The 210,737-nt window shown below is 41.5% G+C and overlaps 5 protein-coding genes across 11 annotated transcripts; 4 read left to right on the top strand and 1 right to left on the bottom strand.

The window, feature by feature from the left end:
• Positions 1–26,228: 26,228 nt before the first annotated feature.
• On the top strand, positions 26,229–103,126 carry LOC124116915 (neprilysin-like). 2 transcript variants are annotated; one of them, XM_046478548.2, is made up of 22 exons: positions 26,229–26,626; positions 75,571–75,698; positions 81,226–81,258; positions 83,333–83,494; positions 85,435–85,515; positions 86,080–86,282; positions 87,390–87,569; positions 89,858–89,944; positions 90,944–91,083; positions 91,653–91,746; positions 92,487–92,615; positions 92,852–92,950; positions 94,399–94,476; positions 94,919–95,022; positions 95,387–95,445; positions 96,435–96,486; positions 97,437–97,504; positions 98,259–98,389; positions 100,123–100,188; positions 100,972–101,070; positions 101,731–101,807; positions 101,961–103,125. In XM_046478548.2, the coding sequence occupies exons 1-22, from the start codon at positions 26,544–26,546 to the stop codon at positions 102,058–102,060; spliced, it is 2,253 nt and encodes a 750-aa protein (XP_046334504.2). In that variant the 5' UTR covers positions 26,229–26,543; the 3' UTR covers positions 102,061–103,125. The 2 variants fall into 2 exon arrangements, with proteins under 2 accessions (XP_046334504.2, XP_046334505.2); XM_046478549.2 differs by lacking the exon at positions 26,229–26,626 and adding an exon at positions 54,210–54,457 and having other exon boundaries at positions 101,961–103,126.
• A 7,517-nt stretch (positions 103,127–110,643) lies between these two features.
• Positions 110,644–124,750, bottom strand: LOC124116916 (cleavage stimulation factor subunit 1-like). Its single transcript, XM_046478550.2, has 13 exons — positions 124,597–124,750; positions 123,847–123,974; positions 122,793–122,870; positions 120,194–120,286; positions 118,916–118,956; positions 117,068–117,190; positions 116,583–116,705; positions 116,120–116,195; positions 115,795–115,874; positions 114,821–114,976; positions 113,736–113,880; positions 113,000–113,080; positions 110,644–111,742 (listed from the first exon to the last, which is right to left on the bottom strand). Exons 1-13 carry the CDS (start codon positions 124,653–124,655, stop codon positions 111,630–111,632), a joined length of 1,296 nt encoding a protein of 431 aa, XP_046334506.1. The 5' UTR covers positions 124,656–124,750; the 3' UTR covers positions 110,644–111,629.
• Positions 124,751–124,957: 207 nt separating this feature from the next.
• Positions 124,958–165,473, top strand: LOC124116918 (E3 ubiquitin-protein ligase RGLG4-like). 5 transcript variants are annotated; one of them, XM_046478552.2, is made up of 6 exons: positions 124,958–125,028; positions 149,890–150,310; positions 152,891–152,991; positions 153,477–153,608; positions 156,661–156,792; positions 158,115–165,473. In XM_046478552.2, the coding sequence occupies exons 2-6, from the start codon at positions 149,950–149,952 to the stop codon at positions 158,421–158,423; spliced, it is 1,035 nt and encodes a 344-aa protein (XP_046334508.2). In that variant the 5' UTR covers positions 124,958–125,028; positions 149,890–149,949; the 3' UTR covers positions 158,424–165,473. The 5 variants fall into 5 exon arrangements, with proteins under 5 accessions (XP_046334508.2, XP_046334509.2, XP_048250045.1 ...); XM_046478553.2 differs by lacking the exon at positions 124,958–125,028 and adding an exon at positions 125,081–125,209; XM_048394088.1 differs by lacking the exon at positions 124,958–125,028 and adding an exon at positions 143,442–143,555.
• Positions 165,474–176,959: 11,486 nt separating this feature from the next.
• Positions 176,960–199,707, top strand: LOC124116919 (spermine synthase-like). 2 transcript variants are annotated; one of them, XM_046478556.2, is made up of 11 exons: positions 176,960–177,118; positions 183,536–183,656; positions 189,608–189,701; positions 192,132–192,196; positions 193,812–193,993; positions 194,795–194,952; positions 195,090–195,179; positions 195,848–195,959; positions 196,991–197,076; positions 197,354–197,463; positions 197,971–199,707. In XM_046478556.2, the coding sequence occupies exons 1-11, from the start codon at positions 177,052–177,054 to the stop codon at positions 198,011–198,013; spliced, it is 1,128 nt and encodes a 375-aa protein (XP_046334512.1). In that variant the 5' UTR covers positions 176,960–177,051; the 3' UTR covers positions 198,014–199,707. The 2 variants fall into 2 exon arrangements, with proteins under 2 accessions (XP_046334512.1, XP_046334513.1); XM_046478557.2 differs by lacking the exon at positions 176,960–177,118 and adding an exon at positions 181,392–181,538.
• A 2,843-nt stretch (positions 199,708–202,550) lies between these two features.
• Positions 202,551–208,548, top strand: LOC124116920. The gene is made up of 3 exons (XM_046478558.2): positions 202,551–202,806; positions 206,309–206,681; positions 207,265–208,548. The coding sequence occupies exons 1-3, from the start codon at positions 202,636–202,638 to the stop codon at positions 207,354–207,356; spliced, it is 636 nt and encodes a 211-aa protein (XP_046334514.1). The 5' UTR covers positions 202,551–202,635; the 3' UTR covers positions 207,357–208,548.
• The last annotated feature ends 2,189 nt before the right edge of the window (positions 208,549–210,737 follow it).

The raw sequence follows: 210,737 nt of genomic DNA on the forward strand, positions 1-210,737 counted from the left end.
ATGATAGATAAACATGTATGGACGCAAGTATGAGGTGACAAATGTTTATCCATAATTATTTATAGATAGGCATATGATAAAATTAATGATAAAATTTAATTCAAAATAAATTTGGAACAGCTGATATTTGAAACTGGGCGCACGGACTCCAAGGATGGTGTCCAAGATCTGTTTACGAGTGTGTTCAATCTTTTCATACCAAGAACGGGCCCGAGAAGACACGGATTAGGTTTGGTCTTCAGCAACCCATGCTTGTGGTAAGAGGCGACTAAGGGGATCGAGTGGTCAGGCTCGCTGATTTGGTTGATGCATGTCATCGATCTCAATTGCGTGGATCGATGGTTATGATGTCAGTCACTGGATTGTCAGGTCCAGACACGATTATTCACAGGCCGCCGTAGTATAGCTGGAGTGCGTGTGGGGTGAAACAACGAACAAATATACCAAAAAACGACTTTATACCGCTGTTAATAAGAGATCATTGTCGTTCCAAGAAACAGACATAGATCTTAGTTGGTCACTGTGTAGCAGTGAATTCCACTTTTGAGTTCGTTCAAAGGTACTTTCTAACAATCATAACATTTGGCATTTTCGAATTAAAATTGAACCATTTGGAGTAATATTTATTTATTTACACGACCCACAACTCCCGAAAGATATCGCTTCAAAATAGGTCTTTGAAAGGCATTTAGAAGTGATTCACATAAGGAAGAGAATATATGGATGTCAACTTCTTAATTATGAGGAACACAACGTTTCAGAGTATATGCTTATTCCTTCATCGGGTGAAAGAGCCATTCACCTGAACTCAGTTTGTTTCATCATGAAGGTTATGTTTGTGTGACACCCTTGAAGATCCCGGGGTAGAATAGGTCTTCAGCAACCCATGCTTACCGTAAAAGGCGACTATGCTTGTCGTGAGAGGCGACTAACGGGATCGGGTGGTCAGGCTCGATGAGTTGGTTGATGCATGTCATCAATCCCAATTGCGTGGACCGATGCTCATGACATCAATCACTTAATTTTCTGGTCCAGGATCGATCATTTACAGACCGCCGTCATATAGCTGGAATATTACTGAGTGCTGCGTAAAACAACAAACCAACCAACCAACTTTGGTTGTGCGTGCGTGCATATGTGTGATTTTACGCCGCTTTAAGCAATATATCAGGCTAGGCTGGGGGCACCAGAAATGGGCTTACCACATTGTACCCATGCGAGGAATCGAACCCAGGCCTTCGGCGAGAAAAGGGACAACCTGTAACATACACACACGCAAGCACGCACGAACGCACGCACGCACGCACGCACGCACACACGCGCACACACACCTTGATCCGTCAATGAACCGTCAACACATTAAAGAAAGGAATGGCAACAGCTAGGAATACGTTTCCTAATTTCATGAACAACACTAAGCGTCTTTCAAATACCAACTTACCCAGTACACTTGACTACAAGTGTAAGCACGATAATGAGATACCGTTTATAGCTAAATTAGGTAGTTAATTGGCATGCCGTATGCGTGGTTGGTTAGCACAACTATTTGCTAAACAGTCTCGATAGAAACCCGTGGCGCCTTGACATACTTCTATCCTAAATAGGTCAACACACATGGAAACGGAAATTGGGCTGCCAAATGATCACTTTAATGCAGTGTCTTTATAAATTAATCAATTTCAGAAAAACAACTGTAACTTTATATACATAATTGTGCATTTTTAGTCATTGATCCAAGAAAATGCTATACGTATTTCCGAAAAAGGAACCCGATTTATAACCATTTGTTACCTCATTTGGTATATTGAAGATACTGGTTTCGGAATGTCGACAGTTTCACACAGTTCTATTTCACAAACATTTTACCTAATAAACCCAATACTCCTTTCACAATAGTAAGTGAAGTAAGAACAATTTCATAATATATACTCTTCGAAAAAAGAAACGGAAAGCCAGATTTGTGTGAGGTTGGAAAATACATGTATACGAGGAACCGTACAAGGTATTGAGCCAAAATGTTGTGGAGAGAACACTTGGTGATTGTAGTCATCTCAGTAATCGGTACATAGGAAAAGTCCAAGGTGAAGGTCAGCTACCATCAATAACGCGCATGTCCCCCGTTGGAATCGATAGCGGCCTGACATATCCTGCCCATGGAAGAGACGAGTATGCGAATCACATCCTGGGGAATGGTAGCCCACGCGGCCTGCAACGCAAAAGCCAACTGCTGCAACGTCTTGGGTTGTGATTGACGTCGGCGAAGCCGTCTATCCAGTTCATCCCACAGGTCCTCTATCAGGTTCAAATCCGGGGATCTGGAGGGCCAGGGCAGAACATCAACGCTGTTGTTGTTGTGTAGATCGACTCTTGTGATCCGTGATGTATGCGGTCGAGCGTTGTCCTGCTGGTGTACACCGTTGCCGTTGACTGTAATTGGGAGGACGTGTGGAAGGAGAATTTCGTTGATCTATCGTTGAGCCGTAAGATTGCCCTGGATATGGACCAAACCTGTCCTGTCGTGATGAGAGATAGCCGCCCACATCATGACGCTACCCCCACCAAACCTGTCCACTTCCTGTTCGCAGTTTTCGGCGTAACGTTCTCCCCAACGTCTGCAGACCCGCGCTCTTCCATCCCCTCGACGGAGGAGAAATCTTGATTCGTCGCTTAGCCAGACATCTCTCCATCGCAGTTGAGGCCATACCCTGTGTTGACGACACCAATGCAGTCGTTGTTAACGAACAGGACGTCTTGCTCGTAGACCTGCTTCTCTTAAACGGTTTAGTACGGTCTGGTCGGAGATTCTGCGGTATTTGGGATGCGGTTGAGGTGGCTGTAGTCGTCCTTTCACAGTAGGTGGCGCAGTCGGGTGTAGCGATCTTCGGCGGGGGTGGTTACTCTTCGTCGTCGAGACCTTGGCCGATCACGTGTTGACCTATGCCGTTAAAACCGATTCCATAGCCTTCTGATGGTGCTGGGCGCTACATTGAACACCCTGGCTACACCTGATCGGGATTCCTCTGCCTGCAAGCGGCATGTGACGTTGTTTCTTTGCACTTCTGTTAATCCTGGCACGTTGTTGAACTGTCACTGTTCGATTGACGCAGATGCCTGGTAATCAAAAACCCTTCACTTTAACACCGTTGATAGTGCTGCTGCACATGCAGGACGTGCATCTCCGTGGTCCTTTTGTTAATGCACTGGCTGCGTTTTCCCGAATCGTGCGTGTTTCCAGACTAATGGTTTGCATGTCCTTGTTGTCATCATTTTGATCCGGTAAGTTTGTCACTGACACTATAATACATTAAACCTCTTCATTTTGCCCCTCTTGGTCCGCTAATTTTGCTTTTTTGGCCAAAAATATCCGTGTTGCGTTTCTTTTTTTGAAGAGTATATTATCACGACATGCTCTTGTCCAGAAGTATGTTAGTCAAAAGAAAAGTAGGTTTTAGTGTGTATTTTTTTATTTTTCCCAAGACCTTTGATTCTTTAAAACACAATGTTTATTGGCAGCCTATGAGAAGCTGGTGTAACTGGTAGATTTTTTTAACATTATTTTATCAATGAATTCTAAGCTGAGTGCTTGTATTTGGTTTTCGAAGGGCCTTTCAAATTATTTTCAGCTATTTAACATTTTCATTAATCGACTTGTCATGGAGGACTGTGGTTGTAGAGGCCTATTTGTCTCTCCAAGTTGCGATTATTTTTTTTGCTTTATAGTTGTAGATGATATATCGCCAATGGCGGATTCAAGTTTACAATTACGAAAGAAAAAGAACATTTTGTGATACCACGGGTATGAAAGTAAAATTGAATAATACCAAAATCATGTTTTTTTCGTAATGCTGACCCTTTGCGTAATTAGGATTTCCTAAAATAGTCCTCACATAGGGTCAGTGTTTGTTTTTTTATAGATATCGAGGACGTGTTAGTTGGGTAACCCATATAAAAATATTCTTTTAAATGTTGAATTGTACCTTTGATCAAATATCCCAATTTACTTAAAGTCAGCTTTGCTACAAAATTTAGATGTAGTAACATATTGCAGTAGCTGTAGACACTGGTAGATACACAAACATTGAATATTCACAGAAACTTTGCCTTTTTTGTAAATATAATAATCAGTAATATATTGAAGATGAACTTTACGATATATTTATTTGTAGAAGGTAAAAAGTATTCAGAGAAATATATCTAAGCAACCATCTCCCACCTGTAGATGATAATTATCAATCTACCTACTATATTGTTTTGTTTGTTTATTGTTTAACGCAGCACTAAGCAATATTCCAGGTATATGACGGCAGTCTGTAAATAATCGAGTCTGGATCAGACAATCCGTTGATTGACATCATGAGCATCGATCCACACGGGCAAACCGGAAATTTAACCCATAATCATAGGTTTCTAGCATGTCCAAGGAATGCCAGGACATACCATTAGGGGTCACGTCAGAACGACCATTCATCCGACCAATCAGAGCGTCGCTTACCAGATCATGAAAGTGACATCCGGAATGTGAATTCTAATAATGCAACCTCGAAAACTTTGACACGGGTTATTCCGAACGATAGTTACGGGTTTAACGATGTAGACATACAATGTAGACCATCTATTAGCCATTCCAGAATGTTCTTTTATTCAGGTTTCAAATTTGTAATCGAGAATTTGTCAAAATATGTTTCAAAGCGTAGTCGCCAATTTGAAATTAGTGTCGTAAAGCTCGAGAAAGCTGCCTTCTGATTGGCTAATGTCGACTTCTTGTCAGTCCTTCTATCGGTCGGTCAAAGTTCGCGCAAGGTCGGTCTGACGTGACTCGTAATGGGGTGTCCTCAGATCTTTGTTTAGCGGTAGCGAGAACTAAGATCTGATTTTAATGAGATTGCGTCATACTTGCTAATGAATTTGTAGGAAGGCAAGTTCTAAACAGCATTTACTTATCTGTTTCTTTCAAAATTATATATTTTCAGCGAATAAGTGTAAGTATCGCGGTGTCTCAGCTTAATGTGGGAGGAAAGCCCGAAGTCATGCAGGTCTCTGAGGTTTACCACTTCGGTGAAACCCGCGAGCACGGGCATGGTGCTAACAAACCTAGAAACATAATCGGGGCAAACCGGGATTCGAACCCACAATCATAGGTTTCTGGCGTGCCCAAAAGACGCAACTCTACACAGCGAATCGCGGCGCCTTAGACGACTGAGCCCATATGTGCCCCCCTGTATCATAATAAAGTACATCAATTAAGGAAAGTTGAACCTGCCACTTATCTTTACAACTCTGTTCTTAATATCAGCAAAATGTAAACTAAAACAAGCATGCGTCTCTAAATTATATTAAATGACTGTATCATTGGCTTCTGGCCTTAATATCGAATAAAATCTGTCTATCTAAATTGTACACCCCCAGATAAAGGTCAACCGAACCGGGCACGTTCGACTTGAGTACACGAAGCACCCATAAAATACCTTGCGCAAGTACGACGCGTATTTGAGTTCTCGTCATTACAATTAACTGACTTTCGTCGGAATTGACACACTTGATTCAGAGTACACCCTGTTTCCAATATGATTTTTTTAATAATCTTGAAAATCCTAGATGTTGTCCTCTTGTCTCTGCAGTCTTATGCACAGACCACTCAGTGAAACATTAAACTTTTTTTTTTTAAACAACCCAATGTTTCAATTTTGTTCATGCATTTTAATAATTTGATACATTATTTATATTTGATTATACTATAATGGCAACTGATCCAGTCTATCGACTCCATTGTTGAACAACAAGGGGGGAATAACGGAATCAAGCTGAACGTCACTGAAAGTCCGCCTACTAATATTCACAAGAAGATCAAAAGTGAGAACGTTTGTGCACCTTTACAAACTCAACCGATTGCGAAGCGTGGAGCCAAGGACCACCTCTGTTCCCTGTCACATAACATCAAGTTTCTTCATCCAAGACCATCTCTGTTCCCCGTCACATAACATCAAGTTACTTAATCCAAGGACCACCTCTGTTCCCCGTCACATAACATCAAGTTATTTAATCCAAGGACCACCTCTGTTCCCCGTCACATAACATCAAGTTACTTAATCCAAGACCATCTCTGTTCCCCGTCACATAACATCAAGTTACTTAATCCAAGGACCACCTCTGTTCCCCGTCACATAACATCAAGTTACTTAATCCAAGACCATCTCTGTTCCCTGTCACCCAACATCAAGTTACTTTACCCAAGGACCACCTCTGTTCCCTGTCACATAACATCAAGTTACTTAATCCAAGGACCACCTCTGTTCCCTGTCACATAACATCAAGTTACTTAATCCAAGGACCACCTCTGTTCCTTGTCACATAACATCAAGTTACTTAATCCAAGGACAACCTCTGTTCCTTGTCACATAGCAACAAGTTACTTAATCCAAGGACAACCTCTGTTCCCTGTCACATAGCAACAAGTTACTTAATCCAAGGACCACCTCTGTTTCCTGTCACATAACATCAAGTTACTTAATCCAAGGACCACCTCTGTTCCCTGTCACATAACATCAAGTTACTTAATCCAAGGACCACCTCTGTTCCCTGTCACATAACATCAAGTTACTTAATCCAAGGACCACCTCTGTTCCCTGTCACATAACATCAAGTTACTTAATCCAAGGACCACCTCTGTTCCCTGTCACATAGCAACAAGTTACTTAATCCAAGGACCACCTCTGTTCCCTGTCACATAACATCAAGTTACTTAATCCAAGGACCACCTCTGTTCCCTGTCACATAACATCAAGTTACTTAACCCAAGGACCACCTCTGTTCCCTGTCACATAACATCAAGTTACTTAATCCAAGGACCACACCTGTTCCCTGTCACATAACATCAAGTTACTTAATTCAAGGACCACCTCTGTTCCCTGTCACATAGCAACAAGTTACTTAATCCAAGGACCACCTCTGTTCCCTGTCACATAGCAACAAGTTACTTAATCCAAGGACCACCTCTGTTTCCTGTCACATAACATCAAGTTACTTAATCCAAGGACCACCTCTGTTCCCTGTCACATAACATCAAGTTACTTAATCCAAGGACCACCTCTGTTCCCTGTCACATAACATCAAGTTACTTAATTCAAGGACCACACCTGTTCCCTGTCACATAACATCAAGTTACTTTATTCAAGGACCACCTCTGTTCCCTGTCACATAGCAACAAGTTACTTAATCCAAGGACCACCTCTGTTCCCTGTCACATAACATCAAGTTACTTAACCCAAGAACCTACTCTGTTCTCCGTCACCCAACATCAAGTTACTTAATCCAAGGACCATCTCTGTTCCCTGTCACATAACATCAATATTACGTCCCTTGGGCACGCCAGAAACCTATGATTGTGGGTTCGAATCCCGGTTCGCCCCGATTATGTTTCTAGGTTTGTCAGCACCATACCCGTGCTCGTGGTTTTCACCGAATTGGTAAACGTCTGAGACCTGCATCACTTCGGGCTTTCCTCCCACATTAAGCTGACACGCCGCGATATACGCGATATATATTCCACGTTACTGGAATACTGTTAAAAGCGGCGTTAACCCCAACTCACTCACTCACTCTTGTCGGGAAACCTTCCCATTGTATTACTATGATACATGTATAATACCATTATGATGTTAATAATAGTAAAATGATAATGATAGTGGTTATAACGCTGCTGCTGATAATGATGATGATTATGATGACGTAAACCACAATTAGAACGTGATGACAACAACAATAACAATAACAATAAGACGATAATGATATGATAGTTTATTGGGGGAACAATATTGGTGATGATCTTCATCATAGAGCCGACTGAGATCTTCAACGGTTGACAATCAACGAGCAATCGGTTGAGGAAACGGGGCGCCCGGAAGGAAACGATTATAGAGAACTATTCGAAAGAATGCTTAGAATAGAAACAGTTTATGACTTGATTTGTCCAATATAAATGAAATTGTGACCCGGACGGTGCAATAACAAGAATAACTGTGTACTTAATTACAATAAGCCAACGCCAAAACAGTCAATTGGATTCTCCCGGCAATCTCACGCGTACACAAATAGCTCATATCGGCCTGGCACTGTGCTAATGCGTCCATTACTTTACATCCTTCAGTCGTCATTGTCTTGGTGGAGGTTTCTGGTCGCAATATACTGTACGAACCTAACTCCCACACATGGGAAAAAAACCGACTGGTTGGGGACTTTATATTATTCCTCTGGATGATTATTGATGGAGTCAAACTCCAAGGATCTTTTTGGTGAGAGATACAGTTTGCAGGCACAGATGTGAATAGTGAGTGAGAGAGAATGGTTTTACGCTGCTTTTAGCAGTATTACAGAAATATCACGGCGGGGGACACTAGAAATGGACTTTACACTTTGTAGAGAGAGAGAGAGAGAGAGAGAGAGAGAGAGAGAGAGAGAGAGAGAGAGAGAGACCTTGATCCTGGATGGTAACCAGGGCCGTGGAATATAAATCGATTATCTTATATCGTTCATTAACGTTGTATCCACAAGAGTGTTTGACAAGAGGGGTGACTTCAACTATCCAATAGGCAACTTTCCCTAAATGTGGAACAATATTCAGGCATCTCCAGCTTTTGGTGTCTACATTACACAACTTTTGAACAATCGAACATGCTTATTCTACGGAGATTTCAAAGAGCGCCAAACGACTCTCGCTCAAACTTTCTGTGTGATGAAGCTCACTCAAGGCCTCAGCAAAGCTTTCAATAGTTTTTTTTACGGAATATACGTGACGCATCAGGGACAAAATGATGTTCGATGCAATTCCCTATTGTGACTTTATCATATGGTCCCTTGTTTGTTTTATGTAAACATTTGACGTTCCTTTGCATGTGTTTGTGATATACGCCAGGACCGCGAACACGTGGTATTTCATAAATTGATTGTGATTCATAAACACATGCTCATGATAGGGTCAGAATAGTAAAATTGACTCTGGTTTAGGCAGAGATTGCTTATGAAGATGGATAGGGTTTTGTCGCTTTTAGTAACTCGAGCCTGAGTAGTTAACTCACAGAAACGGGTCACCCCGACAGACTCATCACCATCTCAAACAAAGAGTACCCCGTGGAGTGTTTGCACTCTGAATGTGTGGCTGTGTGTATACTGCCTGGTCAACAGGGTAAAGGAGAGCCAATGTTTGAAGATATTAAAATCTGTTTGTAAGACACGCACTTAAAGATAAGCCAATACCTGCTGCAGCTCCAAGAACCCGTTCACCGTGACGAAGTGCGGGTGACTGTGAGTTGGATTTAACGCTGCTTGAACAGTATTGCAGTTATATCACGGCGTGTCGGCTTCACGTGGGAGGAAAGCCTAAGTGATGCAGGTCTTAGAGTTGTATCACTTCGGTGAAACCACGAGCACATTATGGTGTCAACAAACCACCGATTATCTTCAATACTTCATGGTTATGCATGCGCTATGTCTTCTTTTCAGTGTTTTCGCTATTTATAACTAACGAATCAAGCCACGGCCTGGTTCCAGCGTGGGGGAAACCGGAAACTTCTCTGACCAATGAGCGCTCAGATAACCTCGTATCAACAACAATAGTTCATGCAACATGTGTCAGAGCCTTGTAGCAATTTTGCTCTACACATTGGCTCAGTTTCAGGTATTAAATTGTAGGGTTCGCAGTTCGCACAAATTTCCTGAAAGGAGTACGGGGCTCATTTGACTTCCGTGAGTTATGCACAGCCTCATGTCATTAGTTGACTATCAATACAAATTCGCCACTATAAAACCGCACCGCGGTCGTATGGATTCGACCCGTGAAGATTCGGGGTAGAATAGGTCGTAAGCAACCCGTGTTTGCCGTAAAAGGCGACTATGCTTGTCGTGAGAGGCGACTAACGGCACCGGGACCGATGCTCATGATGTCAATCACTGGATTGCCTGGTCCAGACTCGAATATTTACAGACGCCGGGGGCGGTCGGGTAGCCTAGTGGTTAAAGCGTTCGCTCGTCACGCCGAAGACCCGGGTTCGATTCCCGACATGGGTACAGTGTGTGAAGCCCATTTCTGGTGTCCACCGCCGTGATATTGCTGGAATATTGCTAAAAGCGGCGTTAAACCATACTCACTCACTCACTCAATTCAGACGCCGTCATATAGCTGGAATAATGCTGAGTGCGGCGTTAACCGAACAAACAAACAAAACATAAACTTCAGTTGTGGCTTCGGTTTGTCAGCACCATACCCATGCTGCCCCGTACATGGCATCACGGGCAACACCTTACCATCCCTTAAAACCGCGGAGACCCTGTCTTTCCCTTAAACTACTAACCCATCGGCATGTTCACTTGACAGTTCCGTATCGTGTTATAAGTGAAACTGTGTAGGAGCCTAACTGATCTGACTCCCACCCTCACGGCAGTCAGTGTCTCAGCCTCGTTCTGGTCGTCTTCGGGGTATGGCTGTCTCGTAAATTCAACTGTCTCACTTAAACTTGTAGAATGTCATGGCAACGTGTTGAATCCATTATTTGAAGAAAACAATTAACATGTGACACGTTGACTGTAGAATCGTGCGTGTTCAGGTCATCGGAGAACTTCCTGTAAAGAATAAATTGAAACACATGTATTGTATCATGACTCGTTTCATGCAAATTTCAAAACAAAGGAATTGCGATGTTATAATTGGGATTATACTCTCTTGCTAAAGTACAAATTCTTGTACTTTTAGGGGTTGAATACCATAAGGAATTTGAGCCCACACTCTCAGAGTGAGGCACCTAATCACCAGCACACAAGATCAGCGATCTAACCCACTCAGCCACCGAGGCTTCGACAAAAATGAAAGTCCGACATCTGGTATTCTAGATCACCTACTTTGTGTACCCCTCTGACAAGTGTAAACTGAGAGTGCGGGTTGGAATCCCAGATGGTATTGAACCCCAAAAAGTACCAGAATCTGTTCTTCACGAAGAAAGTGTTATCCCAAACATTGCCTGAGGTTAGTTACCATATATACCTAACGTAATAACCTTTACCTGCTGCAGGCGTGCAAGCACAGGGTAGGACGTGCTTATCCTTTTTGCGAACACCTGGTGTCATCACAGATTTTCAGTGAACCATTCATATTATTTCCGCCGCTATATGCGCCTAATCGAATCTGTGACGGCGAATGATCGAAGGGGTTGATTCTCTGGCGTCGGTCGACGTTTTATATTTATAACATTCAAATCCCCATTGTTGATCTCCCTTGTTGTACATTTACTTTCAGCCAACCTGAACGATCCGTGTAAGTATGTCACTTCTCATTAATTACTGTTGTTTAGATTCACGGCCGAATCCGAGTCAAGTGACCTTGGTTAAATTAGCCCTGGTCAGGAGACGAAGGGAAGCAGGTCCCACCGAGACGAACATCTAGTATCTGAGATGAACTTTTCAATAGAAAAAAACAGTTGTTAAATCAGCCTCAGCCTAGCGATAGCTAGGGTTTGGCTCGGTGCTCCGGGGCCCCAACACAACAACTACTACCACTATGTGCTGACCTGGCACATAGTGCTTCTTGTTAACATGGCCATGTATAAAGTGACCCGTGAAGATCCGGGGTAGAATAGTTCTGAAGCAACCCATGCTTGCCGTAAAAGGCGACTATGCTTGCCGTAAGAGGCGACTCATGGGATCGGGTGGTCAGGCTCGCTCTCTCAGTTGATGCGTGGATCGATGCTCATGATGTCAATCACTGGATTGCCTGGTCCAGACTCGATTATTTACAGACCGCCGTCATATAGCTGGAGAATTGCTGAGTGCGGCGTTAAACAACAAACAAACAAACATGTATAAAGTAATATACCCTACATCTCTTCTGACAGAGAACCGTCCACCGATCCCTCAGGCTAGGCTACCCTCACATGCAGCTGACGTCTGTCTCACAGTCCCTGAACCATATTGTTTCCCCTTCCGCTCATGCACTCACTGTAATGTTACAGCCCTAAAAGCAAGTCTAGATTTTCCACAGGTTCTGAAACTTCCATCTCACTGGGTCTCCAATTCAATTTAAATTGTTTCTCTCAAAATTATATATTTTCAGTAACTGAGCGTTAGTTAGTCTGACAGCCGACCTGTTGTAAGTTTTTTCTCCCATTCACAGTCCATGAGCCATATTATGTTCACTTCCTCCCGGCTGTGACTGTGACGTTTTATTACTAAATGAAGCAAGTCTAGATTTTTCACAGGTTCTGAATCTCCCATCTCAGTGGGGCTCCTTTTCTTTTTTTGTAAATGGAGTTGCATGTTTTCTTCAAAATTACATACTTTCAGAACCGTAAGTGTTAGTCTTATATATAGTTCACCTGCATCACGGAGTAATGACCATTTGGAATTGGTTCTAATTTATTTCAAGCAAAATGAAGACGATGTTGTAACAACTTGGAAGTAAGAAAATAGCACCTGTGTTGGATAGGCGATCAGAATGTCCCAAGAAGAAAAGACTCCATTTAAAATGATACAGGCGACGGTCAAACCTGTCGCTGGGTCGAGGATCAATATACCATGTGACAACTTGTGGAATGTAGAGACCGAGCCAGGTTAAAACGGTTCCCTGTTGTATCTTGATTAGGAAAAGGTTCACTACCGCCGAAACTTGCACATTTTGTCGTGATTGTTAGCTTAGAATAGCAACATTTGTTCAGTCTGCACACAAAACACGGACTGACACGACGAAAGGTGAGGTGAAAGATGACATGAAAGATTGCATGGTCACGGACGAGTTGACGCCAGAAACTGCATTCTTGGGGTAACATCAATGAAATAATACACTTCATTTATCAGCTTTTGTATTATTTTCCACGTCTAGTTCTAAACTACTGCAACGTTCCAAATCAAACACAAATTAGTCCCCCCGACTCTAACCTATATATAGATCACTGATGTGTTAGGATGCTATCTGCTCAAGCCACTGACGTGCAGTCGATCAGCTGAAGAAAACAAAACATGGCGGTATAAGCCCCCGAGTGGGCCCGGATGAGCCCGAGTGAGCCCGGATGAGCCCGAGTGAGCCCGATGGGCCTGTGTGTCCGGAGGGATTTCGCAGATGATGGTACGCCGTCCTCGACTAAGACTTTCCTGCCGATCTATTTACACAGTGCAAGTGCTGATATTGAATCCGGCTGTCGCAATCATATTTTCGTAAGACCGGTTTAATCAAGCATTTAGCAGAGACTTACGTAACTATTCTTAATCAATGTATGTCATGCCTCTGCATTCCCAGGTCGACGTGACGTTACTCACTACGTCAGTCGAGGGCGGAAGGAGGAAGTCGCCGTAAACGTTGCTGTCACTGCGACGCCGATAATGCTTCACAAACTGCATTAAGCACCACGTGTCCAGTTTGATGCTGTTCGTTTTGAGGAGGAGGCTGCCTTTGAGTATAATATTTCGGCGTGTCAGATGAAGAATGTAAGATCGAAGTGACCGGCAGTAAACGTCCAGCACTATGAGGAGTGAGTGAGTGAGTGAGTAAGTGAGTGAGTGAGTTGGGTTTACGCCGCAGAATTCCAGTAAAATCACGGCGTGTCAGCTGAATGTAGGATGAAAGCCCGTAGTGATGCAGGTCTAAGACGTTTACCACTTTGGTGGCACCCAAGAGCACGGGTACGGCGATCGGGATTCGAACCCACGATCATAGGTTTCTGTCCAAGGGCCGCAACTCTAAACAGTCAATTGCGGCACATTAGACAATTGACACCAACCCTCCCCCCCCCCCCCCCCCCCCCACAAACACACTCCCTACTACTGTGTCATTGTATTCGAATATACACATATCTTAATTTAATTGCTGTACTGTCCTGAGGTCTCGAGATAAGAGATCAAGGCAGTTCTAACATATTAAAACGGATAAAAAAAACACGGATTACCAACAAAAGTGTTTCGACTTCATGTTTTCAATCTGTCAACATTAATATGCAGTATCCAACGAGTCGGTTAATGTAAGGACGTCAGCCTTATAACACCCCACTCAGAACGCATTATAATGAACTTTTACAGTGAGTTCAACGAGTAGGTTATGTTCTGACATCAGCATAATGACGCGGCAGAGGTGAAGGCATGATAATCAGATTTATACAGAATGTACTAACATCATTCATACAACGCCACAAATTGGAAGTCACTACAACGAGAATTTGTCGGTGTCAACAATAAGTTAATGTACGGACACATCTGTATTTCGCCACACAAGAAAGCCATGATAACCACATTTTAGGGTGAGCTCAACAATTAGTTTATTCACAGACATCTTCGTTATAACGCCACACAAATAAGGCATAATGACGAGATTTTACATGGAGTTCAACACGTAGTTAATGTACGTACATCATCGTTATAGCGCCACAGATAGGAAGGCATTATACCGCGATTTACAGTTCGTTCAGGAAGTATAGTTAACGAGATTTTACAATAAGCTCAACGACACTGACATTGCGAGACATAGAAGATGACATATGGTAATAATATAGCCTCCAGTATGTGTTGACATGGCAACTAGGGCATTGGGTCTTCATGTTGCTTTGACGTTAAACGACTTTAAGAGTAGAGGGTATTGTTATAAGCTGAAACTCGTCAATTTGGTGTAGTGAACTGTCGCAACAAAATCCTGAGAAAAAAGTTGGAAATGGCAATAAACGGAACTGGTGGTCATATAACAGAACTTAGATTGGTCATACATCAGATACAGGATAGCCGAAACAGGCTTAAACGTGATGTGCATTTCAAAATGAAATGGAAAACTAACTTTCCGCGTTGTTTAACTGCAATGTTCACATACTTCTCAGGAAATTAGATTACCCTTTCCCTGAGACATCGATGAAGGAATGTATTTATGATACCGACACATTCTCTCTCCGAATGAAACATGCCCATGGCGTCAGCAAGATTCTGTTATGTATGGAGTTCCCATCCTTCCCCTCATCTAGTTCTCCTCCACCCCAGCCATATCTCTCTCTCTCTCTCTCTCTCTCTCCACCTGTGTCTGTCTCTCTGTGCCTCCGTGTGACTCTCTCTCTCTCCACCTGTGTCTGTCTCTCTGTGCCTCCGTGTGTGACTCTCTGTCTCTCCACCTGTGTCTGTCTCTCTGTGCCTCCGTGTGACTCTCTGTCTCTCCACCTGTGTCTGTCTCTCTGTGCCTCCGTGTGTGACTCTCTCTCTCTCCTCCTGTGTCTGTCTCTCTGTGCCTCCGTGTGACTCTCTCTCTCTCTCCACCTGTGTCTGTCTCTCTGTGCCTCCGTGTGACTCTCTCTCCACCTGTGTCTGTCTCTCTGTGCCTCCGTGTGACTCTCTCTCTCTCCTCCTGTGTCTGTCTCTCTGTGCCTCCGTGTGTGACTCTCTCTCTCTCCACCTGTGTCTGTCTCTCTGTGCCTCCGTGTGACTCTCTCTCTCTCCTCCTGTGTCTGTCTCTCTGTGCCTCCGTGTGTGACTCTCTCTCTCTCCACCTGTGTCTGTCTCTCTGTGCCTCCGTGTGACTCTCTCTCCTCCTGTGTCTGTCTCTCTGTGCCTCCGTGTGTGACTCTCTCTCTCTCCACCTGTATCTGTCTCTCTGTGCCTCCGTGTGACTCTCTCTCTCTCCTCCTGTGTCTGTCTCTCTGTGCCTCCGTGTGTGACTCTCTCTCTCTCCACCTGTGTCTGTCTCTCTGTGCCTCCGTGTGTGACTCTCTGTCTATTTATTTCTCTCTCTCTCTCTCTCTCTCTCTCTCTCCACCTGTGTCTGTCTCTCTGTGCCTCCGTGTGTGACTCTCTCTCTCTCCACCTGTGTCTGTCTCTCTGTGCCTCCGTGTGACTCTCTGTCTCTCCACCTGTGTCTGTCTCTCTGTGCCTCCGTGTGACTCTCTGTCTATTTATTTCTCTCTCTCTCTCTCTCTCTCTCTCTCTCTCTCTCTCTCTCTCTCTCCATGTGCGTCTGTTTCTCTGTTTCCACCTGTGTCTGTCTCTGTGCCTCCGTGTGTGACTCTCTCTCTCTCCACCTGTGTCTGTCTCTCTGTGCCTCCGTGTGACTCTCTGTCTATTTATTTTTCTCTCTCTCTCTCTCTCTCTCTCTCTCTCTCTCTCCATGTGCGTCTGTGTCTCCCTCTTTCCGTGTCTGTCTCCGTGTGTGACTCTCTCTCTCTCCTCCTGTGTCTGTCTCTGTGCCTCCGTGTGACTCTCTGTCAATTTATTTCTCTCTCTCTCTCTCTCTCTCTCTCTCTCTCTCTCTCTCTCTCCATGTGCGTCTGTGTCTCCCTCTTTCCGTGTCTGTCTGTGTGTGACTCTCTCTCTCTCTCGCTCCTCCTGTGTCTGTCTCTCTGTGCCTCCGTGTGTGACTCTCTGTCTATTTATCTCTCTCTCTCTCTCTCTCTCCATGTGCGTCTGTTTCTCTGTTTCCACCTGTGTCTGTCTCTGTGCCTCCGTGTGTGACTCTCTCTCTCTCCACCTGTATCTGTCTCTCTGTGCCTCCGTGTGTGACTCTCTCTCTCTCCACCTGTATCTGTCTCTCTGTGCCTCCGTGTGACTCTCTCTCCACCTGTGTCTGTCTCTCTGTGCCTCCGTGTGTGACTCTCTGTCTATTTATCTCTCTCTCCATGTGCGTCTGTGTCTCCCTCTTTCCACCTGTGTCTGTCTCTCTGTGCCTCCGTGTGTGACTCTCTCTCTCTCTCTCTCTCTCTCTCTCTCTCTCCCTCTCTCTCTCTCTCTCTCTCTCTCTTTGTATCTATCTGTCTGTAAGTCTTCCCCCACCCCACCCTCTTACAAACCGAGAATCATTATCAAGGGAATATGGGATTCGAACGCGCAGTCATCGGATTCTGACACGACGAAGGGACACAACTCGGGGAGCTCTGTCTAATCAAAGCCAAAGAATCAATCAATGCCTTGGAATCACGTTTTGCTTTCGTGGCGGAATTATTCGAACATTTGCCACGTGCGAACACACGTGATTTATCCTGTGTATTATGACTGACTTTTAGTTCGTGAGATAAGGGTATCTTATTAAACGATATACAAAATTAAAACAAATATATCCATATGGAGCCCAGAATAATCCTTAATCTTAAACTGAGGCACTTTAGACTTACCAAATTATTCTAGACTTGTGTTGGAGTCCTTTTGCTACATATTCTGTCGGGTGACAGACTAAATGTTTATATGCCCTAGAATAACGGTATTTTGTCACTGGAACGTGTCCGAAAATAGTTCTAGAATATTTGCCATCATAAAAGTATTTTGTTGGTCGTGTTTTAGCCTCGCTCTAATTCTGTCGCCGTATGACAGGGAATTAAATCACCGTCTATATCTGCGTTCACCCGTCACATCAACATGTCGTTTGTCGTTGTGTAACACAAAGATGCTTTCGAATTGGTATCAATTTGTGTCACAGAATCAAAATCAGGCTATTTGACCCCGTTCTTGACAGTTTGATTTCGTATAAATGAAAGACGTGCCTGTCCAATTAAAGCCTTCGTGTCAACCATGTGTGCAAATTTACAGGGAATTGTGGGATTCAACGAATTGGTCTCCGCAACTATCATTTAACATGCAGAGCTCTGTGAGGGATTAGTTGGGTGCACTTTCTGCCCTTCTGAGAAATAACTCCGACGTCGGTAATAGATCTGAAGGGGGGATTCCTCATTGACGTGTGCTTGACCTTTGGGGCACCTGTCCATGGCGGGAAGGCCTTGCAAATATCACAGACCTCAGCAGCGTCGCCGAGGGGCAGTAGACATTTGGTTGTCGCTGACAACGTCTTTGTGGGTCAAGGCTTATCATGTTGATGGGGTCCGCCATTGACAAAATATACAGATGAAACTGACTTGCTGGAGGTGCGACTCCGAGCTGTTGTTTTATACTGGAGACGTGAGATATGTCTCGGCGTCTGTGACGTCACACAATACATGGTCTGTACTGATGTGTGATTTTGTAGTGACTGAAACTCGTATGTGTGTGAGTGAGTGAGTTGAGTACCCAATCCATCTTTTGTTCTGGTTGTCGTTAGCAGCAATATTCCAGATGTATGAAGGCGGCTTGTAACTAATAGGGTCTGGACAAGACAACCCAGTGGTCGATATAATGAACATCGGGGTGCGATGACGTGCTATCAACCAAGTCACCAAGCCTGGCCACTTGATCCATTAAATCGCCTTACAACCAGCATAGGTTGCTGGGGACCTATTCTTACCCAGAGATCCGACGGACCTTATGATCTTCGGGGCTTCGGAGTATGAGATAACGGGTTTTTAGCGCTTGGCAAACTCGTCGCTCGAATGAATCAATGAAGTACCTTGAAGGTTCTAGCTGGACTATATTTCCACAATACATTTAACGAATCTTGAGGTAAAAAAACGACAGAAAACGTATGTACATTTGTATGAACAAAGATCAAAGCAAAGGACACTGGAGCGTGATTTACGCCGCTTCGATCAGTACTACACCACGACGTGTCATCGTGATGAGGGAGGAAGTCACTGGACTAACATCTTGTCCTTAAATGAACATATTTACAGAAAAAAAACTGTTGTTAAATTATAGTTATAAAATATAATAAAAAGGATCCCAGAAACGTTCTTCATATCCTGATACTGCAGTAATCTAGACTTGTCAAACATTATAGACTTGCATGGGCTGTATTGGATATATTGGTCTCAGGGTCTGTATGGGTCTCTAACTGTTGTAGGTGTTACAGGTTTACCGATTTGGTGATGCCCACGAGCATGCGTATACCCATTAGGGAATCGAACCCGGGTCTTCGGCGTGAACACCTGTAGGTTACCCCAACAAATGTAGAACATGTTAATACTAAATGATGTGACCGTGCATATCACGATATCAAAATTGTCAAAACTGTGGCAATGTGTTCAAACATAGAGGTTGTTAATCTCAGAAAACGCAAAATGGAAAGACACGACTGAAATCAGTTTTCTCAATGACCGAGTACAAAGTCTGTGAACAGGCTGGTCTGACGTCAATGATTAGGACCGGGCCTGCCAGAAATAATTTTTTAATCCTGATAGCAAAATTGACAAATCACGTTTAACCATAAAAAAAACCCAGTAGACAGGCACTTCAAGGCCATTAGACCAAAATAAAATTATCGTACGAAAATACACGTAAGCTACGAATGAGTGAGTGCTAAAGTACATATTTCATTTTTATAACACACTTTAATTTAATGTATTTACAAGCTTTGAGATATTCCTTCTCACCGGGCTTCATTTAAAGGCGACCTTGGGTCATGGATGAAGCAAGCATGTTTGACACACATCATGTCATTTTTGTTAGACGTTAAATCATCTGTTCTTTACACACACACGCACGCACGCACGCACGCACGCACGCACGCACGCACGCACAAGAGGGCCATTGCAGCGGTCACAAAATGACATGACAACAAATAACCTGTCTTCAAAAACGCCCGTCATGTTATACGAACCATATGCGTCAGGATATGGTGTTACATAGATTGCAGTGAAAACGCGCGATATCCCTACACCATTGCTGCTCGAGTTATGAGGTGTCGGAAAAAGTCGATGCCCGATGTCATCTCGGACTTTTTACCTCGAAGCCTTGTTAACTCGAAGTACTTGGGAGCAGCATTGTTGAGTCAGTTAATATTACTAGCGGACAATAACGTTATTATAAAGTTCAATAAAATATAGTTATTCTGAAATTAAATACTGCATCTTTCACTAAATATTCCTGCAGACATCTCCCAGACTTCGAGGTTGCAATTATCAATTTGCGTGTTCATGCACGCCGCACAATTTGGATGTTTTCGTGCTTGTTGGGAGCATGATACTCAAACGCCTGTTTTTTTAATTTAAAAACACACAATGATTGGTCAGCTAATCAGTTGATTATAAAAAAACCACACTTTTATTTAACCGTAAACAAAGCAAACGTATGTTATGGATTGCTGAAAAGCAACGTCTACGCGCTGTGGGTATGCTGCAAACAGAGATGGCGCAAAACGAAGTTGTCTCATATTTAATGTTCATCTTAACAGAACATCATCTCTTTGAAGACGTCATCTTCAGCAGGGTAACTCTCGCGACTTGTCACCGACCGGAAGTCCACGTGTGACGTCACGCCAACAAGACAACCATTTTCGGTTTGTGCATTTCAACGGAATCAATCTCAAACTGCCACCTAAACAACTCGTAGGCAACGGTTGAGGGGCACAACATCCGGCCCCGACGTCCAGCGATACACCCAATTCTGCCTTAACGTCACCATCAAGCACGCCCAGCTTGGTGTAGGCAGCATCTGAGGTCCAAGAGAAAAGACTCTTTTTACATCGGAGTCCCTATGAATACACAATGTCATTTAGAAAGTGTTCAAATGCAACAAATGTTATATTTGGGATAACAGTTCTTAGTAAAGTACAAATTCTTGTACTTCCGGGGGCTGAGTCCCATTCGGGATTCGAGTCTACACTCTCAGTGTGAGGCACCTAATCGCCAGCACACAAAGTCAGTGATCTAACCTACTCAGCCACCGAGGCTTCCACAATAGATTGGAACAGTATACTGTTCACTTGAATGGGATGGGACGACATCGGTCGAGATCATGTCCTATATATACCCTTTGTGCATACGCATGGACGTAACGTCAAGATGCGGCAGCATAATGCCTACATGTTGCACGTGTTGTATGAGACTTTTTAAGGCAACATTACATTGCTGTACTGCCATGGCCAGCTGTTTCTCCTGACCTCTTCACCACATCCTGTCTGGGACGAGATGGATCGACGTCTACGACAGGACCAGAACCATTGCTGTACTGCCATGGCCGGCTGTTTCTCCTGACCTCCTCCCCACAGAACATGTTTGGGATGAGATGAGTCGACGTCTACGGCAGGACCAGAATCAGCCGGTAACGCTTGCTCGTGCAGTTGAGACAATCTTTGGTTGACATTTGGAACTGTTACAGCATTCTCCAGGCTGTTTTCAATCGTCTGGTGTTTTCCATGCGCCGCCGCTGCCGTATTAACGCAAATGGTGGTCACACCCGGTTAACCGGATTGCAACACCAACCCGCTTTTAGGGCGTGTCGCTCTGTCTCCTGTTGCCAGGTATTGGTTTTGTGAATGGATTTGCTATGATAAAACATTGATCAGACGAATGACCAAACATTTACACCACTTTATATGAAATATATTTTCCTGGCTCACTTTAATACCATTCAACTTTGACAGGGATATTCCAATCTTTTCAGGACAAACCATCTCATATATTGTTTGAACTAGCCAATCAAACATCGAACTGTATAGCAATCTAAACCCATGATTAAACGTTATTCCAAACATACACACCTTTTGAATTAAATAACACAAAAAATAAATTGATATTAAATTTCCTTTTCCTATGTATTTAGTAACGATAAATCAAATGTGTTTGATTAGGTGTAGGCGATGTGAACAAGATGTTGAAGGACGGCAATTTCAATTTTCAATCCTAGGAAGGAAGTTGTAAAAAATGCCACGCTTACAATTGAGACATTATGTGAGATGGGTCATAAAATGTGTGCTTGCAGAGTGAAATTATTTTCAAGAAACTTCAATCAAACTTGCTAGGAGTGACATTTTGCCAGGACCTATTTCTTTTCAATGTGATCGTTCAGCGCGCACACGTTTAAACGCTTAATCCAGTCAGTTTGTGTCCTGGCATTGTGGTAAAGGTAAGGCAACACAAGAAAAATAAGTGTGTGTCGGGCACATTATAAGTGAGGAGGGCGGAAGATTGAAAACAAAAATAACGCGGGAGCCAGACTTATTAATATTATTTTCTTCACCAAGACAACAAACGAACAATGGGCACACTCGGCCCTTTAATATAATGTCAGTTGTCAAAATTTATTTCACGGATAACAGAGTATGCTTCAAACGACACGGGCATTATATCAATATATACTTTTCAAAATATATTTTTGTTGGCAATAAAAATGACTGAATTTTAGAGTGACGCACCTTCTTGAACCTAAACGAAATAAGGTTGAGTGACAATTCTTTTATAAACCTTCTCTTTTCTGTTTCTCAGTGAGTCATGATAAAGGTGAGATAAAATTCAGTTTAAATCATATCACGGACAACGTTGACATTTACGATATATACAACGTTGGTGACCACCACGACCACGAGTATAGTGCAATCAAAACAAGGATCATAATCAGGGCGAGTCTGGAATTTGAACCCGCTGTCATCGGATCCTGCCACGACTGAGGGAAACAAGTCTGTTCAGCGAATAACTGTCCAGCGGATGTGAAGCCCATTCTTACCACCCATAACTGTTATTTAAATGTAGTTTGCAGATAGGAGACCTGTTCGTAGTTTAGTCATAAAAGTTACCGCCACACTACTGTGCGTTATGCGTAGTCATAAAAGAAAATGTTTCCTTTGAACTTCCACAGTAGAACGTCACAGCATAGAACAAACCAACAGTTCAGACACGTCAAGCAGTTTACTGCTAATAAAATAATATAAACGTCAAGAAAGAGGAGAGAATAAAGAGTCTGGCGATGAGGGGGGCCTCAATGTAATATTGCAAAGCAGGTAGAAACGTTTCACCTTGAGACAAGAACAGAAATGAGTGGGCGTGGGGGCATGCTACTGCGTGATGTTGAACAGGTGGTATGATCTTACTACCAGTCAGGATGTTGGCTGCGTTGCATTCATAACACAATAAGTTTGCATATTTCCTCCTTGCAATTCTTCTCCCTCATATGTATTGTCTTCTTCTTGTCCATACATTTAAGATTTTTTTTTAAACCCATACCTTCACCCAATTGTCCTTCCTTTATGCTGCACAAACACGCACACATACGCGCACGCACACACACACGCACGCAAATACGCACGCAGACACGCCGGTACACGCATCTATCAGATAGCTCACATAAGTCATATTATTCAGTGACTGGCTTTATGGAGGGATTGGACGTCCACCATGTGTCCACACACGCACGCACGCACGCACGCACACACACACACACACACGCGCGCGCGCGCGCACGCAATCACGCACGCAAACAAACAAACAAACAAACACACACACACAAACATGTAAACAAACATACACACAAACAAACACACATACGCAAACACACACACACATAAACAATCTCACACACATACATTCACACAAATAGACACACACAAATACGCACACAATCACACACAGAGACGAAAACACCCATACAAGCGCGCGCACACACAAAGAGACAAACACTCACACAAACACACTCACACTCAAACGCAAACAAACAAACAAACACACACACACATCGTTAACACTATACATCTATAGTTCTAATCTGAACTCTCATTAGTACTACGTTAATGGACATCCGTCTCATTGCATCAGTTGCATTGGAATGTTGCATTTGTCGTCCCGACCACTTGTCATTAATCGCTATGCTAATGTACCTCCGAGAGTTATGAATTTAGAGCTGAAACCTTCTCCTATGTAGATGAACAACCGTGCCTTTCACACCACCCTCCCTTCTTTAAGGGAGGGCACGCTCAACTCTTTGTTGCCCAGTACTTTTGAAGTGAGTGAGGTTTAACACCGCTTTCAACAGTATTTCAGTTGTATCAGGGCGTGTCAGTTTGATGTGGGAGGAAAGCCCGAAGCAATGCTTGATGCTGGTGTCTATGTGAAGACGTAACTATTTCCCATTGTGAAACTGAGGCAATATCTCTATGTACTAATGGCAATAATCAATTAATACTTGTTTAAGTTAACAGGCCAAAAAGAGGTTTTTGAATTTCTTGAAGAAAACATTCCAGAAGCCTCATCCCATAAGGACTGATATTGTACTGATTGAACCCGACAATTACAAAATCTTACTCTGTAGGTAAGCTGACTGATTTGGTCACAAAAGAATCTAGCCTAGTTTACTCATTGTTTTTTTACCATTATGCATTCTAGACTTCTTGATGTAAACGCTAGTTATACTTATTGTATGTGACCTTTAAACATTCTAGCCGTCTTGATGTAAACGCTAGTTATACTTATTGTATGTGACCTTTAAAAATTCTAGCCGTCTTGATGTAAACGCAAGTTATACTTTTTGTATGTGAACAATAAACACTCTAGCCTTCTTCATGTAGACGCAAGTTATACTTATTGTATGTGACCATTAAACACTCTAGTCTTCTTGATGTAAACGCTTGTTATACTTATTGTATGTGACCTTTAAACACTCTAGTCTTCTTGATGTAAACGCTAGGTATACTTATTGTATGTGACCATTATACAATCTAGTCTTCTTGATGTATACGCTAGGTATACTTATTGTATGTGACCATTATACACTCTAGTCTTCTTGATGTAAACGCTAGTCATACTTATTGTATGTGACCTTTAAACACTCTAGTCTTCTTGATGTAAACGCTTGTTATACTTATTGTATGTGACCTTTAAACAATCTAGTCTTCTTGATGAAAACGCTAGTTATACTTATTGTATGTGACCATTAAACACTCTTGTCTTCTTGATATAAACGCAAGTTATACTTATTGTATGTGACCATTATACACTCTAGTCTTCTTGATGTAAACGCTAGTTATACTTATTGTATGTGACCATTATACACTCTAGTCTTCTTGATGTATTAGCTAGTAATACCTATTGTATGTGACCATTATACACTTTAGCCTTCTTGATGTAAACGCTAGTTATACTTATTGTATGTGACCATTATACACTTTAGCCTTCTTGATGTAAAAGCTAGTTATACTTATTGTGTGTGAACATTATACACTCTAGTCTTCTTGATGTAAACGCTAGTTAAACTTATTGTATGTGAACATTATACATTCTAGCCTTCTTGATGTATTAGCTAGTTATACTTATTGTATGTGAACAATAAACACTCTAGTCTTCTTGATGTAAACGCTAGTTATACTTATTGCATGTGAACATTATACACTCTAGTCTTCTTGACGTAAACGCTAGTTATACTTATTGTATGTGACCATTATGCATTCTAGTCTTCTTGATGTAAACGCTAGTTAAACTTATTGTATGTGAACATTATACATTCTAGCCTTCTTGATGTATTAGCTAGTTATACTTATGGTATGTGACCATTATGCATTCTAGTCTTCTTGATGTAAACGCTAGTTAAACTTATTGTATGTGACCATTATGCACTCTAGTCTTCTTGATGTAAACGCTAGTTAAACTTATTGTATGTGAACATTATACATTCTAGCCTTCTTGATGTATTAGCTAGGTATACTAATGGTATGTGACCATTATACATTCTAGCCTTCTTGATGTATTAGCTAGTTATACTAATTGTATTGAACCATTGAAGACCCTTGTCTTTTTTATGTAAACGCCAGTTATACTTAATGTATTTGACCATTTAATACTTTTGTCTTCTTGATACCAATATGGACCGCCTCCCTGGTCTGGTCGTTGCGCGTCCGAGGGCCGCGTCATTCCAAAAGACGTAAAAAGATGGTACTTGTTGTTACCCTGTCTGTTACCCCTGTGGGGTATTCATGTTAAACTGCGGCATGGTATCTCAGTGGGCGACAACTATAAATCGGCATCAGTCCGGACTAGTACAAGCAGCCACACGCAGGCACGCGCGCACGCACGCACGTGCATGCACCTCGCTCTATAAGTGTTATCATCTTGGACGCGACGTTAAACCCCATTTCACCTCACCTCACTTGATACAAATACAATTTGGTTGAATTTGACAATTAAACATTGGTAGTTATTTAATATAAATACGTCAGCCGATTGAATTGGATCATTTGACACCACATCCTTCGACAAAACGCTTATTGTATTGGAAGCTATATTAATTAAATGTCACCATAAAACAGCAGGAGCATGTTTCATGTTTACGATACATTTGGAAAGATCAACACTAAAACATTCTCACCTGAAGTATGGTTTAACGTATGTACACTCAACTACTCTTTGAGTGGTAAATACTAGTGAAGCTGTTTGCAACATCTGAATCCTCCAATCACACTTTCTATCCTACACATTCCATCCCTCCTAAACACTTCATCTTAGGTTATGTAAAAGCACTTAACGATCGCAACCGAACCCGCCCGCCCTTCAGTTAACCATGTCCTGAAGTTAGCTGCCCTAAGACCCGACTCCGTACAAATGACCGTTTAATGAACATATTCCGTTCATCTTGAAACTCAGCTGTGCGCGACAGTTCTGTCAATCAAGCTCTGCGAGTAATGTACACCACGTTACGATGGATGATTAACGCGCGGTACCTCCCCTTTATAAGCGTGTATCGGTTCTGTCTCTCTATATATATCCCAATTATGCAGTGCAAACTCAACGCTACAACCACCTGTAGGTAACACGGACGCCGACCGCTGGACAACGAACTCACCATGCCATACGACACAGCTGAGGCGAGCGGACTGCGAGACCAGTGACTGTCGCAGCCGTGTTTCAGGGGGGTTCTCAGCGTCCGTCAGCGACAAAGCTGGTTGATTTAACTGAGCGGAGTACTTTAGGAACGATCGGGACACTATGGCTTCCAACGGAGGGAGAGCTGAGAACGGCATCGCCTTGACGAGTAGTAACATTGCCCTTACAGAAAAGCCAGCCATCACGTAAGTACCTTATAGTATAAGTCCTATCAATATTCCTATTCGTTGGAAGTATGTATATTGAGTGTGGCACCGCGATGGTAAACCGCTTTTGTGTTATTCGTATTTAAGCTTGCTATAGGTGTTTAATATCCGTAGAAATATTCCAGTGACCACGAAAATGTTTTGTAATTGTTCACCTTCGAGGTTCGGCAATTGTACACTTATTGAATGCAGAGAGGAACAAACCATGTAGAGGTATCTGTTGTGTTAAGTGTTTGTTGTACATCTACTATAGTCAACACTGTTTATAACGGACTCATTTTACCTTTATATTATGTTGTTCTATTCAGTGTTCGTTATGCAAATAACAGTCGCTATATGGCTGATATTTTCGTTCCTGGCAATTATTACCAATGACACGTTAAATTGAAACTAAATCATTATTACCAATACACAAACACATTCCCTTCACCAATGCTCTTAATAATGAGTCTTGGCTACAATCGATGTTTCCCTGTGCTCGATTTCGTAATTACAGAACATACACCTTATGTAACAGCCTAATTATTCCGAGTTGATTGTTATAATACAAAGACCACAATGACGCATATCCTGGGATTCTTGTATAATCGTTCATCCTGCAATTCAGCAGATATGTATATATATATATATATAAAATGAGTGTGAATTCACGATGCCAACGAGATCAAATGTCAGCGCACCGCAATGACGTCAGAAATCAGTTTGGCACCAATTGTGTAACTTAAGGTCGTTATTCTATTACAGAACACGTTCCAGAATATGCATATTCCAAACATCACGCGTCTGAAACAGTCAATCAGTCGAGGCGTTAAACATATTCCAGGTGCACACTGAATACGGCATCGCTTTCTCGCGAGAATAACTAGTTTTTATTCACGGCGTTCAATCAGTTTAAACAGATAAACAAATAAAGTGAGAAAAAATCCTATTATTTGTCGTTTTGATGCCCCTGAGTGCGAAATAATACACCAGCGATATAATCACGTTGTTACAGGGGGGAACTCAAGGCGAGATGTTCGTGGTGTGTTGTCTCTTGGCACAAGAGAAACAAAGGCGGTTTCTTTGATGTTTTCAGAGCCATTGTCGGTTTATCATTTGAACATTGGTCGTTATTTCACATGCAGAGCAACATGATTTACTACTTTGAATTATTCAAGCATATTTGAATACATAAACTCGGTTCGGTAATGAGGACACGCGTCATAGACTCGGATGACAGAATACAGATATTAAGAAAATATTTTTTCTCCTCGGTGCGACATATACTTGTCAGTATAAGTCATGATGCTAATCTGCCTTTGGGCGATGATTGGATCACGCGTGTCAGAACACTCCCCGTGACTCGGTCCTTGATGAACAGCGGTACTAATTTATTTCACGGACGTAAACTGCAGTCGTGGTGGATTGTTACGTTTAATTTCCGGATTTTGAAATGAATGAATAAGAGATAGTTTTAGATCGCCTTATAAATGAAGATACGCAGCTGACACTGATTATGGAAACACATGGCAGTGAATTGTGTTGAAGTCAAACCCGGATCTCACCAAGTAGACTACACATATAGTGCACTCTTTGTCTTGCTAAGGTATGGATGGGGGTAGCTCGGTTGCATCGACGTTTGTCATGGGTATCAAATACCCGAGTTCTATACATGGGTGGTATGGGGTAGCTCAGTGGCCCAAGCATTCGCCATTTCAGTCATCTACCCGGGTTCTATAAAGGAGTTTGGGTACCACAGAAGCCAAAGGATTCACTCGAGTTCCGAGTTCCGAGTTCCGAGTTCCGTAAAGGGGTGGTGTGACGTAGTTCGGTGACCAAAGCGGCCCAATACTCGGATTCTACAAAGAGGCGGTGTGCGGTAGCCCAACGACGAAAGCGCTCTTTCTTGACGTCAGATAACCGGGTTTACAAAGGGGTGGTATGGGCTGCCAAAAACTTGCTTTTTTAAATTCGTTCAATAGACACAATAAGGTTATTTATACTGAGGTGATATATCAACAAAGTTGACTTAACGTGGCATTGAACAGAATTCCACTAAAATAGCACCGCAGTTTACAACGGCAGTTTACAAAGGGATCGTGCTGACAGACCACACACACACACACACACACACGCACGCGCGTGAAATCACAAGTTTCAAGTAAAATCTGTCATTTTCTCTTCACTAATGATTACATTTTGCACAAAACCTGAATCCGATGTTAAAAATTTGAACATTTTGTTGTTGTCTTCGATCTTTCTTGTTCGGTGGATGACAGCAAGGGACGTAACTCCTCCTTCAATCTAAATGATCCGGACCTAAACTCAACTTTAGATTGCACTGTATGTACATTTGCTACGTAGTTACTAACTATATATACTGCTGTTGCCTCGCGGGAAACTTTATGATGTGAAGTAAAGTGATGTGTAGTCTAGACAAGAGATTGGATACGGCTGGGTTTGAAATCAAGGGGTTTTATGTCCGGAAGTCATTCATGCTTGCGTCATAAGACTGACGAACAATTTCCTAAGTCATTCTTCAACTGGAGAGTTAATGCAAAGCTGATTTTTTCCCCAGCGGTCTTATCACAACATTTCTTCAAGAACAAATTAAATAACAGTTCATCGTTTTCTGGCTGTGCAGGGGGAGTGCATGTGGTCACACGTCTGAGCTATCATTGCAGGAAAACAGGTTGTTAGTAAGGTTGTGGCCTTATGATTGAAAGTGTACCGATTTCATTGAATGTTTATCGTTATGATTGAAAGTGTAGCGATCTCATTGAAGGTACAACGTTATGATTGAAAGTGTAGCGATCTCATTGAAGGTACAACGTTATGATTGAAAGTGTAGAGATCTCATTGAAAGTTTAGCGTTATGATTGAAAGTGTAGCGTCCTCATTGAAGGTGTAGCATTATGATTGAAAGTGTAGCGTTCTCATTGTAGGTACAACGTTATGATTGAAAATATAGCGTTCTCACTGAAGGTGTAGCGTTATGATTGAAAGTGTAACGTCCTCATTGAAGGTGTAGCGTTATGATTGAAAGTGTAGCGTTCTCATTGAAGGTGTAGCGTTATGATTGAAAGTGTAACGTCCTCATTGAAGGTGTAGCGTTATGATTGAAAGTTTAGCGTTCTCAGTGATGGCGTAGCGTTATGATTGAAAGTGTAGCGTTCTCATTGAAGGTGTAGCGTTATGATTGAAAGTGTAGCGTTCTCATTGAAGTTGTAGCGTTATGATTGAAAATGGAGCGTTCTCATTGAAGGTACAACGTTATGATTGAAAGTGTAGCGTCCTCATTGAAGGTGTAGCGTTATAATTGAAAGTGTAGCGTTCTCATTGAAGGTGTAGCGTTATGATTGAAAGTGTAGCGTTCTCATTGAAAGTGTAGCGTTCTCATTGAAGGTGTAGGGTTATGATTGAAAGTGTAGCGTTCTCATTGATGGAACAACGTTATGATTGAAAGTGTAGCGTCCTCATTGAAGGTGTAGCAATATGATTGGAAGTGTAGCGTTCTCATTGAAGGTGTAGCGTTATGATTGAAAGTGTAACGTCCTCATTGAAGTTGTAGCGTTATGATTGAAAGTGTAGCGTTTTCATTGAAGGTGTAGCGTTATGATTGAAAGTGTAGCGTTCTCATTGAAGGTGCAGCGTTATGATTGAAAGTGTAGCGTTCTCATTGAAGGTGTAGTGTTATGATTTGAAGTGAAGCCTTATCATTAAATGTGTAATTTCATTGGAGGTGAAGCGTTATGATTGAAACTATAGTGTTCTCATTGATGATGTAGCATTGATTGAAAGTTTAGCGTTCTCAGTGATGGCGTAACGTTATGGTTCAAAGTATTGCTTTCTCTTTGATGGCGTAGTGGTATGATTGAAAGTGAAGCGTTCTCGTTGACGGCGCAGGATTATTTTTGAAAGTGTGACGTTTTCACTGAAAGTGTCAGGTTATGATTGAAATGGTACAGTGTTATGAATCAAAGTATAGCGATTCCATTGACGGTATAGCGCTGTGATTAAAGGTGTAGCGTTCTGATCATCTCCCCGAGCAAGGGAGTTAACTGACTATAACTATAACACATGGGGTTACATTTTGACTGGACTTACGAGTCTATGCATAGTCCAATCAAAATCGCGCAACGAAATCGAAATCCGATTCGTAAACTGTCGCGTAGAGTTCGGTCGATTGCAGGATTTGCAAAGCATGTGCACCGTCAACTCCTTGTCAACAGATATTTTACACATCTTTTCATGTTTTTAATCAAGGTGCTCGCGTGATTTGATGCACTTCGCGATGTAAGACCCGTTTTATCACACTATAGATCTTGATTATCGGTCAGATCGTCTTGATTGGGCGCCGCCGTTTTGTTTGAAGCAAATGCAAGTGATATGAGAGGTGGAATCTGATTGGTCCATGGGAGAGGCTTAGAAGGGACATAACTCGTAAAAGCCAGGTGGCGCTACTACCGAGCCCAGAAATTTCAGCCTAGTTCGGCAAGTCAGTTAACTCTCTGGCCTCGGGAAGATGCGTTCTGATTGATGGCATTTAGCCTTATGGATGAAGGTGAAGCCTTATCATTAAAGGTGTGACCTTACCATTGGTGACATTGAATTAACATTGGAGGTACAGCGCTATATATAATTCATTGCCTGGGATATCATTGACGAAAGAGCGTTCCGCTGCAGGAGTAGCGTTATAGTTAGCAGTGTAGAGTATATAATGTGACAATTGTATCAAAAAGAACCTTTTGGGGTGGATCATTTGACATCCTCTGTGTGCATGGTGGTGATGTTAGTGGTGGTGGATTTCGTATGGAGAGTATGATTTCATCAGGCCCAGTTGGGTGGATTACCTGTAACCCCAACGGAGAATACTCCTCACACCGGGAGCTCTGAACCTACCCGACTGTTGTATCCATGGCGTTTAACGGGGTCCAGGCACCGGTCATTGCCATGTACAGACAGCATGACGCATCCCGCCGAACAAGGAATTAACCGCAGTAGCCGGTACATACACTCAAAAATAATGAATGAAGATAAATTCACTGTTACTTGAGTTTAGAATCCCTGTCTCCAGCCATCAGTATTGTCTCGCTTGCTTGGTTTTATATCAATCTTGTTATATAAATTTCCCTTGCTGCCGGCAAGAATGGAGATTTATTATCGGGCGACGTTACTGTGGCGATCAACACGAAAAGCTTTTTTCCTAGATTTCCCGTGGGCGCGAAAACTTCATGGAAAGCTGACAAAATAGGCCCATTAAGATATTCCATGTGTCAGTTTCCAGTGTCTAGGTTTACAGTTGACGCTCACGCTCATTGACGTTTTAGTTGTATAATACTTATTGAGACTTGAGTGAAAACATGTTAAGACCTTATCAACCATGGATTTATCTCAAATCTCTGTGATAGAAGGGTCCATGCCTCACTACTCCCGGTACTTTGGTTCCAATAGCCAATACCATGTTGAGTTTCCGGGGCAGAAGGGTCCGAGTACCCAGTCTTCACCTGGCGATTCCGGTCCCGTACGTATACGGAATCACCCCGTGGGTATTCCGGGCAAAAACGTCCCAATACTCAACACTGGTCTCCCCTAGGGTATCCTGGGCAGAGAGGTTTCAATACTCAACACTGGTCTCCCCGTGGGTATCCTGGGCAGAGAGGTCCCAATACTCAACACTGGTCTCCCCGTGGGTATTCTGAACAAAGAGGTTCCAATACTCAACACTGGTCTCCCCGTGGGTATTCTGGGCAGAGAGGTTCCAATACTCAACACTGGTCTCCCCGTGGGTATTCTGGGCAGAGAGGTTCCAATACTCAACACTGGTCTCCCCGTGGGTATCCTGGGCAGAGAGGTTCCAATACTCAACACTGGTCTCCCCGTGGGTATTCTGAACAAAGAGGTTCCAATACTCAACACTGGTCTATCCGTGGGTATTCTGGGCAGAGAGGTTCCAATACTCAACACTGGTCTCCCCGTGGGTATTCTGGGCAGAGAGGTTCCAATACTCAACACTGGTCTATCCGTGGGTATTCTGGGCAGAGAGGTTCCAATACTCAACACTGGTCTCCCCGTGGGTATTCTGGGCAGAGAGGTTCCAATACTCAACACTGGTCTATCCGTGGGAGCAAAGGTGTCCGCGTGCCGAGCAATAGTCTCCCATAGCGAGTGAGCGAGTGAGTGAGTATGGGTCTACGCCGCTTATAACAATATTCCACCAAAATCACGACGGGAGACACCAGAAATGGGCTTCACAAATTGTACCTAAGTCGGGAGTCGAACCCGGGTCTTCGGCGTGACAAGCGAACGTTTTTACCACTAGGCTACCCGACCGCCCCTCTCCCATAGTCCCCCATACTTGTCTCTGTAAGTATTTTGGGGCTATATATGTCAACAATACCCCTTGCTTGTATCTGTGGGTATTCCGGGGCGATATATGTCAACAATACCCCTTGCTTGTCTCTGTGGGTATTCCGGTACTATATATGTCAACCATACCCCTTGCTTGTCTCTGTAGGTATTTCGGGGCTATATATGTCAACCATTCCCCTTGCTTGTCTCTGTGGGTATTCCGGTACTATATATGTCAACAATACACCTTGCTTGTCCCTGTGGGTTTTCCGGGACTATATATGTCAACCATACCCCTTGGTTTTCTCTGTGGGTATTCCGGGGCTATATATGTCAACAATATCCCTTGCTTGTCTCTGTGTGTATTCCGGGGCTATATATGTCAATAATACCCCTTGCTTTTCTCTGTGTGTATTCCGGGGCTATATATGTCAACAATGCCCCTTGCTTGTTTCAGTGGGTATTCCGGGGCTATATATGTCAACAATGCCCCTTGCTTGTCTCTGTGGGTATTCCGGGGCTATATATGTCAACCATACCCCTTGCTTGTCTCTGTGGGTATTCCGGGACTATATATGTCAACCATACCCCTTGCTTGTCTCTGTGGGTATTCCGGGGCTTATATGTCAGCAATACCCCTTGCTTGTTTCAGTGGGTATTCCGGGGCTATATATGTCAACCATACCCCTTGCTTGTCTCTGTGGGTATTCTAGTGCAGATCTGGCCTATGTATGTAACTCATTCGTTACTGCCTTCGCTAGAACCTTTTCGGTGATACGAGCAGTGTCGAAGCGTTGTCTGGAGAAGATTCGTCACAACTCGCATGTTTCCGTTACGTCATTTGGCTTGTCCTGGAATGACACGAGTTGGTCACGAATTCCGGAAGCATGTTGGCGCAGTGGTGATGATTTCACACTGACGTACGAATGAACGAAGTATTTGAATCAGCATCAAACGAACTAAAACGACAAGTTCCGAAAGAGGAAACACATGAAGGTTATATTGTTTGGATAATTTATATAGCCTCTCGTTTCTGAGCGCAGTAAAACAGGAGTCATTATCAGTGATGTTGTAGCGTTATGCTTGAAAGTGTAGCGATCTCATTGTGTTCTGTATTTGTATTTTCAAAATCGTGGTGGTTACAAAATGAAACCGAATCGTTGAGATAACTGACGTCTGATTGGTTGTAGAACCCACGCATCCTATATTTGATTGGGCGGCAAGTTCACTCCGATTTCACCTAACTCGGCTTTCTGTGAATGTGTGTAAAAGGTGACTATGCTTGTCGTAAAAGGCGACTAACGGGATCGGGTGGTCAGGTTCGCTGACTTGGTTGATGCATGTCATCGATCCCAATTGCGTGGACCGATGCTCATGATATCAATCACTGGACTGTCTGGTCCAGACTCCCCCCAGCCCCACTCCCCTGAATCCCGAATGCCATCTATGTTTTTCAGTCTCACTTGCTCACCCCTGAATCCCAAATACAACTCAACACAAATCAAAAAAGCACAAACCTCAAGTCTGCTTCTAACTTTGTTGTGACTAAGGATCCTGACCGGTGTTAACGCACACATAGAGAAAACAACGCGAGTTTGTTTTGTAATGGTAAATATCCGGTATTAGGAATAAACATTGTATCCAGCGAACCTTGGAGGGCTAAATACATTGAGTTTAGTCCTTCCTAACGTAGTGTTCATTCCTTTGCGTCAATCCATCGGCCCGTCAGCTAGAGTTATTGCCCTTTGTCAAAGGGAAGCTATTCCAATACATAAGACGTCACTGCTAGATAGAATCTACCTGGCCTGTCGAATGTAACTATAAATCCCAGAGGCCAACAGTTATGGAAACTGTGTCCTCTCAAAGTAGTTTCTCTCAATGTATATCTCCCTGTTATCAAACCTTGTAAAATTCCCCAATTACGTCCCTGTATGTGTTCGGCACTCATTTTCGGTATCGTAGTCTATTATTTGATTGTGATACGATTTGTCTAAGGAATTTGTCCAGATTCCTGTTGCTTAATTCTGACTCGTTCGCTGATAGACAAGGGCGACGCCATATTTGTTTGTAAACACTGGAAGTAGTACCTACCTGACCTGTGACCGTGAAGATCCGGGGTAGAATAGGTTTTCAGCAACCCTACGTGCCGTAAAAGGCGACTATGCTTGTTGTAAGAGGCGACTAACAGGATCGGGTGCTCAGGCTCGCTGACTTTGTTGATGCATGTCATCAATCCTAATTGCGTGGATCGATGCTCATGATATTAATCACTGGATTGTCTGGTCCAGACTCGATTATTTACAGCCCGCTGCCAGTTAGTTGGAATTACGCTGAGTGCGGCTTTAAACAACCAACCAACCAACCAACCTGTCCTTTTACATTTGCATATTTATACGTATATGACCCCGATGGATACCGTTTTTATCCGCTGGTTTATCTTGCCGAGAACCTATACCCATAAATGGATGAAACAGTGATCGGTGATTCCCCGTGAAATACCGGTTAAACCGAGTCTCTTGTAACCCATACTCGTCCCAAGTTGTGTCTCTGCGTGCATAGACGACGTGGCTCGTTGATCACGTTGTCAGCCAGTGGTTTGCCTGGACCAGAATCGCTTATTTACAGACCGCTTTGATATAGCTACAATTCTGCTCATACATTAGGATTGATTATGTCACAATCCAACATTCCTATCAGCCATAAGTAAAATCAGCAAAAGAAGTTTGCGTCTTAAACCTATATTGCTGTGTTTTCTCACATATTTTGCCTATTTGGCTTCTAAAAGTGGTCAAAAGTGGTCTGTTGGGAGATCGGAAATAAACAGAACGAAGCCAATCAGTTAATTCTAGATGGAGAACAGGACTTTATTTTGCTTCATCAAGGTTGATTTCATTTCATTCGTGGAAAGGTCATTTAATTTCGACAGATTAAAATAAAATTTAAATCTTTAGCTCAGATGTCTTTGCAATTTAATCGCCGTTTTGTATTGTGAAGCGTAATCATTTCTTGGTGCTGTGCAGTTTCAAAAATGACTAGTGAAAAAAACGATTCTTTCAAAACGTGGTTTCAATTCGGTGGTTCTCGAACGCTCATTGAGGTTTCAACCATAATGCTTTGTCGTCGAATATTTGATTTTTAAAGTTTTTATTTTGGTGTTCACAAATAATCAAAATGCAAAATACACAGTAAAAATTACCATTTTTCTATTCTGCCTACGATAATGTTCGTCAAAGACGATTTCAAATGTGAAACGAATGTTTGACAAATGCTGCTTCGTGTACCTGGTATGGTGGTACTTAGGCCCTGGATATCATTACATGGTTCACGGCCAAACATGGGGATTAACTCACAACGAATGTCGGCGATTCGGTGTGCTTTCCGGGTTAAAAGGTCCGTGGATTTATACGACAGGAATACCGAATTCGAACCAGGTGGGTCAGCGTCATGACCCGGAAAGTCCCGCTAAATGGAGGGCCCTTGCCTTGTTTGTCATGAAGCGTGTAATTAAAGAGGGCGAACGTTTTCCATCAACCCCAAGGTGGGTCTCTGACGTTGAGGACTGACGACCCCGTGTAGCGTTGGGATTTAAATAATATCAACAACTCATTCATTGTAAACACCAGGTTTAAATGGTTACAGAAAGTGAATTATTGTGTCAAGATAGTTTGGTATTTTATTGTTTGATAGAAAAGGGAGAAATTTCGAACGAAACTGCTGGGCAAAGAAAGCATCCACTTGGAAATTGGATTTGACCAAAACATTACAAACGTTATCAAAACGTTACCCGGCTGCGCCGAAACACTGCAATGGTCATGTCCAATACACAACTGTGACAGTCCTAGCCAAATACACCATCATCAAATAACCATTTCATGTTTGTTTCATTTTGAACCACCATCATACATGTGTGTATACTTTCTTTTGCCAAGCATGCAGTTTATTTACTTTAATGTTAAAGGGAGTCATGGAGTTTTGTAAGATTTGTTTGTTTGTTTGTTCTTTAACACCGCACTCAGCAATATTCCAGCTATATGACGGCGGTCGGTAAACAATCGAGTCTGGACCAGACAATCCAGTGATAGACATCATGAGCATCGATCCACGCAATTGGGATCGATGCAAGCATCAACCAAGTCAGCGAGCCTGACCACCCGATCCCGTTAGTCGCCTCTTACGACAAGCATAGTCGCCTCTTACGACAAGCATAGTCGCCTTTTATGGCAAGCATGGGTTGCTGAAGATCTATTCTACCCCGGATCTTCACGGGTCAGTTTTGTAAGAATATCGATTACTTTAATTGAGAATATATGGTACTTTCAAAAAGTGAGTTGGTGTATACCTCTTTCTGAGCAGTGTGCCCTAGGCGGGAGACACGAAGAATGGCCTCACACGTAGACCCCATTGGGAGAATCGAACCCGGGCCTTCCGTGTAAGAAGCTGAAGCTTTGACTCCGTTCATGTATAGTTACCACACCCTCCCAGTTTCATATGTTAACTACATGCAGAATATGGTTAAATTATGTACCTTTTCATCGTTATATAATGACACCAGCGTTGTATTTTTATGTATAAATGATATAAGCAAATGGTTATTTGTATATTTTTTTACGTATATCATGTTTCTTCTTAAATTTGATTCTTCAATTGTCAAATATAACCGTTTATGAGCGAACCTTTTAAGTATGTGTGGGTATTATTTAAGTCAACGGGTTGTCCAATTCACCGTGTAGAGTTCCGTCCCTTAGACTCACAAGACACCTAGGGTCGTGGGTTCGAATCCTATCCCATGATTAGGTTTCTGAGGTATTCCAGCACCGTTCCCGTTCTCGTGAATTTCGCCAAAGAGGTAAACGTCTAAAACCTGCATCATTTCAAGCTTTCCTCCGCATCTAACTGACACGCCATGATATAACTGAAATATAGTTCAAAGCGGCTTAAACCAAATTCACTCACTCACTGTATACATTATTTCGTAGCTTCGATGGCAATTGTTGGAATCCGTATAAGTTTATTTTGTGTAATTCCAAAAATGATTTATAATAAGTACCGCCCTTTTCTGGTAACACTGACTTTGCAGGGATCAAATTCCTTGTTATCTCCCTCTTGTCTCAGTTAACAAGGCCACCGTCACAGTACCCGGCGTTTGACCCTTGCTCCGACTTCATTGCTTATTCTATCCTTGTATAATTATTATGACCATACATTCACCATGTTGACAGGTTAGCTACTTGACCGAGGTAATGTGTGCCACTTGCTCCTTATAAAGACATTGACAGCGTTAACCCCGATCCCATGAGCAAGGAGTGAACTGTTGGGATTACAGGATCCTGTGATCGTGGGTTAGAATCGCATGATTATCATTCCTGGTGTGTCAGCACCATACATACCGGTGCTGTACTTTGCTAATGATATCAACCACTAGACTGTCTGCACTATTTACAGGCCGCCGTGGTAAAATTGCTGACTGCGGCGTTAAACAACATTCACTCACGTAAGAGTGGAGTAATCTCATCGGTTGGTTGCAATGTGTGACTTGGTTGTTGAGTGTGTGTCATGGTACTCCGACTGCCCTGCGTGACCGTTGCCTATGCTATCAACCACTGGTTAGCCTGGCCTATATTATTATTATTATTATTATCATTATTTATTGCGTCGTTTCCCTTCCCATAGGGTAAGGCACCAGGCGCTGAATGGGAGCCATTTTAAGGAAGGTTGGTTCATGACATTATATGCGTTGCTTTGCATTTATTACACGTGGAGGAGGACGGGTCTCTTGTCGCCATCTATTCAGATTAATCTAATTTAGCCGGCTAACAGGTTGGACGTTCTCTTTTATTGTTCCCTTCACATATTACCATTCTTTTCAGTTGTTTTCATGACAAACACCGACACGCGAGCACGTACCTTTAAATTACGTCTTTTGCTGCGAGTCACACGGCACCTTTCAATTTTCCCCTTCGTTTAAAGCAATCAATTTTGTTGTAAACACTGGTTGTTCGAAGCCAGGCGTAAGTATTTAATGGAGTTTGTTATCTATGTAATTAACGGATTAATTAATGTCTCACCGTTAAAGTTCAAGGAGAGTGTACACAGAGTAACATAATCTCTTGGCTATCGTGAGCGACGGAAGCGCCCGTAGTGGCAATGGTGGGTAAAATTGGAAAAAGAAGCATTTTAACTGACATTACACAATTTAAATAGTTTTAAAAATACTGCTTTACTTTCTAAATTACTATCCCTGTTACATGTACCAACTTAATTACACACATAAGTAATTGCTCTGCGAGATACATAGAAATGATCGACACTAGTTCCCATTAAAGAATACATTGTTACTTTATGTTTACGCAATAACTATGCGCTTTGCACAATTAATCATATTTGTATTAATTATATGCACACATTATCAAAAAGACCGAATATTGATGCCAGGCGCGTCTTTAATCACAAACGATTTACGAATTACCCCGCGTGTTGTTTAATTTTTAAAATAATTTCTTTATTTTCTCTATGGCATTTACACGGTTCTACAATACATGACAACTTGACCAAAGCTTATTGAAATAATCTCCAGTACAATTAAGGATGGAAGTATTCTTTGTTCACTTATAAAATACAATGAGCTCCTTTCCTATAAATTGGATGCTCTACCTACCATTGATATGTTTGCGCATGTATTGATTCCAGTATTTTGGGACATGTAATACCTCACCTTTTTTGAAAACTTTTAAGCTCAACATCTGATGGATCTGGTAGAGTTGAGAATATATACGGTAAACTACGGTTATAACGAACTCAAAGGGACCACTAATTTTAGTTTGTTGTAACCGTAGTTCGTTATAAACATATATACACCATATATACAGCAAATGGCTTGGACCAAAAAACAGTTCGTTATATCCGCCAGTTCGTTAGAAGCGTGTTCGTTATAAACGTAGTTTACTGTAGTTACATTTTGGGAGATTTAGAGACTTTAACACAGTATTTCACACCTAGGGAGTTAAGTCACTTGATGACCAAGTACACCTAAGTGTTTCACATTTTCTAAATACATTGTCATAATTCAAGCCAATCATTTCGTGGAGATCAGTACCGAATTTAATTCCAAGTAGATCTGTCGGACTTTGCCCCAAATCAAGGTTCCGTTCTTGGCAAAAAGTTTAATTTATTCAAAAGCGCTTGTTGCATCCTGCCCAGGTTATCCTTGTTTTGTCTATTTGAACTTTTTAGCTAGATAACCCAGCATAAAACGGAGAACCTGAAGTACAGTATAGAGGCATCGTTCTGAAGGGTCCAGAAAACAAGTTGTGCCATCTGCAAATTGTGAGAGTAAATATTCAACATCAATCTTAATACCTTTTATGTTTTATAGGAATTTGTTTAAAAGAAAAACACCTTGCAACAATGCCATTTTTGTGGAAGGCATTTTCTTTTTTTCAAAGATCTGAAGCATAATATTGTTTTCAAGAATTTTCAGCTTCAATTTATTTTTCGATAAAATCGTGGCGTTGAAAGATTTGACAAAAGAAATTACACTCACTTTAAATGTCTAAAGAAACATCCACATGACACAAAAACACATCATAACACAGCGCACATGCTGCCAACGTAACGTAAAGCAGATATGACGCTGTTGAGAGCAGAATATCCTCTTGCACAAGTTTCTAAGGCAATACTTATTTGTTAAAATCATAACTTCTAGATTATATAAATAATAAGAACAAGTTGTCCCTGTAGAAGACTGGCGCCGTATTCTCGTAATGCAATGAGTCAAATTACACTTACTGCACAATGAGGCGAATGCGTGACTCACGGTACTAATTAATGTAATGCCATCCATTTCGCGATTACTATGTTTTTGTATGTTGTATCATATCACCACAATTACTTATGATTTGTGATGACGTATTTCAACGTATTCTGTTTCAATATTTGAACAAAACAATACGAAAATATATTGTCGTTATCCGCAGCAAATTCTCACCAAGTGGGCGGAGTTGGAATGGATTAGAATGGACTCTCAAACTTGGCAGATGCATGTCATCACCTCCCAATTGCGTAGATTGATGCTCATGATGTCAATCACGGGATTGTATAGTAATTAGAGACCGCCGTCAGATAGCTGGAATATTGCTGCGTGCGGCGTTAAACAACGAACAAACAAACAGTGCGAATCTGAGATTCGAACTCAAGACCAAATGATTTCTATAGGAAATCTCTAAGTGGAAAAAAAACAACAGGTGTGGTGCCTTGTAGAGGAAATACGGCAAAATGTTTACCTCATCAAATATTGCAACCTGTGACACAGTAACGAGAGAAAATCTGTCGGGCCACGAGGTCGGAAAAAAACCAGGTTGACAGGATTCGGCCAACATATTATATTTTTTAAACTTCAATGAAAATGATATATGCCCATGACATCCGGCAACTACTCCTAATTACTGCATGGTATTTCGTGGTGACCCCTGTGGGATACTGGGCTAGAAATGTCCCCAGTAACCTATGCTTGTCGAAATGGTCGACTAAAATGGATTGGGTGGTCAGGCTTTGTGAATTGATTGTTTGGGTGCCCCGATGGCGTGGAGCGTTGTTCATGCTTGCAGTTACTAGGTTCCTTGCACCAGACTCGATCATTACAGTAAGGTGATGCAGCCGGATCATTCCTACCGCGGCACTAAGCATCGTTCAGTCTCTTTTTAACTTATAACGGCATTGTTATGGTATATAATTAATACATTTGTCATTTAACCGGTGGAAACTGAAGATTTATTTCAAATCCACTCTAATTTTCTGTTTCCGTGCCAAAGTAAAATATGCAATGCTTATCATTGTGGACTGATATATATGTTGTGGGATTGTAATGCTGCTCGTCCGTCTGATGTGTTTGAGTTATTTAGAACCTGTGGAATAGCAAAGTGTGGGTACTACAGGACGCTGACGGGCGGTGTGACAGGTGCGACAGGCGGTATGTGACATGTTACCTTGTGTCATACCGTAGAGCGTTGTCACCATCGCCATCATCATCACCCCCTTGTACCCCTGTACTTCTCTGTTCGGGGGGAGAGGTTGGGCTCATCATACGTCACACTGATGACCCGGGACCAGGGGTTTGTCTGGGAATAATGATTGAGTAAGTTGAGTATACGCCTCTTCGGACAATATTTCAGCTATATGAGGTGAAATGGGGTTTAACGACGTGCATGCGCAGTTTAACATGAATGCCCCACAGTGTACCGACTCCTAGCCGACCAGTCCTTGTTTTAGCCCCTTAATGCCGTGCACCAGGCAGGGTAACAACAAGTACCATCTTTTTACGTCTTTTGGTATGACGGGTAGGAGGCAAGTACTGCATGTCTTAGACGTTTGACATGAAAACATCGAGAATGGGTATGTATGATCGGACAATAAGGTTTATTAACTAATGTATCAAAAACAAAAAAGAGAGGGAAGACATATGTTTTTAAGTAAAAACACATTCTAGTTATACAGTGAATCGTCATCAGTTCGGATTAACAGGGCTTTACCGTATTTCCTGCATGGGTGCTGCACCGGTCATGGCGGACACATTTGTAAGCTAATATATCTAAATGAGCCCCAGTTTTGTATATTTCGCTAAAACACATATGTTCACATACATATTTGTCTATGTGCAATTAAAATAAACAGTACAAATGATGTAATGGATTCCTCATGCTCGACAATTGGTGTAACACATCATGAAGTGATTTTCAACACCCACGCCGGGTTACCTTGGTCAGTGTTGTTGCTCCGTTCATGGAACCACCGCATTATTTGGTGAGTGGCTCAAGGGACAAACACAATTTCCATAATCATAACAGAGTTGAGTCAATTGTATGATTCCGAGTATATCATAAGCATGTGTTTATGAACAACTATCAAATAGTGATGATACGAAAAGGGGACAATACCCTGCCCCACCAGTGGCATCGTCACAAACACATGCAAAGGCATGTCAATTGTTTCCCTGTAAAAGAACCGGAACATGTGGTACAGACCCAGTGATATACCTGAAAAAATGCTGACTGTGGCACAAAACGTCATTCACCCCAGGTCTTGCCCCCAGATTATCGCAACCTTCAACTGAAGACAGGGCTTCGCCATGGTCTACAAATTTGTCAGGTCAGCATTAACATAGTCCAGATTACAACACGTTTTGTTTGTGTCACGTTATAAACCTTCTACAGAGGCCTGGTTTTATGTACTAAGGGACAGGCCATTTGATATTTTGGGGGCGAGATGGGGCGCTGGGATTTTGTATGGAGACAAGATATTTTTTCCAGATACATCTGAAAAAACCCAGATATTCTTTTTTAATTAAGACTATTAGTCTGAATGCTTTTCCTTAAAACAAACCTCCCCTTGCAACAATGTTTTTTTTGTGGTAGTCTGGGTTAGGCCTCCACCAGAATATCATATGGTCGGCGGTCACAAAGAACATTAATATAATCGCCAGACAAAGCTTCGGTCATGACTTTATTAAACATTGCGGGAAGACACGTTCACATAAAGACAATGATCCTGAAGCGTTTATCTATGCAATACCTGTACTGAAACAGTCGTGTTGTTTATCGTTTGTATTTACACGTCAGGTGGATGTGATATGTGACTGTTCCAATGGGCACACCTTACGTTTTTATGGGAATTTCACGACAGTTCAAAATAACCACCTCTAACCATTGTCTTTATTTGTAGGTGTGTTAGTAATTGAGAAGAGCTACCACACAACTATTATATCATTGCAGACATACTTATGTCTCCGCGGTGTTCGCATTTCCTGTTTAAACCACGCATTCAATAGTGAACGTGTTTCAAACAAGGATCTTGCTGCACGCACGAACGTCTTTAAGCTTGTGGTCAGTGTCAAGAGATTTCAGCAGATCTTGAGAAAAACATTGCTTGTGGTGTACGGCAAGGTGTGTGCTAAGTCCAACTTTGTTCTTGTATTGAATTAATATATTCTTTCTCGTTGTTCTGTTTTATGCCTCAATGACAAGCATCTCCTTGCACGCATCCACGTCGACGTCAGCTGGAACTCCCTGTTTCCGCTTTAAAAAAAATAATATACTAAACCCGAGATACATACTTTTCATCTTCCCTCGCGTGTTCCGAATGCATATGAAACAGTGGAAACAGAGTCTCTATTTAAAATAACTTGTTTGAACAATGCCTTAATTATAATTGTTTTGGTTTAATTTTGTTAGTTTGCTTGCAGGTTATGTGGAACATTTTTTACATTTCGTTATATAAAATAACTTACCAGGTCTGCCAACAAGAAACATTACCATAACGTTCATTTCGGACAATAACGCGTCCTTAAGGACAGTACAGCTCTTGAATCCCCATGTTAAACAATGACGGCCTGGATTAGAGAACAGTCGCATTTGTTAAGCCCAGGCCTCAGTGTAAGAGGTTAGCATGGGGGTGACAGCGTCCACGGGCACGTGGGGGTACTTAACGCTCCTATGCTGGTTTCCGTGCCCTGGGGGAGGCTGGGGGGAGGAGGTGTCAGGTAAACAGGGCGAGCACATGTCCGAATGTACTCGGAATGTGGTTCCTATACATCTAGCATACGGTGTGTGACGCGATGATATGTCAAGTGTTCGGATATACACAGCGGTTTTAAATTGTTCCAGGACGTCACGACTATCGTCACCGTCGTTATAGTTCATAAACATGTTTTCTGCTTCATAACCGAATTCTTAAAGTGCACGATCAGATTTCCATGGTTTTACTAATAATTTAGTTTGCGATCCACTTGGAAAAGAAATCTTTCGAAATTACACGTGCCCTGTGCAAATATAAACCGAGAATCCCTCTCTATAAATCACAAACTCACCGCACCGCACCGCACTGCACCGCACCGCAAGTGAGTGAGTGAGTGAGTGAGTGAATGAGGGTTGGGTGGGTAAGTAAGTAAGTACCGGTCGTTTATAATTGGGGATGGGGGTGAGGGTGGAGGGTCGGATGGAATTAGTGGAGGGTCACCAAAAATAAGAGGGAGGGAGGGTCATAAAACACAATACACTTATTTGGGGAGGATCATAAAACAATACACATTTGGGGAGGATCATAAAACACAATACACATTTGGGGAGGATCATAAAACACAATACACATATTTGAGGAGGATCATAAAACAAAATACTCATATTTTGGGAGGATCATAAAACACAATACACATATTAAGGGAGGATCATAAAACACAATACACATTTGGGGAGGATCATAAAAAAAAATACACATATTTGGGGAGGATCATAAAACACAATACACATATTAAGGGAAAATCATAAAACACAATACACATATTTGGGGAGGATCATAAAACACAATACACATATTAAGGGAGGATCATAAAACACAATACACATATTAAGGGAGGATCATAAAACACAATACATATTTGGGGAGGATCATAAAACACAATACACATATTTGGGGAGGATCATAAAACGAAATACACATATTTGGGGAGGATCATAAAACACAATACACATATTTGGGGAGGATCATAAAACACAATACACATATTTGGGGAGGATCATGAAACAAAATACACATATTAAGGGAGGATCATAAAACACAATACACATATTAAGGGAGGATCATGAAACAAAATACACATATTAAGGGAGGATCATAAAAAAACAACACATATTTGGGGAGGATCATAAAACACAATACACATATTAAGGGAGGATCATAAAACAAAATACACATTAGGGGAGGATCATAAAACACAATACACATATTTGGGGAGGATCATAAAACACAATACACATATTAAGGGAGGATCATTAAAAAAAATACACATATTTGGGGAGGATCATAAAAAACAACAACACATATTTGGGGAGGATCATAAAACACAATACACATATTTGGGGAGGATCATAAAACACAATATACGTATTTGGGGAGGATCATAAAACACAATACACATATTAAGGGAGGATCATAAAACTAATGTAGAAGGACAGGGAAGGGTTATACAAAAACATGGCAAGCATGAGGAGAAGGTCATTATTTTCAGTACATTGGTTCATCATTAACCTCTGATCCACCCACCACCGTAATCAATAACTGGTCGCTGAAGCAAAGGAAAGCATAGAAAAGTACGAATAAACAAAACATACCAAAACTCGGTTGGTGTTATGAAGCGTCTTTGCATTCTAAAACAGTGACGTCATGGTCAATGGTGTGCGTCTATGAATGAGGTTGGTTTTTTTCAGCGTTTAAGTTAACATAAATTGCGGATGTATACAGATTTTGTGTGCGGAGGAAATGGAATTATGCAAAATAAACCTCGTATGCCACAAGACAAGGGCGAATCTACAGCAGATTGGTTCGCAATAGTTTTACACAACCTTTTCCGGATTTTAGAACGCGCAACGGCAGTATGTGAATTGGAATATGAGTGGTCAGAAAAAAGTCCTCTGTCCTCTCAGATATCGTTTAATCTGACACGTGAAGAGTCAGGGAGTATTAAAACTGGCTAATAAAACAGCGTTATTGCGTCTCAGAATTCCTTGCGGTCAAACTGGCACACATAGCTCACCCATCACAGGTTATCCAGGTGTGAGAAATCGCATCTTACATGATATATATAAGCAGTTACATGTGTTCATAATCTATCTACGGAGTTTATGATATAGATGTCAAGAAATGAATAATTATGCTTTAGAGCACGTACTTACATTATTGTTGGAGTTCTGGAGCACGTGGTTTCGTTATTATTTGGGCTGTGGGGCCCGTAATTACGTTGTTGTCGGGGCTCTTGGGGACGCAGCTACTATATTGTCGGGCTCTGAAGCACCTGGTTACGTCATTGTTGGGGCTGTTGAATGACGTAGGTAGTTTATTGTTGGGGCTCTGGAACACGTGGTTTCGTCATTGTCGGGGCTCTAAAGCACGTAGTTACGTTGTTGGGACTCTGGAGCACGTAGCTACTTTATTGTCGGGACTCCTGAGCACATGGTTACGGGGCTCTGCGTTGTTCTTAGGGCTCTGGAGGACGACGTTACGTTATTGATAGGGTTCTGGAGCCTGTAATTACGTTATTATTGGGGTTCTGGGGCCCGTAATTACTATATTGTTGGAGCTCTGGAGGACGTAGTGACGTTGTTGTTGGAGCTCTGGAGGACGTAGTGACGTTGTTGTTGGAGCTCTGGAGGACGTAGTAACGTTGTTGTTGGGGCTCTGGAGGACGTAGTGACGTTATTGTTGGGGCTCTGGAGGACGTAGTAACGTTGTTGTTGGGGCTCTGGAGGACGTAGTGACGTTGTTGTTGGGGCTCTGGAGGACGTAGTGACGTTGTTGTTGGGGCTCTGGAGGACGTAGTGACGTTGTTGTTGGGGCTCTGGAGGACGTAGTGACGTTATTGTTGGGGCTCTGGAGGACGTAGTGACGTTATTGTTGGGGCTCTGGAGGACGTAGTGACGTTGTTGTTGGGGATTTGGAGGACGTAGTGACGTTGTTGTTGGAGCTTTGGAGGACGTAGTGACGTTATTGTTGGGGCTCTGGAGGACGTAGTGACGTTGTTGTTGGGGCTCTGGAGGACGTAGTGACGTTGTTGTTGGGGCTCTGGAGGACGTAGTTACGTTGTTGTTGGGGATCTGGAGGACGTAGTGACGTTGTTGTTGGAGCTCTGGAGGACGTAGTGACGTTGTTGTTCGAGCTCTGGAGGACGTAGTGACGTTGTTGTTGGGGCTCTGGAGGACGTAGTGACGTTGTTGTTGGAGCTCTGGAGGACGTAGTGACGTTGTTGTTGGGGCTCTGGAGCACGTAGTTACGTTGTTGTTGGGACACTGAGCCACGTGGTGACGTTGTTGTTGGGACTCTGAAGCACGTAGTTACGTTGTTGTTGGGACTATAGAGCACGTAGGTACGTTGTTGTTGGGACTCTGGAGCACGTGGTTACGTTATTGTTGGGGCTCTGGAGCACGTAGTTACGTTATTGTTGGGGCTCTGAGCCACGTGGTTACGTTGTTGTTGGGGCTCTGGAGCACGTAGTGACGTTGTTGTTGGGGCTCTGGAGCACGTAGTTACGTTGTTGTTGGGACTCTGAAGCACGTGGTTACGTTGTTGTTGGGACTATAGAGCACGTAGTTACGTTGTTGTTGGGACTCTGGAGCACGTAGTTACGTTGTTGTTGTTGGGACTCTGGAGCACTTAGTTACGTTGTTGTTGGGGCTCTGAACCACGTGGTTACGGCGATGTTAGGACTCCGGAGCACGTAGTTACGTTGTTGTTGTGTCTCATTTCTAAATACCTAAACCACATGCATGCTCAACAGGCTACATTATTGCCCCGGTCAATGGATCAGTGTGAACTCGATATACATTCTCAGCTCCCTGGGGAGTAGCCAGGTGACCATGTTTGTCATCAGGCAGCTGATGTATCAAGAACCATATTAGCATGCTACACGTCGTCCAGTCTCCTTTTCTTCCTGCATAGACAAAATAACACAAACTAAAGACGAAGAGCGTTGATTAGAGCTAACTCAGCTTCTGTTTTTGAGTACGTTAACAATTGGTCGCTCATACAAATATGGCAAGTCCAGCGAATACATACACGTGTCAGCGACCAGTGGATGTTGTACAGGGCAAGCAGGACAGTACAATATACAGGTCTACATGTGTACGTGGGTTGCATTGTCAATTGGAGGGATGTTGTCTCTGTGGTATCTATGACAACGGCTCTTGTAGTTATTATCATATAAGAGTTGCCAACTTAACGTTCTCTTGCGAAAATATCTAAGTAATATATTTTCTGAAACTAAGCCTTATTCTTTGCGATTAGGATATGATGACATGCATCAACCAAGTCACAGAGCCTGATCTCCCGACATGCGTGGGATGCTGAAGACCAACTGTAACCCGGATCTTCACGGGCATCCTGTATTCAGAATCATAAAAAGGGAAAAAGATATACAGTTTTCAAATGTCGACGTATTTCTTCCATATTGAAAACCGTAAAAGCATTTTGATGTTATTTTTTTCGTATTTTAGAAAACTGAATTCCAAGTATAGACCATTCAATGCGGTTAAAAAGGCAACACACGCGATATGGAGTACAGGCATATAGATCCCCCTCACCCGTCTTCTTCTTGCAGAGGCGCGTATTATTATTTGCATTGTAGCATTTACAGTCACATATCCGGAATTCAAAAAGATCAAATACTCCAGGAACTGCAGCAAATTTATTCGATTTGTCTGATTGATAAGTTCGCGCCATTTCAATGAAAACAGCGGAAATTGTTGAAGAAATTTCTTCAGGACGATCGACCACGACAGGCCTGTATGGGGACATGCCGACATTCGCGCTATTTTCGGCTTTGATTTAATTGTTGGATACAAGATTTGATGGAACCACTTCGAGTCAGTCTGTGTGTAATTCTTGCTATGACATTTCGCTTGTAACATCAAATCCCTTCTTATTGGCCAAATCATCTTCTTCGATTTAATACTCTTGTCACATATTACCACTTCGATATAACGCGCTTCGGGAGACACAGCATTATTTTTTTAAATTGACATTTTCTTGTACCTTTTTTCAGCCATGACATTGCGTTATCTGTTGCTTTAAATGATTGCAAAACTGCAACTTTACGTTTTGGACATTCAAGGAAACGCGCTAAAACGAGGAAGTCACATGACGTGCGTGGGAGCGATATTAGCCCCAATATTTCATATTTAACACCTCAAAAGCTGGTATTAATAAGGTTCCATCTGCGGACTCCTTGACTGGCGTGTAACAGCACTCGTACACAGGGAGGGCAGAATTTGTAGTTTTCCGGCGTCTACACCAGCTTCAAATGAATTAATTCTGCCGGGAATTGACATTTAGTCGTTGCTGTTTTCTTTTGCTTGCAGACTTCATGGACGATAATGTGATAATTTCTCGGCCTCGTCGTGTCCGTGTGTCAAATCCACGTTAAATCTCCTTGATGCGTTTAAGGTACACGAAGAAAACGGAGTAACGTGTTATCTCAGTAGATATTAGCGTCATTATTCTCCCTATAACAACGGCCCGTCGCGAGGCAGAGGCGCGGGCAGTGGAAGACATCTTGACCACATCCGGGTACCGTGGGTATGACCGACGATCCAAGGTACCCGGATGGACAGGGAGTGTTTTATTGTACGATAAACAACTTCCACTAGTCGTATATTTCTTATATGAGATATCAACATTATGTACTGTCTCTTTAAGGATGATAAAATGTACAAGCTTTAAAAATATTTACCCGTATTATATAACGATAACTCCCTGAATAAAATCCGACCTCGACAATGTCGGACAAGTCCATTTTATGCACAGGATTTTTGGGACCACGAGTCGTTTATTTCGTAAATTAAATATATGCACACAACGAGACACAAAGACACACACACGCACACGCACGCACACACACGCACACACACGCACACACACATTATAAACTCACTGTCATTATCAATAGAAACAGTCAGGCATAAGCAACTATACGCTTGAAATTGTTTGAGACAAAAAATTACCAACGTTATCAAAAGGGCTGAAAACAATAACACACACATGCAAATTGAGGTCAAAAACACAACTTTCATACCTGTATTAAATACATCACTATCGAATAACCATTTCTTGTTTGTATAAGTTTTAGCCACCATCAAACATGGGTGTATACTTTCTTTTGCCCGGCAATTTATAAATAATGATTGAACAATGTGAAGAAAATGCATTAATTTTCCATGTTATCTTTCACGAGCTTTTTTTAAAGTGACGTTACATGCCTTATGATAGTCTGTCTTACACTCCCTGAACCTTATTATTTTCCCTTTCGTCCAGCCCTTACTGTAATGTTATAGCCCGAAATGAAGCAAGTCTAGATGTTCCACAGGTTCAGGCCGAATCTCCCAGCTCCTGGGGCTCCGTTTCAGTGTTAATAGAGTTGTTTGATTCTATCGAAATTATATATTTTCGGGACTGAGTGTCAGTCCAAGAGTTTCTTACAAGACTTGAACCACGAGAACATTTAGAGGAACGGGTATGGCAAGGGGTTTAGTTCAAATAAACCCGTTTCAGGGTATTTATTGTAAATTTTAAAAGTGCAAGAAAAAACTCGAAATAAGCTATAAAAACGTAGAAATCGTGTATACAAATGGACACACCATATCTAGGTAGCACAGTAATTGGACATCCCTTGGGCTCTCAATAGACTTTCTTTTGATGGCAAGAAACGCCTATAGGAGGGTCTTTGTTTCTTCTAAAGTTGAAATCCAGAAATATCCCCACACGTTTATTTGTGTCCAATTTTTTAATGTTCATAATTTCCCCCTCCTAAAACCATCTTAAATAAGGAAATAAATTGCTTTTATGACATGCATCTGTATCACGTTAACTTAGGGAGAAACATGTGTTGATCTCCAAGTGCTGTAGGCGGCGTGAGGCGCCATCATTCACTATCTTTTCAATCGTCCAAGACGCTGTAGTTTGCCGTGCGGCGTTGTGTCCCTTAGCTGCGTGGATCGGCTGGTTGTCTGTTCGAACCCCATATTACTAAAAACGCTCGCTTGACAGTTGATTTCTACACAATACAATTTTTCATTTGCGAAAATAGTTATAGCCATGTACGGATACCATGACGTCACTTGCTTGTCACATCACAATTGTTTGCTTGTTTGTAAGGCCGAACAGAAAAAAACAGTTGTAAAAATATAGTTTTAAAATATGATAAAATGGAGCCCAGAGATTTCCTTCATTTTCATATTGCATGCCTAAACAATCTCTCCACAAGACTGTATGACAAGAGGGTCGACGTCAACTTTCTCTTTTTGTCGAGCAATAGCCTTTGGTCTCTACACTTCACGGTTTTTGAGGTACAATCGAGCATACTTTTCTATGAAGATTTCAAAGAGCGTCGTGCGACTCGTGCACAAACGTTGTTTGATCAAGGCTACAACATTCCATGTCTCGGCAAAGCTTTCAAAACGTTTTATGGCAGACATGTGGAGGACATTTCCAGATCTGACTCATCAGTGACAAAAATGATGTCCAATACAATTCCCTTTTTTGACATGTAGCATATGTTACCGATTGTTTCAGGTGACCAATTTACCTGCTTTTGCGTGTGTTTGTGACGTGTCCCTCCGGTGGAGCAGGATACGCTTACTTTTTCGCGAACACCTGTTTGATAGTGATTCATACACACTTGCTCATGATGTAGTCTAAATCGAACAATGGACGCCTTTTTTAGCAGAGATTTCTTATGAATATGGAAGGGAGTTTGTTGATATGATTTTATTTATATAATCCACCTGGCAGTCAGAACGCGCATCGAGACAACAAATAATGTGAAAAGTGTTTGTGTTTTGTTGGTGTAGTCGCTATGTTTTTGCCCAGGTGGAAATGTTTGGCTGTGGCCTTTCCTCGTGCCAATAGCCGTTTATGATTAGCTTGAATCCTGGACATGTCCGATTTTGATCTTTGTTTAGCAATTAGTCCTGCACCATGACTGTGGAATATATTTATTTTATGACAAAAAAAACCCAATCTAGACATGTATACGAAAGGCAAGTCCAGCCAGCTCAAGCTAGTATTATTCCACATGAAATCAGCATCACGGAAAATTATTTGTTTAAGTTTAGAGTCGAGAAGGGTATTGTGTAATATAAAATTTCATAGACTAAATGTGAATCTATTCAGCAACGTACTGTGCGATTTGTTGCTTGAAATGAAAAACGTCTTCGATCATGTCATTATGCGCCACTTCTTGGTTTCTGACAAAATGAAGCTGACGCGCCTTGTCAAATATGAAGTACTGTTGAAAGCGGGGTTTAAACCCAACTCGCACGCCGTTGAAAGCCGGCTTCTATTCGTCATTGGTTGTCACTGGAGTATTTACGGTTTACAGAGAACAAGCTTAATCATTTGTTGTTGTCTGACGTTAATTAGATACCTTTTCCGTCCTCTCCACGCTCCCCCCCTCCCCCCCTCTCTCTCTCTCTCGTTCCCTTCCATCCTCCCCCCTCCCTTCTCCGCCCCCCTGTACACCGTACAAGCGCCACTCATCTGTCATTACAAGGATGCAAGGTGTTGTCAAACATGGCGCCCGATATGGTTTTAATCTGCTCGCAGAAAAGCGGTAAGCAAGCCTTGGACAGCTCATTGTTGTATTGGAAAGAAAAAATTACATTTAATTAGTTTCGGTGTAGTAGTAGTAGATGTGGTTGTTGTAGTTGTAAATTGTAGTAGCTTTAATGATAATAATAGCAGTTGTAGCAGTAGTAGTAGTAGTAGTAGTAGTAGTAGTAGTAGTATTGGAAAGAAAAAAATACATTTAATTAGTTTCGGTGTAGAAGTAGTAGATGTGGTTGTTGTAGTTGTAAATTGTAGTAGCTTTAATGATAATAATAGCAGTTGTAGCAGTAGTAGTAGTAGTAGTAGTAGTAGTAGTAGTAGTGGTGGTGGTGGTGGGTGTAAACATGTTTCTTTCATTGCTTGACACACGGCGGGAAAAAACATAACATATCCGTTGCAATTGTCTACAGACCTATCGGCGTTTACAAGGATTCCGAGACAATTCCACGAGAACTGCACTTTGCCACCGGACTAATATTACACGGCGACTTTACACGGATTGAAGGATCGAACAACCACTGAGTACTTCACACACCATCAGCATCTGGTTTTGTTATTTCATCAAAGAAACACTATAACAGCTGTGGATGATACTTAACGATATTAATACCCGAGTCGCCTGACTGCTTCCAGCCTCTCATCGTCTTTAGAGTATAACACTATTGCGTTACTAGAAGGTGAAATTTCAAGTAATTGTTTAGACAGATTCAGGTCGTAAATCAGCTCGCGGTTTACTCAAACGGTGTAACATGGGGCGACGATAATTCTGTTATTGATGACGAACGAACGTTGGTAATGATCACGAGGAGGCCGCTAGTCAAAACAAACTCAAAACCAACCTATCCCGGTAATTGTGCGCAAGCCCAGATCAGCCACCAAGGTTGGCTGTTAACCGTTTTCTTTTTTGAAAGTCTATTAACGGCTTTTCTCTTCACACTCTGCGAATATCGGAACTACGAAGCCACAGGTTTGTTTTCTATATATTAAACACAAACAATTCCAAGTTCAAACACAAGGGCAACACAACACGACAATACTCATTTCGTTCAGTCGATCCATGGGGCAGGTGCGCTCGAGAGCAGCGTCTCGTCCCTTAATGATATCACAACACACAGCTCCATTGTGTTTGGTATAACAACGTGCAGTCAACAACCTTACAGTTTAGTTAACATTGTAACAAGTCCAAGTGCCCTTCTGGACATACTAATGCAAGGCTCCGGCAGCACAGGGCAGGTTCCGAGGTGGTCAGTCTGGACATATACCCGACAGGTGCTCTAGCATGACTTCGTTCAGAGAGTACACGTTTGGACTGCAAGCAATGGGGAACAGTCACGAAGAAAGGTAGGGTGCCCCTTTTATAATTGGGAACAGGTCGCTGTTCTGTCTGATTTGCAGCACTCCCTGTGACTTTAACTAAATAAAAGGGGGACTTACACACATATGTAATAATCACTCAAGTGATGGTCACTTTTCATGTTATTGACAGTCATTAATCTTATTGTTGGTAGTCATTGTTCATCTTATTGATAGTTACTCTTCATCTTATTGATAATCATAGTTCCTCTTATTGATAGTCATTGCTCATCTTACTGGTAGTCATTGTTCATCTTACTGGTAGTCACTGTTCATCTTATTGATAGTCACTGTTCGCCTTATTGATAGTCACTGTTCATCTTATTGATAGTCATTGTTCATTTTATCGATAGTCATTGTTCATCTTATTGAAAAGCATTGTTCATCTTACTGGTAGTCACTGTTCATCTTATTGGTAGTCACTGTTCATCTTATTGGTAGTCACTGTTCATCTTATTGGTAGTCACTGTTCATCTTACTAGTAGTCATTGTTCATCTTATTGGTAGTCACTGTTCATCTTATTGGTAGTCATTGTTCATCTTATTGGTAGTCACTGTTCATCTTATTGATAGTCATTGTTCATCTTATTGGTAGTCATTGTTCATCTTATTGATAGTCACTGTTCATCTTATTGGTAGTCACTGTTCATCTTATTGGTAGTCATTGTTCATCTTATTGGTAGTCACTGTTCATCTTATTGGTAGTCACTGTTCATCTTATTGGTAGTCACTGTTCATCTTATTGATAGTCACTGTTCATCTTATTGGTAGTCACTGTTCGCCTTATTGGTAGTCACTGTTCATCTTATTGGTAGTCATTGTTCATCTTATTGACCATGAGGGGCGCAGACCTAACGTTCATTTGAAACTCCTTATGTAGAGAAAAAGTGCTTCATTAAATTTACACCTGGTGAGCATTTGAATACTTTAACTTGTTTAAATCTTATTGAAATTTATCATGCAACAGTTCAGCGTGGTCATTGAACCAGGAGGAAGACTTGAACCGAACTAATGCTTAACGCACCAGCTGACTGTGTTCGTTGAATTTGTTTGATAACTTTCTGCCGCATTTGACGTGCTGCTTCGCGTTACTTGTAAAATAACCAGCATCAACGAAGGAGGTGATAGAAGTGTTTTAGTCCTGTACAATGACTATGGAATATATGTCCGTTATAAAACCAAAACCAATCTCGATTATTAAAATGCAAATCTCGGCAGCTCAACAGGGGAGAGAACTGTATTGTGTGATGAAACAGCCCATTGACTGAATGTTAGTCGAGAAATGTTTCTTACCATGTAAATGCAAGACGTTATGTGTCATTGGCATTATTACACGGTGAAAGAATAATCCGCATTTTCATATGTGTGTTGTTAACTTATATTTTGGTTGTGTTTTACATCAAATGTAGGCACAAAAGTAAGTTATGAAAAGTCTTACAGTTTTCGAATTTGGAAAATAAAAGATCTTAAGCTCACTTAATGCGCAATGCCATGATTTAATGATTTGATGGGTTGGTTTTTGTTTACCAGTCACGATGATGATGATGATGATGATGATGATGATGATGATGAAAATCATCAGTCAAATTAGTCGGATAATATAAATTTGAAATAACAGTGATTAATCTCGAAATAATAACGTGTATGTTTGAACGTGTCTGATATTTAACGCGTTGTTGTTTAAGCACAGAACCTTAAGTCCCACCTTAATATAGAATGATTATGTGCATCCTAGCGAAGACCATGATGCAGCACGGGTGGCCCTGTCGTCTAAGTTGCATCCCTTAGGGGGACCAGAAACATATGGTGATAGGTTCGAATCCCATATTTGTCCTCATTATGTTTCTACCTTTGTGATCACCCTATCCGTGGGTTTCATCAAGGGGTAACTGTCTGAGCTCTCAACCTGCCTCACTTCGGGCTTCCTGTACATCAATCTGACACAGCGTGGTGTAACTGGTCTGTACAAAGCTGTGTTAAATCAAACTCACTCACTAACTTTGTTGATCAGGGACCTGATCGGCTTTTCTGGTCAGTTTGAAGGTATGTCGTCACCTTTTCTAGACTGTTATACTCGCAACATACACCAAATAACCTTTTCTCGTTATCGGAGAAATAGAGTAGGGGTATACGTTCCACTTGGCCATTATCACTTGGAGAGACATGATAACGGCAATCTTTTTTTCATTGAGTCCGGAATTACGCTAATCTGTAAGTCCTGGGATAGAGCAGGTGTCCGAGTTGTACTATAGTATATTACCTACCCAGGGTATACGAGTGTTATACAATGGGGGGTAAGGGGGACGAGATGGGGGACTCTGAACTGAAGGTCCCGTGGCTGTATAACGGACGCGTTGGCCGGTCAAGCTTGCATGGCATTCATTACAGGAAGGGGTCTCACGCGGAAGCCAGGTGAGATGAACAATATGTTATTGTCAGTTTTACAGTCAATCATCTCAACATGGCCGGTATTTTATTCCACGAGGTTTGCATTGTCGTTATTGGATATTCCGATTCACTTCCGAAGATATTCGGAAGATTCCGGAAACCGATCTTTGGGCTTCCACCTCGTGGAACTCTGTTTGGAAATTAAGGTGACAAGTACTTTATATACTAATAGAAATATGGGGGGTTGTAGAATTATGAAACGTTTGAATGTGGCTGAGTAGGACCAGGGGCCTTCAGTCACTATCAGAGTCCAACACAAGAAGAGCTGGCGGAGATTGAGATCCGGTAGTCACAAAGTCACATGGCGACTTGGCGTCAGTGAAACCAGTTCATCACTGCCCCTTAGCTGGTTCTCGACTCCCTATGCCTATGTTGTGTTATTAGAGACGGGCCCAGCTTACTGGTGGCCCTGTCGTCTAAGGGTGTTCTACGCAATGCATAGTTGCGTACCTTTGTCGTGCCAGGAACCTGATCGTTGGTTCGGATATCAAATTCGCTTTGATTATATTTCTAGGTTTGTCAGCATTATGCCCTTTGCTCGTGGGTTTCAGCTGAGTTGTCGACGCTTAAGATCTGCATCACTTGAGGCTTTCTTTCCACATCAAGCTGACGCGCCGTGATGTGACTGAACTACCGTTCAAAGCGGCGTTAAACCAAACACCCTCATTCACGCCTCTGTAAGTTACATAAATGTTGAGGGTGTTTATTTATATTGTCAAGAGGCGATGCTATTGTGATGAAATGTAAATACGGTCCCACGGTACGTAGAACAAGCAAACAATACAAATTCACCATAATTTCAAACATTGTTCCTCAAAAGATGTTGTTTGCATTCGGAACTCGGACACCACGGACGAGAAAAATATATCTCGGATTGCTTTCCTGTTATATTTCAATTCACCCCTTCCCGAACACATCGGCCTTATCACAGGTTCAACCTATTTCCTCTGGAGTATCACACTGTGTCCGTCTCCTCAGCGCAATTTGTTGCAGATTGGGATAAACTGTTATGCTGTAAATGTGAGGTGAGGTGTGGTGAAATGCGGTTTAACGTCGCTTCCAAGATTATTGCACTTATATAGCGACGTGCATGCACGTGTGTGTGTGTGTGTGTGCGTGCGTGCGTGCGTGCGTGTGTGTGTCTGCTTGTACTAGTCCGGACTGATGCCGATTTATAGTGCCAGCACACTGAGATACCATGCCGCAGTTTAACATGAATACCCCACTCAGACACAGTATACTGACGCCGATCCGACCAGTCCTTGTTTTAGCCCCCTAATGCCGAGACAGGGTAACAACAAGTCCCTTCTTTTAACTTCTTTTGGTATGACGCGGCCGGGGATCGAAACCCGGACGAACCGCTCACCGGGCGAACGCTCTACCACTAGACCACGGAAGCGGTCTTTGCTATTAATGTGTACAACTAAGAATGAAATGGCTAGTAACGAGGCTTTCAACCTATTGACATTTCGCGGCGTCTTGCTCACAGACTTACCGATCTTAGATGGAAGTCTCCGATCAATGTTAAACCACAATGGATATCACTTATGTAATCTGTTTAAGAAAGCCAAACTGATAATTTCTTACATATTAAAAAGAAACACCAGTGTGTTTCTTTCCGAAAATTATTAAATAATCCTATTTGCTAATATTTGCTAAGTATAATGGCCAAGTGGATAGAGGGTTAGCTCCTCACACTGAAGAACCAGGTTCAAATCCCGACATGGGTCTATTCTTTGTGTACTGCGACGTAGTATTTCTGGAATACACACTAACTGACTGACTCACTGACTCACTCACTTACTCACTGACTGACTGACTGACTCACTTATTCATATCACGCCATAGAGTGAGTAGGGTTTGACTCCTTTTTGCAACATCACGGCCTTCGACCCGGACCAAGGGCACGGGTGGCCCAGTCGTCTAAGGCGCCGCGATTCGCTGTGCAGAGTTGCGTCCTTGAGCATGCAAGAAACCTATGATTGTGGGTTCGAATCCCGGTTCGCCCCGATTATGTTTCTAGGTTTGTCAGCACCATACCCGTGTTCGTGGGTTTCACCGAAGTGGTAAACGTCTGAGACCTGCATCACTTCTGGCTTTCCTCCCACATTAAGCTGACACGCCGCGATATAACTGGAATATTGTTAAAAGCGGCGTTAAACCCAACTCACTCACTCGCTCGACCCGGACCTTCGGCGAGACGAGAGAGCTGCGTAACCACTTGGCTATCACACCGCTCCATCACCATCGAGGAACGTTTCCGATTTTCTGAAACTCTTACAGTGTTAAGTAACGGAAACGCTTGTCTTCCTTTGTTAGAAGTATACTTAGGGTTTTATAATCAACTAGAAAGGAGTTTTGTTATTTAAACAGTGGTTAGAAACAGCAGGGGTAACATTCTGACGTAATTGCTCTTTTATCATATAACACTGGCTTCCACAGGTGTAAGATTGAAATTGCATCACAATGCTTTAGACTTGTGACGCCATCGTCACCATGACGTCACAATCAAATGACATAACTTATTTTGATTTTGGATTATAACTAGAATCTCAACTTCATGTCTTTTTTTTATCAAACATATCAACACTCGTCGATAAAAGTTAAAAACCGCATGACAAGCCTCAGAGGTTTTTTTTAACTTTTGTCGGCTAGGGTTGACAAAATTGAGCGTTGAGTAAATGGATGGATGGATGGATGGATGGATGGATAGACGGATGGATGGATGAACTCCAATAGTGCCGGATATTACAAATATGATAATAATGTTACATGTATGTACTTAGAGCAATGAAATATTACATTATGCAAATACTTTGGATTGAATTATTTACATTGTTGATATTTCGCAAGTATAGTATAGATTGTAGATTCATTGAACTTATTCCTTTTAACATAATGCTTATGACTTTTGACCATTGTTCAAGCTCCATATCATGTGATACCATCTTTGGGGGTGTGATAACGTTTAAACATTTATCGAATCATGTTGATATATTTGATTTAAAAGTACATTCGGGTGAGATTCTCTATTTACGTTTCCCGTAGTCATAGTGATTGGTGCCATTTGAAATACTGACAAAAGGATGGAGTCATCAAACCATTAAATCGCCTCAGCAGATGGTTTGACAATTCCCGCAGAGAACAAAGATTGGCTGGATACGATCTGGTTATTGCTGCACATGCCAATTGTAGTTATAAACACAGGCCTCAGAGCGATGTTGGTATGATATTAACCATTGGAACTATTCTAAACATGTGCACGCACGGGACAGGAATGTTGGACATTCCAAGTGGCTGTATACAGACGCAGTGTTACAGTATCGTTCGGAGAGCAGAACTGTGACACATGAAGGGATATTCCTACGTTGGATGTACGTTATGGAGACCCTGCGCCTTGTTTCTCACAGTTCAGATGGGTAATTATTAATTCAGAAGCCACCCGTGAAGATCCGGGGTAGAATAGGTCTTCAGCAACCCATGCTTGCCGTAAAAAGCGACTATGCTTGTCATAAAAGGCGATTTACGGGATCGGGTGGTCTGGCTCGCTGATTGCGTGGATCGATGTTCATGATTCCAATCACTGGATTGTCTGGTCCAGACTCGACTATTTACAGACCGACGTCATTTAGCTGGAATATTGCTGAGTGCGGCGTTAAACAGCGAACCAAAAAAATAAATAAATTCAGATGCAAAGAAGTTATTGTATGTGAGGTCAAAAGAGTCAGTTTACAGAGTTACATAAATTGGTTAGCCTAGTGGTCCGTCCGGGATTTGAGCCCACACTGTGAGTGAGGCACCCAATCGCCCCTTGTTACGTTTCCTCCTTTGCTATCTTTTTACTTTTGTTGTTCTTACAGGTACATGTATATGTTCTCTGCCTCATAGCATTTATTCACCCGATGAAGGAGTGAGTATATACACCGAAACGTTGTGTTCCTCATAATAAAGACGTTGACATTCATATTTTTTTCCTTATGTGTATCACTTCTTAATGCCCTTCAAAGACTCAATCTAGCTTTGTTTTTAAATGTGGAGATATTTGCTTAGAATATAATATGGTCATGCCTATAAACATTTGGGTCTTTGTCTACTTGAGCATTTAAACATAAATTTTATAGCTGATGACATTGCTAAATCTGCAGGAATGCAGTACACGTCATAGCAAGCTGTGATCTTTATTCACACTTTAGATATTCGAAATGGAGATCTGTAAGTTTATCGTAATCTTCCGCAACTCTCACCTCCTGACCAGTTGAACTTCTAAGTGCATTCTGATGCCATTGGAAAATTCCAGGCTGCCCTTCTTCTGTGATGTTTTGACGAATGAAATCTATTGCGTTATGATAATCTCTGTTTGCTGATATTTAATATGTACATATTGTAAAATATTTACGATATTTTAAACGTGTAATTCGATGCATGCAATGCAATGTAAACATAAGTGCGGATGCACGAAGGCGGTTATAGTCATAGTTATAGTGCGATGGATATAGGGGAATGGTAGGAGGGTGAATGTATGTAAGCACGAATACCGATACATGAGGGCGGATATAGTTATTGTTCGATGGATGTTGGGGAATGGTGGGAGGATGGATTATGTATGTAAGCATGCGCATGGATCCTGACGTAGACATAATGGTGGGGAAAGAAGAATGCGATGTGTGTATGTGTGTGTGTGTGTGTACGTGCGTGCGTGCGTGCGTGCGTGCGTGCGTGCGTGCGTGCGTGCATGCATGCGTTGTGAGGTATGTGGCAGGTATGAGCTTTGATACATGCAGACTTGGGGTTGGGGGACATGGTGTGCCTGTTCTGATGTCTTTTGTTTCACTCACTTGTAGTGTTTTCTTTTACTAAAAAAAATGTGTTACGGATTTTAATGACTGAAAATGTAGTGTCTCAAAGGTCATACTGACCGGGCATTCCACATACCTATTCGAACTACGTAGTCATTTTTATGCTGTACAATTCTTCTACTTCTTCTTCTTCACATACACACGCACGCACGCACGCACGCACGCACGCACGCACACGCACACACACACACACACACACACACACACAGAGAGACACACACACACACACATTCACATTAATTGTTTCATTAAAGGTATCATCGAGTATCAGTAAGAAACTAGAAATAACTGCCTTTGTTCTGTTAATCTGACCAAAGACGTATATAGATTGTATTTACGTCCGTGATCTGACCAAGTTTCAGCTTTCGCCTCTTCCTTTGTGGAATGAGGTTTCACATTTGTAAAATGATCTCTCTTATCTGTCTGTACCATCAACTGTTCCCTCACCCCCTGCAGTTTTCCCGTCCCATATTGCCAAGCAGGTCACCCACAAGGAGGAATACGGCCCTCCATCATTCCAGTTGTACCGTGCCTAGCACAATATGTTGTGGTGCCTTGCTGTGGCCAAACATTTTGTAACAATTTGGCAAACTTTGGTATGTAAACAGCAAATATAATTCAGTTTTATTTCAACAAAACGGAAAAAAATCCTACTTATTTTGTGGATACCATAACAATAAATCAAACCAATAGATCATTTGAGCTAGCATGAATATCAAAAATATTTAGCAAGTCGATAGTCACAATTCCCACTGTTGGTCCAAAGTGAAATGTTCTTCATGAATACTGTAAATCATGAAATTAACGCAATAATAAGTCAGCACATTAATGCGAGTATAGAACCCTGGCTTAAAATGCGTCATGACATTTGTGAGAGTAGCCTTTCAAAAATCACCGAAGACTCACAATTCAATAATGTAGTATTGGCTGATACACGTTCGACCGAATAATATCATTTGCTAACTTCAACTGTTCCTCTAATTTCCATTAATGTATGTTACATAGTTAATATGTTCATGGACTTCATCACTGAATGTATAGTGTGGAGGACTACTTCAGTTGAGGATAAGTAACATAAATAATGATATTATTATGCTATTATCATTATTATTCCTTCAGATTATGTTTTCATATTAAACATAGAGAAAGAGGTATGGAGATTGTGGAAGATATTTTTAGCACAGGAATTGTTAACATAATTCTTAAAGATATTATGTTTTGTTTGTTTGTTGTTTAATGCCAAACGCAGCAACTTAAGGATATTACAACATGCGTACATTTAGGTTCAGTTGTATTTTTAAATTTATATTATTTTGCAAATGTTACAGAGACCTGATAAGTGATATAATAATGTATAGTCGCTATTCTTAAAAGTATGAATATGTTTGATTTATCAACCAGAAATATTGCACACCAAAGGATAATCATATTTCATGACACTATTCTACGTCGAAGTCAACGATATTTGTGTATGCCATTGCTACATGATTGGCTATGACACGGATACGTCATGATAAAGCAATGAGAAATTGATACTTGATGATATAAGATAGCTACGCGATAAATCGCAAAGAACAAAGAATGAAGCGATATTTAATTCACGATAAAACATTGTTCTATCATGACGTCATTTATGGAGATTAGAACATGCACTCGCAACTTGAAAACGTCGTAAATTTGACCTTATTTTTGAGAGGTATGTGTCTAGTGTGTTGTTTCCAATAGATGTAGCTGGGGAAGGTAGATAAAGACAGTGCCCGAACAATCGCATCCGAAAGTGAGAGCGAAATGACAATCGGTATCGGGAGAAAAGGTACAGATAATCGACGAGAAAATTGTGAGAATATGACCAAAGACCAAAAGAAAGATCAAATTCAAACCCTCCTGTTCATAAAATGGATTTATCTGGCATGGCCGCGGTCCGATTCTATTCAAGGAGTCATCATTATTTAAGTACGGGTAAATATTTTAAAACGTGTACTTTTACCTAATTTAACACCCTTAAAAGAGGCTGTAAATAATGTGGATATCTCATATAGAAATAAACGAGTCGTGGTCGTTGTTTATCGTACAATAAACAACTCCCACTCGTCGTTTGTTTCTTAATTACATGACCATATACACTAACATTATATCTTTTCATGTTTATCAGTCAACAAAAGCGACATAAGCATTTCCATTACCATAAGAAGGGGCGGCCGGGTAGCCTAGTGGTTAAAGCATTGCTCGCCATGCCGAAGACCCGGGTTCGATTCCCGACATGGGTACAATGTGTGAAGCCCATTTCTGGTGTTCCCCGCCGTGATATTGCTGGAATATTGCTAAAAGCGGCGTAAAACCATACTCACTCACTCACTCATTACCATAAGAAACCCTTGCCAAAAGTAGCGCCAACTGCACGATTACGACAAGATCAGGAGCATGTTTCATGATTCACCATAAAAATGATGACACTGGGTGCTCGCAAAAACGCGAGCTCATTCCGATCCACTAGTGGCACCCGCAAAGGCAAGCAAATTGTTCACCCGAAAAGGCAGAGAATTGCATCAGACATCATTTTGGTCATTGATACGTCAAACCTGGAAATGTCGTCTACACGTCCAACACAAAGCCCAAGCAAGGACCCGAATCCTTTAAACCCGGCAAAGTTCTGTTAATTACATAATTTTTACATTTTCCCCTAACCTTAAGTAATATATACTAGTTCTGAAGTAAATCGTATTTACCCGTATGAATCGTCTTATGTCATTTATTGCCGATTAAACAGAATATGCACACTTTCTGAAAGTAATGTGTGATAAGTCACGCACCAAACCTTTACTCTCGATATACATGCTGCGCTTACTTAAAAAAACCTATTGGGTTGACAAGATACGTATATTAAAGTGCCATGCTTTCCTGATGTGTTATCATTCTAATTTGAAATAATGACATAAATAGTTACCACTCATCTTTCAATATTTTTCAAGGTTGGGTTATCACGAACATATTTGAATATATACAACAACTGTACTTGCTTATCTTTATACTTAAAAGCATCAGGTTTGTCTGTCGTACAGACCCCGAAACAAATATGTCCAATACAGCCCAATATTGGGCAAAATGAAGAAGGTCTCTCGGCTCCTTTTTATTATATTTTATAACTATTGTTTAATAACTGTTTGTTTTCTGTCAAATATGTTCCTTTCAGAGATTAGATGTTATTCTAGCATCAGGTCTGTGGTACGTTCACTACATCAGCGTTGACATTAAAACGATATTTATATATATAAATACATACAGAGGAAATGCTTAGCATTTACCTTTTAAGGAAGAGTGCAGGACGACTTGTTTTATACATATATATCTGGACATATATGTATGGACATTTGGATGAATATAGATATACCTCCTTATAGATAGCGTTCGTAGATGATTGTAGAACGTGCATGAAGAAAATGGAATAATTATGTAAGTAATCGGGTTAATACCACGTTTAACAATATTCTGCCATATTGCGATATTGGTTTCCAACACACAAGACGGACCATGAAATTATGACTTGAATTTGGAACTGGCTTTCTGGTGTGATGTAACACCCCATAATCTCCTGTAGAAAAAGAGCTTAAAGCACGAATAAAGATCACGAGATGATACTGATGTACATACATCTGGACATATATTTGCGTAGTATTACTACGTTAATTCATCAGTATATATGTATTTTGCGCAAAAGAATATTGTAGGATCGACGCTGACATGCGCATATAACCTATTCACCAGTGCTGTAATATTTAATTCATTTGTATTTTGACACATATCGATAGCAACATGGAGAGTCTGTCTGAAGATATATAAACATGCATGGGATCTTTTGGATAGTTGTACCCCACGGCTAGACTAACGCTTAGTCTCTGAAAATATATTATTTTGATTAAAACGAGAAACTATAATATTATTTAAATTTAAAAGGAGCCCCAGTGGGATGGAAATTTCAGCCTGAACCTGTTGAACATCTAGGCTTGTTTCATTTGGGGCTATAGCATTGCAGTGAGGCCTGGGCGGAAAGAAAACCTGTTTACACCCATCAGATTCCAGTCACTACTTCTCTCTCCAAACGAAAATAAAATATGAAAAATGTCGGAAGTGTTTCTTCTTAATCCTTCTAATTTTATATTTAGATACATGTTTTAACTTTAAAGTAATTATATGTATCTCATGTTCAGAAAATGTATTATTGGTATCTGTGGTGCTGGTACCGTTTTGTCGCCATTGTGTAGCTTTTGTGGAGTTGCTATGAATATCAAATACGTGTCTTGAAATATGGACTTGTAACAGAACCCATCATTGAACCATTTGCAGTCTAACCCATCTAATTGCCGTGTATGGACATATTATCCATCTACTTATACACACTTATTATGGTCATATACATAATTTCATTGTACCTTATTATTAAAAAAATACCCATGAAGATCGGGGTTTGAATAGGCCTTCAACAATCCATGCTTGTGCAAAGGCGACTCACATTATCGGGTGGTCAGGCTCGCTGACTTGGTTGATGCATGTCATCGTATCCGAATTGCGTAGATCGGTGCTCTTGATGATGATAACTGGATTGTCTGGTCCAGACTGGATTATTTACGAACCACCGTCATACAGCTGGTATATTGCTGAGTGCGGCGTTTAACAACAAACACTCAAACACAGAATTTTATTAAACACCTTCCAACAATGAGAAATTAAACTTATATTTTCTTTATATTCTGTTATATTTATAACATAATTTGATTCATAATTTAATAATTGCGTTGCTTTCTTGTCTGTCATTCAATGTACATGTTCAAACCCCTAAACTTTGAATATTTGATTGTTTTCACAAATGGTTAAGTTAGTGAGTTGATTAGATCTCTCGTTACCTTTTCACACGAACAGATTAAAATAATTTGTTTTTACTATCATATTTCAGTTTATTTAATTCATAATACGAAATTAATAATTTATTTATCACAGTATAGATCATATTCGTTTATATCACTATCTGATGTTAAGGTTTTATTTCAGAAATTATAATGAATTCAAAATGTAGAAAGATACACAATTTGCCATTATTTGACTTTTAAACTATACAAATAATGATAAGAATTCCTGTAACGGACAGTATTTAAGAAAGAAATATTAGTCGATTAGTCAGATATGCCCTTCAGTAGTAGTATTGTATATCTCCAGAGAGAGGTTTACGTTGTAGTTCTCATTATTTGTGGATAATTCAACAAGCAACATAGAAAATATATATTCTACCATAACGAAAGAATACAGAGTATACAATAACTCGCAATTGTTCATAAGAGATTTCAAATCACAATAACATATCTTATATAAACAGAGGTGGTAATGCTTTAATCTCTACATTGTGCCCATGTTCGTGAGCCCTTGTTCTATTCAGCAAACAGCCCAAACCCGAAACTCCACAACATATCCGATTACACTGACCCAGTTCTCCAGTTCTCCAGTTCTCCATGCGATACTGTCACTCTTGTACGTCTCCCAGTCCATAGAGAATACATTTAAAAGGAATCCAACTCAAGTCTAGAACTATTTGTCAAGCCTAGATTGCCTCAATTCTATCCATGAAAGTAAGCGTTAAAAAAAATATTGTTCTTGGCTGCTCCAGATTATATTTTGTAGATACATATTTTTAACTACGAAAATTGTACTGACACCGGCACTGTCCCTTTTGAAGCTATTTATAGCTCAAATAAGAATTTCGAATTGTCGTGCATTGTTCGATGTCAATACATCAATGACAAGTGAGGATGATACAGTAACCGTTGATGCCGCGCTACACCATAATAAAAATTATAATCAAGTTGACTAGTATGTACATTACTACAGTGAACATGTACATGATCATGCCTTCATAATCAAATGTCGTAATATCAAATACTTATATATTATTATGTGATGAATTTGACTGGATCAGTGGTAACATGTGATATTAATATTCCATCAATTTCTTTCCTGGTTGGTCTATCCATGTCTACAAAATGAAAATAATGCAATTAAAAAGGAGCACAGAACAATTCTTAATTTCAGACTAGAGCTGTTGAAATCTAGACTTTCCCAATCATTAAAGGCTTGATCGAGTTGGTCTCATTTTTTACATTATTCTCTTGGGTCTACGTCACAGGTCATACCACACAATAACAAGACCAGTTAATCCCTCGCCGGAGCGCCTGGATTTTGGTTATATCATCTAACATGGCCAACTCTGCTCTTAAGTAAACAAGAACCTAATTAGCGAGTGGTCCTTTATGATCATACTGGGTTTTTGTCCTTTGCTTAAACATTAATGTAACCTAACTTCTTTTATTGAGTCGTTTATTTGTAGATAATTTCGTACACAGATATTTCATCTAACATGGTAATTATAATCATAACTATTTTTCAATAATAATGGTATGCACAGTTCTTTATGTTGTTCTGTACACGGATTCCCCAGTGGCTATATTGCATCATATAGAATACTCATGGATGTGTATGCCACTGTACCAAATTAATTATGATCATATTCTTTATTATTATCCCATTCAGACCCGACATTTTAACAAGAACACACATAGATCTAGTTCAGAAACACTAGACTGAAATTAATCCAATATGATTCCAAAATTATTAGACATATTTATGATTAATTTCAGTGTGTAATAACAAAACAAATGTCAAATAAATGGATTTTTATGTGAACACTTTCGAGTCTCGAAACAGCTTAAATAATGTTTTCCTTCACTAAAAGTAACAACGGACGTTATACTCGTGACATATACATTGCAAGAGCATTCATGAAAATGCTAAGAAAAATATTTAACCACCCGTTCTAGCGTTTTTCTATAGTAAATACATGGCGTGTCCGCCATGTTTGTTCGTCTAGTGGAGGCGGCCATTGTGCAGTCATTGCCTGGGTCAGTGTAGCGCCAGCGCAGCATACCCAGGGAACCAGGCTGCTTCAATTATCCAATTGATTTGATTAGAATATACTTGCGTCAGTGTATTTTATTAACGCACAAAACCGTAATTTAAACACATATAATAACAGATCATATACACGCACGGTGCCTTCACTTACTACTAGCTTTAATAGGCCATCCCGGAATAAAATAGTTCCCCCAAAAGCGAGGAACATCCCTTTTAGTCTGTTTATAAGAAATGTATTCCAAACAATATCCTCAGCAGATGTGAAGATCTGTTAAAGAATTGCCTCAGTAAGTCAATCACAATGACAGAGCGTCGTAATACATTTACATCAAGTACAATACGACAATGTCCGACACGATAAACGTGGCGGGAGATATTTCCGAAGTTGTTAATAAACCTGTGGTTATTTCAAGCCTTTGTCATTACTGATCAATTGGCCGATCATTGAAAGGTGATTGTAAAGATGTGTCAAATAGATACTAAGGTAAACTCATAGATTTCTGTAGATTGTCACTACGATAGTTTGGATGGTTTTTTTTGTTTTTTTTTAGTTTTTATTTCTCTAGGATGGATTGTAGCGAGGGTATCCTTAAACGGGCTATGCAACCAAAGTCTCTGACTTATCCCAGAGTAAGCTAAGACGCTAAGTTCAAAATTAAAGGGTCTAAGTGACGAGAAACAACGCTTCTGTATGAATTAGTACATGTACCAGGGAATTCCCAGGGTTTTCCCCAGGAATGTGGAAGTGGTCAGTGTTTATGTCATTTCAAGAATACAGTCACGTGAAAAGCGTCATTAGACCGACCTCTCGTCCAATGGAAAAGCCGTATATCTTGTGAACTTCACATAAAAACATAGTTACTGTTATAACCAAATGAAACACAACCCATTATCCGATAGAGATTACTGTGCATAGCGGAGGGATATGTTATCACAATAAACTTGGTAACATGGTTTGGTTTGACTTCTTGGCGCGTGTCTGAATTCCTTTAACATGTTACATATCCTAAAACTGGCTTATCAGCAAATCTCGCTGTACTACGCGCGACAGATACTAGAGCAAGCCATGCCAGAAATACGAAACCTAATGCTTCCGAAAGGAAGCCTAAGGCATCACGTGCGTCGGGGGACCAGCGCCATCTCATTGGCCGTTAACAGTTGTACAAGGCGGAGCAAAAAGCATCGTTTTTTCGTCCATTTTACGCTTGAAAAACTCGACCCTTTCCGGACACTTTCTAGACGCTCGCCAATTAATCAATTTTAATGAATTTTTAGTCGTTTTTCCGTCCAATGACCATATACGAAAAAAACCGACGTTTTCGTGTTTGCAGTGTTTCCCCGTTTGATGACATATACATCCCATGAAGATCGGGTTAGAAATGGTCTTCAGTAATGCTTGTCGAGCGAGGCAAGTAAGCTTGTTGTTGGAGGCGACTAACGGGATCAGTTGGTCAGACTCGCTGACTTGGTTGATGTATGTCATTGTATCCTACATGCGTAAATCTATTAACTTGTCGGGCGGTAGAAGTACCTTTCAATTTATGACGATATTGTGGCAATACTTGTACCTTTATGACAATGCTGTTGTGATACCATTTGCAAAAGTGACCTGTGAAGATCTGGCTTAGAATAGGTTTTCAGCAACCCATGCTTGTCGTAAGAGGCGACTAACAGGATCGGGTGGTCAGGCTCACAGAGTTGGTCGATGTATGTCATCGTATTTCAGTTGCGAAGATCGATGCTCATGGTATACCAGTCGCTGGATTAACTGGTCCAGCCTCGATAATTTACGGACCGGAATTATTCACCCATGATGTATCACCACGCGAGTCAGTGCAAGGGAACATTCATGTTTATATACAGTGTCAAAATGAGTGGCTCAGATATGAATATTCATGACTGAAGATAGACAGCTGTCACGTGCAGAGAGTAATTCATTACACAGTTGAGATGTCGCACACTCAGCGATTCCATACGTAGGCGAACACAGCAGTAACCCTTCACGGCTAACCTGTGACATAGTTTTCCGGAAATTCCTTTATCCGACAATTTTTGAGTAAAAGCAAGTGTCCGGATAAGCGAGGTTCGACTGTATATGGAAAAAGACATAGGGCTTGGTGGGTGAAGTGTACACCGTTTGTTTAGCACAGTTTAACACCATATGCGTTCATGCCCAATTGGTACATCTCATGTCTCATTAGAACATCCGACCCGTGGAGATCCGGGTAAGGATGCCATACTTGTCGTTAGAGGTTTAACGGGATCGGGTTGTCAGGCTCGCTTACTTGGTTGATGCATGTCATGGTATCCCAAATGCGTAAACTGATGCTCGTGATGTCAATCACTGGATTGTCTGATCCAGACTCGATTATTTTCAGACCGCCGTCATAAAGCAGACATATTGCTGTGCGCGGGATTACACAAAAATCACGCAAACAATACAACCATTGTCGTTGGTTGCTGGCTTGTCACTTGAACATGTTTTTCTATCAGAATACTCTCATTTGAGCGTGCAAGTGCACAGCAGCTTCTGTAGAAATACATGTATGCATAAACTACAACACACTGTAAAGTTCAGGGGCCAAGCTGTTCGCATGACATTGAATATATAATAAGTTGTTATTTTTAAATATTATATGAGACAAACCTAAAGCATGGTATATGTCAATCTTACTGTATGTTATTTACTTGTCCTGTATTGTACTTTAAAACCACCCGTGATGATGAAACTTTGGCCTTTTGAATATTTCACATGTTCTTACAATATGTATGCAGGGATACTTAAGTACAGAGTGTTATACGAGCATGTTTGTCATACTGATTTTACGAAACGAGTGCCAGAATTCCTGAATTTCCCCAGCGAGAACGAGGGTAATGCACGAATTCTTACACGAGTTTCGTAAAATCAGTATGACACATGCGAGTGTAATAATGTCTTTATTTCCTATATTTCTTAATTGTTTTGAGGTCTTCTTTAGAAAAATGCATCGATAACGACCGTCAGCTGTGACGTCGTTGCTAGTGTGACGTCATTCCGACCTTACCTCACAATAGGTTCGAATGACGTCAACACTGCCGTGCGGATGACGTAAACAATACGCTAGTGCGCGTGAAGTGATATTCGCACCATACAGGTACATACGATTTTTAAGAACTCGGTTATTACTAAACCTAAAAGTAATACATCGAGGATATTCCATGTGTCGAGTGAAATATCATGTTTCTCTCATCAAGTGACAGGGGATAGGAGATATTTTCACGAGTGGAATATTCTAGTTATTATTATATACCTTTTATGTAGTTGTTAACCGGAAAATTAAATGATTTCATTACAAATGTAAAACCCAGAAACGTAAATTATCCCTACCTATTCGCAGGAACGATTCACCCTCTCTTGCAATGGCGACTTAAAAAAAAACAGTGTTTGCAAAATTTAAAAAAATATAAACAAAATTCAAATTAGGTTCAAATTTTTAAATGAAAACACAGCTGTCCTATATGTCGTACAACTCACGTCGGACAAGTTGCATTCGTTAAAAAATGGCCCAACTTGCAGGGTCACACGATGCAATGTATGAAAGTGTTTACAAGGAGTTGTACCGTGTGAATGCCTCCTAAAACTTGCTGGATGTGCTTGGTGGAACTGCGACATCGGTGGCGGAGTGATCTGTCATCCGTCTTGTGTCGAATGCAAACCTATCTATCTCATTCGCGTACCTTTTATTTGAGATATACTACTCACTCTTCTGGGACCGTTCTCAGGCCTTATACAGCTATTCATATACTTGAACGAACAGTCAGGAGTTAACATCTTAAACAGTAAACTGCGGTGACGCTGATGGACCGTCTGTCATCTCATCCAGATGGAAAACTGTCAGTAAAATGAGCATAGCTGTACCATCAGAATGTGTGACTTTTCATCCATATAAAGTCCATTTGTAGTGCGCCAAATTCCATTCATGAATACTCATGGCCCTACATTATCCTTACCCGGGTCAATGGATCAGTATCCAAATTGCGTAGATAGATGCTCATGCTGTCAATCACTGGATTGTCAGGTCCAGGTTCGATTGTTTCCAGACCGACGTCATGCAGCTGGAATATTGCCGAGTGCGGCGTTAAACAACAAACAAACAAACATTCTCAAGTCCCCGTGTTGTAAATGCGGGCCTATGTTACTTGTAGAGTTAACGTCACAAGATGGAATTTGATATCGTTCTTGCTCTAAATTTAACATTTTCCGCGATCGGTTTTACCGTCAAGCCTACAATTAACTCTTTTTTGAAAATAAAGTAATTCAATTTTCTTCCATTCTACCATGACAAAGTTGAAGACAAATCTCTAGGGTAGCGGTATTTGTTGAGTGTGATGTTTTGAGTTCGTTTTCGACTTGAAGATATTAAGGAACCAACGATACTCGTCTTTAAACAGATATGTCGCTATAAATACAAGCGAACATACTCTAGGGCCCGAAGATACTCAAGGCAACTTGCCAGTACCAAAAAAGTGAATTTCGACGAAGTAAAGCTTGAATACAAACATGCTGGGCTTGGAACTTAAGAACTCAACTTTGCTCAATCACGTAAACCTTTTGAGAAATTTAGGAACTAGTTCTCGTGTAACATTGGCTGAGACCATTTGATTCTGCTGATATATAAAAAACCCAAATAATTTGTCACATTTGGACATTGCCCCAGGTTTTCCTCACAAACAAAACTTGTTTACGAAAACATTCAATGTTCAGCATTTGGTGTTGAGGTCCCCCCCCCCCCCCCCCCCCCCCCCCAGTTTTATTTTTATTTGTTTCCTTCTTTCTTAGTAAAACAGAAGAAACCATTGTATCACTGATTTTCAGCATGCATATGTAAAAAAGTATACACCCATGTTTGGTGGTGGCTTAACATGAAACAAACAAGCAATAGTTATTCGATGGGGATGTATTTGATACGGGTATCATAATTGTGTTCATAGTTGCAGTGTTCCGGTGCATGTTATCAGCCTAGAAGCGATGTAATTTTCAAGTCCAATTTTTAGGAGTATAAATTCATTTGAACGGCAGTTTAGATCAACTCTGTTTTTTCCCTGATATTTGTACAAAGGCATTCAGAAAACCTATCGACCAAAAAGGGGATTAAAAAACCCTGATAATTTTAGTGGTATATAAAACTTGAGAATTCGTGGCAATGTTTATACACCTGTTCTTAATAACAAACTATGGCTTTGGGCAAATATAGGGACGGAGTACAACAAAAGGTTTCCAGCCGGCCAATTCCACAACTGACAATGTCACACATGATTATGCCCAGTCGTCTAAAATGTTTTTATCATCCAAAACTGGCTTCCACAAGAGATATCGCTGGGGTTTTATCAAGCGATGAGATATCGCTACAGTGAAATTGCATCACAATGCTTTGCAGACCATTGTGACGTCATCGGTTAACCATGACGTCATAATCAAAAGACAACATTAGTCATTTGAATATTGGGAAAATACTAACTTTATTATAGACTCTTTATGCAGCCAGTACCTGCTTTTATGGATCTGAAAAGCAATATTAAGATGTGTCCATAAAATAACAGGTATTGGCCTTATATAAAAAATATAATTGTTATATTATATAATAAAGAGACAAATGCACATTCAACAACGGACTTATGCTGGTTTTATAGTGCTAGTTCACGGAGCTACAATGCAGCAGTTGTCCTGAAAAACCCACTCAGACACATTATACTGACTCCGAGCCGGACAGTCTCTGTTTTATCCCGTTAATGATGAGCACCGCGCAGAGTAACAAGTTCCATCTTTTAACGTCCGCTCTCCAGGCAGACGCTCCATCCACTTCACGGATGTGGAATAATGAAGCTAGATGCATGATCGACAACGGAAAAAGACCACTGAGATTACGTTCCGTACAGAAACTTGAAGGGTGAATTCCACTTTCTAACGACCTGTGAAGCTGATATATTTACCATGTATACATAAGATAAATATGCCAGCAGAAACATCCCCCAAAGACGTACGGCTGTTAAAGTGTCTGTCTGCATTTATGTGGTATTCTTTCTGGTTGTTAAAGCATGTTTTAAACATGATTGTTATTGCACATTTAGGCCATACAAAGAAACTATCTTCACCCTCTTCCAAATATACGAGTGTTGACGAATGTGCTTTGTCTTGCCGCAGAGCAGTATCCGACCTCGGCAAATACATTGGAACCTCAGAAACAGACCTCACCATACAGGAGTATCACATGACATATGCCAGATTAGAAATGGGCAGCAATATTATTTACCCCGAAGAATATCTCTTTAGTCCCTTTGGTAGAAACTCAGTCCTTAAGGTTTCAACTCGGTTGAGTCATCATAATTTGAAAACATTGTATCCATATATGCTGTTTTCAGACTGGGTTGTAAGTGAAAAAAGCATGATTTGGTCAAACCAATCAGAGCAACATCTGAATTGTTTGTATGTTGTTTATTACCGCACATATATGTTTGTAAATAATCGAGGCTGGGTCAGACAAAACAGAGGTTTATGACATGGCACATCTCACAGTCAGTCAAGTCACAACCAAATGGCCTTTGGTAGAAAGGGTGTTTTGTCCTTGTATCTAGAGCTAAAACACAAACAAGGGCGATGGGTCCCATGAAATCACATCGTGTTGGCGAACTTGATGGGAATAAATATTTGAGCATCCGGCGTTTAGACATAGATTCACGCCTTAATTTGAAGATGTTCGCCGGCGTCATGTTGTTTTACTGCCTGTATCAAAATGTCGTACACTTCGGTAAAACTTGCCACCATTTCTTCAGTCTGTCATTCTTAATTCTCGTTTACTGTTTCAGTTTCACAAAGAACAAGCGCTCGACTCTAGAGAAATGTCTGATTGCCGTATCCGCCATCTTGCTACTGGCTGCCATTGCCTTCCTCGTCGCCTTTGTCGTATATTACGAGAAGACGGAGGAACTACAGAGTACGTTCTCTTATATTGATTCTTCATAGTACTATTATATATATTCCCCTTGTCGGACATAATTCAAACAGTAAACATTTCTTTACTCGAATTCTAGGACCACGGCACCGTTCCCAAATCGAACCTAACGCTACAACTTTCGCATGTGGATGTCAAAGTATAGGACTTACGACCGTCGTGACACTAAGATCGCTTTGTGAACCGGGGTCCAGTTTCCTATAGCGAACTTATCTTAGCAATGCATCTTCGCGAAACGACTGTCGCAATTCTATGTTTAAGTATAGGACTTATAATAAAAATAACACGCTGCGACTGTTGTAAGTCAATTTTAAAGTCTGGAAGTGACAATAGTTTCAGTGCCACGACCGCCTTGTGTAACGAGGCCCCGGGGCGATCGAAGATGCACCGAGTTGACCAAAGTTCGAGACAGCGGTGTCGAGTCTACCGTGATCATGAAGTTTCATCGTCTCAGATGTTGCATCAAGTTAATAGTTCGAATGAACGATTTTTTTCTAAGAATGCCATTTATTTTATTTATTTATTTATTTGTTTATTTGTTTGTTGTTTAACGCCGCACTCAGCAACATTCCAGCTATATGACGGCGGTCTGTAAATAATCGAGTCTGGACCAGACAATCCAGTGATTGATATCATGAGCATCGATCAACGCAATTGGGACCGATGACATGCATCAACCAAGTCAGCGAGCCAGACCACCCGATCCCGTTAGTCGCCTTTTACGACAAGCATAGTCGCTTTTTACGGCAAGAATGGGTTGCTGAAGACCTATTCTACCCCGGATCTTCACGGGTCGAGAATGCCATTTAGGGAAAATCAGAAGATTTAAAGCGTTCATATTGACTCTACCCAAATCGACACACATATATTAATACATAGGAGGCCATTATATCACATTTTGGAAATCTCCACAACCTAGTGATTACCTCGTCAGTAATCATAACAACCGTTTTCCGACAGAAACCGAGCAAGGGGTATAAGACAGGTCGGTGAGAGTGGCCTCCCCTTGTTCCAATAAGCCAAAGCTGCTTCCCAGAGCCATTCGCCACCACTCGCCCCTTTCCGTGACCTGCAAGAAGACTCGTCCCCTATCGATGAATGTTATGTGCGGAAATACGACAAACCAAACAGAAGGCGCGTTTGATTTCGAGTTCTTTGTCAAATAATCCCTCAGAAATAGTTTTTGATTTTACATATGTCTTGCATCTAAAAATATACGCAAGACACAGTTAAATATGTTCGATCATACTGTATAATTCCGCACATCCCGATGTGCTTTAAATTGCATCTGAAATATACATAATATATAGGGAACTATATGTGAACCATTACGCAACGAGTTGACAATTGTTTTAGATATGCCCGTTTGCGCTAAGACGGATCCCAGTCGCAAAAATGGCCATGAGAGGGGCACGAGTCGCTATTTGGCTTGTCCCGGAATAACACGAGTTGGTCACGAATGTCCCAGAGCGTGACCACTTCGTTACACTCTCGGTAAGCTCCTCACAGCGATAGCCCGTTCGCCGAGCTCTCAAAACTTTCGCAACCACAAGTCAAAGCTCCCCACTGTGATAGGTGGCCACAAACATGCATGGAGTTGAACTCGCAAACGACTGACCCTTATGTTCACAAACAAGCGATGATTGTCGTGACGCCGAATACTCTTCCCTCAGTTGAATTAATTTCTTTGTTTCTTAATTTGAATATCTGTTTCATTTCTATTAACACGTAATTGGTATAGTAAGAATGTAAGGGGGGATTTGGCGCTTATTTCATTAGTCTGCTCTCTCGAACCAATGTGATTGAAGAAACAAAACGTGAATGGCCCCTCCCCTTTTGAAAACAAAATGTAGTTAGTACAAGTATGTTGAAGCTTTAAATGTGGCTACTTTTCATGCAATACATCGTACAAAACCTGGCGGCACGGGGGGCCCAGTCGTCTAAGGCGCCGCGATTTGCTGTGCAGAGTTGCGTCCCTTGGACACGCCAGAAACCTATGATTGTGGGTTCGAATCACGGGTCGTCCCAATTATGTTTCTAGGTTTGTCAGCACCATACCCGTGCTCGTGGGTTTCACCGCAGTTGTAAACGTCTAAAACCTGCATCACTTGGGGCTTTCCTCCCACATTAAGCTGACACGCCGCGATAAAACTGGAATACTGTTAAAAGCGGCGTTAAACCCAACTCACTCGTACAAAGTCCTCAGCCCATTTAAATCCCCAAATTAAAAACAACCGTCTTCTGCCCAACAGATGAAGCAGCAAGAGTGTGATTTGAACATGTATACACGCTATAACATGTCTGTCAATCGACCAATTGGTGTGTGTGTTTGTTGTTTAACGCCGCACTCAATATTTCAGTTATATGACTTGGGTCTGTGAACAATAAAGAATGAGCCAGACAATTCATATATTATGAAGACAAATTCTACCCCAGATGTTTACGGTGGCGACCACTTGGCGATTAAAAGAGCGATATGTCCTCCGGTCCCACGTGTTGGTCTCCTGTGGGAGCCATTGTTGGATAATCAGTCAATTTATCAGCCAAGTATATGATAAATAGAGTTGAATACTATGATTATCCTTTTGAGTGAATGATAAAATATTCATCTTCCGTCATTACCTCCTCGAAGCATAGAAAGTTCCTCCCAAGTTAACACCAAGGGTGGTGTGACGACTTCAACATGGCGCTATGATACTCGGGAATGAAAAATGTTTGTGCCAGTCCTCGCCCCACGCTCGGTGCTTTAGTCATCCATTCCCTCAAGACAGACAATCAGTTACTCATCGGATTCTGTTCTAAATACGCGTCCAAGGAAATATTTTTCTAATTAGAGAGTTCATTGATTGAAGTGTTATCAATCTCCGAAAACGTTATTTCAATGGGTGATTGTAATGCCTGAAGAAGTTGCCTATCTGATGACTGCATTCTGGATGAGCGTATCGCCGATGAACTCACTTTAACCCGGACACTGTACTGAACTCAAGTTACCATTAGCGTGACCAGTTTCAGATAATAAACGTTTTAATAATTACGATCATAATTTGATTGATATATGTAAACATAATAATGTATTCATTTGTAACGGCAGCTTAGGAAATGACCTACATATTTGTACATACACATGCAAAGATGCAAATGTGGTGGACTATGTTTTGTTTACTTTTACCTGCCTACCCATGTTTAAATCCTTTTAAGTTTTAGATTTCTCTAGTTTGTTGGCAGATGTCCATTGCCCTCTCACCTTATCCTTGTCTAAAACAAAACAACCTAGAGTAGAAGAGCCCACAGACAACACCAAATATGGTGATACTCCTCTCTACTGTTATGAACAACAAACCTAAAAAGTTCGATAGCTCAAAATCTTTTTGTTAAAAATATTACACATATTCAGTGACAATAATAAGCGAAGCCAATAGTTCAGTAGTTGCAGGTGACAGTGCCCCAGTTAGGGGTATAAACACCATAGCTTATGCCATTGCCAACGTGCTTGCGGAATCAGCACGTGCATCATACGGCGTAAGGCGCGATCGACCTGGAAATACCCAAGAAAGAAACAAGCGATGGTTTGGGCCAGAATGTGAAAGACGTAAATCTTACAAAAAGCCAAAACATCAATATAAGAGAGTGCAGTAAACTACGTTTATAACGAACACGTTTATAACGAACTGACGGATATAATGAACGCAACAATGAAACAACAACCATTAATCAGATGCTAAGTTTATAATAATGTTTATCATGATCCCAGAAGTCATGGACATAATAATAAGTGGTTAGAATGTATGACTAATATACTAAACTATTGTGGTTTATGTAACGTGATTGATAATCCTTATTCAGATACGACTTAGTGGGTCACAACCCGTGTCGAAGACACTTTAAAGGATCAGTTTCTTCAAGAATGGCGATGAAATAAATGGAGGGATAGATATGTTTTGGTTAAGTAAGAGGTATTTGAAAAAAGAGCTGCACTTATATAGATTGCCTTCAGAACTAGATACGATATTGCATCGCCATTCTTGAAGAAACTGATCCTTTAAAGTGTCTTCGACACGGGTTGTGACAGCTCTTTTTTCAAATACCTCTTACTTAACCAAAACATATCTATCCCTCCATTAAAATTGTGAACTTTTAACCATAGATTGACAAAGCAAACATGCCAACTATTAACCTCCCCTGTAGCTGCTGGTGAATATCATATTTTTTTTAAAATGTGAATTCTTTGCTCTCTAAAGATCTCTACACATCCCCGAATATCATTATAAGTTCTCCAATACCCATAAATTGGCAGCACTATGTCCACGAAACAGAAATGTGTGTAAATATACCTCCATACTCATGAATGAGTTCTAAAACCTTTTATCCTGATGTTAATTCAAACATGCAATGACCCGTGAAGATTCCGGGTTAGAATAGGTCTTCAGCAACCCACGCTTGCCGTAAAAGGCGACTAACGGGATCGGGTGGTCAGGCTCGCTGACTTGGTTGATGCATGTCATTAATCCCAATTGCGTGGATCGATGCTCATGATATCAATCACTGGATTGTCTGGTCCAGACTCGATTATTTACAGACCGCCGTCATATAGCTGGAATATTGCTGAGTGCGGCGTTAAACAACAAACCAACCAACCAACCAACCAAACATGCAATGTATACAATGGCTTAAATTGTTAAATGTATATTTATCTAATGTTAAGTATGTATTGTATTGAGTAAATAAATGAATCTAAATCTGAATATTCTCCAAGTCATTCCCTCTTTTCCAATCTTCCAGTCAGTGTGTAGAACGTGTTACCATGTTTCTATCGTTTAAGCATTGGCAGACGGTATATTATTAGTATACATCTAGAAACTGTGTGGTATTGCCTCTTGTCACGATCTGGCGCAAAGTAGGACAGCGTGATGTATAAAGTGTCGCGTTTGCTATCCGGTGTGAAAACCACCACAGGCTTTGTCTGTTTCAAATGAGTTTATGGTGTAACGGTAAATTACTTAAGACGGTTTATTGCGCAAACATTATTATCTCCATAGTAACAATACAGTATCGTGCGAATAAGCATACCAATTTTAGTTGTGTTTATCGGGAAGTTTTAAAAAATTATTTTTTGATCACGATTCGAATTACACGACCCTAAAAATAGCCGTCCAAGCATATTTCTCTCACGCGCGAGAGCAATTCTGCGGATAGTTAGGGAAAGGAGCGATGGGGGTGGTGACGTCACATCCGAAACGAAGCTATGTTGACGAATGCACCATATCATATCATATCATAATAGAATGGAGAATAAATACACCGGATAATCGGGTATGACTGGCCCGTTTACCTATCGTTGCAGATGTGTGCACATTATGACTGTGTTGTGTCATTGAACATATTAACCTATCATTGCAGATGAGTGCACATTATGACTGTGTTGTGTTATTGAACATATTAACCTATCATTGCAGATGTGTGCACATTATGACTGTGTTGTGTTATTGAACATATTGACCTTTCATTGCAGATGTGTGCACAACAGAGGAATGTGTAATGGCAGGTAAGAGAATTTTATGTATCATTCTAGCCTTTAGCCAGTTGAAACAACGAGTGAGTGAGTATGGTTTTACGCCGCTTTTAGCAATATTCCAGTAATATCACGGCGGCGGACACGAGAAATGGGCTTCACACATTGTACCCATGAAGGGAATCGAACCCGGGTCTTCGGCGTGAGGAGCGAACGCTTTAACCACTAGGCTTCCCCACCGCCCCGTTTAGACAACGAATCGTGTGATATTTTAAGCCTTTCTCTTAAAGCCCTTCTTTCATTGTACAGTTTATTGTTTTATCCAAAAGTGGACAACCCTTATTTCATTCAATTTATTTCCGGACCGAATTAAGTCTAACCTCGGGTCCTGGGTTGGAATCCAAGAATCTTTGTTGGTCAACATTATACCCGTGCTCGTGGAATTCATCAGTGCGCTACATGCCATTTACCTGCATCATCGGCCACATGAAGCTGGGGCAGGGGTGGCCATGTCGTGTGAGGCGCGGCCTTTGGGTTGGCAGAGTTGCGTCCCTTCGTCGTGCCAAAAATCCGGTTCGCCCCGATTCCATACCGGTGCTCATTGGTTTAATCAAAGTGGTAAACATATATGGCCTGCCAACACTTCGTGTTTCCCTCCCACATCAAGCTGACACGCCGTGATGTAACTGAAATACCGACCAAAGTGACGTAAACTCAACTCACTCACTTATTATTCCCAGACATTCCCATGGTCGCTCGTCATCAGAGTGACGTATGATGAGCCCTGCTCCCAGTACAGGGATGATGATGATGATGATGATGATGGAGATTATGATGATGACAACGCTCACATTGAAACATGTCACGTACCACCTGTCGCACCTGTCATACCGCCTGTAACACGCATGTCAGGCGGATTAGCAGCCCTCCAACATTACTATCCCCGAACAAACATATCTTGTCGACAATAAGGGAAACAGAGAGAAACTACAATTGAAATAAAACTGCTAGTTCCACTGACGACCCGTGATGTAACTGAAATTCTGTTCAGAACGGCGTTGAGGGTACTCATCGTGAAGCCATGTTAAAAGCGGCTCGAGTTTAGGCTATGGTTGGTTGGTTTGTTGTTTTACGCCGCACTCAGCAATATTCCATCTATATGAAGGCGGTCTGTAAATAATCGAGTCTGGACCAGACAACCCAGTGATTCATATCATGAGCATCGATCCACGCGATTGGGATCGATGACATGCCTCAACTAAGTCAGCGAGCCTGACCACCCGATCCCGTTAGTTGCCTCTTACCACAAGCATAGTCGCCTTTTACGGCAAGCATGGGTTGCTGAAGACCTATTCTACCCCGGATCTTCACGGGTCGTAGGCTATGTGTAAGGACGTTCAGGGCACTATACAGTGCATATGCTCACTCAATTAATTATTAGTTTTGCGAGATACATTGAATAAAGATGACGATTCCAGAAAGAGAATTATATTGTGACTTAAATTGACCATACGTTACTTCAGGTCTTCCAGCCTTTAGTATCACTCGATGACTATCTCTAAATTGTTCAGAATCATTGTGCCGGTAGGTTAGTCATTGGAGTTTGAATGCATTATCTCCAGATAAAAGATAAAAGTAATTCACTTGATTATTGGTCATTCCTATAGTCAATATTTACCCTTACTAACATGATGGTGTGTCTAGAGACTCTGGTCGCCTTTTCATTCCGTGTTTTCCAATGCTTTGTTTTATGTATAAGGCCGTTAGCGTATCTTACAGGATACGAGGGTTTGATGGTGATAACCGCGTTCCTCAAATTTGTCCATTTCCCAAAGGTCACAGATCCCTGCTTATTTTACTGACTTGTCACGGCGAAACAATTTGCTCAACTGACAAAAGTTTTTTAACGATTAGCCTCTTTCACATCTGATTCATGTAAAGTCCACAACAAAAGATTTCACTTTTACGCAATTCCTTCTATGCGAGGCTCAGAACTTATCAATCAACCCCCAAACTCAGGACCCGGTTGTACTAAATTTTAATTAAAAATTAAAAATTAATTTCCGTCAGCTAAAAAAACTTATTGATGGCCTACCACCTGTTTCAGCCTCCCGCCTGAGCTCGGTGATGGACTCCTCAGTCAACCCATGTGACAATTTCTACGACTTCGCCTGCGGGTCTTGGATGAAGAAGAACGTCATCCCTGAAGACAAGTCAAGCCTCGACATGTTTGGTGTGCTCCGGGACGAAGTCCTCGTCATACTAAAAAGTATAAAAAATACACTGAAACCTTGTCAACTCAAAGTCCTGGGCCCCGTTTCACAAAGCGGCCGTAGATCTACGACTTTCGTAACTCATATACTTTAACAGTGACTTTGTGTAGCTACGATCGCTTTGTGAAAGGGACCTTGCGGACCATCAAGAATTATTCGAGTTTTCTGTAGTTCGAGATAAGGAATGTTTGACCTTAGTGGTCACATGGATTAGGAGAAGATCATGAAGTGACATCGACTTAAACGTTACATGGATCTTGATCTAGATTTTCGGAGCATCCAAAATATTTGGAACAATCCGCATTTTAAAGTGTGTTGCCAGATGTATTTAAGCAATATTGTTATATGACATCAATGTGACATATCTATTGATTTCGTGTTAACAAGGTTTTGCTGTCCCAAGTGTCCCACTTTGCTGTCCCAAGTGACTCCTGTGTCTCGTCAGAGCCATTTAAAATGAGGATCAGGTGGTCAAAATTTATAACTTGGCTGATTTGTGTCGTCGTAACCGACGGGTTGGGTGTTGCCACTGGTTTGTCATATCCAGATTCATTTATTTATACGTATCTTGAAACTGATTAAAACTTCTTTTATATGTCTTCCCAGCTTCACCCGGAACATGCGATAGCCGAAGGTCGTAGTTTAGAGAGTTGGTGAAGTAAAAACACATCGTGTCACAGGCATCTGACAATCGACCAACCTCGCCTCTTTCCGTAACCGATAGAGGTTTGCCAGGTCGACGGCATTCGTGACCAACTCGTTATTCCAGGACGAGCCAAATAGCCACTCATGCCCCTCTCGTGGCCATTTTTGCGACTGGGTTCCGCCTAAGCGTTAACGGGCACAGCCAAAAGAATTGTCTATTCGTTGCGTAATGATACACGTATATCCCGCTTAATGCCGAGTATTTTTCTTCTAACGTACATTCACCTAAGATCGGAAAAGTAAAGGCATCTACCTCCGGCGATATAATTACCCAGAGATGTAGCATATTAATTTTTCTATCTGATGGTGTAAATCATACATACCTGCAAATATTAAACCCCAGTATCGTACACAGATAAAAGTACTGTGCAACGATTTTTTTCATCAAGCAGCTTTACGGAAAGGGGCGAGTGGTGACGAATGAGGTCGACGGATCAATATGGTGCCGGCTGAGGCAACGAGTCACCTCAGAGATCTATTTTCAGCAGAAATGACTTATTGTGTTCAGAGTGAGGCGTCGTACTTACCGTGACAAAGTGAAAATAGTCTTAAGAAGTAAAACGGAATAAAAAAATATATATATCACAAATAAAACTGAGGGATATCAAATATACCTCCATTGTCTTAATTCGTTTCTCCAGTGGGCTCATGAAATGTTTTGACGTAGTGGAAATCCAATTATGAGAGGCAGATGCTTCCCATGCGTTCCACCTGCATTGTGGTTAAACTGGGGCCGGATTCGATTCCCCTCATGGGTACAGCGTGCGGTGCCCTTTCTTGAGCTCCTCCGCTATGATGTGGATGGAATGTTGCTGAAAGTTGCGTTAAACCAAAGACGTATATAGAATACGTCCGTGGTTAAACTCACTGGCAACCGCCGTCGGATCAGATTTTACTACCGCCTCATGATTGCTTGAGTGAATGATGTCCAAAGCTGCAGTCGGCAATATTCCATCTACATCGTGGTGTCCTGTGAATAATCGAGCCTGGGTCAGAAATACAAGTGACAAGGTATGAGCAACGATCCACGCCAGGGGGTCTTGGGTTGGGTTGGGTGGGGTTGGGGTGGGGTGGGGTGGGGTTGGGTGGGGTGGTGGACGACAGGGATCATGCATTAAACCAAGAACAGCTCCGTCAGGAGCGTGGTGCCCACAACCGGTCCAACCAATCAGTGGTAAAGGATTAAAGATGACGAAATAGTTGGTTTTATGTTCATGCTCGTTGGTTGCAGATCTCCTGGAGACAGAGCGGGAGAATGAGATTGAGTCGGTGAAGAAGGTGAAGGCACTGTACTCTTCCTGCATCAACGAAAGTAAGTATCATGTTACAGAGATCTTCTTCACAAGCCGATAGTTACAAGTATGTTCCTTCTCCTCCTCCTCCTCCTTCTCCTCCTCCTCATGATCATGATCATCATCAGGGGACACGGGTGGCCCAGTCCTCCGAGGCGCCACAAATCGATGTGCAGAGTTGCTTCCCCGAGAACGCCAGAAACCTATGATCGTGGGTTCGATTCCCGGTTCTCCCGATTATGTTTCTTGGTTTGTCAGCACCATTCCCCCTGCTTGTGGATGTCACCAAAGTAAGAAAACGTCTGAGACCTGCATCACATCGAGCTTTCCTCTTACAGTAAGCTGACACGCCGTGATATAACTGGAAAACTGGTCAAAGGGCGTTAAACCCAAAACCCATCATCATCATTGACATCCTTGTGACATGTACATCTTATCGACACTGTCATTATTATTAGTGTAACGTCGTCCTCATAATCATAACCACCATCATTATTACTATCATCATCATTATTATTATTATTAATTATTATTATTGCTGCCGCCATCACCACCAAGCACTTCATGTGCCGCTCTACCCACAGCGCAGCTGGAAGAGCGAGGTGCCGAGCCAGCCCTGCAGTTCCTCGTGTCCCTGGGGGGCTGGCCGATGATCAACACGTCGTGGAGGGAGGAGAACTTCGACCTGGTGGGGTCGCTCATCCAGCTACGGAAGTACAACAACCACCCCATCCTCAGCATGAACGTCGGCACCGACCTCAAGAACTCTTCCCGACGAATTCTCTACGTAAGTCAGGGTTTCACGATTCGTGATAGTTCCCGAAACATTTCCCTATTTGCAGTGATTTAGTCTTGCAAGGTGGTGAACATAGATGACCCTAGTCTATTCAGCATTCGCGGACACAGACACATATACACACTCGAATACACACGCACACGCACACGCACACGCAAAGGCTGACACCCATGTACAACTGCGCGCGCACACACACGCACGTACACACACATACACCTCCACTCACATTAAACTGACACCCATGGTACAAATGCACACACACGCACACGCACGTACACACTCACATTAAGCTGACACTAATGGTACAAATTAGTGTACGGATTAGTATTGATATTACTACATGCACTTGTGGCGCAACATGTTTGAATGCTTGAATATATATATTGTAAAATGGGCCTGTGGCCTGATTTACTGAAATAAACCACTACTACTACTACTAATGGTACAAATGAACACACAAACGCACGCACACGTACACACATTAAACTGACACCCATGGTACAAATGCACACACACGCACAAGCACGTACACACTCACATCAAACTGACACCCATGGTAGCACAGTACGCACACGCAAGTATGCACGCAAGCACACGTACGTACACACATCAAACTGACACCCATGGTAGCACAGTACGCACACGCAAGTATGCACGCACGCACACAGTCACATCAAACTGACACCCATGGAAGAACAGTACACACACGCAAGTATGCACGCAAGCACACGCACGCACACACTCACATCAAACTGACACCTATGGTAGCACAGTACACATACGCAAGTATGCACGCAAGCACACGCACGCACACACTCACATCAAACTGACACCCATGGTAGCACAGTACACATACGCAAGTATGCACGCAAGCACACGCACGCACACACTCACATCAAACTGACACCCATGGTACAAATGCAAATACCCACACACTCACTTCAAGTTTCCGTGAAGTCAACCATTCAAGAACTGCCCTCCATTATATAACTGAAACACTGTAAAAAGCGAAGTTTAACCCAACTCACTCCCTTCCCCCAAAACTGTCCACACTGATCAGCCGTTGTGACCATCCGATCCTCCTTGTTTCCATGACAGGTTGACCAGTCCGACTTCGGCATGCTAGGACAGAAGTACTACCAGCGAGGGCGCGATGACGTCATGTTGATGGCGTACGAGAAACTCATCACCAAAATAGCCTCTGAACTTGGTAATCACAGCATAGATGTGACAGCGGACGTCAAGGCCATCGTGGACTTCGAAATACTGTTGGCCAATGTGAGTACCAGACACAGAGAACAAAGGCAAGGCTGGCGCTCAGTTTCAAAACATGATTTACGCCATACGTTGGTTGACCAAAGTTTCCCATACATGATGAACCCCTGGGGTGCGTTTCTCTGGTGAGCAGCCTCCAAGTGATGTCGTCGTTAAAGAGTGAGTGAGTATGGTTTTACGCCGCTTTTAGCAATATTCCAGCAATATCACGGCGGGGGACACCAGAAATGGGCTTCACACATTCTACCCAAGTGGGGAATCGAACCCGGGCCTAAAGCGGGACGAGCGAACGCTAAACCACTAGGCTACACCACCGCCCCTATCGTTAAAGAAAATTTATTTAAAAATATACTTTTGAATCAATAATACAACTTTGATGATGAATGTCATCTCTATCTTGATGTTCTGGGCGATATTTTGTACTTTCTTGTTGTTTGGCAAAGAGACCCTGAAAATAGGACGTGTTACTGCATTCTGATATGCGCCAGTGCATTATACCTTTCGATGAAACACATGTTACCCTCTCACAGTTGAACGTCACAGTAATACACGCGGCTGTTGTGGTTTGCTTCTCTTGGCAGCTTTTTCGAATTTTATCTAAGGTTGCATTTTTAGTTTAATTCATTCAACCCTGGTTGCCAGAAATGTGGTTGACTCAGGTCACTCACGTCTTAACAATAGAAACATACGTACAGCAGAAGGTGCCTCTGTGAAGCTGTAGGGGCCACCATGACCCCCTCTATGTACAGAAAGTCGCGAAAACAGGTCATTCTTCAGGGTGAGTGGACGCCAAATGTGCGTCCAATGTGCATCAATATTTACAATGGAGCAATAACATGCAAAACAGTTCGCAAAAGGTATTGTAGTGTGAATCATAACTAATTCAATTGTGGTATGCAGAATAAGAATGATTTAAAAAAAAAATTCGGATCAGAAGTACTCTCCTCTCCATGTCTGATTTTCAACCTTCAACCATTAAGTTCAAACCATGAAATCAATAAATAGCTTTTGATCATGTACAGTGCTATGGCATCATTATATATTTTGTTTTTTAAGAATTGACTTTTTATTTGCGTTTATGGGGTTGAACCGGTGTTAACACTGTGGACATCTGCGTACGTAAAAAAGAATGACAATCAAAAAAGTAAAAAAGACATCAAAGACTTCTTATTAAAATAGTTAACACGTACACTACGGTAGGCAACGATAAGAAATAAGTCGGCCAGCGCAAAAATTCAACACAAGAAGCCAGATAAATGTCAAAATAGTTCGCTGGAGGGTGTGGCCTAATCGTTATAATATCATGGAAACATAAACGCAAAACAATTGCTTGGTTAGCAAATCGATGCCATGGACTCACTTTCAATATTTGAAGTCACTTGTATTGTGCGACGTCTGGACGACCTGAAGAAGTCATAGTAAGTCAGTGAATTCCCCCTGTGAGTTTTTATCTCTGTGACGCCCAAAATATTTATCTTGAGAGTCCCCCGGGTTCTGTCCCCAGGCTGCGCCATCCCGAAAACGGCAAAAGATGGTACTTGTTGTTAACCTGCCTGGCGCTCGGCATTAACGGGGAAAACATGGATTGAACGGCTCGGAATTAATATATCCGTGTTAAAACTGCGGCATGGTATCTCAATGGGCGAGTACCAAAAAAATGGTTTTAGTTAGGACTATTAAAAGCAGACGCGCCCGCGCGCACACGCGGAGTCGGTTTAATGTACCTGAGTGGGCGACCCATGTTAAAAACTGCGGCATGGTATTTCAGTGGGCGAGCACTTTAAAACCGGTATCTCAGTGGGCGAGCATTATAAGACCGGTATCTCAGTGAGCGAGCACTATAAAACCGGTATCTCAGTGAGCGAGCACTATAAAACCGGTATCTCAGTGAGCGAGCACTATAAAACCGGTATCTCAGTGAGCGAGCATTATAAAACCGGTATCAGTGTGGGCTTGCACTATAAAACCGGTATCTGTGTTGGCGAGCACGGTAAAACCGGTATCTCAGTGAGCGAGCACTATAAAACCGGTATCTCAGTGAACTAGCACTATAAAACCGGTATTAGTCCGGACAAGTACAAGCACGCACACACGCACGCGCGCGCGCACACACTCACGTACGCACATTCAGACACACGTACACACACACCACACAAACGTATACACTTCCAGGCACGTTGGTAAGTGCAATAATCCTGAACGCAAGGTAACCCCCATTTCTTCTGACATGATTTCGAGGCTTATGAAACTTCGTGTCAACATTAGCTCACAATGTTCTCACGAACCTGCAGATCTCCGTGCCTTCGGAGGACCGGCGAGACAGCGAGGACCTGTACAACGTGTTCAACATATCCCAGCTAGCAGTCAGCTACCCCAAGGTACGCCCACACAATGACAAGTTTCTCAAATTCCAAAGTCTGTTCTGTCTAAATAACTTTTTACAAAACCAAACCAGAGTATACATAAACGAGGTTTTAACTATCAGGGTTCGCTGACAACGGCGTTGATGTTTGTAAACACTGTAATAGTCTACCAAGATGAATAATGGGTATCCGACAGGCATGACGTGTGTAGAGTGGGATTGACAACTGGTTGGTTGGTTTGTTGTTTAACGCCGCACTCAGCAATATGCCAGCTATATGACTGCTGTCTGTAAATAATCGAGTGTGGACCAGACAATCATGTGATTGACGTTATGAGCATCGATCCACGCAATTGGGATACGATGACATGCATCAACCAAGTCAGCGAGCCTGACCACCCGATCCCGTTAGTTGCCTCTTACGACAAGCACAGTCGCTTTGTACGGCAAGCATGGGTTGCTGAAGATCTATTCTACCCCGGATCTTCACAGGTCGATTGACAACTGAAGTTATGTACTCCCAGGGTGTTTCAGAAGGAATACTGGTATAGGTAGTAGTGAGTGAATGTGCACGCTTTTAACGGTATTTCAGTTATACTGGACTAACGTTAATAATAATAACGCTTGAAAGCAACGAGTAACAACATTTAAATTGAAGAGGAGCATGTGGGAATTCTTTGTACTTCATTTAGTGTTAAATAATTACAGTGAGGGCTGGAAGGGAAAATAATATGGTTCGGAGACTGTGAGACAGACTTCAGTTCCACAGCGTGTCAGCTTAATGGTTGAGGAAAGGTCGTGGGCGTTTCGCAGTATGAAACCCAAGAACGCGCGCCTTTTGATGAGGGACCACGAATAATAATCGGGGTGAATTTCTTAGATGACAGTCAGTTAGTCACAATAGTGTCTTCTAGCTACTTCAATTTACGCTTTCATTTAAAATGAATATTTATCAAGCGTGTAAGATTCTAAATCTGGGTAGAATCAAACGGTGAAGATGGAATTTCATTTGCAGTTTGACTGGTTGCGGTATTTCCAAGAATTGCTGAACATGACGGAGGTGTCGCTGGAGGTGGGGGAGGGAGAACCAGTCATCAACAGGTCTCCTGTGTACTTTGAGAAACTGATGGTACTGCTTGAGGCCACGTCCAACAGGTGAGGGGTGAGGCATTGATTATAGGTAGCTCCACATGTGAGTGAACTGTAGCTGTGTAATACTATACAGAGTATCTATTTGGGCACCTTCACCAATGTGTATTAACAGCCAGGTCGCGATACGATATACAAGTCGAATGTTGGTTGGTTGGTTTGTTGTTTCACGCCTCACTCAGCAATATTCCTGCTATATGGCGACTGCCTGTAAATAATCGAGTCTGGACCAGACAATCCAGTGATTGACGTTATGAGCATCGATCCACCTAATTGGGACCGATGACATGCATCAACCAAATCAGCGAGCCTGACCATCCGATCCCTTTAGTCGCATCTTACGACAAGCATAGTCGCCTTTTACGGCAAGTATGGGTTGCTGAAGACCTATTCTACCCCGGATCTTCACGGGTCTTTTAAAGGAAGACATTGAACGATAGCTAAAGGGCGGAAGAACTCACGTAACACGTGACCTGAATACATCTGGACATCCCTTTCTGGACACTTTGTATGTAAGCGTCGTATGAGGATTAAAATTTAATTTAATGCAATAAACATGTTATGTTTTTTTGCAGAACACTAGCGAACTACGTTGTATGGCGTATCATGATGAACAGAGCTCACAATCTGAACGAGAAATACAGAGATTTCTTCCAGGAATATGAAAAGGTAAATATTTTGCCACTCACTTTAATCTTTGAAACACTAAATTTCATCACTTTTCCTTCATGAACAGCATCCACTATTTGCTTCCTAGGCCCAGCACTGGTCGTTGCTCTGCTGGTGCGGAATCAGTTTGCAGCGTTATCTTTAGGATCATATTATCAAAATGATAATAATAATTATGGTCTTTCTCAATTGAAGTGAGTGAGTGAGTATGGTTTTATGACGCTTTTAGCAATATTGCAGCAAAACCATGGCGGGAGAGTGCCGCCTCCGTGGTCTTGTGGTAGAGCGTCCGCCCGGAGAGCGGAAGGTCCGGGGTTCGATCCCCAGCCGCGTCATACCAAAAGACGTTAAAAGATGGTACTTGTTGTTACCCTGTCTGGCGCTCGACATTAAGGGGCTAAAACAAGGACTGGTCAGCTCAGAGTCCGTATACTGTGTCTGAGTGGGGTATTCATGTTAAATTGCGGCATGGTATCTCAGTGAGCTAGCACTATAAATCGGCATCAGTCCGGATTAGTACAAGCAGCCACACACACGTGCATGCACGTCGCTATATAAGTGCAATAATCTTGGACGCGACGTTAAACCCAATTTCACCTCACCACCAATGGGGGGAGACACCAGAAATGTGGGGTATGGAGCCTGGTTATCCGAGTACCCGGAAACGTGTTTATGGTTTTAAGGGAAAGCGAGGCTACTGTACAAGACTCTCACCACCGTAACGGTGTCTTTTTTCACAGGTGATCTACGGAACGTCGACGTCGAGAGCCAGGTTCCGCACCTGTGCATCTTATGTTGTCAATAACGTTGGCCTGGCTGTAGGCAGGATGTTCGTCGACGCCACGTTCGATGAAGCCTCTAAAACGAACGTGAGTGATCGCCATTGCACATGCAAACAATCTTTATAAAAATATCTAAACTTCGGATATCTGTCAACTCCACCATGATTTCTTGATAATAACAATCAGTGTCTAAACCCGTTTAAACTGCAGTGTAGGAGGATGAAAAGACAATGTTATTCCGATGTATTCCGCCAACGAGAAATTATTGAATAAAAACTTCCTGACTCAGTATTTATACAATTATTCCGAATAACCGTCTTCAGGCGGACGAGATGATTGCCAACCTCCGAGCGTCCTTCAAGGCATTACTTGGCGAACTCGACTGGATGGACGAAGCAACCAAGGCCGTCGCCAGAGACAAGGTCAGAGTAGAACAAATTGCTTGCTTGAGAAGCGACTTCTCTCATATTTTTTAGGATAATACCGTATTTCCTCCAGTAATGATAGTGGCCGAGTCGTACAAAAAGGCTGGAAAACCTAAAGTTACACGTGACCTAATTGCGTCACAATCGAATTCTCTTTCTGAAATGCGACAGGAGCATCTTGATTAAATTGTATCTTGCAAAACAAGCAATTTATTGAGTAAACATTGTTTAGTGCCCTGTGTTTTTGTAACACAAATTCTCCACTTGTGAAATAGCAGCTCATGGCTGTCACTTTAACAGCTGGTCTTTATTACGAGTCAGCTTTCTCTTAAAGGCGGACAAGGCTCCACACTGTGGTGTCCATTTCCCGGCAAGGTCTAAACATTGCAGAACTACCCTCTGTAAAACTCAGACATTCTCACTTGTTGTTAACTACTTGACTGATACGGGGGCACGGTTTGCCCAGTCGTATAAGGCGCCGCAATTCGCTGTGCAGAGTTGCGTCCCTTGGGCACGTCAGAAACCTATGATTGTGGGTTCGAATCCCGGGTCGTCCTGATTTGGTTTAAGGTTTTTCAGCACCATGCTCCAGGGTTTCACCAAAGTGGTAAACGTCTGACACCTGCATCATCTCGGGCTTTGCTCCTACATTAAGTTGACGCGCCGTTAAACCAACTCACTTACTCACTTAACTGATACACATAATTACATTTGAGGAAGAAGTGAAAAAAGGCCATGTTCAGAGATGTGTAACAAGCTCACTGGGACTGCCAATAAGGGCCAAGTTTCTAATTTGGACGGCGTCAGCTACAGCTAATGGTTTCAAATAACATTAATACGACACTAATCTGTGCCGCCTCTTTTCGTCACTACCGGTATCTCAAAACGGAAGGAGTAAGGACCCGGGCTCTGATATGGGCCACCCTCGATTGTCCAGTGTATCATAGATATCTTTCCATTCTATAATGATAAATACCCTGGACCCATTCGCTCCGTATTGAGCCCGATGCGAATTACACCAAGCTGAAAATAGCTGGCCGCCAATCAAATTCTGTTATTGTTAAGAGATTTAGAGATTCAAAAGAAGCTTTTGGGGCGAGTGGATCCAGGGTACTGATAATGACAGAATGGACATAATTATGATACACTTGATAATATAGTGCTTTACTCCCTGATATAAGGTCCCGGCATTCGACGTGAAGAGTTACGTCCCTTTGCTGTTACTCTTCGTGGTTTCGTAACCCATGATGTAATTGCAAAAGGTTTTTTTTGTTTTGTTTTTGTTGTTGTTTGTTTTTGTTTTGTTGTTGTTATTTTTGTTGGTTTTTTGTTTTTGTTGGGGGGGGGGGGGGGGGGGGGGGGGGTAAAAAAAGGACGATAGAAACAGTTTTCATAGAATTGGTACTGAAATGTTTATGATGACACAACGTTTTCTTATATTTCAGGCTGATGCAATTAATCCGAAGATTGGCTACCCAAATGATATATTGAACAACACACTTCTCAATACACTCTATGAAAATGTAAGTATTTGCGAGTAACCACAAGCCCAGAATTTGTCTAAACTTGGAACCTCCAACTCAATTTGATGGTGACACACCTGCATCAGAAACATACGTATGTACTGATAACCGAAAGTTAGGCGAGTGTTTTGGTGATACAACAGACAAAATGTAATTTTTGTTTGAGTTAGACGATGTTCTTAGTCAGTGCTTCGAAACATACAAATCGTTTTCTCTGAAAAGAGCCAAAGAAATATTTTTGTACACACAATACTGTTTTTCACCCATGTTCAGTGAATAGTTTGTTGTTTTTTATATATTTTTGGTGTGGTTGGAGGAGGTAACACCTATTTGTTCGAGAATTATCGGAAACAGATGATCAACTCACTTACCCCCAACTCAAACCCATCAAATGATCGATCCAGTATGCGAGTCCAGTGAATTTCAACCCCCCGTGTTTCAGAATACCTACGATTCCATGAAGTATTTTGAGAACGTTCTGCAGAACATCCAGAGGTCAACGATCAATAATCTGAAGACACTCCGGCAACGGGTGGACAGAAATGTGTATGTGTTTGTGTGTTTGTTTGTTTGTGAAGTAATCGAGTCTGGACCAGACAATCCAGGGAGCGTCAACGTGAGCATCGATCCACACAATTGGGATACGCTGACATGCATCAACCAAGTCAGCGAGCCTGACCACCCGATCCCGTTAGTCGCCTCTTACAGCAAGTATGGGTTGCTGGGGACCTTTTCTTTCAACCGGAATCGCAAAGCACAATGTGTATGTGCAGCCACCCACAGACATGTTGGAGTGTCGCTTGTTTAAACAGTAAAGTCCTGGAAGTATTTGGACCCATATGTATTGCGATGTAGTTGTGACGTATACAACATGTGTCGGTGATTAACGTCGTTGTTGATGTTGTTGCAGGTGGTCCACAGCGCCGTCAACGGTCAACGCATTCTACAACTCGCTCACAAACCAGATCAGTAAGTGAATCGCCTCAATGTCTTGAAGCGCTAGTAAAAGTATGAGATTCGGCCAGGAAGAGTTCAGATCGTATTTCTCTGAATTTCTTATCATTGTCATTTATGTAAAGGTACCTGAAAACCTCATCACTGTCAGCAGTGTCAAGTTTTGAGGACGAGTTTTATCGTATAAATATTTCGTTAGACTTTCCCTTTTAGTCTGAGTCCAGAATTCTATGATCGTTGGAATTTGAGATTCCTCAAGATGATCTTAGTTTGTCGGACTTACCCCCATCAAAGACGTAAACATCAAACACTTGCATCACTGCGGGCGCTCTCCTCATGAGTGAGTGAGTTGGGTTTAACGCCGCTTTTAACAGTATTCCAGTTATATCGCGGCGTGTCAGCTTAATGTGGGAGGAAAGCCCGAAGTGATGCAGGTCTCAGACGTTTACCACTTCGGTGAAACCCATGAGCACGGGTATGGTGCTGACAAACCTAGAAACATAATTGGGGCGAACTGGGATTCGAACCCACAATCATAGGTTTCTGGCGTGCCCAAGGGACGCAACTCTGCACAGCGAATCGCGGCGCCTTAGACGACTGGGCCACCCGTGCCCCCTCCTCCTTATGAAACTGATTGGAAGTGGTATGACTTCGATACTGTTAAAATCTGAGAACCCGTGAAGATCCCGGGATAGAATAGGTCTTCAGCAACCCATACTTGCCGTAAAAGGCGACTATGCTTGTCGTAAAAGGCGACTAACGGGATCGGGTGGTCAGGCTCGCTGACTTGGTTGATAAATGTCATCGATCCCAATTGCGTGGATCGATGCTCATGATGTCAATCATTGGATTGTCCGGTCGAGACTCGATTATTTACAGACCGCCGTCATATAGCTGGAATATTGCTGAGTGCGGCGTTAAACAACAAACAAACAAACAAACAAATAAAATCTGGGCTACACACAACTCACTCATTGATTGCAATACTGTGGCGGCTGTTTCAGTGTTTCCAGCAGGGATTTTACAACCACCATTCTACAGCAAGACCTACCACAAGTAAGTGACGCATTATGTCTTCGACAAATACTACTAACACTACCACTTACGGTAGTTTTTTATAACCCAGGTCAGTGGAACAGTGTGGGCTCCATTCTCAGCTCCCAGGAGAGTATACAGCCCAAGCTGTCTCATGAAGCACTAGACAGTTAACATTCACATTACAATCTCATCCTACTTTCCAGGTACCCACTGAGGGGGGAATCCATCTTCCGGAGGCAAGGGAGTTAACTGATTATAAAAGTCCAGTTTCAGTTGAAACTGAATTTGTATAGTCAGTTAACGCCCTTGCCTCGGGAAGATGTGGTGAAAGGGGCATATTTCGAAAAATATCTCTTGCCTCAGGAGACGTCACGTCACGTGTTTCAGTGTGGGGCAGGACCGAAGCCCAAGAAACACTCTAGAGTCAAACGTTTCATCTCAGATAAATAGAGCTGTAAACAGTGAAACCTGGTGAATCTGGACACAACTATTTACAGTGCAATCGTCCGGATTATCCAATTTCCAGATTAACGAATCTCTGGTTTGGAGATATGTCATTGGCTATACGTTGTGTGTAAACAATATTGTCCGAAAAGTTGGTTTCTAGACTATCCAGTTTTAATGAGGTCTCTGGATATAATCAGGTAATCGAGGATGACTATGTATGAAAGGTATTTTGTGAATGAGAATATAGGCATACTGTGTCCATGTGTAATATGTAGGCTAGTGATCAACGTAATTCTCTGTATAGAGTTGTGTCCCCTAACCGATCCAGGTTCCACTAATTGCGGGTTCGAATCCCAGTTGTCGAAAGTTCATTGTAAATGATAATTACATCATGGAAATCAAATCAATCAGTAGTACTCGATAGTCTTGTAGATTGTATTGGACATGATTTTAAATATGATAAGGCTGTTTTTTTCTTCCTGCTGTTGGTTTTATGTTTGCGTAATTTCCCATTCATTAAGGTCCCTGAACTATGGCAGTATCGGTGTGGTGATTGGCCATGAGATAACCCACGGCTTCGACGATAGAGGTGAGACCATTATCGTTTTATGACGATAGAGGTGATACCATTATCGTTTTAAACACAACACGCCATGTTCACTTTTAAATATATTCTGGATAAAAGCGAATATTTCTTTGGATTGTATCTGATTCTGATGGCCGGTTCCCCTACAGTGTAAACCATGGTTCCTGATGAAAACGTTCTGTGACGCCCTTTCTGTAGTAATAGCCTAGTATGATTTGATTTGATTTTCTTTACTCCAAAAAAATATATTACACTTCAATATTCTACTCAAATGAAGTTTTATCCTGAATATATCAGACAAACGTCTACTATGCTTTGGTAAGTCTAGATTCGTGAAGATGAAGACATTGCCCGGGCTCCTTTCTCGAACAGATTTTACAAAACAAATGTTCACTTCCGATTTTCAGTGTTAGATTAATCTAACGCGCCGTGTATGTCATATAATTCACGCACTGTCGGCCAAAAGAAAGTATACCCCCATGTTTTTTATGGTGGCTAAAAATGAAACAAACAAGACATGGTTATTGTATGACATTTGATACGGGTATCATAGTTGTGATTTGGATCTTACGTTTGCAGTGTTGATGCTACTGTTTTCAGCCCAGTAACGTTTTGATAACGTTTGTAATTTCTGGGTAAAATCCAGGTGTATTCTTTCTTTTGCCGTTAATTTAGTGAAACAGGTATCATTCAGACAGTAGTTAAACAGACGGGGTAGCTTTTGAAAATGTTTGCTGACCTACGTTTCCACCAACAGGGCGACAGTACGACAAGAATGGTAACCTTGTCCAATGGTGGAGCGACGACGCCATCGACAAGTTCAAGGTCAAGGCCGACTGCATCATCGACCAATACTCCCAGTATACTGTGCCCGAGGCGGACATGAAGGTAACTGACGTGATTGTAAAATAACGCACAAAATGTTTCGTTTTGTTTGTTTGTTTAACGCCGCACTCAGCAATATTCCAGCTATATGATGGCGGTCTGTAAAAAGATCGAGTCTGGACTAGACAATCCAGTGTTGACAACATGAGCATCGATCCACGCAATTGGGATCGATGACATGCATCAACCTTGTCAGCGAGTCTGACCTCCCGATCCCGTTAGTCGCCTCTTACGGCAAGCATAGTCGCCTTTTACGGCAAGCATGGGTTGCTAAAGACCTATTCTACCCCGGATCTTCATAAAGATGATATTGAACAGTGGTACAAAGTGAACGTAGCGCTGAGATGACCGTAACTCTTTAACATAAAGTGAGCTTATCATAGTTACACCACGGGTTCCTGATTATGATTGTTGGTCCAACTTAGTAAACGTCTAAGCCCCATTCACATTGACACTTTTACTTACGTGAGTATATATACTTACATAAGTAAATTTACTTATGGTGGCATATTTGCTACACCTGATGAGGTCTAGTAAAAGTATATTTACTCTTAAGTATAAATGTTCCTGGAGTATTTCTGGTCATGTGAACAGATTCTCTATTTGCTTACGTAAGCATATTAAATCCAAGATACTGATAATCAGTAAAGAATTCCGAATGAAACTTAACTCCGCAGAGGAGGCAAGCCAGTAAATTGTTATGGCCACCGTGTGATCCAGCTCCAATCGTTCCCTCACATACATTTCCTGTGCAGGAAAATACGGCTGTAGTTCCTTGCAAAGAACAAAAAATGTTTCGCGTGTCATGCGAAAGTTATCGATCCACAGTTTATCATCAAATGATCGTTTGACGACATTGTTCCACCAGTGTTGAGAACGTTCTCTCTTCCACAGTTCTCTTTCCTGGCATAATCCTAAGACTAATCCCATACTAAGAAAGAATGGAAAGTCTCTCTTTCGCCTCAGGTTGACTATCTTCGACAGCGACATGGCCTCAAATGATAAAAGTCCACAATTTATTTATGAAATGATGTTTACTTTTGTCCATGTGAATGGGGCTTAAGACCTACATCACTTCAAGCTTTCCTCCTACCGACCATGTCGCTATATATAACAGCTATATTTTCAAAGCAACGTTAAACGCAACTTACTCACTACCACAGTTGTAGCGCCGAGAACGCCCTGTGCATCCGAGTTCAGGACTCTGTTTCACAACAATATAAGCGCTACGACTGTTTAAAATATATGTATGGGAGTTGAGATCGTCTTTGCGAAAAGAATGTTTTGTTAATCCAGGACCAGGGAGGGACCAGTTCCACAAAGCGATCTTAGCTCTGAAACGATCGTAAGTCTATGAAAGAATTGGAGCTACGAAAGTCGCAGCTCTGAGATCGCTTTGTAGAACGGGTCCCTGGACTCCTTAAAACACAGCCATCGTAGAGCTACGCCTGTCGTAAACCTGAGGAAGTATGGGAACTCAGTCTTGGAGATCGGGAAACAAAGTTATCTTCACCTGTACTTGGGTACAGTGTAGCATTGGCTTACCGAAGACGTAGCCTTGAGATAGATTTCCAGGTGTCTGAATTGGCATTTCCTTGCAATGACCATGTCCCTGAAATGACTTCTCCGGCAGGTCTCTCTCCTTGCCAGGTGTACTCGTATTCTAGTTTGTGATTGCTTTTGCTCACAGATCATACAAACGTGTAAATATAATTAACTTCCCTTGAACGTTTCAGATTAACGGAATTAATACTCAGGGTGAAAACATTGCCGATAATGGCGGAGTTAAGCAAAGTTATAGGGTGAGTATTATGACAGTGCCTTATGTGCATCTATGTACACACTCACCGACGAGACTAACGCGAATATCATACAATCAAGGGATATTAGATGAATTCAATGCACGAACCAACCTACTGGTATGTTGTGTGAACCGAAGTTCATGAACGCATCACATGTGACGTCTTGGATACCTTGCTCGAGATGCACCATTTGCAACTTGCCGGATTAGGTGTAAAGTTTGGAAATCACTTGCAGCATATCCTGAAAAGAATAAAGACACACTGTGGTAACGCTTGACTGATTTTAGTTTTGTCATTAATGGATACACATTGGACACATCTCTTCTTAACTTGTGAACTACCCATAATTTCTAATGTTCGCGTTTCTTTTGGTGTTGTGTATATATGCATACATTATACAGCTGTGAAGATGGCATTCAAGGAATTCGTGTTATTTTACCTCTTCACTGTTTTCCTTGACCGGTTGAGCCAGCAAACTGCAACTATTGACACACACACTGAACAAACGAAGTTAGTGATCATGACTACTTGTGGGATATTTTCATGAAATATTGTGCTCGGTTTTCACGACAAAGAGATATCCCCAAACATAGTCATGAATCCAAGCTTTTTTTGTTCAGTATAGATCATAATAAACAGATGGTCTGATGTCTCAATTACATTGATTCCAAGCTGCGTACAGAATAAGTAGATCTAATGTTCCACACTCCTTTACTCAAATTGTCAAATCACTGTTCCTGCTGTTATTTCTATGCTACAAAACAGTGTTGCCCTTTGCTTTAGGCGTACCGGAAGTGGGTAGAGGAGCAGGGCAAGGAGGAGCAATTACTTCCGGGTCTCAAGTACAACAACAATCAGCTGTTCTTTATCAGCTTCGCACAGGTGAGTCTCACATGTGGTGGCACGTGGTCCTGTGCAGAGCGCACAGGTCACAAATCAGGTGAAGTTAAGCAACATCGGTTGCAGAGAGTCCTTGGATGGGTGACTGGGTTTCGGCAGCTTGACTCCTGGGTGCTTCAGTCCTACCCCACACTTAAGCACATGTAACACATGTGGCTTCTCCTTGGGAAAGTGACTTTGTTCGAAATGTGCCTCTGTTCACCCAGCAGTGAGTGGGTACCCGGTAGGATGAGATGGCAATACCTTCTAGCGCCTCACAGGCAGCTTGGGTTGAATACTCTCCAGGGACCTGAGAATGATTCTTGAGTGCACACTGATCTTGTAACCAGGGTAATAATAGCGCTTTGAGCATGCCCCCGAGTGCTGTGGAAATTACGCAATATAAATACCTTATTATTATTTTTTGTAAGCGAATAAACTTCTCATTTTGCAGGACACATAAATCGGTTCCGGGGCTGCTGGATCGGTTTAATTGTTAGCGCCTTCCAGAAGACTCGGGATCCTCTCCCTTCTACACTCACTGATTTCCTCACTCTCCCCAAACACACCAATCATTCGATTACCTGGCCCCGATTACATTCACCTTGGTGTTGTCGTGCATGAGGTATAATTTGCTTACAAGGTGCTGTGTTCTTTCTGCAGATCTGGTGTTCCAACATGAGGCGAGAGAACGCAATCAGTCGGATCCTTACGGGCGTTCACAGTCCAGGTAGATTCAGGTAAGATCTATCATGTCTATTAATTACCTATCCATATGTGTAACTTGTGTGTGTACGTTTGCATGCATGCATGCGTGCGTGCGTGCGTGCGTGTGGTATGTTTGAACGTGTATTCACTTATGAAGATTAACTTCTTATTCTTTCTTATTGTAGAGTTATAGGCACTATGCAGAACTCACAGTACTTCAGCGATGCATTCAACTGTCCCCGTACGTCGTATATGAACCCCGAGAAGAAGTGCTATGTCTGGTAGAGTGGCTGGCTAAGGACTACTTCCACCACGTGCAGGGACAACACGGTTACCTAGTGGAGGTGGTGACAGGTGTCATTGGTTACCTCGTGGGTGTTGGTGACAGGTGTCATTGGTTACCTCGTGCAGGTGGTGACAGGTGTCATTGGTTACCTCGTGGTTGTTGGTGACTGGTGTCATTGGTTACCTCGTGCAGGTGGTGACAGGTGTCATTGTTAACTTGTGGGTGTTGGTGACAGGTGTCATTGGCTACCTCGTGCAGGTGGTGACAGGTGTCGTTGTTACCTCGTGGGTGTTGGTGACAGGTGTCATTGGTTACCTCGTGGGTGTTGGTGACAGGTGTCATTTGTTACCTCGTGCAGGTGGTGACAGGTGTCAATGGTTACCTCGTGCAGTTGGTGGAGACAAGTGTAATTGTTACCTCGTATGGAAAATGGAAAATTACGTACCTTCATAAATAATGTTCTAATGCATGGTACTTAAAAACATATCTGAAATCAATTGCTTTAAGACGATCACGTATGTTTAGGGTACTGGAAATCAGGTGATATTCGATACACTAAAAGGCTACAGTAAATGATTTTATAAGCTGGATCAGTAGGCCGATGAAACCATACCTAACGAAAAGTGAAAATGAACATTAAGGAAATGAAATGTTCTATGTATTAATGTATACTATGTATATTATATTGTTTTAGTCCTGTACAAATATGTAATTATCATTGAATCTTTTACACTTTGTCTTAATGAAAGATAGTTTTCAGTTGATCAAGTCGGTATTTATAATGTAGTATCATCGTCAATACTTCACAGGTCTTGTATACACTTCGTTCCTGACGCGCGTCTATTTTAAGTCAGGAAATGAAACGAGGCCGTGCATAACTCAAGGCAGTCAAATGAGCCCTACACCACGCATGCGCGAATCCTACAACATGAACAACGTGTAGAGTAGACTGGTTCCCGGATCCTCCGCTTGGTGCAATCTCATTAAAATCAGACCTCAGTTCTCGCTACCGCTAAACAAAGATCTGAGGACATACCATTAGGGGTCACGTCAATACGACCTTTTATCCGACCAATCAGAGCGTCGCTTACCAGATTATGAAAGTGACAGTCTGAATGTGATTTCTAATGACCCAACCTCGAAAACTTTAACACGGGGTATTCCGAACAATAGTTTAACGACTGAATCCATACAATCTAGACCATCTATTAGCCATTCCAGAATGTTCTTTTGTTCAGGTTTCAAATTTGTAATCGAGTATTTGTCAAAATATGTTTCGAAGCGTAGTCGCCAATTTGAAATTAGTGCCGTAAAGCACGAGAAAGCTGCCTTCTGATTGGTCATTTCATTGGTCGGTCAAAGTTCGCGCAAGGTCGTTCTGACGTGACCCGTGGTGGGATGTCCTCAGATCTTTGTTTAGCGGTAGCGAGAACTAAGATCTGATTTTAATGTGATTGCGCTTAGTGTCGCTGCTCTTACTCCCAGTCTGTCGCAGGAACGAACGGGAACCAGTCAACGTGTAGATGGGATAGCCGCAAGGCTATGGCATATGTGTGCGAGACGTATTGCCGTTTGTGCGATGTAAACTGAGCGCTCATTGGTCTGACCACTACCTTGTTTCCCTCTCGCTAGATCCAGGTCGTGCCTTGATTCGTTGGTTAACAATAACGACAGTGCACATTTAAACAGTGTATTCAAGGTGGTAGAGGAAGGTAGTACATTGAAACTTGTCAAGTATTGACGATGTGCTTGTTTTGACTACTGCAACTGGGTCTTGAAGCTGTTCTTACCGTAAAAAAGAAACAAATGTTTTCCATATTTTATGAGGAGACGTATTTTGTTCTTTTACGAAGTCATATTATTGACACGGGCCCTTATTGAGTGAATATGATTATGTTATGGAAGTTTATGTTTTTTTATAATCTTCCACGTCAACATGACGGTCATAGTCATCCTTATTTGTATTATACTGAAACAGAGGGGACCGTTCATTTATTATAAACGGAGGTCAGGGAGAATAAGATTATAACAGTCTCTGGGGGGTGGGGTGGGGGTGATTACTCACTGCATTTTGTCTTTTCGGGGAGATGAAAAAAATAAGCAAGGACCTGGGTAGGGTCAAGCATTAGGGGAGGTTAATTATTTTCTGGTTATTAGTGCATCAAACACCTTGACCCCTGTAAGAAATGACCGGTCCCTATTGAGTCCATTGTCGATGACAAATTCATGTTTGGATATTTTCCTCCACATTCAGTATGCAAGCTGTCGTTTTGATAAAATACTGTTTGTTTTGCTTGCAAAATCATCTAACATGATCGGTGGAACAAAATATTTCATATTCAGGAACAGCATTTGTTCAGGTTCTCACACTATGTAGAACTATGTGCAGAAGCTGACTTTACAAGATATCAATTTGAAGTATACATGCAAAACAGTGACCTCCACATTTGAATAGTATCAATGCTAAAACTGACATGTTCTCTCAGCCAACCCCAAAATTCATTTGCACAAAGCAACCTTAGCGCTACGATGATCGTCACTCCCATACTGTAACATTGACTTGTGACAGTCGTAGAGCTAAGATCGCTTTGTGAAAGTGGGCCCAGGACATTATTCATTTCATTATTTCAAGTGCACACATTTATGAATATTAATTCTTTTCCGACACATTCACGAGTGATGAAAATATATTTGGTTTCCGTGGTTCATTAAGAAAATCTACTAAATGAGTTTGTTTTCTCCTAAAGAGGAGCAATAAACATTAAAGCTGGGCTATTGTTTCCAGAAACTCACCAGAAACAACCCATCCCAACCCCCATGTAAACAGTGTCCCTAAACAGACAACAAATGTATTCCCTTTCTGTGTACATGCCTATGTTATAGCTGAAATGTGTTGTCCCGTGTACTTTTGATGCCCGCATCCTGCTAAACAGCTGTATTCCCATATACCATTAATCCATATCACGCTGAGCAATTAACGTCTGTATTCTTGTTATATAACCCCCACTGAAACATAAACGAGTTCTGTTTCATGTTTATTTCCCATTATACTATTAATTTCAATATCAGTATCCCTGGGGTTGATTAAAATACTTCTGTCGTGTAAACATCGTAACATGTGAATTGTCGTATCTTGGCAGTTTGGGGCTTAACTGCTATAATCTCACAAAGCCGGACCTCTGTCTGAACCGGACTGAACGTTAGGTCCCACCAAAGTCCTGTTTAGACAAGTTCCTGTACAGACAGGAGACAGTTGTATCTCCTTTTGTTGTTCAGCTGTATGAATAACCCATTTACTCCCCATGTTTTGCCTGGACTTTGCTCCGTTTCACAAAGCGGTCTTAGGGCTACGACTATTGTAACTCCTATACTTTAACATAGACTCGGTCGTTTCACCTCGATCGCTTTGTGAACCTGGCCCTGCTTCTTTGAAATGACTCATTTTCGAGAGGGACAATCCTGAATTCCAAATGTATCAATATAAACAATTACAAGATGCATAGTTTGTAGAAAGGTGGGGGAATTCATCCTTATGTGTCATTGTTATTTGTTTGTTAAAGGAAAATAGATTATACCACTTTGTACATACTGTATTAATAATGTCAGGGAAAATACATTTATATAAGTTTTAAAGAAATTATGTTTCCATTTTCTCAAAGTTCAGTGAAACACGTTAACCTGGAAACCTGCATCTGAGCGATCTCTTTCAGAACATCTCTTTGTAGATTCAGAACAACATTACTCCTATACCTTTGCTTGGTTACCCCGGAAACGTTATTCTGCACAATTCATCTGGGAACGGTATCATCCAAATTATCTGGGTTTCCCAGTACACATAGTACATGTTGTTATTTTTGGTTACATGTTCCTGAACTCATGTTCTACCATGTTACTTCCTACTCAGATCTCTGAAAGTTGCTTCGCATATTTGCGTCCCTTTGTCGTGCCAGAATATGATGATCTCGAGTTCTGATTTCAGTTTAGCCCTGATTACGATCCTTGGTTCCTCAGCATCATATATAGGCTGACGCGCCGTGATATAACTGAAACTTTCAAAGTTTTATCCTCTATACAAGTTTGGCAGAAAGGACACAATCTCATTGGCTTCGGTATAGAACGATGTCGTCCAATGTTAATCATTATTTCAGACAATCCATGTTATGCGCAGAGATTTGCATGTTATAACATTTAAATACAATTCAGGTTCAATCAACGATTTAAAATTTCTATACATGACATATCTTGAACTGTGGCCAAGTGTCGATCTCCAATCCTGCTGAAACATTTCTAGTGACTTTCGATGAAATAATCTTTAAAAAATCATGTTTATTACCGACACCTTGATACAACTGCACATAACCGAAACCGTGATAAAATAGCATATATCGAATATTTGATGCCCATATTGTGTACCCATGATTGTCCAGATTAAGTAGCATTTTGTATGCTTTTCTAGGCAGGCGGTCTTCGTGTATTTCTCAAATTTTAAACCAGTATTTTCAACAACGAATATTTGCATTAATGTACATCGGATATCTTCCACATTCGCCATAAACCATACAGTTTAGAGTGTTTATTCCTGTCTTCAAAAACTTTTTACATGCATACAAATGTATTTTCTCTATTGGTTCATAATTTTTAAAACCCCAAAGTTCTGAGCCGTATAATAGCTTAAAATACACTCTAGGTGGAACAGGTTCTAATTTAGATACAGTGGTAAGTATCATGACCATTGCTTTCTTGGCCCTTACAGCTAAATTGTGGACAGTTTTTCCTAAATTCAAAGTCTTAGTAAATAAAATACACAGGTATTTATATTCATCTGCAAGAGGTGAGGTGAGGTGAAATTGGGTTTAACGTCGCGTCCAAGATTCATCTGCAAGACTAACTTGGATGTTTTTGTAAAACCAGTTTTCGGACTTCGCGAGTTGACCACCTCTCCTAAACACAACAACATTTTTTTTATCTAGGTTTTTGGGTCCAAACAATAACATCATCATAAACGCTATATCGGAGTTCAAGTAAAAGGTAATCATCGAGCGTCTATTGAAGGTTTGGCTTATTCTCATAACGAGGCTAACACTGTCTTCGTGTTCAGAAAGGTTAGGTATTGTGACATATGTAGGTCACGAGTTACTTCAGGTCCTCCAGTCTTTGAATATAGTTCGATGGCTTCCTTTAATAAGGTTTCACTGTTGCGATTTTATTAGATTTTGTTTTTTTTGTTTTTCGTTAGTGGATGAATGGTATAATATGAAGGGGGAAATTAGGAACTTTGTAAAGTGAAACAAACCAGCGAAGAAAACGCACACGTTATTTATCAGAGAGCAGGTGGGAGGGCCGACCAACGTATGTGAACACAGGAGGGTACCGTTCTACTTTCAATGTGTATTACGTCGATATTTTTGAAAATATCTAAATAAAAAAAATCCATCATGCAGTGTTGTCTTCAGATGAAGGGGGCTTGAATTATATTTTGGCATGAAACACTTTTCATTTCTCTTTGATGTCTCAGTACTGTTGACAAACGTATCTGACCTCGTTGGAAGCATAATTTGTGCCAGTAGTGTGAACTACTGCCTTTGTTGTCTGTCTCAAGAGAATGGGGGTTGGGGTGGGATAACAAGTATGCCGCATTATTCAGGGGTAGAAACTAACATTTTTCGTCCACTAGTCCTCATAATGATAACACGTAGCAAAAGCCATATAAAGGGCAAGTTTCTACTAGTCCTCGTGATACCTTAAACATTGGGCAGTTTGGCAATGACTACAGGAATCGTGCCAATTTCTAACGCTGTTATTAGAGTCACGACAGTCGCATCGCTACCATCGCACCTCATCAACCATGCCAGGATCCGCGTATCGTTTTCAAATATCAGATTCGCCTCGGTCAAGATTATTGGGTTTGTCAGCATCACACCTGAAAGAAAGGGTTTTTCTCTCATTTACCTTCACTCAAGCGGAGTTTTCACTGCTTTTCACACAAGATCACATGTCAGAATGACCTAATTGTCTTTGGATATATGTACAAAGTTGCGTTCCTTGGTCATGCAGGTCGTGGGTTTGAATCCCACTCATGACCCTGAGGAGTTGTGGGAGTTCCCCTTCCAATTCGTGTACCCGTCGTGAGGTAACTGAAATAGTGTTTAAATCTGTGACTTTCTTTCATAAGTGTTCAAAACATTCATTCATTCTTGCTCAAACAACAAGTGGGAAACAAAATGCACCTTGATTTAAATATACTGATAGAAAGAAATAAGAGAGCATATAAATATTGCGATTATGACAACTGATGTGTTCGGTGTGAACACAGGCTTTGTACAAAATTTCATTTACAGTTCAGAACAAGAAGGCATTTCACTTGATGTAACAAACAACACCACTGCATATGAAAATAGTATGCTTCAGGTCCTGTCTTTCAATTTGAAGCAGCCGATCATGTTAAGGTGTATAATTAATTCTATGGTCACTGGTAACACATAGATTATATACAAGTTCGTTTCTTTGAGGTTTTTACAATTATTTCACGAAGTGTGAACATATTTATACACTTTGGGGTAATTTAGTGTAGTTGGAGATAAGTTAAATCATTCTTAGCTTTTTTAAGGCACATTATCCCTTTGCGTGACCTTTTCAAGGTAGCATATAAATTCATGGCCGTCAATAGTCTGGGGAAGCACGATACATCCTATGAACAAATACAATTGGAAGACCTCTTGTGTTGTCTCTGGCATGTCAAGTACATGCCAAAGTCAATAACAAGCACGCTTCCCTTTGTAGCTGTTCTCTCTTTTCTTGCTGTCAGTATATCGCCAAATTCGGAGTCATTGGATTTCTTGACACGTCATAACAGTTTCTTGTGTGTCAATTCATAATGTGGGTGTTGTTTCTCCCCTTTTATTTTTTCAACAGAAAGTTTCAGCTCACAATAATTTTGCCATTTTGTTTTTACCTTTGATACATGAAAACTTCATCTTAATGGAATCTATATTGGTCATTGTAAATACTTCATGTAACTGTGATAACAATAAATTTAGTTTCATTATAGACTGTTTTTATTGTTTTGATGTTGACATTGTGGACAAACTCCAAAGGGTCTGAATAAAAACAACAGCAGGTACATGATTCGTGTCCAGGACGACTTTGATATCCCATTGTTGTCATGACAACGCACTGTCTGTCTTTGATGTGTAGACGTACAACCATGTTGAAATCGGGTTCGCACCTGGGGTTCTGGTGTCATTGGGTGAGTGGGCTGGGTCTAACGCCGCTTTGAACGGTGTAAATCAACTTTACAATAAGGTCTCACTTATCCATTTTACAAACAGCTGACTTAGCAAAATGGTGTCAGCGATGCCTTCGGGTACATAAAATGTTGATTGTAAAGCTGCACCAACATGATTAGCCAAACTCGAATTAATGTTCATTTCACAAAATGAATGGAGTTGTTTCTGTTCATGTTCAAGTTTTTATCTTGGTACAAAACAAATTTATCATACTGCACACCTAATCATAGTGCAGATATTTCTTATGCAAGCAAGATCATCAATAATTGGAGATACAAAATGGCGGTTGGTATGTTGCAAATGTAATGCCAACAGTACAACATTTCGGCAATTCGAGCGGGGAACACTAGAAAGGTGTCTCAAATGTTAGCGGAGTAGGGCTGGGACGAGTCCAAATTTACTACCCGGGTACCAACCCACTATTACCCGATCCTACCCGGGACACACACTGTACGTCTCAGGAGATGTCTCATGTACTAAACAATCTGGTCATTCACACACTGAAGTAGAATTTAGTTATATCTCTTTTCAACCATATTAAAAATCAGAAGGAATGGTTGCAGAGTCAGAAAGAATGCGAACATTAGTGACTTGTAGTGTAACCATAGAGTTCTAGATAATTTTTGTCATCAAACAATATATCACGTGACTTACCACGGGTCCGGGTAGTCCTGTGGGTACCCGGGTCCTACTCATTACCCACCCGACCCGGGTACCCGAGTTACCCGTCCCAGCCCTATAGCGAGTATATTGAGAATAATAGAATGGGTCTCAGGCAATCAGAATCCATCATTCACGTGTAAGGTAAGATGAATATATTTATCATACTTTTATCAATGACACTAGGCATTTTGTGTGTGCCAGAGAGCCAACATAGAGCCGGTTGATAACCAGCCCCGTATTATATCCCTGTCGCGCTGACATAGCTGGTTAATGCATGGGCGGTCAATATCAGACCCATGATAGGAACAACCATGAAGTGTTTTTCATTTTTCTATTCCTGTTACCAGCATGCATACTTCAACACAAGGTAGACTGCTTCAGGAGACTGGTCAAATGGTTCTCTCTCTGACATAACATTATTATTATACACATGGAACATACAGATATTCTTGAACTAACATCAACAATCAAGATTATGTCTTCAGATGTCAAATTGAACCTTTATTTATAGATCTAGATCTAAATTTTTGAAACACCATAAACACAAGTACCAACATTATACTAAATAGAATCTTGGCATGTAATGAGTATCAGAGCTACCACTATTCCTATAAAACAATGGAAATCAGCTGATACATAAAAAAACCATTTTTATTCAAGATTTGTATTACAGATTTTTACAAACCTAACTGCAATTATTTTCTAAGAAATTGTAACAATGACAAATCAACATTTCCCAAAGTGAAAAGAAGGAACAAGGTTTCTCTTAATCATGAGTAAGTGAATTATAGTCACGTACTGAGGTCAGCGATATTACAGCAGGAAAATACTCAACTCTGGAACTGATAAACCAGTGGTTGATGGCATGAGCAACTGTACATGCTGAATGGTGTCATGTCATCCAGGGTCCAACTCCATTAAGCATTTATGGTGCTGTGACATTTGTAAGCCTATGATAAACTATAGAGCTACTATAGTTTGAAATGCTGCAAACATTTTGTGAATCTGTTCCCAGGGCATTAGCTGCTTCGTGTCCGACATGACAAGCACTGGATACTAACATGAAGTCACCTATTGTGTGCCTGAATCTGTAAGGTGCATTATCTCTAAAGAAAGTCCTCAACAACCATGGACATGACACTGTTTCCATCTGTTACTTCCAGTGCTGTCGATCAACATGACCCCATGATGAATGTTGAATGATGAGTAGGTCTTGAATTTTTCACCGGCAATTGGGAGGATCGCGATACTTTGTGCCACCATATTGAGACTTGGTGCCACCATATGAGTATCAAAAGTTCAACATGTAGCCATGAATCTATGCAAACTGATATAAAATTGTGCATGTTACAGGTTATGAAAATACTTTTTATCTGACATTAAATGGAAGGTACAAAATTATTAAAGCCAATGCTAGTTTAATTGATGCAGGTCGATAAAATATGTTTTGATTGAGTTATTAGCCATTTTCTTTGATGGCTTGCAGACATTACAAGTGTTGTGGGTATGTATTGCATCATGTGCCCCACCATAGCTGTGTTGTGATGGAGTTAATCATTACAGCCCTAATGATGCAGCACACTGTTGTCCATGATGATGTTGACTGTTGATGATGCAGTTCAATCTGTGGAAGCTTTGCGGTACCAGAAGCGTGCTCTGTAGTCATCAGAACACGTGACGAAGGCCGGCCCAGTCGGAGAGTGGACGATACTGCGTACCACACCGTTGTGACCTTGAACAGGGACAAACATACACTATCATCATTCTTATCATGAACTTTATTAACCACAAACTGATTAAACTGATATTAATACAATCATATGGCTATGTGTGAGTGAGCGAGTATGGTTTTACACCGCTTTTAGCAATATTCCAGCAATATCACGGCCGGGGACACCAGATATGGGCTTCACACATTGTACCCATGTCGGGAGTCGAACCCGGGTCTTCGGCGTGACGAGTGAACGCTTTAACCACTAGGCTACCAGACCGCCCCTATAGTGCTATGACCTCACCCAGACAGGTACACTGCAACATGTGCGGTGACATCATTCATTTGAAGTATGTCACTCCTCCAATTCACCTTTGCTGGACTTATATGTGACATGTTATAAAACGGGAATTGATACATTTCTTGTTTGATATATATATCAGACCCTTGTAGATCTGGGGTAGAATAGACCATGCTTGCCGTAAAAGGCGACTATGCTTGTCGTAAGAGGTGACTAACGGGATCGGATGGTCAGGCTCGCTGACTTGGTTGATACATGTCATTGATCCCAATTGCGTGGATCGATGCTCATGATGTCAAACACTGGATTGTCTGGTCCAGATTCTATTATTTACAGATCGTCATCATAAAGTTGGAATATTGCTGAGTGCGGCATTAAACAACAAACAAATAAATGATATATATTGCTGTTTTTTTTGGATAATTTGACTTTCAGTCTATCATTCTCAACTGCACTGCTATATATTGGTAATAGGCTAGCTGAAGCATATCGTTAAAGGACCCTGATACACAACAGGTCTTATTTATACACACAAGGCAAGCATGGATCACCCCAAGGAAACAAGCATGGGGTACAGAAGACCTCTTCTGCCCTGGATCACCACAAGGAAACAAGCATGGGGTACTGAAGACCTCTTCTGCCCTGGAACCCCACAAGGAGACATGCATGGGGTACTGGGGACCTCTTCTGCCCTGGAACCCCACAAGGAGACAAACATGGGGTACTAGGGACCTCTTCTGCCCTGGATCACCACAAGGAGACAAGCATGGGGTACTGAAGACCTCTTCTGCCCTGGAACCCCACAAGGAGACAAGCATAGGGTACTGAAGACCTCTTCTTTACTGGAACCCCACAAGGAGACAAGCATAGGGTACTGAAGACCTCTTCTGCCCTGGACCCCCACAAGGAGACAAGCATGGAATACAAGGGACCCTAGTCTGCCATGGATCCTGTCTGGAATAAGAAGATATGCTCACCGAGAGAAAGGAGTTTCTGTCGTTCCGCATTGCGCGAGTCCCAGCAGCACAGACTTGTCGTCTTCTCATCAGGGAACAACACTGTAAAACAAAACACTTATGTCAGATGTAGGTTTAAGAAACTTACAAATCAGGACTAAAATTGGTAAAAAGCTATACTTAAGCTCAATTTAAAGAAACGACTGACGAAGTTAGTGAAACAAAAGTTTTACACTGGTCCAACTGATAGTCCTTAATGTGGTGTAAGACGAACAAAGTGGCTGTCACACGACACATGTGGGGACCTACCATAGTCCTCGGTATGGTTGAAGACGGACTGAGTGACTGTCACATGACACATGTGGGGACCTACCGTAGTCCTCGGTATGGTTGAAGACGGACTGAGTGACTGTCACATGACACATGTGGGGACCTACCATAGTCCTTGGTGTGGTTGAAGACGGACTGAGTGACTGTCACATGACACATGTGGGGACCTACCATAGTCCTCTGTATGGTTGAAGACGGGCTAAGTGACTGTCACATGACACATGTGGGGACCTACCGTAGTCCTCGGTGGGGTTGAAGAAGGACTGAGTGACTGTCACACGACACATGTGGGAACCTACCGTAGTCCTCGGTGTGGTTGAAGACGGACTGAGTGACTGTCACATGACACATGTGGGGACCTACCGTAGTCCTCGGTGTGGTTGAAGACGGACTGAGTGACTGTCACATGACACATGTGGGGACCTACCGTAGTCCTCGGTGTGGTTGAAGACAGACTGTGTGCGATGCTCCTGCTTCCCCGTGGCACCGGCGCCGGTGTACATGATGAGGCAGCGGTTGGTGGACAACTCCCACAGCTTCACCAGCGAGTCCTTGCCACTCGACAAAATGTACTGTGGAGATACATACTATGAGTTACATGTGCCAATCACTATTTAACAATGTACAGGATTTGACAAGCTGAATGGACATGTACACCATGATAAAATCAATGAGGTACTGCATTCACTGGGAAACTTTTATTCCCCGGAATCTCAGGGATTCTTCCCTGGAGAAAAGGATGCGATTCTGCATTTACTTGCAACATATTCTTCCCTGGAATCCTAAGGAGACGAACATCAAAACATTGTTAATAATTCTAATAATACTACCTGTATTACATCATTGGCATTGATCCTGTATTTTGGTTGCAACCACACCATAACTGAATCTGAACTATCACTATCAACTACACCTAACTAGTTGTTCCCGTATAAGCACACGTCGCCTTCAGCTCTTCAGTGCGCAAAGGCGGGAAAACCTCACTTCTTTCCTGTGTGTGCTGGAGACAACACCTGAGGCTTAGCTTACTCTTGCACTCGGTTATGTGGCCACACTGTTTTAACTGGTACCATAATCAGTACTTAGTATCAGTATCATGCATTATTACTGGCTGGTTATGTTAGTATTTTCTGGGGTTGGTGTCAGTGGTTTTTTTTACTGTTATGGTTTTCATCTGTCCCCTCCCCTACGTGTCAGAAAGGCATAATTACGGCTTGAAGTGCCGAGATTACTTATGTATGGTGGAGTCCTAGTGCAAGTTTTGCAGTCCCCTCTCAAGAATGGCTTCTAGAAGCTAGATGTCTCCACTAAAGCCAATTGTAAGGAAGGTGCTAAGAAGAAAGGCAAAAGCAATCATGTCCCTGCCTGATGCATGGACTCCCAAGACCACAGCACCGATCCCGACACCTACTTCCCCAACAAGAGTTCTGGGATTCCATATTGACTGGAACACTGCTATGCCCTGGAATCCCCAGGCAGACATCGGTAATGGTCTATGAAATCATTACATACCTTGGAATTTCTGGCGAATGTGACTGAGCAGACTTCATGTCCGTCGTGAGCGTTCTTGAAGGTGTTGATGCAACGGTGACTGACACCGTCCCACACCTTGATGCTGCCATCTTTGGAGCAGGTGGTGAACAGATTGGCATTGGGGCTCCAGTTGACCTGAATGATAAGTGAAGTGAAGTGAAGTGAGTGTGGCTTTACGCCGCTTTTAGCAATATTCCAGCAATATCACAGCCAGGGACACCAGAAATGGGCTTCACACATTGTACCCATGTCGGGAATCGAACCCGGGTCTTCGGCGTGACGAGCTAAAGCTTTAACCACTAGGCTACCCGACCGCCCCTACCTGAATGATGAGTCAGAGAGGTGACACATAGCGCTGGGATTGCTTAACAAAATTTGAGTGTAGAAATTGATGAATCAACAGCCTTTAAAATTCCCGTTAGTGCGCTTGATCGAGACTGCTGAGGGCATGTAAACCTGAAATGATGGTAGTCCGCCATGACCAGTTGCATTGAGGCTTATACATTCTGAACCAGTTCTCAATGCTTGAATTTTGCTAAAAACTTAATAAAATGAAATGTAAACATAGTAAACCGTTTTGTCTTGTAAAACCCAGGACCACCTCCTGATGAAACAAGGCTGTACCAACATGACCAATGCTTTAATTTAAGCTGTCAGCAAATGAAACAACTCGTAACACATATTATTAACCCCTGGTTTGCCTATCCCAGACTCAGGCAGCTGTGATACAGCTGGAATACAGGCTCACTTTCCCATCACATGGACATACTGAACACTATGGCATGTACATGTATCATTTATCACAGTGAGTGAGTGCGAGAGAATGACTGCTTTTAGCAATATTCCAGCAATATCACGGCGGGGGACAACAGAAATGGGCTTCACGCATTGTTCCCACATTTATCACAGAATAAGATATTCAAGGAGGAGTGAAACTGACTAAGGACACTTACAGATGTGACTGGTCCTTCATGCTGCCCGCTTGGGTCGTGTGACACAAAACACTGGAATGTATTGACGTCGTAAAGCCGTACTGAAACAGTTGATAATGCATTAAGTAGTCACTCTAAAGGGATGTAACTATGTCCCTCCAAACATATATTGCATGTGACAAAACATAATGTGCCTGCATCTGCATTTTTGTCGAATGTTCACATTCTGTTTTTCAAAAAGCTTAAAAAGGAGAAATTCTTAATGAATAAGCATGGGTTGCTGAAGGCCAATTCTAATTCGGAGCCTCGGAGGCATCATTATAACCAAGGACGCCCCATGACTTACAAGTGGGATGCTCGGTGCCAACAAGCACATAGTCTCCTGATGGATGGAAGTTGATACACCGCACTTTGGCTGCTTCCTGGAATTTAGGAGAGAACACATGTTGTGATGCAGACCTTTGATGTCATCTGAACGTTTCAAGGAACATGAATACCTACTTTGTTAATACTACATGGACTGGAGTATTCATGACATTAGTATATTTATCCTGACACAACACGTTATGTATTTCCTACTGAACTTGGATGATATATCACAGAAACCTAAAATATGCCTCTTTCTCCTCTGAGGCATCCTCAGCCCTTGGTTACCAAGTCATATGAAATCTGATTACATACTCAAGATGACACTGAAACGACTTTGTTGAAATCATGGAGCAAAAACAGCTTACTCCAGCGTGATTGTTATTGTATTCAACCCTACAAACAGTTGCGTCTCGTTACCTGGAGTCTTCCATGTACCCTACCTGCATACTCTTGTAAGCTTTCTTCACCGAGGGCTTGGAGAACTCAAAGAATCGGATGCTGAAGTCGGTGCTCCCTGACGCCAGGATCTGGTGGAAAGGATGGAAGTCCAGGCATGTCACCTCCTGGAAAGGAAGTCAACCAGTCAGCAACGGGGACACATTGTGTGTCGTCTTCATCCAAGATAACCCACACATAAACCAGGATAGTATGAACCATGATCGTCTGAACATAGTTGCTCTGAACAGTAAGTCTGATCTAAGTAAATCTGGACCATGTTAATCTGATCTCAGTGAGTCTCAACCATTTTAGTCTCAACCTGTTTAGTAAATGTCAGCTTAACGTTAAAACACAAAGTAATGCAGATCTTGGATGTTTTCCACTTGAGCACAGGTATGGCGCTGACAAACCAGAAACACAAAACGAAGGCGAATCTTTAGTTCTAATAACCTGTCGACAATGGTTAGACATGAGGGTAAATTCTTACTCCACTGTGATCATATAGTGTTCTGATGACGGGATGATTCTCCATCTGCTGTTGAGGAGTTTCCATGGCAATGATTTCTGCAGGAGTTGCACTTTTGGCCAACATTCTCTCTACGTCCAGGATCTATGACAGATGCATGGCACAAGTTACACACAGTTTTGTTAACCAATATACCTTCTTTTCCAAAAAAGCAAAGGTACATAACTAGGACACAGTAAAACACAGATCAGCATCACAAAAAACATCACTTGAAATTTTATGAGGGCTTCAGGCATTTTCTAATATAACTGCAAACAAATGCTTAACTATAAATTTATTACCCCTTTTGACAAAGGTAACCATTCTTTTCAAACATAATCACAGTACTGTTTATCCTTGCAATAAAGTTCTCAACACATTTTTCAATACTGTATGTGTCTGTGATGTTTTTAATATTATATATACCGGGGTAAAGCCAATGTGCTACCTTCGTGCTAGATGTGTAGACATGTCTCCTTGTAATGAGTAAAATATGAGTTAGTAATTTATATTGGGATTGAAACCCAAATAGAATTGTACTGTTATCTAAGATGGTGTTATTTTCAAGGTGTATCTGGTAAAGATACAAGACGGTGTTACAAACAGCTGTAAAAACTCTTCCTGACATGGACCCATCAGATCTTTGTAATTCTGTTAACTGCCATTAACTTGGGTAGATAAGTGCATTACAATGAATGAGTGAGTGAGTGAGTTTTAACAGTATTCCAGTTATATCGCAGCGTGTCAGCTTAATGTGGAAGGAAAGCCTGAAGTGATGCAGGTCTCAGGCGTTTACCACTTCGGTGAAACCCACGAGCACAGGTATGGTGCTTACAAACCTAGAAACATAATCAGGGCGAACTGGGATTCGAACCCACAATCATAGGTTTCTGGCGTGCCCAAGGGACGCAACTCTGCACAGCGAATCGCGGTGACTTAGATGACTGGGCCACCCGTGCCCAACATTACAATGAAGCATATGCAGACTAACCGGTGGTTAATCAGGTCAATGGTCTGCACAACAATCGACGGATGTTGTTTAACCCTGCAGTCAGCAATATTTCATCTGTATCACAGATGCGTGTAAATTATTAAGTCTGGACCAGGCATCCAAATGCCTGAAGACATGAGCAATGATCCACATCATCAGCCTGATCAGTTCATGATGATATGCAATGAGAATTTAGGAATAGTTGAGCACAAATAAAACCAGCATTCTTCTGAAAACTGATTAACAACTGTTTAAACAAACATGTCTAAATCACCTCTCTAAACCAAACAATCACTCAAAACTAAACACCTCTCAATCATTTCTCCAAACAAAACATCTCTCAACTGAACAGCTCTCAATCACCTCTCTAAACAAAACACCTCATAATCACCTCTCTAAACAGAACACCTCTACAACACCTCTCTAAACGAAACACCTTTCAACCACCTCTAAACTGAACACTCTCAATCACCTCTATAAACTAAAGATCTCTCAAAACTGAACACTTCCAATCACCTCCATAAACTAAACACCTCTAAAAACTGAACAACTCTTTTATAACCTCTCTAAACTGAACACCTCTCTAAGCTGAACACCTTTCAATCACAGCTCTCAATCACCTCTCTAAACTTAACATCTCTTTAAACTCTCAATCAGGACAGATGATCACGACTGAAATGGGTTCCAGTCGCATCCAATCCCAGTTGTTTTGCAAGTGGTGAAAGCTACGGCTATGTTGGGGTGTGACTGAGTGGATATTGGTTGTGTAGCTTTGTGCCGGCATAGTACAGAAGTACAGCAGTAGTGTTAACTTAGTTAACTGGTGAAGACATACACACCTTGATGGAGGCATCTTCAGACCCTGTAGCTATCAGCTGACCTGAGAGAATGCAGAGAAACAACATATTACAATGTTTGTAAGTTTACCCAACTATTCAAAGCCCAAGTAAAATATATTTTGCGTGTATGAGCCGTATCAGAATTGTGACAGTTTAACTCACAGCTGCTAATACAAATAATAGACATTCTACAGCAAATATGACTTTTATCAAGTCAAAGTAAGGCAGTTATGATATACCGTATTTGACGTAATAAGCGCCCAGGGCACTCTCAAAATTAGAAATAGGGGGCTCTTATTAGAATATTATTTTGGTGAAAAAAAACAGAGTTAAAGGATAAATTTCGTGATTTATGCTGACAGCCTGAAATGTTTATATACGACGGATATATTTTTGCAGAATTTAATTGCCCATAATTAAAGGTGCATATAACACACGAGTGCATATTATACGCGAATAAATAAGTTTTGTGTACATTGATCAATCGGAAGGGGTGCTAATTTGGATTGTTCACTAGCCAATATGTTAGCAAATATCGCCGTGGGCGCTTATTAGAGCAGGGCGCTTATTACGTCAAATACGGTATGTATCCTCTGTCAGCTAAGGTTTGTTTCAAGGCTTCAATAGCAGTATGTTATATGTTATTCAATATGTTTGTGGTTGCTGTGCATAGTTTGAGTTAGTGCTGTCACAGTATGTGGTAAAGAGGACCCTCTGGAATGGGGTAAACATCGGGACACACCATTTTGCCAAAATTTATGTAAACATTACCATGATTACTGAATGAAATATTGAATAAGATTAATAAAATATACCATGTAAGTCCAGATATACAACGAAAACTTTTCTTTATTACCAGATAGTGTAACCATGGCAACAAAATGATTTACTTGCGTAATTCAATACAGATTTGATATTCTATTGATCATGACGAGAAGATGTAGGAAGGCTGGTGGTCTGGATATACCATTTTGATACAAATTTCAATCTTAACATGTGTACCCATCCCCCTCCCTTTATCAATTTTGTAAGCACCCAGGATGCTAATTATGGCAAATATGGTATGTGAATAACTTATGGCAACAGTTGATAAGTGCAATAGTGGGGTGGACTTTGAACTGCAAGACAGCACACTTTTCATACATAATGTCTTTACTGGTTACATATATTGGCAATCGATAATCATTTTGAAGGTAAGTGAAGATCGATCATTAAACTGATTATTCGATCAATAGCTCCACTGTCTGACTGGCTGCCACATGGTTACATTTCTCTCACCTGTGTGATGGAAGGCCCCGGCTCTACATGGCCCCTTGTGAGCGGTCACGTAGCATGTCTCGTACAGTGCAGCCTCGGCAGAGATTGTCTGAACTGAAAACAACAGAGTGAGTAGGTAAGTAGAGTGTAACACTGCTTTCGCAAAATTCCAGCAATATCACAGCTGGGAATATAAGAAATTGGCTTCACACTGTACCCATGTGGGGAATTGAGCCTGGGTCAGTGGGTCAATGTGATATGAGTAAACACATTAAACACTGGGCTACACGACCGCCCAAAGAACAACAGAGAGTGATTTATAACAGCTTAGTCACCAGGATCACAGAATATCAGCTTGATGTGTTGGAAAGGCTACTGTGACGCAGACCATGCTTGTTTGTCACTACTTCTGTGGAACCCACCAGAAGATAATATGCTGATAAAGGGATCATAATTTGGGAGAATACAGTTTGAAACCAAGATCCTGGTATGGCGAAGGGAAGCAACTCCTCACAGTACAATGTGACATAGTTTACCACTAGTTAACCCATAGCCACTGAATACACGAAAGCAATTGCAATTTGAAGAAATTCACCAATTTCCAAAAGTGAATACTGAATGTAAATAATGTGCAGAGAGGAGGTGAGGTGAGGTGAAATGGGGTTTAACGTCGCGTCCAAGATTATTGCACTTATATAGCGACGTGCATGTGTGTGTGTGGCTGCTTGTACTAGTCCGGACTGATGCCGATTTATAGTGCTAGCACACTGTGATACCATGCCACAGTTTAACATGAATACCCCACTCAGACACAGTATACTGACTCCGAGCCGACCAGTCCTTGTTTTAGCCCCTTAATGCCGAGCGCCAGACAGGGTAACAACAAGTACCATCTTTAAACGTCTTTGGGTATGACGCGGCTGGGGATCGAACCCCGGACCTTCCACTCTCCAGGCGGACGCTCTACCATTAGACCATGGAGGCAGTCGTGCAGAGAGGAGTGTGAGCATGTTGTTTCACACTGCAGTAAGCAATGTTCCAGCCTGTATGCCAGCCAGTGAATCCTCAAGGCGCAATGACATTTGATTTTGTTGGTCTATGACAATTACAGATAATTTAGGTTTCTAAGTTCCATGAAACACGTATCTTTTTATATCATGTAATGGATACTGTTATTGATGCAATAAACGTATCTGATAAGCTTGGTACCACGATCCCAAACATGATCCCATGACAACCCCTACCACCTCATTCTTTTTCTCAGAGCTATCAGGCTAGAGGAACTGTGATGCAGGGATACACCATAACAGTCAGTCAGTCAGTCGGATGCAACAGTATGAAATTGGGTATAATATACATTACATATTTTCATGTATGACATCGTTTCATGAATGATGGGGAACCTGTGAATAGCGACCTATTCAGCAGAAAAGGTGAGCCAGCTTAGCATCTCTTTTAATGCTTTGTCAAAGCTATTAATCACACCTGAAGGATGTTGAAGCATGCTAAGATGCAAAAAGGAAAGATCGACAATATCCAGAAGAAGACCTACTAACCAATACTAAAACATCACGTGCACGAGGTGACCAGGTAAGGGCTTGGGACACACAGGTCGTTTTCAGTTGTGTTGAACCTCGGCTAACTTGAAGTATTTTCGCAAGTCTCTTCAACTTCGACACAACTGTGTTTGACTGTGTTTACAAAACTGAAACACACTTGTCTAATAATCTCTATATCTTATCACAGTCAAGTCTCATTAATCCGACAATAGGCTTTATCCGACACTAATGATGGGAACCGAATAAATCAATGCTATTTAGACCCATTAATCCGACAGTCTTGCACTCCGACTCTGACACACCTAATTTGCAACGAATTACTGAAATCACACATTAATCAGTCTCGTTAATCCGACACAGTAATCAGCGTACTCCAGGGTCATCTGCCCGTGTTTTGATGCGAGACGAATCAGCTGGTAGGTGCATATTACAATGGCTGCAGAGATAAACTTGCTAAACAATAAACAATTAATGCTTTAAATAAAGAAAACAGAATATATCACATGCTTAGATTACCTCATTCTTATTAAAATCAGATAAAGTTCTCGCTATCAACGAGGACATCCCATTACAGGTCACGTCAGAACAACTGTGACCTACTAATGAAATGACCAACAGGAAGTCGACGTTAGCCACATGGAAAGCAGCTTTCTTAAACTTTGGGGTACCAGTTTCAAAGTTGCAACTTCCATTCCAGACTATGCTTTTTAAAGTATTTTGAATAAGTCATACAGTCTGTAACAGTTGTTTTGTGTTAAACTTTAGAGGTTGCATGATTAGAAAACATATTCCGCCTACAATGTTACATAACAATATGAATATTTATTTATTTTTTTTGTATTTCGTGTTTGAATCCGTATCTATCGTGTAGTTGTCCGATTTTCAATCACGAACGTTGATACTACTTAATTTTGTTCATCCGACATACTCGTTAATCCAACATAATCATTTGCAACCATCGATGTCGGATTAATGGGACTTGACTGTATATTCATTCTAAAAACTTGAGAAACTCGGTAAATCCTGTAAAGAATCATGAGAAAAAGTATAGAATTCCTCACCCTCAGTCTCAAACTCCAGATCGATACCAGAACCAGGTGCAACCATTTCAGGATTCAGAGCACGGGATTCATTCTGATCTGGAATAGAACAGTTACCATGGTTATTAGTAAACACAGTGTAACAAATCTTTTCACAACATGTTTCACAAAACGTCACAACATCAGATGATTTGATGACGCTGGTGATTTTATGAGCGCTTCTGATAGGTAAGATTTTGTATTTGTATGATTTACAAAATGCTGGTGATCATGGTTAACAACATCTTAGCTGTATCATATTTCATATATATACAGTCTTGTAGCATGAAACTCTTATTGACAAATGGAATTTGGACCAAATTTTTCAGCTTTCGTGTTCTTTTGTTGTGTGAAATGTAGGCAAGTTATCAAACTGTATTGCAGTTGTATTGTATTGCTATGACAAGTACCTCTTGACCTTCATGCTTAATCTCCAATGCCTATATGTCCTGAAGACCGTATTCAAATTTTGTAATGAAATAGAAGAATGTCCTTTCAAAAGTTGATCAAATCCTGCAAATATCCTAAGATATATGTCTCCAGCAAACAACATGATTATGGACTTGGGTACCTGTGTCCCAAACATCCGACCAAGACTCATGTAATTGACTTGAACACAAAAGACATTTTCATTTCATCTTAGCCACATCAAAGTCAAAATGCATCGAGACACTCTATGATTTCCCTTCAATGTAATACATATGACAAAAATAGTATAAATGAAATGTCGACATCACTTACCAAATAAATGCTAGGAAGCGAACGGATATATCCCTGTGTTATGGGTTTTCGGACAATTAAGAAACATTTGTAGTTTTCTTGCTAATCACATGAACAACAGTAAAACATCTCAATCATTTATAAAAGACAACTTCATCTTAAGAACAGGTTATCATCTGAGTATTTACAATGTCTGTGTGACGCTACAACCCCTGATATAGCACAAATAATTGCGATAAACATGGTCATCCGAAAACCTATAGTACGACGATATGATACACTGGATAATTGAGGATGTGATAACATGGCCTCTCACCTTCCTCCACTTTGAGTCCCAACTTCATCAGCTGCAGCAGTCTGTCTGAGGGGGGACAGGCAGGGTGGGGCTTGATGACACTCGCAAACGTTGCTGCCAATTCCTTGTGCCCATCATAGATAAACTGGCTGAAATCAAACATTACAGGTGATGAGGTCCAAAATCAACACAAAATTTTAAGGCCTTAATCTCTACTGAGCATTTGTTGGTTCAAATGACATGTGTGAAAAGAGCAATGACTTCCTAATGGGGATGTAATTCTTGGCATTTTTGCCATAAAATTGATGCCACTACACATCGACTTGAAACAAAGTCTATCGTAAGTAAATGCCATATTTAGTTTCCAAAGTTACAATGTGCTGTTTGAAATGTGTACCTGTTGAGGTTGCCCCACGTTATTATGGAAGTAATATGAAAGTAGAGACCACATATTATGATCTCTGTCTGAAAACGTCACTGTACTGGAATTTGCAATCATTAAGTTGCAAAAAGTCGGGTCTTTTTCGATCAGTGCACTTGTTTTAGAATCTTGTTTACTGTCCTTCATCAATTCTTTTTAGTCAAAATGGTGGAGAAAAGATCACTAGGCTATACATCAATATTGCCATATTTTCAAGCTGACCGGCTGCCATGCTTTGTAAAAGTAGCTTCGAATAAACTTCAAATTAACGTAGACAATAACAGATTCGCATTAACAAAGGCATACAGAACTAGTAACTGTTCTTTAAAAAAACATGCATAATGTCACACCTGATAATCAATCTGTACAAGAGGTCTCTTTGTTTAACTTCTAATTCGCCGGTCTTCATTTCGCTCGTGTTGGGGATTCCCTGTACGACACACAGACGGAAGTATCCCTTGTTAACGCTATATTTTGTGAACCAGTTTAATGAACCGGTTTTAGTGTAAGAGCATGATTAACTTTAGGCATTTGAAAATATCGAAAAAGGCAAATAATAAATCACTGACCGTCATTTATATGAATAACCACCAGTTTATACACGCATAAAGCTTAGCTAAACATCTAGAATTAAATGTAAAGGAACTATTTCCTCTATCGCTCGGTGCGGACGAATACTGACACTTTTCTGAGCATACCGGTTTCTATTTTTAGAATTCATGAGGATTCCCCTGGATTCGGCCAGTGAAGAGCTGACGTGTTTGCAGCAGTTTGCACAACAGGTAAATTCATCCAGTTCAATATTTAAACTCATATTTCACATCATTTATGATACTTGGGGACTTATTTCACCCGTTTATGCAGCTGACAACAAAATCAAAGCTGACATTTAAATGAAAATAACGACTTTGTAGCCGCCACATAAGGTCAAACGTCATGCATGAATAATCAACAAAATTGCAGGTAAGCTTTATCCAGCATAAATTACCGTCACGGTCAACCGCGCACGACAGCGTTATCAGTATGTTCTTTGATACTTATGGTATTATTTGTTTGTAAAGTAATGCGTTTTAAGGCGGACAACGAATGCGACTTCGATATTCTGTCTGATTTCAATCTGCATATTCAACAGCTGTGCGGGAAATGCAGGTGCACAACTCAGGGCGTATTATTTCACTCAGAGTGACTAGAACAGGTTTGGACAGCTTTTGTGGTGAAATGTTATATTCATTCTCAAAACTGTCCTGTTATTCTGATAGTTAGTCTATTAGTGATGGAGACCAGGGTCACTTTATCAATTATTATTATCATATATGATAAAATTGTTCGTCTACCAGAGCATGCACACAATATATGTATGGCCTCATTCAATGCACATAATATGACCATGGCCACCAAAAATACCATTTTCTTTTTTAAAAAATGTTCCAAATGCTTCCAACTTCATTACAACTAAACTCGACGAAGCTATTTAATTAATTCAATTGATTACATGTAAGCATCTTTACTCTATTTTCTGTCCATTTTATGTTTGATTGATTTAATTTAAAACTGATACATTTGACAATTTCTTTCTTTATATATATATATCCAATAACTGAACACATTATTTTTTAAAGTGGTAGCAGCAGTATAATTCCTTGATTGGTTCTAAATGAATATGGTATACACAAATAGGTTTTTGTTACGGTTAGTCAGTAAAATTACAACTAAATCACAGCTGTCTCTATCACATCTATTGAGTATGAAATAAGACACACTTGTAGTCAATACTGAAGGCTACAGTAAAGGTACATGCCGTGGGCAAGGTCACAGCTGCATGCTGGGCTTTCCTGGTCATGCTGGGGTCAGTGATACATACAGAAGCATTAAACTTGTTAACCCCACAACTCACTCACACAAATAAAGACTACAAGTAAAATTTTATTTGTTCGTTTTATAAAGATAATGTTCTGTTGCAAGTCAAAGGTGGAGTTACCTGTCTGAAACAAATGCTGTCATGCATTCAGGAATTTTATCCAGGATTCTTAACTAAGTGCCTCTGGCACACAATTTGGGAAAATTCATTATTTTGCTAAAAATTGGGATTTAAAAAAAAAGGTACTTATTTTCTTAAATTTGGAGGTATTTTAACATTGTATTTTGAGATTGTAGTCAATGCAATTATCTAAAACTAAGCATTAAAACCTCTTCCTATTTATGTGTCCTGTTATGAGTGAAGGTTATCTCTACTTTGACAGTTTTGTTCACTGGTTATTAGTCATAAAAAGGGACAAGCATGGTCCCAGTCAGAGAGGATCCAAATGTACAGTGTCCTGTCTCTAGTCAGAAGCAGACAGAAGGAGGAATGATGTAAGGTGTCCAAGTCTTAAACAGATAGCTGGGTTTAGGGGGAAGGGGGTCCTTGCCCACTCGGCACAGTGTTGGCCCATCAGGCTGGGGGCCACCACTCCCAATCCCACAAAATAATATAAATTGTAGCAGGATCACAAGGGGTACATGGGGTTTTATGTGTCCCACGTTAGGTTTTGTACCACAAGCTGGAGGCGAGTGGTACAATACCCAATGAGGGGCACATAAAAAACCCAACCTCCTTTAAATAATATCTCAGTTCTTGCTACCTCGGAGAACTAAGATCTGATTTTAATGAGGTTGATCAAACCCTATGCTGCTATAACGAATTAATAGTACCAACATATTTTAATTTGACATTGTAAAAGATAGAAATTGAGCAGAGGTCAGCTTGGCAATTGACTTTCATTGATTCGGAAAAGGTGTGCAGCTTTTTGCTTGGAAGCAGGGTGTGAGGGATTTATTCTGTCTCAGAAATCCATGCACAGCCTGTCTAGCTCATGGCGGAGTATTAAGGATTTATTCACCTGTTGAGAAATTTATTTCCCTCCAAGGCGGGATAATAGTATTTTACCAAGATCACGTGGACCAATCAGTTCTCATCATTCGGACATGGAGGTATGATGAGCATTTTTTCACTTTCCCTGCTGACCCTGTTTTTTCGTTTCAAGCAATCTCATTAAAATCAGATCTAAGTTCTCGCTGCCGCGAAACAAAGATCTGAGGACATCCCATCACGGGTCATGTCAGAACGACCTTTTGCAAACTTTGACCGACCACTGAAACAAATAACAAGAAGTCGATATCAGCCAATGAGCTTTACAGCACTTGTTTCAACATGGCGACTTCCATTTCAGACTTCGCTTGAAAAATATGTTGACACAGTTCTCGATTATAATTTTGAAAACTGAACAGAAGAACAATCCAGGATGTCTATTACATGGATACGATTGTATGGCAGTGCTTCCCACGTACTGTGCAACACCTTCGTTCAAATGTTTATCCTACGGAAGCGAGAGACAGACGATAATTTTGACGGAATCAGTTGTACGGGCCGTAACCCCGTTTTAAAGTTTTCGAGGTTGCATGTTTGGAAAACACATTCCGACTGTCACTTTCATGTTTGGTAAGCGATGCTTTGATTGGTCGGATGAAGGGTCATTCTGATGTGACCCGTAATGGGATGTCCTCAGATCTTTGTTTAGCGATAGCGAGAACTAAGATCTGATTTTAATGAGATTGCATTTCAAGTTGCACCATAGCATTTATTAGCATCCCAGTAATGCCTGTAATTTTTGCCCCAAGGGTAGGGTGGGGGATGGGGTAGCCTCGTGATGGATACGGTCATGAGAGCCCATTCTTGGTGTCCCCCAATGAGATATTTGTTAAAGTAGAAGAAACCCAATTCCTTCACAAACAGACAGTACACGTTTGATGTTCCTGTACACCCAGTAAGTATCACCATGTTGGAACTTGCGACCACAAGCAGCTGATCCACACCTCAAGACACTAACATATAGCTACAACAGCAGGTTGTCAGAGAGATCTGTTCATTAGCTACGACAGCCAGGTCAAGGGAGAGATCTGTTCATTAGCTACAACAGCCAGGTCATTGACGGAATCAGTCGTATGGGCCGTAACTGTAGTTCGGAATACCCTGTTTTAAAGTTTTCGAGGTTGCATGTTTGGAAAACACATTCCGACTGTCACTTTCATGATTGGTAAGCGATGCTTTGATTGTTTAGAAGTTATGACAGCATGTTGTAAGAAAGATCTGTTCTTTAGCTACGACAGCAGGTTGTGAGTGAGATCTGTTCATTAGTTACGACAGCCAGGTTGTGAGAGAGATCTGTTCATTAGCTACGACAGCCAGGTCATGGGAGAGATCTGTTCATTAGCTACGACAGCCAGGTTGTCGGAGAAATCTGTTCATTAGTAACGACAGCTAGGTCACGGGAGAGATCTGTTCATTAGCTACGACAGCCAGGTCATGGGAGAGATCTGTTCATTAGTTACGACAGCCAGGTTGTCGAAGAAATCTGTTCATTAGTAACGACAGCTAGGTCATGGGAGAGATCTGTTCATTAGCTACGACAGCCAGGTCATGGGAGAGATCTGTTCATTAGTTACGACAGCCAGGTTGTCGGAGAAATCTGTTCATTAGTTACGACAGCTAGGTCATGGGAGAGATCTGTTCATTAGTTACGACAGCTAGGTCATGGGAGAGATCTGTTCATTAGCTACGACAGCAGGTTGTAAGAGAGATCTGTTCATTAGTAACGACAGCCAGGTCAAGGGAGAGATCTGTTCATTAGTTACGACAGCAGGTTGTAAGAGAGATCTGTTCATTAGTTACGACAGCTAGGTCATGGGCGAGATCTGTTCAGAAGTTACGACAGCAGGTTGTCAGAGAGATCTGTTCATTAGTTACGACAGCTAGGTCATGGGAGAGATCTGTTCAGAAGTTACGACAGCAGGTTGTCAGAGAGATCTGTTCATTAGTTACGACAGCCAGGTTTTCGGAGAAATCTGTTCATTAGTTACGACAGCAGGTTGTGAGAGAGATCTGTTCATTAGTTACGACAGCTAGGTCATGGGAGAGATCTGTTCATTAGCTACGACAGCCAGGTCATGGGAGAGATCTGTTCATTAGTTACGACAGCCAGGTTGTCGGAGAAATCTGTTCATTAGTAACGACAGCTAGGTCATGGGAGAGATCTGTTCATTAGTTACGACAGCCAGGTCATGGGAGAGATCTGTTCATTAGTAACGACAGCTAGGTCATGGGAGAGATCTGTTCATTAGCTACGACAGCAGGTTGTAAGAGAGATCTGTTCATTAGTTACGACAGCTAGGTCATGGGAGAGATCTGTTCAGAAGTTACGACAGCAGGTTGTCAGAGAGATCTGTTCATTAGTTACGACAGCTAGGTCATGGGAGAGATCTGTTCAGAAGTTACGACAGCAGGTTGTCAGAGAGATCTGTTCATTAGCTACGACAGCCAGGTTGTCGGAGAAATCTGTTCATTAGTTACGACAGCAGGTTGTGAGAGAGATCTGTTCATTAGTTACGACAGCTAGGTCATGGGAGAGATCTGTTCATTAGCTACGACAGCCAGGTCATGGGAGAGATCTGTTCATTAGTTACGACAGCCAGGTTGTCGGAGAAATCTGTTCATTAGTAACGACAGCTAGGTCATGGGAGAGATCTGTTCATTAGTTACGACAGCCAGGTCATGGGAGAGATCTGTTCATTAGTAACGACAGCTAGGTCATGGGAGAGATCTGTTCATTAGCTACGACAGCAGGTTGTAAGAGAGATCTGTTCATTAGTTACGACAGCTAGGTCATGGGAGAGATCTGTTCATTAGTAACGACAGCCAGGTCATGGGAGAGATCTGTTCATTAGTTACGACAGCAGGTTGTAAGAGAGATCTGTTCATTAGTTACGACAGCTAGGTCATGGGAGAGATCTGTTCATTAGTTACGACAGCAGGTTGTGAGAGAGATCTGTTCATTAGTTACGACAGCTAGGTCATGGGAGAGATCTGTTCATTAGCTACGACAGCAGGTTGTGAGAGAGATCTGTTCATTAGTTACGACAGCTAGGTCATGGGAGAGATCTGTTCGTTAGCTACGACAGCAGGTTGTAAGAGAGATCTGTTCATTAGTAACGACAGCCAGGTCATGGGAGAGATCTGTTCATTAGTTACGACAGCAGGTTGTAAGAGAGATCTGTTCATTAGTTACGACAGCTAGGTCATGGGAGAGATCTGTTCGTTAGCTACGACAGCAGGTTGTAAGAGAGATCTGTTCATTAGTAACGACAGCCAGGTCATGGGAGAGATCTGTTCATTAGTTACGACAGCAGGTTGTAAGAGAGATCTGTTCATTAGTTACGACAGCTAGGTCATGGGAGAGATCTGTTCATTAGTTACGACAGCAGGTTGTGAGAGAGATCTGTTCATTAGTTACGACAGCTAGGTCATGGGAGAGATCTGTTCATTAGCTACGACAGCAGGTTGTTAGAGAGATCTGTTCATTAGTAACGACAGCCAGGTCATGGGAGAGATCTGTTCATTAGCTACGACAGCAGGTTGTCGGAGAAATCTGTTCATTAGTTACGACAGCTAGGTCATGGGAGAGATCTGTTCATTAGCTACGACAGCAGGTTGTAAGAGAGATCTGTTCATTAGCTACGACAGCAGGTTGTAAGAGAGATCTGTTCATTAGTTACGACAGCTAGGTCATGGGAGAGATCTGTTCAGAAGTTACGACAGCAGGTTGTCAGAGAGATCTGTTCATTAGTTACGACAGCTAGGTCATGGGAGAGATCTGTTCAGAAGTTACGACAGCAGGTTGTCAGAGAGATCTGTTCATTAGCTACGACAGCCAGGTTGTCGGAGAAATCTGTTCATTAGTTACGACAGCAGGTTGTGAGAGAGATCTGTTCATTAGTTACGACAGCTAGGTCATGGGAGAGATCTGTTCATTAGCTACGACAGCCAGGTCATGGGAGAGATCTGTTCATTAGTTACGACAGCCAGGTTGTCGGAGAAATCTGTTCATTAGTAACGACAGCTAGGTCATGGGAGAGATCTGTTCATTAGTAACGACAGCCAGGTCATGGGAAAGATCTGTTCATTAGTTACGACAGCAGGTTGTAAGAGAGATCTGTTCATTAGTTACGACAGCTAGGTCATGGGAGAGATCTGTTCATTAGTTACGACAGCAGGTTGTGAGAGAGATCTGTTCATTAGTTACGACAGCTAGGTCATGGGAGAGATCTGTTCATTAGCTACGACAGCAGGTTGTGAGAGAGATCTGTTCATTAGTTACGACAGCTAGGTCATGGGAGAGATCTGTTCGTTAGCTACGACAGCAGGTTGTAAGAGAGATCTGTTCATTAGTAACGACAGCCAGGTCATGGGAGAGATCTGTTCATTAGTTACGACAGCAGGTTGTAAGAGAGATCTGTTCATTAGTTACGACAGCTAGGTCATGGGAGAGATCTGTTCGTTAGCTACGACAGCAGGTTGTAAGAGAGATCTGTTCATTAGTAACGACAGCCAGGTCATGGGAGAGATCTGTTCATTAGTTACGACAGCAGGTTGTAAGAGAGATCTGTTCATTAGTTACGACAGCTAGGTCATGGGAGAGATCTGTTCATTAGTTACGACAGCAGGTTGTGAGAGAGATCTGTTCATTAGTTACGACAGCTAGGTCATGGGAGAGATCTGTTCATTAGCTACGACAGCAGGTTGTTAGAGAGATCTGTTCATTAGTAACGACAGCCAGGTCATGGGAGAGATCTGTTCATTAGCTACGACAGCAGGTTGTCGGAGAAATCTGTTCATTAGTTACGACAGCTAGGTCATGGGAGAGATCTGTTCATTAGCTACGACAGCAGGTTGTAAGAGAGATCTGTTCATTAGTAACGACAGCCAGGTCATGGGAGAAATCTGTTCATTAGTTACGACAGCAGGTTGTAAGAGAGATCTGTTCATTAGTTACGACAGCTAGGTCATGGGAGAGATCTGTTCAGAAGTTACGACAGCAGGTTGTCAGAGAGATCTGTTCATTAGTTACGACAGCTAGGTCATGGGAGAGATCTGTTCAGAAGTTATGACAGCAGGTTGTCAGAGAGATCTGTTCATTAGCTACGACAGCCAGGTTGTCGGAGAAATCTGTTCATTAGTTACGACAGCAGGTTGTGAGAGAGATCTGTTCATTAGTTACGACAGCTAGGTCATGGGAGAGATCTGTTCATTAGCTACGACAGCAGGTTGTAAGAGAGATCTGTTCATTAGTAACGACAGCCAGGTCATGGGAGAAATCTGTTCATTAGTTACGACAGCAGGTTGTGAGAGAGATCTGTTCATTAGTTACGACAGCTAGGTCATGGGAGAGATCTGTTCATTAGCTACGACAGCAGGTTGTTAGAGAGATCTGTTCATTAGTAACGACAGCCAGGTCATGGGAGAGATCTGTTCATTAGCTACGACAGCAGGTTGTCGGAGAAATCTGTTCATTAGTTACGACAGCTAGGTCATGGGAGAGATCTGTTCATTAGCTACGACAGCAGGTTGTAAGAGAGATCTGTTCATTAGTAACGACAGCCAGGTCATGGGAGAAATCTGTTCATTAGTTACGACAGCAGGTTGTAAGAGAGATCTGTTCATTAGTTACGACAGCTAGGTCATGGGAGAGATCTGTTCAGAAGTTACGACAGCAGGTTGTCAGAGAGATCTGTTCATTAGTTACGACAGCTAGGTCATGGGAGAGATCTGTTCAGAAGTTATGACAGCAGGTTGTCAGAGAGATCTGTTCATTAGCTACGACAGCCAGGTTGTCGGAGAAATCTGTTCATTAGTTACGACAGCAGGTTGTGAGAGAGATCTGTTCATTAGTTACGACAGCTAGGTCATGGGAGAGATCTGTTCATTAGCTACGACAGCAGGTTGTAAGAGAGATCTGTTCATTAGCTACGACAGCCAGGTCAAGGGAGAGATCTGTTCAGAAGTTACGACAGCAGGTTGTGAGAGAGATCTGTTCATTAGCTACAACAGCAAGTTGTGAGAGAGATCTTTTCATTAGCTACGACACCCAGGTTGTCAGTGAGATCTGTTCATTAGCTACGACAGCAGGTTGTGAGAGAGATCTGTTTACCACAAACAGGAACTAAGGCATACAATGTGTAATTGTATGCTTTACGGCAGATGTTGCCAACAAGTTACGTGATCAATAGCATTGTGTTTCAAATAGATGACATGTATAAGTTTACAATAAACTGGTCAATGTGATCAATGTTGTCAACTGATTTTGATTCAGTGCAGTTTTCCAATTTCAAATCATTTGATTCTTCACACATACACAGATATAGTAGAAAAACTCAACTGTCAGGTGCTTTGGAGGTTTCTGTGAAAGATAAGTTAAGGTTTTTGCAGACTTTCCTGAAACACATTCAGTTCGGTTGGGAAAAAAAATAAATAAAAATTCAAAGACAAGGTTACCAGAAGTGGCTGAAGTTACTGCCCTCCACTCTCAACACTGTACTGTCACCGACATCATCACAGAAGCAATTACTTCTGCAAAGTAGTGAGTTATGATTGCAAATTCATCACATTACTGCATTGCTAGATTCTCAAAATGTATGTTTTTATTCTCATACAAAAGTTTGTTCAGATTGACAGTGCTAAAAATAATTTTTTTGAAATGATTTTTCTCTCTCTCCATTTTGAGGATGTATAAATTTCAAACAATAATATAACAAATCTGAGGCATATTGTTTCCTCTTCCTAGGTGTGTTCTGAATGCATAAAAACCTTTGTTAACAGTCAAATAGAAAATTCATAACCTTGTTGGAATAATGTTTCAAATAATTGTTTTGTTGATACCTGTTGTTTGTTTGATTGTTAATGCCCTGTGAAACATTATTTATCTTTTATAATAATGAGATGGAGACTTAACACCAATAAAAATTCAACCAGTTTAGGGTTGTCTGTGTTCGAGGATGAAAGGAAGATAATGTACCCATTTTAGCCCAGGGAAATGGAATGTTGGGATTTGATAGACAGTGATGTCCTTACGTGTCATATTGTCAGTGCAGCATAATTTATTAAAAATATAGGCAGATTGTTTGTGTCATTAGTTGCGTAATGCATGTTCCTTTATGTTTGTTTGGAATATCCAGCCTGCATTTTCAGATTTTTGTTGGTATGCATGTTGTTGGGAAATACATTTTTTGTGTGTTTTCAATCAAAATAATGCCATATACAAAGTTCCCATTGGTTGGGTTTAAAAAAAAATATTTTTCATATTTTGATCTCAGACCAGAGAAATTTATTTTCTTTATTTTTCAAACAGATTTTCTTGCTTCATTTTCAGGAAGAAACATGAGCTAACAACAAAGTTATACTATGTGAAACAGTAATTTTATGTACATTCAAATTTTTTTAATATACTTTAGCTCAAAGAATTTTTTTTTATTCCAATAATATACAATCCATAAATTATAAAAGCATTGAGTGGTTTTGCTATCCTACTCAAGTGTCAAGATCCCTTAGGGGCCCAGTACTCCAAGCGAGTGGAAAGAAGTGATGAACACCAGGGCTGTGGGGTAACAATGGGGGACTGATAGTGTCCCAAACTGTCACAGTATCCCAACTGTGAGGATTGTTGCTCATGCTCACGCCTTAAACCTATGATCGTGGGTTTGAATCATGGTTTGCCCCGATTATGTTTCTAGGTTTGTCAGCACCATACCCATGCTTGTCGGTTTCTCCGAAGTGGTTAATGTCTGAGACCTGCAACACTTTGGGCTTTCCTCCCACATTAAGCTGACACGCCGTGATATAACTGGAATACTGTTAAAAGTGGCTTTAAACCCAACTCACTCACTCATGCTCTCAACCACAGTGGTTTGCCTGACCCACGCAATTATTCACAAGCCGCTGTGACACTGCTGGATAAACTGAGTCTTTATTACCCAAGCTGTGGACTCATATGATGCCACTTCCTACCGAGAACCGTACACAGATCCTTCGCATACAGGAGTATGTAAACAGTCAGCGTGTTGTTATGCTAGTGGCACTTTATGGCTGAAATAATGCAGATACAACATTATATTTTAATTCACTGTCATGCTATTACTGAAATATGATATTTTGTACATGTACTCCTATATATCAATTTGGAGACATTTTAGGATATGAAATATAACCTCACAACATTTGCTCAACTGCTGTCTATTCATGTCTTGATATAAAACTGCCAATTGAGCATAATTAAAAAAATCAATTTCACTGCAGTTCAGATAACATGTACCCATCAATTCTATACAGAGAACAAAATATGGCTACAGGATAGCTATGTGATGATGATGATGATGATGATGATGATGATGATGATGATGATGATGATTGTTTGGCATTTCATATTTTAAGTCAGTACTCCGGAAAGAAGAAAATTTATAATCACAAGTCGACTTTGGCCATGATTGTGAATAACAAGCTAAGTAAAAAAATGAAAAATACAAGGATCCTACAAAGGTCAGGGACAGACAAAGTATATAAACATGGAGCGACATGAATAATGAGCATGATGAGCTGACATCTCCAGTGTGGGAAATAAGCGCCTGCTGTGAAGCCCATGGATTCTTTCTTTTCTGTTTTTTTTTTTTTTTTCAAATCTAGGTAGCTGGACTGGCTTGCTTAATTTATAAGATATAAATCTTCCTCCCTCGTCTAAAATACAAAATGTTCACCTAAAAAAGTGGCCATTTTCTAAAATCAATAATATAATATCTCTTGTTATTCAGCTGTCAGAACTTGCACTAGTTCTGCAAGTGACAGAAACCTGTTTCATACTGACTCAGATTGCAGTTATAACCTTGTTGAAACTTGAAATCATTTTTTCGTCCCTGCTTCCAGATTTCTCCCTGTATTTGGTTAGGTAAACAAACTGGGTACTTAAATCTGTAATTGGCTTGGGAAGAATTGTCTGGCTTGTTCTGGTGAAACAATATTTCAAGAGAGCACAGCTCCCCAACACACACACACACACACACACACACACACACACCACCCCACCACCCCACCCCACCCCCACCCCCACACACACTGAGACTACCTAGAGATTATGGAAAATATACATATTTAATAATTAATATTAAAATGAGGGTGTGTGTGCCTGCTGATTTGGAATGTCGGCAAACAGCTGAAGCAATATTCCATCAATATTGTGATTGGCTGTAAGAATACAATCATGTGAGCCCGAGGTTGATCTAGAACAGATTTATACAGCGTCTTCTCTTTACCAAACTTAGTAAAACTTACACAGTCACTATATTCCTCAACTGACACCATGAGTTGGCCCAGAATCCTGTAATCCAACATTGTCCTTATGTGTCTGTGTGTGTGCATATCACTGGGGCATTATTTGCTGAATCAGCTCCCTTGTACAATGAAGATGGACATGCATACACAGTACAACAATGGGTGGTCAACACTCCGGTCACTGGTATCAATATTTATATTCTGCTGGATATACAGCGCATGGGATCTCCTGGCATTTTTATTGTGTGATCCCTTAATTAGGTTTTATTGATGGTGATGGACGGCTAGGTCACTAGGTGCAGATGGAACGTACAAGAAAATGAAGTCCCTTCGCCCTTTTAAGATTCCTTGTTGGAACTGGTCTTCAACAGAAAATACAACTGAAGATTGTCTTTTGATTGTTGTTTTGCTATTTTGAAATGCTAATTTTCTTGTATTGGTATCGTTTGTTTGTTGTTTAACTCCGCACTCATCAATATTCCAGCTATATGACGGCGGTCTGTAATATAATTGAGTCTGGACCAGACAATCCGGTGATTGACATCATGAGCATCGACCCACGCAATTGGGATCTATGACATGTATCAACCAAGTCAGCGAGCCTGACCATCTGATCCCTTTAGTCGCCTTTTACGACAAGCATAGTTGCCTTTTACAGCAAGTATGGGTTGCTGAAGACCTATTCTACCCCGAAATCTTCACGGGTATGTATTGGTATTGAGAGCTTAGATGAAAAAAACAAGTAGATTGCTTAAAAGACAACAGAAACAAACCAATCGGGATGTTATCCCTTCTTCTTCGGGGCAGTCTGGGGTAGCATTGTAATTAAAGCATTTGCTCATCACCCTGAAGACACATGGGTACAATGTGTGAAGCCCATTTATCTCGTACACCATGCATTTGGTTATAGTATTGCTGAAAGCGGCTTAAAACCCTTTTGAGCGTGTGAATGGCTGGATATATATATTTTTTGTGACTTTTTTTTCAGTGGGAAGGTAATTTTTTACCAACAGGACATGTGGAACAAACACAAATTACAGATGGTTTAAAAGGTTTAATTGTGGGTTTAATTGATGGTTGAACATTTTAATGTAACATTTAATATGAATCGCTATTTCATGCAACGGTACACAGAACTGATCAATGAGCTTACATTAAAGTATATCATTGGAGATATACCACATAACTAAGAAAAGCAGGGGCCCGTTCCAAAAAGCGATCTTAGTGCTATGATTGTCTTAAGCCTTTTTAAAAGTATTTGAGTTACGATCATCTTAGCGCTAAGATCGCTTTGTGGAACGGGGCCCAGGACACTAAACAACATGTACAAATGTAGATTCCAATTTTCCTCAGTTTTGATGCCTAAATAACCATATCTGTCTTAACCTTGCTTTGACTGTGTTGCAGAACTAAGTATGTCACAGTGGGTTTATGTGGGAGGAAAGCCTGACATGATGCCGTTCTCAGACGTTTACCACTTTGGTGAAACCCATAAGCACATTTATAGTGCAGACTAACCGAGAATCTTGGTGAATCTCAATCTCATTAAAATCAGACCTTAGTTCTCGCTACCGCTAAACAAAGATCTGAGGACATCCCAGTTGAGGTCACGTCAGAACGACCTTTTATCCGACCAGTCAGAGCGTCGCTTGCCAGATCATGAAAGTGACAGTCGGAATGTGATTTCTAATCATGCATCCTCAAAAACTTTAACACGGGGTATTCTGAACGATACTTACGGGTTTAACGACTGAATCCATCTATTAGCGATTCCAGAATGTTCTTTTGTTCAGGTTTCAAATTTTTAATCGAGAATTTGTCAAAATATGTTTCAAAGCATTGTCGCCAATTTGAAAATAGTGCCGTAAAGCACGAGAAAGCTGCCTTCTGATTGGTCATTCAATTGGACGGTCAAAGTTCGCACAAGGTAGGTCTGACGTGACCCATAATGGGATGTCCTCAGATCTTTGTTTAGCGGTAGCGAGAACTAAGATCTGTTTTTAATGAGATTGGGTGAATCTGCATACCACACTGATATGTTTCTGGCATGCTGAAGGTCTGCAGAGCACATTATGCAATGATACCTTCATATCATATAATTCTCACCACTGTTTTTGCCATGAATGCTCAATGGTATCTGTTTCAGCAGATAATTGAGACTGATGATTGACTGACTTACATTCCCACGACCCCCAATGTCTGTGTGAACTATCTGCACTTGCCAGCAGAGCAGTGGAGTCATTGACAGTATAAAGTAGCTGGCTACGTCAAGTTCTGGTGTTTTAATTCAGACAACAGACAGGAGAGATAGACTGATGCTTAGTCTCATAAAATACATATTTTGGATAGAAACAGGCATCTACATTAAAATTAAAAAGGCCGTTAGATAGAACCTATGGATAATCTTCATTTTGGGCTATAGACTGAGACAGACAAGGGAGAGATAAGAGACTTGAATTAGCCACTTGATATATTTTTGGCCACAAGCTAACAGTCCGGCTGCTATTTTGACCTAGCCATGTTCGTCATGTATTTGCCTGGAGTTGAGCTGCCCCCCCCCCCCCCCCCCCCCCCGCCAGTTGGCCCTGAACCTGTGTACAACAGCTGCTGCCTGCAGTTCATTGTGACAATTTCTATACAATTTGCAATGTGAAACTCTGGGACCAGATGGCTGCTACTGTATTCAACAAGTTAAAGGACCAACATTTTGATCATCCCAGTGTTGGCAGCGTAGCTTTTAAGACATATTTTCCTGTCAGTTATTTCTCTTTTTTCATTTTAGATTCTTTTAAGCATTCAAAACTAAAATAGGTTTTTGTCAAAATTACATCTATTTTCTCGTAATTTCTCTCATCTATTTTCTCGTGTTAGTCCAGACTTTTGTACAAGTAGTCACACTCACACATATATTTTTGTTGATGCACTTCTCAAGGTAAGTGCAATAATCCCCATAATATACCCCAATTCATGTCATCTCACCTCAGTTTCCTTCCGTCAGGTTGATGCGTCAGGCATGTGCTATGAAGGTAGCTCCATAAGAAGCCGGGAGCACATGTGGCCCAGTCATCTCAGGCGCCGCAAATCGCTGTGCAGAGTTGCGTCCCTTGGGCACGCCAGAAACCTATGATTGTGGGTTAGAATCCCGGTTCGCCCCGATTGTGTTTCTAGGTTTGTCAGCACCATACCCGTGCTCGTGGGTTTCACCGAAGTGGTAAACGTCTGAGACCTGCATCACTCCCACATTAAGCTGACACACTGTGATATAACTGGAATACTGTTAAAAGCGGCGTAAAACCCAACTCGCTCACTCACTCCATAAGAAGCCACCCGTGAAGATCCGGGGTAGAATAGGTCTTCAGCAACCCATGCTTGCCGTAAAAGGCGACTATGCTTGTTGTGAGCCACTGACAGGATCAGGTGGTCAGACTCGCTGACTTGGTTGATGCATGTCATCGATCTCAATGGCGTGGATCGATGCTCATGAAATTAATCACTGGATTGTCTGGTCCAGACTCGATTATTTACAGACAGTCGTTATATAGCTGGAATATTGCTGAGTGCGGCTTTGAACAACCAACCAACCAACCAAAAGAAGCCAGTCTTTGAAGCTCAAGAATGAGATACACCACCAAGACTTGTTGTTTCTCATGATGAATTCACTAAACCAATTTCACCCTAGCGTCACGTACAGATAACCCTTGGGGTTTCTGGGTTACAAAAGGTCCCAATAAACCTATGCTGGTGAGGCGACCAAGTGGATCGGGGGGCTGAGGCTTGGTGACTTCATTGATGGCAGGTCATCACCCCGCAACAACGTGGATCATTGCTCACAATATCAGTCACCGGATTGTCTGGTCGAGACTTGATTCTGTACAGGCTGTCATCACCCCGCAACAACGTGGATCATTGCTCACAATATCAGTCACTGGATTGTCTGGTCTAGACTTGATTATGTACAGGCTGTCATCATATAGCTGGAATATTACTGAGTGTGGCATAAAACAACAAACATGTAATGTATTGGTATAGTCATATATATCTGATGGCAGCTTTTGTAATTTATTTTATTTTGTAAAATGCAGGGTAGTTGATACATTAAATACGGTAAACAAACTTCATTGGAGTAGTCGGTTCACAAACTTACTTTATGTATTAATATGGCTATTTCCCTCACTGCTCGATTGAAAAAATGCAAGACAAATGTGAGTGCTTATTACATTGAATACGGTAAAAAAACTTGAGTTGGTTGTCATGACTTTGCATTAAAGATATGCCAGTTCCAGTTGTAATAAGATTTAAATATGCAAATGAAATGCAGAGTATTTATTATGTTGATTTCGGTAAACAAACTTCACCCAAATTGTGTTGCATCTTGTATTGTACAAACATCAATGCCCATGACAGCTAGATGTGAAATAAATTAGACTGCAAATATTACCCTGAATACGGTAAACCATTAAGCTGTGTTACGTTGTCTTACTTTGCATTATGCAAACATATAGTCATGACACTCATACCACTGGCAGCTCAGTGAGAATCTACATGGGAAACTGTGTGTGAAGGTGAATCCCCGAGTCATCAGTTTTCTCCTCTTGCCATTGTTCATTATTCAGCAGTATTGATGTTGCCCACGAGTAGGTATTGATTCCCCTTGTAGATGTGTACATGGCTTAGTTAGTGAACTACACTTAATGTGTACCTGGCGGAGCTGCTTTCTGTATCAGTGTGGTGGGTGGTGATGGGTGGGTGGGTGTCTGAGACAGGGAGTGACAGCGAGGGCAGATGTACTTTTTGTACCCACATATGTGTAGGTGTTGCCCAATAAATATCTGATGGAGCAGATTAGATCAAGGAGAGGATGACAAACTTGTAAAGAATAAGCCCTTCAGACAATTGACTTCAGTGTGTCATGCAAAGCCCGAGGCCATTATTAATATTGTAGTGTGTCTTGTGTCTTGTGACTGTAAGAGGATATATCTCCACTAGTATGTTCTGTTTAACCATAGTGTTACCAGAGTCTTCCTTCATAATTTCTTGTAAATTGTCTATGATAGCCATAAGTAGATTGTGATATATAGCCATTAGTAGATTGTGATATATATCCATTAGTAGATTGTCCTATATAGCCATTAGTAGACTGTCCTATATGACCATTAGTAGGGGGGCACGGGTGGCCCAGTCGTGAAAGGTGCCGCGATTCGCTGTGCAGAGTTGCGTCCCTTGGGCATGCCAGAAACCTATGATTGTGGGTTCGAATCCGGGTTCGCCCCGATTATGATTCTAGGTTTGTCAGCACCATGCCCGTGCTCGTGGGTTTCACCAAAGTGGTAAACGTCTGAGACCTGCATCCCTTCAGGCTTTCCTCCCACATTAAGCTGACACGCCGTGACATAACTGTAATACTGTTAAAAGCAGCGTTAAACCCAACTCACTCACTCACCCATTAGTAGACTGTCCTGTATAGCCATTAGTAGACTGTCATATCTGACCATTAGTAGACTGTCATGTATGACCATTAGTAGACTGTCCTATATGACCATTAGTAGACTGTCCTATATAGCCATTAGTAGACTGTCTGGATATCAATATTAGTAGACTGTCCTGTATGACCATTAGAAGACTGTCCTATATGACCATTAGTAGACTGTCCTATATAGCCATTAGTAGACTGTCCTGTATAGCCATTAGTAGACTGTCCTATATGACCATTAGTAGACTGTCCTATATAGCCATTAGTAGATTGTCCTATATGACCATTAGTAGACTGTCCTATATAGCCATTACTAGATTGTCCTATATGACCATTAGTAGACTGTCCTGTATAGCCATTAGTAGATTGTCCTGTATAGCCATTAGTAGACTTTCCTGTATAACCATTAGTAGACTGTCCTATATATCCCTGAGTAGACTGTCCCATGTGTCCATTAGTAGACTGTTCTATATGACCATTAGTAGACTGTCCTATATAGCCATTAGAAGATTGTCCTATATAACCATTAGTAGACTGTCCTATATAACCATTAGTAGACTGTCCTATATGGCCATTAGTAGACTGTCCTATATAACCATTAGTAGACTGTCCTATATGACCATTAGTAGACTGTCCTATATAACCATTAGTAGACTGTATAACCATTACTAGATTGTCCTATATGACCATGAGTAGACTGTCCTTTAAAACCATAGAGTAGATTGTCCTATATGACCATTAGTAGATTGTCCTATATAACCATTAGTAGACTGTCCTATATAACCATTAGTAGATTGTCCTATATAACCTTTAGTAGACTGTCCTATATAACCATTAGTAGATTGTCCTATATATCCATGAGTAGACTGTCTTATATAACCATAAGTAGACTTTCCTATATAACCATTAGTAGACTGTCCTACAGTCAAGTCTCGTTAATCCGACATTGTTGGTTGCACATGATTGTGTCGGATTAACGAGTATGTACGATTAACGAAATTAAGTGATTTGTTATCGAAAAAAAATCGAAAATCGGACGTCTTCTAGATAGATAATAACCGTGTGTACCTTGTAATAAAATCATTAAAAACGAAATATTTATATTGTTATGTTGTTTATTCATTCATTCCTTAATGTATAATTAATGACATTGCAAAAATAATAATAATTTTCCCATTTATACATAACAATAAAGACATTCCTCGCTGAATTTATCACATCAACGACACACGTTTCTACTGTCTAGTGCTACTGTCTTAACAACTTGCTTCATCTACTTAAAATAGTCTGTCAGTGTTTTCTGTTTCTCACATTTTGAAGGCACATTTCTCAAAGTCCCCTGCTCGCTTGACGTCTAGGGCTTGTGGTTCTTCAGCATCAACATTGTCAAGGTGTAATTTCATTTGCTGTTTCTTATAATAAAGCTTGAAATTCTTTATGAATGTAGTGGCTGAATGTGCGATGTGGTGTTTGGTGGCAAAAAGTGACATTTCACATTAGTTGTGTTGACAGTAGCATGGGATGGGGTGTTGTCCAACAGCAATACCACGTGGCGTCGCTCCAATCGCATTTGCCGATCCAAGATCAGTAGCCAGGCTTTGAATATTAATGAAGTCATCCATGCTTTCTTGTTTACATACCAGTCGACCATGGTGAGTCGACCATGTTTTATATACCTGTTCGTATTTTAAACTGGTTTCATGCACATTTATCTGGCTTCAATTTGTAAACTACATTTGTATAGCTTTGTACATACAGGTTTGAATAGCTTTTCCTGTTTATTGTTAAGTTAATCTCTGCAGCCAGTGCGTGTCAAGACACGGGGTTGTGTACTCGCGGGCAGATGACCACGGAGTACGCTGATCACTGTGTCAGATTAATGAGACTGATTAATGAGTGATTTCGGTAATTCATTGCAAATTAGGTGTGTCGGAGTCAGAGTGCGAGAATGTCGGATTAACGGGACTAAATAGCACTGAATCAATCGGTTGCCATCATTTGTGTCGGATAAAGCCGATTATCGCATTAACGAGTGTCGGATTAACGATACTTCACTGTATATGACCATTAGTAGACTGTCCTTAGTAGACTGTCCTATTTGACCATGAGTAGATTGTCCTATATGACCATGAGTAGATTGTCCTATATGACCATTAGTAGAGTGTCCTATGTAACCATTAGTTGACTGTCCTATATAACCATCAGTAGAATGGTTCTATATAACCATTAGTAGATTGCTGAACATGATAAATAAATGTAAATACATACATAAAATAGATGAATCACTTAAATAATCATTTTGTCATCAGTTACAAACTTTAACATGATAAATGTTGTATGGTCATAACCATAAAACAAGCAGAGGATAAGATTAAACAGTATTTGTGCATACACTCCTCTTTATAACAAATATTGAAAGCTCTCAACATCCCTTGGCTTATCCAACGACATTGCGAGTGGAGTTGATAGATCACTGAGAGGATCGTATTGTAGCGCAACGACAGTCGTTAGTCAAAGTTAAAGTATGTGAGTTGCGATAGTCTTAGCCCTACGATAATTTTGTGAATTTTAAAGGTGGAATGTTCTCTGGTATTAATTTCAACTTTTGACGTGTTTGAAGTATTATTCTGTTAAACTCAATTGGACTATGCCGTGGTTCATATAGGTGTCAGCCTATTCATACTCAACTGTATAATTCTAAAAATGTTATAATGGCAAGTAATAAATAAAATACTAAACGAGCTCCCGTGTAAAACCAATTTTATGAAACTCGTGAATAGTTGTGGTATCTGACTCACTTTCGCTCGTCAGATACCACAACTATTCGCTCATTTCATAAAATTGGTATTACACGGGAGCTCGTTTAGTATTCTATATTTCTCTTCTTTGAATCAATTAATGTCATTGAATTCCACATTCATAGCCCCCACCATAAGACTTGTCAGGGGTATGAGATTAAACAGTATTTGTGCATACACTCATCTCTCTCTCTGGTTTGAATCAATTAATGTCATTGAATTCCACGTTCATAGCACCACCATAAGACTTGTCAGGGGTATGAGATCAAACAGTATTTGTGCATACACTCCTCTTTCTCTGGTTTGAATCAATTAATGTCATTGAATTCCACGTTCATAGCACCACCATAAGACTTGTCAGGGGTATGAGATCAAACAGTATTTGTGCATACACTCCTCTCTCTCTCTGGTTTGAATCAATTAATGTCATTGAATTCCACGTTCATAGCACCACCATAAGACTTGTCAGGGGTATGAGATCAAACAGTATTTGTGCATACACTCCTCTTTCTCTTGTTTGAATCAATTAATGTCATTGAATTCCACATTCATAGCTACCACCATAAGACTTGTCAGGGGTAACATACTTAACCCTATTCGTGCATACACTCCCCCTCCCTGCACTGGGGATAAAAAAAAGCCTCTATTGTGAACCATGTCTGCATACTATGCACGCAGTCGGTGGTAGAGAGGATTTGTCAGTGACATATTTAATCTCCCACAGCGTAGGCTTCACACATCTTCAACATTTTGCCTTCCCTGAGTGCGTCAGCATAGTTGCAGATACTTCTCATGTTTTGATAGGGCGAACCTGACTATATGGTTTGTATATATATGTGTATGTGAACTTGCTCCAAGTGTTGACCTAGGGTGATAGCCCTGATGTTTGTAGCAAGGATATTGACCCAACTTTCCCTTTATGACCGGCTGGCCTGTGACTAATGTCTGGTGGCTGTAAAGGAGGGTCACCAGTCATTCAGCCATGAAACACGACCTGTACAAGGGAATCTAGTACAGGTCGTACAGATTTTTTAGAACAGATATGGTCATTGTTGACTGTGTGGGAGGAATTGTACGCATATATTTGACAGGAAGGTATGCAAGATATTAATGTGGAGGTAGCTGTGGGCTTTTCAGGCGGAATAGATAGGTCCCCAGTACACCATGCAGATTATAAGGGAAGATCCTGGTAATGAAGATTTGATAGTTAGTATGTGTGACCTGTCTGTTTATGTCATCCTGCCCTTACCATGCTAACAGCATTAGTCATTGCTAGTTAATGTAAGGAACCAATTGATTATTTACAGGTCTTTTCCATATGGCCGGAATATTACTAACTGTTGCGTAAAGCAACAGGAATTTTAGCTGGAAAATACCCTGACGGAAACATATGGGAAACATACAGGAAATATACAGGAAATTAAGCTTAATGTCAGTACACAGTGCACATGCAAATTAAACATGTCAGAATCAAATGTTGAGATGTGTTTGTGCGCATTGTTTCCAACACATATTTGGCAGACAAGGCTAGGAACTCATGACAGCATATCAGTTTACTGTGTCAATTAAAAAACATGCGTTCCCAGATTCTTTTTTATCAGTATTTTGTTCATGTTATTTGTGCTATTCAACTCTGTGGGCAACTGTGATGCTACATATGGTGCTCGGTCAGTGGCTGCGAGTGATGGCACTCTTATGGATATTTCAATTGAGAAGTTCATTACCCAAAATAATAATGATGTATTCACTGGTTCTGTCGTCCGTGTATTCTGTACAGCAGTCTGAAACCGAAATGTCATGTCTCCACCATGCTTGTGATAGCGGGACAGGACACAATGACAAAACTGATTTTGTTTTATACTTTTGTACATTTCTGCTGCACAAAACATGTTCTCAGTAACAGTTCAGAGAAATAATTAATATTTTGATGTGTATTCTTGTGCAAGTAGTTCATTGACATACTTTTACCATCTGATGCTTCTATGATGTGATGTGATGTGATGTGATGTGATGTGATGTGACTGATGTATTTGCAGCTCCAATTTCAAGTAAACATTAATATTTCACCACACGCTCACATTCGTCTTCAATCTGATTGTGTTCCAGAGTGACGTCTCACTCCTGTAGATTATGAGAGTGCTTTAAAAAATGACTGATTACTTTTGTATTTTACGTATATGAACGTTATGTGCTTTCAGATTTGCAAATTTTATTGAGTATTCAATTTAAGTTGTTTTTTTATGGCTAATGCCAGATGACATTTCTGTCCGGGCATCTAGTACTCAATAATACCGACAAATCCCACAATGTTTACCTGCAAATATAGATTGTTTCCATGACTAGCATAGTCCTCTGAGATTTGTACCATTATGATATGTCAGTACCAATAACAAGTTATACAGTTACGTTACACCTTAAATTATGGGATGGGACATCACATTATCATCACGTATATGGTTGCCATGTTCCAATTATAAACTTCACAGAGACACTTCCCAATTATTCTGAAGAAAAACAGTTTCATATTTTTCCTTGGACCAGACAAAAATGTTAGTTCCTTTCTTCTGCCTCAAACTTTGCATACGAAAACACAAATAATATAATTATCAGAATGTTGTTTTCACTGAACAATGTTAAATATACCGTATTCGACGATATAAAGTGTATTCATACAACATGAGATTTTGTTGAAAAGAATTATGGGTTCCAAATGTCACTTTTTACATTGCACAACTTGTAAGAACTGTTGCCATGGCCTTGGTTCTTGTCTGTGTGTCAGGGTTCGCACAGATTAAAAGAAAGGTGGTTAAGTTTAACCATGTCCGGTGAAAAGTGCTTAATCCTGCCATTTTACCTTTAAAGTGCAGGAATATTGTTGAAAGAACATGTACTTAAAAAGTGCTGGAATGTAAATAAAATCAATCCAGATATGACAAGAGCTCTGCTGAAAATTATTACTAATCAATTTTCAATGAGCAGGATGTGTTGTCACTTCCTGTCGCTTACAAAAACAAAAGAAAGCCTGTCTTCAGTATGTCTTGGGTTTCTTGCATTATTTCCTAGCACTTTGTGGACCGCCTCCTTGGTCTAGTGGTAGAGCGTCCGCCCGGAGAGCGGAAGGTCCGGGGTTTGATCCCCGGCCACGTCATACCAAAAGACGTTAAAAGATGGTACCGTACTTGTTGTTACCCTGTCTGGCGCTCGACATTAAGGGGCCAAAACAAAGACTGGTCGGCTCGGAGTCAGTATACTGTGCCTGAGTGGGGTATTCATGTTAAACTGCGGCATGGTATCTCAGTGAGCTTGCACTATAAATCGGCATCAGTCCGGACTAGTATAAGCAGCCACACAAACACACACACATACATGCACGTCGCTATATAAGTACAATAATCTTGGATGCAACGTTAAACCCCATTTCAACTCACCTTCACCTAGCACTTTGTATAACTGAATTAAATTTAGTTATCAGGTTATCATAGATACAAACAAAATCAGTGTTTGGTTAAATTGTCTTGTGACTATTTGCTCAGAATGTTTGAAATGCTTTCTCAGCAGGAAAGGAAGTCCCATTAATGTGTTGAAATTACACGTTAGAGGATTATGAAGCTTAGATTTCTTGCTTGAATGAGGCTGAATACAACCTTCCAAATAAAATGTCCACTATTAAGCTCTCCGCAGGGACTGTTACCTGGATAGTTATGCCATCGGAATAACACCACACTGTTACCATGGTTTCAAATTCTGTGTTACACCATGATCAGTGTTAAACGCAGTGTTATGTCATTAGTGTTACAGGCAGTGTTATTCTTACTTCCTATGATCTGACTTGGCTATTGTGTGTGGTTCTGCTGGATATTGTACCAGACTCTACAGTTAATCACTGCTACCTCCACGTTCCCCTGTTGTAAGGTAGGACCAGTTAGTCTTGATTTTCTGGCTATATAGTCGACAAAATAAGCTAGATGAAAGAACTGATTTGACTAATCTTTTATCCCTGGGGATTCGGGGTTCTGTTTGTTTGTTTGTTGTTTAATGATGCACTCACCAATATTCCAGCTAATTGAGCCTGGACAAGACAATCCGGGGATTGACATTATGAGCATTGATCGACACAACTGATATACAATGACATGCATCAACCAAGTCTGCCAGCCTCACCACCCGATCCAGTCATTTGCTTCTTACGACAAGCATAGTCGCCTTATGGCAAGCATTGGTTGCTGAAGACATATTCCAACCCAGATCTCTATGCATGATCTGTCATTAGCTACACCCAAAACATAATACTAATTCTTGTGTCTGGTTCAAATACTTGATTAGAATCGATCTTTGGCTCCTTGGTGTGTTCAGGCACCACCATGTTTGTGGGAAAGTCTACCGGAATAACCTGCATCAGTTCAGGCTTTCCTCACACATTCAGCTGACACATTTCAGCATTAAAACCATCTCACTCACTCACTGTTGTTATGTTTGTTGATCAATGCCACACTCAGTAGTATAGCCAGGTATATCCCCGCTGACCATGGCTGCAATATTCTCTGTCAATAATAATAACCGTGATCAGCCATTGGTTGTCTGGACTTGACCTCCAACGCCGTGGCAGACGGACATTATGATAGGCTGACACTCTGCTGCTTAGATATTCCCTCACACCCGTAGTGTGAATTTCTGGAGAAAAAACATTCTTTTACAGATTTAGCTTCATGTTGATATGTTTATGTTTATGCATGATTTTAAATGTAAGTTGATAAAGTCTGTATTGATACAGAGATTGTTATCAGAGGTGTTTCCATCTTGTAAATGTCATGTATTAGGAGTACAAATTTTATTTATACCGGATATTTATGATGCAGAAAGACAAGGGTTATAATCTCCTTGTCACATAATGTCCTTAACACAATCAATGTTAAAGATGTTATTTCACTCACTGTAGTAACTTTGAAGCCATGTTTGTCAACTGAATCATCTGCCCCAATTATCAGGTTGGGACAAATAATTGGAAGCCATGTTTGTGTAGAGAACAGCAACACATTGAAAAACACCCTTCTAATCTCATTGAGTGTGTAAGGCAACAATTTATTGAGAGACATTGCGTCTTTTTAAAAGTAGGTCCTTACCTAATTTGCATTTTTATCGGATCGTAACACTATCCGTTGTATGATAAATGTTGTTATTGTCCTTTCAGTTGATCATCCCATGTGAAGCCTCATTCTCATAGGAAGAGTCTATTCATTACATTCGAATCATGGAGATGCAAAACATGGACTGGTCCATAATTCTCATCATCGTCATCATCATCCTACTCCTGTACTTCGTCTGTCAGCGACGTCGCAGGAGAGTCGTCCAACCCGTTGCTGTCGCAGATGACATGAAGAACTCCAGGTCAACCCTTATTGAGGAAACTATCACAACATCGACTTCCTCAAAAAGTTATTCCAGTTACAACGATGGAAGGTTTGATAAAGTGGATGGGGAAAAGTCAAACAGAATCAAGCAGTTGCTTCGGACTCGGGACATCAAGACAGTGTCAGAGCAGTTCAAGACTCTCGGCGAGGTGGGAGACGCCATCAGGGAGGCTGGACTCGAGAAGTGTAACCTGATATTCGGTAAGTGTCTGAATATGCATTATTACTAATTTTCATCCAAAACTGGTGAAGGAACACCGCCAGCCTTAAAGAAACTTTTACATCACAAAATTTCTTAGACAATCAAGGTGACGTGTTTGTCATCAACTAAGGGAGGTAACTCTAAATCACACTTCCTGTTCAAATCTGGCCACGGCAGCACTTAAGGATTTACATGCTGTTCAGTCATATCCTGCCGCTGACAATCACTACGAATAAACGAACAACAATCTCTATGGTCAAATCACGCACACTGTATTCAGGTGCATTATGTGGGAAACCCATGTCTCCAGATTGACAAACTGAACTCCCCCTCCATAGGGCCCGTGAAGATCCGGGTTTGAATAGGTCTTGAGCAACCGATGCTTGCCGTAAAAGGTGACTATGCTTGTCGTAAAAGGCGACTATGCTTGTCGTAAAAGGCGACTAACAGGATCGGGTGGTCAGGCTCGCTGACTTGGTTGATGCATGTCATCGATCCCAATTACATGGATCGATGCTCATGATGTCAATCACTGGATCGTCTGGTCCAGACTCGATTATTTACAGACCGCCGTCATATAGCTGTCATATAGCGACTATGCTTGTCGTAAAAGGCGACTAACAGGATCGGGTGGTCAGGCTCGCTGACTTGGTTGATGCATGTCATCGATCCCAATTACATGGATCGATGCTCATGATGTCAATCCAGGGGTCCGGAAAATTTAAAATCCCAATCGGACATTTGCATTTAGGCCACGCCCCATTCAAAAAGCGTATTTTAGTACGACTTTTCACACACATTACAAGTTTACGTATTCATAATATGATGAATTATTAATTGTTTCAATTTAAATTGTTTAATTCACCGGACAATTAATAACAAATAATATCATTTTAGATTTACATGGAAAACATACGTTTGTTTCTGTTATAATAACGATCTGTTAACGTAGTGAACGGTCTAATTAATATTCATGAGTTATATTCATGAGTCTGCTCAAGTGTACGTGTTGTAACATTTGGATCGAGACTATTATCCCATATTTGGTTATCACGTGACCTCACAGGAAAAGTGTTTTTTTTAAACTAAAGATTTTTTTCAAAACAAGACAGATAATTTAATCACAAATACTAAAATATCGTTGATAGCAATAGCTATTTGAATACTTTTTTCATCTTTACTTAATTATTGACTATAAAAAAATGGATATCGATCGTCCGAGAAAGCAAAATGGCGGTCAATCAAGATTCAATATACGACTAGCTACTGAAAACAATAAAATCTGCAAATCCTCATTGTATGTCAACCAAGTGAAAGTCGTTAGCCACGACTTACAAAATGATCGTCCAGACTTTGAGGGTTTGGCAGATCCGCTCGACTGGCTGTCGTCACGCTTTCGCTTCTTGTCCGAGGTTACGTATCGTAGCATTGTGAGGATAATGAGGTACATCGATGATGCAAGGTATTAATGAACAGTTGTAAACACCTTTCACTCAAATTAACAAGATGTTCTCAGTAATTAATCCTCGATTAATCAGTGTCAACTCAGTTTATTGCCTATTACAGTGATTGACCGATTGGACTATCATGTAGGTACGATGTATTTACAGCAATCAAAACAAACAAAGCTTGTCAGTGTAGATAATCTTCATTGTGTTACAACTGCAGACAGAAACTGCTCAGTCCTAACTGTTGATCATGTCCGGTCAAAATTTAAGAATGTCCGGACAATACTTTTTAAAATGTCCGGTTAGCAATATTTTAAAACGGACATTTGAGATTCCCAATCGGACATGTCCGGCGCATATGACGGTTTCCGGCCCCCTGTGTCAATCACTGGATTGTCTGGTCCAGGCTCAATTATTTACAGACCGCCGTCATATAGCTGTAATATTGCTGAGTGCTGCGTAAAACAAACAAACAACCAACCAACCAACCCCCTCCATAGCCCCACCAGGGTTCAAATACATGGTTTACATATGTTTATTCCTGCAGGTGTGGACTGAACTCCCCCTCCATAGCCCCACCAGGGTTCAAATACATGGTTTACATATGTTTATTCCTGCAGGTGTGGACTGAACTCCCCCTCTATAGCCCCATCAGGGTTCAAATACATGGTTTACATCTGTTTGTTCCTGCAGGTGTGGACTGAACTCCCCCTCCATAGCCCCACCAGGGTTCAAATACATGGTTTACATCTGTTTGTTCCTGCAGGTGTGGACTGAACTCCCCCTCCATAGCCCCACCAGGGTTCAAATACATGGTTTACATCTGTTTATTCCTGCAGGTGTGGACTGAACTCCCCCTCTATAGCCCCATCAGGGTTCAAATACATGGTTTACATCTGTTTGTTCCTGCAGGTGTGGACTGAACTCCCCCTCCATAGCCCCACCAGGGTTCAAATACATGGTTTACATCTGTTTATTCCTGCAGGTGTGGACTGAACTCCCCCTCTATAGCCCCATCAGGGTTCAAATACATGGTTTACATCTGTTTGTTCCTGCAGGTGTGGACTGAACTCCCCCTCTATAGCCCCATCAGGGTTCAAATACATGGTTTACATCTGTTTGTTCCTGCAGGTGTGGACTACACTGCCAGTAACTACCAGCAGGGCAAGAAGACCTTCGGGAAGAAGTGCCTGCATGACATCTCGCAAACTGAACAGAACCCCTACCAGAAGGTGAGTGAGTGAGTGAGTGAGGGAGTGAGGGAGTGAGTGAGTGAGAGAATGAGTACACCTCTCCAGAACATAATCCCGACCAATGGTCTAGTGTGTGAGTGTGTGAATAAGTGCACCTCTCCCAGAAGAGAACCCATACCAGTGTGTGAGTGAGTGAGTGAGTGAGTGAGTGAATGCATCTCACCCAGCACAGAACCCACACAGTGAGTGAGTGAGGGAGTGAATCTCTCCCAGAACATATTCCACACCTGAAGGTGCCAGATTAATTTTGAGTTGAAGAGAGTTAGTGAGGGCATCTGTCCTGTAAGGTAAGGTTCAGACGTCAGTGATTGAGTGACACTATTGTTTCACAATCACCAATATTTCATTGAGATCACTGCGCATGAGAGAGTTGAAGTTCTCTCCACACCAATTTTAAAAACAATGCATGTATCTTCTGATTGTGGGTTAGTGTGTTAATATAGATCTGCAACCAATGTGTTCAGGTTATTCAAGTTCTCGGCGAGACCCTGGAACCCTTCGACAGCGAGGGTGTGATGCCGGCGTTCGGCTTTGGGGACATGACGACTCGGGATCACGGAATCTTCCCGCTCCGCCCAGATGTAAGTGATGAATCTGTAGGTATTGGTGTTGTGTTCACGCTGTTCTTGTTGCACTTGTTGATGTTCTGACGATGTTGCACATCTGCATCCTTCCAAGTCTGTCCCCCTCCACCTTCAGTTGAACATCCGGTTTGACAGTTTGCTGGTGAACACGTTCAGCAAGGTCACATTTGTAAACTTGGTTCATTTTAATGTGATCATTTTCAAATTCTATAAAGTGGAACATGGCACAGGAATATGTTGGAAGAAATTAATGATGTTAAAAAAATTGATTACAGAAATTGAAATAAATGAAAAGGCAAATTACTGCTTTACAATACATTGTTTATAAGTTTTATAAAATATTTCAAAGTTCGCCAGTTCCAATTTTTGTAAACTCATTAAAGTGGCCACTGACTTGGTTTACCATGAAGGTGGAAGTAATTCTTACTTTTCCTCTATGGGTATCTGCCTTATTTAAATTCTCTTCCAAAACCTGATTTATCATCCCTCTAATAAGTAATCAGAAAAGTTTTATATGCACCCATTTGCCTGCATGACTATTTATCAGCTCACTGTAGAAATTTGTTTAACATAATAACTTTTTCATAAAGAAAATCTGAGCTGTATTCAATCATAAGGATAACTGTGTAAGGGAAGTAACTCTGTTATATTTCCGTCTTAAATATTCTCAACATTACTCAACACTTTTGCACAACAGACACCTCGTCAGTATTATTCTCAAAGAAGTGCAGCTTTGTTTGTGTCTATCTTATTTAAGTTTCTTCTGACAGACCTATCACCCTCAAACATAGCATGGAGCTGAGAACGCTTTGTTGAGATTGCTGCTAGGTCTCCTTAACTTCCTATTTCTGTTGTGACTGTTCCTATGAACACCTTACAATTATGGATGGCAAATGTTTTATTTGATTTCTGAGAGACAAAATACAGACACACTGAGATGGAAGTGATGTCATTCTACTGAGATGGAAAAATAGTCATTCTCCTGAGATGTCTGTGTCATTTTTAAAAATGTGACACATAAATGAGTGTTATAGTCATTGCCTGTCCATGTATTGTCTGTGGTGAAGAATTGAAGTGAAGCCTGATTAATCTGGACCCTGTTAGTCCGAACAATTTGTGATCTTGTTGGGAACATCTGTAAATGTGAAAAGCCATGTGAGTCTATATCTATTCCTTAATTCAGAAATTCATGAATCTGGATGATTTCATTTCATTGCCGGAACTGGACTGCTGAGTTCGTCACAACCTGGGGATTTGACACATCTGTGTTTGAGACAATGAGGTTCTCATGAATTTGCAAAATTGGTTCTAAATTTGATTGTTTTTGTGCTAAATTTGAAGTCCAACAGTTGCTGTATCCATATCCCTTAGAATATCTTTACATTAAACGCCCATTCCAGGTTAGAAGTGATCCTCAGCAATCTATGCTGGTTGTAAGAGGTGACTTACTGGTTCAGGGGTCACGCTCAGTGACTTAGTTGATTGCTTGGATCGGTGCTCACAATATCGATCACTTGATTGGCTGCACGCACGCACGCACGCTCACACCACACACACTCACACATTGCACACACTGCACACACAGGATAAATACCTTATTACTGGATTTGTACTGGATTTTCCATTTGAAAAATGAATCAAACACTATTCTTAGAAAATTCTTGGAAATCAGATCTACTCAGTGTGTAAGATTGTGCTGAGAACTAAATAATTTACATAAAGGACCATTTAACAAGGCAGATGACCGTTTAGATGATCATAACTCCCATACTTTAGCATAAACTTATGAGAGTTTTAGTGCAAAGATCACTTTGTCATGTCGTGAACAACCTGTGTTGTCTGGTTTTGACTTGATCATTTACAGGCCGCCGTCTTGAAGACAACAACCGCCTCCGTGGTCTAGTGGTAGAGCGTCCGCCCGGAGAGCGGAAGGTCCGGGGTTTGATCCCCGACCGCGTCATACCAAAAGACGTTAAAAGCTGGTACTTGTTGTAACCCTGTCTGGGGCTCGGCATTAAGGGGCTAAAACAAGGACTGGTCGGCTCGGAGTCAGTATACTGTGTCTGAGTGGGGTATTCATGTTAAACTGCGGCATGTTATCTCAGTGAGCTAGCACTATAAATCGGCATCAGTCTGGACTAGTACAAGCAGCCACACAAACGCACACACGTACATGCACGTCGCTATATAAGTGCAATAATCTTGGACACGACGTTAAACCCCATTTCACCTCACCTCACCTTGAAGACAACACAATATTTTATGTGTGCTTCAGGAAGTGCCATATCTCTGCAGTCTCCCATGTTTTTGTCTTCATGTGTTGTCTTCTGGTTTTTGCAGAAAGAGAATTAAGGGAACAGGAATCAGTAGAAGCATTGTTTGACTGGGCAACCATTGGACTTCGATTATAGCACAAAAACGATCAAATTTGGAACCAATATTGAACTTACAATGGAACCCCATTGCCCTGTTTTCAGATGCGTGGAATCAGCGGTCCTGGCAAACTCTTTACTGATCACTGTTTTAATTTGTTTGGATTGAATTGGATGTATTGAATTCCCAGTTGTCTCAAACTCAATTTATTGTTCCAAAAGTTCAAAAGAAGTTAAAAACTTATCCTGATAAGTCAAACTCACAGCTTCAAGGATATGTTGTATATTACAGGGTATGTGCTATGGCTTCAAGAATACGTTGTATATTACAGGATATGTGCTATGGCTTCAAGAATATGTTGAAAATTACAGGGTATGTGCCATGGCTTCAAGGATATGTTGTATATTACAGGGTATGTGCTATGGCTTCAAGGATATGTTGTATATTACAGGATATGTGCCACGGCTTAAAGAATATGTTGTATATTACAGGGTATGTGCCATGGCTTCAAGGATATGTTGTATATTACAGGGTATGTGCTATGGCTTCAATGATATGTTGTATATTACAGGGTATGTGCTATGGCTTTAATGATATGTTGTATATTACAGGGTATGTGCTATGGCTTTAATGATATGTTGTATATTACAGGGTATGTGCTATGGCTTTAATGATATGTTGTATATTACAGGGTATGTGCTATGGCTTCAAGGATGTGTTGAAAGTGTACAACGAGATCACTCCCCGAGTTCGTCTCAGTGGCCCCACCAACTTTGCCCCTCTCATCAAACAGTCTATTGACATCGTCAAGTCAACCAGAGCAGTAAGTTGTCATTTTACTCAAATTATGTCTACAGTTAGTACTATACTGTGAAATCTTTTTGATCACATCAGGCATAACTACTTTCTGTTGACATTCAAAGTTGTGTGGATTTCCAGACATCTTTGTTTTTTGACACCTGTGGAGGTCTGAGGCAGGATAAGTACATGGTACCCAAATCTTGTTGTAAGAGCCATCACTGTGGGAATCTTGGCAGGACAAGAACACAGTACCTAAATCTTGTTGTAAGAGCCATCACTGAAGGAATCTTGGCAGGATAAGTACATGGTACCCAAATCTTGTTGTAAGAGCAATCACTGAAGGAATCTTGGCAGGATAAGTACATGGTACCCAAAAAATGTTGTTTAAGAGCCATCACTGTAGGAATCTTGGCAGGACCAGTACATGGTACCCAAATCTTGTTGTAAGAGCCATCATTGTAGGAATCTTGGCAGGACAAGAACACAGTACCCAAATCTTGTTGTAAGAGCCATCACTGTGGGAATCTTGGCAGGACAAGTACATGGTACCCAAATCTTGTTGTAAGAGCCATCACTGAAGGAATCTTGGCAGGACAAGAACACAGTACCCAAATCTTGTTGTAAGAGCCATCACTGTAGGAATCTTCGCAGGACAAGTACATGGTACCCAAATCTTGTTGTAAGAGCCATCACTGAAGGAATCTTGGCAGGACAAGAACACAGTACCCAAATCTTGTTGTAAGAGCCATCACTGTAGGAATCTTGGCAGGACAAGTACATGGTACCCAAATCCTGTTGTAAGAGCCATCACTGAAGGAATCTTGGCAGGATAAGTACATGGTACCCAAATCTTGTTGTAAGAGCCATCACTGTAGGAATCTTGGCAGGACAAGTACATGGTACCCAAATCTTGTTGTAAGAGCCATCACTGTAGGAATCTTGGCAGGACAAGTACATGGTACCCAAATCTTGTTGTAAGAGCCATCACTGAAGGAATCTTGGCAGGACAAGTACATGGTACCCAAATCTTGTTGTAAGAGCCATCACTGTAGGAATCTTGGCAGGATAAGTACATGGTACCCAAATCTTGTTGTAAGATCATCCCCTGTGTGGCTCTTGGCAGGATAAGGGGACCTTTTGGCCCACTGGAATCAGCACAGGATGAGGGGGGAGAAGGCCCTTTTGGGCCCACAGGAACTGCATAGTTTAAGAATTGAACAAAACTTTAAGAAACTGTGCAGTCATTTGAACATGTCTGATAATTTCCACAGTATTTCAAAGTTACCATTAATTGTATGATTTGACTGAATTTCCTATATTTTGTATCTACATTAATCTTTCCAGTTCCACATCCTGGTAATCGTGGCTGACGGCCAGGTGACGAGTGAGCGAGCAACCACCGATGCCATCGTTGAGGCATCCAACTTCCCTCTGTCCATTATCATGGTGGGAGTCGGAGACGGACCCTGGGATGTCATGGACGAGTTCGACCAGAAGATTCCATCCCGCTCCTTTGACAACTTCCACTTTGTAGACTACCAGAGTGTGACCCAAAACGTGAAGAATCCGTCCGCCTCCTTCGCCCTCCACGCCCTTATGGAGATTCCCGATCAGTACCAGTCCATCAAGAGGCTGGGTTTGCTCAGTCTCTAAACTGTGTGACCAAGAGTTGTTTCCCTTGGACCTGTGTCCATTTCATTGCAATAGCTTCACTGAACTCATCATGTTAAGTCTGAAAGAGTATCGCGTTGTTTCATGTATACGCATCACATAGTGTAAATTTTTCACTAGCATCTTCCAGAGGAAATATGATTCTAGCAAACATTTTCGTACTCAGAAAGATATAACCCGACCATTGATTGTAGACTGGATACTTGTCTATCCAGGTAGTATTGCAGTTTTAGCACTTCACTAATTAAAATTTAACGTATTTCAGAGGTGGTGAGGTTGCCTAGTGGTGAAAGAATTCACTCGTCTCACTGATGACCTTGAGAATCCCTACATAGGTGAACTCTCGGACGTACATTCATCTGTGTTCGTCTTTGGTTAGCTTGAATGAGTTTCTCACAATGATTAGTCTGCAAAAAGTGGCATTTAATCTCTCACTGTTGATCCAGAAAGAAAACTTGTAAGTGTGAAGGACTTTGTTATGGCTGACAAAATGAGTTTGTTCACCTTATACAGGAAGAATGCAGCAGGCTGACATGACAGGCCATTTTGAATGTTATAAAGGGAGACAACTCTAGAAGTACAGATCTCACCTCTTGTGTGTGTTGTCATGATGATATTAAGTCAATATGCTGTGTTTTTCTGTTTTATTTTCACTGTTGCCTTGTCTTGCACATTCCAGGAGAAACAATATTTTGAACAAATATTACACTTTTTATGGAACTCTTTTGATATTTTATACAGTTCCAAGATAGATATATTTAATGTTTCAAACAAAATCATTTTTATATCATGTTGTATTGTACTGACTTATTGTCTCTGTTTTGTACAAGCTACCAACAGCTTTTATACATTGTTCGACCACTTTTCAATTTATGGACCGACCAACATCCTGAGCCAAGAGACACAAGTAAATATAAGACAAAATTATTTCGAAATAATTTACACTTACATATTCTCTACTTTGGATGGATGTGTACAAAAAAGGTACAACTACAAAAATTCACTGTTATGTAAAGACAGCTGGCTTTTTTTTAACACAATTTAGGGAATGATTTCAACCAAAGCTCATATGTTTCTACAATATATGCTTACCCTTAAATGAAAAAGCTTTGACCTGGTGACTAAAACAAAGATGGCCATCAGCATCTTCGCAACATATAGTCATGATGCTTGTCAATGATTACCGCTGCTGCTTAATTTTAACTTGGTCAGACTTTATAAGACTTTAAAATATTATACTATAAAGCTGGTCTGGTGGTGATCTGTAATTTAGTCCAGGTATCATTTTAATTAACATAAAAACAATAAACGTGAAAAAGGACACTCAAAAATAATTTTGTCAAAATGTGCTTATGGTCATTTTAAGTGGAATACAGTATGTACATTCAGAACGGAATGTTTATATACTGGAATAGCTTTGTATTGACATTTCCCTTGTATTTTAACCGAGAATGTACATAAGGGGAGATAATTCCTACCTTGTTCCCAGATAGACCTATTTTTAGACATCTAGCTTTTCAGGTGCTATATGTGGATGTATATGGTTTGAGGTAAATGATAAAAATTGTACAGTCTGAGTAAGGCTACAAAAAATTCATTATAAGATTTTCATTAAATTTGTCAAAACTGAGTATGGTGGTATATTTTTTGCGAGTTGTGAGGCATTATATTCTTTTATGATTTTAGTAACAATCTTTTCAAAGCATCTGTGTACATTAGCTGTCAACAGATATGATGCACAGAAGTGTCTGGTAGGACTATGTATGTGGTGTATTTCACCAAGTTAAGAAAGAAAGGAACAGCGATTTTCTGTGGTACATGGGGGAAAAAATGCTGGTAGTGATTGGGAGGTGGGTTGTGTTAAAATCTAATAATTAATTTATTGTGGCCTTACAGAAAAAATCTGTCCAGTCATGTTGTTGAAATGATGGTGAGGGATATGTTGATTATTATTGTTATTATTTTGAATGCATTGATGAACGTGGAGAGTTTTGTATGGCAGTAGAAGTACATTATATTTCCTTAACATGTACACCCATAAAAAAGTAATATTTTTAGTTTCCTTCTCTTTTAAGTATTCCTGGTGCTTTTTGTATCCTGTATGTGTAATCTCAATGTTGTTTACTACCTCTTTATATTCTGTTATTATTGAAAATGAATATATGTTTTATTACTATTTCTGTTAATATTTTAATAAATGTACCAGTAGTTGATTTGTGCTTTATTTTCATGAAAATAAGATTTTATGGGAAAATTAAATTTGTTCACACTCAGTCATTCTCTGATTTAATATCAAATTTCTTGAAATTCTTTTTAAAGTCTTTTCTCATAATTTCAGGTTTTGCTTAAAAGGTCTCCTGGAACTTAATAGCAAAGGTGGCCCTGTTGTCAAAGGTTTTACAGAGTTATGTCCCTTAGGCATGCCAGAATCCGATTATCATGGGGTCAGATTTGCCCTGATAAAGATGTTTGTCAGCACCATACTCATGCAGTGATAGAACAAACAATCTGGCATCAAACCCATTGGTTCACTGACTTCTACAATCTGGAGGGGCGGTCGGGTAGCCTCGTGGTTAAAGCGTTCGCTTGTCACGCCGAAGACCTGGGTTCGAATCCCGACATGGGTACAATGTGTGAGCCCATTTCTGGTGTCCCCCGCCGTGATATTGCGGGAATATTGCTAAAAGCAGCGTAAAACCAAACTCACTCACTCACTCTACAATTTGGATCAAAACTAGGATCAAACTGCAGTTTTAGAGACAGAAGCATGAAATGTTTCAGTACTGTCCCACAACTCTAAGAATAACTAGCAGCATTACAAATAAGAATGTGCTCATTGATTTTGTCATTTGTCCGCATAGAGCCATTCACAACCACTGAAAAGGTGACGTTCCCCCAATAGGAGCTGCATGAAATATACAACGATGTTAGAAAAACGTCCATTTGGAAAGAAAATCCAAAACATCATTTTTGGCCAAATGTTGACCTGGAACCATCTTGTCCTCGGGTAACAATATGTCTGTCCTGACTGTAATCACTCAGGGGTGGTCGGGTAGCCTAGTGGTTAAAGCGTTGGCTCGTCACGCCGAAGACCCGGGTTCGATTCCCGACATGGGTACAATGTGTGAAGCCCATTTCTGGTGTCCCCCACCGTGATATTGCTGGAATATTGCTAAAAGCGGTGTAAAACCATACTCACTCACTCACTCACTAAAATCACTCACCAGCACAGCTTGTCACAGATGTAAAGCCTTTAAATATACATGGAATAATGTTAATATATTTTCACGTAAAAGTCATTTAATACAACACATTCTTTTGCTTAGAAAAACACATATATTTTTGTTTACCAAGTGACACTCTCATCTGAAACTGAAATTGATTATCTAATGACATCTGTTCCTGCTCCATGGCAATACTTTTCTGACTATCCTTTCAGTTGCTTTGTCAGCTTCTTTGCATCACGTGACACAACCGGGACTTGTGACCATCTGGAGGAACATGCAGTGTCATTGTACCAACTGTCCTTGAAGTAGTGCAGACATTTCCCAAAGATACATGGAAGTTTGAAAGAGATGCTATTAAAGAAGGGATGGTGTTAACCTTTTTGCATTTTTTATTAAAAAATTGCTCTTTTTTCTTTCTTTCTTTACCAAATGCTCATTTTCTCAATGAATCTCACTTTGACTTTGTCATGTGTTGTCTTTAATTGATCATAATTACAGTGTTTTAAGCATATTCAAAAGGTCGCACAGGTGGTTTAGTCGTCTTAGGCACCACAATCTGCTGTGCAGAGTTACGTCCCTTGGGCACACCAGGAAGGTATGATCAAGAGTTTGAAACCTGGTTCGCCCCGATTATCTTTCCAGGTTTGTCAGCACCATACCTGTGCTCGTGGGTTTCACCAAAGAGGTAAATGTCTGAGACCTGCATCACTTCGGTCCTTCCTCCCACATTAAGTTGACACACCATGATACAAGAACTGGAATACTGTTAAAAGCGGCATTAAACCCAACTCACTCACTCTCACTCATTTAAACATGTTGATGGAATAAATTATATAACATTTGGTAGCATGATAACCAATCGTCACAATTCCCAAGGCAAGGTGAGTTCTTGTTAACAATAGTCAGCTTTTTCTATAATTCAAGAACAGTGTTATTTGACAGGACGGCCATTTTGATTGTCAAATTGAATAGAATACATGTATACATGTACTACATAGCACCCAGGTTGCATTTACCAGTTCCATGGCATAATATGAATGACTTGAGCGGTCGTCAACTTTTTTGAGTAATATATAAATACATTTTCCATCAACGATGAATTACACATGACTTTGTGTTATTGATGCATCTCCATAAACCTCAACTGGAGAAAGGTGATAGTTTGAAAGGTGATAGGATATTTCATGATAGGAATGTCCCATATGCTGCAGTCGTAATGCATAATAATATTACTCCTGGTTGTGAAACATATGGCTTAGATTGTGGGCCCAGGTTTTGAGTCCTGAAGTACAACTAGGTGACTGTTGAAGCAGGTTAAACTACTTTGGCTGCATGGTTTTTCAGATGGTTTACGAAACCAACCGACCAAAAAAAACCCCTGAAATTAGACAAATGAAATAAAATCACTTTTACCAAATTATTTAATATCATGAAAACATACACAAGATTATATTACCATTGTTCTTAAAAAATAGACAATAGGAAGAAAAAAATCTGTGTTCTCTCAAACAAAAATCAATTTCTTATGGTATCTAGCCATGTGAAAACATGTTTGTATTTTGTTCATTAGTAGTAAAGAAACAAAGTTGAATTTCTAAAAGAAAAATTCAACCAATTAAATTGAATTCTTGGCCTTAAATTGTGTAAATTCATATTATATAAACAAAATAAGAGCACAACTTATGTACAATAAGACCAGTAAATCTAAAAACGCATAAGCTTTATCTTCCAATGGAAACCAACAATGTTTCTCATCTGATGATGTCTCTTGTCAGGAGCAGCCCTACTTCCCCTTCACTCTCCCATCCTGAGTGCCCTTCAACTTGCTGTTGTTTAAAAAAATGTTGAAGCGATTTTGTTTTGTTTTCTCAGTGAATGATCTATATAATTTTATTGTGATTATGAATGTGATATTTCATGAGATTTGCTTTTTTGGTGCTGGATATTGTTATACCTTGCTCTTTCAAACATTTTGGTTGTGATTCAGAAAATATGGATTTTGTATTTCGTGTGGATTTTATTATTGAAAGGGGGAAGGAATAAATTAGTTTGCATGTTTCAGAACACAAAACTGACACGCTAAAGAAATCTTTGTTACAGAATCAATGTTGAATGTTTAAGAAAACTATTCCAAAAACACTGAGGCTATGATATCGTCATTACTAGTGCTGGTTTAGCGCTAGTGACAAGAATTGTGTTGTACCGGTACCGGTTGACAAAAGTTTGTTCAAACAGTTGGTTTATAACTGACATAATTGGGTTTTTTAAATAATTATTTTTATCATTATTATTATCATTATGATGATGATGATGATGATGCAATAACATTTGGACTATTTGTTTAAGCGGTAAGTAATGCCAACATAGGTAGTTATCAGATTTGGTTATTGAAAATGAAGTGTAAACAGAGGTGTAATTTCATGCGTTAAAGAGTGATAATACAGCCGTAAATTGTGACATCCCTTCTTACAATGCGCTGGCAATTGCTTTGATTATCCAATTATGACAATATATTTGTCATGAAAGTTTTAGAGATGATTGATTTTCAGAATATACATGTTTTTCTCAGCATCAGAAATATTGTCCAGTTTGTGTATTGTTCATTTTAATCGTTTTAATCATTTCAACATCATTTAAGTAAATCAACAATCTGTATTTTCTATCTCATTACTTTTAAGTACATTTCTTTTTCAATTTATAATTTGTTTTGCTTTGTGTACTTAAATAATGAATTATGACAGATAGGTGCACGTAGAGATATTGCACATGTGGTACATACAATATGGTCTTGCCTCAGTTCTCTCTGGAGGGGCAGTCGGGTAGCCTCGTGGTTAAAGCGTTTGCTCGTCACGCCAAAGACCCGGGTTCGATTCCCAACATGGGGACAATATGGGAAGCCTTTTTCTGGTGTCCCCCGCGATATTGCTGGAATATTGCTAAAAGCGGTGTAAAACCATACTCACTCGGTTCTCACTGGAAGTGTCTTTTTTATGCTTCTGCTCACAATTTCCTTAAAATCACCTCTTTTTTCGGATACTACACCTCTCTGCATGAAGCATATCTGATGTCTGGATCTTTAAAAATGACATGACAAATGGAGATAAATGAGGCAGCACCCTTATTTTGTGGTGGGTATGTTGCACAACCTGTTTGTGTGCTTCTGATAAAAAGGGGTACAATCGAAGGAATACTTGTTTGCTGTGTGGGATAACAAAATTTCCGAATCAAGGTGGTAAAGAAATGAAGCCGATTCATTTGATAAAACCCCACATATACTACATTTGATTGGGCATAACGATCTGTGGATGGGATGTCAAATCTTTAAGCAGAGACGTATGGTATCCGAGTAAAAGATAGGAGATGGTTTCTATTGAGACAGAACACCATTGCCATGGAACACTTACAAAACATGTGAGTATGTCAGTTAATAAACAAAAATGATTGTGTTTCGCCAGTAGGATATTATAAATTAGCCATTTTATAAAGAACTGTATAGCAAGTAGCAAGTGGTGCTTAATTTTTTTACAGGTGTATATACCTTTCACTTTCCAAGGATGCAAGGAATACTGTTGAAAACCAACTCACTCACTCTCTTCTGGTGCAAATCACTTTGTGAATGTTGTTATATCAAACCTCATTGGTTCTCTCAAGTCTGGAACCAGGAATAGATGCAGTGTGAGGAAAGTGTAGGTTGCAGTAGGAGACATAGCTGCTGTTTATCAGGGATGAATGCTAAGCTGTGTTGTTGTGTGTATTCTTCATTCTTATATACGTGTATGGTTAATAAACTATTATTTTTGCCTTCTTCACATTTTGTGTGGTGTGTTGAGTATGGTAGAATATTAGGTTTTGCTGTCAATGGCAGTTCTACCTCTATCAGCATGGCAAATTGCTTCAGTTTCACCTCCCTTATTTATGGATTACATCCCATACCAGGAACTGCTGATATGGATTTGGATCTTATATTCACCCTGATAATGGCAATAGGGAGGTACTTTGTGTATAAACTACCTTTAAAGATTGACAATGGAGTGAGGACATTGATGTAACTCATATGTGAACAGAATGTCATGGTCGAAACAGACGGTATATGTAGCATATGGTCTCTGGTTGTAACATGCAAAATATAGTAACAAGATTTAAACTGGGACTTGAACTGACATTCAGAGGACCCTGACACCAATAAAGGACACAACTCTGCACAGTGACTTCCTGGGAACATCAATTGTTATTTTTTCTGATATGTGTTACACTTTTTCACTGCTAGGGACCCGTGAAAATTCCGGGGTAGAATAGGTCTGCAGCAACCCATACTTGCCGTAAAAGGCGACTATGCTTGTCGTAAAAGGCGACTAACGGGATCTGGTGGTCAGGCTCACCGACTTGGTTGATACATGTCATCGATCCCAATTGCGTAGATCGATGCTCATGATGTCAATAACTGGATTGTCTGGTCCAGATTCAGTTATTTTACAGACCGCCGTCATATAGCTGGAATATTGCTGAGTGTGGCATTAAACAACAAACAAACAAACAAACACTGCTAGGGGTGGGAGTGGGTACAGATGTGCCAATACTGCACTCCACCCTGACTAGTGAAGATCTGGGTAGAATAGGTCCTCGTCAAACCATGCTTTTAGTAAGAGGCGACTATGCTTGCTGGAAGAGGCTACTAATTGATCAAGTGGTCAGGCTCACTGACTTGGTTGATAAATGTCATCGATCCCAATTGCATGGATTGATGCTCATTATATTAATCACTGGATTGTCTGGTCCAGACTCGATTATTTACAGACCACCATCATATAGCTGGAATATTGCTGAGTGCCCATCCCACCCCACCCCACACCCTCCCCTTTTTTTCAGACACCCTACATGTTATTAAACTGTGACCTGGGCCATCTCTGGTAATCTGATCAAAATGAGCCATAGTTAAAAATTCCACCAAATTCAAGAATAACGTGGAGAGACGCAACTGAACCTATAATATATAAATGCTTAATTCAAGATTGATCTTGTCTGATCAATCAACTCCCCATCGGGAGTGCGCTTGGGACCACTCGGCTCATTCCGCTTCCAGATTGGATCGAATCGACCAGCGGATACGTCCCTTTCATATTCAGCTTACAAACAGCTGGCTCTATCCCGCATCGCCTCCTCCATCTACTTTCGCTAATGAACCATGTTGTGTTGGTTCCTAAACAACACCAAGGTGCGGCTCTGCGCTTCTCCACAGGCCATGCCTACTGGCTCTCACAAACAACACTTATTATTTTTGAAGTTAGGCACTGAAGCTCCCGTAATTACATATTTCTTCACCAAGGGAGTCACATCAAAGAAGGCGTACACAAGACAGACACGGCTTTGAATGCATGGTAGTGTGGTATTAATGTTCCGTAATTTGAACTGAAGCAGGATCGTGAGGGGTACATGGGGTTTTATACCACCAGCACGCTTAAAACCACATGTACCCCTCGTGATCCTGCTACAGTGAATTTATCTTACCTACATGTTTTAATATGACAATGTAAAGGAATTAAAGCAAAATTTCAAAACTGGGATGTTTGATTAAGCTGAGCACGCACAAGCGTGCGGCGTTTGCTTCGAAGCGGGAAAATGGGATTTATTCTTCCGGTGAGAAATCCAAGTGCAGTCTGTTTTCTCCGTGGCGGGGTATATCATGTTTACCTGCCAAAGCATAGAGGACACAAGAACGGCCGTCACCCAGTGGTCACTGACAGGAAATTCCCGCTTAATGCTTACCGTGATTCAAAAGCAGGTGGATGCCACTTTGGTCGGAATGCTACCTGTCTGTCCATATTGACCAAATTACATTGTTCTGGCTTGTACCAACACGTTCGAATATACATCAAATCTTGCGAAGAATGTGAAAACACAAACATTCGTGCCAAGGCCTAGTGAAGACAAACCTTTCCAGGTTGCATGTTGGCATTGTTGGGCCTGTTTCTCAAACAAAGGATGGAAACAAGTAGTTTTTGAAGCTGTGGATCCACACACTAGGTGGATTAGACAGATCACAGTCAATATCAATTACATGAGGCTATTGTCTTGTTAAGTGGGGTGTCAAACAATACCAGGACTCACTTACATTCAATACGCGTCGGGTAGCCCAGTGGTTAAAGCATTCGCTCGGCATGGCGAAGACCCGCGTTCGATTCCCGACATGGGTACAATGTGTGAAGCCCACTTCTGGTGTCCCTCGCCGTGATATTGCTGGAATATTGCTAAAAGCGGCGTAAAACCATACTCACTCACTCACTAATACGCGTCGGTTAACCCGGAGTTTTTTCAAGACACGTTTTACTCTGAAATTTGCGGTGTTGCCAAAGTCGTTACCGTCAATCCTTTAAGATGCGACATTATTTATCCCCGGTGGCCCTCTTGTCTGGCCCTTGTTCGTGGCAGGCATATGGTTACAACAGAGAGTCGTTTGCATCAAGACTGTTCAGTTGTTTCAAATCTCCCTTCAAACCAGACGTATTCTCAAGGATGGAGTTTATTCAATGAGTTTGATTTGATTTGAAACCGTTGTAGCATATGGTCTCTGGTTGTAACATGCAAAATATAGTAACAAGATTTAAACTGGGACTTGAACTGACATTCAGAGGACCCTGACACCAATAAAGGACACAACTCTGCACAGTGACCTCCTGGGAATATCAATAGTTATTTTTTCTGATATGTGTAACACTTTTTCACTGCTAGGGACCCGTGAAGATTCCGGGATAGAACAGGTCTTCAGCAACCCATACTTGCCGTAAAAGGCGAATCACGACCAATCACAGCCGTGCACTCTAGACTCTACGTTCGAAACCTGTAAATTGTAGTTCCCGAGCATGTGCATCCTGGTCACATTATCAGTATTTTGTAATAAAGACGTTTCTTAACCATGAAAACTTGTCTTTGTTCATCACACCAGATTCTTGTAGAAGAAGAGGTAATCACCTCTCCTTCGTGTATATTTCATCAACTCTCGTATCTTGAATCACTGTATCTGCTACGAGATAAAGAATACATCGATTTGAATGTTTATTCCATGTCAGCCTTGTTTTCTTGGTGTGCAAGATTTTGCAATGAATATTTCATCAGAACATAGAGTTGTGAGTGAGTTTGGTTTTACGCCGCTTTTAGCGATATTCCATCAATAACACGGTCGGGAAATAAGAAATGGGTTTCACACATTGTACCCATGTTGGGAAAATCGAACCCGGACCTTTGGCGTGAAGAGAGAACGCTTTAGCCTTCAAAGTTAGACTTCCCCACCGCCCCAGGTATAACCTGATACAATGATGCTTTTTTTCTTAATGATTAATTTACGCGTGATGTATTGTGGACTGAGTTTTCGAAATATCAATTTGATAACAAGATGTCAATAGTCAGTTAGAATGATCAAGGATTAGATTCCAAACTGAATGAATCGGATGATTGACTTTCATTGGTCTTGTGAAAATCAGCTTCAGTACAGCACGGCTTTGTACACTGGGAAATATGAGTTCCTAAACACAAACATATACGTGTTTCATCCGTATGTTTTACAGCTAGCTATACGCGTTATAGGTCTAAATGTGGTAAAAGACCCGTATTTGTACACTATCATAATTAATATTCTATCGATTTCGGTGTAAATACTGTTGGCAAGTTGTGTTTTGTGAATCTGATTACACATCTAATTTCCATATATATTATACACACTTTCCATATTTCATTGTATGCCTATGCAATTATATGCAATTTATTAAAAAATGTTTTGATCATTAGGATAATACACAATGATATGAACATTGTCGTGAACATATTTAGAATTTCAACGTTTATATTCTAAACATGTTTTGATTACGGGGATGTTGTGTTTAGGTGGTGTTTAGGCTGTGAGAAGTTATTTAATGTGTTTAGGCCCTGAAAGTGTTTAGATAGAACACACTAAATGTGTATATTTCGTTTCGGATTTAAAAACAGCCCTGAACATGTTTAGATATACATATATGTTAGATGTTTGTACATTCTAAACACATTTGAAAAGTGTATACGGTGAGCTCCTTCATGACCCGTGAGTATACGACGGGCATGCACTGTAGAAGTGACGTGTCTTTTTAAATATAATCAATTATACAAGGCCGTTGAAAACTCATGGACGTCAAATGTTATGCGCATCCTACCATTCTTCACATTAAATAAAGCGACAAAACACATTTCCATAATCATAAGAAATCTTAACTGAAAACGGAGTCCGTCGTACGATTCTGACTGTATCATGAGCATGTGTTTATAAATCACTGGCAAATAGGGATGACTCCACTTAAATGTGTTAAGAGCAGGCACCAGAGCGGCGGACCGTCTATATACACGATGTCGTGCATATTGTGAGAAATTGTCTGTTATTTACACGATATCGTGCATATTACGAGAAATTGTCTGTTATTTACACGATATCGTGCATATTGGGAGAAATTGTCTGTTATTTACACGATATCGTGTACATTGTGGAATATGTACTCCTTATGTACACGATATCGTGCGAATAGACACAGCCCCAGAGCGGCCATATTGTTGTTGTGCGTTGTGAGCTGAGCGCTTATTGGTCTGAGCCACTCAGCGACTTCCCCCTCGTTGGAACCAAGCCTTTGCTTGATTCGTTGGTTAAATAGACACCGCACATTGCCCGGATGTATTCACGGGTGGTGGAGGATCCATGTTTATACAAACCCGTCAAGTATTAACGTAGTTTGTTGTGATCTAGTTAAGGTATAAAAATTACAGGATATTGTGATATAGTCACAGTATTGCAAATAACATGATGCTAAGATTACAGGGTTCTGTGATCTGGCCGCGGGATTGCTCATTAAAGGATGCTAAGACACTCACATTATTCCTCATTACAGGATGCTAAGATAGCCACATTATTGCTAATTATAGGATACTAAGAGAGTCACATTATTGCTAATTACAGGATGCTAAGATAGTCATATTATTACTAATTACAGGATGCTAAGATAGTCACGTTACTATTAATTACAGGATTCTGTGATCAGTGTCGCAGTGTTTACTAAAACAAACGAATTTCTTCCAGAAATAGGCTATTGAAAACAGGTGTCCTCGGGTTGTACTCAGACATAATCCCAGAGCAAATCAAACCCATTATGATCCCCTATCTTAGTATCACATAAACAAATAAAGTTTAATGCATGAAATATAAAGCAGATTGTTACACTGATTAAATATGACTCATATGTTGTTTATAAAATGACCAGCAAACAACAGGCTGATGCATAATTATAACAAGCTTTTTCTGGGACAATTTCTCCCTTGCACAACATACACGTAAACAAACACACATACAACATCCAAACACACCGCACACACACACACAACCATAACCATACACACCACACACGAACTCACACACACATACACACACACCACATCCACACACACAAACACACACAACGCCCCCCCCCCCCCCCCCCCCCAACACACCACACATACACACACACACACGAACGACACACACACACACACACGAACGACACACACACACACACACACACACACACTTACAGTAGCATACATTGTCATTACACAAAGTTGCCTGAGGACTATTATTAATCATCCTAAAACATGGCGCAATCAGACTGCCGTGAAGCAACATTGTTTAATTTGCACAAAACAGCATAACTTATAAACTTTCCAACCTGTGACCAGAGAGGGTTTCACTTGCAAATATATGCAAGTACTCAGTCACACACACGACACACACTACACACACACACACAGACACACACACACACGACACGACACACACACACACACACCACACACACACACACACACACACACACACACACACACACACACACACACACACACACACGCTAACAGTAGCATACATTGTCATTACACAAAGGTGCCTGAGGACTAGTATTAATCATCCTAAAACATGGCGCAATCAGACTGCCGTGAAGCAACACGGTTGAATTTGCACAAAACAGCATAACTAATAAACTTTCCAGCCTGTGACCAGAGAGGGTTGCACTTGCAAATAAATGCAAGTACTCAGTCACACACCCGACACACACACACACTACACGACACACGACACACACACACACACACACACACACACACACACACACACACACACACACACACACACACACACACACACACTTACAGTAGCATACATTGTCATTACACAAAGTTGCCTGAGGACTATTATTAATCATCGGCCCAGTCATCAAAGGCGTTGCGATTCGCTCAGCCTGGTCCCCTGGGTTTGCTGCGCTCGTGCTTTAGTGTCGCGCCAGCGCAGCATACACAGGAAACAAGGCTGCAATGCTGTGCAGAGTTGCGTCCCTTAGGCACGCCAGAAACCCATGATTGTGGGTTCAAATCCCAATTCGCCCCGATTATGTTTCTCGGTTTGTCAGCACTATACATGTATATACCCGTGCTCGTTGGTTTCACCAAAGTGGTAAACGTCTGAAACCTGCATACCTTCGGGCTTTCCTTCCACAGAAAGCTGACACGCCGTGATATTACTGAAATATTTTTCAAGGCGACGTTAAACCAAACTAACTCCCATGTAAACATTTTATCCTGATGGAAAGGTGAACAGATGACGCAATTGGCGAAAAATGTTCACTGCCGTGTCCAATAATAGTTTTCTTTTAAATAAAATGTAATTACATCCAATTGTGGTATCTATTGGTTAACTTTCAAATCTTGCCGCATATATCCGGGTTGATTACCCATGTTGCTCTGGTCATTCCTGTTGATGTCATTAGTGTGTCAACATTTAAATACATTTGGTACATGGTCTTTTGGTTCTCTCTTCAAACGAACACACGGACATAAAGACAGTTTATGATAGAAATAGACATACATACGCGAAGATCCGGGGTAGAATAGGTATTCAGCAACCCATGCTTGGCCTAAGCAATATTCCAGCTATATGACGGCGGTTTGTAAATAATCGAGTCTGGACCACACAATCCAGTGATTGATGTGATGAGCATCGATCCACGCAGTTGGGATACGATGACATGCATCAACCAAGTCAGTGAGCCTGACCACCCGATCCCGTTAGTCGCCTCTTCCAACAAGCATAGACGCCTTTTACAAGTCTAGATGACACTTACTAACATGTGACCCAAATGCGTCAGAATAGTATTTTCTTTCTTCACACGACAGCAGCATAATATCCAGAATAAACTAATAAAATAAACAATTACTTGAGTAAACATTGTATTCTGTCCTGTGTACTGTCCTTTGTATATAAAACGTCCACTCAAGCCGCTTTTAAAAAGGCCGGTTGATGACTACCTTTAAGTATAGTTCAATGCCATATGCCGTGATAAATCAGTTCCACTGGTAGGAATATGGCATTTCCATTACATTACCATTCCATCCATTACACAAAATGTCATATAGCAAGTACTTTATATACATTTAAACAGACAGAATAGTCTTGTATTCCAGGTGTGATGAATAAAAGTTAATTAACATTCTTCATCTGTACATGTACACAGATCAGAAAATAAAGTAATATATATAATAATTTAATCTGGATTCAAGGAGTGGATCATTCCAAACAGCTGTTCGTTACATTATTTTGCATAACCAATTGTCTCGCGTTTCTGTGCGATGATTAACCGACCAGAAATATCTACTACACGTATTAGCGAAACCAACACTAACTCAGGTAGAAGTGTACATCATATAGTGACGCGAATCGGGGGCTGCCCCTTAAATTGGTGATATTGATCCGCCTTAATTTGAAGACAAAAGGTAGGGTGAGGTGAAATGGGGGTATAACGTCGCGTTATTGCACTAACACATCGCAACGTGTGTATGCGCGCGCCCGATCTGTTTGTACTAGTCCGGTACTAATACCGGTTTTATAGTACTAGCCTATGAGGTATAATGCCGCAGTCTCTCTTCCCGAGACAAGGGAGTTAACTGACTGGAAAAGTCCAGTTTCCACCCTTACCGAGCTTGGCTGGAGTTTCTGGACTCGATCGTAGCGCCACCAATGGCTATTACGAGTTATGTCCCTTGTGTACATGTCCCTCCTATTGACCAATCAGATTCCACCTCTCCTATCACTTGCTTTGCTTCAAACAAACTTTAAGACGATTGTTCGATAATCAAGATCTAAATTGTTTTAAAAAGGGTCTTACTTCGCGAAGTGCATCAAATCATGTGAGCACCTTGATTAAAAACATGATATGATTGGGAAAATATCGGTTGACGCTAAGATGACGGTACACATGCTTTGCAAATCCTCGGATGTCGATATCGTTTCGTGATTGTGATTGGACTATGCAGAAACTCGTTAGTCCAGCCAAAATATAACTCCATAATTCCAGCCTAATTCGGCAAGGGTGGAAACTGGACTTTAATAGTCAATTAGGTCCCTTGCTTTGGGAAGATGACCCCACTTAGACACAGTGTACAACATCGAGCCGACCAGGTTTTGTTTTACCCCCTACCTGCAGATCTCTAGGCAGGGGAACAACAATTACCATGTTTTAACGTCTTTTGATATGACGCGACCGGGAATCGAACCACCGACCTTCCGCTCTCCGGGCAGACGCTCTAGTCAATAGACCTTGGAGGCGATCCATTATCGGAAGCAGGCATCAGAAGGGCACCATGTCACACATCACCAGCCAGCTCATATAGTCAACTGGAAAACCCAGGAAGCCGCAGAATGTTCCGGAAACTCAAGTCTTTAATTATTTAGAATTCAGGGTCCCTTTCCACAAATCTTACCACTCAGATAATCGAAATTCCCAGTCTTTAACACAGACTTACGATAGTCGTCGTGCTTAATTCGGAATTCTACATGTTCGTCTGAAATCATTAGTTTAAATTCTGTTTCTATATCTCCTGTTTATAAGATAACATTTAAACATTCAGGATATTTCAGTTCTCAAACACTGCAACAAAGACAGTAACGTGCACCAAATAGGCCAATCTATCAATAGATTATCCTTATTAAAGCTTTCGAATTCGATCTGGTATGTTTCAAATCGGAAAGCAAGACCATTCCCGAACGGGGGGAATGTATAGAATAAGAACAATGACGTCAGAAATGATAAGATCATAACAGGGCGGAGGGGTGAGAGGTCATTTATACGTCAGATCAAGGTTCGTGTACATCCGTCGTTACGTTTCACAGCCGGGCGAGCTGGTCCGCCTTCAGCGATCAATAGCTCAACACGGCACTATACTGCACTTCATGTAATAATGAGGAACAAGCCCTTTGGGGAAAGGAGGGGTCCACGTGGCTGAGTCCTGCCAGTTTGTATGCGTGTCTGTGCGTGTGTCTGTTTATGTGTCTCTGTATATGTGTGTCTGTTAATGTGTATGTGTGTGTGTGTGTGAGAGAGAGAGAGAGAGAGAGAGAGACAGACAGACATACAGACAGACATAGACAGAGCGACAGAGAAACAGAGCGTGCGTGTGTGTACAGTGTGTTCGTGGGGTGGGGTGGGGTGGCTGTGTGAGGTGGGGTGGGTGGGTGGATGGTGGTGTGGTTTACGGTGGTATAAGCACCATCAGCACGTTGGAAATGCACCAGGGATGAGTTCCACAACCATGTTGGGAATCGAACCTCAGTCTTTGGGCGTGACTGCTTACTCCATAACCCAACCAAACCACCCTTAAACCAAGTATGGATCGTCTCCGTCAAGTTAACCTCTCTTACATTGACGATAATTACAAAAACTATCGTTGTCAGTCAACTGTGACGTCATAAAATGCAACTGATCTTTCGTGTAAGAAAGAAATTCCCATGTATGTGTTTCCGAGCGGGCATACACGAAAGAATTGAATGTGTAGTGTTTTATTTCTTTGCATACAATGAGACACATAGCTTTTTGCAAACCCGGGAACATTCCAGGCGCGAGTTGATTCCCGCCTCCCGCGCGTATGGTAAGATACGATGATGCGGGTGATTCGGTGGTCATAACGGCCGTCCTGAAGAACACCTGTCAATACCAACTCTCAGCTGTGACCTTAACACCATTCGGCTGTCTCTGACGCGAACCGTATTAAACTGTTGTTTATTGTTTCTATTGTTTATGTTTGGTTTTGCTTTAAAAATGCATGTCATTTCTGTTAAGCATCCAATAACTTGTCTTCAAAAACTAGCGTCATGTTATATAAACTTTATGTGGCAGCATCTGGTGTTTACGGTGAAATGCAATATCCCTTTTCCATTTGCTGCCGGAGGTATAATGTATCCGCCCATGGTACACATTCAAATATAGTTGTGGTGTCTATTTATTCGATTCAAATAAAGGAGTTTGCTACGAATCAGAATTAACTTCTAACTGGAAAAGATGTTTTCCTGACGTTTTGAGACAGATGGGCGGCAATCCGTATGCTACCAGGCGTTCCAAATTGTTCATAATAACACGCGTGCCTGTAACCACTATCGTATAATTTGATTTGGTGGCTATTCCTAGCGTCGTGTCATTCGAACTGGACTCAAAACGGAGCTTTGGTGTCGAATGGGTCCAGGGCCCCGTTCCAAGCGCTACGACAATCACCCGTGAGGATCGGGGTGAGAATAGGTCTTCAGTAACCCATGCTTGCCCTTAAAGGCGACCGTGCTTGTCGAAAGAGGCGACTAACGGGATCGGGTGGTCAGGTTTGCTGACTTGGTTGATGCATGTCATCGTGTCCCAATTGAGTGGATCGATGCTCATGATATGAATCACTGGATTGTCTGGTCCAGACTCGATTATTTACAGACCGCCGTCATATAGCTGGTCTATTGCTGAGTGTGCCATTAAACAACAAACAAACTAACAAATAAACGCAACGACTATCGTAAGCCTATGTTGAAGTATGGGGAGCTCCGCCTTAGCGCTAAGGTCACTTTTAGGTTCGAGGCCCAGGTACATAATGGATTGGACATATGATTCGCTGGATAATCGATGAATTGTTTACCAGCTGTGGTATATTATATAAATATTCTTATAGATTCTTTTTATGTATTCGGAACATATCCGTGCATCTCGAACTGTGTGTGATACATTTCAGAATAACGAACTCAATTCTTTATGCAGATAAATACAACAGCTTTCCTAGGATAAATAAAATTGCTTACAATGTATCTTTTGCAAATATAGTACTACTTGCCTTTGAACGAGCCTGTACTTATCGGTGAAGCATGCATATGACAACACATGTATTCACAGGTAAAAATGGTACTTAATTGTGAACTGCACTGTACTTACCGACGATGCGTAAAAAAACAATACTGCAAGTACTACTGCATTATAAATAGCAGACACTAGCTTGAACAAGTTGGGGAGGCAGTCAACAGTAGTCAGGTGCTTTCCTCGTCAGCGATGGAGGCACAGACGTTCATGTTGTGGTTTCAGTTGGACCGGGAGAGACTTGCAGATCACGAGAACGGTAGTGTACAGTTATATATCCATTGACTCTACTTTCACTCAATAACTTCACATCGATTGTCTTGAACACTACTTGGGATAGCAAGCCAGCGTGACATATTATATGTTTCTGTGTTTTCATGTCATTGGAGTTGAGTTGGACCAAGCCCTTATTATGGTGGGTGGTGCAGGGTGATGAATGATGGGATGCAATGCGTGAGACGCGTGTGTGTGAGTCGGGGTTGTAGCTCTCCCTGGGGTGTAGCAATATGGATGAAAGGTGGAGGTTGATTGATGCAGACAGGGGCGTGGCAAGTTGTAGTTCTTGTAAGGGTGAAGTAGGATGGAGGTTGATGCAGACAGGGGCGTGGCAAGTTGTAGTTCTTGTAAGGGTGAAGTAGGGTGGAGGTTGATGCAGACAGGGGCGTGGCAAGTTGTAGTTCTTGTAAGGGTGAAGTAGGGTGGAGGTTGATGCAGACAGGCAGGGGCGTGGCAAGTTGTAGTTCTTGTAAGGGTGAAGTAGGGTGGAGGTTGATGCAGACAGGGGCGTGGCGAGTTGTAGTTCTTGTAAGGGTGAAGTAGGGTGGAGGTTGATGCAGACAGGCAGGGGCGTGGCAAGTTGTAGTTCTTGTAAGGGTGAAGTAGGGTAGAGGATGATGCAGACAGGGGCGTGGCAAGTTGTAGTTCTTGTAAGGGTGAAGTAGGGTGGAGGTTGATGCAGACAGGGGCGTGGCAAGTTGTAGTTCTTGTAAGGGTGAAGTAGGGTGGAGGTTGATGCAGACAGGGGCGTGGCAAGTTGTAGTTCTTGTAAGGGTGAAGTAGGGTGGAGGTTGATGCAGACAGGCAGGGGCGTGGCAAGTTGTAGTTCTTGTAAGGGTGAAGTAGGGTAGAGGATGATGCAGACAGGGGCGTGGCAAGTTGTAGTTCTTGTAAGGGTGAAGTAGGGTGGAGGTTGATGCAGACAGGGGCGTGGCAAGTTGTAGTTCTTGTAAGGGTGAAGTAGGGTGGAGGTTGATGCAGACAGGGGCGTGGCAAGTTATAGTTCTTGTAAGGGTGAAGAAGGGTGGAGATTGATGCAGACAGACAGGGGCGCGGCAAGTTGTAGTTCTTGTAAGTGAAGTAGGGTGGAGGTTGATGCAGACAGGGGCGTGGCAAGTTGTGGTTCTTGTAAAGTAGGATGGAGGTTGATGCAGACAGGGGCGTGGCAAGTTGTAGTTCTTGTAAGGGTGAAGTAGGGTGGAGGTTGATGCAGACCGGGGTGTGGCAAGTTATAGTTCTTGTAAGGGTGAAGTAGGGTGGAAGTTGATGCAGACAGGGGCGTGGCAAGTTGTAGTTCTTGTAAGTGAAGTAGGGTGGAGGTTGATGCAGACAGGGGCGTGGCAAGTTGTAGTTCTTGTAAGGGTGAAGTAGGGTGGAGGTTGATGCAGACAGGGGCGTGGCAAGTTATAGTTCTTGTAAGGGTGAAGAAGGGTGGAGATTGATGCAGACAGGGGCGGGGCAAGTTGTAGTCCTTGTAAGGGTGAAGTAGGGTGGAGGTTGATGCAGACAGGGGCGTGGCAAGTTGTAGTTCTTGTAAGTGAAGTAGGGTGGAGGTTGATGCAGACAGGGGCGTGGCAAGTTGTAGTTCTTGTAAGGGTGAAGTAGGGTGGAGGTTGATGCAGACAGGGGCGTGGCAAGTTGTAGTTTTTGTAAGGGTGAAGAAGGGTGGAGATTGATGCAGACAGGGGCGTGGCAAGTTGTAGTCCTTGTAAGGGTGAAGTAGGGTGGAGGTTGATGCAGACAGGGGCGTGGCAAGTTGTAGTTCTTGTAAGTGAAGTAGGGTGGAGGTTGATGCAGACAGGGGCGTGGCAAGTTGTAGTTCTTGTAAGGGTGAAGTAGGGTGGAGGTTGATGCAGACAGGGTCGTGGCAAGTTATAGTTCTTGTAAGGGTGAAGTAGGGTGGAGATTGATGCAGACAGACAGGGGCGCGGCAAGTTGTAGTTCTTGTAAGTGAAGTAGGGTGGAGGTTGATGCAGACAGGGGCGTGGCAAGTTGTGGTTCTTGTAAAGTAGGATGGAGGTTGATGCAGACAGGGGCGTGGCAAGTTGTAGTCCTTGTAAGGGTGAAGTAGGGTGGAGGTTGATGCAGACCGGGGTGTGGCAAGTTATAGTTCTTGTAAGGGTGAAGTAGGGTGGAAGTTGATGCAGACAGGGGCGTGGCAAGTTGTAGTTCTTGTAAGTGAAGTAGGGTGGAGGTTGATGCAGACAGGGGCGTGGCAAGTTGTAGTTCTTGTAAGGGTGAAGTAGGGTGGAGGTTGATGCAGACAGGGGCGTGGCAAGTTATAGTTCTTGTAAGGGTGAAGAAGGGTGGAGATTGATGCAGACAGGGGCGTGGCAAGTTGTAGTCCTTGTAAGGGTGAAGTAGGGTGGAGGTTGATGCAGACAGGGGCGTGGCAAGTTGTAGTTCTTGTAAGTGAAGTAGGGTGGAGGTTGATGCAGACAGGGGCGTGGCAAGTTGTAGTTCTTGTAAGGGTGAAGTAGGGTGGAGGTTGATGCAGACAGGGTCGTGGCAAGTTGTAGTTCTTGTAAGGGTGAAGTAGGGTGGAGGTTGATGCAGACAGGGGCGTGGCAAGTTATAGTTCTTGTAAGGGTGAAGAAGGGTGGAGATTGATGCAGACAGGGGCGTGGCAAGTTGTAGTCCTTGTAAGGGTGAAGTAGGGTGGAGGTTGATGCAGACAGGGGCGTGGCAAGTTGTAGTTCTTGTAAGTGAAGTAGGGTGGAGGTTGATGCAGACAGGGGCGCGGCAAGTTGTAGTTCTTGTAAGGGTGAAGTAGGGTGGAGGTTGATGCAGACAGGAAGGGGCGCGGCAAGTTGTATTTCTTGTAAGGGTGAAGTAGGATGGAGGTTGATGCAGACAGGGGCGTGGCAAGTTGTAGTTCTTGTAAGGGTGAAGAAGGATGGAGGTTGATGCAGACAGGGGCGTGGCAAGTTGTAGTTATTGTAAGGGTGAAGTAGGGTGGAGGTTGATGCAGACAGGGGCGTGGCAAGTTGTAGTTTTTGTAAGGGTGAAGTAGGGTGGAGGTTGATGCAGACAGGGGCGTGGCAAGTTGTAGTTATTGTAAGGGTGAAGTAGGGTGGAGGTTGATGCAGACAGGGGCGTGGCAAGTTGTAGTTCTTGTAAGGGTGAAGTAGGGTGGAGGTTGATGCAGACAGGGGCGTGGCAAGTTGTAGTTCTTGTAAGGGTGAAGTAGGGTGGAGGTTGATGCAGACAGGGGCGTGGCGAGTTGTAGTCCTTGTAAGGGTGAAGTAGGGTGGAGGTTGATGCAGACCGGGGTGTGGCAAGTTATAGTTCTTGTAAGGGTGAAGTAGGGTGGAGGTTGATGCAGACAGGGGCGTGGCAAGTTGTAGTTCTTGTAAGTGAAGTAGGGTGGAGGTTGATGCAGACAGGGGCGTGGCAAGTTGTAGTTCTTGTAAGTGAAGTAGGGTGGAGGTTGATGCAGACAGGGGCGTGGCAAGTTGTAGTTCTTGTAAGGGTGAAGTAGGGTGGAGGTTGATGCAGACAGGCAGGGGCGCGGCAAGTTGTATTTCTTGTAAGGGTGAAGTAGGGTGGAGGTTGATGCAGACAGGGGCGTGGCAAGTTGTAGTTCTTGTAAGGGTGAAGTAGGGTGGAGGTTGATGCAGACAGGGTCGTGGCAAGTTGTAGTTCTTGTAAGGGTGAAGAAGGATGGAGGTTGATGCAGACAGGGGCATGGCAAGTTGTAGTTATTGTAAGGGTGAAGTAGGGTGGAGGTTGATGCAGACAGGGGCGTGGCAAGTTGTAGTTTTTGTAAGGGTGAAGTAGGGTGGAGGTTGATGCAGACAGGGGCGTGGCAAGTTGTAGTTCTTGTAAGGGTGAAGTAGGGTGGAGGTTGATGCAGACAGGCAGGGGCGCGGTAAGTTGTAGTTCTTGTAAGGGTGAAGTAGGGTGGAGGTTGATGCAGACAGGGGCGTGGCAAGTTGTAGTTCTTGTAAGTGAAGTAGGGTGGAGGTTGATGCAGACAGGGGCGCGGCAAGTTGTAGTTCTTGTAAGGGTGAAGTAGGGTGGAGGTTGATGCTGACAGGGACGTGGCAAGTTGTAGTCCTTGTAAGGGTGAAGTAGGGTGGAGGTTGATGCAGACAGGGGCGTGGCAAGTTGTAGTCCTTGTAAGGGTGAAGTAGGGTGGAAGTTGATGCAGACAGGGGCGTGGCAAGTTGTGGTTCTTGTAAAGTAGGATGGAGGTTCATGCAGACAGGGGCGTGGCAAGTTAAAGTCGCTGGACGGAAGTTTCAAGGGGAGGTTGATGCAGACAGAGATGGGCCTGGGGTTTCCTTCGTTGTTTCGAGTTCAGAAGGTTGACCGACTGGGAAAGTTGTAGCTGAAGATGCTGAATGTTGTGCAGGTTTATAACACCCTGACAGGTTCACGAGATTGTGTATTGTGGTAAGGTGAGTCTTCACTTGGTTGACGTGGCTGAGCGGTTTTATAGTGCAGAGCAGGTTGACATTATTGCTTGTTACACCTTGCTGTGAGACACTCTCATGGACAACAAGCAGGCAAGGCTATGGGTAGAGATGGGCGTGCAACGACTTGCATTGTGATATTTATCATACAAAGAAACGTGCGTGTGGTGAGATCATGTGTAACGCCGCACTTTGCAACATACAACTATATGGCAGCGGTCTGTACATTATCGAGTCGGGACCAGGCAATCCCATGATTGACATCATGGTCCACGCATCAACCAAGTCAGCGAGCCTGCCCACACGACCCCTCTAGTCGCCCTTTATGACAAGCATGGGTCCTCACATACAACCCGCATCTACACGGGTGTGTTGGGATCAGCTGCCTCACGAGGATCATGTCGATAAAACTGCTTCAATTATTCATGCATGTACCCAAGTAAACTCATTCTTGAAGCTTCTTCACATACTTATTCCAGGTTTAAATGAAACCCCGGGGGTACATAGTTTCATTTGCCATGCTTCGTTAAACATTTCCTTACTCATATAAATCAGTGCACACTTACTAGTGAGTGAGTGAGTTTGATTTTACGCCGCTTTTAGCAATATTCCAGCAATATCACGACGGGGTACACCAGAAATGGGCTTCACACATTGTACCCATGTCGGGAATCGAACCCGGATCTTCGGCGTGACGAGCGAACGCTTTAACCTCCAGGCTACCCGACCGCCCCGCACACTTACTAAATATTAAGCTTAAAGAGAGTCATCGAGTCATACTCAAACCTGTGAGACCTAAAGTAACACGTAGTCTAGATATATAACTTGACAATCGTTGTTCGAAGGGCTTCACCCGCGCTTGTGAGGGAAACCTTTTTCCAGCATCTTGGAGATCGTTAACACGAGCGGCCCAGACTTATGTTCGCGAGTTTTTATTCAGAAACGATTACCACTTTAGTGAAACCCACGAGCACGAGTATGGTACTGACAGACCTAAAAACATAATCGGGGAGAAGCGGGATTTGAACCCACAATAATAGGTTTCTGGCATGCCCAAGGGACACAACTCTGTACAGCGAATTGCGGTGCTGTAGACGACTGGGCAACCCGTATTTGAGAACGAAGTTCCTGTTGTAAACAAAATATGTTATATTGTGATAATCGCAGGTTGTACATGCCCTTTGTAAGCAATACTTCGACTTATGATGAAGTTACAATCATGTCTTCTAAGAAGGAATGCATCAACCTAACGTACCAAACTACCTGTACTGTATATAACGTCTAAACAGTATGCATTCTCATTATGATGCATGTTTGTAACTCAGTACTCTTGGCCTCACGTACAATAAGCCCATTTCTGGTGTTGGGATGTTGCTGGAATATTGCTAAATGCGGCGTAAAACCTCACTCACACACTTACACACTCACTCACTCACCGAACCATCTTGAACTTAAACTGGGGCCTTCTTTCTCCTATTAATTTCAATGTCCTAGATTAAAAGAATCTTACACTGTCACACAACCCCTCCCCCACCCTTCCCCTTACACACACACCTGATTGTGTATGGGTTTATTTGAGTGCTGAGTTTATTATATGGCGTTTTATCCAACTTGCAGGCTAAATATCTCAATTTGCGAACTTATCCAGACTATTAATACAGTTCCTACACAGACCTGTGTTATATGTGTTGAAAATTATGACATTATGAGATGTTTTTCATTTTGTTACGCCTATCGATAGTCTTGAATCATATCGATATCAGCAGTGCAATTGAATGAAGGGCCGAGGACAATACTTCAAAGAGAAGTAAACGAATCAATAGTTGCTATTGATATCTTGCAAGACTATCGATACTAACTATTGATTCGTTTACATCACATTGATGTGTTGCCCTCGGCCTACGTTCAGTGGCACTGAAGAAAGTTGGATGAATCACTGCGCCCCTCAGTACTTTGAATCCTTGTTCCTGTTTCTTATCTAGAGATATTATCTCGAGTCAAGACGCTGCCAGGGTTGTTTTGGACAGGGACGTGGACGACAGCGGCGGAGAAACATCTCGACGCCGGTGGCGTCCTGTACACAATCATCAACAGCGATGGAAGGTACGTCATTTGTAGTGTGTCTACCAAAGTTGTGAGGAGTGTTGTTCGAGTGAGTGAGTGAGTGAGTTTGGTTTTAACGCCGCTTTTAACAATATATTTTAGTTATATCGCGGCGTGTCAGCTTAATGTGGGAGGAAAGCCCGAAGTGATGCAGGTCTCAGACGTTTACCACTTCGGTGAAACCCACGAGCACGGCTATGGTGCTGACAAACCTAGAAACATAATCGGGGAGAACCGGGATTCGAACCCACAATCATAGGTTTCTGGCGTGCCCAAGGGACGCAACTCTGCACAGCGAATCGCGGCGCCTTAGACGATTGGGCCACCCGTGCCCCCGAGTGTTGTTTGAAACCGCTATTTTGAATAAAAAGTGAGTTCGGTTTAACGCTGCTTTGAACAGTATTTCAGTAATATCATAGGATGTCAGCTTAACGTTGGAGGTAAGCCCGAAGTGATGCCGGTTTCAGCCAGGGTATGGTGCTGACAAACCGAGAAACAAAATCGGGGCACACGGGATTCCAACCTACGATCAGAGGTGTTTGGCGTCTCAAGGGGACGCAACTCTCCCAGCTAATTGCGGGCGCCTTGGACGACTGGGCCACCGGTACCCCCCCGATTCAGAATAGATGTGTTACCTGCAGAATACCGAGAGGCAAAATTTGCTCTGATCATGAACAATTATTGATAAGTGAATAAAAATAAACACATTGCTTGGCTTTACCGCTTACCCAATGCACCGCGTGGTCTCGTGGAGAGAGCGTCTGCCCGGGCAGTGGAAGGTCGGTGGTTCGATCGGCCGCGTCTTACCAAAAGATGTTAAAAGATGGTACTTGGTTTTACCCTGCCTGATGCCAAGACATAAGTCCGGACAAGTATAAGGAGACACCCACGTGTATGGGTTTATTTGAGTGCTGGGGGCGGTCGGGTAGCCTTGTGGTTAAAGCGTTCGCTCGTCACGCAGAAGACCCGGGTTCGATTCCCGACATGGGTACAATGTGTGAAGCCCATTTCTGGTGTCCCCCGCCGTGATATTTCTGGAATATTGCTAAAGCGGCGTAAAACCATACTCACTCACTCACTCACTATTTGAGTGCTGAGTTTATTTGGCGTTTTATCAAACTTGCAGACTAAACATATCAATTTGTGTACTTATCCAGACTATTAATACAATTCAAAATGTATTAGAAAAACCAAGGTACATACTTATCAGAGATTAGCCTGGGTAGGACTACCCATTTTAAACACATGCAGAAATAGAAGCACTCATAACATTCAAGTTTCCATGCAACGACGTGTTAAAACAAAATTTCAGCGTTGACAATAAGTGTGTTTTATCTCACCCAAGGATTGGGGTAGAATGAACAACCTGAGGATGGCAGGGCGATGAATCCGGACGCACAAACTGGAAGCTCATTTGATGACATCTGTTTCATACCGAAACTAGTCACGGCCAAATGGTGTCACCATTTTTTTTTAACAATCGGTTAATAGCATAATGAATGACATAGGTATATGTTGGTTATATTCTGGTTCCCGGATTACAGTCAAGTCCCGTTAATCCGACATCGATGGTTGCATATGATTATGTCGGATTAACGAGTATGTCGGATAAACTAAATTAAGTTGTATCAACGTTCGTGATCGAAAATCGGACAACTACACGATAGATATAATGATTCAAACACGTAATACAAAATATAAAATAAATATTCATATTGTTATGTTACAATTTTGGCGGAATATGTTTTCTAATCAAGTAACCTCAAAGGTTTAACACAAAACAACTGTTACGGACTGTATGTCTTATTCAAAATACTTTAAAAAGCATAGTATTTAGTTAAATTGAAGGCTATATTTGCATCTGTTGCGTGATGAATTGTCTGGACGCTGCATGTCTTATTTCAAGCCAAGGTCTAGACGTTATACTGCTGTGTGATTTTGATATGCCGAGTGAGCGAACTGTTATTGTTTAACGCCGTAGTCAGTCTGCAGATGACCTAGTCCGGACCAGGCAAACCAGTTAAGCAACGATTAACGCTGTCGATAAGATGAGATGCAAACTACAATCTAGCCTTGTCGATCCCCAATTGAGCCTTTTACAGATTATTATCGGAATAAACAGAACAAGGGGACATAACTCTACGCAGAAAGTTGAGGCGCCTTAGACCACTGTGCTGCTGATGTGTATGGTATATATTTGTGATCACGTTTTAACCTGAAGGTGTACTTATTATTAAACTTTGTAAAGCAGCAATGGTCATGTGTAGTTTGAAATGTATAGTATCACTGTAGTCTGTGAATAATAAAATCTGGACCAGGAGAACAAGTGACGGAAAACATGAACAACAAACCTCACAATCGGAGCATGATGGTACTTTATAGAACCAAGCAATGGAGAACTCTCCACTTTTTATCGCAAGTCAAGACCGCCTCCATGGTCTAGTGGTAGAGCGTCCGCCCGGAGAGCGGAAGGTCCGGGTTTCGATCCCCGGCCGCGTCATACCAAAAGACGTGGAAAGACGGTACTTGTTGTTACCTTGTCTGGCGCTCGGCATTAAGGGGCTAAAACAAGGACTGGTCGGCTCGGAGTCAGTATACTGTGTCTGAGTGGTATTTACTCGTATGTTAAACTGCGGCATGTTATCTCAGTGAGCTTGCACTGAAAATCGGCATCAGTCCGGACTAGTACAAGCAGCCACACAAACACACACACGTACATGCACGTCGCTATATAAGTGCAATAATCTTGGACGCAATGTTAAACTCCATTTCACCTGAAACACAATGCATGTTTCAGCATTACCTATTGTAGACAGATCGTTAACAGTCCGTACTAAATATAATTTGGATTGGATGGAACAACCGACGTGACATAACTGACATATTATGCCGCGTCGCGTCGCGGTGCGTCGCGGTGCGTCGCGTCGCCCCGCACCACTCCACTCATTTGGACGCAATGTCCATATGCTTCATTTAGTTCCTTTGGAAGAAATACAGTAAACTGACATTGCTACGGTATGTAAAATACATGTTCTACCAGTTTAGTTACCCTTTCACGGCATGTGACTAATCCGATGTATTTCATATAAACAGTTCATTGTGTTCATTTATGTTCATTTATAAACTTCAATTCGTACATGGCGAAATAGGTATATAAAAACATGTCTGTGCAACCCAAGTCAATTATCTTGAAAATACGTTCAAAAGTCATCTCAAGAAACCGGTCCTCTGAATAGGCTGCTGCATGAGTTTTCACATTTTCACATAGAATAACCGAGCCATTGAAATTAAAGCAAGATATTCACTTCAATGATTCGACAAAACAGGGGTTGCCGAGGTGCTTCGCTAACTGCATTTAATTGTCGGATATTTGCTTCATCAGCATGTGTGTTAGGCCTCAACAAATAAAACATTTGTTCCGCGGACACGATTTATTTTGAACAATTAATTCTTTCTGCATAAGGGGCCGACAAATTGACATCATGTGTTTTGGTTTGTTTGTTTGTTGTTTAACGCCGCACTCAGCAGTATTCCAGCTATATGACGGCTGTCTGTAAATAATCGAGTCTGGACCAGACAATCCAGTGATTGATATCATGAGCATCGATCCACTCAATTGGGATATGATGACATGCATCAAGCAAGTCAGCGAGCCTGACCACCCGATACCGTTAGTTGCCTCTTACGACAAGCATAGTCGCCTTTGACGGCAAGCATAGGTTGCTGAAGACCTATTCTATCCCGGGTCTATCTTCACGGGTCTATGTGCGTTGGTTGGGAGGGCGTGGGATCTGTGATTTTATCACACAAAAAATGTCCCAGAATGTACTTGAGGGGGAGTATGCGCGGGTCAGATGAAAGGCCCAGTAAATTTTGATTCAAATTATTTTGAGATTGTTTCGTTGCCTGTGTCCAAGGGCGTAAGTTTCGGCCCTCGGATTGTAGCTCAGGGTGATGACGGAAGACAAAACTCAGGGGTGAAGTTTAAGACGACAGCAGCCATGTTTATTGTTGATGGTTTGGAATAAGTCGAAAAGGTACATGTTGATAATAACGTGACAGAACGCACACGGGACCGAGTGGCCAATCTTCCCGGGTGTCTCCCTGGTTGACCATGTCAGTCGGGTTTTGTAGAGCGAGGTATTACGTAACGTGTGGCAAGGTCATTGTTCCACGTGTATGTATGGTACCGTATGTATATACGTAAGATCCGGCGACGTAAGGAGGTGTCAATTGAAATTTATAGATAGCGCTGGAGGGGTTTATGATAAGAGGGGATACGCCGAATGTTTGCTGAATAAATTAAACAGACAAAGGTCATAGAATTTCGGTGCACTTGGAAACATATTGAACCAGTAAGGTATTTAGATAAATGAAATGTAAAATAAGTATTGAAATGGTTTGCACTATTTTAATTAAAATAATTGAAATGGTTTGCACTATAACAATAGAAACCTCACATTGTATTATGCATTTCCATCTCGCCCAGCATGACAACAATTAAAGCGTCTAGATCTAGACTTAATATGGACCTCCTATCGTGAAGGACATTACTTTTTTAAGTTACCAAGTTGGTAGATGAATACTAAAAGTGCGTTTCTATTCTTCAGAGCCTTAGCGAAGTGATCATACGAGTTGTTGCACCATCACTCGGAGGAGATGTGGTTCGGGGCGCCCCGCGTTAAAACCTAACGAGGAACGCATACAGCCACATATACCCTGAGAGATGCTGATTCAACGAATTTATCCTTGCGGCATGTTTCAATTCGCCATTGTGAAGAAATTCAAACAATGTGAAAGCTGTACGATTGAGTTCAGACTAAGGCCGCCGTCTACTTTCGCATACATCGCAGTTCGCTTTCAGTACTTTCAAAATAACTTTATGCACCAGTGATTTATTTTATTTCAAGTTAACTGAAAGATAAGGTGAGACGAAGCTTAGGTTTGTAGAAATATACATTAGAAGGCGCCCTTAGACATAAGCAAGTTGATTTTTTTGTTTTATACGGGTTTGCTTTAGCCAAAGAGAAGAGCTGGGTTTAAAAAAAAAAAAAAATAATAATAATTTGTTTTTGGAAATGACATATTTCTCATTAAATTATCAGCTAAATGCCATTAAAACAAGGCCAAGGTTAAACGTAGATGTATTACCTTATTGTAAGCCTTACATTGACGTGGATATACATGTGCTCATTTTTTGGCTTCTAGTTCCCTTTTCAGAACCTTATTTTTCAGGTAACAAAGGGGGAACGATTCCAAAGAATACACTGTGACACGTGACAAGTTTATTTGCATTTGAGGCCACCTGTCCCTAAAAGCTGCATATACAAACATGCGTACAGTGCGCTGTTTCTTAACAAATATATCAATAAGGTGCTTACCTGGGAAGTTAATGTTTGGATATTAATTACTTTTAAAAACTGCAGGGTTCGCTGATGGCAGAAGCTGGGATAATTTATCAAAAGAAGGATTAGTATAATAACAGGGTGGCAAAAAGAATACACTTTCAAAGATCGTGATCAAAAACCTGTCCCATCAGCGTAATAATAACCTGATTTCCGAGCGAATACTTCATTTTAACATTGTGTCTTTCCTCCCTGATAGGGTCGGTGACTGAGAGGTTGAAGCGGTCGCTCGTCACGCAAACGGCCCGGGTTCGATTCCCCACAAGAGTACGATATGCTAAACGTCTTTTCTGCTGTCCCCTGCCGTGATTTTGCTGGAATACTGCTAAAAGCGGTGAAAAATCAAACTCACTTGCTCTTTCCCATTAATCTGATAGGCCGTGAAAGAACTGATGCACCGTTTTATTTGTCAGAAAGTTTACACTGAAAGAAAATTTGGTCAGGAGTCGTCGGTTTGAGATTTAGATCATTTAGTCAGATGTACTTCGTTGAAAATAACCCTGTGCTTTGAGAGAGTATAGTTTATATTCATCACACATGTTGCAGCCACGCCGTGATGAGGCTGTTTCCATCCGGGCTCCTCACACTCGATCTGCAAAGACTCTCAGCAACACAGCTTCCAGACAGGCCGTACAGTTCGGTGAGTGAGTGAGTTGGCGTGTGAGTGAGTGTATGGGTGAGTGGGCGAGTAAGGAGTAAGTGTGTGAGTGTGTGTGGGAAAGTGGTGAGTGGTAGGTGGGTGGGCGAGTGGTTGGGTGAGTGGGTGAGAGAGAGGCTGTGTGTGGGTGTGTGGGTGAGCGTGTGACTTAAATAATTTTGTCACATCGGCAATATTTCCGCCATATTTTGAGGACCTTTGCTCTTGGACCTATAGACCGCCTCCGTGGTCTTGTGGTAGAGCGTCCGCCCGGAGAGCGGAAGGTCCAGGGTTCGATCCCGGGCCGCGTCATACAAAAAGACGTTAAAAGATTGTACTTGTTGTTACCCTGTCTGGCGCTCGGCATTAAGGGGCTAAAACAAGGACTGGTCGGCTCGGAGTCAGTATACTGTGTCTGAGTGGGGTATTCATGTTAAACTGCGGCATGGTATCTCAGTGAGCTAGCACTATAAATCGGCATCAGTCCGGACTAGTACAAGCAGCCACACACACACATACACGTGCATGCACGTCGCTATATAAGTGCAATAATCTTGGACGCGACGTTAAACCCAATTTCACCTCACCTCTTGGACCTGTATTAATAAAAAAAATTCCCTCTCACAGAGATTGAACTTATATTTCGCAATAAAACGACGATATATGTGCCATTTTCCGACGTTCGGGTAAATTCCTAGAGTGGATCTGAACCGGAATTACACAATCTCAAGTGAAGAACGGATGACCTGACCGAGTCTGTTATCTACCCTCAGGCGAGGCATATCTGGAATATTTCTGACTGTGGCGTAAAACTACACTCACTCACTCTTCACGTGCCCTTATTCAGTATTGTGCACTGTATGACCGCTTATGGTTTGTGAAACAAGTCGTTTAAATGTTTCAGGCCTGCTAGTCTATACAATATATAAAAGGTTTATGTGGCATGCGTTCTGCGTTAATAAGCGACACAGTCAATTAAACGTAACGCTTCAGCAGGAATGGCAGTGAGTTTTTCTGATGTACGGATCTGTTACGGTTACAAAGAATACAATCCTGTTCCCTCGACATTCTATAGCGTTCCCGCGTTAAACAACTGCCTATTCTTACTATGAGGCGGTGGGGTAGCCTAGGGGTTAAAGCAGTTCGCTCGTCACGCTGAAGGCCCGGATTCGTTCACCATATCGGTAGAACGTGTGAAGCCGATATCTGGTGTCTCCTGTCGTGCTATTGCTTGAGTATTGCTAAAAGCTTACTCGCTTGCCATACCAGGTGTTTGCTCACTCGCGTTCCCTCGTTTCGGGTTAGTGAGTGAGACTGGTTTAACTCCGCTTGGAACAGTATTTCAGTGATGTAATTCAGTTCAGCTTCATGTCTGAAGCAAGCCGCAAATGATACAGGTGCTGACAAACCCAGAAACATAATAAGGGCGAATCGGCATTTGAACAAGGATCACAGGTTCCTGGCATGCCAAAGGGCCGCAACTTTACACAACGAATCGCGGTGACTTAAACGACTGGGCCTGCCGTAATCCCCGAGGGAATATTTTTTTGATAGAAGCTTCCCTTACCAGCATCCCCGTACCCATGTTTGTGAAAGTTCCCTATATTGCCGCTTTTAACAGTGTTTCAGTTATATTACGGCCTGTCAGCTAAATGGGACAGGAAAACCCAAAGTGATGCTGGTCTTAGACGTTTACCACTTTGTTCAAACCCATGAGTAGGGTGCTGACAAGCCTAGAGACCCGTGAAGATCCGGGTTAGAATAGGTCTTCAGCAACCCATGCTTGCCGTAAAAGGCGACTATGCTTGTCGTAAGAGGCGACTAACGGGATCGGGTGGTCAGGCTTGCTGACTTGGTTGAAGCATGTCATCGATCCTAGTTGCGTGGATCAATGCTCATGATATCAATCACTGGATTGTCTGGTACAGACTCGATTATTTACAGACCACCGTCATATAGCTGGAATACTGCTGAGTGCGGCGTTAAACAAAACACCAACGACAAGCCTAGAAACATAATTGGGGCGAACAGGGATTCGAACCCACGATCATAGGTTTCTGGCGTGCCCAAGGGACGCAGCTCTGCACAGCAAACGTGTTATATGAAGTTACACAGTGAACTTTAACACGTCTAACGAACGTCACATGACATTTTATTGGATTTACTGGGCTCCTTAATAAGCTTCTCAAAATAACACGTTCGATCGTCACATCGAAGCCCCGGGTTCGAATCCCCACGTGGGTATACTATGTGTGAAGCCCATTTCTAGTGTCCCTCGTCGTGTTTTGCTGGAATATTCATTTGCTAAAAGCGACGTAAAACCATAGTCACCCACTCTCACAATAACAAAAGGCATTGCCGAAATGGCGACTGCTCTAATTACTCTCAAACTAAACAAAATATAGCTAATTAAAATCACATGTTTTGTTTCAGGCTATAAAGCTACGGTTGGAGCGGATGAAAAAGCATCTTGGCAAATATTGTCTGTTGGCCAAAACGTAAGTGATCTCTCACCAGCTTTACACCCGTGAAGATCCGGATTAAAAAAGATCTTCAGCAACCCATGCTTGTCATGCTCACGTTCGCTGACTTGGTTGAGGCATGTCATCGTATCCCAATTGCGTGGATCGATGCTCATCATATCAATCACTGGAACGTCTTGTTCAGACAAGATAATTTACAAACCGTCGTCATATAGTTGGGACCGCCTCCATGGTCTAATGGTAGAGCGTCCGCCCGGAGAGCGGAAGGTCCGGGGTTCAATCCCCAGCCGCGTCATACCAAAAGACGTTAAAAGATGGTACTTGTTGTAACCCTGTCTGACGCTCGGCATTAAGGGGCTAAAACAAGGACTGGTCGGCTCGGAGTCAGTATACTGTGTCTGAGTGGGGTATTCATGTTAAACTGCGGCATGGTATCTCAGTGTGCTAGCACTATAAATCGGCATCAGTCCGGACTAGTACAAGCAGCCACACACTTACACATATACTTGCATGCACGTCGCTATATAAGTGCAATAATCTTGGACGCGACGTTAAACACCATTTCACCTCACCTCACCTCATATAGCTGGAATATTGCTGAGTGCGGCGTTAACAATCAAGCAAGTTAAGCAAGTAAGCAAGCATGCGAACAAACAAACAAACAAACAAACACACTTACAAGCTTTACAATCACAGTTAGGGACAGGTTCGCCGAGAAATTGAAAGAGCAGCAATTCGCTGAGCATGATTGTGTCCCTTAGGCTTACCCGGATCCGCAGGTGTTGTATTTGATTACTACATTCTCCCGATTCTTTGTTTGTTAGATCGATGACATTGTTCTCATGGGTCGTAAACATATTCGACAAATTGGGCTTTCCTCACACATTTATCTGCCATGTGCTGATGCAACTAAAATAATGCCACGTGACACCCGCTTGACAGATGGATGTGTCTCCCCTTAAGGAATCTTGGGGATGCTTCTGGATTCATTTAAGCCATGTGCCCAATTTCCACTCAGATTCTCTGCTTCAGCGTGCAAACCATCACATTTTCTTCATACAGGTCATTCTGTTCAGGTCACATACCTGTGTACAATCCCTTATTATTTCAGTGTGCCGTATACACTGTTTAGGCATACAAACCATCAGTTTCAGCACCAACCATCACTGTTTCAGCACCAACCATCACTGTTTCAGCATAATACTTCATTGTTTCCGAATGAAAACCATCTTTGTTTCAAAATAAAAAAAGAACCCATCAGTTTCAGCACAATCCATCACTGTTTCAGCATACAATCACTGTTTTAGCATGAAAACCATCATTGTTTCAGCCTAAAAGCAATCCTTTTTTCAACATAAAACATCATTCTTCAAGAATAAAAAAAACCATATTTGTTTCAAAATAAAGATCATCACTGTTTCCAAATACAAAGCAAATCATTGTTTCAAAATAAAAGCTAGGTCTATCACAGTTTCAAAATGAACATTTTATCACCATTTCAACACAAAACATCAACACTTCACGAACAAACACAATTAGCATACACAATTTACACAATTATTGCATACAAAACATCAGTGTCAGCAAACAAACAATCACTGTTTCAGCCTCACATTCCTGATTGTTGCAGCATGCCCGTCCCTGTGCACAGAAGCTGCGAACCGCCATGGCCGTACATGATAACGGGGGACGAGAGAATCATTGAAAGAGATTTCACAGAACTGGTGTTTGAAACTAACTCCCGTTGGCAAAACATAAAAATCTTCAAGTCAAAACAATGCGGGAACGTGCTGTACCTGGACGATGACGTCAGTAAGAGAAGATTGTTAGCATCTTGAACAAACAGCTACTCAGGCCATCGCCTCCGAGGTCTAGTGGTAGAGCGTCCGCCCGGAGAGGGTCCGGGGCTCGATCCCCGGCCGCGTCATACCAAAAGACGTGAAAAGACGGTACTTGTTGTTACCCTGTCTGGCGCTCGGCAATGAGGGGCTAAAACAAGGACTGGTCGGCTCGGAATCAGTATTCTGTGTCTGAGTGGGGTATTCATGTTAAACTGCGGCATGGTATCTCATTGAGCTTGCACTATAAATCGGCATCAGTCCGGACTAGTACAAGCAGCCACACAAACACACACACGTACATGCACGTCGCTTTATAAGTACAATAATCTTGAACGCGACGTTAAACCCCATTTCACCTCACCACCCACTCGGGCAAGGCAACGTAACTTCAGCACTCCGCACGGAAGGCGATAGCACTAAAGAAAACGTTTTCTATTTTATTCCAAAATAGTCATGCGCATGTTGTTTGTGGGATAACCAAACATTGTTGAGGGTTTAATTCCCCACAAGAATACTATGTGTGAATCCCAATTCTGGTGTCCCCCGCCGTGATATTGCTTGAATATGCCAAAAGGGGCGTAAAAACAATACTCACACTGTAAACCACAATACATATTTTCACTCATTCTTTATGTGTATCACCTGTAGGCGAAATTATTTTTTTCAAGCATTTATTGGAAAATTATTTTTTTAATATAAAAATGTCCCTCACCGTGTATGCTATCCGTCGGCTTGTACATCGATACATCTCTCACTCCTTGTCGTGTTGCAGTGATAGGCGAGAGCGACTTGGTGTACACAGAGACAGTGCTCGGCCTGGACAGAAACGACTTCACCGGTAAGACGGTCCTCATCCTGGGGGGCGGGGACGGGGGCCTGCTGCACGAGCTCGTCACGAGGACCAGACCAGCCTTCGTCACCATGGTAGAGATATCCTTGTTGTGGTTCTTTAATTTCGCTTTTCCGACATTATCCACGGTAGTGTTGTCCAATTTCAAAAGCTTTCTGAATCTTTATTGATCGTAATTGTTAACGCTTGTTGAACTGATTTGCCTTGACTTTAACATATTGACGAAGAAGTTATGAAAGCATGCAGGACGCACATGCGCAGTATATGCGGAAGTGCATTGGACCAATACGAAGGAGAGAATTACAAGGTAAGTCAGTTACAGGTCGTTCTGTTACCTAGTGAGAAACTTTTTGGAAGATAGTACTACTAGTAGTAGTAGCAATAGAAGTAGTAGTAATAGTAGTAGTAGTGGTAATAATAGCTGTAGTAGTAGTTACGGTAGTAGTTGTAATAGTAGTATTAGTAGTAATAATAGATGTAGTTGTAGTAGCAATAGAAGTAGTAGTAATAGTAGTAGTAGTGGTAGTAATAGCTGTAGAAGTAGTAGTAGTAATTGTAGTAGTAGTAGTAATAGCTGTAGCAGTTATAGTTATAGTAGTAGTAATTGTATTGGTAGTAGTAATTGTATTAGTAGTAACTGTAGTGGAAGTAGTAATAATATCTGTTGTTGTAGTAGTACCCATGTCAGGGTACCATGACATCCAATCAGCCTCATTTGACTGCGGCGTAAAACAACTACAACGACGACTGTGACTTCAGTAACGTCTCCTGAGCACTGCGCGTCGTTGTTGTATGTGAGTGAGTGAGTGAGTGAGTTGTGTTTAACGCCGCTTTTAACAATATTCCAGTTATATCGCGGTGTATCAGCTTAATGTGGGAGGAAAGCCCGAAGTGATGCAGGTCTCAGACGTTTACCACTTCGGTGAAAGCCACGAGAACGGGTATGGTGCTGACAAACGTTATTGTATGTTGCAGATCGAGATAGATGACTGTATCAATTACATGAAACGTGCTACCGAAAGGAATGCTACGTTTGACTACGTGGTAAACGATCTCACCGAATTCAGCGTCGACAAGGAAAACTACGGTACAGTTAAAAGCCTCTCTCCAATGCAACTTGTTGTAAATATCGTTTTCGGGGGCACGGGTGGCCCAGCCGTCAAAGGCGCCGTAATTCGCTGTGCAGAGTTGCGTCACTCTCTTTCGTACTGCATGTAGAAAGCTATTCATGTTCCCTTGACATTTGATAGTACTTCCCTCTCATATAACAAAATAGCTGCTGAACCTGGTCGTATATGGGGCAGAACCAACCCCCGTGCAAACATTGTAAATCTAAAAGCTGACATCCACTTGAAAATGAAATGCATGTTTCACTTGTCAGTGGGGATTTCTCTGACAGGATCAACTTTATACATGTATCTGAGCTTGTTAAAGAGCCGTAAACCATTCCTACATTTATTAATCAAAGAGAACAATGGCATGGGTGATGTATGTATCACACCTTATATTTACACAGAGAAGACAAACTGAATACGTTGTACTAGAAACCATTAATGTCAACTGCGACCCGTAAATCATTTGCACTGAACGTGTTTTGGATTGGAGGTTTGTTTATTTGCTTGCTTGTCTGTTTAACGCCGAACGCAGCAATATTTCAGCTATATGACGGTGGTTTGTAAACAATCGAGTCTGGACCAGATTAATATCATAAGCATCAATCTACATATTTAGGATACGATGACCTGCATCAAACCAAGTCAGCGAGCATCCGATCCGGTTAGTCGCCTCTTGCGGCAAGCATAGTCGCCTCTTGCGGCAAGGATCTTCACAGGTCGCTGATTTTAATGAAATACTGTTCGAAGCGGAGTTAAACCAAAAGTCACTGTAGGGTTTACAGCTTTTGGATCTTGGAACCGAATATTAACACAATATTTATTTTACCCTCTCTGTCTTAATCACCTACCTTCAAATTCGCTTCTGGGTGTCATCAAAAGTGAACTTTAAAATTGACCAAAAACGAAAAACAGGTAACGGTTCGAAAATCGATATGGCGGCCCCAAAAGAAACGAACTATTTCTGTGATTTGTAACATTGTCACTTCATTGAGTTATATTGCAGGGTTTGACTACGATTTCGCCACCTCCAGTGTGAATCTGGAGTTGAGCATCAGAGTTCTCTCCCCTGAAGGGAAGTATTTGGCACGGGTAAGTACTTTGTCACTATTGAAAAGAGCAAAGAAAGATGTTTTCGATCTTGAATCCTTATGCAAAATTCCAACATGGTTTAGGTGAACAGACTGTATGTCGTCTGTCCCCCAGACTCTAGAGTTAGAGAATAAAATATAATTGAATCCAACCCAAGTCTATTGTTCCAGGCTCCATTTTGAGTTTACTTTATATTTTGAAGATATATATTTGTAAATAAGATAACCATAGTTATAATGTATACTGGGTGCTATTTCAATTTCTTGTATTAAAACAGGGAAACACGACCAGCTGCGCAACCTACGTGGCTGAAACCAAGAAAAATCTTCAACGACTGGGCATGGTGTTCGACGTATTTACAAAATATGTCCCATCATTTCAAGAAATGTATCCTTCAAACAAAACATGGCCGGTATCAATCTCATAAAAAAATAAATCTTAATTCTAGTCGCCACTAACCAAACATCAGACAATCAACAATCATAATTAATCTCCCCTTAAACGACCACCAATAGGGTAACGAGGACCCTGGTTTATTCAACCAGTATGTTTATCAGTTTCTGGTTTCATGACAATGCTACTTCTCCAGTTCATGTTAATACGGGCTGCCAAAACGCCACAATTCGCTACACAGAGTTGCGCCCCTTAGGCAAGTTCGAAACCTATAATCGATAGTTCGAATAACAGATTCCCCCCAGTTATTTTTCTTGTGATTCAGCACCATATCCAAGTTCGAGGGTATCACCAAAGTTGTAAACGTCTCGGACCTGTCTCACTCCGGGCTTTCCTCTCACAAGCTGGCATGCGGTGATATAACTGGAATACGGTCCAAAGCGATGTAAACCCCGACTCACTCACTACAAAATTGTACTAAAATGCCTTAACTCTAAACAGCTATTGTTTCTTTGAAGCGTGGAAAGAGAAGGCTCCATCTTAGACGGCGCCGAGAAGGTTGTGTTAGTTTGTTCCACAGAATAATGAAAAAGAACGTCCCCTGTAATACCTCATACAACGAAATCTGCAAAATCCCCGCACCATTCATGGCGCTGTTGGGAGCTTGCGCAAAACGCGTTAACCCTTCCGGTCATCCCAGCCCTGACTGCTGCGCATCGATCTATGCGCAGCTGTCATTCCAGGGCAAACCGGAAGAGCATAATCGGAATCATTCCATTCAGAACCATTCGAGTTATATTCGTTTAATGTGTTTGTCGTTGGGTGAGTACTTCCGTCAATTAACGCAAAGGGCGAATAGTGATGAATAAATGTTATTCTTGTGATGTACAGACAAGACAAATGGAGAACCTGAATGTCTTTTGATATCACGGAGTCGATAAAGGTTTAAAACTCCGAGGATTGATAAACTGGATCAGTGTTGATATCAGTTGATATTCGGGTTGGATTGTATTTATCATCCAAAATCATACGTCCATCTTTTTCAGTTTGTAAACAGTGATAACCAGTGTTTGAGTTAATTGGTACAGCTAACCGGCTTCAGTGGCAGAAAAATCAGAGATGTCATTTGAATATGACGCCACAATGGTCTGCAATGCATTGTGATGCAACTTCATTGTAGCAGTATCTCACCAAAGCAATATCTCTTGTGGTCGCCAGTTTATGGATGATAGATGATTCGAAGAATAATTTCGTACTGTGAATAACAAGTTTATAATTTTATTGGCATTCTTTGGGTTGGTATTTTTTCTAGTTTATTTCTAGACCTTTGGTCGATATAACGCCTTCGTATACCCCTCGTGTTATTTCGGTTATATACTTCCATTGTGAAGTTGATTACAGCGTTTATACCTTGATGTATTAAAGGATTATACTTTAAAAATTAAATTTGATATGTTCTACCGTGGCGTTGAATAATACCAGATTCCAGTTGGTCAAATGCCAAATATGTCGACCACACCACCTTTCATGAATATTCGCTTGACACATATCTGTATATTTCAGCATGCACAGCATAAAACATTATGCACGGAGTACATAAAATTAAACATTGGGTCAAGTAATACTTATTCAGGTAAATGAAATACCTTTCTCGCAGACGGGCACCTGCCAGTGTCTCTTGCTTCCCTTTATCATAGCGGCATTGTCAAGTGCACTAATACAGAGTGTATACAATTTTTTTCAATATAAGCAGTGACACTAATATAATATTTGCAACTTTCTTCTGCGCACTCGTTTCAAAATTCTGTTTTTCGCCGTCACATCAACAGGTGACAAAGGCCAACATTAAACGGCGGCACTCGACGACTTTTCTAGTGCCCTAATGTCCAATGGGAGCTGCCCCTAACGTTCATTCTCCAGATACAGAATGAGGAATCTAATCGGTGAAAATAATATATTTTTAATGAGAGCTTCCACTTTAAACATCATCATTCCTTTGTTGAATTGTGGTGCTTTAACAACCTTTAGTTGTTGAATTTCTGTTTTCACCATCTCTTTGGTGATTTGAAATATAGTGGTGACTTGTCATATTTTACCGTTTGGACGATGGCTGCTTCGTCTAGTGTTATCGACGCCCATATTGCCTACTGTGATATAACTTATATATATCACGTTTTGTCTACCTTTTCTATATTTCCTTATTATTGGTTATGAACAATAAACAGTTTTCACGTTAAATCTGCATGTTATTATTTTCAAGTGAGGTGAGGTGAAGTGGCATAACATCGCGTTCAAGATTATTGCACATGTAGCGACGTGTGTGTGTGTGGCTGCTTGTACTAGTCCCGACTAATGTGGTTTTATAGTGCTAGCCAAGTTTTTGTTTTATCACCTAAATGCCCAACACCGGGCAGAGTAACAAGGAGTTCCATCTATTAACGTCTTTTGGTTTGACATGGCCGTGGATCGAAGCACCGATCTTCCGCTCTCCGGGTAAACGCTCTATCCACGAGACCACAAAGGCTGTCTTCAAGCGAGGTTTTTAGTTAAGGGGTCTCAGTCGACAGCTGTTGACCCAGAGGGTTTGATGAGTGAGCTTTTACGCCGCTTTTAACCCCGCTGCTGCAATTTCATAGTGAGGGACACGATAAGGTCTTCACACAATATGTACATTCTCGGTGGTCCATATATTGACATGAAAAAAACACAATATAGATTTTGTTGACTTTGTTGAACTTGCCTTGAATTTGTCAGTTACGACCAAAGACGCCTTCGTGTCCAAGGCCCAGAAAATACCGCAAAATAATGCCCCCTTTTTATCCCCCGCCGGGCCAGAATGGCCGAAGGGGGATTATGTCGTGGCGCAGTCCGTCCGTCCGTCTGTCTGTCCGTCCGTCCCACAGAGGGTACTAAGCTTGTGAAATCAACTCCTCCTACAGTTTCCAAAGAATATCCCTGACACTCTACACACAAGATGTTGACATGTTGATGATACGCATATCGCAGTCCCGTTTCATTTCGACTAATTTAGACAGAGTTACTACCCCTGTTTAACGGAGCTTCATTTGACTCGTTAAAAAGATTCATGCGGGGGATGTTGTGCTCTCAAAGCACTCTTGTTCTTAATACATTTACAAGGCTGAATTTCAATACATACATTCGGTCGCGAATGAGAGCTACATTTTCAACCCCGACTCTCCACTGTAATTATCCGGGTTAGAATTGATCTTGCGCAACTCATACTTGTCGTTAGAGGCGAGTATCGGGATTGGGACTTGGTTGTCTGGACCATACATCCCAGACATCAGGAGCATGCATCAAACATGTCACCGGGTCTGACCACCAGATACAGTCAGTCGCCTCCTAAGTTTTTGCTATATTAAAGCTATTATGACGGCGGTCTGTAATTAAACGAGTCTGGACCAGACAATCCAGTGATTGGCATCATGAGCGTCGATCTACGCAGCTGAGATACGATGACATGCATCAACCAAGTCAGCGAGCCTGACCATCCGATCCCGTTTGTCGCCTCTTATAAGCATAGTCGCCATTTACGGCAAGCATGGGTTGCTGAAGACCTATTCTAACCCGGATCTTCACGGGCTATGTACATGTAAGAACAACAAAAGTACAAGTTTACCGTCCTTTTGGGTCCGAATTCAAACTGTTTTTCAAAGCTTTCTTCGTCCAGATGCCTTTACAAAATCAAAATGTTTCTCAGGTCTCTTAAAAAATTTCCATCTACAGTTGACAACAATAACGATATTGTTTTCTTCAATTTCTTCTTCCAAACGACTTTTTCTTCGAAATAAGAGGCGCGTCACGGATCCCTCGTCAACAGGATACCCACGGGTAGATAAGACAACATCCTATACAACGGAAACTCTTCACATTCAAAGGAGGATGCATCACTTATTGAAAATATACCAATCCCAATCCGGTTTTTGATAATTCTTACTAATTCTTTGAAAATGTGATGTGAAGCGAAAACGTTGGAAGGCGACAAAGGAGAAGTGACGAATCGGTTTTTGTGTCGCTGTACAAATGCTATGTCACAACCAAAGCCCATTTGCCTGTAACACGGATATTACTACTGCAATATTTAAACACCGTGACCTCTGGTGCTATAGTTTATACTCAGAATATAAAAACTAAACTAAGCGATGAGGTGCGGTGTGGTGTTGGATGGGTTCTAACTTTAAAAAAAATTGAAAATAAGAGCATGTGGATTTTGGTCTTATGGGATGCGCACGTACGCACGCACGTACACACGTGCGCGTCGCTATAAACCCCATTTGGACTTCATATTAAACACTATTTAGTATGTTTCAGAAATGGCGGTGCGGTGCCGTGCGGTGCCGTGCGATGCGGTGCAGTGTGGTGTTGGATGGGTTCTCACTTTAAAAAAATGAAAATAAGAGCATGTCGTATTGGTCTTATGGGATGCGCACGCACGCACACACATACACACACATACACGCACGTCGCTGTAAACCCCATTTTGACTTAATATTAAACACTTTTTATTATGCTTCAGAAAGGGAGATGTGGTGCGGTGCGGTGCGGTGCGGTGCGATGCGGTGCGGTGTGGTGTGGTGTGGTGTTAGATGGGTTCGAACTTAAAATAAGAGCATGTGGTATTGGTCTTATGGGATGTATATATTCAAGTCAGTGATGTGCGTGTGTGCGCATGTGCGTGTGCGTATGAGTGTGATGGGGAGAAATTGTCCTAGAAAAGGCATTTAAAAAATAATTAGTCTTTAGCCTGTTCAAAAAAGGAAATACATTGTTGCTTGATGGTTTTAATTCTTTTTAGTTTTTTTTTTTAGGTTTTAATCTAAGAATATCTGGCCTCCCTCTAGTATGAAATGTACATTTTAGGTAAATAAAAGCCAAGAGGTGAATAAAAGTCAACTCTGATGATGATATCAGCGTGTTTCGCAATCACCCGATTTATCCGGTATTTTACCACAAACAGGATTTAACTCGGAAAATGTACTTGAAACTTCTCGCTGTCATCGTATATTGACTATGATAAGCTGAAATTTGAAACCACCTCGATCTATTGTGTGCCATGGGTATATATATAAGTCTCACGCGTAGAACTTACACAGCACGGAGAGGGTTTCAAGGAAGTCGAATCGTGTCCAATAATATTGTATTGATATGGGTATCGTTCATCTCATAGCGTTGTTGGTTATTGCTGGTCAGGCGAATGTCATCAGTTGCCATGGTTACATGTTTGATCCCCCTGCACGTTCAAGTATGTGGCGGCAGAACATCGCCGGTGCCGTCGTCAACTATAACGACAACAGTTTGTTTTGCGGAGGGTTTGGGGTAAGTTGGGTTTTTTTCATTATTATTATTATTTTATTTTTAAGGGGACGTTGGTATTATTTCTTAATCCACGATTTCGGGGCTACATTGTGGTCCGAGAGAGTGACCAGAATCCACTTGGTACGTTATATCACTGCGTGTCAGTTTTCAATTAGGGGTAATTGAAGGTGCCAACCCTATTTTGGGAGGCAGACAGACAATAATTTATTTGCGTCTCACCCATAAGGTACATTGTACAATATGCATATAAATCAAAACATGCTTAAAACTTACGGCCAGTCGTAAAACGACTTATGAGAGACGATATGATCATAAAACCAACTTATATACTAAAATGAATATACATACAATATATACATCATGAATATAAAATAGATCGGCGCTTCAATAAAATATCATAGCAGGTTTTGGCCACGTAAAAGGTGAGATCGGAGCTGGATAGAAGTAGTGTAAATTGCTCACAGTAGGAATAGCCTTTGAAATACGGATCAGTAAAAGTACTTCGTTTAAGAAGATCTGTTCTCACATCATTATATAGTGGGCATAAAAGTAAGACGTGTATCTCGTCCTCCACACAGTCTCTACAGTTAAAACAAAATCGCTCTTCTGCTGGAATATTAGAATAGCGGCCAGTTTCTAACTTTAATGGGGCTACCCCGCATCTAAATTTAGCGAGCGCACTTCTGTCGCAACGATTCGGTGGTTTCTTAACGTAATCTTCCGTATCGTAATGGTGTTTGAAACGCCTGTAGGTTCTCAGTTTATTTCTTCCCCTCGCCCCTTGTATTGACTGCATGTAGCTTGTCTCACCACTTTGTTTTATACTCTGACATCAGTCATCCCCCCATTTGTTAGACAAACAGTGGTTAGACGGCTTAAAACAACATTTCCAGATGTATGTACAACAAAGTAGTCACCTGTTACTGTAGATAGGTAATGGGATAACATAACGCCCTCTATGTCTGTTACCTGTTATTGTGCTCTCAATTCTATACTTTGAGATTAAATAGAGTTTCTGTCTGCGAGGGAACATATTCTACTTTGCCTAATCATGCCATGCCGATACGATCAATTTCATACGTTGTTCTTGCTTTAAGTGTTTAAGAGGTCGCCTTCTGCCTCAGCAATTTCGGTTGACATGTCCCTATTTGGGACGCGTGTGTGAGCACAGGTACACACATATCTAACATTTCTTGTTTTTTTATTGATAATATTTCTATTTTCGCATTGACGTGATTTGATTTTAGATATTTAGAAATTGACAAAATATCTTTGGCCGCTCTGTGTGTATGCGTTCGAGTAGCTGACCATCTTTCAGGAATAGACTTAGTATGGACTTCGCTATTGCATCTCTTGGCTTTGGGATATCTACTTCTTCTCGAGGCAAGAGAGTCAACTGACTATAAAAAAATGGAAACTGATCTTTTAAAATCAGTTAACTCACTTGCCTCGGGAAGAGGAGATATCTACGACAGATAGCGGATCAAACTGCAATTCTTGTTTTATCGAAGTTCTGGCTGGGGCATGGTATTCACATTTCAGTAACAAGTGAGCGATGGATTCAGGTTGATTGCTAGATGGGCATACCTTATTATTTTGCTCTTTTTTACCGAGTCTGAGGCGTGAGATGACTCCTTCAACTTTCCTTTCATTTGAGTGTGAGTCAATCATCAGTACCATCAGTGTGGTTGTGTCATCATTGTATACTTATGTGCAGGATGCTTCTTTAAATGGCAAGTAGAAGCTGGTATGATATACATGAGCGCTAGTTCTATATGGGTGTGGGGTACTGGTGGCCAAGTCGTGTAAGGCCCCGCGATTCTGTATGCAGAGTTGCGTCCCTTGGGCACGCCAGAAACCTATGAATCCCGGTTCGCCCCGATTATGTTTCTAGGTTTGCAAGCACCATTCCCGTGCTCGTGGGTTTCACCGAAGTGATAAACGTCTGAGACCTGCATCACTTCGGGTTTTCCTCCCACATTAAGCTGACACGTCGGGATATAACTGGAATACTGTTAAAAGCGGCGTTAAACACAACTCACTCACTCTATATGGATGTACTAGTTGTTCATAACCTAAGTTTTGTTAATTTAAAAAAAATACTTAGGTTCGCATCAATTTCTGGCAAGCTCTCCTCTCACTAAAGCGATCCAAATAGGACTGTCCCACTACAGCTGTGAGTGTTGTCTTACCTGACCCACATCTCCAGACGCGTGAAGATCCGGGGTAGAATTGGTCTTCAGCAACCCTTGCTTGCCGTAAAAGGCGACTATCCTTATCGTAAGAGGCGACTAACGGGATTGGGTGGTCAGGCTCGCTGACTTGGTTGATACATATGATCGTATCCCAATTGCGTGGATCGATGCTCATGATATCAATCACTGGATTGTCAGGTCCAGACTCGATTATTTACAGACAGCCGTCATATAGGTGGAATATTGTTGAGTGCGGTGATAAACAACAAACCAAACCAAACCACATCTCGACTGTCTAACAACTGGCTGTCTAACAAATGGGAGACAACCCCGAACCCTGTAGAGTAGTATTCCGGATGCCGCAGTGCTGTACGCTAAATGCCATCAAATGTTTGTTTTTTCTGGTACGTTCATGCCAATGTTTCACCCTCTCTGGAGGAAGTGAGTGTACGCTGATCATGTGTTCAATATGCAGTGTTGGTAGCCACGCCCATGCTTGTCATAAGAGGCGACTGCGCTTGTCGTGAGAGGCGACCAACTGGTTCGGGTGGTCAAGACTTGGTTGATGCAGAGACCATATACGGAATATGATCTCTGGTTGATCACTGGATTGTTTGGTCCAGACTTGATTATTTAGTGACCACCGTTATACAGCTGGAATATTGCTGAGTGAGACGTAAACAACTAACAAATGTATGAATTTTGGGCCTTAACTCAGACAACCGTCTCCGTGGTCAAGTGCACAGAGCGTTTGCACGGAAAGCGCAGAGTCGGGGATTCGATCCCCAGTCCGCGTCATACCGAAAGACGTTAACAGATGGTACTTGTTGTTAACCTGCCTGCCATGTACTGGGAATCTGTTCTACTCGAGAACGGGGGCACGGGTGGCCCAGTCGTCTAAGCCGCCGCGATCCGCTGTGCAGAGTTGCATCCCTTGGGCACGCCAGAAACCTATGATTGTGGGTTCGAATCCCGGTTCGCCCCAATTATGTTTCTAGGTTTGTCAGCACCATACCCGTGCTCGTGGGTTTCACCGAAGTGGTAAACGTCTGAGACCTGCATCACTTCGGGCTTTCCTCCCACATTAAGCTGACACGCCGCGATATAACTGAAATATTGTTAAAAGCGGCGTTAAACCAAACTCACTCACTCTACTCGAGAACAGTGCGAGAAACATGAGATACTCCGCCTGGACGTTTACATCGTTCAAGTCTTGTTTTACCCCTGGTGCACAGTACCCAATGTTTGTCGTAAGAACCAATTTAAACATGCACCTGAAAAGTACAATTCGCTGCCATCTGTTTCAGGTACTGTGGAATGTCAACAACGGCAAGTGCGGTGTTTGCGGGGACCGCTGGGATAGTTTTCCACGCGACAACGAGGCTGGTGGCAAGTTCGCCAAGGGTATAATTGGACGGAAGTACACAACCGGAAGCAGCGTCGCGGTAAAAATTAACCTAACAGTCAATCACAGAGGGTACTTCGAGTTCCGGTTGTGTGAAAGCAATGACGTCACCAGCCCAGCAAGTCGTGAATGCTTCGAGCAACATTTATTAAAGATGGCGGACGGAAGGACGAGATATCACCTTGACGTTGGCACTGGTGAAAAGGTCATCCAGGTGTCTCTTCCGGCTGGGGTCAGATGTCAACAGTGCATATTGCAGTGGAAATATAATACAGGTAGAATATTATTTACCGTTTGCAGCTTCTTATGTTACGTCGTAATAAAAATAGGTAATAATACAATCATGTAAATTTGTTGTAAGAACCATACGTATATATACTACTCAAAAGAAGTTAAGGATCACCCGATTCTGTCAAATTGCTAAAGTTAATCTGTCGTGAAGATCCGGGTTAGAATACGTCTTAAGCAACCAATGCTTGTCGTAAAGGGCGACAACACTTGTCGTAAGAGGCGACTAACGGGATCGGGGGGTCAGGCTCACTGACTTGGTTGATGCATGTTATCGTACCCAATTGCGTGGATCGATGATGGTGATATCAATCACTGGATTGCCTGATGCAGACCCGATTATTTCAGACCGCCATCATATAGATGCTGAGTGCAGCGTTAAACATCAACCAGACAAACAAATATAGTGACAGTATTCGTGTTCAGGGGGTATCGACGGATATGGATTTATAACATCCATTTCGTGTGTTGTAATTTTCACATGTGTGAAAATCTATAACCGGTTGTGCGTGACCTTTTCCCTTGTGTAACTGTTCCTGCCCATAATGAACCATACATGATGTGTTGCAGGGAACTTCTGGGGGTGCGATGCTGCGGGGTGTGGCCTGGGTCGGGGCAGACAGGAACAGTATTACAACTGCGCCGACATCGCCATCATATAGTGGCCACCATGGATATATCAACATCGTATAATTGTCGCCTGGATATATCTACATCGTAGTGTGACCATCTTTGATCTATTAACATCGTAGAATGAGTGAGTGAGTGAGAGTGAGATTGGTATAACAGCGCTTTGATCAGTATTTCAGTTATATTATGTCAGCTTAATGTGAGAGGAAGCCTGAAGCGATGTGGGTCTCAGGCATTTACCACTTGAAAACATGACCTGGGGATATATCAACATCGTATAGTGAGCATCTGGGATATATCAACATCGAATAGTCAGCATCTGGGATATATCAACATCGTATAGTCAGCATCTGGGATATATCAACATCGTATAGTCAGCATCAGGGATATATCAACATCGTATAGTCAGCATCTGGGATATAGAAACATCGTATAGTCAGCATCTGGGATATATTAACATCGTATAGTCAGCATCTGGGATATATCAACATTGTATAGTCAGCATCTGGGATATATCAACATCGTATAGTCAGCATCAGGGATATATCAACATCGTATAGTCAGCATCAGGGATATATCAACATCGTATAGTGAGCACCTGGGATATATCAACAACGTATAGTCAGCATCTGGGATATATCAACATCGAATAGTCAGCATCTGGGATATAGAAACATCGTATAGTCAGCATCTGGGATATATCAACATCGTATAGTCAGCATCTGGGATATATCAACATCGTATAGCGAGCATCTGGGATATATCAACATCGTATAGTCAGCATCTGGGATATATCAACATTGTATAGTCAGCATCTGGGATATATCAACACCGTATAGCGAGCATCTGGGATATATCAACATCGTATAGTCAGCATCTGGGATATATCAACATCGTATAGTCAGCATCTGGGATATATTAACATCGTATAGTCAGCATCTGGGATATATTAACATCGTATAGAGAGCATCTGGGATATATCAACATCGTATAGTCAGCATCTGGGATATATCAACATCGTTTAGTGAGCATCTGGGATATATTAACATCGTATAGTCAGCATCTGGGATATATCAACATCGTATAGTGAGCATCTGGGATATATCAACATCGTATAGTGACTACCAAGACTATATCTGACGTTTCAATGCCATGAGTGCGGCACACCGGGATAGCCAAAAGTTGTAACAGTCACAACCAATAAAACAAAAAGTGTCTCATGTATGCGATGGCCTTGTTTGTTGTTTTCTGTAAACAGTGTAGTAATCAATATTAAATATCCGGTTTTTGTATTTGAACACTTCAATACGAGAGTTAACAATCTCACTGACCTAGACAAATAAGATTATATTTAATAGTGTTGCTTATGTTCCCATGCAAAAGCCGACAAAGAAGATGCGATCGGTACGCGAAAGGGATGCAGGATCGTTTCGCGATAGAGGGACGCGATCCGTTTGCGATACAGAAACGCTGACGGAACACAATAAAAAGTCACGATCGTAAACCGTTCGCGACAAGAGGCGCGAACTTTACGCGATAAAAAGCTTCGATCTGTATGTGATAGATAGGCGCAACAGTTACGTGACGGAAATTCAGGAGATATACCTTAAGAAATGGTGTTATCGGAAATATTAAAGAAAACATATATACAATTGTCCGGGTTCTTTACAAGTTACAATACAAGCAACACACACTATAACAACCAAATCAAATGGATTTATATAAATATCAATGCCTCATGAACTGAGAGAATTCAAGAAAAACGCATGTCAACACGTATACTTGTTGTTAAATTAAACTTTTAAGTACGCATTCAGACACCACGGAGGCGGTATGTCCTCAATAAATCTTACCGTCCCCTTGCTGTTTGGATGTCTAATGAATAACGTGTTTACAGTTCAAGCAATTTTAAGGTGTTACATTGATAAGAATTTGAATGACTTCATGTTCCCACGGGCGTTTTAACATTTATAAATCAGCAAATATGACATTAAGCTTGAAAAGAATAAATGCATTGACACACCTCGACAGTGTGATGTCCTCATTGAATGTTGCCGCTCCCAGAGTGTCCGGATCCGAGCCTTGCATCGCTGTCAGTTTCTTTGAACAAATATAATTTGAATGAAAACCAGTTTACAATAAAGCAGGTTTTCAGAAATTAAACTGATGTGAATTTGAATGTATGACTATTTATGCCATTTGATGAATTTGAGGGAAGGCTTCTTTTCCTTTTCTTTTAAAAAACAAAACAACCAAGAATAAAAGAAAATATTTGAATACGCATGCATAGGACTTGAATAGGCACTTCGTATTCGCAAAACGTTTTTACATTTAAAAATAAGTAACCATGCATTTATATTTGACCTGGAATTACGCATTTACACACCTCTAGGTCACTGTAACACACAATCTCAAGTAGTGTGTGTGTGTTAGTCGAAGAGCTAATTTGCAATAGGAGTCTTGAAATTCAGTAACGTAGCTCGCCAAGTGTTCGGAAGGTTTTATTCTGTTGGTTTGATGGTCCGGGGTATGTTTCAGGCTGTTGTACAGCATAATTTTCATATTAGTTTTCAGTGTTTTCAGTTCAGTGTCTGTTGAGATATGCTCTGAAATGGTGTTTAGTTTGGAGTTCGTCGGTACGCACGTTTTCTTTTGTTTAAATGCTTCTGCAACTTGCGATACAAGAATTTAAAAGCAATTTCCCTCCAGTCCAGAGACAACAGCGGCCACTTCCGTCCCAACTACAAGCCCTTTCGGCCAATCTCGCCCCAAACCGTAACCGCAAAGAAGATTTTTCACGTATGTTCTATTTTTGCCGATCGTGTTCAGATGGCCAATATCCGTGTTACCAAAAGAAGCGTCCCACAATCACCAGCGTGATCAGCATCATCACTTTCTTTGATGTGTCAATAAAAACTACAGTTTTGCCCTAAACCTTGCGAGGCTTTACCCTACGATAAGTTATTATACCCAGGAAAGTACGGACGGGGAGTTTATATAGTCTTGTATTGTCTCACTAGTATGGGTATACATATTCCATACCCGACCTCTAATAAACATTTTACTTTTCCATTTGATGTGATGTCAAGGTGACCAAGCGAGCAGAAATGACACAAGCTCTTCACACACGTGCGTCCTTTAAACTTGAATAGGTTCCAAATGCCCAGGAGTCATGGGTGGCGCAGTCGTCTAAGGCCAGCAATTCGCTGTCCCTTTGGTTTAGCAGAAACCAGTGTTTTGGGGGTTCGAGTGAGTGAGAGGGTTGGGTTTAACGCCGCTTTTAACAGTATTCCAGTTATATCACGGCGTGTCGAATCCCGGTTTGCCCCGAATATGTTTGTCAGCACCATACCCGTGCTCGTGGATTTGAAAGTGGTAAACGTCTATGACCTGCATCTCTTCTGGCTTTCCCC

This window comes from Haliotis rufescens, unplaced genomic scaffold (assembly GCF_023055435.1).
Source record: "Haliotis rufescens isolate VD_foot unplaced genomic scaffold, xgHalRufe1.0.p SCAF_13, whole genome shotgun sequence".
Taxonomy (NCBI): domain Eukaryota; kingdom Metazoa; phylum Mollusca; class Gastropoda; order Lepetellida; family Haliotidae; genus Haliotis; species Haliotis rufescens.

What these genes read in the sequence shown, in the direction of transcription:
- LOC124116919 (XM_046478556.2), top strand. Translation starts at nt 177,052, where the DNA reads ATGGAGGCACAGACGTTCATGTTGTGGTTTCAGTTGGACCGGGAGAGA. An exon ending in ACTTGCAGATCACGAGAACG is followed by an intron (nt 177,119 to 183,535) that starts GTAGTGTACAGT and finishes TTTCTTATCTAG; the next exon opens with AGATATTATCTCGAGTCAAG. An exon ending in TATTGTCTGTTGGCCAAAAC is followed by an intron (nt 192,197 to 193,811) that starts GTAAGTGATCTC and finishes TGATTGTTGCAG; the next exon opens with CATGCCCGTCCCTGTGCACA.
- LOC124116916 (XM_046478550.2), bottom strand. Translation starts at nt 124,655, where the DNA reads ATGAAGACCGGCGAATTAGAAGTTAAACAAAGAGACCTCTTGTACAGA. An exon ending in AAGCTTACAAGAGTATGCAG is followed by an intron (nt 116,196 to 116,582) that starts GTAGGGTACATG and finishes CCTAAATTCCAG; the next exon opens with GAAGCAGCCAAAGTGCGGTG. An exon ending in ACAGAAACTCCTTTCTCTCG is followed by an intron (nt 111,743 to 112,999) that starts GTGAGCATATCT and finishes TCCCTGTTCAAG; the next exon opens with GTCACAACGGTGTGGTACGC.
- LOC124116918 (XM_046478552.2), top strand. Translation starts at nt 149,950, where the DNA reads ATGGAGATGCAAAACATGGACTGGTCCATAATTCTCATCATCGTCATC. An exon ending in AACAGAACCCCTACCAGAAG is followed by an intron (nt 152,992 to 153,476) that starts GTGAGTGAGTGA and finishes CAATGTGTTCAG; the next exon opens with GTTATTCAAGTTCTCGGCGA. An exon ending in TCGTCAAGTCAACCAGAGCA is followed by an intron (nt 156,793 to 158,114) that starts GTAAGTTGTCAT and finishes TAATCTTTCCAG; the next exon opens with TTCCACATCCTGGTAATCGT.
- LOC124116915 (XM_046478548.2), top strand. Translation starts at nt 26,544, where the DNA reads ATGGCTTCCAACGGAGGGAGAGCTGAGAACGGCATCGCCTTGACGAGT. An exon ending in AGGCCGTCGCCAGAGACAAG is followed by an intron (nt 92,951 to 94,398) that starts GTCAGAGTAGAA and finishes CTTATATTTCAG; the next exon opens with GCTGATGCAATTAATCCGAA. An exon ending in CACAGTCCAGGTAGATTCAG is followed by an intron (nt 101,808 to 101,960) that starts GTAAGATCTATC and finishes TTCTTATTGTAG; the next exon opens with AGTTATAGGCACTATGCAGA.
- LOC124116920 (XM_046478558.2), top strand. Translation starts at nt 202,636, where the DNA reads ATGGGTATCGTTCATCTCATAGCGTTGTTGGTTATTGCTGGTCAGGCG. An exon ending in TGTTTTGCGGAGGGTTTGGG is followed by an intron (nt 202,807 to 206,308) that starts GTAAGTTGGGTT and finishes CATCTGTTTCAG; the next exon opens with GTACTGTGGAATGTCAACAA. An exon ending in GCAGTGGAAATATAATACAG is followed by an intron (nt 206,682 to 207,264) that starts GTAGAATATTAT and finishes GATGTGTTGCAG; the next exon opens with GGAACTTCTGGGGGTGCGAT.